Here is a 288,358-nt window from a genome sequence, read left to right as displayed (position 1 = left end):
AAGTAAGTAGTACTGAGCACCTGAATGCTGGTTCGCACTCTCCTTGACAGTCACTAGGGCAACAGTGCTGCTTCGAGAAGGCTGACGGGTCACAGCACTGATGGGGGGATAGCTCGGTCTGCCTACGATGTTTCCACTCCTGTGGTGGTTTCTTGCTAGACGGATTTTTCACCGTCCACACAGCCGTGTAGGTCACCAATTCCAGGTTCCTGCGTATCTGTCGTGGTGGATCCTGGGGTCCGTCGCGAGGCTCCTGTCCGTGTGGGTTAAGGTGGGGCCCCCTTGGGAGCCATGCGGAGCTTTGCGGCATCTCTTCAGGGATGGTGTACCAGGGCTTGCGAAGGGCGGTCTAGAATAGAGCCTAGAGCAAGGGACAGTGACAGGAGGCGTATGTGACAGCAAAGGAGCTCTGAACTCCTAACTACTCTGAGATCAAAACATTCTGAAAATGCCACGGGCAGCAGGAGCTGTTGTTACCTTGTGATTGCTTGCTACCTGACCGGCAGCCCTAGGTCGGGTGGGGCTCAGGGACAGGGCTGGCCTTGGATGTCGGCGGGCCCTGGGGGAGCATCCTCACCATGCTTCTCAGACTGAGAGGCGGGCCTGCAGAGAAAACGGGGCTGATGGAAGCCACCACTGCTGCAACCCAGAGGAGAAGTCACTGGGCCACCAGTCCCGATGCCCGTGAATGTCAGCACATATCAGGGAACCAAGGAGACGTCCGCATGGTAACGTTTTCACCAGGGAACTAGGTGTCGCAGCAGCTGTCCTCAGGCGGGGGCTGCCGACGTGTGATGGATGGCGTGGCTGGGTGTCCGGGACCATGAAGAGCCAAGCCTGGGACCAAGTCACAGAAGAACAGGCCTCATTTGGAAACACACACTGTTGTCGGCATGTTCTGACAGTGCCCGGCAGGCCACGCTACCCCTGTGCTGGCTGCAGGTTGACAGGGGAACAGTCGTATTCACCCCGGAGTGGAGTCTTTTGATTGGAATTGTGCCCCTGGGCTGCACACACCCAGGTGAGCCCAGCCAGCTGGTTGGTCCTCGACAGATGGTGAGTTAAACCCAGACCCATGGATGATACTGAGCTTTAACAAGGGAGGTGTGAGGCGAGATCCCAAAAGGTGGGTTTGCAGTCATCCCTGTACAAGAAAACTTTAAAAAAAAAAATTCTTATCATCAGTTGTTTGGTTCACGGAGAGATCTGTAACCTTTGGATTTATTTTCTGACGATTTTACGGGGAACATACAAGTGGCCAGGGTGGGGGGCAGTCTGTCCATTCGTGTCTGTTTTCCAGATGAAGTGATGTCTTCAGTCGGGCAGGACAGCCATCACGAGGCCATTCCAAGGGACAGGACTGATATGGAAAAATCGTCGTTCTCTGAACAGCACCGGCTCAGGTTACCTGTGCATCCTACAGTGGATGGTAAGACCAGGCAGAGCAGTTCCTCGCATGGTTGGTTTGGCTGAGAGAGCAGGAGGTCAGAGGAAACGTTGCCCCCGTGGGCCAGTGGCCTGACCCCCCCCCCAGTGGGAATAACAATAACGAATGCTGCATTCAGTGGGCTCACTGCTCGTTACACCTGTCCCACGAGTCACCATCCTAACACACTTGTGCAACAGGCCCAGTTCCCACTTTTCAGACTGAAATCACATCACCTGGATGGGGCAGATCAGACATTGGAAGCTGTGCTGCTTTGTCTTGAAAGGCTCTGACGGCGAGGGTAATGTTCCTCCTTCAAGGGGCTGTCGTTATGTCTAAAAGAGACATCACGTATGCAGTGTAGCTATATATCATCCCGGCCCTTAGGGCTCCCCAAAGGATCCACCGTTCGCATAAAACAGTCAACATCGTTCCAGCCGCACCTTCCGGGTTCCACCTCTGAGGATTGCTACAATCAGTGTCTAATTAGCCCCTCTTGTGCTAATTGGCAAGAATAATAGTTCTGGCTGCCCAGGGCCAGATGCAGGGATGTCCCCAGCCCTGTCTTGGATGAGAGGATCTGCCCCACTGGCCGCTGGAGGCAGTGGAACCGGCAGGTGCGACAGCTGATTTCGGTTAGTCATTTGTCATTTCCTGCTTCCTTCGGCTCCCATGGTGGCTCCAGGAGCCACGGGCAGGGGCCTTGCTGTCACTCTTGTCAACACGCACCAGATGTGGCTTTTCCATTGGCTGACTGTGTCCACTTTGAGCCCGGCCCCCAAAGCCTGCAGATGGCTGTTCTGGGGGGACTGTCGCAGTTCACACTACCCAGCGCTGTGCTGGGGGCTTGTGGGTTCTCACCCTTCCTTCCTGCTTGGAGGGCAGTCAGGCACACGTGTGTCTCATGTGATTCATGATGCACTCTTTACTGTCACTGGGAAGGCGGATGCTGGTTCCCAGGGCAGCGGTTCTGGAGGTGAAGGAATCGGAATCCGAGAAGGGCTGCCTAGGGCCATGGTCGTTAGGCTGCCCCGTTGGCTGAATGATTGTGCCTCAGTGAGCTTATGGCTGTGTAGCAAAGCACCCTAAACCCTAGTGACATTGCACAATGAATCGTTACTCCCTGTTCACGCTGTGCATGGATTGGGCCGCACCTTCCTGGTCTCCCGTGGGTCACTGTGTGGCTGCCTCCAGTGGGCAGGGTGGCCGGAGGTCAGGCTCAGCTGAGACACCAGCGCGGCGGTCCCGGAGCTGCCGTCCGAGAGGGGCAGAGCTGCCTGCCCCTCGTGCCAGCACCATTTCCGTGACATTCTCTTGGTTAAAGCAAGTCACAGGCCAGACCTGACCCAAGGTGACGGCACCTTGGCCCCACCATGGGAGGGTGGCCACGTTACAGTGCAAATGAGCATGGGAAAAACTGTCATGGCCACCTCTGAAACCACGCAAAGATCCACTTGGTGTGAAAGTTGCAACAACATCTGTGAGGCCGACACTAGCTTTTTCTATGCAGCGTGAGCTTCATCTGGTGGAAGATAGTGCAGTGTGAATATTTCACAGGGCAACCTGAAAGCATTCCTCCTAAGGTACTTATGTGGTCACTCGTTCACAGAGGCAGGGGCTTGGCTGGAAGTCACCTCCATGTGTGTCTGGAATCATTCATGAATTCAGGCCCACATTGTTTCATTCATGTATAGATCTGAACATGCATTTCTTTGCAAAGCCCTAGAGTAGCCACGCAGCCGGCAAACAGCAGGAAACCGCCAGTTTAATTAGATCATTTTCCTAAACATAATAGCTACCATGGACAGCTCTCTTTCTTCCTACCTGTGCTAATCCCATTGCACCTGACTTCTGCCCTATGACTTTTTTATTTAATTTGTTGGGGTTCCCCCCAACTCAGCTATGTATTATGTTTTTCTTTTAAGCAAGAGATCTTTGGTCCATTCCATATTAGCTTCTATTAAGAATTTGTAACTTATAGAATACAAAAAAAGAAAAAAGAAAATGTCTCATGGCACAATGGCATAGTCCACATGTAGACACCAGAGCTACACATCTTTTTATATTAATACTCAGAGCATTTGAAGAACAGGCACAGATATAGACATTAGGTAGGCTACTGGGATGGTTTTAGTAGCCCTCACGATGCTGGGGTTTTGCTAGTGGCAGGCATGAATTTGAGCACCATGTCCCCATGATTTGTTCATTAATGCAGAAAATAGTCCTTGTGTTTTTTTGTTTCTTGGTTTTTTTGTTTGTTTGTTTGGGTTATTTTTTTTTTTTTTTACCATAGGTGAGGCCTTTTCTAACAAGTGAGGGATATGGTAGTAAAGAATGAAAACATAATTCTTGTCCACATGTGACTTAAATTCTAGTCATAGGGACACAGAAGGCAAAACTATGTGTGGTCTGTCAAGTAGTAATAAACAATATGAAAAATAAAATAAGCAGGTGAAGGAGAACTAGCCAAAGAGACTGGAAAGAGGGGGCTGGACCGTGAGGGACAGGAGACTCAGGATGGAACGGTGTTCCCTCGGGTGGGAAGTCTCTCAAGAAGGAGGGACAACTGTTTCCAAGGCTGCTGATGGGCCGGGCAGCTGGGCACTGAGGACGGGACATTGGGCTTGATGATGTGGAAGTAGACCAGTGACCCCAACAGGAGCTATCTCCTGGAGGGTACAGAGGAAAGCCAAATTCGTTTGAGTTCAAGAGAGAATGGGAGGCGAGGGAGGAGAGGCAGAGGACCCAGGAAGCTCTTCTGTGGGTGTTTTGCCGAAAGGAGTGCTGAGGAAGGGGGGGAAGAGGCGGGCCATGGGAGAGAATCTGATGTGATAGGAAGAAGTCATGGTTGGAAGTGATCTGGTCCATCAGGAAACTGATGATGGGGAAGGGAGCAGACAAGTCTGGAGGGATGCCCTTTAGTGGTTGAGAAGGGTGGATTGGTCTAGGACAGATTTAGACATTCGTGTCACTAAATTTTTAGCGTGCGCGCGCGCACACACACACACACACACACACACACACACACACACACACATAAAGTCTACCGGAAAGTTTTGTCCATTTTTGGAATAAAACAAAATACAAATTTTTCTTACCATCAATAAACTTTATTAAATAATATAATTGCCATTATTTTAATGATTTCTTGCCAGAATGAGGGCAATTTGTATATCCCATTTTCAAAAAATGTTTTATATTTTGATGAGAAAAATTAAACCAGTGCTTGTTCGATATCTTCTTCATTTTTGAATTTTTTGCCCTTCAAAAAATTTTGTAAGGACAAAAACAAGTGATAGTCAGTATTATTCCTTCACCAAAAACTTTCAATAAACTTCTACATGCTTCTGTAGCATTTCTTCCTTGTTGAAATTTGTAAAAATTACAGTGGCGTAAATGAACTTTATCAGTAGCCATGGGTACACTATTGCTTCACACATAAGACTAAGGTGAATCAACTTTGTTTTAGTTAATTTGCTACGTCAGTATGTATACATTAAGTGATAAAAATAGAGAGGCACACATGCGCCAAATAAACATGTGCTTACGTGTTGAAACTTGTTGTGATAGAAACAGACAGAACTTTCCGGTAGACCTTAGGTATATGCATGTATTTTTGTGTTTATTTATATACTACTCTAATAGCATTGAAAATACATAGAGAACTTTAACCAAATCTTTGGAGAAAAGAAAAGTCTATATATAAAAGGCCTGGTATTTTCTTTCCAGACCCCGAGGTAGTCTCACACACGGTGACTCTGAAGGGTATACACCTCCACTTGGGCTTCTTTCTTACCATTAGAGAGTGTCACGCTGTGACGCTGACTCATCAGTCAATCAGCAGTTGGAAGGAGAGTGCTTGGTTCTTTTAGATTTGAGAATCTGAGTATTCCCTCCTCTTGTTTTCTGTCTAGAGAAGTATTTTGACCTTAGCAACCCCTTAGGAAGAGCAATGACTAAATGTGACAGTTGAGATGACTTAGTTAAAAGATCTAATTCATAGGAAATGTCACTACAGGTTACTTTTGTCACAGGTTATGTCATAAAATGCAAATAATGCCCAGAGAGAACAACAACCACATTTTTACTTTTATTTGTTGACATGGGGTTGCCTTTGAAGTGTAGGTCATTGCCATGGCTTTCTTGAATCTACAGCTGAAGGACAAAGTGTACATCTCATCATAGGTGTGCAACTAAAACCATGCACCTCTTGATAGGAAGGGTGAGAAGTGGTTTCTACCCCCCCCCCATAGTTTCTGTGGAAAAAAAAAAAGAAATGCATTGGCCAGCTAATGGGCCAACTACACAGGTGCCCCCAAGTTGCAGCAATTGAAGAGTATAAATGGCACTAGAGCTTTTCCTGGAAGGCATTGTCCTCTGGAAAATATTTTTTTGCTACTTGTGAGGCTGGAATTACTGGCACGAGAACACTGTCCTGCATGTGGCTAATATGTGGTGATTAAACAATGGCATCCTGTAGGTCTTTAGGGTGGTCCAGAGAGTCCTTCCCACAGCCCTGCTGTAAGTCCCGTTGTGCATGGATACCTTCAGGTCTGTCAGAACCACTCCCCTGTCCAGTCATCTCATTCACAGGGTGTAGATCTCTTTCTTAAAGAGACCAGAAGCCCCTCCTAGATCAGCCTCTCCATCGCCATTGGTGGCCTCAGGCTCCACAGCTCCACACAGGAGCCCTCCTTCTCCCGACGGCTTGGGAAGTAGGTTCCCTGGGTGGCCCTTTTGTGGGAAGCAGCAACAGAAAGAGCAACTACCAGGAGGAGGACCAACAACAAGGCCACCGTCACCGAGCCAATGGCCATGAAAATGTCCATGGTCAAGCCGTCTGCCACCTGCAAATATGGAAAGAATGGTGATTATTCAACAGGGCCAAGGGGCAGGTCTGGGGCAAAGGGGTTGCCCTGGGGTGAATGCAAGGGAAGCAGGTGCCACCCAATCTGGTACAAAGGCCAGGGTAGTAAAGGAAGTTCAATTTGCTTCTTCCCAGATCTCATGAACATGAAGAAAGACTTAGCACTTAAGGTCTAGTGTCAGAAAGTGCAGCACGGCCTGGCCAGGTAGCTCAGTTGGTTATAGATACACCAAGGTTACAAGTCTCATTCCCGGAATCAACCAATGAATGCATGAAGTGTCCTAAGTGACCACCTGAATCGGGGCATCATTGACTGGGACCGTACCTTAAGAAGAGAAGCTGTTTGGTGTCGGAAGACTATGCATTCTGTTTGGGAAAAGCTAGTTTGGGGGCCTGAAAAGCATTCAGGCCTGTAGAAATAATTCCTCTCCCCTCTCCACTTTCATATTACTATAAAAAAAATTCTGCATCATCGCCACTTTTTATCCCCCACTTACCAGAACTTTAGGAGTAAAGCATATAGAACTTCAGAAAACTTAGTACTTTTTGAGGGGAAAAAAAAACAAAACAAAACAGCTAATTTCAACTGGAGAGCCAGTTCTCTGGCCATAGTCTGTGGCTGCCATTCTGTGAGTAATTACATCTTTTATTTGGAAGGAGAACTGTGGGTTGGGAAATGTTGAGAGAGCCATCGACTTGGCCTTGAAAGGTCAAAGGTCTGGACAGATGGAACCCGACCAGCAAAGCCCTTGGTGCTATCTGGGGGCCTTTTAAGAATGTACTCTCATTACTAATTGTTGACTTAATCATCTGCCCAGTGAACTGTCGTCTTGAGAGTCAACGGCTGCTCTCTGGATGAGTGTTTTGGGAGTGTCCACCCCCCACGCAGAGAAGAAGGAAGCTACTCGGTGTGCCTCTTGCTTTCTGAACTTTTCTGGACTCTTCTCATGCGGCCTGAGAATGATTAGGCTGGGGAACCTACAGCCACCCTGACCCTCTCATCTGCTGCTTTGAATCGAAATAGGGGGAAGGAACTGGGAGAGTGATTCTGAGACAACCTCCCCGCCCCAGATCCACAATTCTGGCAGAACCAGAGAGCCTGTGTGCTTTACATCCCTTTGTGAGCTGTGATGAACCAAGATTCTTATGTGTAGAGGCTCCATGGTTCTCAGAAGTGTGGTCAGGATGAAAGAGCAAATTCAAGACCCGAGATGCGGCCCTTCTCTGCCTCCCCTGGCCAAAGCGAGGTGGTGGTCATGATTATAAGAATTAGTGATTAATGAAGAAATAAAAGATATGTTTTTTCAGAAGCCGACTATAGTATTTATCTTCCATCAGTATATATCTAAAGCAAAATGAGGGCATCGTTTTAACTTTTCTCCCAGAATTTTTTTAAAAAATACAGTGAGAACTTTTCTGTGTTTAAGGCCAAGGACAGCAGTCCGGCGACTTCATCTTGGTGCAGGCAGTCTTCGATGTGCTGGATTGCAGGAACCTCAACCCAGACCCAAGTCCACGAACTGTCTTCTTTGTGAACAGACATTTCCATAGAAGTACTGGACACGTGCTGGAACTCGGTTTTTAAAATTCCTATGTGGCAGCAGCCCATGTTCAATCAGAAAGACACTGTCCACTGTGCAGGTTTTGGGCAGCAGCGTTGGGTCTTGGACATAAGAGAGTCTAAGGCATAGTGATTGACTTTGAGAAAGTAACTCCTTTCTGGCAGTGCCTGGGGGTTGGGGTGGCTACGTGAACAACCACAGCTCCATGGAAAGGTGCTATGTCAGAGGTGCGGATGGAGGGGAGGAAGGATAGAGGGAGGTGAGCTTCGTGACATACCTTAATTTTCTCCAAGGGAGTTACTGGGAGAATGAGGTCAGGAGAGGTGTTTAAGGCAGAAGGAGACGCTGTGATTGGGGGAAAGGAGGAGAAGGAGAGACCTGTCTCTGTTGCTGGGACGTTGCCTCCTGCCTGAGGACTTTTATGGGGGGAGGGGTCCATGCTTAGGGCTGCAAATGCAGCAGTAGAATGGGAAATAGCAGCTCCCTTGTCAGGGGAGCATGTCCTCAACCCTGGGAAGGGACTCACCGGATGCTGTTTCAGGAAGCTGGGCCCCCTTCCTCCCTGAAGGGGACCAGCACTGCAGGGTCTCTCCTAGTCCATGGAACCTAAACCCCTTGTCCAAATCACATCAGCTCAGTATTTTCAGCTCTCTGTTTATGTGCCAAGCACTTTCTGCTACCCAGGACACAAGAGGATGTGAATTTCTCTGTGCTCCATCTCTGCCCTAGTCGATAGATTTTAGAATGTGATGGCTAAATAGCCCAGCTGGTTTTAAACATCATTTTGAAAGCGGGAGAATTTCAGACTGGTGCAGCCATTGTGGAAAACAGTATGGAGATTCCTCAAAAAACTAAAAATCGAACTGCCTTTTGACCCAGCTATACCACTGTTAGGAATATACCCCAAGAACACCACAGAACAGCTCCAAAAGGAGAAATGCACCCCCATATTTGTGGCAGCATTGTTCACAATAGCGAAGACCTGGAAACAGCCCAAGTGTCTGTCAGAGGACGAGTGGATAAAAAAGCTTTGGTACATATATACTATGGAATACTACTCAGCCATAAGAAATGATGACATTGGATCATTTACAATAACATGGATGGACCTTGATAACATTATATGGAGTGAAATAAGTAAATCAGAAAAAAAACTAAGAACTATATGAATCCATACATAGATGGGACATAAAAATGAGACTCAGAGACATGAACAAGAATGTGATGGCAACAGGGGTGGGGGGGTGGGGGGAGGGAGGATGGGGCAAGGAAGGAGAGAGGGGTTGGGGGAGGGGAAGGGCACAAAGAAAACCAGATAGAAGGTGACAGAAGACAATTTGGCTTTGGGGGAGGGGTATACAGCGCAATCAAATGTCAAAATAATCTGGAAATGTTTTCTTTCAACATATGTACCCTGATTTATCAATGTCACTGCATTAAATTTAATAAATTAAAAAAAAAGAAAGCGGGAGAATTTCAGGGAACGTGTTAAAAGGGCAAGGGGGGGGGTGGGACAAGATGGCGCTGGAGTAGGCGGACGTACCAACATCTACTGCCCAGAACCAAAGTGGATTACAAACTAATTTTATGAACTATCATCTGGAAAAACCAACTTTGGACTAAACTAAGAGGACTCTTCAACCAAGGAACGCTGAAGAAGCCACACTGAGACTGGTAGGAAAAGCGGAAACGGGGAAATGCAGAGAGGGCTGCCCAGCTCCCTGGAGTGAACGGCAGCAGGGAGAGACTCGCGTGGTGGAAAGTGAGTTTAGCAGAGGGGGAAGGGTCCTGAGCCCCAGGAACAAAGCCCCAGCCTGCAGCCCCAGAGCCCAGAAGAGGCATAAGGACAGTATTTAGCTGGAAACAAGTCGGGATACAGTTTTTGAGAAAGAGTCTGATTTCTCAGACCCAGGATCCTTCTTAAAGGGACCGCGCAGAACATCTCTCTCATAACCACCCACCCGGGGCTCCTGGGGACGGGGGGGGGGGGTGGAGAGGAGAGGACCAGAGTAACAAGAAGAGAGTGTAATCTAGGAGGCACAGGGAGAAGCATTTTGGGAGATAGCCACCCTAACCCCTGGGACGAGTCACTCCCTAAAGCTGAAGTGAATATTTCCCCCGGAAACAGCAATACCAGCAAAGGGAAGCAGGAGAGAAGCCAAATACGCTCCTCCGTGGCATTCAGAGCAGAGTCGCATAGAAGGAGGGAGCTTATGGGTCTACAGTAGTGAGTCTTAGGGTCCGAGCTGCAACACCCCCACCCACACAGCTGAGGGCGCGCCAGAGGGTGGGCGGCAGTGGGAGACAAAGCACAGTTCTGCTGGCAGGGGCGGAAGCCAGCTGGCCACCACTCGGCTCAGGTGTGAGCTCAATCTTGCCCGGCTGCGGAGAAGGGGCGTGCAAAAGCGGTCAAGCTCAGCTGCCGGCAGCCTGTAATCCAGCCTGCGGGGGGGGGGGGGGGGGGGGGCGGAAAAGGGCGGGAACTCCGGAAAGGGTGGAGACCAACCCCTGAGCAAGGGCAGAGGAGCACAGCCTTGCCCCACCCATGCAACCCAGGCTTGCAGTCTGACTTGGTAGCCGGCTCCTCCCACGGGGGTGGAGCCAAAAGCCCAGAAGAGGCGGAGTTCTACTACTGAGCTGAGCTTGGAAATGCAGTCCTGCCCGGCGGTAGAGCCAAGGTCAGCAACTGTTCCTTGAGTGGGCTCCTCTTAAAGGGCAGGGCGAAAGCCCGGAAACAGGCGGAGACCCGCAGCTGAGCAAAGGTGCTCGCCAGTGCCCTCGGGACCGAGCATAACGTCACAACGGGGGCGGGGCAAAGGCCAAGGCCACCAATGCTTGTGCACCCGAGCACGTGATCACAGCCACTCCCGTGAAGAGAAAATGCAGAGGCAGAGAAATACAACACAAATAAACCAAGAGAAATCCCCAGAAAAGGACCTAAGTGAATCAGATATAACCAAATTACCAGATGCAGAGTTTAAAATAATGATTGTTAGGATGCTCAAAGATATCAGAACAACCATAGATGGCCATTATGAAAACCTAAATAAAGAGATAACAAATATAAAAAAGGACATTGAAATAATAAAAAAGAGTCAGAAATGACAAATACAATATCTGAAATAAAGAATACAATGGAAGGAATTAAAAGCAGGATGGATGAAGCAGAGAATCAAATCAGTGAGTTAGAGGACACAATAAATAAAGGCATGGAAGCAGAGCAGAAAAAAGAAAAGAGACTCAAAAAGTCTGAGGAAACTCTAAGAGAGCTCTGTGACAACATGAAGAGAAATAACATCCGCATCATAGGGGTTCCTGAAGAAGAAGAGAAAGAACAAGGGATAGAGACTTTGTTCAAACATATTATAGCGGAAAACTTCCCCCAATTAAGGCAGGAAAACATTACACATGTTCAGGAAGCACAGAGAACTCCATTAAGGAGAAACCCAAAGAAACCAACACCAAGACACATCATAATTAAAATACCAAAGCTAAATGATAAAGAGAAAATATTAAAAGCTGCAAGAGAAAAAAAGACTATCACCTACAAAGGAGCCCCCATAAGGATGACTTCTGACTTCTCAACAGAAACACTGGAGGCCAGAAGGGAATGGCAAGAAATATTCAAAGTAATGCAGAACAAGAACCTACAACCAAGACTACTTTATCCAGCAAGGCTATCATGTAAAATTGAAGGAGAAATAAAAAGCTTTACAGACAAAAAAAAAAAAAACTCAAGGAATTCACTGCAACCAAACCAAGGCTGCAAGAAATGCTAAGGGACCTGTTGTAAACAGATCAAAGGAAAAAAAGAATATAGCAAAAGAGGAATACAGTTTCAAAGAAAAAAAATCGCAATAAACAATTACATATCAGTAATAACCTTAAATGTTAATGGATTAAATGATCCGATCAAGAGACATAGGGTAGCTGCATGGATAAGAAAACAGGACCCATACATATGCTGTCTACAAGAGACACACCTTAAATCAAAAGATGCACACAGACTGAAGATAAAAGGATGAAAAAAATATTTCACGCAAATGGAAATGAAAAAAAAGCTGGGGTAGCAATACTTATGTCAGACAAAATGGACTTTAAAACCAAGACCATAGTTAGAGATAAAGAAGGTCACTACATAATGATAAAGGGAGAAATCCAAAAGGAAGATATAACCATTATAATTATCTACGCACCTAATATAGGAGCACCTAAATATATAAAGCAGACTTTGATGGACTCAAAGGGCGAGATCAACAGCAATACTATAATAGTAGGGGATTTCAATACCCCATTAACATCATTAGATAGATCCTCAAGAAAGAAAATCAACAAAGAAACAGCAGACTTAAAGGACATATTAGATCAACTCGATTTAATAGATATCTTCAGAACCTTTCACCCTAAAACAGCAGAATATACATTCTTTTCAAGCGTTCATGGTACGTTCTCTAGAATAGACCACATGTTAGGGCACAAAAGCGGTCTCAACAAATTTAAGAAGATTGAAATCATATCGAGCACTTTCTCTGATCACAATGGCATTAAACTAGAAATCAACCACAATAGAAAAATTGAAAAACATTCAAACACTTGGAAACTAAATAGCACGTTATTAAATAATGAATGAGTTAACATTGAGATCAAAGAAGAAATTAAAAAATTCCTAGAAACAAACGATAATGAGCATACATCAACTCAAAATTTATGGGACACAGCAAAAGCAGTCCTGAGAGGGAAGTTTATAGCATTACAGGCATACCTCAAGAAGCTAGAAAAAGCCTGACCAGGCGGTGGCGCAGTGGATAGAGAGTCGGACTGGGATGCAGAAGTACCCAGGTTTGAGACCCCAGAGGTCGCGCGCGGGCTCATCTGGCTTGAGCAAAGAGCTCGCCAGCTTGGACCCAAGGTCGCTGGCTCCAGTGGGGGGTTGCTCGGTCTGCTGAAGGCCCGTGGTCAAGGCGCGTGTGAGAGAGCAATCAATGAACAACTAAGAGGTCGCAAGGCGCAACGAGAAACTGATGATTGATGCTTCTCATCTCTCTCTGTTCCTGTCTGTCTGTCCCTGTCTATCTCTGCCTCTAAAAAAAAAAAAAAAAAAAAGAAAACCTTTAAAAAAAAAAAAAAAAGAAGCTAGAAAAAGCTCAAATAAACAACTTAACCCTGCATCTAAAAGAACTAGAAAAAGAACAGCAAGTAAAGCCCAGAGCTAGTAGAAGGAAGGAAATAATAAAGATCAGAGCAGAAATAAATGACACAGAGGCTAAAGAAACAATACGGAGGATCAATGAAACTAGGAGCTGGTTCTTTGAAAAGGTAAACAAGATCGATGAACCTTTAACAAGACTCACCAAGAAAAAAAGAGAGAGGACTCAAATAAATAAAATTAGAAATGAGAGAGGAGAAATAACAACTGACACAACAGAAATACAAAATATTGTAAGAAAATACTATGAAGAACTGTATGCCAAAAAACTAGACAACCTAGATGAAATGGACAAATTCCTTGAATCATATAATCTTCCAAAAATCAATCTGGAAGAATCAGAAAACCTAAACAGACCAATTACAACAAATGAGATTGAAACAGCTATCAAAAAACTCCCAAAAAAGAAAAGTCCTGGGCCTGATGGCTTCACAAGTGAATTCTACCAAATATTCAAAGAAGAACTAACTCCTATCCTTCTCAAGATATCTCAAAAAATTCAAGAGGAAGGAAGACGTCCAAACTCCTTTTATGAGGCGAGCATAATTCTGATTCCAAAACCAGGCAATGACAACACAAAAAAAGAAAATTATAGGCCAATATCCCTGATAAACTTAGATGCAAAAATCCTAAACAAAATATTAGCAAACCGGATCCAGCAATATATGAAAAAAATCATACACCATGATCAAGTGGGATTTATTCTTGGGAGGCAAGGCTGGTACAATATTCGCAAATCAATCAATGTGATTCATCACATAAACAAAAGAAAGGAGAAAAACCACATGATAATTTCAATAGATGCAGAAAAAGCGTTTGATAAAGTTCAGCACCCATTCATGATCAAAACTCTCAGCAAAGTGAGAATATAGGGAACATACCTCAACATGATAAAGGCCATCTATGACAAACCCATAGCCAACATCATACTCAATGGGCAAAAATTAAAAGCAATCCCCTTAAGATCAGGAACAAGGCAGGGGTGCCCCCTTTCACCACTCTTATTCAACATAGTTCTGGAAGTCCTCGCCACAGCAATCAGACAAGAAAAAGAAATAAAAGGCATCCAAATTGGAAAAGAAGTAAAACTATCATTATTTGCAGATGATATGATATTGTATATAGAAAACCCTAAAGTCTCAGTCAAAAATCTACTAGACCTGATAAATGAATTTGGCAAGCTGGCAGGATATAAAATCAATACTCAGAAATCAGAGGCATTTTTATACACTAATAATGAACTGTCAGAAAGAGAAATCAGGGAATCAATCCCCTTTACCATTGCAACCAAAAAAATAAAGTACCTAGGAATAAATCTAACCAAGGAGATTAAAGACTTGTACTCGGAAAATTATAAAACATTGATAAAAGAAATCAGGGAAGATACGAATAAGTGGAAGCATATACCGTGCTCATGGTTAGGAAGAATAAACATCATTAAAATGTCTATATTACCCAAAGCAATTTATAAATTCAATGCAATACCGATTAAAATACTGATGACTTACTTCAAAGATATAGAACACATATTCCAAAAATTTATATGGAACCAAAAGAGAACACGAAGAGCCTCAGCAATCTTGAAAAGGAAGAATAAAGCGGGAGGTATCACACTTCCAGATATCAAGTTATAAGGCCATTGTACTCCAAACAGCATGGTACTGGCATAAGAACAGGCACATAGATCAATGGAACAGAACAGAGAACTCAGAAATAAACACACAGTTCTATGGACAACTGATATTTGACAAAGGAGGTAAAGACAGCCTCTTCAACAAATGGTGTTGGGAAAATTGGACAGCTACCTGCAAAAAAAATGAAACTAGACCACCAACTTACACCACTGACAAAAATAAACTCAAAATGGATAAAAGACTTGAATGTAAGCCGTGAAACCATAAGCATCTTAGAAGAAAACATAGGCAGTAAGCTCTCTGACATCTCTTGCAGCAATATATTTGCTAATTTGTTTCCACAGGCAAGTGAAATAAAAGACAGGATCAACAAATGGGACTTTATCAAACTAAAAGCTTCTGCATAGCTAAAGACAATAAGAACAGAATAAAAAGACAAACTACACAATGGGAGAATATATTTGACATTGCATCTGATAAGGGGTTAATAACCAAAATTTATAAAGAACTTGTAAAACTTAATACCAGGAAGACAAACAATTCAATCCAAAAATGGGTAAAAGAAATGAATAGACACTTCTCCAAAGAGGACACACAGATGGCCAATAGGCATATGAAAAAATGTTCAACATCACTAATGATTAGAGAAATGCAAATTAAAACCACAATGAGATATCACCTCACACCAGTCAGAATGGCGCTCATCAATAAAACAACACAGAATAAGTGCTGGCGAGGATGTGGAGAAAAGGGAACCCTCCTGCACTGCTGGTGGGAATGCAGACTGGTGCAGCCATTGTGGAAAACAGTATGGAGATTCCTCAAGAAATTAAAAATTGAACTTCCTTTTGACCCAGCTATACCACTGATAGGAATATACCCCAAGAACACCATAGCACTGTTTGAAAAGAAGAAATGCACCCCCATGTTTATGGCAGCATTGTTCACAATAGCAAAGATCTGGATACAGCCCAAGTGTCCATCAGAGGACAAGTGGATTAAAAAGCTTTGGTATATATATATATATATATATATATATATATATATATATATACACACACACACACACACACACACACACACACACACACACACATACACACACACACACACACACTATGGAATACTACTCAGCCATAAGAAATGATGACATAGGATCTTTTACAGCAACATGGATGGGCCTTGATAACATTATACTGAGCGAAAGAAGTAAATCAGAAAAAACTAAGAACTATATGATTCCATACATAGGTGGGACATAAAGATGAGACTCAGAAACATGGACAACAGTGTTGGGGGTACAGGGTGGGGGGAGGAGAGGGAGGGGGTTGGGGGAGGGGAGGGGCACAAAGAGCATGGCTTTTCAGCATTTGCCATATTCCCCCTTTAATCTATAGACAGCAAATATTTACTTATGGTGTTTCCACTATAAAGACTGCTGTCTTAGGGACAAATGCTGATGAACTATTTCAGCAGTTCCTCCTTCTTCAAAGACTTATATGTCAACATAGAGCTCCATGTTTCATAGGACATACTCAAGCTCACTCTATGCTCCCTGGAGCTTTAACACAAGGGAATGCCCTTTTTTTGGGGGGGTGTATTTTTTCTTTTGTTTATTTATTTTTTGTATTTTTCTGAGGATGGAAATGGGGAGGTAGTCAGACAGACTCCCGCATGCGCCTGACCGGGATCCACCTGGCATGCCTACCAGGGGGGAATGCTCTGCCCATCTGGGGTGCTGCTCTGTTACAACCAGAGCCATTCTAGCGACTGGGGCGGAGGCCATGGGGCCATCCTTAGTGCCCGGGGTGGCTTTGCTCCGGTAGAGCCTTGGCTGCGGGATGGGAAGTGAGAGACGGAGAGGAGGGAGAGGGGGAGGGGTGGAGAAGTAGATGGGCGCTTCTCCTGTGTGCTCTGGCCAGGAATCGAACCAAGGAATCATGCACGCCAGGCCAATGACTCCTACGGGTCTACCATATCATGCTTTTTACTTAAAAAATTTTTTTTTACATTTCTTTTGAAGGCTGATGAACAGGAGACACCAAATCTTTTTTGCCTGCAAACTACTACCTTCTTTATTAGATCCAGCTAATAACACTATTTTGTCTTATTCCAAATAGCTCCAGATATATGGAAAAGATTTATATAGGCGGATGGGGATCCTCAAACCCCTCAGCGAGATCTTCTGAGCATGGCTTTTAAGATACCTAGAGGCAGAAAAAGCCCAATAGAGCTCAGGGGAACTACCAGCTTTTAGGATACACCCTTAAAGGCTCCAACGCTCCAAAGGGGTCTCATAGGATGCCATCTGGGTCCTGCTTCAATAGTGGAAAGGAAGGTCATTGAGCTAAAGCCAGCCAAGCTTACATGCCTCTGCTGTGAGGAAACAGGGACACTGGAAGGTAGGCTTCCCCCTCGCTCCTCTAAGAGAGGGTTCAGTCTCTTCCAGCCCTGCTCCAGCCACCCATGACCTAATCTTGCCCATAAAGCTGGGTTTGCCACTGAAGGCTGAAGGGGCCCAGGGCCTTTGGCCCCATCTATGACACTGTGGACGAGCCTAGGGTATTTCTTCCAAGAAGCAGGTAAACTGATCTCATTGGCACAAGGGCCACTTAACTATGTCTTGCCTGAATAGTCAGGTTTTTTATTCTTCCCTCAAAGATCTCTGTTGTGGGTGTTGATAGTCCTATTTCTGCTGCTTTGCTTAATATATAGTGTTTCCTTTCTCCCTCCTACCTCAATGTCCCACTCATATTTCAGGCTGAGACCTACTCCTAATTTAGAGCTCTCTTTCCCCCTTTTGCCAACTTGTATTATGAATTTACTTTTGCCACCCAGCTTAGTGTATTCCAAAGTTCTCTTTACCATGCCACAGTCGCAGAGCTCCAGGGAAAAGCAACGTGGTCTCAACTCTCCAGGCAGAGGAGAACAGAAGCTCCATATCCACGCATGCTGCAAATGGCTTTTTCTAGTCTACCTGAATCATTACCAGCTAGAAGCAGCGGTCACTGGGACTTGGACATGAGCTGCAAAGTATAGAGTGGTGACAACAATTCCAGTGCCATGTGGACTTTTCCTGTGTGGACTTTTCCTGGACTCCTGCTCCCTGTGACAGCTCCTAACAGACTGAACTGTGGTTGGTTGCATTTTTCAGGGATTTGGCATGGTGATGGGGCCAACTTGGACTTGGTGAACATGTTAAGGACACTACTCTTTTATGGATTCTTGCTGTATTGGTCAAGAGTTTGCTTAAAGGCTTTTAATCACTGTAAAAAAAATAGAAGACTGGATAAAGAAGATGGGGCACATATACACCATGGTATACTATTCACCTAGAAGAAACGATGACATCGGATCACTTACAGCAGAATGGTGGAACCTTGATAACATTATGCGGAGTGAAATAAGCGAATCAGAAAAAACAAGAACTGCAGGAATCCATACATTGGTGGGACATAAAAGCGAGACTAAGAGACATGGACAGGACTGTGATGGTTACAGGGGGTGGGGGGAGGGAAGAGGGGAGAGGGGGAAGGGGAGGGGGAGGGGTACAAAGAAAACTGGATAGAGGGTGACGGAGGACGATCTCTCTTTGGGTGATGGGTATGCAACAGAACTAAATGACTAGATAATCTGGAAATGTTTTCTTTGAATATATGTACCCTGATTTATTGATGTCACCCCATTAAAATAAAAAGTTATTTATAAAAAAAAAAAAGGGCAGGGGACTTTTGAGATGAAATGATAGTAAAGTCACATGACTACTAACAACAAAAAGCAACTGATTGTATCCTGGATTGGAAAAAAAAAATTATTAAGGACATTATATAAGTATAAGTATAGAAGTTAAGGAGATGATACATTTCTTGATACTATTGTCATGGTTTCTGAAGGAAGTCCTTTTTTTAGGAGATACTTGCTGAAATACTTAGTGGCAAAGTGTCTTCATGTCAGCAGCCTACTTTCTAAAGATACAGCAGAAATGTATATATAGAGAGCGGTGAGCAAGTTAGCAAAATGTTAAAAAAGCGTTGGTGAGGCTGGGAGGAAGGGTGGACATGTGTTCATTGGAATATTTTTTGAATTTTTTAGGCTCCAATCCCCCCCAAAAAAGTTGAACCAGTACCATAATATTTTTTTAAATGAGGGTTATTATGAAATCTGTGTATCTTGTTTCTTCCCCTGTCTCTTCCTTGGCTATTCCACACCCTGCTGAGGAGTCCTCTTCCTCTGCACCGTCCTAACTCACTGAGTCTCCGTTCCCAGGATGGTCCCGTCGCCCCTGCTGGTCGCTAAGGGAGTCATGGAACCCTATCCTATGTTAGTTTTCTCACACACTTGACCCTGCCCCTGCCCGACAGTGCCTGGCTCAGCGCCAGGCACATGGTGGGCGTCCATGGATGTTCTCATGACCCCCTGGCATCAGCATTCTGGACCTAGAAACCACGCCTTGGCTCTCTGTGCAGTCGGATGACTTCCTGCTTTCCAGCTCCCTTCAGTTGGTCAGACCTGTTACTAATTTATTCCCGCATTACGCCGTGAAAGCGCGCCGGACCCCTGACATCCTTGTGGCTTATCACATAGCCCTTTGGCAAGTGCACCCCAGTCTGGCCCGTTGTATTTATCGCCCCCAAATCAAAACCACTTGCCAAAGTAATGAAGGCCCATCGGTTTGTGTTGATTTAATCCATGTCAGAGGAGCTTTAGAAGCATAGGAGGATAATTTGACCAGCAAAAGGAAAGCCATAAAAATGATCAAAACAGCCAACAGATACGCTGAGAACACCAAGCTCATTTCACTGAGGATTTATGGCCAACTTATCAGAAAGTTATTTGGTCCAAGTCTACACATTCAAATGAGTCCCACAGTAATTCAGCAGAGATCCCAGCCTCCGAAACAAACAGCCTCCTATAATGAGATACCCCCGTCACCCCTAACTTACAGCATATGTAGTTTAATTTTCAACAGTTGTGAGGCTGCCGTGAGCCCAGCCCCGGAATAACCCGTTCCACTTATCCCTCAGACCTGCATTAAATTACCCAAGCACGAGGGGCCCACAGCACCGTCCCTTCTGACATCAGTGCCTAAGTGTTTATTCATCAAATAGAGCTTAAACGTCTGACATTCCCCCAGATGGCAGCCATGCCAACTCCCGCTGCGTTCCAGCGGAAGCCAATGCCAGATCACCGGGCGCTGTCACAAGCCGTCAGCTGTGCCCCAGCCCGACTCTGGAGGTGGTGTTTTATTGAACAGACCCAAATTGGCTTCCCTACGTGTAAGTGATAAAGCATGGCGTCCAGCCACCATGTAAAATCTATTACTTTAACTTTGACAGCTTGTCATTGCAGTCCTTGTTTCTAGAATCTATGGTGCCATGGACTCTATTCTTATTTTCAAAAGCAAACAGAGAGGTAAAGCCATTTCCACAAGCATTTTATTGACGAATTGTCTCCACCATGCACCTACTCTTAAATAATCTCAGAGGGAGCTGTTTCTTATTGTCACTGTTGGCCAATGTCAAATTATTGACTTCCAACTTCAACGTTGGGGAATACAAAAGACACATGATGTGTCTTAGTGGGACTTAGTGGAACTGTGTCACAGCACAGTCTTCTCTCTAAATAGTTTGAGACTTGGTCTAAGAGAAGGGTTCTGCAGTGCTGAGATGGCTCATATCCTAAGTGAGCCCTTGCTCGAGTCTGCAAGCCAGTGGCAACTCAAACCACCAAAGAGCTTACAGCCACAACAGACACCTTCACATGATTGAAAGTTGATTCCACCAGTGTTTCCTTTAGAGCGGAAAGTTTCTTCAGGAAGTTTGGCTTTCAGATTTCGTACACCATTTGGTAAAAGTCTACATGTTTTAAAGATGGTAGGATTACCCCAAAACCGTATGGTTGACTTGGCTCACAGTCCACCTGAATGACCAAAACACATAGCTAGGGAAAACAGCTACATTTACACACATATTGAGAAATGTGGACTGCTCCTTCTTGGAAGGACAAAAATAAAGTCTAACAGCCTTTCCCTCTTAGTTCAAAAAATATCTGCTGAACGAGCATAGCACTGTCTAGGTATAAATTTAGCTCAGGTTTTAAAAAACAATATAGCAGAGATGGTTGCTTTATCCTTTTGTATCTCTGAGTCTATATACACGTGGTGATTATCATACTCAAAATGTCTGTGTTGTCTTTGGAGATAGTAATTTAGGAGACACTTACCTGAGAAGGGTTGGGACTTAGAGATGCTGAGAGCACTTCCTCTTCCTGATTAGAGGCTCAAAGGATAGGTCCCACTTTAATAAAAGCAGAGTCCCTGTTTCCTACTCAATTCAGGGACGGTATAAGAAGAAATGAGATAATCAAGCTATAGTGTTGAGTTATATATTTTAGTTCTATAATTTGCTATCAACATTCTCAAAATGTCAGCTTTTTCCTGAGTAATCTTTGTGGATGACTGCATTTCCCCTTATTCTGTGTTATAGGGACATTTGGGTTACAGTTGACCCTTCAAGAACATGGGGGCTGAGGGGGGGCAGCCCACAGGCAGTTGAAAATCTGCATATAACTTTGGACTTCCCTCCAAATTTAACTACTAGTAACCTACTGTTGACCTTACTGATGACATAAACAGTTGATGAACACATATCTTGTATGTTATGTGTGTTATATACTGTATTGTTATAATAAAGTAAGCTGGAGAAAAGGTTATTAAGAAAATCATGAGAAAAAGAAAACATCCGTACAGTATTTATTGGAGAAAAAAAAAGAAATCCTTGTATAAGTGGACCCATGCCGTTCAAACCTGTGTTGTTCAGGGTCAACTGCATTTACATTTTCCCCCCTGGATTTTGAGATAATTGCTAAAAGAACATTCCCCTTACTGACTTAAATTATCTGAGACATAGGGAAATTTTGTGTTCCAAACTCCTTAAGAGACTTGGAACCAAGAATTTAAGCTGTAAACCAAACCTCGCCAATTGTGTGGCTCAGTACAACTTCTTTTTCCCACACCCCCAAATAACACTCTTCCCCACCGCCATCACCTTTAGAAAATATTCCCCGTGGGTCTATAACTTTTCTGTTCCATCACCATTTAGACTGCTTGTCCTTGGGGACAGGACTGTGTTAAGAACCTCAGAAAGAAAACCGTAGTTTGTCGTTCTCCTTGAAACTTGAAACACCCCCCCCCCCGTTCTGTTTACAGGGATGGATGCCAATTCCCCAGACGTGCCGAGTGCCCCGGTATCTCTTCAGGACCAGCCTGTCTGCCGGCACAGCACAGAACACACACACACAGCCCCGGCGCTCTGGGCATGAAGAGGAGATGCGTTCGCATTCTGCAGAAGGCACGGGTGTAAAACGAAGTCAGCTGCTGGGAGTGAACCCAGCCAGGAGCAGTGACAACGCAGAACAGAGACCAGAGGCACCACACCACTGTGCTCGGTCCAAGCATGCCTCTGTGGGGGCTTTGCCCATGGAGAAGTCACCTCTGCTTGAGGAGGCATTATCATCCCTAACTGGTTCTGAGAAAGGGTCCTCCATGCAGGGACTTCCTGGTCCTCTTTTAATAAAAGTGATTGCTACTCTTTTTTTTTTTTTTTTTTTAACACATTTTCTTGTCTCAGGGACTTCTAATAAATACATCATTTCTGCTAAAAAAAAAAAAAAATGGCAACGAGGGCATTGATTACACATGTGTTCTCCCGAGGCAGTGAGTCTTTGCCGACTAGTTTGCTCCTGTGATGACATTGCCTGTAATGATACGTTGGGACCAAGAGGGGGTGCGGAGGGAATGGGAAAGGGAATTAAAATCTGGGGACGTGAGGTGTTGCTAGTGTTTTACCTGCAGTCTTGTGCTCATCTCCGCAACCATCCCACGATGGCCAGACGGCCCTTATTTCAAAGACTATTTCAGCATGTTATCTGTGTCAGGAGTCTGTTTCTTGTTTTTGTGTTGTTGGTTTGAGATCCCACATGTGCATGAAATCAGACCATATCTGCCTTTCTGTCTGACTCATTTCACCTAACATAAGACACCAGGTCCACCCATATGGTCGCAAATGGCAAGAATTCATCCTTTGCTATTGCCGAGTCGTAGTTCACTATGTATATCGACCGTGTCTTTAGAGGACAGGAAAGGCGCTTTGAACCCCAACAGTGGCTGTGTTTTCATCTGTTTTATGCATTAAGGTTCCAAATAAAATTTCCTTGGAGAAGGAAAAAACAATAACAACAACAAAAAAAATGATTTAAGCAATCGATCCAAGGTCACACAGCCGGTGAGCAGCGGACCGGGTGTCCACACTGTGAGAGCCTGTTCTGTTCTGCCCAGACGCATCCTCGGTGGGGTGCTCTATCGACGCGACCCCAGGCCGACCCTCCATTTCAGCCGCGTTACCGTTCTTTGACACATTCACACGCTGAGGGGCGAGTAATAATGTTTATCTTCTATTTCACAGCTTCCTATGGATGGTTATTCTGGAACATGCTTTTCCTGTTTATCAATGTATTATTATTATTATTATTATTATTATTATTATTATTATTTTGGACTTTGCATGTAAGAATGAGCTTCAGTGAAGAAGGCCGATGGGGCAGGTGTGTGTGTGGGGGGAGCGGGGGTTAGGATTCAGTTTTCAAGCTCCAGGAAGGAGCCCGGCACACAGTAGGTGTCTTGGAGGTAAGCTGTCTTTGTAAACAGCGCCTGCCTAGAACCCTGGAGGATTCAGCAGGACAACAAAAGCTGGAGACACATCCTTCACAACTTTCACCCCACAGTTGTAAGTAACACCCCAGCATGTCTATCAAGGAATAAAGCAATTAAATGTAGCACCTCTCACCGGGGAGAGGGGGCTCAAATGAGACAGCCATGAGCCCCCACTCCAGTTTCCTTTGTTTTAACACTTCGTTATCAGGCCATCGCGGTTATTAAGAAGTCGCGATTTCTGAGCTTCAGTTATCAGGAAACGAAGTATCCAGTCAACCACAGCACCCTGTTCAGGTGCAGCGCTGAAATCACAGTCCCGGTACTGCTTCCAACTGTAAATATGAACAGCAAAGCCGAGAGAGAGCTCCTCGTTGGCTGCAGGCTTCCTGAGCTCAGCATATATTCCTGGCATTATTTGCTGAGATGCAGATAATTGTACTTCTCATTAACAATTTTTCACTTTTTTTTTAACTCAGTCAGTAGTTTCTTGAATTGATGCCTAAATGAGGGTCAGTGAACATCAGCGCAATTGGACCTTGATGGGAAGATTGAAATGCGTGCGCGCAATTAACGCACATCCACGTCCAAGGAGCGAATCCTCTTGCGATGCATCCTCTACCTGTTCCCAGGATGCACTGGTTCCTCGGCGTCTGACAGAACGAAGGTGCCTATAATGTGTTTAGGATACTGGGGAACCTTTAGGGGCAAACTAAGGAGGACTTTCACATTTCATCCTCTGCCCAAGGATTTAAGGTTCCAAACTTGAGGAATGGTGTTCATCCATCTTCCGCGACACTAAATTTCAAAACCATTATATAGACACTTCTGTTTTCTTGTAGATGTAAAAAAAAAAAAAAAAAAAAAAAGACCTCAGGCCTCAACATTATTTATGTGAAAACATGCACACATATTTCACTAGGTATAAAGTATATCTGTATTATTTATGGTGCTGGGATTCAATAAATGCCCATGGAGGATGGTGACACAGTGGCCTCTAAAATGCACCTGAGCTGCCTCATAGCAATGGCACCTTGTACCCATAAAATGTCTGATGCAAAGAGGTTATCCTACACAACCGCAGAGGAAATGAAGACAGTGTGCCACGTGTATAAAATGTTATAAAGTCTAACTACTTTTCATGGGGGGGGGGGTGGTCCTTGGGTTACCACAGCGTTCCGTTCCTATGACAGTGACGTTACCCAAATTTCGGTGTAAGTCGAATCGCCCTGGAGTCTAAGTCACTTACCTATCCGAACACAGTTGTAAAATCATCACCTGGAACATAAAAATGCAACTAAACCACAGGAAAAGGACATAAATATACTGTACTGTACACTGTACCGCATATTCTTCTGCCACACACAACCAAACTAGTTCGCCCATGCAATCCGTAAGTACGAGGCTAAACGGCATAAGTTGAAACACATCTCAATTTTTTTAAGATTCTCATGGGAATGAGCGTCATAAACTTGAAACGTCCTATGTCGAACAGTTGTAACCCAAGGACCCCTGTACTCCTAACTTGTGTAGCAAAAATTCGAGTTGGCACATTCTCAGCCAAGGCCTCCTAAGACTCGCGGAGTTCTGTGCTTATCTTTTTTTTTTTAATAATTTTATTTTTTTAATGGGGCGACATCAATAAATCAGGATACATATATTCAAAGATAACATGTCCGGGTTATCTTGTCATTCACTTATGTTGCATACCCATCACCCAAAGTCAGATTGTCCTCTGTCACCTTCTATCTAGTTTTCTTTGTGCCCCTCCCCCTCCCCCTCTCCCTCTCTCTCTCCACCCTCCCCCTGTAACCACCACATTCTTATCAATGTCTCTTAGTCTCACTTTTATGTCCCACCCACGTATGGAATAATGCAGTTCCTGTTTTTTTCTGATTTACTAATTTTACTTCATATAATGTTATCAAGATCCCACCATTTTGCTGTAAATGATCTGATGTCATCATTTCTTATGGCTAATTAGTATTCCATAGTGTATATGTGCCACATCTTCTTTATTCAGTCATCTATTGACGGGCTTTTTGGTTGTTTCCATGTCCTGGCCACTGTGAACAATGCTGCAATAAACATGGGGCTGCATGTATCTTTACGTATCAATGTTTCTGAGTTTTTGGGGTATATACCCAGTAGAGGGATTGCTGGGTCATAAGGTAGTTCTATTTTCAGTTTTTTGAGGAACCACCATACTTTCTTCCATAATGGTTGTATTACTTTACATTCCCACCAACAGTGTATGAGGGTTCCTTTTTCTGTGCTTATCTTAATGTGTGCTTTCAAAAGCCATACTTTTCTGTGACTGCAATGCTGGCTGAAACAGAAAATGCCATCTTTCCCACTCTGTCAGCCTCTGTGTTCAGGACAGAGCATAGGTGCTCAGAATGCTTTGAACTGAGCTGGTAAACGAGACGGCGTTGTGAGACGGACTCCTCCATGGAAAGAGGAGCGGCCCCCAGTAGATATCCAGGAATGAGTAATCCAGGGAACGAATTCCTAAAGGAGGGTTGAACCAAGGATGCTGTCCTGGTTGTACCCGCGGTAGCCAGTAGTGTTGTGTGAGCTAACACACAGGACACTGCCTACTCCCCTCCCAGGGTTCCCATGTAGTCACAACCTACAGGAAAGAGCTTAGAGGCATGAGCCCAATTCATAGAAGTATGGAATGACTCTTCCTTCTCTGGCTGGATTTTAACAGAAACTTGGGAAATTTAATTCATCATCTAGATATCCCTTAATGTACCCAATTGTACATCTCATTATCTCCCCACATTCTCTGCCTGTCCCAGTTGGGACTATTCTTTCTATGTCTTCCAAGTGTCCCCTAACCCCACAATCACATCCTTGATTGTGAAGTTTTCTCTCTCTTGACTGCCTCCCCCGTCTTCTGTCTTCCAAATAATCTTTCTCCTATTCCCTGGCCTCATTGAATTCCCTTATCTGCTACGAAAATGTCCCTTCTTGTCATAGTTTGGCGTGACCAAAGTTCTGTGAAATCATACCGTGCTTTTTAAGTCAATGCCATAAAAGGGGGATTGTTTGCAGTATGTCTTGTAGTTTATTTATTTATTTTTCTCTGGAGCTAGATTGTCGTTTTCTTGAAGTGATGACAGTAAGGATCCTATGCTGTATTTCACAGATGCCCTGCCTCCTTGCTCTCTGCCTGTGTCCAGCCCATTGGTGGACAGAATGGCTGCTTTGGGAAGCTGTTCTCACTCCCTTAGCTGCTGGCTTTCTACATTCTTGTGGGATTTAATGAAAAACAACAACAACAGAGTGTGGATCTCCTGCTGAGAGGCCCAGAGTGTCAGCTCATCCCCTGGGTGCAGTCATTGCAGATGAAGGTGGCTCCGAGCAGAGCAGATTGGCCGCGAGGCGGTGGGAGTGGACAGCCGGAACCCTTTGGGCTTTGCTGAACTAGGGAAGGGGAAAACTTCTGGGAAATTCTTGGGAGGCTTTTCTGACAGCTAGGTTTGTGAAAAATGGTAAGCTTCGGTCTTATTCATGGTGCTCAAGGGGCACATATAGAAATTCCCATCGTGTCCCTCAGGCCCTGCGGCAGCCGTCGGGTCTTCCGACTGCGAACTCTCCTTGCCTTTTCCTGGATTCTCCACCCTTTCTGGCCACATCTGTTCTTCCTCGGCGGATTTCCCTTCTCGCTTCAACAATCTGTCTGACGTTGATCATCTTTTGGGACCACGCCATAAATTTTCTTCCCTCTTTCATACCGCTAAGCCTCGTTCAGTGATCCCTAAGGAGCCTGCGTCTCTATCTGCTGTGTTCCTTCCTTGGACTCCCACAAAGATCGGGATGAAGTTACAGAAAAGAAGGACAAGTCACCCAGCAAAGCCGAAGTCAGTGATATGCATCACAGGGCATTCAGAGCGGGGCCCTCCTGAGCGCTCTGCGCAGTATAGGCTGCTGGGCTTGGGGCTTAATTTCTCCAGCAACAAACAATAGGATTAACACTTTAGTAATGGGCAAACAAACCAAACAAAATCAGGTCAGGGAGGAAAATGCACTTTTTCTTTTTTTGAGAACACTCCTGGTCGCGGTTATTTTTGTTTGTTTGTTTGTTTGTTTGTTTTTTGTATTTTTCCAAAGTTAGAAGCTGGGAGACAGTCAGAGACACTCCTGCATGCACCCAACTGGAATCCACCCAGCATGCCCACCAGGGGGTTGATGCTCTGCCCATCTGGGCCATTGCTCCTTTGCAACCGGAGCCATTCTAGCACTTGAGGTGGAGGCCGTGCAGCCATCCTCAACACCCGGGCCAACTTTGCTCCAATGGAGCCTTGGCTGTGGGAGGGAGAGAGAGAAATAGAGAGAAAGGACAAGGAGAAGTGTGGAGAAGCTTCTCCTGTGTGCCCTGGTCAGGAATTGAAATCAGGCCTCCCACATGCTAGGTTGATGTTCTACTGCTGAGCCAACCAGCCAGGGCCTCCTGTTGGTTCTTGAAGACCTGGATGGAATGTCTTCCCTGCGAAACTTTGGCTGCCCTCCTCACCCCTGGAAATGACGTCATTCCCTCCTCTATGCAACATCACAGAGCGTTCATTCAGCCACTCACTCATTCCTGCAGTGAGTCCTGAGGCATCCACGCAGCTACAGAGTTAAACAGAACCGCTGCAGGGGCTCACAGAATGGAGCGGTAGGCAGGTTTATAAAGGCTTTTGCAGGATGGCTCATGGCTCGTGGGTATGAGGCGTGTACACCCCAGGGCCTGAAGGCTCATCCTGCAACTTCTGAACCAATAACCTTGGACAAGATACTTAAGCCCTCTCTGACCTTGTACTGCTATCCGTAAAGTGGGACAATGACATGGGTGCCCTGACCTTAGCATAGTGGCGCCTGGCTCAGAGTAAGCACTCTACATATATCCTCCATTTATTGCTATTGTTAAATGTTAGGATAGAGGCGTGTTTTGGGATGCCCTGGGACAGGAAGCTGCCTCGCGCTGATTGGGTAAGGGAGGAGACAAGGAAGGCCTCCCTGGCCTTCAATGTCGCAAAGAAGAACGAAGGAAGGAGTTAAGGCTCAAAAAAGAATGAGCCACATATCCTTTCAAATGGACTTTCCCCAGGCTGCAGCAGAGGTCAGCTCTCACTGGCTTCGGAGGGGAAGGACGGAAAGGGCATGGACTCGAACAATCCAACCACACCTCTCTCTGCAGAGAAGTCACAGCCCCATCACCAAGAGGGCGGGAGCCCTGTCCATTCTGATATAATGTCACACATCTTTTTAAATTCTCTGTATCACATGTTCTCACTCAACTAAAAAATGCCAATGTAATGTCTAAACCTAGCCTATAATTCTGCTGGTTATGAGTAATAAAGGCGATGACCTTGAAATATTTTAGAAGTACAAAGTGCACATTGGTTGTGTTCAGTCAGCTAATCATAGATGTTTTAGGCATGGCCAGGTCCATACACTTATCAATCAGGAACAAATTTGTGTGTGTGTGTGTGTGTGTGTGTGTGTGTGTGTGTGACAGAAACAGAGAGACAGAGCGAGGGACAGATAGGGACAGATAGATAGGAAGGGAGAGAGATGAAAAGCATCAAATTTTTTGTTGCATCACCTTAGTTCATTGATTGCTTTCTCATATGTGCCTTGACTGGGGAACTCCAGCAGAGCGAGTGACCCCTTACTCAAGCCAGTGACCTTAGGCCCAAGCCAGCAACCTTGGGCTTCAAGCCAGTGACCCTGAGCTCAGGCTGGTGATCTCAGTTTAGAACCTGGGTCCTTTGCATCCCAGGCCAATGCTCTATTCACTGCACCACCACCTGGTCAGGCAGGGACAAATATTTTTTTAAAATATTCATGGCATATGGTGACTTAAGAGTCTATTTAAATCTTTCCTGGGTTGGGAGTTTACTTTGGTACAAATTAATGTGTTACATTACAGACATTGCTTTTCTCCTTATGCCAACTTGAAATCTTTGTTCTGTAAATTCTGCCCTTTTGTCTTATTTCTGCTCTCTGGATACAATATAGAACAAGTCAACTTCTCATAACTATTCAAACACATGAAGGCTGTTTCATGCTTCACTTGAATCTTTGCTTTCTGGAGAAAACGTCCCCTTCACCTTACACTGGTTCAAAAATGCCCTTCGGGGACTTAGGGATTAGAACAGGAAAGAGCACTGTTTTTGTTTTTTCTTTTCTTTCCTCTCCCACTGGATTCAACAGACACCATACTGACTGATTAAAACTTAGCAGAGGAATGAGCAATTTTCTGTCTTACAGAAACAGAGACAAGACTCAGGGTCCCTCACAGCAGCTCGGGAATAACGTGGAAATTCTGGAGAGGAGGGAGCCCCTGAGGAAGAGCTTCACATTCTGCAAATAATTTCTTCTCTGGTTTCTGACAGAGCCCCAAGCTGTGCCCACGTGGAGCTGACTGCAGGCAGCCCAGCTACAGATGAAAGAACTAAGCAGAGATGTCAATGCTGGACCATTCTGGCAGAAACTGTCAGAGCTGGGAGTGTGATTTAGCTAATTAGCTTTCTGCTACTACAAAATAATCAATGCTTTTTTTTCTGTAGGAATAGAAAAGAATCCCTAATCTCTACCACACATAATTTACAATGCCAAGGACACAATCAAAAATTACTAGCAAAAAAAAAAAAAAAAGAAAGAAAAAGAAAAGAGAAAAATGAGACCCATTAAAAGGAAAATCTAATCATTAGGGACAAACCAGAATTCTAACCCAGGTGTTAGATTTCTCAGACGAGGACTTCAAACCAGCGATTATGACTATGCTTATATAACTTAAAATTAAAAAATAAAAACACAGACTGACAAGAGTCATTACATATCTGACATTGTTACACCACTAGGAATAAATTCTTATTTGTATTATCAAATATCTGACAATTCCTCATTTGGTAACAAGTATGTCACCCTGCTTAGTTGTGTCTCTTGAACTTCAGATGAACATTCAGACTAATTAGTAACTTCATGAGGATATCCCACTGGACCTTCCACTGATTTATTTATTTAATCAACCAGCATTTTTAAATAATATTTACCAAAGTTAACTGTCCACCCCCTCAGACCTATACTTCTCCTGAACAAACACGAGGTGGTGTTGCTTGCGCCCAGCCTTGTTCGTCCGTCCCCTTCTCCGTGCATGTTGACTCCATCAGACAGCTCAGGACGTTCTTTCCTTCTGTCTCCATCACTACTGCAGGCTCCTAGAATGTCATTCTAGGTCCAGCCTTGCCTTTCTTTCAATCAATTCTCTACGCGAAGCCCAAGTGATCTTTCCAAAGTGCATGTGTGGGCATGTCACTTTTCTGTCTGAACTCCTTCTAAGACTCCCTGTTGCTCTTTAGATGAAAAGCCCAGGTCTCTGACTTGGCTCACGAGACGCACTCAGGTTTGATTCCCACAGTCTTGTCTTACCGGGTTCTGCCCCCTCCCCCTCATGTTCCAGCCACACTGTCCACCCCTGCATCTCCTCCTGCCTGGAGCACTCTCCCTGCTCCATTTCCTGCCATAGCTGATGCTTGTTTGCCTCTGAGTCTCAGCCTGGACTTTGGGATTTTCTTTGACCTTCTACATCTTCTTTTAAGATGGGGCAGATACCCCTCCTCTGAGCTCTATAACAACTGGTGCTTATGCATCCTACCATGGACACAAGAATGGTCCTCCACTTACCTGCATCCTCCACCAGACTTTCAGCTTGGCAGTAAGCTTTGTGTCTAATTCACAGTTGAATGCCCAGTACCTAGTAAGGGGCACGGCACATAGTAGGGACGCACAAAGCATTTGCTGACTAAATAGGTAAAGTACAACAGTGAAATAGTCCATATATAATTTTGATCGTAGAAAAATGTACATTTTTCTTCACTAGTTTGCTGTTTAAATCACTAAACTCAAATTTTATGTAGCACCATTTCCAGAAAAAACTCCATTTTAATTTTGCAAAATTAGAAACAAATAACTTTTATTTAAAACCCAGAAATGGCTAAAAGATCTTTAAACACAATTTTGTGAATAATCGGGAAGGTGAGAAACCCTGGTTCCCCTTCTGTTGACAGAATCGAGTGTTTAAAACCGGTTGTCACAGCACAGCCCTGGCCCAAGCCGGTTCTCCATCATGTTAGCTGAAGTTAAGGGTCTCTTTCTGCTGCCAGAACATGAATTTCTCTGGCCTTCCCCATTCCTCTGCCTTCCTGTTGTACGAAAACCACTTTCCATGCACACACACAAAGGAGGAGGAAACATGGCCAAAGCCATGGACGCGGTCCTGTTTAGTTCAAATGCTCAATCTTAAAAATGCACAGAAGGAAGTTTTTTGCATTCACCTAAATGCAGGTGATGTTTCAGAAGCTTGATCTGGAGGTGTCTATGTGGATTTCTATCATTTATGTGCGATGGCTCCTCCTTCGAGCCAGGCTGAACCCTGGCTGGCTAGCTTGGGCAGGGATGGTATAAACCAAGAGTCAGAACACTTAGGCATATAATCACTTCCAGAATGCCAACTGCAATGGGATGATTGCCAGAACAGGAAAGTACCTCGACCTCGACCTTGATGGTCACAGGTGTTTCCTTGCAGTGACCCCTCTGGGGAGGGACCACAGTTCTGGAAGATGAGCCCTGGGGCTTCTGTGTTCGTTGCTGTGATGTGTGCGCATGTGCATGTGCATGTGCGCGTGAGAGAGAGAGAGGGCCTGTGAGCCTGGCTCTGGACGTCTTACCATGCAAGACACGGCCGGGGCAAATGAAGATGGTTAGCAGAGGATGAGAGGGCAAGAAACAGAAACAAAGGTTTTATTTTCCTGCACAAAGGTGCAAAACCCACAGTCACCCATGGCACAGTCAAAAATACAGAAGGAGGAAAACAAAAAGGGCAGCACTTCTGCCTTTAACTTGGAGATCTCACAAGACACTCAGAACACAGAGACTCATGGAGAAGGACAGAGATGGCAGGGGCAGTCGAGTCACACAGAGGAAGTGATGGTGAGGGGCCCCTCGCTGTATCTGGAGGTGGAGAGACCCCATTTGGGATGGGCTGGAAGTGAACAATTTACAGACGTGTCCAAAAGGGCACAAACGTGAAACCCCTGCCTGTGGGCTTTGGCTAGAATCCAGTTTGCTCGCGCTTCAAATATTTGGGAGTGCAAATATAGATGGGGAGGCTTCCCCCTCATCTCTTGCCACAAGATCTGACTTTGGAACAGATCACCTGAGATAGCGGATGGCCCATGCTAACTGGCCATGAGGGCCGTGGGTGATGTAAAGGGAAGAGTCCAAAATCAGTCTCCCCCAGTTTGGCGGGACCGCATTGCTCTACAGGAGCTGAACTCGCTGCCTAGATGCTATTACGACCAACCAGTTTGAACATGTTTCCTTTGCTTTGACAGTTGGCTCTGTCATCCTTTAGTTTTCAGTGGTATCTTTAGGTATGACTTGGTCATCTTCACAGAAAAAACAACAACCAACTTTCTTGAAAACAATTAGGGTGAAAGGAGTGTTGGCTGTATTACCCAAGGAAGAAATCGCCCTCGCCTTGTCAAACCAGGGCAGCTCCTGAAGGCATAGACACATTTGTAAAATGGTAACCTGGTAGGCTGTTCTCATTGGTGTTGCTTTCTAAACTAACTTACAGGAGCAAATTGTTTTCCCTCTCAGTGGACGCATATAATGTCCCCTCTGGAAGGGTATGCATCCATGCAAAGATATTTAGTATAAATGGTACCATGCCAATGGAAGTAATAGAAATATTAGCAAATAAACTTATTTATCTAATGACTATTTCATGTACTCTCCTAAAGCTAAGCAAGAATATATATATTTATTTTGTATATTTCATTAACTTACTTTGTGGAGCTGCCATTTCAGGTTACTTTTTATTAAAAAATCATAATTTTAAACATATTTTGGGTATAATAAGTACTCTGCTTTTCTTCCCAGAAAGATAGTTAAAGAGGATAAATTTACTTGAAAATTTTAGAAAAATATGCCTCTGAGACATGCCTATGTTATTATATCCATTTTCTGGTGGTTGTATACACAGTAGTACTTATTTTGTATTAAGTATGCATTGAAAGAAATTCAAAATAGTCCATTTGATAGAAATGTCAATAAGCTTATCAATTAAGAAGCAATTGACATAAGTTATTATATTTGTATAGAAAGTATTCCAGGAAAAAGCAATGAAGAAATGATTTATCTGTCATTTTATGGGAAGAAGAAAGGTTTTATGAAATCATAAATTATGCCTGATGAGGCATGATTTGAGTAATAATACCTATTATATCATAAAATTTTCTCTCTGCAATTTTAGGGACTTCATGTAATTCCCTGCATTCTCTCTCCCTCCCCCTCTCCATATATATATCAGTATATATCTGGTACCACTTAATTTGAAAAGCTTTGTATAAAAATGTAGATGACTATAAGAAGTTTAATCATTCATTTAATTTTTATTTATTTATTCATTTTAGAGAGGAGGGGGGAGATAGATAGAGAGAGAGAGAGATTGAGAGAGAGAGAGAGAGAGAGAGAGAGAGAAGGGGGAGGAGCAGGAAGCATCAACTCCCATATGTGCCTTGACCAGGCAAGCCCAGGGTTTTGAACCGGCAACCTCAGTGTTTCTAGGTTGACGCTTTATCCACTGCGCCACCACAGGTCAGGCTTAATCATTCATTTAAAAAATTGTCTACATGGGCTTAAGAAAACATGGATGAATTAGGATTAGGGTGAATGAGGGCAATTTACATTTTTAAAAACACACAAAAGTGTAGTGGGGGATAGAATGGTTTCTTAATACAGAGGGCATTCAAATATGGATGCGTTTAGAATGATTATCTCTACTAAATACAGTCAGTAATGAGATGTCACTGGTTATTGTAAAGAAAATGATATATTGAAAGCTGTACTCTGCCAATAGTTGATATACTCGTGATATGCTTGTCGTGTGCTTAAAATAGCCCTAGAATTTATTTCAGTTTTTAAGATTTTTCTTTCTTCTGTTTTTTTGCTTTGTTTTGGTTTCTTTAGAGATCCGAAGTGAGTCAAGGCTTGAAATTCGTGTCTTTGAAGTCTGATCCTGTTCACATGGGCATTAATCACCTCCCTGGCCTCCCCACTCAACCACCGGCTCATGGTTTATGCGCAGAAGGAGGTAAGAAAGAAGCTGGAAGAGATTCTGCCACAGTAAGAGAGAGACATAGAAGGAGAGGCCGCTTACGTCCACCTCACAGCGGTCGCCGGCGAAGGCCAGGTCGCAGAGACACCGGAACCTGCCGGGCAAGTCCTGGCACTCGCCCCCGTGGAAGCACGGATTGGAGGCACACTCATCGATGTCGTCTTCACACCTAGAAAATGAACGCAGACAGCAGAAACCCAGGGTCCCTGTTGATTAAATTGACTATGAAATAAGGATAGAAAAAAATGGGTCTCATCTACTTAGAATAGTACTGTCATTTCCCGATCGCTGTATAATTTATGTATATGAATAATGAGGGAGATGTTTCTCCAAATTCCTTCAACGCATTTTGAGTTTAATAGCAACTGTTGTACACACGTACACACACACATTCATTAGAGATGAAACTGAGCCATGAAAAAAACAATTTCTCCTCCCACGGTATTAGTTTCTTTGCCACCTAATGGAAGGTCAGTTTATTGGGGCACCCCAAAGAGCCATAAGAGTGAGGCTGAGTTTTCCAGCCGGGCATCTAGACAGCAGACCTACCCTCAAACTGTCAGGATTCTATGCAATGTGCCCCAAGGCTAAGGGGAAAAAGCTTATTGAAAACAGAAAAAAAAATGTTGGGTTGGTGAGCTTGAATTCTTTTCCTTTGCACTCCTGTATTTTATCAAAAAGCAAAAGTAGATCATTAGAAGATTTCACTCATTCTAGGGCTATTTTAAGTTCAACCAATCTGGGATTCGTAGTTAAGTGTAATGTGTGAATGTTCGGATGGAAGAACTTTCAAAAGCCAAATATTCCAAAGCAAGTGATACCAGTTCTAAGGTCATTGGAAGTGTTCTTTCAGTGTTGACGCTTGGTGTAAATCATGTCTAATTCTCCATCTCCAAAATGTAAACCTTGCATGCACTGCATGGGCCATTGACAGGAAAGGAGCCAGGCTCAAACTGCAAGGGATGTGGTGGCTGGCAGGGCCGGGCCAAGATAAAAAGAAAAAAAAAGAGGCTTCTTCCCAGAAAAAAAACAGCTTCTTATCCCACTGGATGCCAAAGCATCGCTGAGACATGTCCTTATCCTTTCTTGGCTTAAGCGTCTGGGCTGGAAGGAAGGTCTTCTGATTAGGTCTGAGCAAAACTGGACAAAGGGGAAGGAGCCCGCTAAGTGCTCTGTGTCCTGGGGGTCCAGGGTGTTCACACTGTCCATCATTTCCAACCTGCCAGGTGCCCCTAGGAAGATTCAGGTTGAACCAGACAGAAAAGGAGGCAATTTGTCAGGGGAGAGCTTTGCAATGTTTCTGGGTGCTATGGGAGTCACACGCCCTGGGCCCTGGGAGACTGCCCAGAGTTACCCCGCTCCCTAGCGAGTACTTCTGCCAAGTGCAGAAAGCAAGGACTAGACTAGTATCGAGTGTTCAGGGGTACAATGCAAGTGTATCCTCGATTTTCTGCTGCTTTGTAAAAACGGAGAAAGAGCTGCATCGTCATGATGACAGGAGATGCCTCCACTAATAATATCACAAAGGAATTACTTTATCAAAATTGCTAGCCAGCATCTGAAACTCTGAAAGATTGAATGGTGTTTCCGTACCAACAGGTACACTAATTTTTCCCTCTTTGAAGTGTACATTTCTTCACCTTAGTCAGATGCACAAACCAAGAACAATTTACTTGTTCCTGCATGTGTGTCTGTATAAGGCGCACACATACACACACACACACACACACGCAGACACACAAAGTAAATATCTGTGGCTAATAATAAAAAGGAAAAAAAGTTGGGACATAAAATACTGTTTTCAGTCTGCAGCTGGGGATTTGGGGATCTGTGGATGCAGAGGGTCAACTGCACTCATAGCCTACTGTGGACTGGGACACTTACCAATAACAAACAGAGGACTAGCACATAGTTCATATGTTATGTCCTGCATTCTTACAATAAAGTAAGCTGGAGAAACGAAAACGTTATTAAGAAAATCATGAGGAAGAGAAACTACGTTGACTATACTATAAAGAAATCTGCATATAAGGGGACTGCACAGTTCAAACCTGTGTTGTTCTTGGATCAAACGTATATACTTTTAGGGTTCCAGGTTATTCTATGAGGCAACCTTTTAGGTATATTTAATTTTACTTGCACAGTAACCACAACTAGCATGGCGTGTTCGAGTTAGTGGGAACCGGGAATCCAGAAGGACAAACAAAAAAGAAAAATAGCACATTTTCCATTTTCCAAAAGTATGCTTCCCTGTGTGAAGTCTCAGCTAATCACGTGTTCTTTGCCTTTGACCTACACTGTCATTTTTCTTCTTTTTCTAATGGTTTGGCTCTAGCTGGACCTGTTTCAGCCAAGCTTTTTCTCTGGGAACTGAGATTAACAAGTTAAGAGGAGACATAGGGTCTGGATGGCCGCGCCCTCCCGCCCAGCACCCTCCTCGAGGCCAGGCTGGCACTCACCGTTCCCCGGTGAAACCCGGCCAGCACGCACATGTGGCTTCGCCCCCTGACTCCATGCAGCTGCCCCCGTTGTAGCAAGTGCGATTTGTTTTCTCGTTCCCGCAGACTGTCGAGGGTAATCTGGTGTGCCTGCAGAGATAAAAGTCTACAGCCACAGCTGTTCATCTTGTATGTTTCATTCAAAAACACTTTTTTGGGGGGTGGAGGGGTTTATATATGTAGCCCGTGCCAAAGTCATTAAGTTCTCAGGCCAGCTGAGCTGCAAATGCTTAATTGTGCTGTGTGGTCTGGGAAGCATTTTCTCCATGGAGCTCTGGAGGGCGCGGCCACAAGCCAGGGGCACGCCTTCCACGTCGGCAGTTTCCTTTGGTGACATCAGACTTGTGCCATGGGTGGCAGCTAAGAGCTAGACAGGCTGCTGCTTTGCTGATATGTCAACCCAGGCCGTAGGAAAAGGGCATCCTTACAAAGGCCAGGGGAGGCAGGCCCGCTCTCTGGTGCTGAGCGGCCGTGTGATTTCTGCTGGTTTTTCAGGACCGGACTCTAGTGGCCTGGCCGGCACCTGCTGCTCCCTCTCTAGTCATTCATAGCTTAGCTGAACGGAAGCCAAATGCTGTCCAGCAGGTTTGTGAATAGCACTCAGGGATAACAACATGCCAATTCAGAGCGAGGGGGCTCTTTTGTGTAACAAAGATGGATGTAGGGATGAACCCTTACATAAGGCAGAACAAAAGGTCAGAAGCTAAGCAGAACTTGATCACAAGACAACATCCAGGGGTATGAAGGGGACTGATTAAAAAGGTTTTGGGGTGGGTGCCGAGGGCATCTGATGCATAAATAATATTCAGGAAATACCAGATGAATTGAATCTTCTTTTGTGGGTACAGCAGCTAATATGGAGAGACTTAGACGGTGATAAGTGTGTCTCTTCCCATAAGAGCTAATCAATTCCCCTTTAAAATGGAAATATCATGAGCACTTTTCAAAAGAGCCAAAAATGTCAACCAGCTTTGAAAGAGGTCAATTAGCAATGCAAATAGGGAGCTCTGTATACATCTGACATTTAACAGACAATTTCTGAATCTCATTAGAAGGTACTTTTGAGAACTTTAATCTTTGAGAACTTGACTTTGATGAATTAGGCGGAAAAAAAAATACTAAAGAACTAGTGACTGGGGCGTATATGTTTATTTTACTTATCCAAAGTCACCCTGGCCATACTATTAATTTTGATCCTGAATGTCTCTGGCTTTTAAATAGTCAGTCTCCCAGGTGGCAAGTGAGTGGGTGAACTCATGAGAAATGACATCTTCCTGGAACGTCAACACATAGCCCCTAACATGGCACCTTCCCTCCACCGGCGGAACACAACAATAAGCCTTATGGAAATAATACATCTTCTCATGGCCACGGCTACTTGGTACATCAGCCAGGAGATTCATCAAAGCAAGGTACCCCCTCTGAATGACTGTAATGTGTGCAAGCTGCCAACCACCCCAGGTGTGCCAATTGAAGTCTGCGAATGTCTTCCTTGTTAATAACCATGCTCTCTCCTCCCCATAAGGACTCAGTTGTTTAGTGAATCTTGAAGCTGTATGAGTTATAAAAGCAATAACAAACTCTGCTTGAGTGGAAATATTGAAGTATTGAAGTAGTGTGACTTAGCAAGAACATGTTCATTTTCATTTCTGTTTATGTAACTTGAAACGGAGGCGCTTGCTGCATTTGTAGTGTAAGGAGAAAAGTGCTGCTTTTGTGGTTTTAGAAAAAAAATTGTGGAATACTTTGAAATGGGCAGTAACATATTATGTATTTATGATAGAAATATTTAAAAGATATGTAGTAGATATGCAATTTTAAACATATACATATATACAATTAGATTGTCCTTTGACTTTTATTTTTAAGATTTTATTTATTTTAGAGAGGAGAGAGAGAGAAGGGCGGAGGAGCAGGAAGCATCAACTCCCATATGAACCTTGACCAGGCAAGCCCAGGGTTTCAAAAAGGCAACCTCAGTGTTCCAGGTCAGTTAGTTGACTGGTTTTTATATCTTAATGTTTCCCTAATTAAATTAATGAGTTGGATACAGTTATCACACATGTTCATTTATATTTATCTGCGAATTATGGTTCCATCTTTTTGAAACTGTAGTCTCCTTTTGATGAGTTTACAAGATCTACCTGCCCAAAATAACCAAAGACACTGTTTGAAAAGTAGGACTCATGCTTCTTGCACCAGTGCTAAATCTCAGCTTGTGCATGTATCCTAAATGTGTTTGTTTCCTGAGACCCCCTAAGTCTGTCAGACTCTAGGACTTGAGGTCGTGAGAAATAGTCTAACAAAGAGGACTGAGAAAACACACTGCCCAGAGTAAGATCCAAACACTATCACTTCCTTACAGAACATCCCTGCAGGTGCGATCCTGTCTGTCCACATGCAGACTGTGGGGGAAATGACCCATGGTAGTCCTGTTCAGCACAGCCTATGAAACATGCGTACTGGGGAGGACACTCTCCAACTTAACAAGGCAAATGCAGAGCAGGGCTCCAAAGACTGAGCTTTGTACAAACTCCATGCTCACCTGCAAAATTTTCCTGTGACATTTCTAGGACAGAGGCAAGAGTAGCCATCCATGTCACTGATGCAGGTGGCCCCATTGGTACACTGGTGATGCTGGCAATGGTCTATGCCCACTTCACAGTTCACACCTGTGTATCCTGGCTCACACCTGCAGAGATAGGCTGCAACCCCGTCGGAGCAGTTGCCATGGATACAGGGGCCTGAAAAGCATTCATTGATGTTGCGTTCACAGTGTGTCCCTGACCATCCTAAGGCACAGGAACAGTGGTATGAGTTATAGATGTCTTCGCAGCTTCCTCCATGCTGACAAGGGTTGGAGTGGCAGGCGTTGAACTTCAGACAGCCGGTCACCACTGAATTGGGTGAGATTTTTAGAAACTGCTCTTCCTGAGGCTTAGCCAGAAAGCCTTCACTGTTTTCAAAGTAAGAGAGATAAATGCCACTGATTTCCATTGTGCTGAGACACCCCCGCAGGCCTGGCAGGTTGTCAACTGCTCGGCCACCCACGGAAATGTCCGTGTTCTCCTTCAGAAAGTTGAGGCTTCCAGCAGACACTGCACTGGTCACAAAAGGTGCTGGATTGTCTACTTCCATTTGCCACCCAGACACCTGGGCCAGTGGGTCTGTCATGGCAAGGGTCACGTGATGCCACCCGCCGTCATCCACAGCCTTGGCACTTGTCAGACTCAGCACGTGGAAAGTGTTGCCACTTTGCAACTGAAAGAATAATCTGGAATCTCGAATGCCAACATGAAGGAATGCAGGCTCCTTCTCTGCATACAAGATGGTGGCGTTGGCATCCTGTGTTCTGAAACCAAACGTGAGGTTGGTGAGGTCTCTGCTCATGTTCCCTCTGTTCCGGAATAGTATTGCACCGCTTTGCCCGGTGAAAACCGCATCTGCGACACCTAGAGAGAGGAGGCAGGGCCAATCAGCAGCTTAATCAAATCTCTAATGTTTGCCTAACTCCCTTTATGAATATCACTGATCTTCCTGACATTTCCATCATATCTTGATTGTCTGATATGTGCCGGGCCCTGTGCTAGGCGCCTTTATATTATTTCTGATACAGAATTCTTGAATACAGGCTTATTATGAATCACCATCCCTATGTTATAGGATAAATTGAGACCTTCAGAAGCTCAGTAACTGTTTCATGGCTGTGCAGCTAATAAATTATCAAGCCACAATGGCAAACCCGGATGGTCTGGTATCAAATCCCAAAGCAGATGTTTCTTCTCCGTTGAAATCCAAGTACATCTCCGTATTTATTTTTACATTTGCTCCCCCAAGTAAAGCCTTGATTATTCATGTTATACATAACAAAGTCTAGTACAAAGAAAGCCTACATCTGGCTATGGTGACACAGTAAGTTAACCGTGGAGTCTGGTTTGTGATGAAGATGATGAGTGAGCAGTTAAAAGTCAGTTCCAAGTGACCTACCTGGCAAACTCCAAGAATGTGCCTACATCGTAGTTTCATGGGACAAACATTACCTGCGTACCTAGTGCCTTTGGTTTTCCACATGTACGGTCGTATAATCATCACACATACACGCACACTTCATCTACACATAAAGCAGATATTTCACCCTTATTTTGCAAAGGAAGCTTCAAATTGTGGAGACTGTGTGAGTTTCCCAAGGCCTCAGTGAAGAAATAGTGTGGTAACCAGCATCTTTGCTCTGTCTTCTCAGCAACAAGAAAAGCAAAGCCAAATATGACCTGGTGAATTCTTTCTTCAGAAATTAGCTTGAAGTGATCAAGGACCCAGGTTTGGTATTACTATGACCAAAAAAACCCCAGAAACCCATAAGGTTCGCCTGGCCTATGAAATCACTCCTACTAGGTTTATGATTCTACTCATAGTGGGGAAAACAGCCCCCCCCCCACCAGTTTCTTCCATAAGCTGCTTTTGTTGCCTGCATTCTATTTCTGCACTGACTCGTGGAACAACAGAAACACCCAACTTAATTGGATGAATGATAAGATTGAACTTCACCTACATTCAAATCCTTGAGGCACCAACTGGCACTGGGCTCCATCGGGGCAGGGGTCGTGTTCACACCACTGGACTTGCTCACAGGCCTTCCCCACGGTGTTTGCAGGGCAGGAGCACGAGAAGTCATCCCACAGGGTATAGCAGATGCCTCCATTGTGACAGGGGTTGGACTGAGCAGAAAAGAAACCAACAGCATCAAATGCACTGACAGTAAACAAGGAAAGGTTGAGGGAGAGCCCTGTGTCTGTTTGTTCTAGATGCTAATTTCCTACGAATTTGCATTTTACACTTTTTCTATCTACAGGTTAAAATGAAACTGCGACCATTGCCAACTTTTTTTTTTTTTTCAGAGAAAAAGAGAGAGAGAGAAAACATAGAACTGGATAGGTAGATACAGAATGAGAGAAAAAAATGTTTAAAATTGATCTCCAACAACTTGAGAATTATAAAAGGTTTAATAGCTTTCTCTGTAATTTATAAATCATTTTCATTGGCACTCATTATAATTTGAGGTAGAGATCGTTACTCCTGTCTTCATCAATGAGGAACCTAAGAAGCTATCAAGAAGCCAAGTGGGGAAGCTTGGTCCCTGGATCCTTCGGGGCTCAGGACGGCTGCTCTGCCTCCAAATCAGGGACATACTACTATTATTATTCTCACAGGTTTCTCACACGATTGCCAATGAGAGTTTTTAAAAGGAATTTCTGATGGCTCAGACTGTATTTATCCGAGATCCACTATTAATGTGATTTAGGTTAGTCACATAACCTTTTATAAACTTCAGTGTCCTTATCTGTGAATAACGTAAATGAGGATAATAATGCCTGCTCTGCACAGTAGTCTTTCAACAGAATTAAATGGACAGATCCATGTAAAATAATGCCTGGCATTTTGCACATGTTCCTATGGGAATATGTTGCAATGACTCATTTTTGTATATAGTTAAAAGCAAGCTCAGTCCATGACTATGGTCCGAGCTCAATAAATGTTCACCAGATATAAATGTGTTTGCTTCTTTTCTGTTGGAAGCTTATGCAGAGATGACAAATTCACATAGTTAAGTAGCTTTTAGAAGAGCATATAAAATATAGAGAGTGAGAGATGGGCTCTGAGAAATTCTATTTGAGAGAATTTCAAATCCAATTCTCCCAGAAGGAAGTTACCTCTCAAGTTTTTTTTAACTTGTTGATGTAATAGAAGTTCAAGACATGGGTAGTTGAGCACTTAAGATAAACTCAACTGCTTCTTCCCAAAAGAGTGAATTCAGTTAAAACTGAGATACCATTAAGAATTTGGGAAATAAAATACAATTATTCTTAGGTAACTTGGTTGTTGCGGGGATAGGGTCAGTAGTCAGTATGTAGATGGTTGATTAAATAGACCATAATGCCTGGAAGGTCAAGGTTATGGCTTCATATAAATCCTGCATTCTGGCTGGGAAAATATTGATGATACTAGTCTATGCTGGGGGATCAGAAACATCATTTTCAAAGACAAAGAAGGGTTATGATGTTTCCTATTTAATAAAATAAAGCTTCAGCATACAACATGGACACCATTGGTATGCAGAATCGTACCTTGCACATGTTGTCTCCAGGGCAACCTTGGATAACATTGACAAGAGTTGGATTGTGGGGTGCATTGTTTGTTGAATTTGGGAAGAATTCCAGATTTTGGTTGTCTAATCTTAGGTCTTGGATACAGCCTTTGAAGAACCCACCATAAACGTCTGTCTCCTGTCTGTCAGGCAGGCCACCAATGTAGATGACATCTCCTCTTTGGATTTTCCACGTAGGAGCAGAAATAAATCCTAGGTTTCGTGAAGATTGATGCAGTTCAATTCTATTTGTCTTGATTTTCAGAGCTATTAAGTGGACCTTCCCGTTGCTAAGAATGAGGTTTACTCCCACTTTAGAGGACCCTAGGCTTTGCATCGCTAGCCTGCCGTGGTCTAGCCACACACAGATGTATTGATGAGTGCTGTTCCCCAGAGCTATCACCAAGCCTGATGGTCGGTGTGTCCTCACAAACATTGAGAGGGTGATGTTCTCGCCATAACTCCTATCAAGATTAAAAGCAGCATATCCAGTGGAGTCCTCTTGGCCAAATCTGCCTGCTACAAACTCTTCAATGTCAAAATAGAAGAGGAGAAACAAAGAAAAAAAATTGTAAGAATCACAAGTAAGAAGAGGAAGAAGATGAAATACATACACATATACAAACATATATTTTTAAAAGTTCAGGAAGTCGTCTTCAATAGCATTACAGTGTGGCCTGATTTTCTGTCCCTTTGAGTCTACATTATTCTGAAAAGATCTACATTTTGGTTTATAGAATATAGTTGTGACCTGCTAATCAGAAAAGAGAAAGCAGATAACTGTAGAAACCACTTCATCGCTACCGTAAAAAGGTGAGACTTAAAGCTGGAATGTCGGATTCTACTTTATTCAAACTCAGTGGAAGAAAGTGGGGGCGGAGGGCGAGAGCTTGTCCTTCAAAATCTGCAAGCAGAGTATTCAGGTAGTCACCATTTTTGCTATTGGAGGACATGCTCAACCAAACGTCATTAAACCTAATTATCCCTATAAAGGACAGAAGTCCAGAATTCAGTGAGCAAATCCTCTTTTAGGGTAATACACCTAATTAGAATGAGGGAAAGCAGTTAGACAAAGGAAGAAGAGTCATCCTTCTGTGGTCCTGCTTGGGAGAAGAACAAGCGTGGGGGGCAGAGAAATGGCAAAGCTGGGTACTGCAGTCACCAGTGTTTCCTGTGGTCAGAGAAGTTTATAATGCACTGACTGACATGGCAATATTGTCAATGTTGTGTCACCACAAGAAAACTCTTGAAAGTGAGAAAAAGTGAACCCTGACTTTCAAGAGCATTGATGATAGAGTAATAACAAAAGCTTCTGTTCTTACAGGTTTATATTCCAGACTAGACTGACCAGACACAGGTCAAGATGCAAACTCTCTGTGAGCTGGTGATAGGTCCATTGGAATAGAATAAGTCAAGCAGAGAAACAGAACAGGGAGAACAGGGGATAGGCATGGAGTTGTCGTCATAAATGAAGTAGCCAGGGAAGAACTCTTCAAGAAGGTAATATTTGAAAAAAACCCAAAGAAAGAGATAGTATTGCAGAGATTAAAAAAAGAAACAATGGTAGCTCAGAGCAGTGGGGATGATGAAGATACCAAGAAGTGCTCAAATTTTGGAAATATTTTGAAGATGGGACCAGTAGAATTTCCTGGGGGCAAGTTTATCTGCAAGATTTTTGGCCCAAGCAACAAGAAGCATGGAGTTTCTCATCATAGAGATGGGGACAGATAAAGGAGAAATGGCTTTTGGGGGAAAGCAAGAGTCTATATTAAATTTGAGATACCATATGAGATATCCAGTTGGAAATGTGTAACCAAAAAAAAAAAACCTCTATGGTATTTTTTGATATAGTACTGAAATCATAACACTGGGTGAGATCCCCAAGGAGTGACCATATAGAGAGAAAAGAAGAGGTTCAGGGACAGAGCTCTTAAGCACTTGACATTTGGAAGTAAAGAAGAGAATTAGAAAGGAGCCAGTGTCATAGAAGGACCAAGGGAGAGCAAGGTCCCATAAACCTAGTGAGTGAAGAGTTTTCAGGAAGAAGACGTGGTCTATCTACTCTGTTCACCGTTGCTGGGAAGTCAAGTAAGATGAGGACTGAAGATGGACCATTGAATTTTGCAATCTAGAAATTACTAACAAACTTGACAAGGGTATTCTCTTAAAGATAACACTGTCTTCAAGTTTTTTTTTTTTTGTTTTTTTTTTTGTTTTGTTTTGTTTTTCTGAAGCTGGAAATGGGGAGAGACAGTCAGACAGACTCCTGCATGCGCCCGACCGGGATCCACCCGGCACGCCCACCAGGGGCGACGCTCTGCCCACCAGGGGGCGATGCTCTGCCCTTTCGGGGCATCGCTCTGCAGTGACCAGAGCCACTCTAGCGCCTGGGGCAGAGGCCAAGGAGCCATCCCCAGCGCCCGGGCCATCCTTGCTCCAATGGAGCCTTGGCTGCGGGAGGGGAAGAGAGAGACAGAGAGGAAGGAGGGGGTGGGGGTGGAGAAGCAAATGGGCACTTCTCCTATGTGCCCTGGCCGGGAATCGAACCCGGGTCCCCCGCACACCAGGCCGACGCTCTACCGCTGAGCCAACCGGCCAGGGCTGTCTTCAAGTTTTTACATCCCAATCCTAACCCAGAAAAAGAGCTTATGTTACCATGTTGAAAAGTCGTCATGGTTTAGTTGGCATTTGGGTGAATGGAAGACATAATTCAGCTGCACTTTAGTAAAACCCACTCAGGCAGCTCTCTGTGTTTGAAGACCTTCTGCACAAAAGGCTACATTTTCAGAGCTCTGACTTGCTTTTGCTCAGGAGCACTGTGTGTTGAATGTGCATCATGATTCTCATGTGTGTTGTTGATAAGTCACAAATAGGGGTGACAATATAATTAAAAGTGCCTTTGACAAGTTTAAATGGTCTGTGGATGACACCAGGATGAACTAGATGAAGAGGAAATAACAGCCGCTTCGGTCCTAATGGGCCTCATTGTTGAGGATGGAGGGAAGCAGGGCACTGAGGCACCAGGAGCGAGAACAACTCAGATTGTGTGGCTGCAGAAACGTCGACACAACACAAGCTGAGAAATAAAGGAACACCCCATAGGAGGAGGGAAGTCTGAGCCCCATGTCAGGCACTCAGCATCATCAAGCACCTCTAAGAACCAGATAAGCAAATTTCTTCCAAAACAAACAGCTGATGAAGTGTCTGAAAACAACGTCATCAGGAAAATGTTAGAAGAAGCTGGGTATGCTGAGAGGGGCAGAAGGGATGGCTTGGATTGGACAAGATACACTTCTTCAAATATTTGAATGTTCTCAAAAGAAGAGACCTAATGTCTTCAAGAGTTACAATGCTGCCAATCAATGAAGGCTATCAGTAGTCATATTTTAGGTCAATATGAGGGAACAGCATTGAGGGAATTTCTGGGAAGATGGAGTGTGAGTTCTCCATTCCTGATGGTGTGTGAGCAGGGGTTTGGGCCACTGCACTCAGTAGGAGCAATAGTATAAAAATATTCAGTTGTGGAGTGAAGCCCCTCCCCTACCTAAGAGACTGTCATTTTCAGAGGTTAAGATTCTCAAAGTTTAGATGGGTGACTGAAGAGAACAGTGATGTAAATTGACTCTACTGGTCAATGATTCTTCAGAAGAAAGAGGTCAGTGACAAAATTCTTGTGGGCATGATCCAAAAAGCTCCATATTATTATACACAACCAGCACAAGGTATGCTGAGGCAACCTTACAGACAGTTCTGGGGACGAAGCTTTGAGAAACACCTTCCAGAACTCCTGTTGTGGAGATACTTGATTATATTAAAATTAATGTGAAAAATTGAGCAAGTCCCCATGCCTTTCATGTGTGGTCAGCCCTCTCTGTTCTCTGTCAGTCTGCTTGTGGCTTGCAGTGTGTATCACGGCTGGGAAACACTGAGCCAAGATCATGAATTGGGGGAAGCTTGCCTTTATACTTTCTGGTACATCTCCTCCCTGTTGAAGAGCATGGACAAAGACAGACAGATGCAAGTTTCTCATTAGGGCTCATAAGTATCTTTTTATAATGGGAATGAACTCCCAGCGAACATTCCTCACATATAAGAACAAACAGAGAATATTTTTCTTCATGACTGAGAGAATAGGAAAAAATATAATTTTCCTTCAACTTAAACTAAGAATTTTCAGAAGGAGATGATTTTACAGAACTCTTTTCCTATGAAGATATCTTTTTGAAGCTAAGGATTTTCACGTGGGTTAAACAGTGTCTAGCAGTGAGGAGTAAAGAAATAAGGAAGAACTGGGGGTAGGTAACCAATTCAGGGACTTGGCTTAAAAACTTCACGAATTTTCAAGTTCGAAGAAATAAACTAAAGAAAACCAGAAACCCAGTGGAGCGGCATCTCTCGAATCTAATTACCAGGACAGTTAGCATCCCCACGGTCAGTATTAACCTCATGGGTCACTGCCTTTGGAAGCCAGTCAAAATGAGTCAACATCTGTTTGTTATTTTAAATATGTAGTAAAAGTATTGCCTTGGGTCAATTACATTTTTCTTCAGAAAGTGAACATTGCCTCGGCATCATTTCCCCTTTTCCCCTTTAAAAAGAAATCACCAAACAACTTGCCATCCTGTGTAAAATATTACACAGGGGTAGTAGATGCCATACCTCATTGTCACCCAGGTCCCTGATTTGTAATGAATATTGTGGTCAACGTGGAGACCTGTGAATAGTTTTCAATAATTCTTAGCCATTTGTACATGGAATCAGCCATCGTTCTGACTGGTTTTAATTTTACTTCAGCTAAAGCAGAGAAGACTCTTTGCCAGATGTTGCCCCACTTTGGGTAACTCTAAAATCTTGGGGTAAATTATAGCGGGACCTCAAAGCAATCTGCTGCAATTACCTCTCATACATTTTCAATGCATGGTGATGATGATGATGATTATGATGATGATGATAATAATAATAATAATAATATAAGGAACAGGTACGGATTGATCACAATCAACAGCAATCTTTGAGACGATGTTGGAAAGTAAGGATTTCGAAAGACGTTTCAAGCTGTGCAACTAGGTAGAGAAATTAGATCAGTTTGTTTATGGCATCTACCAAATTTCAACTTTGTTACTTGCATGTTTTCTTTTTTCAAGACACCTACCAAGAATACCTGTAATGAAACCGTGGAAAATATACCTTAGAATATATCCAGTGGTTTTTAAGTGCTACACTTAAGCATGATTTTGGAGCAAGGAAGAATTACAGACAAAGAAATGGAAGGCAGTAAATATTTAGTAGGAAATTACTGTGCCCGAGACATGGTTCTGGTAGTTGGCATTGACTATTTCTTAATAACAGAAAAGATGATTTCTCTTTCAGAGAAGATTTCCAGTAAATTTCTGAGGCTCACACTTGGTCAAATTGTCATTGCATTTTGTAAACACCGAGATGAAAACCCATGGGGACTGGACTTAATCCACTTCTTTTTTATTCCTCTGTATGAGTCAAACCCAGGGGCCCTACGAATCCACTCGAAATTAATTAATGCACACCACCAGCCTCTTCTCTTGTCCCACCAGTAGGCGACCAGCTGCAGAAGTCATTATGTTGCCTATATGGGCAAAGCAGGCTGGCCATGTTTGTCACCGCCCCACTGGGGGGCACAGCGGCCCTGGCCGCCCAGCCTCTGCTCACCTGTCAGGCAGTTCTGGCCTCTGTAGGGTCTGGGGCAGTCACACCGGTAGCTGAGCCCCAGGTTAAGGCAGCGTCCCCTGTTTGCACAGGGCTGGCTTCCACACCAGTCTTTCCTCACACAGCCTGCCCTGACGTTGGCAGACGAACCAGGTGATCTGTGCTCCAGGGTAACAAGAGTCGAGTCGATGTGAATGTCTTGGAGACAGCCTGCAAAGGGAGGCGTGGAGGGCAGGTTGTAGACGTCGGGAGGGGCAACACCGTCGCTGGTCCTGCCCTCGGGTAGACCACCCAGAAAGGAGTTGTGTACAGCACACATGGATTGATGCCTTTCCAGTGGGGACGGGGCTGCTGCGTGGCACGTTCCCGTACAAGAGCTGTCCAGGAGAGTGAGGGTCACCATCTCTGTGAACCTTGCCTCCACCGAATGCCACTCTCCGTCGCTGGTGTCACAGGGAACAGACAAGAGCACCTTGGACTTGTCATTGGCTTGGACTGTTAAATGCACGTAGCCACCAAGCAGCTCCAGCATCATAAACATGTCCCTGTGACCTCGGAAGAGGAGAAGTGCCACCATCTGAACAGTCTGAAAGCTGAGGGCTAGGCGACAGACAGAGCCCCTGGCTGTTCTCGAGCCACCTGTGACCTGCAGGAAACCATCGCCTTGAAAAGAAAGCGTGGTGACAGCCTCGCACCGTGACCCAGCGTAGCCTGCTGGGCAGAGGCAGTGGAATCCATGCTGGCTGTTCCGGACGTGGAGGATGCACTGTCCGTCATTGAGACACTGGTGATGGGGGCAGCCAGGGAGGACGTCAGAACAGTTGCTTCCTCCATAGAATGTTCCAGAATCATTAACCAATGGGCAATGGCAAGTGTAATTCCCTAGCAGGTTCTCACAAATGCCGCCATTCTGGCAAGGGCTTGAAGAACACTCGTCGATGGCTTCCTCACAGTGGACTCCTGCGGACAACACAGAATTGGTTAATAGCACACACGTGGAGATCGGAAATAGACAGTTCCCATCATTTTCATGTATTGTATAATCTTGGGGGTGAATAACAGGACAACTGACAACCTGGGTTTGAATAGTATAATTGAACAACCAGGGTTTGAAAGGCAATGGTCTACTTATATGTGAATATTTTTCCATAAACATATCAGAAAAATTTTTGGAGATTCACAACAATTTGAAAAATTGCCCCCAGAGAACCTCTTCAGACTGGGCTGGTCTGGGAAGGCTTGATGGAAGGATAAAGGATTTAATATATATTTTCATGTATGGATCCGATTGACAAAGAGCTATGTAGACATAACAAAAACCGAATAAACAAAAATTCGTGGAAAAGCACCAGGCGTTTAGAGATGACAGTGACTTTGGAGGTCTGGTTGGCATGGAGGATTTAAATAAAGTCAGAAGGGCTCCAAGGAGCCAGATTGGGTAAGGTCTGAGAATTCACACTTTATATCGTTTTATTTCATTTTTACTTATCTTTTTGTTTGTTTTCTGAAGGCAGTGGAGAAAAATGGGTGACTGTTGGATGGGAGACCAACAGGCTTTTCGTAAAGGTCAATTTCGCTGGGACACACAAGAGAGAAGCAAGAGAAAACCAGAAACTGGAAGATTGGCTACACAGGTATTATAGTTGTCCACCCGGAGATAGTTAGGATCTAGCATAGACCGTTCGTGTCCTTCCAATTACTATACCCTTGTATGTATTCTCGGTCAGCATACAGGTGCAAATGGTCATACTTTCTTTACTGTAGTTTACCTTGTAATTTCTCGTGTACACATTAGATATTTCACAAGTACCTACTGATAACTTGATTATGTATTTCTTTTCAGTGTAAACAGAGAAGCTAGTTTTAAATTTTACCATCATACAAAAATCAAAACAAAACAAAAAAACAACCCCAAAACACAAAAGAAGAGAGAAAGCTTGTATTCAAGTGAATAATCTAAAGAAAATAAGCAACTTGAGACAGCAAAAGTAGAATGGTCAACAGTAATTCATGCTTTTCCTGGGGTTAAAATCAGTTCTGTTGACACTTTCAATGTAAAATAAGGTCACGCATATTTATCTGATGAGCCCAAAAGCCTGAAAATGTGGAGATTGAAACTTCTTTCATTGGCTGTTTTGACCGGTTTGGCAGAAACAAGACCTGCTGTCAGGGGAGAAGGGATTAGGCCATGTTTATGAGATTACCCGTGTCATTCAGCCTTTTTAATTGGGCTTTTTAGTTGACAATGAACGGGATATTTGTGTCCAAATTTTTATAGTAGGACTTGGATTACTCAAAGTTTACTGTTATTCTGTTCCTGTGAAGTCAGTTTAATTGACTTACAAACTGTCACTTCATTTTATTTTTATAAAATTCTTTCAGTTTAGTGTCTGATTCCATGGAGAGATTTCTCAAGTAATCTTGATAGGGAAAATTTCTAGTATCTGGTATACCCGTATTTTCATCAGAATAAATTACAGTAATAAATAAAAATACATTGACTTTATGTTTAATATAAATATCATAGCCATTTAAATGACTTTTGCTATAATTCTCACTTTCTTTTTAAAGTTCTAGTTAATAAACTATCTGATAGAAAAGTATTTTTACAAACACATATACAGATAAGTAAGTTTTATCTTTCTCTGGTTTGATCAACTTAGGTGTTTTCTTTATTTTTGGTAAATAGATATCCAAGAAAAAGTTATATATAAAGACCAAGGATTTAATGCATATATGTTTTACTCATTGCTTGAGCAACTTTCTCTTACTCAAACATTTTAATTTGCATTTGGTTGTAATACCTATTATAGCATTAATGTTAGTTGCTAAATAAACATCTTAAAAATTCAAACAATGCTACCAATGAGCTTATATGAGTAATAGAAAAGAAGGAGTTACCTATGAGCATTGCCATTAAAATGAGAAAGCCATGTATCCTGGCTCCAAGCATTTTTCTTTAAAAAAACAACAACAACAAACAAAAAAGAGGAGATCTCTATCCAAACACCTAGTCGACTGACTGTGAGTTTCTGGTGATTCTGCACCATCTTCCAAAGTGTGGGGTTGGGTTTCAGTTCATGTCTTCCTCCTGGATGGAGCATGAGAACTTTGTTTTGACTTACTTCTTCCACAAGCTGGATCAGTGGGGCTTAGTGTAAGACCCATCTGTGCTGCTTACCAACAGACTTCCATTCTTAGATCTTCTCCCTACGTAACACACAGTGCCCCCCCCCCTCTTTTAAAGTCACATCAGTGAATGTTACTGTATCCGCCAAACACACACACTATTATCATGAAAGAATGAGTTTGGAGAAAACCCATATACCTATTGGCATTTTTTGGTAACTGCCATTGTTGAAAATAAGAGCTTGGTTCTATTTTTCTTTGCGACAATGGAAATGCTGTTTTTTGTTTGTTTTTAATTTTGTTTGTTTGTTTTGCTTTGTGAATAAGTAGTTAAGGAATACTGGTAACTTCAAATCTATTGCAAGTCCATGCAGGGAATGGAAAGGGAAATTAAGAATGTCACAGCAACTTTCCTTAGACTTGACTGAGACCATAGCAAGAGTAATTTGTGTGTGGTCCCACCAGAGTTCAGTTCTACCCTCTATGAGAGAATGACTAAACACTGTTAGTCTTAAATGTGACGGTATTTGATTTTATACATCAGGATCATTTGACCAGGCGAGGTGTTCAGGACACACGCAGAGCAGTGGGAGCCTGCTGTTGTTTTTGATCCTTACTTAGCTATGAGACATGGGCAGATAGGTAATTCCTTTAAGGTGAAGATACTTTCTCTATAAAGTGGGCAGGATAATGTCCACTAAACAGTTACTTCTGTGTGAATAAGATAGATGACTATAATTTCTCAGAGCATTATCGTCATTCAAAATAGTTTCAACAATTTGTATGTGCGTGTGCATGTATGTGTATGTGTATGTGTGTGGAATGAATGAGTGAACTTGGGTATACATTACTTGGACACAAATATAGAAGACTCACTTGCCAAATAGGTAGGCAGTGTAAACGTGGAAAAGGCCATTTCTCATTTTCCCAGTGGTCACTGTGAGCTATCTCAACTATCCAAACATAGTCAAAGAAAGATTCTAAAAGTTTCTAAAGGTATTCTAAAAATTTCCATGTTTAAAAAGAAAGATTTCCAAGTGAAGTAGCTCCTTCCTCAGGTTCTAGTTCATCATTTATTATTCTTTCATTCACCATTAAACTTGATGGTCGAGGAACCCAACGTGCAGTGGAACAGAACTTGCAAAGGGAAAGGGCATGGAGGAGGTACCGTGTGAATTTTTGGCAGTGAGGAATGATAGCTGCGTCCTGGACAGTAACGTGAGTGGACAGAGCTCACACTGACTGAGCCCCATGTCTGTGTCAGGCTCTGTGTCCAGGACTTCCTTCATCAGTGTGGCCTTTTGCTCATTTTAATAAATAATAAAGCTACCTTCACTCAACAGGTGGTGAAACTGAGCCACGCTGTGATAGGTGTCCCAGTCTGCCTAACACGTGAGTTTTTTTTTTCTTTTTTCCTATGACATAACGCCTCCAAGAAAAATAATATAATGAGCTGGCATAAAATAATAGAGACATATATGGCAGTTTAGAATTATATATAGTTCAATATTGAACATTGAATTATGTATAGTTCATTGAATTATATATATATATAATATTCAATATTGAACGATATATATGGCAGTTTAGAAATATTGAAAATAAGGGCAAATTACATTTACATTGAGACCTCCTTGCAAAAACACACAGTCAATATTAATAACAAAACTCATCAATGAAATACAAAATTGAATGTAATTGAATGTAACACTGGAAGCCTAAAAATGCATTTCTTCCAGAAATACAAAAAATAAAAATAAAAGTGTACTATATTTCTGAAATACTTCCACACAAATTATTGAAAACAATTATTTCTACAAGAATTATAAATATGTGTTATATGAGAAGTTCTTTCTTGTGGGCCACTCCCAATCCTAATGGTGTTGCTGCTGGTGATTTAGTCTTTGTGTCTGAAGACGGTGTATGGGCACAGCATACAGCAGGGGCTTGTTTCCTTAGTATTCATTCCTCTGTCCTAGTTTATTACTGCACAATTTTAAAGTTATAATGCAAGAGACATGTACGCACAAGTTATAGATCTCACATTAGTTCAGAACCATACGGTTGTTCAGATAAAAAATTTGGAGCCCGGGCCCTGGCCGGTTGGCTCAGCGGTAGAGCGTCGGCCTAGCGTGCGGAGGACCCGGGTTTGATTCCCGGCCAGGGCACACAGGAGAAGCGCCCATTTGCTTCTCCACCCCTCCGCCGCGCTTTCCTCTCTGTCTCTCTCTTCCCCTCCTGCAGCCAAGGCTCCATTGGAGCAAAGATGGCCCGGGCAGTGGGGATGGCTCTGTGGCCTCTGCCTCAGGCGCTAGAGTGGCTCTGGTCGCAACATGGCAACGCCCAGGATGGGCAGAGCATCGCCCCCTGGTGGGCGTGCTGGGTGGATCCCGGTCGGGCGCATGCGGGAGTCTGTCTGACTGTCTCTCCCTGTTTCCAGCTTCAGAAAAATGAAAAAAAAAAAAAAAAAAAAAAATTTGGAGCCCGGAGGAAGATTTGATTCAGTCTATTGTGTGGAAAGTATTCTGGGATCTTCAAACAGGAAAGGCAAAAAACTGCAAAAAAAAAAAAAAAAAAAGAAAGAAAAAGAAAGCTTTGCATTTCAGTTCCTAAGTTTTCACTTGAGTTTTGCACTTCAAAAGTTGTGGATGGAGGTAAGTGGTCTTTAGTTGTTTTGCGAACTAACAAGAAGGAAATACAGTGTTGTGTAAGCTCACTCTCGTTTTTTTTTTTTACTTTGAGAAGGAATTTCTGGTAAACTCGACCCAGTTCAAACAGAACTGTCCTAATTGGCTTTGATCAGTAAATCATCAGAAATGACTCTGCTCTTTTCTGTTTTTCTTTTTTTCCCTCTTTCTGTCAAAAGTGAATGATTGAAAGTGGGTTTAGGGTGAATTACGAAAATCTGCATGGCATTGGGTTGGACATGTTTCTGTTTCGTGTAATGTTTGCTTTCTGTGCTGTGGTGAGAATTAGCGTTGCGTTTGTTAGGAGTGCTGACGGTCATTTCTCACCCATTAATTAATATTTCTATTCTGCACAGCCACAAAAATAATGTGAAAGGAAATGACTGACTTGGTAAGACGTGACATTCAAGGCTCTACAATCTGGCTTTTATTTACCCCTTAATCCCCACCCCCTAAGAATAGCTTTCCGCTGTCCATGACATAAATGATCAGTATAAACATTTTAATAGAGTAAGAACGAAGGCCCCATTCAAAGCTCTCTCCTTCTCTCCACTTATTCAAAACCCCAGCTTTTTTGAGGGTTCAGCTCAGTGCGTGCTTACCCCTGTGGAACTCCTTGCTGATCACTGTCACTCACGCGCTGTCCACGAACATCATCAGCATCGACTGAAATCATGGGCCAATTATGAGGGGAACATGTTCTGAGAAATGCGTCGCTAGGCGATTCTGTCATTGTGAGAACGTCACAGCGTGCACTTACACAAACCCAGATGTTCTAGCATGTCGCACAGCTAGGCTAACTTGGTCTACTCCTGGGCTACAAACCTGTACAGCACGTGAATATACTGAGTAGTGTCAACAGTTGTAACACAACGGTGTTTGTGTGTTTGAGCGTATCTAAGCACAGAAAAGGTGCAGTAAAAAGATGGTAGGAAGATAAAAGATGGCATGCCTGTGTAGGGTGCTGACCAAAAAGGGAGGTCAGTGACCATGCAGGACTGGAGGTTGCTCTGGGTGGGTGATGAGTGAGTAGGGAGTGAATGTGAAGGTCTAGGACAGGGGTCCCCAAACTTTTTACACAGGGGGGCCAGTTCACTGTCCCTCAGACCGTTGGTGGGCCGGACTATAAAAAAAAATTATGAACAAATCCCTATGCACACTGCACATATCTTATTTTAAAGTAAAAAAACAAACAAAACGGGAACAAATACAACATTTAAAATAAAGAACAAGTAAATTTAAATCAACAAACTGACCAGTATTTCAATGGGAACTATGCTCCTCTCACTGACCACCAATGAAAGAGGTGCCCCTTCTGGAAGTGCGGTGGGGGCCGGATAAATGGCCTCAGGGGGCCGCATGTGGCCCGCGGGCCGTAGTTTGGGGACCCCTGGTCTAGGACATGACCGAGCATGACGGTAGACTTTATAAATCTTGTACATCAGCTTCACCACAACACACACTGCGTTTCACTACAACACTTCAACAGCGGTGATGTCACTAGGTGACAGGACATTTTTAGCTCCATTATCTAATGGGACCACAGCTGTCTACGTAGCTTGTTATTGACTGAAACACCACTAGTCAGCACGTGACTGTACCTCTAACTGTATTATAAGATTTATACACATGAATGCCTCTCTCTGTCTTTTCTTTCTAGTATTCTTATTAGACAACACAGTACTGTATACTGGAAACTCTACAACAGTACGTCTAATGTGTATATATATTTGATGAAGTGTATACAACACTGTTATAGCTTCCAAAATTAAAAGAAACATACATTCATTCTTTTCTGCATGGTAGAAGAGCTTAGTGCATTGGAAAACAGCTCTAGTGTTTATGCAAGGGTCCTAGAACTGATATCCATACATGTCTAAAGTATTCATGAATGAACATTATAGGTCTATCAATCTCTTGAAACCATATGAAATATTTTGTAATTTTTTTGATTTTTTTTCTGGGAGAGAATTTATAGTAGTGACTCTTTAATAGTAGGGGTATATGTTTAAAAATGCATATTACTAAGATGCATCTCTAGACTATCTGATCCTGTTAACCAGGGTTGAAACCAGATGTTGGCATTTTTACAAGCATCTCAGGTAATTTTGATAATGGTGGGCCTCAGAATGGTCTAAAATTTCAACAAGTTTTCAAAGATGTTTTATCTGAAGTTCATGAAAGTCTGAAAGGAGGAAACCTCTTTTATAGATACAGATTTTATCTACCCATTTAAATGTATCAATTGAGGGACCCAAGTTTTGTGTTCACATTTTAAATGATCCCTAAACAATGATAATAGTTTTCAGAACAAACAAGTAAGTTAATCAAGGCTTCTTGTTAGAAGTCTGAAACTATTTCACCAAAACATTTCCTTAAAATTACTGTTTGGCCAGAAACAAACAAACAAAAATATAATAAAATAAAATAAAATTACTGTTTGGCCAGAACTCGAAGTCTGTAACATACAATGGATCATACCACGTGCTGCTGATTAACCAATTAAATTTCATTATGTTCTTTCTAAAATAAACACAACACACTAAATATGCAACAAGAAATTTCCTTCCATGTTTTGTCTTTGTTCAAATAATTTTTTCCACTGCATTCTTAGTACATTCTCAAGACTTCTTAAATTTTTTGGTGTATTGGAGTTTCTGTATAAACATAGACTGACTTAGCTTCTTCACTGACAGTTTTTCATCTCTCAGTGACTACTAGCCCTGTTAACAGATAAAGACAGGGAAGGAGTTGTCAGGAAGGTCACGTGTTCCAGCAATGGCTCCCATTAGGTGTGTGCGACTGCAGGGGTCATGTTACCTTGGTAGCAGATCATTCTGAGCTTCAGATGCTGCTCCTCTTTTGTGTCTTTAAAGCTATCTCTTTGCTCTCTCAATTTTTTGTCAGCTTCGGTGTTCCCTCCGGTATTTCCCTATGGACTTGGCTCCCTCTGGGCTGTGGACTATACTTCAGAAACTTAATAGTATCTCCCTTAAATGTAAAGGCAAGCAATATTCACACTGGTGCCTCCCCGGGCTCAGTTCTCCGGGTCCCAGCTGGGAGGAAGTGGGTGAATTGACCCTCTTTCTCTTGTCTTTGGACTACCATCGGTTTCACTCGGGGTAATTTCTCAGCACCAATGAAAGAAGAAAAAATTCACACACTGTGAATGTGAGTGTGTGTGTGTGTGTGTGTGTGTGTGCGCGTGCGCGCGCGCATAGGGCTCAAGGGTCAGTGCCAGCAGAGAGACAGTGTTGAGCAGACAGGGAAGGAAGGAGGGTGGGCACAGAGAAATCTGGGAATTGTTTAGGGATAAAAAAAGGGGGGTTTCAGAATCACAACCTCATGTTTTTATACAATATTTCTCTCATGCTCCAACTTGAGGCTTTACTTCTCTGTTAATTTGTATTATTCTTTAGTGAATAAGATGTGATCTGAGCTATCTGCCAAAGGCGAGCATGTAAGGTGGGAATATTGCTGGCTTATGAATAATTTGTTTCTTGGCTGTACTGACAATTTCATTTTCAGACTACACCAGATTCATTAGACAGTTTCTACTGACGCAGTAGGAATAGTCGTTTTCTTGACTTTTTCTGCTTGCGTGTGTCCTGGAGACATCGGTTCACCGTTCTGTTCAAATTCTAGCTTCATGAGGCAACTCTAACTTCAGGCGTATTGACTGAACCTCTGAGGTCCAGCCTCCCTTCTCTCTACAAGGTGGAGAATAATAACAACGCCTCAGGGTTGATATGGAAAGTAAATGGTGAAAACAAGGCTCCCGATTGGCCAGTCAGGGTTATTTATTTGTCTAGTTGCCTTAGGAACTAGCTGAGGCACAAAACATGGAGATATGACTTGTAAATGCCCATCTCACTTGAGAACAACCGAATATGTGTGCTCCTCAGGCATAAAGCAGGATTCTGTGACTGGTTTAGACTCTCTCCTGAATAAAAATGTTACCAGTGCATCTGGAGAACAAAGAGACGGGACCACTTGTCCTGTCACTGGCCAGAAATAGTGTCCCTCTATAGAAAGTGACTTTAATAAAACAGAAATCAAGGAAGAGTCCTTGAACGGGAATAGAAAAATGCAAATTAAACACTGAGGTTATTAAAAAAGTTTTAATAAAATTATAACCTATATGAATTATAAATATAATTATGACATATAATGATATAAGTATATGATTATAACTTGTTTTATTACTAGTACAAAATAAGAACTTTTATAAATATCTATAATGCATAAGTTTTAGATATATACTGCTCACAAAAATTAAGGGATATTTCAAAATGAATATGAAGCAATAAAAAAAAGAAGCATCTGACTTTGTTTTTTATTAAACAAGAACATCAGAAAAGCAAATGACAAGTCAAAGGAGGTTATCTGGTTATGCAAATGAGATGCAAAACCAACTTCTATTTCATTGGTGAAAATGCACTATACAAAAGGCTGAAAGTACTGTAGTATCTGCACATTCCCTGATCCTCTAATTTTTGTGAGCAGTTCTATCAATACCACCCAAAATTTTATAAGTTTTATGGGAAGTTTCAAAAAGGATGTCTAAAAACACTTTCTTCATAGTAAGATTTTGAAATTGGTCTTGAGGCCATTATATTGTAGTTTGGAAAGGAAAATATTTCAACAGAAGCTCCCTTTATGACTGTCTATTTACCAATCTTTATTCTGTGTTCTCAAAGTTGATTGAAATGTGTTTTGTAGAGTTAAGCAGTTTGGAAATAATGAAGGAAAAGAACAGACCAACGTGACTTAATTCTTCTTGCAAATGGAAGTGGAGTGTATAAAGTTCTATGGTTGAAATAGCATGTCCTAACCCAAACATCTTAAGTGCCATTGGGTGAAACGTGATCTGGAGTCACATTTTGCACTACTTGTGTAACATTGTTTTGATAAGTGTTTAGTTAACTTTAAATCCTTACACATTTTCAAGTAAAATAATAGTATTCCTTTCCCCCACCCCCATTGCCTTCACCTCTTACTAATGATTTTCTATCCTTTGAAAAAATGGCTACTCATAAAGCAATGGGTTGTGCAGAGGAAGGTACCTGATGTATTCATCTAGATTTCAAAAGGAAAACTGTAAACAACCCAAGCTTTCACTGTGAATATTGGCTTCTGAACAACTATGGCTGTCACTTCGCTCATGGTGGTGTTGCCAGATGTTCTTTACTCCTGAATTCTCTACTCAGCCTATCAGAGAGGTTGGGATCCTGAAGCTATCAGTCTGGCAGCAGCAAACTTAATGTTAAGAAATAATAATTGATGTTTGTTCCCATGATGACTACCAGAAAGGAAGATGAAACATTGAACAGGGATGCTAATTTTGTCTTGTGTTCATTTCTAATTCCCTTCTGCACACACTTAACCAATTTTAATCTATTTTCTGACCTGTGTTTTTAACTCTATGGGGCAAAGATTTGCTTAATTTGATATACAGCCCTAACTGCATTTCTGTTGTAATAGGAATACTCAATTTAATTATCTAGTATATGATTGGATGCTACGAAACAGTATGCATAGTATACACCCATGCATATGTCCTCCAGAGCATGGACCTACTTTTTCTGGGTGTTATTTCATCAGGCGTCAAGTTCAAAGGCTACCTGCGTTTGTAACTCGACTCCCTCCTTGGCTGTCATGTTGGCAGCTCCAGAAAATGAAATTCCCAATCTATAGTTACAGGTTCTCATTTCCAATAGGACTCAATTTCCCTCGGAGGGAAACTTCTCTGCTCCACTGATGATCTGTCCAATTTCTATCCAGTTACACATCTTATATTTGATTCGTAGTAATTTTTTTTAGTTGCATTTTAAGAAAAGCTCCCTGTAGTCATATTGGTTCATTTAAATGAGGCTTCAGAGCTCCGTTGTTTCATGTCCCACATTTTATAAAGCAGCACAATTCACCTCACTTCCCTGTCCCTTTCTAGTTCTCTGGTCCTGTCTTGGTGTTCAACGATATAGCTAGCAGAGTTTGGAAAATGAAAACCCAGTCACAATACCAGGAGAAATACTTATTACACCTGCCTAAGAGATGCTAACATTGCAAATATCAGTGTGAAATGTATTTGTTTCCATTTAGACTATTTTCCAAAAAATATTACATATACCCTTTCTGATCTAGCCATCTGCCAAGTTGGCATTATTTTTACAATGTGCTTACTATGCAAGTATTTCTCTATATTTTCTAGATGATCTGTTCCTTTACTGCTCAGAGTGGGTTTAAGTAGAAAGGGTGGAAGGAAGGAAATGATGGAAGGAAATTATTTGAGCTGTCTTCATTGTAATGGGCCTTGTCTAGCCCATGCCCTTTGCCAGCTGTCTAGAGTTACAGTCCTGCTCGCCTGTAGAGAGTTCCTGCTGCGTTCCAGCTGTGAGGGGTCACGGTCCTGTTCACCTGTGGGCTTCTCATCCCACTCTGCAGTCTCGTAGGTCTTAGCTAGAGCAAGGTATTGGAAAATATTTTCCTTACTTGCAAATGGAAAAATTATGTAGATATAACAGAGAAATATAAAAATAAAAATGTACTTAATATTACATTTTATATTAATTTATATATGTGTGTATGTGTGTGTGTGTATGTGTTTTCATTTTTGGTTTTTTTTTTCTTTGCTTTGTCATTGGAGTAAAAAGTTAGAACTGCAATTGTAGGGTAAGAGTAGAGGGCCCTTGGGTGTTAGCCACACCATCCTGGTGCCTCCCCCTGCGTGTGATGAGGAGCTATAAGTAGCCTTGAGTCCCGTCTCCCTGGGATTTGGGTACCACAGGATGCTGTGTCCTCTCCCAGCCTTGTCCTCTGGCTTCATCCCTATTTTCTCATGTCTTCTTAATACATTCCTCACAATAGAACATGCCTTTGCCCTGGGATGCTCAGGTCTCACCTGCAAACTCTATAAGCAGATCCCCCATGGCACGCAGACCTGGGACCCTCTCAGATACTGAGTTTATCTAAGACTTGAACTTGACTTGTGACTATGGTATATATTCTTGTGGGAGGGTCTACCGCTTCCTTTCTGACATTTTTCTTGATTCCTGTTTGTGCCATCTATAATCTGACTCACCAACACCTCTTAGAAAGCCTTCCTTCTGTGTGGCCACACACTTCTGGGAACTGACTGGGTTCAACTGCAAATACCAGAATAAGGCTGCTTGGCTGTGCAAACCCCAAGAGTGGAATTTGTTCTGAAGTTTCAGGATGCAGCTATCGGAAGCCAAGATGCCTGCTGGTCTGTGGAGTTATCGATGATGCTCAACTTGCTTGTTAACAGGAAACAACATGGCAACTACAAACATTTGTTTCCATTTGAACTTCTTCTGATGTCATCATCTTCCATTACTGTGACAACTTCACCACAGAATCTTAGTTTGCTATTTTTTTATACTCTTCCAAATGATACCATTAAACAACTCTTCTGCAGGGATCTGAAGAAACCACCAGAAATTTATGGGACTCTGTCCAGCTGTAGACCCCTTGCCCTTCCATCAAAGTGGGGTGGAATTAGCCAGTGGGATCAATAGTTATTACAGGAGGTGGACAGGCCAACAAGGCAAATGATTCTGTTAGGTTGCTTTCCTGAGGATACCACACTAAAAACAAATTTGTTTTCACTCCAACAGCCTCTTAAGGGAATTTGAGAATGTGAGCAGTTTGACGTATCGCACTTTGGAGAGTGATCGAGATGCTTCTAATGTGCTGTAAAAGGAATTGTGTTTCTGGTCTCAGGGTGGATTCTCTTGCTTGTTCTAATTGCAATTGGCATGTAATGCCTTGTGCTGTCTACTCAGAACTGCTTCTGCCCTCAACAGTTGCCTGGGGGAATAGTTCCTGAGGAAAGTATTTCACCAATTCCTAGGAATTAAAGGGAAAAAAGCATATATTTTTTTGCTCCAAAATATATAAATTTGCAGTGCATAAGTGACTGTGTTTAGATAGCCTTATTCTTAAGTCCTATCACGGCATATTCTTAGAGGCCTCGGGCTAGTTTTAACAGGAACTGTTTTTATGGTAAAAGACATTTGATCATGGAGAATGAAAAAGAGACTCTCTTGGGTTGTTTTTAAGATGATGAGAAGAAAAAGGGAAGGGGTGAAATATTTTAATTAGCCCATTTTCTTCCTTTTCCCCAGCTTTATTGAGATATAAGTGCCCTAACCTCTGTAAGTTTAAGGTGTACAATGAGATGGTGTGATGCACATATATATTGTAAAATGATAATGAAAGGAGGTGAGTTGACACACCCATCACCTCGCATACTTACCTTTGTGTGTGGGAGAACTTCCAAGATCTACTCTCTTAGCAACTGTCAATCATACGAGACAGCATTGTTAACAATGGTCACCATGCTGTGCATCAGATCCCAAGAACTTAGTCATCTTTTCACTTATTTATTTATTTATTTATTTATTTATTGGTATTTTTCTGAAGTTGGATCCGGGGAGGCAGTCAGACAGACTCCCGCATGCGCCCGACCAGGATCCACCCAGCATGCCCACCAGGGGGCGATGCTCTGCCCATCTGGGGCGTTGCTCTGCCACAATCAGAGCCATTCTAGCACCTGAGGCAGAGGCCACAGAGCCATCCTCAGCGCCCAGGCAAACTTTACTCCAATGGAGCTTTGGCTGTGGGAGGGGAAGAGAGAGACAGAGAGGAAGGAGAAAGGGAGGGGTGGAGAAGCAGATGGGCGCTTCTCCTGTGTGCCATCTTATAACAGAAAGTTTGGAGCCTTTAACCACCTTACCTTCACTCAACTCAGAAGTATTAAAGGCTGCCTAGAATTTTATAATCATAAAAATAATACTACTAGTAAAAAAGAGTATACTTATAATTGCATAAAATATTGTTATAAATATTAATAGAATATATAAATATCAATATCAATACATTGGTCCATTGTATGAATATTAATGCTATATATAGAATATATTATAGTATCACATATTCTAATATATAATTATCACTCTTATAAATAACCTGTCAAACTTGAAGAGTTGGGGTAATGTGAGGAAAGAAGAGAAACCTGAAAATTTTCTTCCTCCTTCACAATTTCATGACCTACAGCACAGACATATACTTTCATGATAGATTACCAAAGGAAATAATGAAGAGCGGTCTCAAGAAATGCCTCACTCAATCTATTTCCGTTAAAAAGAAAACACATCGCTTTGGGAAAAACAATCCTTGGTGATGTTTTTTTCTTTTTAATTTAAATTACAATTTGGGGACTCAGCAACACAATTTTAACAGAAGATGAAGTACAGCTGTACAACTAACTCGACTCATTCACAACAGCCCTGTGTCTCAGGAGCCAGAAGTGGCAATATGGAAAAGAGACACATAGACACATGCACACACTCACAGGGTCTGCTACAGTAGCATTTCAGCGGAGAACCTTTTTGGAAACAAGTTATCCGAATTAATGAGCTTAACCGAGGCACTACCTAAATCAGATCCTTGCTGCCCTAGAAAATCCTCAGACGAGAAAATCCTTCAAAGGATTTTCCCTCTGAGGTACAGGGCAAGTTCCGTTTTATTAAAAGTCTCTCCAGCTTTAATGAAGGAGATTAGTTTTACTTCGACTTTTTTTTTCCTACGCAAGGATCTTTCCGAGGGAGGCAGAATCATTGACAGAGACAGAGCCAGTGGGACATGTGTCTCCCTAGTGCAGTGACTTCTGTCACAGGCACTGATGGACCAGACAGAGCAAATGAGCAGACACACGCACATGTGGGTCATTCCTATCCTGACCATTGCGAAGCGCTAAACAATTACCTAAGTGAGCAATGCCTTGGGGAATAATTTCAATGCAACAGTGGAATGTATTTCAGTTCTTATATGCCTGTTTTATTGTCCATGTTGAGGACTTCTCGGGAAGCTGTCAAGGCCCGTGGGACTCATGAATGTTCATTAGCTTCAAGCAAATATAGGAAACTCGTTGGAGAGGAAGCTTCCACCTCAAGACAATGTGCTCTAACCTTAGAACGCAGGCAAAGGTCATAAACGGAAACGCCTGCCAACACCAGGTGACCACCTGAAGTGTCCCAGCGTTTCCTGTTCCAGCCCATTCAAATCCTTGAGTGAGTCTAGAACAGGCATGCAGAGGCCTGTGCCAAAAAAATGGCAGACACAGGATGCCAGTCTAGGAGATATTTCAGGGCAGTTGCCTATTTCCTACTCCTGCTGGTAGAACTTCGGTTCAACTCCTGTAGAAGGGTGGGTTTGGAGCAGGCCTGCCTGCTGAGAGGTCGGTGAGGATTTAAAGAACAATGAAACACTCCCTGAAGACAAGTTCCTTGCACGTGCACTTTTATTGTCTTTCTTCCTCCTGGAATGTATGGGACACCAAGGCAGAGATCAGTGTCTGTCTGGTGTTTTCCGGGCATGTGGCCTTGCCGAGCGCACTGTCTGCTCCTCATCAGCTGCTGTGGGGAGTATGGTCAGGATTGCGTGTTCCTATACACTTAGGTGCAAACACACATGATTTCTTTTCAATGCCAGTATTGGTCTTGGCATCTTTTCTCTTTTGCAGCTTATATCTGATGGATGGTATTGAAAAAATCAGGTGCACCTTATACTTGACACAAGCTCCGCTTTATCCACATACAGGGGGTCCTTTGGGAAATGCCTGGTCATCTTAGCATGCTTACTACAGAGTCTGCTCTTTTAGACTGATGTGTCTAAATAGCAATAAAAGAAGTGAGATGTTTTCGTGCAATTCATTCATTCAGCAGTCAGTAATCGCACACTTCCTGGGTTATCAAATCTGCCTCAGGCCCTGTGCAAGGGACCAGAAAGGAAACTGTGAGCCCATAGTCCCTGCCCTCACTAGGGATCCTGATCATGGAAGATACTTCTATTGGGCCTTCTCTGCATCCGGAACCCTTATAAGCATTTCACATATATTATTTCACGTATTCCTTCCAACCACTGTGCACATTGGGTTCCTATCATTATCCATATCTTGTAAATAAGGAAATAGAGGGACATAGAATAACATGCCTTCACACCAAGGATGTCTAACCCCACAGCGCACACTTCCAAGCACTGCCACAGATTCAGTTCACGTAGTGTGCAAAGGGAGTGCCCAGCGCATCCGGGAGTGTGGACGTGGAAGCTACACACTGAGTCCGGCCTTTCATGGCCCAAAGAGGAGAGGCCGTTTGGAAAGCACCAAGGCCATCTGCAGGGAGCACTCCTCCCTGCCGCCTATGAATTCCTTGGCACCCTCACATTACAGAGTGCGGGATGTTGAGAGTTCAGCTATCTCCCTGGTTGGTATGTAGTCTCTCTGTGGCCAATCAATGTGTAAATTTCTGGAATTTTTCATGTGAGTGGCTGTGGGAAGCTTTTATCGTTTAAGACAAGAACAGTGCTCATTATTACTGCTGTGATGAGTTACGCCGTTACCACCTGACAGATGGAGGCTGAGTGCCCCACCTCTGTCCTTAATCATTTTCTATCAGTGCTCGGTGTGACTAAATCAATTGTATACATTATGGCAGCAGAATTTATTACAGAGGACAAATATATATATAATTGCTTGTGGGGATGCACTTTTAGTTATAAATACACAAATTAAGTTGATGTATGATTCTCTATGGACAAAACAAACCTTTGTATGATATCCTTGGAAGGCCCTATGGAAGACAATTCCTTATTCTGTGCAACTGAACATAGAATGCTCTGTTTCCCTATTTTCTCAACATGTTTGTCATGATCTAAATCTGCCAATGCAATATGGAATAAACAAGTATTATGCATACACTCTGAGTGACTCAAGTATAGTTGTGATCCCCAGTTTCTCTGTTATAATATATTCCTTACACTCCATGAAAAACTCTCCTCATTTCTCCAGAGTGCATTGCCTGAATAGGCAACAATATAAAAAGGGGGGAAACTGGAATGAGGGACCCATTTACAAGAAGTCAACTGAAGGTCCCCATGAGGTGTTGCTTAAATGAAGAGCTGATACTAATTAATGGTCTTTCAGGATCTAAGAGGAATAATTCAAATGGGAATGGTTGTCTGATGACACATTGGGGTCATGAAAGGAAACATATCTTCCACTAGAAACAGGGAGGAACCAAGGAATTTCTTGCCTTTTCTTACTGCTCTTAGAGGCATGATTTGTATCCTAGAAATCCTCAGCAACAGGACATTTCCGCGAGGAGAGATGCACCGGCACACCTCCTGCCGGCTCCTGGGCCGCGCGGGTCCTGCTGGGCTGCTTTGTGTAACCTGACGTGGGGATGTGTTCAGACAGGACGGATCAAAGCGCCCGTGAGCCCACTATGAAAATTCAAAGGCAGGAAAGGCTTCAGATGATCTGGAAAGTGTCTTGGTGTAAAGCTTCCCGGTGTTTTAATTTCTCATAGCGTTTTACCTTTGGGGGTTTTGCAGAATTGAACTTTGGTTGAAGTTAAGTGCTCAGCTGGGTGCTGGCTTCTATCAGTTTTTTTTTTTCCTCTAATGAATGCATGATCAGAAATTGGATTATCTTACTTGGGTTTTCTTACCTATTTGTCTAAGCCGCTCAAATCTTTTCCCTGGAACAAATTCGCTGAGCCTCTTCCTGCTTCTTGGGAGTGGGGGGTGGGGGGAGCAGGGATGCCCTTAACCACTAGATAAATCCAGCTACTTAAGTGAAAGACCACAGCTGGATGGCTGCTCCAAGCAATATTATGAAAGAGGGTTAAGACAAGAAATATAGAACCTTATTAAAATTTCAAGGGCGATGGAGACAGGCAAGATATAATGAATGGTATTGGAGTTTGTCCAGGTCAGTGGTGTTAAAACTCACTCAAGGAAACAGATAAATCCGAGGCCCTGGCCTTTGTTTAACCTCCCAACCAAAAAATGATTCTTCTTTGCCAAAACTTTTGATGCTATTCTAGAATATCTGTTTAATAGGTGACTAAGAAGGAATGCTTCCTTCAGCTTAATCATCTTGGGCTCCACAGAACCCAGGTGGTAAGTAGAAAACTAGACAATTTTTTATCTTTATTTGCCTTTTTTTAAATGTATTAAATCATTGGAGCAAATTGTATATTAAAACACTTACATCACAAAATGAGATATTCACTTATGGAAGAATATCCCTCATGACAAAAAAGTGATAGATAATGAAATCTTAATTCTATTTGGGGTGCATAGTTACAGAAAAGTTTGATCATCATCATCTAAGTAACATCTTTATGTTAGAATAAAATCATGTTAGATTGAATAAGAAGAGACGTCAAATTTCACTATTGGACAAAATTCACCCATCAATCTTCTGTCTTATGAAACTTATTCTAAGCTTCCATCCCAGATTTAATTGATAGTATTCTTAACTTCTAATAAAATATTCTATAAATATGGAAAACAAAACCCCCATCACACTTGCCTTTTAATGTACATACTAATTGAATATAAAAAAACATTTTTAAGGATCTTCTAAACATCATCTTCACTGTTAATAAGAAAATAGAATTTCATTAAACGCATTTGTAACTGCATGGCTGCTACCACAAGGATGTTAATCTTCAGTTGGTTTTTATATATTAATATATTCTTAAAATTGAAAAGAATCAAAGATGCTCAATCAGGATACCACTCAATTCAGGATCTCATCTCTCCCGTCCACGAACCACGTAGAACCTTGCCTCTTCACGAGGATGATTGCTTTATTTGCAGATAATTTAATTATTTGGAAGTCACTCCATTTATTAAACTGAATGTTGTTTTTGTTACTATCTACACTGATTCTGATTGCCTTCTTCAAAAGAAAATAGCATATGTTTAATCACTGTCTTGACCTGGGTACTTGGTACATGAGTGTGTTCTCTTTATCACACACTTACTGGGCTATAAATATTTGGCATGTGTACTTTCCTACTTGTATGTTATACTTCAATAAAATGTTTACAAGGAAAAAAAGGGGGAAGAGGGATCACCAAATCGGCATCACTATGGTTTTTCAATGGAAGGTAAACTACCACTTCAAGAAGGATGCTTTTAAAGAAAACCCACTGAAGAAGACAATGAACATGTACCTTTAGTGGTATAGGGCTTGCGGCTCTTAGCAGGTGTTTCCCTCAGACTTCCCTGATGGGGTCAGACACCATGAGAGGAGTCAGAAACAAGCCTGAATTGTACACAGCTGCATCTCAGTGGCATCAAAAGTGACTCTTTTGTCAGGAAGAGTTGCAGAGAGTTTTGGATTGGAAAATCCTTCCCAGGAAATTCTAGTGAATTTTTAAAGAAGATTATAATTGCGAAAGAGAGGGAGAAATGAGGAAGAAGAAGGAAGTTGAGAATACATTGGGCTGATCTAGATGGATAAAACAGCTCTTAACTACCTGGAAAAAAATTCAAATAATAAACATATCTTGATCGAAACTGTATCACATTTAAATAAAAATTGTCTTTTTTGTGGAGAACTCTTCATTTTCTTTGGCTGGATTTTAAAAATCTCCAACAATTGGCTAGCACCTCCATCATTGAGGTATACCTGGGAAGCTTTGAAATTTCACATGTGCCAAATAAAGCCTATATAGGCCCAGCCTCATTTTATTTTATTATTTTTTTCTTTTAATTCACACACTGTGGGAAATAAACACCAGGGAAGTGAAAATGAAAAAAAAAACAAAACAACAACAACCAAAAAACATTGTCACATGTCAACAAAACCTTGTAGCTCTCCCTTCAGAAGCAAACTTAGCAAGGGCAGCACTCCTAAAACACCCCACTGGTAAACTTATATTTGTCTCCAACCAATGAAATATAAATACTCACTTGACTCAAAGACAATGCCAGAGGGTATCCAGGCAGAGGCTGGATGGACAACCTTGCCTTATGCTGCGAAGTGCTTTATTGCGCCAATGTCTATATCCAATTCTCAATAATAACTCCTATAGATTTGGAAAAATCCCATCAAAAAAGAAATCATGAAATCATTTTTTTTAAAAAGTTCCTAGAAATGTATCTGTCCTTATTGTTGTTTTGTGGTGGGCAGTTTTGTTTTCATTTCTTTGTTGGCTTTAGTTTGGTTTTGAATTTTGGGACGCATGGAAGTAGAAAATAAAGATTTTTCTTTGAGATGTGTTTTGTTTGAAAATCATTTTAGTTATCTAAATGGAAAAGTTAAGGGAAGTTCACAAGATAAAAAATGTTGATGTCATAAACATCTATATACATTTAAAGTCGAGAGAGGACGTGATATTTCCCAGACAGTCCATGGACGTCGGAAAGAGAAGATGTCCAAGGACTCAGTCTAGCATTTAGAGATGAAGAAATAGAGAAAAAGAGTTTTTATATGTGTATTAAATATCTGCTCAAGTTACTTCGGATCTAGACTCTCAAACTCGAAATTGTAATTAAGGGAGAAAAAAATGCATCTGTAAGAACAATGAGCCTAAAACATAAAGTCAGCAAACGAACAAATTCTATGGAAAACATCTCTTGAGTAGGAGCTATTGACTGTCTCATATGCCTTCAGCAATCTTTGACACTATGCCTCCTGTTTGGCCCGACATGGTTATATTAGTTGGATGTAGGTGTGAAGTGACAGGGTTTAATTTTTCAGGATAAAGGAACCCTTCATTTTTAGCAACACTGTATGTGCAGGAGATGAACCTGAGAATGGGAACCCTGTGCGCAGTCAAGTTGCCAGGTGGCTCCCATCGGGGTGTGTGTTGTGAAGAGCCCACGATTTCTGCCTGAGGTTTGCAGACAGGGCTTCACAGGCTCCCTGCTGCCCTCCTCAGTCTTCCGTGCAGAGAACAGATGGGAAAAACAGCATAAAGTCCAGCCCCAGGGGCCACAGCGAGCCTTCCAGAGCCCCACAAGGGTGCAGCTTTTCAGCTGGCATATGAATGCTCAGTTAGAGAATACTCAGATGGAAAGCTGGACTTGGCTTACCAGGTAGTTGAGAAAGTTGTTAAAGGTATTATCACGACCATATTGTGATAAACAGAAACAAACCGTGAGCGTGAAAAACATTAGCCAGTAGTTTCCAATGTAGTTGTGTGGTTGAAACAGGACGCTTTAAGGGTAAGCACACAGGTCATGAGATCCTTTCTTAAGTTTTAGAAGAAACATGTTTGCTTGTGTTAAAAAAAGAAAAAGAAAATAAAAGTTAACTTATCAAGTTGTTTGTATTCTTATAACGTCCACTGAGTTCTCTCTGGCATGAACAGCACTCTTTGCTAATGGCACTCTGGCAGAAGCTCCTCTTTGCTAATAGTTCTGACTGTACCTTCATGGCTTCCCTGTGGCAGATATATTATCTTATTTTTATGCATCTTTTTCCTCATGCTCTTTTGGTTTTTTGGGGAATAGAACATGTATTTTCATCTTTCTATTGCAAGTACTGAGCCCAGTGCCCCGCACTGGACAGCTACGACATCATAGTAAGAAGCAGCCAACATTCCTTCCAGCAGCGGTCAAGGATGGTCGTACAAAACACAGATAACTGACTGATTTTGGAATGAACTGAACAGTGTTATTCAGCGCCAAACTTTCTCCAATTACAGATTTTTTTTTGAAGCTTCCCATTATAGTTATAAAATATGTGGATTGCAGTCAATTGTACAGACCTTGATATCAAGTGTTTAAATACCATTCTTCCGTAGCATGGCAACAACGAGTACAAGATTGTTGTAACAGTACATGAGGATAATTTGCCAAAAAATTTTTAAATGATTTTGGGGCATTAGATAATAGTAATTAATCATTATTATTGCTCTACATACGTGAGTTTCCAGATGTCAATTATAATAATTACAATACCTAAATGAATCTTCTGATTTTTCTCAATTATCTCATGACATGAGACTTTTGGTTTCTGAATATAATATCCAAAATGTTCAGGATACAGTTTAAAATCACCTGTCATACCAAGAACCAGTAAAATCACATCTTGAATGAGAAAAGATGAACTGATGTCATCACTGGGTTGAATCAGATGTTGGCATTATCTAATGAGAATTTTAAAGTAACCAGCATAAAAGTAATTTAACAAGCAATTACAAATTCTTTTGACATGAAAGAAAACATAGAAAATATCCACAAAAGAATAAATGTTACAAAAAAATGTCATACAAGTGAAAAATATATCAGGAGACATAATTACCTGGAAGGGCTCAATTGTAGAGAGAAGAGGAAAGAGAATAGAATCAGTGAATTTAAGGACAGATCAATGGAATGTATCCAATTGAATCAACAGAGAGAAAACAGACTGAGAAAAAAAATGCACACAGCCTCAGGACCTTGTGGCAGGGTAACCTGAGTCCCAGAAGGAGAAAGAGAAGGCAGGGCTGAGAAAGTATTAAAGAAAAATTGGATGAAGACTTTCCAAATTTAGCAAGAGTCATTAATCCACAGATTTTAAAAGCTGAATAAAGCCCAAAAAGGAAAAATAAAAACACAACAACAAAAAACAAATAAATTGACCTCGAGACACATCATAAATAAACTTCTGAAAACTAACAACTAAGTTGAAGGCATTACCTGTATGGAAACACTAATACAGTGACAACAGATTCTCATTTAAAACTGTGGGGTGCAGAAGGCAATGAGGTTGAACTTTTCAGATGCTGAAAGCAAAAAACTATCATAAGTTTTATATTCAGCAAAGCCATCCTTTAGGAAGAATGGGTAATAAATACTTTCTCAGAAAAAGAACCATGCTGACACCCTGACTTTTAACTTCCAAAACTATAGGAAATAAATTTCTTTTGTTTATAAAAAAAAAAGAAAGAGGCCCTGGCCGGTTGGCTCAGCAGTAGAGCGTCGGCCTGGCGTGCAGGGGACCCGGGTTCGATTCCTGGCCAGGGCACATAGGAGAAGCGCCCATTTGCTTCTCCACCCCCCCACCCCGCCTTCCTCTCTGTCTCTCTCTTCCCCTCCCGCAGCCAAGGCTCCATTGGAGCAAAGATGGCCCGGGCGCTGGGGATGGCTCCTTGGCCTCTGCCCCAGGCGCTAGAGTGGCTCTGGTCGCGGCAGAGCGACGCTCCGGAGGGGCAGAGCATCGCCCCCTGGTGGGCAGAGCATCGCCCCTGGTGGGCGTGCCGGGTGGATCCCGGTGGGGCGCATGCGGGAGTCTGTCTGACTGTCTCTCCCGTTTCCAGCTTCAGAAAAATACAAAAATAAAAATAAAAAATAAAAAAAAGAAAGAAACTAGAAAAAAAACAAAAGCAAAACACACCCAAACCAAACGAAAAGGGTGTAGTAATGAATAAGAATTAATAGAATGGAAAATGGAAAATGATAGAAAAATCAATAAAATTAAAGGCTGGTTAATCAATGTAATTGATAAACCTGTGAAATAACATGTCAAAAAATAAAAAGAGAGAAGATACAAATAATCAAAATCAGGAATGAAACAGAAGAGACTGCTATGAATCCTGTAGGTGTCAAAGGGATAATAAAACAATGCTATGAGTAACATTATGCTAATAAATTTGACAGAAAAATAAACAAGAATATAGAAGGTGTGATCAACACATTTCCTCAATAAGAATTTCATTGATGTAATAGGATTCTACCCAACAACAAGCAAATACACAATTTTAAGGAAAAAAATGGACCAGTCCCTTGAAATACAGGAACTACCAAAACTCACTCAGGGAGAAAAAGGTAATCTGAATAGTTCTATAGCCATTACTAAAATTTCATTTGTTATTTAAAATATCCAGAAAATGAAATCTCTAAGTCCAGTTGATTTCACTAAAAAAATTCTTCCCAAATTAAAGAAGAATTAACACTAATTGCATATAACCTCTGAATTAAATGTTGTTTCTATTGTCAGATGGCATAATTGTAGAAAATCCTATGGAATTGATAATAAGGAAACTCCTACATCTAATAGATGAGTTCGACAAGGTCTCGGGATACAGCATCAATGCATGAAATCAACCACATGTCTATATACTAACAGCAAATATGTAGAAACTGAAATTAAAAATAAAATACTATTTACAGTCACTCCAAAGTAAATGAAATGTTTGGGTATAAACTTAACAAAATATGCCCAGGGTCTGTATGCTGAAAATTACTCAACAGTAAAAACAAAATGATAATAATAATAATAATAATAATAATTAGAAAATGGACAAAAGACATGGAAAGATATTTGCTGAAGAGGACATATAGATGAAAATTAAGCACGTGGTAAAAAATGTGCAACATCATTAGTCACTAGGGAAACACATTAAAACCACAGTGAAATAGCATTATCTATCAGAATGACTAAAATGAGAAATAGCTACAACGTAAAATACTGGTGATAATGCACAAAAAATTGGATCACTCACATATTGCTAGTGGGAATGTTTTCCAGCCACTCTGTTAAACAATTTGGCAGTTTCTTAGAAAAATAAACATATAACTACCATATGATCCTATTTCACTCCTTGGCATTCATCCCAGAGGAATGAATTCTTATAGTCACACAAAAGCCTATACAGAAATGTTTATAGCAGCTTTATTCATAATACTGCCAACTATCCAGATGCTTTTCAATGGGTGAATGGTTTAAACAACCTGTGATATGTACATACCATGGAATACTACTTCGCAATAGAAAGAAACAAGGTATTTATTTATATACACAACCTGAGGAATCTCCAAGAAATCATGTTGAGTAGAAAAAGAAAACCTATCCCCAAATTGTATGTGGTATATGATTCTACTTATATAACATCCTTTAATTGACAATTACAGAAAAGGAGAACAGATTAGCACTTGCTAGAGATTAGGGAACTGTTCCACAAGGAGAATGTATCATGGTTGATATCCTGGTAAGATAAATTCATCAAGATGTTACCATTGGAGAAACTAGGTAAGTTCACATGGGCCTCCCTTTTTATCTCTTATAATTGCTTGTGAATCTAATATTATCTTTTTTTAAGTTTAATTTTAGAAAGAAAAGAAAAACATATTCAGACATAAAATATGTTTATTTATATATGTGCCACACTAGGTAGGAGAATAAACTTGGAGAACCTAGCTCTGTAGCCCCAATCTGCCAACTCTAGCTATCATGACAAGTTGAGCAGCTGTTCAGGAAACACATTTGTTTTTCTCTTTACTTTAAATAAAAACAATTTAGATTTGTGTTGGCTGCCATTAAATGTGGTCATATGACTAATTTTGGCCAATGGAATTGCAGTAGAAGAGACAGTCACCACTCTCAGGGTGTGACCCATAAAAACTTAGACACCTTGCTTGGTTATCTTTCCTCTGCAGAGGCTTGCTGCAGAAGAACACGGGGTATGTGGAAGCCACATTGTGGAGATTAAAAAACAAAAACAGAAACAAATAAACTAACAAAAAAAGACCAGTGAGTATGTTACCCTGAATCACCGTTTTTGAGGACAGCTGATCATGATAACTTAATTTTGGAATTCATGTGAATGGAAAAAAAATAATAAACTGTTTCACTATGCTGCAAAGCTTTGGGGCATCTAGGACTTCTTAACTCAGAGTATTATTCTTGTCAGCCCTTTAGAAATTAAATCCAGCACACTTTTCTGGAATATTCCACGATTCCTCTTGTTAGGCTCTGCAGATTCATTAGTCAACCATACTTTTTTATCCAATGAGGCAATAATAGCAATGGCTTCCAACTTTGATAGACTCTCCTCTTTATGACCCTAAACCTGATATTAAAAAATAATTTATAACCCTCCTACCCTGTTCCAAGAAGGATTTAAAGTAGCTGAAAAAAACAAAATGCATACACCAAGATCAAATAATTTAGAAAGAAATTAAAAAGAGACAACTATAAGAAACAGGAAACTTAAATAATCCCGGAGGTGAGGTCAATGCATAAATATGTCCCAGAAAAAGCTCCATGCTCGTAGAATCCAAGCTCACCTATAAGATTTCTAGCAGCCTACAAGATCGGGAAATGCATTGTATTCCAAGATTTATTTCATGCTTTTTATCATTTATCAAGATTTATTTGCATGCATTTTATTAAGGGGGGAAAAAACTGCATGCAAGCTAGAAGTTGTTTAGGGAAAATATTACTTATCCTGATGCTGACACCAAAGAGAACTTTCTCCTCCATGCGACACAGAGGAACACTGAATAAGGAAATAACATCTCCTAACAGCAACCTTACAACAAACACTGCTGTGAATCAAAGACCATTAAACTTCAAACTGAAATATTTTTTTAAAAAGGCATACTTAAGTGTAAGTAGACTTCCTTTTTTTCTTATTTCTCATATACTTTCCCTCAGAAATCTCCAGTAATGACTGAAATATTTTCATCAGGTATTAATCCAGGGGTCCCCAAACTTTTTACACAGGGGACCAGTTCACTGTCCCTCAGACTGTTGGAGGGCCAGACTATAAAAAAAACTATGAACAAATCCCTATGCACACTGCACATATCTTATTTTAAACTTTTATTTTTTCAGAGACAGAGAGAGAGTCAGAGAGAGGGATAGACAGGGACAGACAGACAGGAACGGAGAGATGAGAAGCATCAATCATTAGTTTTTTCGTTGCGCATTGCGACACCTTAGTTGTTCATTGATTGTTTTCTCATATGTGCCTTGACCACAGGCCTTCAGCAGACCAAGTAACCCCTTGCTTGAGCCAGCGACCTTGGGTCCAAGCTGGTGAGCTTTTGCTCAAACCAGATGAGCCTGCGCTCAAGCTGGCGACCTCGGGGTCTCAAACTTGGGTCCTCGGCATCCCAGTTTGATGCTCTATCCTCTGCGCCACCGCCTAGTCAGGCTGCACATATCTTATTTTAAAGTAAAAAAACAAACAAAACAGGAACAAATACAATATTTAAAATAAAGAACAAGTAAATTTAAATCAACAAACTGACCAGTATTTCAATGGGAACTATGCTCCTCTCACTGACCACCAATGAAAGAGGTGCCCCTTCCAGAAGTGCAGTGGGGGCCAGATAAATGGCCTCAGGGGGCCACATGTGATCCGTGGGTCATTTTCTGGGGACCCCTGTATCAATCTATTGAGAACAAAATAATGTAGAAACCTGGATTGTAATTCGGATCTCCCTGGCATTTTGGTGTCTGTAGGGAAATTGCTACGTGTGACCAAACGTGGGGATTATCTCCAAACTTCGGAGAGGTTTCAGGACAAGGAAGCAAACACAGACACAGCTGCTCATTGGAAAACCTCCCTGCCCATCTCCTCTGGGTTTTCAAGTGAGAATGCTCCAGAACAATAGAGAGTCCTCTAAATTAAATCGATGGTGTAGCTTCAGCTCTCGGAATGTTGAGGAAGATCGCATGCAACTAGATCATTTTTCTCAGTGTAAACAAAAATAACTACAACCATTTATTTTAAAAGCACATTTGAATAATAAAATTGAATATCACTATGAAATTTAGGCATATAAAAACTCCTACATTTTCTGTGTTTAAGGTAAAGAATTGGAGTTAAGCTCTCATTCCCAGTACAATGTATAAAAATGTTTTCTCTTTCCTACACCCCTTCTAGAGTTTTCCTTGTGATTTTAGGAATTCTGATGTGTGAAACACTGTTCATTTCATGCCCACAAGGGGGACCCTTTTCACCACAGCAACAGAGTTGATACAGGACAGTGTGTGCTGCTAACACACCATGTGACAAAGGCATGGTATTCCATGATCAGTGTGGGAGTCCTGTCCCCTCTGCTGGGCCTCACCTGTGAATCCTGGGCGACAGATGCACACATAGCCGGGAACTCCGGGGTAGCTGAGTGAGACAGGCAGTTGGGCCAGGCGTCCGTGGTGTGGCTCTGAGGACAGCTGCACACACTGCCCCCCGGACTGGCAAGGGTCGCTCACGCACTCGTCGATGTCAGTCTCGCACTGGGCACCCGTGTATCCTTGAGGGATAAAAGTTAAGTGGCTGTTGGGTCAAAGCTCCTCAAGCCTAGAGCAGATGCCTGAGTGGAGGCTGACTGACCACTGTGCTGGCACCAACCAACAAGACCACACGTGCCCTCCGAGGACCGTGGTCAGAGGAGACGTCCATGGGAACAGACAGGGAGAGCCATGGAATCGTTTGTATAATATAGACCAATATTCTCATAAAGATTTGATGACTAGGACTTGAAGTAAATGGAACTTCAGGACAACCTGGGCTTAACTAAACATTTTAACCAAAGCCTCCAAATCCTTAAATATATCAGTGGTTTGAATTTTCAGCCAGAAAAATGTAAAATATTTTTCAAGAAAATAGCTGAAAAGTCTGTAGTGTCCACATGCCCGACCCTAAATTCTTCCCTTAAAACTCTAAGTTCAGGTAACAAATGACATCCGAACACTCAGGGAGACAGAATAAACAATTACCTATGCTTGAATAGATGTAGCTGGGTCATTAGGGAAAAGAAGAGACATAAAGCATGAATGATTTCCAACTTTGTAAAAGTAAACGTTAAACGTAAAAGAAAGTACCTATCAGAACTAATATTTTGTTGGTTTCACATATACATGTGCACCTGGAAAAATATATATAATATAGATGTAAAATATATAATTTATATATTATACAATTTATATATTTACATACAATATATAACATATATTATACTACATACAGAGTGGAGCAAAAGTAAGTTTACAGTTGCGAGTATGCAAAACACAATTTATACTTGTATTATTTATTATTTTCCATATCAATAACTGTAAACCTACTTTTTTCCCCACCTGTGTGGGTGTGTATATAATTTTTTTTTTTACTTTAAAATCATTCACTGGCTTCCTTTTCCACACAGAATAAAATTCAAAAGCGTGAACCTTGCCCTGGCCTGTTGGCTCAGTGATAGAGCGTTGGCCTGGAGTGCAGGAGTCCCTGGTTCGATTCCCGGCCAGGGCACACAGGAGAAGCGCCCATCTGCTTCTCCACCCCTCCCCCTCTCCTTCTTCTCTGTCTCTCTCTTCCCCTCCCGCAGCCGAGGCTCCATTGGAGCAAAGTTGGCCCAGGCGCTGAGGATGGCTCTATGGCCTCTGCCTCAGGTGCTAGAATGGCTCTGGTTGCAACAGAGCAACGCCCCAGATGGGCAGAGCATCGTCCCCTGGTGGGCATGCCGGGTGGATCTCGGTCAGGGGCATGCGGGAGTCTGTCTGACTGCCTCCCCGTTTCCAACTTCAGAAAAATACAAAAAAAAAGTGTGAACCTGAAAGGCCCCTTTTGATCTGGGCCCGTTCTCACCTCTGCATTCCTGTCCTAGAAGGCCTTCTAGTCCAGGGCCTTGATAACATTGTTCCCTCTCCCAGAAAACTCCCCTCTGAGACTGTGATTGGCTGCTCTTAGCTTTCAGACTCCATCTTCCATTCTTCTCTCAGAATGACTTTCCCTCATGGACAGCTCTGAATGAGACCCTCTTGTATACCCTCCTGTCCCCCAATTCCTGTCTTTCATTGTTTATAGGAGTGTTTACTGTGTGTTTACTTCTTTTTCCTATTTTTCAGAAGTTAGAAGTGGGGAAGCAGTCAGACAGATTCCCCTGTGCACCCGACCAGGATCCACCGGGCATGCCCACCAGGGGGTGATGATCTGCCCATCTGGGTCATTGCTCTGTTGTGGCTGGAGCCATTCTAGCACCTGAGGTGGAGGCCATGGAGTCGTCCTCAGTACCCAGGCCAACTTTGCTCCAATGGAGCCTTGGCTGCGGGAGGGGAAGAGAGAGACAGAGAGGAAGGAGAGGGGGAGGGGTGGAGAAGCAGATGAGTGCTTCTGCTGTGTGCCCTGACCAGGAGTTGAACCTGGGACTTCCACTTGCCAGGCTGATGCTCTACCACTGAGCCAACCGGCCAGGGCTGTGTGTTTACTTTTATGTGTAGTTGCCTCTCTCGATAGACTAGGAGCTTTACAAGGCGGGAGCATCGCTTCTCTATTCATCACTCCAGTTCTGAGCAAAGGTGACATAGACGACCTTCCATTAATAACTGAATGTGATTCAAGTTGTCTTAACCAACAACTTAGGTTATGATCTTAGTTTAACAAATACACTAGAGAACTGACTATGAATAAGCAGAGAATGAGAATTTGATATGACCGCTCATTTTGTCATTTTAATAAAAACCTGAATGGGGTCATATGTCAAATTATAAATGCAACATAAATTCTGTTGCTCACCGGTAGAATACACTGGTGATGTGGGGTCTCTCTCAACTGTCTGAAGAAGAAACTTACAGTTGATAAAGGACACTAAAAGCACATGGGAGATCAAGATCCCACAATTTGTTGTGGTGACCAAGAACCCTCAGGCTCTTCAACTTGAATGTCTACTTTTTAAATACTTTTATTTCATATTTAAAGATAATCAGATAGTCACCAAATAATGAGTTTAACAAGCTTTCATAAACTGGTGTTTGTTGCACAATGGTGGACTTGAAGAAAGATTCAGCTAGTTTCAATTTTCTTCTCATTCTGTGTCTCAAGACTCCCACATGGGCCAGGTTAAGAAGTCACTTAGAACCTTCATAAATCCTTTTTTTGCTTCATGGTCATGCATTATCTTATTCATACTGTGAGCATTGGGAAGTTCTGATTTATTGTCTTGCCAGACCTGTCTCCACCATGGGGACCCTGTGGGGATTTTGCTTGCACTTCCCTTTAACCATGTATATAAATAGACCCCTTCAGCCAAGGCTATAGTCAATCGTTTTAACAAGTTTTCCTATAAAACTCTGTACAGAGAAACAATATGATACTGAATCAAATCCCCAAGGTTATTATGTTTCTTTCTTTCTTTTCTTTTCTTTTCTTTTCTTTCTTTCTTTCTTTCTTTCTTTCTTTCTTTCTTTCTTTCTTTCTTTCTTTCTTTCTTTCTTTTTTTTTTTTTTTAACAAATCCAGTCTTTTCTGGGGAACAGGAAAACTTTTTAAGATCAGCCACTTAAGATGGCTGACACTTCTCGTAATTAATTAATTTGGAAGTGAGGACCCTACGCAATTATCACAATGGATTCTTTTCGTTGAGTTCTGTGGCAGTGGTCACATGGTCCAATGGTATGCTCTCCTTGTCTTAGCTGTGGAGTAGCTTTGTAGGATTAAATCTTCTCTTTATTAAATAACAGTGAGAAGAGGGTACAAAGGCATTCTGAATTTACTCTGTAGGCAAAATCACCATCCATCCAGTGACCCAAGAAAGATGGTCCAAAGCAGACCTGTCCAAAATCTGTGCCTCTTTCTTAATCCCCACTGTGTGTCAATGTTTTAAGTGACCCTGGTGGCTACCCTCTCTTGACCTCATATCCTCTCTTAACCACTGTTGTCTTCTGAACGGGCTTCTCTCTTGTTTAACCGAGTGCAGGACTCTTTCTCTCAACTCCTGCCTCTCGGCTTATTTCTCTCGATCACCTTCCACTCAAGTGCCAGAAAGCAGGCCAGATGATGTCACCTCCCTGTCCCCTGGCTGGCAGGTTGAGAAGCAGCACTGTGATCTGGCTTCATCTTATCTGCTGCCCAGCCCATTACTCCCCTACCAGCCCTGCGCAGTGCAGAATCTTTGAGCGATTACTCAACGTCGCACAACTGGACGTGCCCTTTGCCCTGTGTGACTGCCATCCCTTCTTCCTCCTTCTTTTCCTTCCTCTTGTCTTTCCTGGAATAAGTAATGGGTTGCCATGTGCTAGCACTGGGTCTAGAGAGGTCGACCTCCTAAAGCTGGCATCAGTGCAACATTTATTAAGTGTTTTCTGTAGTCTAGGCTAAGCTGGCAGCTTCATAGCAATTACTGAATTTGTCTCCAAAATAACTTTATGAGGCAGATATTATAATCATCATCATCTGTACTTTATAGATGAGGAAACTGAGGCTCAGGGCAGTGAAGTCACTTATCCACAGTAACACGGCCTCTGAGTACATTTCTGGAAGAGGCTTAGTGATTTTTCAGGTTTTCTAAAATGCCACCTCCTCAGTCAAGCCTTTGCTGTACTTCTGCCCTGTTGCCTGTTACAGAATTTTATTATAGCTTTTGTTGCATCCAAAAGTGTACCATGCACATTCTTTTTCACACTGTCCTCCCGCTAGAATTTTAGCTCCTTGGAAGAAGGGACCTTGTCTTTATGACTCTCAGATCCTTGATATAGATCTTTAGCACTGGAATCCATGTGGCTTGAGTGATTAAATCTGTGAATGGGGGGAGCACATACTGGTTTTTATGTTTGTAAGCGGGTCTTCTTAACTCCCTGACCCTACTATAAACCTTCTAGGGAACAAAAACCATCTCTCATATATAATTCTCATATCGAGGTGGAGAACTTCATATATAGTAAGTTCTTTTTTATAAATTATAGTTGCCTTTTTTTGAGGACCTGAGAGGTGCCAGGTTTCATTTTTATAATTTCACTCTTCACAACAGTCATGCCATAAGTAGGTTTCTTTTTAACCCTTTGTTTGCAGATAAGAGACTCAAGAATGAAGAGGTAACTTTAGAGAGTGTTCTATCCAGTGTTCATTGAATGTTGAGTGTCTGTTGATGATAAGAATGTGGAACAACACAGCTGGGAAATTTTTTGGAACTTTAGTCAAGCCAAAGGCTAACAAATATGCCCTATCCATTATCTGACATACACCAATTTCTTTTTTTTTTTTTTTTTTTTTGCGTTTTTCTGAAGCTGGAAACAGGGAGAGACAGTCAGACAGACTCCCGCATGCGCCCGACCGGGATCTACCCGGCACACCCACCATGGGGCGACGCTCTGCCCACCAGGGGGCGATGCTCTGCCCATCCTGGGCGTCGCCATGTTGCGACCAGAGCCACTCTAGCGCCTGAGGCAGAGGCCACAGAGCCATCCCCAGCGCCCGGGCCATCTTTGCTCCAATGGAGCCTTGGCTGCAGGAGGGGAAGAGAGAGACAGAGAGGAAGGCGCGGCAGAGGGGTGGAGAAGCAAATGGGCGCTTCTCCTGTGTGCCCTGGCCGGGAATCAAACCCGGGTCCTCCACACGCTAGGCCGACGCTCTACTGCTGAGCCAACCGGCCAGGGCTGACATACACCAATTTCTGAGCCACAGAAGAAACTTCTGTTATACTTTCATGTTTGCTTGCTTGTTTGTTTGTTGTTTTACCCTCAAAATATATTAAACCAATGTGTGTTAAATATCCCTTAGGCAAAGAGATGTCTTTTAATGAAAAGCCACACCTGATTGGATTGACCCCAATCTTGATGTTTTCTCTCTAACCACAAGAGTATCCTTTCCTTAGATATAAAATGAATGGGGAGAGGAGCTAGCTGATCAGTAAGCTTATAGACACTAGATTGTAAATAATCATAAGTTTATATCATTTTTTTCCAGTGGACCAAAAAGGAAGAGTGTTGAAATGCTCATTTATTTCTATCAATGCAATCCTATTGAGAATTAGGTTAAAAGTAGGTCAAGCAGGTTGTTTGCCAGAATTAACATCAGTATTTATAGGTGGCCTGATGATTCAAGTGTCACAGAGAGTTTTCTACTGATTGTGGTATCATCTCTACACGTTGAGTCTAGTTATCTTTTATGTGTAGTTTTTAATTATAGCTTATGTATGTTTAACTTGTATTTATGTTTACATTATAAGTGATTGGGAGAATACTCCAATTCTGGAATACTATTCTACACCCTCTATGGGGACCATCCTAATCATATTGACTAACTCCTTGAACTATAATCCAAGATCCTAAAATTTTAATATTGTCTTCTGGATTTTAATATATTGTAGGTGTCAGAGAAAACATCCTGTAGGAAAAGGAAGCATCTTCTAGTGAATTTTTTTCCTTATGAATGGCTGAAATTGAACCCTCTGCTGATTTTTCCCCCCTTCTCTGTTTCTTCTAGAAGGTTCTAAGGCTTGGGTGGCATGGTAGCCTACTTTAAACAATGCACAATGTAGCAGCAAGTATGTGTGACTACTGAAGAGTACAATTCAATTAGATAATGATAACTACTAGAGTTGGTTATAAACCTTTACTAGTAAGAAATTTTACTTTTATTTGTTATAAGCAATTTGTTTCTAATCTAAACAACAACAAAAACAAAATGATGGGAGATATTGTGTCTCTTACCAGGCCAGCAGTGACAGGTATAATTGTCAGCACTGTCCTCACACGTAGCATTATTGAGACAGGGTTCTGACCAGCATAGAGGCATCAAGGTCTCACAGTGAGTTCCCGTGAAGCCACTACCCGTGCAGGTACAGCTATATCTGGAGAATGAAATGAAATTGTCACATCAGCACTCAGTCATATTGAGTGAGTCAAATATCTTTATTCTGTCTCCTTACTGGCCCATTGACCTGAGACCTATAGCCTGTTTTTGTTATTTAACTCAAAGACCCTGGGGAGTCATCTCTATTGGCCTGAAAGCATGATGTGTTTTCACATTAATATCTCCTGATCTTTTCAACTATAGCTTTCACGTTTTCCTGCAAAACTTATTTGGAAATTATGATTACTCCCTTCAGTTTCCTCATCCATAAATTTCAGATAATAGTTCCTCTGTCATAAGGTTGTGATAATTAAATGTGCATATGAAGAATAGACACAAGCAAGCATGAGAAATACTGAATAAATTACTACTACGAAATACTAAATAAAGTTGTAAATATCTGTGAAGTCAGTAGAGAATGACTTATAGCATCATGTCACTCTTTTATATAGAGGGCCTATTAATAAGGTCCTTTACAAAAAAATGAAACAATAAATTATGAAAAAAGCAGAAAGAGCCTTCATTATATGAGTTGGTGACTCATGTTCTCTCATTTTTAGATTACAAAAATATTTTAGTTCTGCTATTTGTAATCATTCATTAATTGAGTAGGATTATCTGTCAGATCCATAGACAAATCCCATGGGGAAAGTTAGTGACTTTATCAAGAGGTGGTTTTTGAGACAGGGTCACCTCAAAGGTTGAATATTGTGAAAACAAGGGCTATTACTTGGTTTAGATAAAAAGATAGGACACTCATGAACTTATAAAGACTTAGACTCACCATGGCTGTGTGTATGTTTATCACCAGACACAGGTATTAAGATTTTAGTAAGGACACTAAAATATTAGCACACATAATCAGTGACCATAATTTACATACATATAGCTTGTTAGAAATCCTCTATGCACTCTTCCATTTATTTAATTTAAGAAAGCTTACTAGAATTCTACTCTCTGAGAGCCCTGTGCTCAAGCAGGCACCGGCAGTGGACCTCGATTCATGGAATTCAAGACGCCATTTGCAGAGACCATTGATCTGCAAGAACCTCCTTTTGATGTATGGTTATGACTTTCCCCTGTACCTCAAAGCCAATATTATAGGTCATTTTCTGTTGTGGTGTTGGGAAAATGAAGTCATTTTGTATTTATTGACCTTATGACTGTCTTCTCAAAGTCTAGGTAGTAACAGAGGTCAGGATAAAATAGAAGAGTTATTCACGGCACATTCAGGTGCAGAGATGAAGGTGGCAAGGGTTCGGCCTCCTTCTCTTGGCATTTTGTGCAGTTCCTGCCCTGGTGCTTCCTGCAGACTGTACAGCATCGCCAGAGAGCCTCCACCCCCTCTGGAGCTTGTGTGCAAATTTTCAGGCTCTGCTTGACATGTTGACCAGTTACCTGCCTCCAGGAAAGTAGGTTTTGCCACTGGAGAAGGATTTGGGTATAACAGACAGTCAGAGGCAAGACTGGAATGTGATCAAAAGTTATGCTGTAACAGCATACAAAAGAAGTGGACCTCGTTACTCTACTTCAAATCATTGTTTTTACTTTAATATATTTGCAGCGCACGTGCCTTTCATTGCTTTTCTTTTGAGTCTGGGTTCACTTTGAATTTCATAGATTTGGGATAATCATGCTCTTATTTATGAAATAAAGGGAAGTTGGATACCAGGGTTCATTTTGCAAAGAATTAACTGTGGGCACTTGTGCGAGGCCCTTTACTTCTTGGAACTTTAGATTAGTTCTCATAACGTGGGAATGGTAGTGGCCATCTTGCCTTCCACGGAGATGTTGAAGGATATAGCAAGACCTCGAGATGTGGTAATGCTGTTAAAAATGGTTATGCATTTGATAGTTCAATCCTTGTGGTTGTATTAGAGAGATTATTTAAAAATATTTTCCATGAACTCAACTATTATTACTCAAATTTATTACATGCATCATATTAAGGTATAATTTATTGGTTTCCGTGTGCTTGTTTCCACTGAGAGCCAATAATAGAATCCACTTTGGAGCAGAATCCCATGACAACTTCTCCCCATCCTGCTGCCTCAGAAGGAGTCACCCAATTCCCCAAACGTCTGAAAATTCAAGATCTAATTCATTGTTTATGTGAAATTCCTAAAGGATTTGTTCTTCATCACTTGACTTCTATGCTTGTTAGTACATAAATACGACCAGGAATTCACATGCCGAATAACCTCCGGCTTTGTCTTCACACCTTCCCTGTCTACAGCAGGTTTATTTCATGGGGTTAAAAAGCTGGCATTTTCTTGTAATATTAGCAGTTCCAAACTATTACAAGAGTGATTTGGTAAATCCTCACTCTTGAGACAGATGACCAACAAAGGATGCACTTGTTAATAAAACCTGAGTGTTACAACTTTTCATCAGAGTAGAAAACTGCTGGGGACTGAAAGCCAACAGGGTTTTTGCAGTTTAGTTTTTTGGGGGACAGAGGTGTGGGGAACTGGCCGTAAGCTGACAGTCTGCCAAACTCCCCACCTCACATGTTCTGTGAAGTTGCTAAAGGCTGTTAAGCTTTGGTGCTGGATTGTTTATACTCATCCTACCCCCCATGTCCCCCAGAAAGACTGGAGGCAAGTTTCTTTTATCCTTTGTTTTGTGAAGTTAAGATGTTATGTATGGTAGGGGTTTTCTGCACTTTGTAGAATTCTTGGGTTGCCTTGGAAATGAGATCAGAGATCTCTGATTTGCTAATGGCCTCCCTTTGCCCTATAAATAAAGCAAGAAGCAGGTGTGGAACATGCTCTGTTCTTGCCATCAGCATTGCAGAGGCCTCCCAAGCCCGTCCTTTTATTCTTTTTTTATTTATTTATTTATTTATTTATTTTTTTACAGAGAGAGGGATAGATAGGGACAGACAGACAGGAATGGAGAGAGATGAGAAGCATCAATCATCAGTTTTTTGTTGCGACACCTTAGTTGTTCATTGATTGCTTTCTCATATGTGCCTTGACTGTGGGCCTTCAGCAGACTGAGTAACCCCTTGATTAAGCCAGCGATCTTGAGTCCAAGCAGGTGAGCTTTGCTCAAACCAGATGAGCCCGCGTTCAAGCTGGCGACCTTGGAGTCTTGAACCTGGGTCCTCCACATCCCAGTCCGACGCTCTATCCACTGCGCCACCACCTAGTCAGGCCCATCCTTTTATTCTTTAAGCATATTCTCTTTATTCCATACTGTTCCCACTCAGGACCTGGAATTACTAGCCACACTGGTTTGTGGCAGAAAACAATCTAAAAACATTTAAGTTAAGAATGTGAGAGCTCCAAATAGTTCCTGGCCAGCGAGTTCCAAGCCAGTCACTGAAACATGGGCGCCAAGGTACCTGTTGCCTCCGTCCACACACAATCCTCCGTGCTGACACGGCTCGCTGGCACACTCATCAATGTTGAGTTCACAGCGATCACCTAGGAATCCAGGGACACAGTCACAGAAATAAGCCCCCAGGGCATCCTGACAAGTGGCACCATTCAGGCAGGGCTGGGATCTACATTCATCAACTTCCCATTCACAGTTGACACCTTTTTAAAAAAGCAGAAAAAGAGGAAAGTTTTAGCAAAGGGTTAATATTTTAGCTCTTTGGCGATGGTTCATTTACCAAAGCTCTATTAAATATGATGTTCACCAAAATAACTCCTCTTTCATCGTAATTGTTATTAAATTTTTGGCATGCTTGTGGAGGTGCCACAAAGCAGAACAACTGTGACAAAGAACTACCGCATGTGGCAGCTTGCGGCTGTTCAGTCTGTGCCAACAAGTCATTTTTAGAACAAGTCATTGTTAGCTGCGCATTTTTTGGAAGTCTAAAAGGGATGGGCCAACGTTTTTAGATTGTTTTTAAACATTTACTTTGGTTAGGCATCAATAGAGCAGTGGGTAAAAGCTCAGACTCCAAACCAAACCGCCAGGGTTGGGATCTCCACACAGCCATTTGATACTATGTAACTTTGGGCAGGTTCCTCAGTTAACCTTGGCTTATCTCAATGTTCTTACCCCACAAACAGAACTGATAGGAACTGACAGTGTAATAATCTCATAGGATTGTTATCTTAAATGCACTGCGTTCTAAAGTGTTTATAACAGTATCTGATCCATACTGTGTTGGCCAGAGAACAAAAGCAATGCCTGTTCTTCCCACAAACATTTATTATCCAAATATGACCCACAGTCCTTTTCCTTAAGGGTTCTGTTTGCAGAGACTTTTTTAAGTTTAAGTTTTCTTAACTAGACAATCCATTTGTGATTTAAACTTAAATGTAGTTAGTGGTACTACCAGAAGCTCAAATTTGTGCTACATTTTATTTTTATTTATTTATTTATTTTTTTATTTTTTCTGAAGCTGGAAACAGGGAGAGACAGTCAGATAGACTCCCGCATGCGCCCGACCGGGATCCACCCGGCACGCCCACCAGGGGCGATGCTCTGCCCACCAGGGGGCGATGCTCTGCCCATCCTGGGCGTCGCCATGTTGCGACCAGAGCCACTCCAGCGCCTGGGGCAGAGGCCACAGAGCCATCCCCAGCGCCCGGGCCATCTTTGCTCCAATGGAGCCTTGGCTGCGGGAGGGGAAGAGAGAGACAGAGAGGGAAAGCGCGGCGGAGGGGTGGAGAAGCAAATGGGCGCTTCTCCTGTGTGCCCTGGCCGGGAATCAAACCCGGGTCCTCCGCACGCTAGGCCGACGCTCTACCGCTGAGCCAACCGGCCAGGGCTCAAATTTGTGCTACATTTTAAAAATCCATATTTATACTCCATAAAAATAGTTGATGAAAATTATTTACTAAGAAAAATATGTTTAAGATTTATGAAGGTAGTCACACGGAGATAACACACTACCCCAATGAATCTGTCAAAATAACATCTGATACAGGATAATCAAGTTTGTACACAGGTTTTGAAAAAAGCAAAAGAGAGACTAAATGTACCCATCCCTATTTCTGGGCCTACAACCCAGAATAATAAATTATATATTAAAATAAGAATGAGGGACTTTCAGATAGCTCAAAAGTTGTTAGTGGTTTGATTTTGCACCCCCACCCACCCCCGCCTCAGCACTGATAGAAAATACAGCAGAATTTTCTTAAGCTGCCCTTGCTGACCAGGACAAGATTCTACAAATACCTAAGTCAAAAAGGGATGCCAGCACATTAATAGGATAGTTTAGGAGAAGAAAAAGAACTGAAAGGTTAATTTTCTATCAGTAGGAATGGAAAGCGTGGGACAGCCCTTATTCTGGGTGGTGAGCACCTGGCTGGTGGAGGCCCGGCTATTTCTTACTCTGTCTGTGGAAGAGATGGTTCACAAGCTGCTGCATTTGGCTTCAGTGTGGTCAGGACCCGGGGCTCTGGACTGGACAGGGGACGCCCTGCCTCTCGTCCTACTTCTCTATGAAATGGCTTTGCAGCATTGTTTTAATGTCTTTATTTCTGCCATGTAAAATAACACAATAAGAGAGAGATACCTCTTTCACTTTTCCAAGCATGTTTGAAAAATAAAAGATTTAAAATATTTTAAATAAAATTATTTTTAAACATATATAGCAACTTAAACTATGTGTTAGGACTTAATAATTGTGAGCTATAAAACTGCCACCCTCTCCCACCCAAATGACACTAGTTAACCATGACTTTAAGAAACATGAACTAGGCTTAAACATGAACGGTCAGTCAATGTGGATTCCCACAGGGCTCTCTGGGAGGATTCCCATAGTGCTCTCTGTGTGATTTCCCATAGTGCTCTCTGACAGGATTCCCATAGTGCTCTCTGGGTGATTTCCCATAGTGCTCTCTGACAGGATTCCCATAGTGCTCTCTGGGTGATTTCCCATAGTGCTCTCTGACAGGATTCCCATAGTGCTCTCTGGGTGATTTCCCATAGTGCTCTGTGAGTGGAGGGCAACTGGCACATATTAAACATCTGCCATATGCAGGGGCAGGGCAAGGTGATTTTGTGTGCATTTCTTTTTTATTTCACCTTGGTGTACCGTATTTCCCCATGTATAAGACACTTTCAAAAAATTTGGGGTCTAAAAACTGGGTGCGTCTTATACAGTGGTTGTAGATTTTTTAATTTGCATTTACCACTTTTTTACAGTTTTTTGCTCATTGTTGAAGACTGAGTTGTCATTAAACACAGATGAAGACAAGCTAACGGTGGGAGTTTTGACAGTGACGAGAAGTTGTATGAATTTTATGATGAATAAAACTTGAGTTCAATAACTTTATGTAATACATTTTTTTTTCAAATTTTGGACCCCCAAATTAAGATGTGTCTTATACATGAAAGCATCTTATACATCTGGTTCTTTTCTCAATCTACTTTCCCAAGGTGCCTGGCTGGTGTTAGGTTATGTCCTTTGGGGTTCTAGTCTTCTATATTTGCTGGGAAGTTTTAACACAGAACCAAAATGGTTTAAAATTTAATACTTTTTAAAATTTTATTTCTTCATTTAAATAAAATTTGTATATTCCTCTGGTGTATGCTAAGATGACTTCCTACTGCTTAAGAAAGACCTGATAACCCATTACCTAAGTCCTGAAGCTCCACCTACATGTTGCAGTTCAGCTACTTTGGCTTTAAAGTGACCCATGTGCGTAGTGTCAGAATGAGTTTCAAACGCTGAGATACGATTTCAGTGCAAACAACTATTTACTTTGGGGGGGGATTTATTTGTATTGTGCTTAATATTAACAACGTCATTCTTATGGGAGCCTATCACTGCTACTGATACAGACAGAGGTGATTTGGTCTCTGTGTGCCTGACGCCCAAGTCGCTGGATGAAATGTAGTAAGTACAGTCATCCACCCAAAATATTTTTGTATTTCCAGCTGATTGGCTCCACCAATAAAACGCCTTGTGTAACTAACTATGATTTTCATTTTTCAGTTGGACATTTACTGCCCTGTGCTTACAGACATTAATTATATACAATTAATCGACCTTCAAAAAAACCAAAAAAACAAAACAAAAAAACCCCAGAACTGTGTGGTCCTTTCTGTCTGGAAACATCAGCTTATGACAAGTGTTACTGAGCATGGATGGCACCATGTCCCTATAACTTCATGTAGTGACCTAAACTGAGTGTGGTCCCAGTGAGCAGCGCTTCTGTGGCTGATTCACTAAGAAATAGAAACTTCCTAATTGTCAAGTTCTTTCTCAGAATTCATCCAGGACTAATGCAGCAGGGTGAATTATATAAAGCTTAATGCAGAGCAACCCATCTCAGTCTCCGAGGTGCTGTGTTTGAAATGCACACTGCTTTTATTTTCTGTGGTCAAGAGGTTAAACAAGAAGTGCCTTATTTCTTAATAAAAGCATGATTTATCTCGCCATACTCTCTCAGCCTTGGATGCATCCATCTGATGCTCACACTTCAGCACAAGAACCCCGCCACCATGTCCCCAACCCATGGACACAAGCCTCCCCATAAGTCTGCGATGTCAGGTTGTGGGCATCAGAAGGCGCACGGAGGACATCTGCCTTGCGGAGTAAACCTCATCAACGTCTGTGACCTGGCTAGCTTGGTCTCCCAAGCCCCACTAATTCCAGAACAAATCTAAGTTCTAAATAAGGTAGGGCTCCATTTCACACAACAGAAACAGGTCACTAACCTCAAAGCTCCATGAGATTTTAGTAGTTTAGAAAGCTTTTTATCAATAATTCCTTGTCTAGACCATTTCCCTAAGCAACTAGATGGGACATGCAACATCATATTAAAGAAAGGGAAAGCGAATCATACTTACCAGAGTAATCCCGGGGACAAAGGCAAGTGTATCTTCCGATCCCATTGACGCACATGGCCCCATTCCTGCAGGGATCTGAGACACACTCATCCACTTCCACTTCGCAGTGCGTGCCCTGGTATCCTGGGACGCAGAAGCAGGAGTAGCCATCAATGTTATCCTGGCACACGGCCCCATGGTGACAGGGGCTGGAAGCACACTCATCACGATCCAGCTCACAGAAGGTTCCGGCATAGCCCGCAGGGCAGATGCACACAGGCTGGACAGGGTCTTCGAGACAAAGGCCCCCGTGTTGGCAGGAGCCCACGCCGCAGGCACTGAGGGTCGTCTCACAGGTTGTTCCTTGGTACCCAGGAGGGCACTGGCACAGAAAACCCCGTTCTCCCGGCGTCTTCACACAGGTGGCGCTTCCTTGACAGGGTTTGGAGGAGCAAGGATCCGTCACGTTGCCACAGTCTTTGTCCCAATCCATGCCTGTGTCTGAACAACGGCAGTTCTCTTCTGCGAAATCACGGCAGGTAGAATTGTTGTGGCAGGATTTTGCGAGGCAGTGGGTGTCGTTTTTGTTGCAAAAGGAATCTACGAAAAATAAAAAATATATATCGATGAAGCTTACAAATAAATGGTGGAAGGCAAGGTTAAAGAAATTCCAGTTTAGTCTGACCAGGCAGTGGCGCAGTGGATAGAGTGTCGGACTGGGATACCAAGGACCCAGGTTCGAGACCCTGAGGTTGCCAGCTTGAGTGAGGGCTCATCTGGTTTGAGCAAAAAGCTCACCAGCTTGGACCCAAGGTCTCTGGCTTGAGCAAGGGGTTACTCGGCCTGCTGAAGGCCCACAGTCAAGCAATCAATGATCAATTAAGGTGTCGCAATGCGCAATGAAAAACTAATGATTGATGCTTCTCATCTCTCTGTCCCTGTCTATCCCTCTCTCTGACTCTCTTTCTGTATCTGAAAAAAAAAAAAAGAAAGAAAGAAAGAAAGAAAGAAAGAAAAGAACTTCCAGCTTCTCCTGCCATCTCAGACAAACTCACTTAAGGAGCCCATAGTTGCCTGCATTCTAATGATGACTTTTGTCATCAATAATGATTTTTATACATATCTCTTCCTATGGAGATTTCTGGCAGCCGACAGTTTTCCTGCAGTGCCTGCCCATAGGAAGTGCACATGTGCTTAGACATTACCAGGAGGGCTGATCCGAAAGCGAACCTCTTCTGTTTCCTATGGGACATCTCAGCTAATCGTCCTTGACTGTAGATTGTTTTCAGATGCTGGGTTTCTTATTGCATCTTACCATATGATTGGCCTCTCAGTGTTCATGTCTTAGCTCCATTGTCACTTCCTGAAAAAACTCCTTTTCTAAATTAGTTTTATTTTCTATGATAAATATAGCATATATTATGATATATATATATGCACATACACACACACACACACACACACACACATATATACAAACACATGCTGATGTGAAGTAGAGTTGATATTTTTGGACTAATTTGTATTGTCTACCAAATTGTTTCCTTGCAGTAAAGTATGCCATCTACTGGATAGTATAAGAAGTTCTAGAATAGTGGGTTTCACAGCCTGCCTGCTTGCCTCCCTCCCTCCTTCCTTCCCTCCCTCCCTCCCTCCCTCCCTCCCTCCCTCCCTCCCTCCCTCCCTTCCTTCCTCCCAGTACAGCAGAGCTCCCTCAAGCAAATTCCATGAGTAACCCCAATATACGAAACTGGAGTGTGGACCAGCTCAAGTTGAGGAAGGGACGGAGTCCTGGCAGCCCTGTCACTGCCTCCTGCCCTTTCCGAAGACATCCACAGCTAGGCATGGAGAAGAGCAATTCAGAAATCTCTGTTTAAGAGAAAATAAAATATTTTATATACTTCCTGTAAGTGATTTCTCTTTTGTTTGCCATTTGGGTATTGCCAATGCTAAAAATATATGTGTAATATTTAATATAAACATGGATAAAATATATACATCTATATTTGCTGAGAAGTAAAAAACTATTTGACCATGTTTAAAGAAGGAGGGGGCCCAAATACTAAATGCCTTTATCTTGTAGGTGTATGTGTGTGTATGTTTTCTAATAATTTGATTTACTTGACAAAGAGCAGTATCAGGAATTTAGCTCAGTTATAAGGGGGAGTATATTTACTCAGAGCAAAGAAAAACTGCAGTGTGACCTCAGGGAGAAGCACGTTAGTGTCCCAGAGACAGTTATCAAGAACATTTCTTCCTTGGTCTTTGGTGGTTTTTAGTCACGGACCTATGAGACAGGCAGGTAATTCTTTGATTTAAAAATCATCCATCATGAATCTGAAAATGTTGTCAAGTGTTCCTCTCTTACCAGTATTTTGGGCAACTCTGTATCAGCCAACCAGAAGTTTACCGGAAAGAGAAGGTAGGGAAGTGGTGAGGAGTAAAGGCCCTGAGAAAAAGCACACCCATCCCCTGCCTGGCTCTGCCGTTTGCCTCAGTTTCCCCAGCTGCAAAGAAGGAGAGAACAGTGGAGCCTCCTCCTTAGGGTTTCTGTGAGGATTCAGTCCCTAGACTTAAATGCTGCACAAACCATGGTTAAGTGCAGAATAAATGTTCGTTTTTCCTGTTATAAGATGCTGAGGGACAGCTTTATGTGCCTAATAGAGAAATTTTAAGGGATTAGTACAAAATATAGCAATCACAATAACAAGCGTACAGTTCACTCACACATTTTCACTGCAGGAAATTTCATTTTAGGAAACAAAATGCAAACCTAGGTTTACTCTTAAGAAGCGATTCTATCAATAGACTAATTCAGCATGCCAAAGGCATTTCTCCCTCCCCCCGCCCCAGAAAGTACCCAGACTTGCTCAGGATCAAACAAAGATAAACGTAGATTCGACTTAGAAAGTCTCTATTCTCGAGGGTTTGTTCTTCACAAGAAAATCTCTTATATCTCACGATACGGTTTGAGTTCCAATGAAACTTTTGGCTCAGAGACATAGGAAGGAAGAGTTGGGACAAGAGGACTGAATCCAGCTGCCCCAGAAAGAGATACTCTTCATTCCAGATGTACTGTCCTCAATTCCATTCAGACATGGATATGGGTAAGGTTGGCTGGCCCCTCGACACGTCGGTGAACCACCCAACAATCTCAATCATAGTTTGGAGTTCAAACAGCAACTATCAATATTTGGGACCTGCCTGGTCTCAAACCAGATCCATGATGAGCCGCTTTTAGGATGAAATAAAAGCTATAAATGATGCTACTGGAGATAAGAGTAAAATTTTCCAGATGGAAACATTTCCGTGGGTAAGAGATGAGAGGCTTGTTGCTTGCCCCTTCGCCTGGCTCTCTGCAGAGAATGAAATCTAATTCCAGGGCTGGGACTGGCGTGGGGAGGAGGGATGTGGGCAGGATGGGGTCATCGTTATGCAGGATGTGGCCCCACACGGTTTGCACGTGGTAGGCAGTCAATAGAGATGTCCTGAATAATGAATGAGTGAGCAGGGAGACCTGAGATCTCATTTAAGCCTTGCTGTGAAGTTCTCACTTTCCGCCTCTTTTGATAAAATCAAGCAAATCGGAGCAAATCGGCGGGTAAAGGACTGACTTTGATGGGACCCATGTGGAGCTGTTAAGGTAAGAATTACGTGAGCTCCGGGGGCTCTGAGAACTTGGGTGCAACTGAGTACTCACCCTCTGACTACACATGGTTGTTTTTCTAGATGTGTGGTTTTCAGGGCTCAATTGAGGTCAATTTAGTGAAATGGCCAGAGAGTGATTTTATGGAAAGATGTTTAAATGTGAGCTCTGCTATTTGCAGTCTCTGAGATTTTTTTTAGAAAAAATTAGTGTCTTCATTTCTAAAAGGAGAGGGAGGACATGCCGCCATATGCATTTAGAACTGAAGACTATGGACTTTGGGGCTTGAGTTCAAACGTATTCCTAAGTATTTTATTCTTTTTTTTGAAGCAATGGTGAGTGGGCTTGTTTTCTTAGTTTCCCCCTTCTGATAGCTCATTATCAGTGTAGGAAAAAGGCAACTGATTTCTGGATATTTATTTTGTATTCTGCTACTTTATTGAACTCATGGATCAACTCTAGTCATTCCTGCTCCATGTCGGGTGAATGGCCTCACTGAAAAGCTGTTCCATAAACCAGATGTGAAATCCCCAGTATAGGAGCGGCATTTCACGAGGTGATTTTATACACAATTTCCTGACATCAACAGCATTGTAGATGACCTACTCCACTAGCTGTTTCTTCTCTTCTCAGAACCCTCCCATGAGAATAAATATCTCTGGGACCGGACCCCAGAGAAGACACCCTGCCCTTTCTTTCTCATTCTTTGGAACGTGACTAAGTCATACAAATGGAGAAGGTTGTTTCTGTTACATTTTGACCATTGACAATTTTAATGAGGATCTAATTATGTTCCTTTGACACTAAAGTCACTGAAAGCTAACCAGGCCTGGATCTCTGACCTTATTATAGTCCATGTATACCTTAATGATGACAGGCTTGTACATGACCCCTTTTACTTATGGAATAGACCTACATGTGACCAGCTCCTTTGCCTTTAGCAAATTGAAAGCTAAAGATATTTGTAAATGAAAAGAAAAATGAAAGTGTCTTACCCACTCCATAAAGCCACCATTTTTTTAAGTGATCAGGGATCAACAAATATAATTTCATTTAAAAAATTTATTCATTTTAGAGAGGGAGGGGAGAGAGAGAGAGAGAGAAAGAAGTGGAGGAGGAGCAGGAAGCATCAACTCCCATACGTGCTTGACCAGGCAAGCCCACGGTTTCAGACCTGTGACCTCAGTGTTCCAGGTGGACACTTTATCCACTGTACCACCGCAAGTTGGAATCAATGGATATAATTTCAACCAGTGTGTACTTTATACCTACAGCTCCTCTCAGTTTTGGCTAAGCTGCATTTCAAGTGCTCAAAAGTCCCATGTGACTTGTGGCTACTCCATTGCATTGTGCAGGTTGTGACAGTTCTCTCTCTCTCATACGAAAAACTAAGGCCTAGAAAATTAATGTGTGGCTATCACTATGAGTAAGATGTTTGTCCTCCAAGATCTAAATTACCTTCTTTTATGACACGAGCATGGGAGTTGCTATGAATAAGTTGCATTTTGAAGTACTTTTCCCACAATGCGTTCATTAGGATGTCTATCCAAATCGTGCGTGTCCTTAGAAGCCAAGTGTGAGGCGGACCTTTCCCATCTCTCTGCAGTCTAGTGGATCCGGCTGGAGCAGCCCCAGAACTCACCACTGCAAAGGCACAGCTTCATGCTTGTCTGTTACTTCCTAAATTTTTCTTTGTTTCACCTAGGGGACACTTGTCCTAGCAATTAACAAATGAGCTTTTTAAAGTTCAGGCATTACGATATATGATCCTTCAGGGTATCTGTATAAACAGTCAGTGGATTCAGTTCTAGTCATATGTTGAATACTGTCCCCTGAATGTCGCGGTACATACACGCTAATTCGTGGGTCTAGCCCCAAGGAGATGTGTTTTGCTCACTTCCAGCTCAGTACACTTGAACAGAGAGAGAATGGTTGGCTTCTGCCAGCTCACTCCAAGTCCCGGACCAGATCTGGGGAGCACCCAGGTTACTGTGGTTACTGGATAATTTGGATGCTGTCGTGAATATATTTCATTTTCTCTTTATTCTGCTAACAGCCGGATGGCAGCGAGTGCAGGGAGCACAATGCCACCGTGCCTTTGGTCTTGGTGGGATTTTGGAGAGCTGCTGAGTGGCCATGGCTTCCAGCCCAGTGTGCCCTGGCACACGGCATTCTGAGCAGGACCTTGGTTGACGCAGACATGCTTCGGTTCATCTGCACAGCCCCACGACACCCATGGAGGGAGGCTCTGGGTCGTCCAGGGACCCATCTAGTCAACCCTCCCCCTAAAGGGGAGGCAAGTATATGTGCAACAAACTCTGAAGCTGGTGACTGGGCAGTCACACCATAGCATGGTTGAAAAATCGGAGGCAGATGTGCAGTTTGCAAACATCCTTCTGAGACTGAGAGAGACCATTTTATAATTGGGCTTGGCAGCTTAACCAGATAAGGATAGTTCTATTGTAGAAAGTGTATGAGCATGAACTTGATCGGAAGGCATAGCCTTCATGTGCCCATAATCAGCTATTTTAGGAAGGAGTGGCCATGCCTTTGCACTTAAAATATACTTTTTTTTTTTTGGAGGGGAGGGATAGTGGGAAAAGGAGAATGAAATTAAGCAAATTGTTAATTTCAAAGCAATAAATTTAATGAGTACATTCATATTTTGTTTTATAACACAAAGTGATTTTACTTGATATGATAATTTAGTTTTTCAAAATAAATCTCATATATTATTTATCACTGCCTATGCCTCCAGTATCCAGCATCGAGCAGGTAATCAATAATTCATCACTAAACTGAGCCAACTGCACTGAATTCCTATCTTCCTAAACTCAATTGATTATGTGACTACACTTAAGGTTTCCATATTTTTCTTTTCTCTTGAAAAATCGTATCCAGCCTAGTACTGTTTATTCCTGTGTCAGTCACCCACCGGTCATACCTTTGTATTGACCTTCCACTTATTCAGGGGATCCTGAATGACACTTCACTTTCTTCTATGTCGTTTTTGACTATACTAATACTTAATAAATTCAGAACGATTTCAATAAACTTCCTTGTATCATACCTAAGTCGAACGGGAACCATGCCTAACCTGAAGAACGGCAAAGGACAAGGATTCAGGGGGCCAGGTTCAGAGCAGAAAGATCACTCGCCCTCAGGCATAACAACAGGGTGCGGGGGTCTCATGAGAACAACTTTGGGGTACCTGTGAGAGGGTTAGTAGTTCTGATCATGAGGAGTATGTACATTGAGGGTGATACAATGCAAGCAATCGTTTTAATTAAGACTATTTTGATTTCCTGCTGCAGAAACCAAGTGGGGATGCTAGCAATTCTTTTCTGAAGTAGAGCAGACTAACATTCTATCAGCGAAAACCAGGTCCCCATAGGACAAGAGAATGTTTAATCTTTACAAAATAAAAGCAGGATTTTAAAGGCTTCCCTCAGATAAGCCAATGACTCTCTGTCCTCTAAGAGGATGCTAATCCTGTGGTCTAACAGGGGTTAAGAGACCTCTGAAGAATCTATTTACCTCAGGTCTATTTCTAAAGCCCCCTATCATGTTGTTATAGAAACCACTCGCCTCTGAAAATCTCCCATCATGGCTATTGCTATAGTAACCACCAAAAGACAAGAAGCTAGTTTTTCATCCATTTGCCTTTGTCTGCCCACCCCTCCCCACTGACTATCCCCAGGATATTTTTGCTTCTAAACACTTTTATGTTGCTGGAAACAAAGGGGGGGGGGGTAAATAAATTTAGTGAGGAAGAAAGGGAGAAAGAAAGAGAGAGAGAAAGAGGACACTACTAGCAATAAAAGGGTCCAAGGTATTTCATTTATACTTTACAGAAAAAAATTATAATTAGACAACCAGATCAGTTTTTCTATTGGTGACCAAATACCTTTATTTTCATCTGTTTAGGATAAAATAAAAAAGGAATGATAAAAATTAGATGTAAAACACTGCTGTTCCTCAAGCTTTTTAAGGCCACCATTGAACATCTCAGAGAATTTCCTGATAGAATATACACCTTTGCCTCTCGTTGGCTCTCCCAGTTTAAAGGAAATTAAGTAAATACCCTAATTTTCTTGTAAGATGTTATTAGGTTCCAAGATGGTATCATGCTTTAAAAGTCATGTTTTGCTGAATTCAATTTCTCTTTCTTTCCCCCACAAGCATATAATCAATTTTAAAATTCTATTATAATATTAAGTTTTGGCACTGTTTTGTGAAAAGTAGTCTATATAGATGAAGCCAAATGGATTATTCCTGCACTTTCTTGCTTTAGACTTCATCTCATAGTGAATTGCCTGGTCTGTTCATAAGTAACAAATTCGTTTGTTGGGTTTTATGGTGTTTAAGAACTTTGAAATTGTCTGGAATCAGAGCTTTTTGAAACAAACAAAATTCCTGTGCAGAGATGACCACACTATGATTATGGCGATGATGTTTCAAACCTCTGTCACCCCTGTGAAGGTCTCAGAAATACCTTTTAGATCAAAACCTGAAGCATTGATGTGTTGGGAAGAAAAAGACTGTTGCCCAATCTTTTGGGTAATATTCAAGTGCATGACGGCAGGATACACATACACTACTATTAACCTCAGTTCACCTCTACGACTGTCCTGCTAGAATGTCTAGTGCACAGGAACAATGGTTATCATTTTATAAATATATTTTATTTGAAAAGAAATAATTTAGAGCACTCAGTAGCATATTGGCCATTTTTAGGATACCAGAATATACCCAGAACAAACTTAAAAATGCATCTAATTAATCACTCAGAGAAGAGCAAGGTGCTTTGTACAAATTGAACAACTCCACTCACTGCACCTGAGGTCCGTATTTAATTAAATACATTATTTAGAAAAGCCAAAGTAAATATATGGGTGAGGGGGTAAAAAAGCAAATAATATGGAAGTTGATTCAAATGCTTTTTTGCTTCAGCTAGTTGTTTTGCGGTATTTATATTCATGAAATGTAATTCCACTCTTAGAGAGTTTATAAGAATGAAAAAATTAAATGTTGATAATGATACTTTTCTCCATGTGTGTGGGTTTTCGTAACTCTAGGTCCTTTTGCTTCCTGTGTGTTTATTTCAGCTTTTGCAGGCATAACATTGGAGCTGAGACGGAAACGCTCTGAAACTGTCTTTGGCTGAACTGTGTTCACATCGTTTTTATCATTAACTCCATACTTTTCCTAAGTAGTTATGGTAGAGTAACCAACAGTGTATATGTGTCAAATAGTGCATAACTCCCACACAGGAAATGGGCTCATTTCACTTTGTGTGGGCTCAAATACTACGCTGGCTATATTGGAATGAGTCATTGTGCACCAAATGCTTTTCTCTGAACCAACTTTAAAGATTATAGTCGCTGTGATCGTAAACGGAGCATCTATCTTTCTAATCTAGCCTTGAATCTCCTTCTTCTTACCCTTGAACACATCATTAAACCAATTTGCTTTTTTCCTTATTAAGCTCTGACAGACTGTCTAAGAATTTTAAGGGACAGTTGCCCTTTTGCCAATGTCCTCTTCTTCTCTAGATAGGGTGGCTGGCATAGGACTTGCCCTCCTGGTGTGAACAGCTTAAAAACACTGAGAAATGCATGAGATAACTATTTTCAGGCATTGAACACAGTGTAGAGGTGGGGTTTGTGTTATAAATGAAATAAAACACCTATGATCTCCCTGGCTGTATGCTGGGAATGACGTTAATATAGAGAGAGGAGCTTGATCAGAGATGCAACGACGCTCTGAGTCTCAGGTTGCAGATGTAATTGTCATTTGCATGTCAGAGCATCCAAGAACAAAGGGAAACTCAGATAATGGGCCCCAAAACTCCATGCTTCATCATGGGTTTGGGGGAGGCTTACCAAAGATCAGCTGCTAAAAGACTGAGATAAATTAAAATAGTGAAACTTAGACAGTTGGGGTTAGAGGCTTTACTGAACATCTCAGCATTGAGAAACCAGAAAGGCCTTGCTTTAGAACTGAGGACCACAGCACTCAAGGAGAAAGATGCTATGAGTTACAAACCAAAATAGAATCACTCAGAGAATAAAACCAAGATTTATAGAGAAAAGAACTTTTTAACTACCTGCTGGAACAAGTTCCAAATCTCCCTTTAGCTTGCTCCAAATTATCAGTATCTTCCCAGAAGGAACTTGTATACACATTTGGGTCCCCACCTTTTGTGGCGTCTGCCCAAGGGATTGGTCCCTGGACCACCTGGTTCTGATAGATTTGTGAGTCTCAGGCTGGGGCAAACAATGAAGCATTTTTTATGAATATAGGAGCCCCCTCTCACTTTCTGCAGATATAGACACAGATCAGATTACAAAGGAAGAGAATAAGAGATAATGAAAGGAATGAAGGAATAACAACCAAAAGACAGTTAACAAAATGGTAACAGTCAGTCCATACCTATAAATAATAACATTAAATATAAATGGACTAAATTCTCTAATCAAAAGGCAATGAGTTGCTGAATGGATTTTTAAAAAACCAAGACCCAACTATATGCTGTCTACAAAAGACTCATTTTAAATGACACACAGAGACAGACAGAGGTGGAAGAAGAGATCTCATTTCAAATGGAAGCCAAAAGCAAGCACAGTAGCTATACTGACAGCAATCAAAATAGACTTTAAGCCAAAGACTGTAACAAGGGACAAAGAAAGTCATTTTATTAACGATAAAAGTGGTAATTCATCATGAGGATATAACATTTGTAAGTATTTATGTATCCCACACAGAAGCACCTAAAATTATAAAGCAAATAACAGAAATAAAAGGTGAAATATATCACAATAAATAATAGTAGAGGACTTGAATACCCTATACCCTCACAGTTTTATGACCATCTTGCATTTCAGTAGTCTTCACCCCCAACCTATGTCAGCTACCCACGCTCAAGACCACAACTTGTCATCACCCCTCAATCCCACTACACTGAATTTTTTAAAAGTCTTCTGTGATCATCATTGACCTGCAACAAAATATGACTCAAAGACAGAAGAGGTGTAAATTTTATTAGAGGTGAAGGTATTGTGACAGAAGCATAGAGAAAACCTCTGATTTTAGCAATAATTATGTTGAAACACTATCAATGAAGAAAAGATAATCCAACCAAGCAGTGGAGTCCCATGTTCTCTGTTTAAAAACAATCATAGTATTATAGTGAACATCTGATGAATAAGTTTTTAAAGGACAAGTGCAATAATTATAAAATATTTTTCTTACTTGCTTACTAAGTATCTAAGTGTTTTGTATACTAAAAAGAGAAGGACTAACAGCTGCTTTATTAGCCTTGTCTCTAAAAACAGCGTTGCCTGACAATTCGAACTTTAGCCTTGCAGCAGAAACTGGGGAAGAGTTAGAAATTCATCCTGTCTCAGATGCTGGAGATAAATGAAAATTCTGCGCACCAAACTAAGTGTTTGTACTTCATTGTCATAGGAACTAATGAGCTGAGACTGGTCTGAAAAAGCAGGGCTGTCCACGTCGCACTGAGGAGATGCAACTAACCAGATACATGCATGTGGCTTGAAGCGACCTCAGGGCTGATGGCTTGCCTGAGCTGGAACTGTTTCTAATAACTTTGTTCCTTGTGATAGCAACCACACCCAGTGTGCAGAATGACAGGGCATCCCAAACTGCACCTAGCAAGCACAAGACCACTGTTCTGCTCTTGTATGTGCCACGATGCTTGTCTTTAACATATTTTCTTAAAGATAACCAAGTTGATGCCTCTTGAAGCCTGTGGTGAATCTCTTGGGTCTGATGGTCAATCTAAAGTGTTAATACCCCAGCAGAGTGGGTACATGGTTTTTATTTGATTCTCCCAATATTCCAATGCCTCTGGAAACCATCACCATTTCCACTTTGGAATTGAATATTTTGACTTGGAAGGCCATATCATCATAGCAGCCTGACAGCCAATATCTCAACCTAGACAAAGAGTCTGCCTCCTTAAAAATTAAACAAAATGAGACTTCAAATTTATTTTTTTCACTAGTAAAATAATTACAAAGTACTTATTTAAAGTCTGTCAATGAAATCATCCATGCAAAGTCAGAAAATACAAATTATTTGTGTGTAATGATAGGATCATGAGTAGGAGACCTTTAAAGAAACAGACCTATACTTCAGAGGTCACATGCTCATCTCCTTAAAAGTAAAGTGCAACGAATGCTGGGAATTTTAACAAGTATGCATTTAAATGATAAAGTTCTGTGCTATAAAATGCACTGTAACCTGGCGGCACCTTGCCTTTTGTGTCTTATTTCTTCTGCTGCCTGTCTCTGCTCAATGCACATCTCCACATCACATTTCTTCCTCACTTCCTGTCATCGAAGCATACTTTTAAGTTTCAAAGGGGATGAATCATTATTTAAAGAACTACTCTTGATTTACAACAAAAACATCACTGAAAAAACCCTGTGCACACATCTGTGTGTGTGTTAGTGTGTGTGCACGCATGCATTCGTGTTGCAATCGGGTATGTGTCTGTTCTGTTACTGAAAGTTTGAGTTGGGGGTTCTGTAAGTGCCTCCAGGGACCTCGTGATAGCATCCACTCTGTTTCCACCCACCCTGGATACGTGCTTAGTTGTAAATGGTACCTGTAACTAACCTTCAGAGAATATGACCCAGATCACAGGACACCATAGCTCATGCCAAGTGGCTTGTTCAACAGCAGCTGCTCCAAGCCTTGCCTCATTGATATTCAGATTCAACAGACACAAATCACAGGGCCCCTCTACCTGTCATCATTGTCAACATGTCCAGTGCTGAGGCTGCTGGGTTTCCTCTGATTATCTGCACGTCTGACAGATTATCTCAGGGACATTCCTCTTGTTTGTAAGGGGGGAACTTTGTGGCATGTAATATCTTCATTTGTAAAAAACGAAAGCATATACAATAGAGAAGAAGCCCATTTCTCTCTGGCAGAAGAGAGACTTCGAACCCTTATCTTTCAGGGAAAACTAAGACTATTCCATTGACTATGAGAGCAAACGTTGGAATAAAATACAATATATATTATAGTCAATTACTTTTAAGTATATCCATTATAAACTCTCAAGTTATTTTGTAACAGTGTAAACACAACAAAATCTCTTCTTTTCCCTGTGGACATTTCAATCTCCTGTGCACTGCTCAGAGGGTGTAAGACAGAGCATGTTCCACATCAAAATACCGACTGGGAATCACAGCATCAGAAAAGTGGTCACACTGACTGTTTCACACAGGACACTTGAGAGAGCCAGACTCTTCTGATTTCTTTTTAAGCATTTGACAGGATGTGCAACCTTATAAACTATTTGCAAGAAATACAAAAAAGTCAGGAAAAGTGCCCAAAGTTCGATCAATGGAAAAGGCTTACTTTTTATACAGAGCAGCAGTGAGGAAGTGAAGTAGAAAATGAGGAGGTAGTTCATTTTCGTAGGTGCCATGGTCTCAGTAGGGGACACGCTTCCACGTGTTGCTGGTGGTCTGGTCCCAGTCCTGCTCCTGACCCTCAGCTGACTCAGAAAGAAGCTGGATCCTCGGAGTCCCCAGGTGCCACCCCTGCCCCTTCCAGCTCCTTCACAGACAACACAGGGACTTCAGTTCAACAAGCTCTTGTGCTTCTCTGCATCCTCCTTGTGCCAGAGGATTGGGAGATTGTTCAAACCTGGTGCAGATTTTTGTCATGCCGGACTGAACTCCTTCTCCCTGAGGTCTTTCCCACCAGTTCACTGCCATTAACGATGCCTCTCCTAACACAGACTTTCATTTGGTTAGTGTCTTCAGTGAACTCCTAATGCTGGAATTAATTTCTGATCTCTGTCTTGGTGCGCAATTATTATGATCTGGCCACTATTAAAAGAACACCCTGTATGCCTATGTATTAATGTTCATCTTCAGAACACAACTCGCAGGCCGCTTACATTTTTCTATTCGTCAACCCTGCTCTCACAACTCAGCCAGACTTCTGTTGTTGATAAAAGTAGGCAAAAGGCAGTTCAATTTTTAATTTTTTGAGGAATCTTCATACTGTTTTCCACAGTGGATGAATCAGTCTGCATTCCCACCAGCAGTGCAGGAGGGTTCACTTTTCTCCACATCCTCGCCTACACTTAATCTGTGTTGTTTTGTTAATGAGTGCCATTCTGACTGGTGTGAGGTGATATCTCATTGTGGTTTTAATTTGCATTTCTCTAATGATTAGTGATGTTGAGCGTCTTTTCATATGTGTATTGGCCATCTGTATGTCCTCTTTGGAGAAGTGTCTATTCATTTCTTTTGCCCATTTTTTGATTGGATTGTTTATCTTCCTGGTGTTGAGTTTTACAAATTCTTTATAAATTTTAGTTATTAACCCCTTATCAGACGTATTGTCGAATATATTCTCCCATTGTGTAGTTTGTCTTTTTATTCTGTTCTTATTGTCTTTAGCTGTGCAAAAGCTTTTTAGTTTGCTATAGTCCCATTTGTTTATCCTTTTATTTCACTTGCCCGTAGAGATAAATCAGCAAATATATTGCTGCGAGAGATGTCTTGCTGCGAGAGATGTCAGAGAGCTTACTGCCTATGTTTTCTTCTAAGATGCTTATGGTTTCACAATTTACATTTAAGTCTTTTATCCATTTTGAGTTTATTTTTGTGAATGGTGTAAGTTGGTGGTCTAGTTTCATTTATTTGCAGGTAGCTCTCCAATTTTCCCAACACCATTTGTTGAAGAGGCTGTCTTTACTCCATTGTATTTCCTTACCTCCTTTGTCAAATATCAGTTGTCCATAGAACTATGGGTTTATTTCTGGGTTCTCTGTTCTGTTCCATTGATCTATATGCTTGTTCTTATGCCAGTACCAGGCTATTTTGAGTGCAATAGCCTTGTGGTATAACTTGATATCAGGAAGTGTGATACCTCCCACTTTATTTTTCCTTTTCAAGATTGCTGAGGCTATTTGTGTTCTTTTTTGGTTCCATATAAATTTTTGGAATATGTGTTCTATATCTTTGAAGTATGTCATTGGTATTTTAATTGGTATTGCATTAAATTAATAAATTGCTTTGGGTAATATAGACATTTTAATGATGTTTATTCTTCCTAACCATGCACATGGTATATGCTTCCACTTTTAGGAATATACCCCAAGAACACCATAGCACTCTTTCAAAAGGAGAAATGCACCACCATGTTTATGGCAGCATTGTTCACAATAACGATGTTCTGGAAACAGCCCAAGTGTCCGTCAGTGAATGAGTGGATTAAAAAGTTTTGGTTCTATACGTAGGTGGGACATAATAGTGAAACTAAGAGACATTGATAAGAGTGTGGTGGTTACGGGGGGGGGGGGAATGGGAGAGGGATAGGGGGTGGGGAGGGGCACAAAGAAAACAAGATAGAAGGTGACAGAGGACAATCTGACTTTGGGTGGTGGGTATGCAACATAATTGAATGACAAGATAACCTGGACTTGTTATCTTTGAATATATGTATCCTGATTTATTGATGTCACCCCATTAAAAAAATAAAATTATTAAAAAAAAAAAGTTTTGGTTCATATATACAATGAAATACTATGGGGCCATGAAAAAGAAGGAAATCTTACCTTTTGCGACAACATGGAGGGACCTGGAAACTATTATGTTGAGTGAAATAAGCCAGGCAGAGAAAGAAAAATATTATATGACCTCACTCATTTGAGGAATCCAAGGAACAATGTGAACTGAGGAACGGAATTGAGACAGAGGAGGGATCAAAGGCACCAGAGGAAAAGAGGACAGAGGGAAAGGGGATGATAGGATGGGATAAACCTGAAGGGAAGGGGGGAGGGTGCTATGAAGAGGGAGGAAAGGGAGATGTTGAGGGGAATACAGGGGGAGAGGGGATGCATTCGGGGCAACACTGGAATCTATGTAAACACAATAAATTAAAATCAATAAAAAATTAAAAAAAAAAACAGGCAGAGTTTTGGAGATTATTTAGGAGTAGTTTTCCTCCATGAGCCTAGAGCCCATTTATACCTTGATATTTATTTCCTCTGGGGTTTCTAAACTTTGTTTTTACCAATGTTTGATGCCAACATGTATATACTTATCATCCATGCTACAGTATTTTTCTTCAGCTTTGACTGCTCAAGCCCTTAAGATTGTTTAATCCTTAGACACTTCATGAAATGTCTATTAGTTAAAATGGGAACGCCTTATCCTCTGACTGCGGTTGACGCTAAGACAGGGTTTGTCCCCTGTTAGAATGGGCTGTTTGTTGCCCTTCACATGCAACTTATATGACAGGGTTTATGTAAAGTGTGATAGCTCTGTCAGATAGTCATATATTTTGAAATCTGTGTATTTCCTGCACACATATCTAAATGGGGAATAATAGTTTGAAAGTTAGCTTCATATTTTCTACTAATGTTACTCTCTCCTTTACTCCCAGAGGATTTTCCTTACCACTGTGGAGTTTATCCATTTAAAATTATTTCTTTCTTACAGTGTTTATAACAGTTATTACTTTAAAGATTTTCCCTCTTTCATGCCAATAATTTAATTTGGGCAATTTAACAATTAGAGCAAAAGAAAGTCAAGATTACAGAGGCATTTTTATCCTCTATTCTACTCTAATCCCTATAATTTATCAGCTGGTGAATTGAGACATACAACAATTACACCGTCTGCCCAGGGTCCTCTGGTGAGCTGGTGGCAGCATTAGGACCAGAGTCTCCCCTTTGATTTCTAGAACATTTATTCCTTCAATAAACCCCAAGGATCTCTTTATTCTCGCATATCCCTTCTTGCTTTGTGCAATAGTTCCACTCCAGGAAGTCTACATCCTGGACCAACCTAACCCCCCATTTTTCCTGAAATGGCCTTCAGGAAGATGAACAGGCAGTGCAGAGAGGGCTTCCAGGGCAGTGAAAGTACTCTACTGTTGGGGACCGAAACATAAACAGGGTATTTTGCAATTTGGATATATTTTGGGGACAGAGGTACTGGGCCCAACCCCCACCTCACCTGCCTAATTAACAAAGAGCTACACCTGATTCTCATTTGTCTCACCCATGTTTTCCAGAAGAGGCTGGAAGCTAGTTTCTTATTGGTGTAAAGTTAGATTTGAATGGTATGGTGGGGGTTGTCTTTGAGTTGTCTTGGAAACAATTGAATTGCTAATGGACCACGTTTTTTCCATGAATAAAGACAGATGCATCTTTGGGAGCAGCCACATTATGGCTCAGGAAGAGTAGAGATTGTTTGCCGTGGTGTCCTCCTGAACCCATCTGTATGTGTATATCTTTAAGTCTCTATCATTTATTCAATTTCATACCTTTTCCCATTCGAGACCCCGGTAATAGACTCGTTGCGGCTGGACCGCAACACTCTACGTGATATTATGATGACGGACATGTGTCATGTATATGTCCGTCCAAACGCATGAAATGGACAACACCAAGAGTGAGGCTTAATGTCATCTACGGACTCTGGATGATGATGATATGTCAATGGAGGTTTGTCCTTGGTGGAGGGGTGGAGGGAAGGGGTAAGGATGATCCTGGTGAGCGATGTTAATAATGGGGGTGCTATGCATGTGTAAAGACTCAACTCCAGTAGGCTTTTACCCATCACATTGATTTCCTTCTCTCTTTTGGTGTTTTTCTGTATTTAAAATTGTTGCCGCACAACTTGGAGTTGGTTACAATAATTACCATCTATCTAACACTTATCCCAACACTGTATGTCAGGTAGTATTATTCTATTTGACAGATCAGGAAACTGAGGCCTATGGTAGTTTAGTGATTAAAACAATTCAAAATCAGTTTTGTCTGACTTCAGAGCCTGGTGCTTCCTGTCGGTGATGCATTGTTTGGTATAACTTCTAATCACTTTGTTCACTTTACAACAGGTTGGCAGTGAGCCCTTTGTAGACAGGAACATTGGCAACACTTAGTGTGACTTTCACAGCCCCAAACACAAGTCTGGGAACTTAATCATTCTTCATTAAACACTTTAATCTGATGAGGGCATATTTTGTTGAAAATCCTGACATTTGGGAAAAGAGCCATTATATACACATTTATAATTAGAATGCGAAATTATCCTTCCGGGCTTCAAATGTGTGATTTTGATTGGTATAAATATGATAACCTTTTTGATGTTACCATATTTAAAAATGGAACGATTTATAAGAGTTTGTAATACTTACAATTACGACAGCGTTAATAGCTGAGTATACACTCTGTGCTTACAGAATTTTGAATTGAAGCAACCACTCAGGCTCTCTTCGATCATTTAAGGTGCAGGTTCATGGGAAGGTTGTTCCTCCGGAGTTCCCAAGTTTAAACTGCTTTTCGTTAACATGCACACTTCCCCAGAGTGTTCTGCAGACCAAACAAACTGATTTGATAAGATGCTGGCTGCTCTCCAGGGAGTTCCTGGAAGCAGTGGCATGTGATAAGGTCTGCTTACATTTGATGAATTCCTCCCCTGAAGAACATGTTTTCTCTGCCTTGCCTGTGGTTGCTACCACCAGGGAGCCACTCCACTGTCACCGTTGAATGCCAGCTGGGTCAGACCCTGTCAGTGCGAATGAAAGTCTTGTGATTAGTATTCTGTACCTTCTTACTAATGAACCTTCTAATCATGAAATCTGTCTGTACTGATAATCTTCTTCCAACTGCTAAGTGCCCTGGAAAGGTTAGACAAGTGGGAAATTGTACCATTGGGTACTTTTGTTTTTTTTCCCCTCTTGCAGCATGCCTTTCAAATTGAGTTTTGGACTTGCTGTTTATGGCTCTTAGGATTAGGAATAGGTGAACATTATGACAGTGACAACCTTGGTTGTAGGATTCCAACACGTGAACAGAAATTATAAAAAACATGTCTAATCATGAGGAGAAATATTTTTTGGAAGCATTGAAGCTTCTTGGAGAACATTTAGTCATTAGAAAAAAAATCTGTAACAGTGCTTGTACCAGACTTTGCTAGAAAAACCATTTAATTGGAAAAAGGATTTGCACTAGCAAGAATGTTAAGAGTCACTTTGAGGTGTCCAAAAAAGAGAATAAAAGAATATAATATGTTCATCTTATAAATCACTTGTTGTTAATTAAATTACAAGAATATTGTAGAATAAGCCTAGATTCCTGTTAGTGAAATTTCATTTATGTAAATAAATTCCTTGAATTCTGCTCAGCATCCTACATTAGTGTTTGAAAATATTCATCTTTGTTATTATTCCTAAAATACACTAATTAAAGGAGCTGTGGAAATCTTGATACACTGACAAATTGCACCCTCCAGTGGAAAAGAAATTGTTCATCCATAAAAATTTAGAGTCGTTTCTGCATTGCAGGTTTGCTATATTCAAATGTGTTTTTACTTAAAAAAATTAATGTAGTTATGTTTTATGACCCACATTAATGTGTGTCTATCACTATTCATTTTTTTCTGGGCCCCCAGGAAGTTGCTCGAAGTTTGAGTCTGTTATGTAAATATGACAATAAATGCTGGAAAAGTGAAAGCTTCAGAGCCCTAAAAATTATTTTTAAATTGAAAAATAAAATCGGACCACATGCACGTGCATATATTGAATATTTCCTAAAAGTATAACTTTGATTATGCATTTAACATAGAAACATTTTAGATAGATCATACCATATCATTAGACAAATGTTCGATTCTTCTTCAAAAAAAATGATTTACTTCCAGGTAAAAACTGCATTATTGTTAGCGAGATTATTATTTTTCAAAAGGAACAGGATGATTGCATTTGGAACTGAGACGCATAAAAGTTGACCCTAACAGGATATGAAAAGAAGTTGGTTTTGAACACAGATCAGCTACCATAATCTAAGCTCCATTCTTGGTTAGTTACCGCTTGTTTCGTCTTCTGTTTCTTATGAATCAGTGGCACATTATCAAAATCAGGTAAGGTACCACCTGAAACTTAATTTTCTTCTGGCTTTTCTCTCCTCTGCAACATGTCCTCGGAAATTCTCTTCTATTTCCCTAAATCTTCCCTAGCCTTCACCTTATGCACCTTACTCATGCCAGGAAAATGAAAGCCTCATAATCCACTTGTAACTTGGGATCAGCCGAGGCATTCAGCTGCCAGGTGTATCCTGTCCATCCTCCTCATCCCAATTCAATGTTTTGATATTTCGAGTTCCTGGTTTTATTTTTACTTCTTCCACATTCTTTATTTACGCCACTTAAAAAAAACAACTTAGATATTTCTACTTTACTTAGTTCTTCTTGCCCATATCTCTGTGTGACATTGTTTCTTAAATGATTTTTTATTAAGATTGTCATACAATAATCTGCCTGCGTTTACAGTGTATAATTTGATCAGTGGTGACAGGTGTATAAAAGGCTGAAACCACTACAATCAAAATAACAAAAGGTTTGATTTTCTTTTTTTAATCCCATTGTAGGACATCAATTTATCGATTTTAAGAGTCAGTTGAAATAAGCCATCAGGCCAGCAATAGCAGCACCGCCTGGGACTCTTAGAAATGCGGACTCTCAGGCACAGGCACCAGTTGTCCTCTTGGCTCTTCTCCCTGACCCATCAGCTTATGTTATACACATTATCTACATTTTCCATGTCTTCTGTGCACAGTAAGAGGTGAGAGAATCATTTTAGCAGCAGCCGCACTGGCCCTTGAACTCAGGAATTAAACGAGAAAACGCTGCAGCATGGGTTCCTCTGATGCAGGGTTTGGGGACCAGCTAGGTTGGGGCTGTGTGGCCCATCACAAACGCTGCCACACACGAGGGGCGTCTCTGCCCTTTGCTCCTCAACTCCCACCCGTCCTGCCCCCTACCCTTCCCCAGCAAGGCTCCCAGCACAGTTTTCACGGGTTCAATCACTGCAGGCTACCAAACCACGGCGAAAACCCAGAAGGTCACGAATCTGGGGTCATAGCTAGGTTGCCCTGGCGGGACAGGAGCCCGCAGGGAGCATGCGCATGCGCATGGCAGGGCGCGCTCGCATGCGCAATGGCCCGCTCAGGGCCGTGTGCTAGGCTCTGGCGCAGCTGGGCTGCAGCGTGCGCGGGTGACGTGTTCGCTGGGGCCGACGCGAAGGGAGGGGGGCTGAACCCGGAAGTGGGTTGGTGCTGGAGCGAGCGCGCCGGGAGCCAGCAGGGGAGCCCTGGGGGCCTGGTAATGGTTGCGCGGGTCTCTGCCCTCTGCCTAGGGACCCCGGGGTGGGGAGGGGCGCGGGCCAGCTGTCGGCAGGCGCGATCTCCGCCCGGTCTGGGCCTGCGAAGGCGCTGGGGCCGGCTGGCGTTCTCCCCCACCCCTGTGACCCCCACGCGTTCTGCTTGGGGGCCCTCCCGGGGTCGCCTCCACCGGGCGGCCAAGGGACACTCTCCATCCCGTCCCCACAGTGGCGAGCCCTGCGCGCCTCAGGAAAGCATGTTAACAGAGAGATGTGGGTGTCACGGCCGCCGAGGCCTTATTGTCGCCAGCCCCGAGCCCCTGCACAACGGCGCAGCCCTGGTCCACCTGCCCCCTCTGGGGTCGAGGGGCGTCCGTCCGGGTCCTCCCCGCCTTCCAGCGCGCGCATCTGGCCGGCCCCAGAGGTGCGCTGCGGCCCCGCGAAGAGCCTTTTGTCAGCTGTCTCCCCTAGCGCGGCCCTCCGCCCTGTCCGCCCCGCATCTCAGTCACCCCGGGTCAATATTTACTCGTGACCTAGGAAGGGTCGGTGCGCGGGTGGCATGCAGGGCTGGGCAGTGCCTGGCCGCGGAGTGTCTAACGGGCTTCTTGCTCTTTTGCAGACCATGCAACCCTCGGGAACGCCCCTCCAGAAGCTGGGCTCCAAGACAATCTAGTTTCTTCTCCTTTTCCTTCTTCTTTTTTTCCTCCTGGAGACATCCCTGAAGACACTTATGAAGTTTCTTGTTCTGAAATTGTTGCACTGCAATGAAGAAAAGGAGGAAGGTGACTTCCAGTCTTGACGAGAAGATCCGCTTGGGCTACCCTCAAGACTCTTCGGAAGGCCATGTCGCGGGGGTGGGGGCGTGTGACCAGCTGACCTACGCCCCCTGCCCCGAGAGGCCCCCTCCAGACCCACTGCGCTGTTACCGGGACCTCCCGGCGTCCCCGTCTCCAAATCCGGACCAGAGGAAGCTGTTGAGTTCCCTGCAATATAACAAGAACCTGCTCAAGTATTTAAACGACGACCGGCAGAAGCAGCCGTCTTTCTGCGACCTGCTCATCGTCGTGGAAGGGAAGGAATTCAGTGCACACAAAGTCGTGGTCGCGGTGGGCAGCAGCTACTTCCACGCGTGCCTGAGCAAAAACCCCAGCACGGATGTCGTCACCCTGGACCACGTCACCCACTCAGTCTTCCAGCATCTGCTCGAGTTCCTGTACACGTCGGAGTTTTTTGTGTACAAGTATGAGATCCCGCTAGTCCTAGAGGCCGCGAAGTTCCTGGACATCATCGATGCGGTGAAATTGCTCAACAACGAGAGCGCCGCCCCTTTCCAGGCTGAGCTGAGCGACAAGTCCTCCTCCGAAGGGGCTCTGGGCGAGCTCCCGGGAGGGCTGTCCGGTCACAATCACCAGTGCAAGTTCTGCAGCAGGCATTTCTGTTACAAAAAGTCTCTGGAGAATCACCTGGCCAAAACCCACAGATCCCTCTGGTTAGGGAAGAAACATGGGTTAAACATGCTGGACAGAAGCTTCTCCACCAGGAGGTCGGAGAGGAGCCGGAAGTGCCCAGGCCAGGGCGAGGATAGCAGCAGTGAGGAGGAGCCGGAAAGTGGCGGTGACGGGTCTGAGCCTTTGAATCCAGAACCTTTTTGTAAGGACAAGTCCGACCGGAACGACTCTGAGGACCCAGGAAGTGACTCTAACGCGGAGGAGGATGAGCTAGAGGAGGAGATGTCCGAGGAGGACTCTGATACGGAAGAGCACAGTGACAAGGAGCATCATGATGCCGAGGAGGAGCCTGAGGCCGGCGATGCTGTGGGAAGTATTCACGAGGGCTTGACGCCCGTGGTCATCCAGAACAGTAACAAAAAGATCCTGCAGTGTCCGAAATGCGAGAAAACCTTTGACCGAATAGGTGAGAAGAAAGGGCTTGTTTTCCATCTGTACTGTAATCACTTAACTTCTCAGAGATGTTTTAAAGGTGATAATTAAAAACGAAATTTGGAAAGTAGATTTTTAAAAAGACAGCTAGGGTGGGTATTTGATTTCCTTTCTAGGACATCCACACCCCACCAATGCTCTACTGCTGAGCCAACTGGCCAGGGCCAGTAATTGATTTTCAATATATGTTTCTTTTTTTTCTCCTCGTTAGTTTAAATTTGTTATGGCTCAGGAATTGAAATATTTGTCTTAGCCTTTATTTTGTTTTTCTCCTGTCCCTGACAGTAGGTGACAGATCATTGGATCATGTATTTGGTATGAGAAACTCCAAAGTTTTTGGTTATGATGAATACAGAGGTTTAATTTCCATGCTAATTAAATTTCATAGACAAGTGCTATTTTTGAGTCAGGAAATTGAATTAGACTATGTTATATTTAATTTAATAATTAGTATACCATTCCCCCTTGAACTTAGTAATATTTGAGTTAGAAATACAGCCCCTTTTCCAGTATCCAGTACTGTTTGGAATTGGGGTGTTTCAGATTTGACTAATACATAGTTGAGAATAAAATTAGAACGTGATTTAATTTTGTAGATAGAGCTGTTAGGAAGTGTCCTAATAAGTAGATTCTTTGGTTATTATAATAATGAGTAAGTCAATTCTTACCTTATTAGAAATGTGTATGTAGGAAATGTGGTCTGTCAGCTTAAGTTAAGAATAATGTCAGTGAATTTTTAAGTTCAAGAGATCTAATATTTGCTAGTAAGATACTTTTTGGCGGTCTCTTATATGAACTGTTCTAATGTAAACTTAAATGCAACAGTTGAGCTATTTCCATATAAATCAAAGTTATGAAATTGGAAATATATTCTACCACATAAAATGATAAAGGATCTGACCTAAGCCCTGGCCGGTTGGCTCAGTGGTAGAGCGTCGGCCTGGCGTGCAGAAGTCCCGGGTTCAATTCCCGGCCAGGGCACATAGGAGAAGCGCCCATCTGCTTTTCCATCCCTCCCCCTCTCCTTCCTCTCTCTCTCTTCCCCTCCCGCAGCGAGGCTCCATTGAAGCAAAGATGGCCGGGGCGCTGGGGATGGCTCCTTGGCCTCTGCCCCAGGCGCTAGAGTAGCTCTGGTCGCAACAGAGCGACGCCCCAGAGGGGCAGAGCATCGCCCCTGGTGGGCAGAGCGTCGCCCCTGGTGGGCGTGCCAGGTGGATCCCGGTCGGGCGCATGCGGGAGTCTGTCTGTCTCTCCCCGTTTCCAGCTTCAGAAAAATACAAAAAAAAAAAAAAAAAAGGATCTGACCTAGTAAAATTATTTATTCAGTTTAATCCCTGTGTGTCTTGCAGTGTTGAGTTACTTATGTAAGTGGTTTGGATGCAAATTGGTTTTATAAGACATTGGTAATTATTTCCTCTCAAAATATGCAACAGTATACTCTGACATACCAGTGGTGACCTCTTTTTGCTTTTCATTGTGCCTCTGAATATTTTTCACTCCAAATTAGAATAGCTTTGACAAACCCAATTTAATAATATATTACTATTTTTGCTATACGGCTCTATACAAACATGAATAACACAAATTTTCTTGAATAGCTCAGTCAATCGGAAGAGCATAGGAATACACAAGTAACCATGTTCATCTTGGCCCGGATAAATGCTCTTGTAGAGCTATAAACAAGTACTCTGCGGGGCATAAAGGAGTGAACATTTTTGGCTTGAGATAACCTGAGAATGTTTCATCTTTTCGATAGATTATGCTTCTGAGACTTTGTATTCTCAGCACGTGCTCCCTGTATTCTGTCTTAATTTGACCTATTTTGACTTGAGATGAATGAGAAGGGGGTCAGTTCACAAATGCATTGTAGACCCAGCACATAGACCTCAAACTGTGCTATTGAACACTAGGCAGGGAGATGCTTTGTGATAGGGGTTCTATGTCAAGTTCGACTGAGAAGGCCATCTGCTATAATTCACAATCTGCATTAACTCTGTCAATTTCTCGGTAAAGAAACCAGTTAATTTTGCTTAACCTGGCATTTCTTGAATTAATTTTATTATAAGACACTTTTGTGGTACTTCTTTTCATGTCCCAAGAAATGGGAGTTCTTTGTACGTAATCTGAGAAAGTCCTGTTCAAGAAGAAAGTCCTGATATACTAAGAGGGAGGCCATTTGCAGCTTTTTAAACCATGGGCAGCCCTGATAATTGTGGGAATAAATAGGTCACACTGTAGGCTTATTTCCAGCCTAGCTTTCCAAATGTATTTTACATTACCCCTTTTATGCTCTCCCGTTTTCCTTAGCCTCATTGGAGATGTGTACTTCTCCTCTGGTACTTAGAGAGAGATATTAGATCATAACGGTTTAAAAAGCACCAGCTGTGGGGACGTCCCACTGCCTGCATTTTTTGAATCCAGATCTCGGGCGGGTTACTTGGCCTGTCTGTATTTTGTTTCCTTTGAGTGGGCTGGGGTGATGCTATGACTACCTTCTACTGGGGTTTATTGTGGAGATTGGACAGGATAGTCCTTGTGAATCACTTAAAATGTATGAAATTTGGAAGGCGTTCAAGGAATGCTAACTGCTCTTATTATTCATTAATCTAGTGTAGTTGAGTCTGTGAAGTACCAACTAGTGTGAATGCACTTTGATATTTTCTAGACTATCCTGCCCCAACTGCCCCGCCATGCTAGTCACAACCTAAGGAGTTGACTCTAAACACTAATGACCTTTAGATTGTAGAATGCTAGTCTAAACTGTAATGTGGCTTAGCTTTTGTTTTATAAAACCTGCTTGTTATTTGTGATATCTGTGAAAAGTCATTCCAGGTTTTACCTTGGGATACGCAAGACCACTTGTTCTCCCCCCCCCCCCATAAAGTCTCAGATTAAATTTCATCCTTTGAACACAGCAGGGAGAGTGGTGACCCAAGTTTTTGAGGAAAGGTACACATTGAGCAGTTAGCTTAGAACAATAAGTCTGAGGTTTATCAAAGTTATAAATTTCGGTTAACTTTTTTCACGTGGGTGTGGGTCTGTACATTAAGTAGGCTATTAATCATGAGATTCTTTTTTTCACTGTCAAATTTCAATCACTCCAATAAATGTACTGAATTTAATTTCGATTTCTCTCTTTTTATAGGGAAATATGAGAGCCACACACGTGTTCACACAGGTGAGAAGCCCTTTGAGTGTGATATTTGTCACCAGCGCTATTCGACAAAGTCTAACCTAACTGTTCACAGAAAGAAGCACAGTAATGAAACAGAATTTCATAAGAAGGAGCACAAGTGCCCTTATTGTAATAAACTTCATGCAAGCAAGAAGACATTAGCCAAGCATGTTAAGAGGCAAGTATTATCTTGCTTCCTCAATACTCTTCATTGTACCTTCTAATTTAAATATATAGTAAGCTGAGAACATTGGTGGAGTGCTTGTCTCCAGTTCCTTCATTGCTTAACACTTTGCAGACTATAGATTTATGAAGGGCAGCGAATGTTAGTTTCTCCACATTTTTTTATTAATGCTGTGGAGTTGAGGATTTTTGATAATGAAACGAGTTCCTTAGTCTATACTACTGAAATTTAAGAAATAGCAGTTGGTTATCCTGCTTTCTGTCTTCAGTTTGGCAAGTATGTTTTTAAAAATAATATGGTTTTAGAACTCTAGGAAATTTATTCCTCATGCTCAGTTTTATTTTTAGTTGCTAAAATAAAAATTTGTGAGAGAAAGAATATTTAGTACTGTTTGCATATATAACTCTTAAGCAATTAAATTTACTGGACTAAAAAAAAAAATCGAGTGAATTACCTTGAAGATTATCTGTGAATAGCTAGATCACCGAATGTACTTAAAATATATCAAGACTTTTCTTTGAAAATTCTGCATACATTTAGGCATACACATTCATGTATTGAAATGCTATTGCTACATATATTCTTGAAGTATGCACGTGTATGTCTCTAAGAAAGGAATCTGTCTGGTTCTTGTAATCACTGTCCACAGATTATATAGACTGTTGACTTGACTAATATATTATTTTCCTAATCATTTTTTTATTTTTCTCTTCCAGATTTCATCCTGAAAATGCACAAGAATTTATTTCCATTAAGAAGACTAAGAGTGAAAGTTGGAAATGTGATGTAATAGCTTTTAATATGTAATAGAAAACCAAACTAAATGTAACGGTACCTTTTAGTAAAATCATTTGATGTTCAAGTAGTAGACACTTAGCTTAGCTCCCCTTTAGAGCTTCCTCTTATGCAATGATATCCTAACATTTTGATAAATTAAGGGTGGCGTGGGTTAGTTTTTAGATGATGGATCTGACAAACAGGCATCCTAGCTTTATTTTTAATTTAATCATCATGCCGTGTATTTAAAGCTGTGTATATAAACTGATGTTACTGTTGCACAAGAATATCTAACGTTAGAATTTCCCCAGCATTTCTGATTATCTGTCACTGCATAACAAACCACCTCATGACCTAATGCCCTTAAACAATCATTTTTATTGTATCTCACCATTTAGTGGGTCAGTCAGCTAACCTTGCAGCAGGGCTTTGCTGGGTGATTCTTCTGTTCCACATGGTTTCAGCTAAAGTCATTCATTTGTTTTCAGCTGATGGGTGGTCTGGTTTGGGGGCACTTCCAAAGTGGCTCGCTTGCATGGCTGGCAGCTTGGTGTTGGATGGCCACAAGGAACTCAGTGAGGACAGTTGGCTGGGGCCCTTGAGTCATCTCTGCTTTGGTCCCTTGATGGGGTTACTTGAGCTTTCTTCTGCAATGGCAGCCAGGACCCAAGAAGCCCGCTGAAAACAGTGGGGCTTTTTACGCCCCAGGACACCACTTTCAACGCACTCTTTTTTAACATGGGTTTATTCCTCATCACGAGCTTTGTCATGCAGTTTTAACTCAGGTTCCCTTACATTTTTGTGTGTCTGTTGTAGATTTGCAAGAAGTCGTTCACGCGAAGACCACACTTGGAGGAGCATATGATTCTGCATTCTCAGGACAAACCTTTCAAGTGTACCTATTGTGAAGAGCATTTCAAGTCACGGTTTGCACGCTTAAAGCATCAGGAAAAGTTTCATTTGGGTAAGCACATTGCTTTCTCTAGGAGCAGTCCCAGCGGTCAGTGACTGTCATGGCATGCTATGGGCCTGCTGCTGTGGGACTGCTTGGGAGAGGTGGTGTGAATCAGGAGGAACACTGCATGTGCTGCAGCTCCTGAGATAGGGAAATGCGTCCATTTGTTTATTGTTTCAGTGGCAGATGTGTCTGGATTCTAAACTGCATTTGCTCACCATTGATAGTTGGATAGAGTTGTCAGTGCTGGGGATATGGCACTTTTGTGTTGCGAAAAACTTATTTTCAGGGAGTGCAATAAACTTTGTCTGTTTGGAATTCAGTATCGTATTGGATGAATTCCCTCCCCTGGGCTTATGGCCATGGTGGAGACTTCCGGTTTTGGGGGTAGTGCCGTTAGGTACAGTTATAGCCATTAATCCGAATGATGGATTATTGTCAGGCCAAGTAGGGGTCTTCTCTCTGTCCTGTTCAGTGTTTCCATTGACCGCTTGGATAAAAGTAGTGCTTCATGTTTATGAAATTGGTCACTAATATAAAGCTGCCAGGGGTAATAAATGTAGCAGAAATTAAAATGTAAAGTGAAAACTTTGTGCTATACAAAGGGTTAAAAACAAATTCAGTTCAATTTAATTAAGGGTACAGAGAAAGTTGTTAGACATGGGAACGATCTGACATTTAGTCACTGGGGAAAGTGTAAAATGGTCCAGAATCCAGACTCTTACTTCACAGTAGCTTTGCATCTTTGGCCATCATTATTTATGGAAACACATGTACCAAACAGAGTACTGCTTTGTGTATTTCATACACAGAGATATCTTTTCGGTTTTCTTTGCATTCATCTCTAAGTTCCTCTCCCCTGAGTCACTGTACACCTTAGACAAGGGGTTCAGAATTTGCATTTCTAACCAGTTCCCAGGAAATGCTGATCCTGATGGTCCAGGTTCCACATCCCTGAGAATAACAGAGCCCTTAGCTTTGCAAAGTCAAATCTTCTAATTAGATCCTATCTAGAGAGTTGACATGAAATCTCCCTTAGTTTAAGTTCCCAGCTTAGCTTTATAAATAAAAAGTTTTGAGGTTTTCTGGAATGCAAAATTGGACATCCACTACAGGGAAAAGAAACCAAAATGTAGCTAGCCTGTTGTTTGAAGAGCCCTGGTAAGTACCTGGACATGATGGAGACCACTCCTTTGTGTTCCCCTGGCTGGAGCCTTCTGCACACACGGTTACCCCTTTGTGCATAGTTGTCCTGGTAGGTGTTTCTCTCTGCCTAACACACACTTCCCATAGCGTGCTCACCTGGGCACTGTCTTAGCCTCATCTCGTTATTTTCAGCTATGCAAAATGTTTGTTCTCCTTTCCCTAACTTCTTAGTGCCTTTTTTGGGGGCAAATGGGGGGAGCTGGGAGGAAGAGGAGGAGGCATATTTCATAGCTTTTAACTCAGTCCTAGAAGTTAGTGAAGAATCAATAAACACTTGCTGAATGAGTTAGTCAATGAATAAAAGACTCAGATCCCAACATGGTAAAGGCACTTGACGCAGTACACATGTTGGGGCCACCTCTCACTTCTGACGCGTCTATGTGGGAAGTTCCCCAGAACCACGTGGCCACTGAGCGGCACTGTTGTGCTTCTGAACTCCACATGTGTTCAAATGCCATTTCTTCCCATTGTGCTTTTATAATGAACTCTTTATTCTTTCATTAATTCATTTTATAGTTTATTTTTCCAAAGTCTAAGACATCTTTCAAATATATTGCTGCCTTGAACAGTACATTTCCAAAGCATGAACACTCTTAATTTTTCCAGTTTCTCATTACTTCCTCCTTCCAGAATTTTTTTTTTTAATACAGGGACAGAGATAGAGTCAGAGAGAGGGATAGATAGGGACAGACAGACAGGAATGGAGAGAGATGAGAATCATCAATCATCAGTATTTCGTTTTGACACCTTAGTTGTTCATTGATTGCTTTCTCATATATGCCTTGATTGCCTTCAGCAGACCGAGTAACCCCTTGCTTGAGCCAGCGACCTTGGGTCCAAGCTGGTGAGCTTTGCTCAATCCAGATGAGCCCACACTCAAGCTGGCGACCTTGGGGTCTCGAACCTGGGTCCTCGGGCATCCCAGTCCGACGCTCTATCCACTGCGCCACGGCCTGGTCAGGCCTCCTCCCAGAAATTTATAATCTAACGTTTTCTACTTTGTCCCAATCCGATTTCAAACGAGGAACTGGCCATTTCAATTTTTTATCTCATTAGTTTATTGGCATTTAGTATAGTGGGTGCCAGGCCCTGTACTCAGCTCTGGAAATAATAGAAGTGATTGTAAATCTGTCTTGTAGGAATAGAAGGGAAAAGGAAACTACTAATGAATGGTTGCATTGTGTTACTATGTATCCTCTAATCAAAGTGGGCGTGGTTGATAGTGCTGTGCAGGATAAAGCCCAGTGCAGCCTCTTCCTTTGTGGGGAGTCCCAGGCCTTATGTGCTGTGCTTCCCTGTGAGTCTCCTTTGTTCTTCACACAAAGCACCTCATTTCCGAAACCTCGGCACCAAAAGTGTGGGGCATTTTCCCCTCAACAATAAGCAAGTCTCTGCCACTGGCTGGGTGTCCTACAGTATGACTCAAGTCCAACACTCTGGCTGGAGACAGTTGAGTCCCACAGGTGCCAGGCTGAGTCCTGCATGGCTGCCCTCTGCCCCCCTTCAGATACTGTTCCCAAGTCGTAGACCCCCAGCGTACCCACAGCCTGCTGCCTCACGTGTCCCAGTCGGGTTTAACTTAGGGTCTACTCCTCCAACTTCAAGTGCACACTGTTTTTTCCTTTTTAGGTCCTTTTCCATGTGATATATGCGGTCGCCAGTTTAATGACACTGGGAATCTGAAACGCCATATAGAATGTACCCATGGTGGGAAGAGAAAATGGACTTGCTTTATCTGTGGAAAATCAGTGCGGGAGAGGTGAGGAGTTCTCCACATGCAGGAAAATCCTGGTACTGGGGTGCAGAAACCAGTAATAAATGTCATGTATAATGATCAGAGGAACACAGACACACCATGCTTGAGCCATGCTTTAAGTTGAAAATTAACCTGCTCTCACGGACCTCCTTGTGGTACTTCAGAACGCTGGGATGGACAGAAGTTTCTGTTTCTTCTAGGGAGAAATAGTCACATACACTGACTTAAGAATTAGAACTACTTGGGCTTCTCTGTGCAGTTGTACCTTCAAAATTCTGAAAGAAAAAAGTTTCCAACCTAGAATTCCGTTGTTAGTCAAAGTAACAATCAAGTTTGAGGATAGTAAAGCCTTTCTTCATGACGTCGGAAGACTAGCCTTATCCCTTTCTTTCTCTTGAAGCAACTAAGGCATGTGCTTCAGCAGAAGGAGGCACTAACCTGAAGACAGAGGCAGCCAGAAACAGGAATGCTAACATGGGAGCGAGGGAAAGTGGGTTCAGGGCCGGCAGGCTCCCAGCGCATCAGTTGCTCTGTGTGTAATGGGCCGTCGGTCCACACCACTTGTGACCCCTACGTGCTTAGCTTGTTACTGGGAGGGTCCCTGCTGGCGTGTTTCCTCTTAACTAGGGGACCGAAGGTCTGATCCAATATCTTCAAAAAAATTTTTTTTAACTGTGATAACATTTAGCACAACATCTGCCCTCTGATCAAATGTTTGCATGCACAAGACCATGTTGCTAACCATGAGGACAGTGTTGCACAGCAGATCTGTGGAACTTATCTGCTATAACTGAAACTTTGTGCCCACTGAGCAGTAATTGTCTGTTCCCCCTCCCTGCCCCAAATTCTTACCTGTCCTCTGCTGTTCTACAGCACTTGGTGCTAATGAGATTCATACCCTTAACTGAGCACATTCGTTTTATTTTCTAGACAATTTTTTTTAAACTATTTGTGAAAATTAGAGGTAGGTCATGATAAGCTCAGAAGCAAAATATTTAGATCAGCCCACTCACCTCAACCATACCTCTGGACCACTAGGGCCTGGTCCACTTAGCGTGTCAGGTGCTCAGATTGGTTTTTATGCATCATAAACTCTTCCTCTTAAAGGTCTTTCTGCAAAAGCAAACAACAAACCCACAACAACCCTTCCATGTTTTTACTTTTATTACTTAATAGGTAGGGGTCTAGGGATAGTTTTCAGGATGTTTTCCATAAAACTCGGGGTAACTGCAGACCCACCAGTGAAGTGGTGGTAGAAATGTGCCACCTGCTGTCACAGAGCCACCTTCACACTTCACCACGGATTGAAATACACCCAAGGGGCAGCGATAGTCAGAGGCCTGCGAGGGGCAGACACACAGCCTTGTCCTTTCTTTCCTGACAAATAAATGTCAACCCTTTACCTCAGTGGCAAGTCTCTGAATCTCAGAACTGCTGAACACACTGCTGATGGGTTGTGACCAGCGGGGTCACTCAGTAGCCATTCAGAGTCCGCAGGACCGGAGTACTTAGGGATAACGAGAATTGTGTTCTCTGATGTTTCCCTATTCAACGTGGCATCGCAAATCCCAAGTACCCACAGAGTTTTCTTTGCCTTAAAACACTCTGAACGAGTATCGAACACCTGTTTATAAGCATTAGCACTGGTAAACTGGATTCCCCATACATTTTTGAATGCTCTCAACCAAAATCACATTGGTGTTACCTAGTCCAGTGATAGCAATGGAATGTTTTCTGTTTGTACTTTCCCCAGACTTTGTTTAAGCTAGATAGTTGTTTGAGCAAACCAATGGCAAAGGAGGTCCAAGTTAAATTATTTCTTACTTTTTTTTTTTTAGACAAGACAGTAGAATTAACGTTTTATTTTGTTGGGTTTTTTCAGAGAGAGGAAGGGAAAGAGCAGGAGCGAGAGTGTGTGCCCTGACCGGGGATCGAACCAGCAACCATTGCATTCCAGGTCAATGCTCTAACCAACTGAGCTGTCCGGCCGGAGCTTCTTTATTTTTTAAGGGGAGAGACACAAACGTATTTGTGTGGGTGAGGCTATCCCTAGAAGAGTATCTGTTAACTTAAACACCCTCCTAATGAGCTTTTGGAAATCTGTGTCCAGTGCTCACATTGGCATTGAAAAGCTCTTTAGTTTAAATATATATGTATTTTAACACAGAACTACCCTGAAAGAACACTTGAGGATCCATAGTGGAGAAAAGCCTCACCTGTGCAGTATCTGTGGGCAGAGCTTCCGCCATGGGAGCTCATACAGGTAGGCCAGGCCATTTTCTTTATCCTAAATAAGTAAAGCTACGTCTTCATTTTCCTTTTATTTTCTTATCACTTATTTGTTGAACTAAACCATTTCTTAACACTTCTGACAAGAAAGTTGTGCAAAAATACTTGGTAGACTCCCCACCCTGCAACTTTTAACATTGTCTTCATTCTGTGGTATAAAATTGTATTAAATATTTCCTCATCACCAGATTTGCCAGATGCTTTACTGTCTGTCTACAATGTCATTTAAAGATCGATTTCATCATTTTTTTAATAAAAAATTTTTTATAACTCTGGTGTTTTAGACAGTGTATTTCTTCACTCTTGATTGTCAAAGAATAGTTTGGTGTGAATACATGGCAAAGTTGAAAGTTCCTGGATTCTCAGTTTTCAAAAGTCTTCATTAGTTGGAACTTAAATGATTATTTTTATAATAATCCCTGACCACATTTGCAGTTTCTGAAAAGTTGTGGGGCTTTTTCTGAATAAATAATAGGTGAATACGTACTGTGAGATATGTGTACAATTTTCCTTTTTATTAATGTTCTGAAGAATTTTAATCTTGAGGGTTTGCTATTTACCCTTTCATTTATTATTTACCTCTTTTTAAGTTTAAATGCAATGCTTCCCCTTTACACATAGTTCAGTCAGTTTGCTGGGTGTAGTTATAGCAGTGCCAGCATGTCGGGTAACTGGACTGAGAGAGTTCTTCATTTCCCTGGGACATGATATTCAAAACAATTCAAGTTAAATCAATTTAATATTCTAAATCTTTTACAATCAGTTCGTGGGTAACTATAAAACGAGCCTCATTTTGTTTAGTTGTATGTGAAGAAAAGTAATGAAATGGAATTGTCAGAAAATTGATTACTTACAAATTTACTTTGATTCTCAGCTGTTACTTTGTAAATGTGCTGCCAACTCTCCAGAAGGTTCCTCCGTAATTACTGGCCATGTTACTTGCCACCTTTGGTGTCTGTCCCTTGTGCACTTCCCCATTTGTCTGATTCTGATTCCTTCTGGATTCACTCCTGCTTTGCTCTTCCTGAGACTTCACCGGCCACATAGATACGACTCTAGAATTTGGTTGGTTTGGTGAAGTAGACCACCTAAAATGCAGGAAGGACTGTCACCCAGAAGTAGTGTGAGCCTGTGCTGAGGGGCAAGTGCTTTTTGAAAGAGGTAGTCGGGGCGGAAGCCGGGAGTCAGGTCATGAGAGTGGAAGGGTGCGGAGTAACAGAAACAGAGCCGCAGCAGATGGGGCTGCTGGGGTGACAGCCGGTTCTCACCGTGCGCGGACGGGAGCATGTTTTTCCTTCGGTTTCATTGTTTTCAGTGGCCTTCCGTTCTTCTTCCTTACAGACTTCACTTACGAGTGCACCACGATGATAAAAGATACGAGTGTGATGAGTGTGGGAAAACGTTTATTCGTCACGACCACCTTACAAAGCACAAAAAAATACATTCAGGTAGTATGTTTCCAGAATCCCTTTTTTAAAAAAACACCTGAAAAGGACATACTACATTGTGTTTATGCCAGCTGTAATTCTTATAATTTGGTATATGTTGGCCACTCCTTTGTAATACTGGTTCTAACTACCTTTTTAAAAAGAATCTAAGAGGGATATAATTTTATGATGTTTTTCTGCAGTGTAATTGTAATCATTTGGTTGCCTTTTATGATGATGGGTATTTTAAAATTGTTTTAATCAAATGCTCACAATTGCATTCTGCATATTATGCAGGTATACGCAAGGTATTGCTGTTGACAACTCCCTACACAGAGACTCCAGGATGACATTTGTCATTTTGACTAGAATTGAAAGAAGTTAGCAAAACTAAGATGGTTGAAGAGAAAGGATTGTAATTGGGTGTTAAAGTTTATGCCATAGTCAATTTTTGAAACCCTGTCTTTGGAAGAGTACCTTAATCCTGATCAATTTCAGATCTTCATACTATATTTGTAATTTTTATATTCTGGGGATATCTTTCATAATTCTCCTCTCAGATCCATGTTCAGGAAGTGCTAAAAGAGCCAATTCTGAGCAAGTAGAGCAGGTGATGATCAGTATTACTGTGAATATAGCTAAATATATACAGCAGATAGTCCTCAGATTCTGAAATGACCCGAGTGAGGCAGGTTGAGTTGCTATGACCATTTTTTAAGACTCTAAAACTTAAAAAAAAATTTTTTCTTATATTGATTTTTAGATAGAGGAAGGGGGAAGAAGAGAGAAACAACAATTTGTCAAGTTATTTGTATATTCCTTAGTTGGTTCTCGTATGTGCCCTGACTGGGGATCAAACCTGCAACCTTGGTGTATTTGGACAAAGTTCTAACCTGCTATTACCATTTTTAAGAGGTGTTAAAGATCTTACAACTTTCTCACTGGAATTGCACATTTTCCTCTTTAGGTGGAGAGTTCTGAAGTCCTAATTCTAGAGGCCACATGGTTTGATTGCATGCTGGTATTAATTGGAGAAAGTGATTTTTAAAGACCCCACCTTTGTAACTGAACATAAGAATAGAGTTGAGAAATTGGGCTTGTCTACAGTTTCCTTTTATATTTGAATTGTGGCTCATCGCAAACTTAAGAAATCCCCATACATGAGATGTCTTTTAAAATAAAGAACAAAGATCTGAAAATGTTCAGGTCCTTTTTGTAAAAAACAAGATGGCCTCATCTTCATACTGTGTATGTTCATTTAAGGTGTTTGATATCTAGACTTAATGTGTTTCCCCAAATCCTGAGTTTGGAAGTAATTTCATTTCTCTCACTGTGTTACGCAGAAAGGTAAGATTTGATTCTGTAGCAGAGGCTAGACGTGGGGCAGAGGTCACGTCCCTGAAGATAGAGATTCACTGGAGAAAGACACGAGTAAAAACTGAGGCAGATGGCACAGAATAAAGGGGCTTTACCTTCCTGGCGTATGTCTCCCATGTTATATCTTCCTGTGTGGTCATCTGATTCTGGGGGAAAACACTGAAATGCATATTTTGGGTCTTTAAGGTGAGAAGGCTCATCAGTGTGAAGAATGCGGGAAGTGCTTCGGTCGCAGGGACCACCTCACTGTGCATTACAAGAGTGTGCACCTGGGAGAGAAAGTGTGGCAGAAGTAAGTGGAACAGCTGAGTTTCTTACTGTTCCTTCCTCGGCTCAGTCCCGCTGGAGGGACGTTGTGGCGTGTTTCTAATTTATTTTGTTCAGTAGGGCGTAGTGGGTTAATCAGCTCTCCTCCCCACTCTGTAACTTCTCTGCGGACCCAAGGGAACTGAGCAAAAGCAACTCTTCATGCTTGTGCTCAGCATTCAGAGGCTAGGAAGCTGCAGACTCTGACCTTAATGCCTAATACAGAATCTTGGCATTCTTCAGGGAATTCATTGGTTGGATTGCTATGGCTCTTTGTATAAATGTATGTCTATTGTGTTATTTAATGAAATGGCGATTATTGGGAAATGCTGTAGTCAGAGTTTAAGTCTTTCTAATCACACTAAGCATTTAAAATGGTATTTTACTTGAAGTAGGGTATGCATTGTCCTGAACATCAACTTTGTAATACAATTTAGATATCCAAGTTTAACTGAGTTGTTGAGTGTAAACTGTTGAATGAACTGCTCTTGGACTAGGTCTTTGGAGCGAGTACTAAGTAACAGACGTGGTCCGAGGTGCCAGGAACTTGGTTTAACAGTGTGGAGCATTATACAGAACACACACAGTGTGCATAAATGGCGGGGACTGGGGCTGATCTGAAGACCGGGAGGCAGTGTGGATCTGTATTCACGCCTTACATTTCCATGTGCTGGTCTGGTGCTTCCTCATTGTATTCTGTGATCTCCTTGTGAGTCAGTGTGTTCACAGTAGTCATTTTATTCTTGTGCTCCTTAGATGCCAGCAGCACTGCTGAGAACCGGGACATAATATCCATGATGCCCTTAGGAAAGGGGATGAGAACTTCAGCGTGCTGCGTGAGGGGGCGGGAAGCAGGCCTGTAGACTCGCTGCTCTGGAGAGTCTAGAACTCTTCTGTCCGCAGCCTTTTGTGTAAACCCATAAAAATGACTCAGAACCTCAGGAGCTTTCGTCCATATCTCTTACAATAATAACAAATATAGTTTAAAGAAATTATGTAAGTCATTAGAAATTCTTGTATCAGCTTGAAAGCTCAAATTTTATTATTAACAAATATTGTCAGTTTTTTCCCTTAAAGTGACAGGCTCACTATGTTTAATTTTTGAGACTATTTCCGCTGAATACTCAAGTCTGTAACTGTAGTGTATCTTCTATTCTTTCTAGTAACATGGTGCATATCCCATGGAGAGAGTGGCCGCCATGGCACCTGGCTGTCTCGCGAGTGCTTTTCTCCGGGGCACTGTTGTGCTCTGATTGGGTTGTACTATATTACACTGCCAAACTCAACTCTTTTTATTTTCTTAGATATAAAGCAACCTTTCATCAGTGTGATGTTTGTAAGAAAATTTTTAAAGGCAAATCAAGTCTTGAAATGCATTTTCGGACGCATTCAGGTAAAACTTCATGGGTAGTTTGTGTGTGTTTTTGTGTAATTATTCAGGAGTAAAATATGGACATTTAAACTTTGTTCTTATTTAAATTGTTTTGTTTTTTTTCCTCAATAAGATTTTTACTCATTATATGAAAATTGATGCCACAAATTAGCACATTCCCATCTTCCACTCTATTCTATATGCTTCAGTACTTTGATATTACTTTGTGCAATTTGAAAAACTTTTTCATCTGGGATTTACTCAACTCTTAGCTCTCATTGTCCTCTTTTCTGCTTATTTATGGCGCTTCTATATCTATGTAACTCTCTAAAGACATTTATTTTCTTCTCTTTTGAAAGAGCAGTTCAGATATGACCTCACTGTTACTGCGGAGAGTGGTTTGTGTCAACTGCTCTCTGGAAATTGCCACGTTCTTAGTCTCGCTTTGCTTCCCTGCGGTGATGCTGCTGGAATTTGAGATACAGGCTGTGTCGAGTCCCTCCCTTTCTGCTTTTGGGAGTCCTTGTGTGACATGTCACCTGCATCAACAGCCTGTAATGCTTTGCTCCTTTCTTTTTGAGAAAGAAGCTCATTTGTGCATTGGTAGCTGCTTTGCTTTATATATAGTGGGAATTTGTCAAGCTGCTGTTCTGGAAGAGAAAAACAATTGCTTTCATAAATATCAGGACAGGAGATAACTGATTTGGGGCAATTTCAGCAGCCAAGAAGCACAGTAAAGACTTGAGTGCTCATACAGTGCTGCTGTTAAAAGCAAAGTCACACCTCCCTCCAAATGGGGAAGTCCTGCTTTGGGGTCGCACAGAGGCTGCAGAGAGAATGAGAGCCGGTCGTGATGGTAGTGCAGCCTCGGTGTGCCCAGCACTGCCCATGGGCTAGGCCCAGCATGGCATGGTTCCTGCCCCTTCTCACAGAGTCCACGCCCGGCTCTGGGAGGAGGTCATTGTCCCACATCACAGGGGAGGGAACGTGTGCAGTGCTTGCAGGTGGAGAGCCTGCCTAGAGTTTGGTTGGAAAGCGGTGTAGCCAGAATTCAGACTGAGATCTTGTAAGTGTTTGGACGCAGTCTCTGCGCCAGATTACTCTTATAACAGCATATTATTACAGACTGCCTTTAGTAAGTCCTTGTAAGCACTCACGTGGCCTTATTAGTAAGTCCTGTAAGAATTCATGTGGAAAGTTTGCCACTTTAAATCATGCTCTCACCAAGCGAGTACATCTTATACTTAATGTCGTTTTTGTCCACACAGGTGAAAAACCGTATAAATGTCAAATTTGCAATCAGTCTTTTAGAATTAAGAAAACCTTGACCAAACACCTGGTTATTCATTCTGACGCTCGGCCTTTCAACTGTCAGCACTGCAACGCGACATTCAAGAGGAAAGACAAGCTGAAATACCACACTGACCATGTGCACGGCATCAAGTCCCCCGACGACCCCCCGAGCACCTCCGAGGAGAAGCTTGTGGCCTTGCCAGTGGGCTACTCGTCGGACGACAAAATCTTTCCAGCGGAAACAAAGCAGTACATGGACCCGCCCAAAGTGTACCAGGCGGAAGCCAAGGCGATGTTGCAGAACGTGTCTGCCGAAGTGTGTGTCCCTGTCACGCTTGTTCCCGTTCAGATGCCCGACACCCAGAGTGACCTGGGCCGCCACCCCAACCCCCTCCCGCCGTCTTCACATGACATCTTGTCCCCACAGCCCCAGTCAGCTGATTACCCGAGAGCTACTGACCTGGCTTTTCTGGAAAAGTATACTCTGACCCCTCAGCCAGCCAATATAGTTCATCCAGTCCGACCTGAGCAAATGCTGGACCCCAGAGAACAGTCCTACCTGGGGACATTGCTGGGCCTCGATAGCACCACCGCTGTCCAAAATATTTCTAATAATGAGCACCATTCATGAGGAAGTCCAGACATTCCACGTGGTTCCATTGGCTATGTGCTGATGGTAGCCTAGAGATTATGGCTTTTCAGTTAGCTGGACTGCTATTTCTTCATTTTCTCTGGTGTCTCAAGCACTCAGAACCATCTCAAATCAAGAAGAACCTGTATCTCTTTACTGAACATATGAATATTTGGACATATTTTGAGGTACAATATTTGAAGTGAACATTTTTTGTGATTTTAAAAGATTACATAGTGCTCATTTTTAATGGTATCTCAAACTTTTCAAAATTACTAGCTGTTGACATTATGGATTTTAAATTTTTTTTCAACCATCAGTGGAAATTTTATTCTTTGGTCTCATTCCTCTTTCTTTCCCATCTTCCCAACCAGTTTAAGGACCATGTAGGCTTTCAGGAAGAATTTATGAAACTTTACTGATACTTGCAACTGTTCTTTATCCTAACATAAGATTTCATTATTATTTCCTCCCAATTTTTAAAAAGTGATGCTAGGAGTTTCAATTTATGAGAACGTCTTGGAGATTTCTGTGGTGTTTCTTTATCTGGCCATAATTTCCGGTTATAATCCTTTGGCCTTTTGACAAACTCAAAGCCAGAAAGCTAACTGATGTTAAGAGTAGCTTATTCAGCAAAACGTAGAATGGAAAAAGTCGTCCCAATTACAGTGTTGACCTGTGCTTCAGTTGTTATGAATAGACATGCAAATGTAGATCTAGGCATTCATTTATGCACTTGATAATGTGTTAAAGGCAAAATAGGACAATGTGGTTCAAGGTGAGTTCACCTTTGGCATTCTGCCATTTCCTTCACGTTCACAATATATCGCAGCTTCTCTCTTGGTCTAGCTAAGGGAGGGGACATGGTAGCTAATTCATGAAATTGCATTAACAGGTTCTTTCTGGCCTCCTTGCCCTTGGCTAACTGAAACTCAAGGAGACATGATGGAGATATTCCATCCTTGTTAAACAGGGTGCCAAACAAATGACATTTCTGTCTGAATGCAGTGCTGTTTAATTAAAGGGAGCCACTGTGTGTCTGCAGATTCCCATGTAATCGGATTTATGTTTGTTTTTCCCAGAAGCCTAAGGTCTAATTACCCTCGATGTCTGTTTTCCTATGAGACAGAAGTGGAGGATGGTGAAGGGAAAGGGCCGGGACAGCAAAACCTCACTGGAATGATTAATTGAGGAACAAGTTGGCTTAGTGCTAGGTGATTGCCGGTACCTTTAACGCTGTGCACTTTCCATCGCTTCAAGTCATTGGAACTTCAGCTAGGATGATGTTTCCTAGTCGAGCTGCTTGGAGGATTAGGTAGGCAGGGTTGATTTTTCTGAGCATGTCACTTGTATGTAAACTACTGGAGAAGAGCAATTTTAAGAGTTTTTTATTTCAGTTTTGTTTACACTTCTAATTGCTTTAAGCACTTTAGTGTAAACTGTAAAGTCTTACCCAGTGCTTGTGGGGGAAAGAAGGTCACAAAAAAAATAATGAAATTTTAAATGAATAAAATTTAACCAGTTAATGGAAGCACTTAAGACATGAAGGTACTTTGCAGGAATGCTCCCACACAAGTGGGAGGAGGAGGACTAGTGTGTGGAGAATTGAGGCACTTAACCTAAGGATCTCTTGTAAATACTAAACCAACCTGAGTCTTGCCTCGTTTATTAAAATGTTATAATTATTCTAATACCAGTAGATATGATCAATGGATTCATTCTTATTTTTGAAACATTCTTCTGTGTGGAAATGTTATATCTGGGGTACTTACATGATTGAACTTGATTGTATGAGGTACTGTTAGTCTGCTAGTCTTTCAAGGTGACTTTTAAAAATATATATCTTCTATGATTTTTATCATAAAGAATAAAACTTTTAACTAAAAACCTTACTATTACAAATAGAAGTTATATCTAACAGTGTACCCTGTTTCACATATAAGCCAACATAGAAGGTTTTGGACTTATCAAAAGGCAATGGGGATGTGAGAGAGAGAGAGAGAGAGAGTGATTGTGTGTGTGTGTGTGTGTGTGTGTGTGTGTGTATGGTGTATTATATGCTTGGCAGCGGAAAAAGAGGGTGTTGCATTTTCACACTGAAAAGAATACTTTGTTTTGGTTTTTTTCTGTATTTTTCTGAAGCTGGAAACGTGGAGAGACAGTCAGACAGACTCCCGCGTGCGCCCACCAGGGGCAACGCTCTGCCCACCAGGGGGCGATGCTCTGCCCCTCCGGGGCGTCGCTCTGCCGCGACCAGAGCTACTCTAGCGCCTGGGGCAGAGGCCAAGGAGCCATGCCCAGCGCCCGGACATCTTTGCTCCAATGGAGCCTCGGCTGCGGGAGGGGAAGAGAGAGACAGAGAGGAAGGAGGGGGTGGGAGTGGAGAAGCAAATGGGCGCTTCTCCTATGTGCCCTGGCTGGGAATTGAACCCGGGTCCCCCCGCACACCAGGCCGACGCTCTACTGCTGAGCCAACCGGCCAGGGCCAGAATACTTTGTTTTTTGAAGGTATTTACTTTAGGGTTGCTTTAAGGATAATCTGCTAATGCTTTAAATACATGATTCGATTATAGGCATTGGTTTATAGTAGACAGCTTTTTGGCAATGTATCTCTTCTACAAAGAGACATATAAATATATTTAGTTATTGTAGAGAACTTAAACTTGAATAGTGGTTTATAAAATGCTTTCACAGTGATCTTCATTAAAACTCCTGACCAGCTCTGAAATGGAGGGGTCATGCTGTGTTCCCATCTCAGAGAGAGGGAATCTGAGGTGAAGGCCTCAGTTAAGCCCTCGTCATTGGTAAGGGGCAGTTACTAGACTCTAGGGGGAGCCCTGGAGCATGAATGAGTACTCCCAGGTGCCAAGCACTGCATTTTGTCTTGTCATGTTAAACAGGCTGGGCAGAGAGAGTATAATTCTTATGAAGAAATGATCTCAGTTGATGAACAAACAAAAACCTGCTCCCTCTAATCTCCAAATTAGATGATAAGAAACTTAAAAATTGGGAAAACCTTTTGGATTCAGGCAAACTGAATGTAAGTTTTTAAAGTTGGCACAAAAAAATAAGAAATGAGGCCTGTTGTTTTCAGTTAAACTTTTGTAATATTTGGGAGTTTTGGGACAAATGTTCCATGAACTCTAAAATCCATTAGTTCTGTATTTGTACTTAAATTTTGAATCTTGCAACGAAGTTTAGCCTCATTCAGAATTTTTTATTTTATAAGCATAATTTATTTAAATTAATTTTTAGCTGATAGCAGTTAGCACTTAATATGTAAATTGAATAATTTATTAAGTATAGGAATTTGTTAACCTAATCGGTTTTTTACTTAAATGCACCAAAGATTTTAGTAGGTATTAAAATAGTTTAAAAGAATTTAAATTCCTTGTTGTTTGAATAAATATTTGTCCAAAGAAGCACAGTTGAAGTCCTAGGCTTACGGATTAAAAAAAAAAAATTGTTAGTTTGAATACTAAGATTAAATGTTTGTGTTTATATGTATAAAAATAAGGACAGAAAAAAATACTCTGGGAATACTCATACTGATGAATTATATGTAAGAATACGTGTTCAGTTTTCCTTAGTTTAATTAATTGAATGTTATCTTTTAAGTGGACACTATAAAATACAAAACAATAAGCTTATATTTTACACTACACTATTAAAATCATTTGCCTTAGAATTTTTTTTAAGACAAGTTGAAGTTATTTTTGTAAGAAACCCCACCTATTTTTTGCAGCCTAAAATACCATTTAAGGTTAGGCCTTGTTCTTCCTGTCGGCAAGATCTAACCAACTCAGAAGGAGGTGATCTGCATACTTTTAAGTAATTTAGTCATTTATTGCTAGGAAGAGTGGCAAAAATAAGGTTTTAAACTGGTGCTTTATTAAGTGACTTCCTTTAGAGCGATGGTAGGTCATGGACTAGGTACACTAATTAAATTTTCTGCTGACCTTTAAAAGTGTCAAAACATCTTAGTGGAGTGACTATAAACTGTTAGTGCTAATAAGTAATGAGATACCATGCATTGTTTTTAATTCTGCAGTTGAAAACAAATTAAAACCCCAGCTAAACCAGGATGTTCCTAAAGTCATGTTTTCTCCCTTCCCCCTTCGGCCGCATCCTTTGGGAATAGTTGGATTTGGAGCATTCGCTCCTGGACCGTGTCTATTCTGGGTTGGATGCTCGGTGCCTTGTCAGTGTGTTGCGGTTGCTTAGAGTTGATTCAGCTGGCTAGATCGTGCTGGGTCATAAGTGATTTTGGTTTTGTTGTTGCTGTGATAAGTCTTGTTTGTGTGGCCTGCTGGTCAGGCAATATGTATTTTTATTTTTTTAGGGTGCTTTATGTTTATGTAGGGAAATAGGCACTAAGTACTTGTGTGAATATTTGTTTTTTTGTTTTTAATGTCTATTTTGGCCATTATAGTCACTGTTAAGCCACTCCTGGGCCCGTCTCTAGATGCTTATTTGAGGAATCTGACAAATAAAATGAAATTGTGTGACTGTCTTTCTGTCTTCTCCTCCACCTGCTTTAAAAAAAAAAATCAGTTACCATAACCACACAGCTGTACCTTGAGTGGGTTTTGATTTCAGTTTGCCTAAAACTGAACAAGGGGTGGTCGTTTGAGAAGAGTTTCTCCTTAGGAGTAAGTAGCAGAATCCCAACCAGCATGCAGCTTCAGTTTATCAACTCAGGAAGTGTTAGGACTTTCAAAGCCCTGATTGGATTACTCAAAAGATTCAGTGCCAAATTTTCAATGATGAACAATGTATCTGAAACAAATAGCCTTCCTAAAACGTTAAATGGGGTGATGGTAAATGTTAATTGGTATTAGAGTGAATGATGGGTGTTATGAGAATAATTTTATGAACAGATTTTAGGAACCCCAGATGAATCTTCCTTAGACCCTCTCCTCTTTTGCACATTCCTCTTAGTAAAGTCTGGAGTGGTTTTTGGGGGGATCATCCTGTAATTGCCTCCAAAATTATTTTTACTTAAAAACCCTTTTATCTTGGAATATTAGCATGCTTTCTGCACTTTCTCTTTGGAAGTAGCATTAATAAGAAAAAAGTAATACTATTAGGTTGCGTGGCAGATGAGAGAAGGTTTCAGTCAAGAGACTCTGTCAACTTGCTGTGCATTCTTAAGCCTCTGACTATTGGAGAATCCCCGAAGACTGTAAACTTAGCCTCTGCAGCCATTATATAAACAGCAACTCAGAATTATATTCACAGAGTAGAGATTAGACAGATGGATGTAGCTCCCCCCCCAATTCTTAGGTAAAGAAGTATTTTCAGTGCTTGCATTATGACTATTGGAAATTCTGAAACATTTCTTGAATGACGAGCATGTACACTTCTCAAGGGTAGTTCGCCTCTTTGCTTGGTATCCTGCTTGCATTAAAGTTGGACATTGTACTGTGGTGTAATGACAATACTTTTACTCCCTTCAACAATCGGACTTATGCCTATAGATAAAACTGTAGTACAGTCGAGTGTGGCTGCCAAAAAGTGAGCCCAGAGTTGCTCTGTGTTGTATAGTAATGTTCTGATTAAGGGGATGTCTGATGTACATTAAAGTGACAATGTTCTGAACTTTGTTTTCAGTCTCAAATCCTAAGTTTTGTTTTTAATCATAAGGACATGGTTCAAAGCAGTTACAAAGAAAAATCTATCAAAATTTGTTATTTTGTCAATTGTATGTGACTTTATCTTGTGTTTTATAGATACTTTGGCTGTCTTGTGTTTCTTAAATACAAATGTCTTTATAGCAAAATCCTGTTCTCTGTGAAGACTAGGAAGTGTATTGTATATTGAACTAGTTCTTTGTGTTATTTTGATATTTAAAATAAATATAAAGTTCTTTGGTCCTCATAAAGCATATCTAGGTGTTATTGACACATTCTCACAGTATGGGGATGCAGTGATCTGCATGCCTTCTTGACAATTAAGTGCAAAGACCACTGGCAAATGGAAAATCAAGTATTCTGGGGCATGCTTATATAAATTTTATTTCTCATAAGCTAGATAGTATTTTGAAATATTTTGTATATTAAATGTATTAACCACTAAATGATTTAATGGTTTTGAAGTGGCTAATTAATATAAATTTAAATACTAATGGTGACAAGTAAATAAAATGAACCACACTGTGTTTAGCTGAAACAACTTAAGCTTAAGAGCGTTTATGTTTGCTCTGCTAATTTGACAAATAATCGTTCCAGTATGAAATAATAGAAATTGTTTTTGAAAGTTATAATTCATACTAACATCTTTGCTTTAGAATAAACTATGTGGTAGCATTCTCATTGTACATCAGTCTTAACAGATTTAAAAACCTCTATGACAATTTTGTTTAAATATGAAGAGAACAGGGTTCGACTTCAGGCTGTATCAGTCGTATCAGTGAACGTAATTTCCTGTCTCCCCTTCAACATGGTTTATCCACTCAGGGACATTTTCCCTACATCTTTTGTGCACCCTTACCAATATCCATACATATTTGTTAAGTTTCCTACTGTCTCTAGAGGTAGTGTGGTATAGGGGAAGAGCAAGATTCAAACCAAACTTCCTGTGGACATGTCCTGGCTTTGCCTCTTGCTGGCCCTATTGCTTGTCTCTACAATACAAGTGATGGACTCTATTCTCACAGGGTTGAGATACACAGGTCCAGGGCTTAAAACCATCCATGGCATATAGTGATATTGTTAGACACCTATAATTTAAAAAACACCCTGGCCTGTTGGCTCAGTGGTAGAGCGTTGGCCTGGCATGCGGAAGTCCCCGGTTTGATTCCCGGCCAGGGCACACAGGAGAAGCGCCCATCTGCTTCTCCACCCCTCACTCTCTCCTTCCTCTCTGTCTCTTCCACTCCCGCAGCTAGGGCTCCATTGGAGCAAAGTTGGCCCAGGCGCTGAGGATGGCTCTGTGGCCTCTGCCTCAGGCACTAGAATGGCTCTGGTTGCAACAGAGCTACGCCCCAGATGGGCAGAGAATCGCCCCCTGGTGGGTGTGCGCCGGGTGGATCCCAGTTGGGCGCATGCAGGAGTCTGTCTGACTGCCTCCCTGTTTCCAACTTCAGAAAAATACAAAAAAACAAAAACCAAAAAACAAAAAAACAACCAACAACAAGAAACCCAAGGCGTTACTTGTCCAGGGATTGCCTGTCACCACCATCAGTTGTGAATTCTTGAGAATCTTGGTGTAAAGCCAGTAGCCACAGCCACCATCACAGCTGCCTGGCCCGTGCAGGTTCGCATTAGATTTGGACAGACGGTAATGAAACAATGGAGCCACGAACTGGTGGGCCATTAGCTTTAATCCTAGCTTGCACCTGGCAGGCAAGAAATACACACAGTGGGAAAACACTTCCCTTTCCATTCAGGGCTCCCAAAACCACTGACTTATCTGAGTTACCTAGAATCAAAGGTTTCTAGCTCACCAGCCTTATTCACCTCTGTTCCCCATCTTCTTCTCTCTGCACAAACTGGCTTCTCCTTCAGCACTCTGCCATCTTGTCTGCTTCTCCTCTCCTCCACTTGGCGTTTCTCTGCTTTCCTACAGCATGGGCTCCTCCTAGAACGTAATCACTCTTCCTTTTAAAACCTTTTGGCACGGAAGCCCTCCCCCAACACATATTAATACAATCATGCCCATCCCAAACAAGAAGGGCAACTAATATTATCACCTGGGGCGACAGGTTTCTACTTGGGCGGTGCCATCTTTAACAAAGTGAGCATAATATATTTTATCTGCCCAACACTTGGGTTTCATCTCATTTTGCTCCTAGGATCCCTAGTTAAGAAGCAAGCAAACACAAAATGTAGCGTACAGAAAATGTATCATAGGATTGTACACTTGAAACTTGTATAATTTTATTAACCAATGTCAACCTAACAAATTTAATAAAAAAGAACCAGCATGCAAACTAACAGGCCCCCTGTATGGCCATTCACTGAAATAGGCAGGTTCACACAAACTACACATTCAATTGCTGTGATTTTCGCCCATTCGGCCCGAGAAACCACGAAAAGAAAGCTAATGACTGGAATTGTGTGCGGGATACATTGGAGGGGCAGATGGCTAAAGCTATTATTTTTAAAGGTCTCTGGCAACCCAAGGACGGCCACCTTTACCATGGAAATACAAACTCTTTACAAAAGCAAAAGGCGCAGTTCAATTCTAAGCCACTGTTTTCAGGGTGTCGCAAACCCCGCGCCTGGGTTTTCGGCCTCCTCGGCAGGGAGCCACAAGTGGCGGGGCAATCATTTAAATGAAGCTCTGCCGTCTCATTGGCCCGGCACTGCTGCTCACCGATTGGCCTTTGGGGAAGAAACCTCTGATCGCTGATTGGTTCGTTGAGGACATGGGCGGTTCCGCGCGTACCCATTGGTGGAGGAGGGAAGTTTAAACTGAGACTGAAGCCACACCTGTGTTGACCCAGGCGAGTTTGTTTGTGGGAGAGTTTGCTGGGACCGTTCCCTTTTTTCCCTGAGGTGCCGCTGACTGATAAAGAACAGGAGGTGCCTTCGCCGCGAAGCGACCGGCGGCTGTGGGTCTCGGGCTGCCATGGCGACGCAGCGAGGCTGCTGGGACGTGAGCTACCGGGAGCAGAGGCCGCGGGCCGGGCCCCCCGGTTCCCCGCCGGTGCTGACGCTCAGCCACTTCTGCGCCAAGCCGTTTCTGTGCTTCGGAGACGTGCGCCTGGGCGCCGCGCGCACGCTTCCGCTGGCCCTGCTCAACCCCAACGCCGAGCCCGCCGCCGTGACGGTGCCCCGCGGGTCCGCCGCCGGCTTCCGCGTCTCGCCGCGTGCCTTCGAGTTGCAGGTGGGTGTGCGGGGGCCGCGGGGCACCGTCCCCGCCGGCGGGCGGCGGGTGTGGTGCAGCCCCGGAGAGGGACTTAGGACGCGGGGGACCTTGGAGAATGCAGCCAGGTCCTGCCGCCCAAACTGGGGATGGTCGGGTCCCACCACTCCCGGAGAGGGCGGGGTGGTTACCACTCGCTAGTGCGCGTGCGCAGAGCATCCCTCGGCGCAAGCCTCCTAGCATACTAGTAAACAGAGAAGCGTTTGTCCTGGACTTCAGGATTCGGGATCCTGCATTTGTTAGGGAACAGACGGCGCTTTGAATACACACACTTGTATGTCTCTTTGCCTGCCTGCCTGCCTGTCTGTTTTTTTTAGTAATGTCCGGAAGAGCACCCTGGTTAGAGCATCTTTTGATTGTTTGCTTGCAGGCATATCTATATGCCTTTTTTTTTTGTCTGCGTGAGTGTCGGGGAAACCAGCCCCACCCAGAGTCGGGGTCGCTGCTAATGCTGGTGAAATGAGGAGCTTTGTGTGGGCGGAACGTCTGCCGGAAAGATGCCGCCGGAGCACGTGCGGCGCTGTATTCAGTATTGCTGCCCGAGTGTCGTGTTCAGGTGAACGCATCACATTTTATTGTTTCAGTGTTGTTTTCGAGAATTCCCGCGGTGGGTTTTCTGCATGACATTAGCCAAAGCAGTGTTTCCCATCTTTTGCCACCCAAACCAGAGAATGTCAGTTCTTCTCTCGACTGCTGGGGCTTTTTGCATTGGAAGAACCTGTGAAAGTGTGAAGGCAAAGCTGAAAGTCTCACTAGTGTGTCTGAATGCTTTGGTCATCTGCCTTGAGTGTGGACAGTGGTTCCGGAGACGGGACACCTGCCTCTCCTTTCTGTTTCTTTCTAGGGCAAGTTTGATGCTTTCCTACCTACATAATCATCCCTTTTTGTTATGTGAAACGAAAGGGTTATATTTTGTTGTTTGTTTGTTTGTTTTCAAATATACTGTTTTGTAGTAAGAGTTCACTGTTCTTATTTTTAAAAAACAGCTGTTTCTAATGTTTCATAGTTTCTGCTTTAAACCAAACTTGTCTCTCCCCCCCCCCCCCCCCATGGAAAACCAGACTCAGAGTTTGTTTTGTCCTGTCAGGGTTTTAGATGTCCAAGGCTGACCTCCAGAGCGAGACTGCCTGGGTTCTGGTTACCAACAGTTGCCTTAAGTACTTAAAGCAGAAAGGCTTAAAGTTTTCTGGCTTTTGGTTTCCTCATCTGTAAAATGTTAGGATCACAACACTGCTTTCTAGGCATGTGAGGATTACAGGTGTTCTAGAAGACACCTGAGACTGTGCATGGAACATAAGTGTGTAACAAATATCGGTAATCATGATGTGGTTACAGAAGTTTGTAGGGAAAGGTAATTTAGTTGATTCTTTCCATATTTGTGTGTGTGTGTGTGTGTGTGTGTGTGTAACAGAGACAGAGAGAGGGACAGATGGGAACAGACAGACAGGAAGGAAGAGAGATGAGAAGCATCAATTCTTCTTTGCGGCACCTTAGTTATTCATGGATTGCTTTCTCATATGTGCTTCAATGGGGAGGGGGCTTCAGCAGACCGAGTGTCCCCTTGGGTTCAAGCTTCAGAGCTGTGCTTAAACCAGATGAGCCTGCTCTCAAGCTGGCAACCTCAGGGTTTCGAACCTGGGTCCTCTGCGTCCCAGTCTGATGCTCTATCCACTGTGCCACTGCCTGGTCATGCTCCATATTTTTTTGATGAAAGCGTTCATAATGAAAATTATTCTATATTTGAATTAGAAGTACTATTCATATTCTAAAAAAGTAGAAATATGTGACTAAAATTTTTTAAAAACTACTGATAACTAAAAATGATTTGGAGACTGGTCTATTTTATTTACAATTAAGACTGTATTACAGTTTTATTTTGTGATGAACGTTGTTATTACCAGTAGCTTCCTTATAATAAAATGAGATTGGTTAGGAAAGTATATTTGACTGAAATGTTATGGTGTAGAGAGCTGGTGACTAGCAATTATTAATCTTACACTAGTCTAAGTTGTATATGATGTTTTGTTATTATGCATCCTCTACTGTTCTAATAATTTACAAATGTTCTTTTGATTATAGCCTAAGGAAAAAATTGTTATTTCTGTTACCTGGACACCAGTAAAAGAAGGCCGAGTAAGAGAGATTGTGACATTTCTTGTAAATGGCATTCTGAAACATGAAGTCATATTATTAGGGAATGCAGAAGAGCCCCAAAAGAAAAAGGTAATAAGTTTTAATCATTCTGTGATGTACTCTAAGAAAATAATAATATGGAAAAATTATTTTGGTAACGCTTTTGAAGCGAGTAGCATACATAAAATTTCTTAAAGACAATATGCAATAGTCATCAATTTGTATGTCTTGCTTATTTTTGCAGAATAGTCTTTGGGATACCATTAAAAAGAAGAAAGTTTCAAACTCTTCAAGTTGTAAGAAGAGGATTTCAAACGTTCAAAAGGTTAATAAAACGTTTAGCGTTCCCCAAAAAGGAGACAGAGTTAGGAGCCCACTACAAGCTTGTGAAAATTTGGGCAGGAATGAAAGCTGTTCCCCAACGGAGAACAATTCTTTAATTCCCAAAGAGAATAAAATGCCCATTTCACCAATTAGCCCCACCTCCAAAGAGTGCCTTGGGGAGACTTGCCTGCCACTTTGTGTGCCTCGGTCCACAACCTACACATCTCTTCATCCACCTGAACGTGGGGAACTGTGGAAATTAGAATGTTCCAGCATTTCCCAAGATTTTTATGAAGAAGTCATAACTGAAACTTCCTTTAACTCTGAAAATAGTGTTAATGGCCTAATTGAAGAGGATAGCAAACTTATTTTTACCCCAGACTGTTCTTCCACTTTGAACATTACACAGAGTCAAGGGAATTTTCTAAGTTCAGATTCCTTTGTAAAGAATACCCAGGCAGCTAATAATGAACTGGATTCATTGATGTGTGTTTCATCAGACACGTTTCTGACGGATAACTTAAGGCCTGTGCATTTGGAATCGCAAACTGTATGTGAAATTTATCAGACAATTTTAAGTCCAGATACTTTCATAAAAGATAATTATGGACTAAATCAGGAGCTAGAATCAAAGTTAATGAATCCAATTCTATCCCCAAGTCAATTTGTAAAAGATAATATGACACATATATCTATATCTCGACACACATGTAAATTATCACCATTATCACCTGAACATCGGGGTGCCAGCTCTCCCAAAGCTATTTTTGAAGAACCCAAAGCTTTGGAAATGAAACCAAATGGTTGCAGTTTTACAAAACAAAACCAGCCTAAATTTTTGGCAGTTCAGGATATTTCTGGTAACAGCCACAATACACTGCTTAAGAGACGCCCGATACTTTCCACTACTGTTACTAAACTGAAGCCCACCACCACCAGAGAGAACCAAACCGAGACCAGCAAACCAAAGGCAAGACGGCATCTCTGCAGTGTTGTAGGTAAAGGTGAAAAAGGAACAGATGACGCAGAAGAGAAAGATGCTCTTCATTCCTTTCTTCCAGTGATAGACACAGTAGAAAGTAAATCTAAGGGCTGCAAAAGAGTAGTAAGTCCTTCCTCAAACTCTTCCATGGCTCATAAAAGAAAGAGTGAGGGGCACAGGGAAGATGCAAACGTGATTGCAGTTACAGAACATTTCGAAGTACAGGAAATCAAAAGAATCCATTTCTCTCCTGCGGAGTTGAAAACAACTGCTAAAAAAACAAAAAAGGGAGTAAAGCCACCGGTCTCCAAAAACATGGGCAACAGAGAGAAACTCGACTTGAAGAAGAGAACTGGTGAGTTGTCTGAAAACTTCCATGAAGGGTACTTAGGGCCTATTTTCTGTTTCTTTTGGTTTCATAAATTTGCCCTTGACAAGCTTGAATTAATGTATATTCTTCAGTTGTCTGTCTGCTTAGTGGAGGATTGGTCCTGTATAGTATGGGGCTGAGTTCTGAAATCGTGATCTTGATCTTATTTGTTTTTATTGTTTTATTTGCTATGGTTTTTGATTTTTAAAAATGATTGCATTCAAGTGCTTATCTGGATTAGTGAGGTTTTGACACTCCCCAGCCCTGAGTTTTTTACTTGCATCACCTTAAACAAGCCCATATTGGAAGGCCCAGGTGCCTGGCCCCCTAATACCATCCCAGGGAATGCAGGAGAGGTCTTTGCATACCCTGTGCTCCGGGTGACACAGTCTGCCTCAGCTGTTACTTGAGAGTGAAGATGGGTCCTGGAGATGGGCATTGTTTTGGGGGAAACGTCACTCTTCCCTTTACTCACAGCCCGACCTCCACTGTCCACCTCAAAACCAGTCGAGACTAATCCCAGTGCACCCTTTCCACCCAGAATACCTTTGATGACAGTCATGGCCCAGGCCGAAAACATCCACACTAGTTATTTAACAGGTAACCTAAGAGTCCCAGGACTCCTAGGAAATATCACACACATCTGTGTTTATGTCTCCTTTCTCTTTGGACAGATCCCCCTTTGAACCATTTTCCGTATCTCCAGCTCCTTACACCTGCGTCCTCTGGATTCACCATCCTTCATTTGTGCATGCCTTTCCCAGACAGTCCTCACTTTACTTTGCAGGAACGTGCCTCCCCCTGGACCACTATACTGCTTTACCTGCACCGCTCTCGAGGGGTGTCTGTTTTCTCTCCTGTTTTTCCATCCTGCGGCTTCCGGGGAGGGTGGTGGACCACTCTCCTGTCTTCTTCCAGAACACTGAATTTCCTTCCTTAAAAACAAAGAAAAGAAAGCAAAGACCACCCAAACAATTGGACAGTCCTTTTTCATCCTTCACCCATATTCTCTTTGTTACAGTGAAACATGGCTCTCAAGGTTTCCCATCTGGCTCATGATAACGTCTCTAAACTCATACCGTCATTGTTCCTTCCGATTTAAAAACTTGGTAGAAGACCCTTCCCATATCCTGGCCTTTGTGTTCCAAGGTCTCATGTAAGTGTCCCCATCTCAGTCACCATCTCTCTGGTGACAGCATTGTCTCTGGAAACCCAGCTCCAACATGGTCCTGCCCTTATAACGCCTGGAATCCTTTAATCCACCGCTATGGCCACAGCCGGATGCCCAACATGTCCCTTCTCTAACTCGTTCAGCTCAGATTCCATAAGTCATGGTGACACTTACCTCACCTCTCTTACCTCATTGTGCTAGTCTAGAAAATTCCAGTTCCAGTCCAGCTGTGCCTACTTTATGCCTGAACCTTGCTGTTTGGTCTTGAACTTCATGACCTCTGACGTCAAGTAAATATTGACTCTTTTCAGCTCACCTCTGTTTTCCTGGTTTATTGACTTTATCACTTTGCCACAGACTCTCCACGTTCCCTTCTTTTCTTCCGAAACCTCCAGAGCCTCCCACTCCTCCTTTCTTATGAAGTCCTGTTGGTTGTCCTATTAAAATAACTCTTATTTGTCTCTATAGCTTCTGTTTTAAGGTAAGTTCTCGTCTTTGCTAATGTGGCCACTCTGATGGCTTCCTTTGGCTCTGCCTCTGGTCCTGATGCCTTTCATTCCTCTGTCCATTCTGTTCCCTAGAATATTCGGAGTGTGGGTTTTAGGGACCCACCCAGTCAGTGTCATGGCTGGTGCTTTGCATTTGCTAAGTGGACATGATTGTGGAGAACTCTAAAACGGTTCATTTGGGGAATTTATTTTATTTTTTAATGCTCTTATTCTGCTTTATAATTTATTTTAGATGCTTTAGCATACAAAACTCCTAATTCTAAAATAAACAAAAGGACAAAACGCATTGTTTCGGTGGCACAGACTAACCTGACCTTCATTAGACCATTAAAAACAGGTAAGTGTCATTAGCAGTCATGAAAAACTGGCATTAAATGAAGCAGTAATTGTATTGCAAATGGAAATGGGTTGAAAGTTTGGTTGAACAAAAGGCCTTGAAGAATTGTTCAAGTGTGTATTCAGATTGCAGTAGGGTGTGTTCTCAGATGCATGGACGGGCTCACTGTGACTTGAGGATTTCTAAGTGAGCAGGCGCTGCTGCCTTACTTAGCCTTCCTGTTCACTTGCCTTGCATTGCAGACGCTAAATGCTGCTCACTTTCCAGCGAGCCCTGGTAGAGGAAATGGAGTCAGTGCCCTAGGGGTGCCTTTGCTAGTCAGAATGGCCATTTGCTATATATTGTATAATAATAATGTGAAGGAAACTTTCTTATGTGATGACCTGATTGTGTCCTTAGACATTCCTAGACACCCAATGCCATTTGCTGCAAAAAACATGTTTTATGATGAACGCTGGAAGGAAAAGCAGCAACAGGGTTTCACTTGGTGGCTGAATTTCATACTAACTCCTGACGACTTCACTGTGAAAACGGATGTCTCTAAAGGTAAACGCCGCATTCGTGGGTAAACTGAATGATACCCTTGTTTGGACAGCGGGGGTTTAATGTGAATTTTTTCTTTTTAAATTGTACATATTTTGTTATGGCTCACTAATTTATTGACATAAATGCTAGGGATTGTGTCGGTGAGAATTTTTAGAGAATTCTGGACTGAACATACAGAACTTTGTTTTCTTCTTATTCTTACGCATCAGCCGATGTGGTTTCCAGGTGAATTATTTTAATGCCAATTCCACCGGAGTTACAGCGAAATGGGCTGCTGAGAAATCCTGTTCAGAGTTATCTACACATAAAGCTAATGTCCTGGAGGATGAATTAACAATCCTATGTGGCCTCCACATTTAGGCGTGTTTTCTTCACCTTTTTGTTTTCCTCTTCTATGAAGCATGGTAGTTTAGACCTTGGCAGGCATGCGCTTAGAGTCACGGGCACTCTGAAACCCGGCTGTTGGGGGGGGTGTTTTCAGCATCTCAGTGTACCATGGAGAGGAGATGACTCGTGCAGGACCAGATAGCAACTTGCTACCCTTCCGAGTGTGGAGAGTTTTTTTCCTGATAGACAGTGAAACTAGACTGTGCCGCTCTCTGTGGAAGTGCAGGGACCACTTCAGCTCGGGAGAAACACGTCCTTTGGGAGGCTATCACAGAGGCTGTCTCGGAGACCTCCGTGTGGCTGTGCTCAGGGCGCCTGCTCCACTCTGTTCATGGAGCAGGGACGGATAAGAATGCTTGAATTGGGTGGTTTTGGTGGAGGCTGTGTGAGGTGGCTGGACTCAGGGTCCCTTTCGCAGGGAGAACCACCAGGTTGCAGTGGTAGATGGGCCTAAGGCACTGCATGAACCAGTGAACAGGGACACCCTTATCTTGAGACAGATAAGAGAGCGGGCGTGGAAGGGGGGGGGTAGATTCTGTTCAGCCATCTTGAATTGCGTTTCTTGCCAGATTTAAGGATCTGTATAGATGTTTAGAGAGAGCCATTCTTTTTGTGTTTTGTTTTTACCCAGTGAACGCTGCTACTGTTCTTCTGGGAGTGGAGAGTCAGCATAAACCGAGTGTCCCCAGGGCTCCCACGAAAGACGAGGCGTCCCTCAGAGCTTACACAGCCCGCTGCAGGCTGAACCAACTGCGCCGTGCGGCCTGTCGCTTGTTCACTTCTGAAAAGATGGTGAAGGCTATCAAAAAGCTGGAGGTCGAAATCGAAGCCAGGCGCTTAATTGTTCGAAAAGACCGGCACCTCTGGAAAGACGTGGGTAAGAAGAGTATAGAAATCTTCAGATTAATTTTTTTTAAACGCAGAGATTTTGTATTTCTCAGATAAATATATCCATGATTTGGCTTTGCTGCTGCCAGTTTCTCACGAGTTTAAGCATCGCCACGTATGTTTGAGTGGAAGTGTAATTTAATTTATTTAAATGAACTTATTTATATAAGAGATCAGCCCCTCTCCACTCCGTGCCCCCCCATTTCCCTCCCTGAACTGTATTTGTTGTGGGCGGGCCTTCCTGACTTCTCCCGTGTTTCAGGAGAGCGGCAGAAGGTGCTGACCTGGCTGCTGTCGTACAACCCGCTGTGGCTGCGCATCGGTCTGGAGGTGAGGAGCCTTCAGCGCTTGAGAGAAGCCGCCTCCTTACAGTCTGTACTGGCAGTAGACTTTTTAATAAACACGTGGTTTCACTTACAAAGTCATCTCGTTAGCTTAATAGATCTTTCAGTTTAAAATTAAAGGTCTTTAGTTAGTAGACCACGCCGATATATAATATTGCCATTTAATTTTATAGTAACTTAGTTTCTTATATATATAATTGAGTACTAGATATAATAACTAGTATGCTCCGTTTTGACTGTTTACAAATGACAAAATTAGACCGTTTGAAATGCATTTTCTAATTTGAATGTTTATGAAACCCACTGAGGGTAGTGTTACTATTTCCGCCCACTAAGCAGGAGCTTAGCTGTAGTGTGACTATTTGAATGCCAGTTAAAAAAATATGCTTTTATTAAAAATATCCACTTTCTGGTACACTTTAATATTTTTAGGAAATATTGCAGGTTTTGGAATACAACAGTTTTTGGAACTGAAAGGAATCTTTATAATAATCTGGCTTTTATTCATCAGGAAACTGAGTCTGAGAAAGAACAAATGATAAGCACACTGATGTCACATGACTTGACAGTGTCCCTGCTAAGATTTTTAACTTTAATTGAATTTAAATTCAGTTCAGTTTCTTGTTTCTTCAGTGAAAGGTTAATGAGAAAATCATATACCAGCCGGCTGTACTTCACCTGTCACACCATTCTGGAACCTCAGCTACACAGAGTCCCTATCGGGGACTTAGCTTTCCGCGGTAGACGTGGAAAGCAGAGCTAGACAGACTCGCAGTGCCTTTTAACACAGTGCACAGGTGGAGAGCGTGCCACTTCACCCCTGTCCTGCCGGCCTACTCACGTAAGGCAGGGATGTGTTACCTCCCACAGGGACACACAGGCCTGGTGGTGGGCTGTGGAACCCTTGGCAGGAAGGGAAGGGGGGACGAGTAACTGAACCAAACGTCCTACCGTACCACCACCCCTTAGCACTGTTAGTGGGCGCGATCTTTGACGGTTTTAAGAAAGCTTCAAAGGCCAAAAAAAAGTAAGTCAGCAAATATTAATGCTTTTCTGTGTTTTCATCCCTACATTTTGTCCACATAAGCTTATAGACCATAATATGTTTTTGGCTTTTTTCTAATTGCTTTAAAAATCACACTAACAATAATGGTATGAAACTAATTGTACCTTTAAATCATTATAAACCGATTTATACTTCTCAAATTATTACCTTAGATGATTTAAAGATGGTTTTTAACTTGCCTGGTAGAAAATTTAGAATATTTAGGATTCTGTTTTATCTTCATGATGTTTAGTGTGACAGTTACAGTATAATTAAATTTGAATAAGATGCCTACATTTGAGAATTCTTTAAGGACAATATTAAAACACAAGTATTGCTTGTCAGGAGATGTTAAAGAATTTACCTTAGTCCTGAACTTCTTTTTCATTGTGACATTGTGTATCACACCCACTAAAAGTGCACAGAATATGCACGCACAGTTTGCAGATGTTATTGGCAGGTGTCTGGGTCCCTTCCCTGCTGTTTAGGAGGTAGGATGTTGCCGGCCCTTAGAGGAGCGCCATGTGCCTTCCCGTCATCTCCCTCTGCATCTCACAGACAACATAGCCCTGACATGAGCTTCAACTTCCTTCCAGACAGTTTACGGAGAGCTCATCACCTTGGAGGACAATAGCGATGTCACAGGGATGGCCGTGTTTATTCTGAACCGGTTACTCTGGAACCCTGACATCGCCGCCGAGTATAGGCACCCCTCTGTCCCTCACCTGTATAGAGATGGTGAGTAGTTCTACCACGCTCAGCCTCCCTCTGGAGTGTGCCAACGGCTTCTTCTCATTCTCCCTGTCTCCATGTGAATTTACCTGCTGGGGGGAACGCCAGTGTGAATAGAGTCCTCTTTCTACGGCCCTCCCTCCGACCACCACCACATTTTAAGGGAAAACTGTCACAGGTTGACTTGCTATACTTTTATTGCACTTTCTTTAAGGTCATGAAGAAGCTCTGTCCAAGTTTACATTGAAAAAGTTATTGCTGTTGGTCTGCTTCCTTGATTATGCCAAAGTCTCCAGACTCATTGATCACGATCCTTGTCTATTCTGTATAGACTCTGAATTCAAGGTATAGCTTTCACTTTGTGTCTGATGCTGTCTATCACACATGTAAAGCTTTTTCTTGCTTTTGTTATGTCTTTGCTCCTTAGAGAAAGTTGATTTCTCAAGGGACAGTGCTCTGGGGAGGAGGAGAAGGCTCACCCTGTGTGTCCAGCCCTCCCCTTGCAGGTGGACAGGGCCAGCACGACAACCTGTCCTTTGAGAATGAACAGACTGCACCTCTGAGGAATTGATCTGTGGGGAAATGTCTTTCCTGACTTAGTGTATTAGCAAACCAGTGCTAAGTTTTAGAGTATATTCTAAATTATGAGCAAACTTTTAAAGGGTTTACATGTACAGAATGATTTCAAGGATACTTTCTTTGTAAACAAAATCATACTATTGGCATGTAATACCTGTGACTGGTTTCTTGTAGACTAGTAAAGAAATCCTTCTGGCTTTCTCACGAGACTTTCTAAGTGGCGAAGGTGACCTTTCCCGCCACCTTAGCTTGTTGGGGTTACCCGTCACCCACGTCCAGACACCCCTGGATGAGTTTGATTTTGCTGTTACGAACCTGGCGGTGGACCTGCAGTGCGGGGTGCGCCTGGTGTAAGTATAAGACCTAGAATCGCTGTACTCGGAAATAGACTGGGACTGAAGTTTCCTGGAAGACTTCTTTTGTGTGTGTTTACACAGTCTTTCTTGCTTTTTCATATAATGGGATGAATCAGGGTTAAACAGCTGGAGTGTCTGTGATGTGTTTGGGAAGAGGGGTCACTTTGAGGCCCAGGTGCCTGTCCCCCACCCGCAGTGTTTCCCTGCCCGCGTGGGATGCAGCGCCCAGAGCAGGGAACTAACTATACTTTCAGACAGGGGAACATGCGTGTCTGCAGTGGTTCTGTGGGCACGGCAGCGCTGAAGGCCAGCGAGTGTATCAGCCTCATTCCCACACCGGGGACAGGAGAGGTGCAAACGACAGTAGCCTGCCCAAGCTTTACATAGCAGAACTGGGGTATGGCTCGTGGCGTCTGGGGTCCTATCACAGGGCGCTTCCTCGGGACCTGCCTGGCAGTCCCAGAGTGGGCTTGGGTATGTGCACAGTGGGCGTGCAGTTCCCACATGGGAATTGGAGGGGAAGCAGCTTCAGTGTGGGCCCCGTTGGCTCCAGGGTTTCTGGGTTGGAGGCACTCCTCTTATTTCTAGGAAACTTTCCTGTGTGTTATGTTTGACATTTGTGAGCAAGGGACCCCTAGATTTTTATGAATCTCCACTTTTTTAAAAACAATATGTACGTCACATGCTTCCTTCTATGGTGAATTTCTGTACATGTTCTTTTCTGATTATGTATTCTCACAACAAGGTAATAGTCTTTGAATTTTACTGTAACTTTCTCTTGAGCCATTTTTATATAGGTTACAGCATTTATTGAAAATGTGTCCCATATTATGCTTCTGTATGTTTTATATGATTATTTCACGAGTCCAGGTTGCCCCCTCTATTTTACGGCTTATAGGAATTCACTTTTTTAGGCTTCTCCCACTTTACATGAGGAGCAGTGACTGGTACTGTGTCCGCTGCCATTTTTCACAATGAAAGACTTTGTTGCAGGATTACTAAGGATGCTTATGCTCTGTGACTGGTCAGGACCCCTCCGTAGTGAAGCGACTCCATTGTACACAACAGACTTCTGTTCTCCTCAGTGCCCTGTGAAGCCCTGTTTTGCTTACGTGTGCTCTTGTGTGCAGTGTTGTTTCCTGTCACATTTGTCCACTCACCTCCGCCCTTGGCTTCATGGGGAAAGGCTGCTGGCTGACTGGGGGGCAATCGAGTTTTGGCAGAGTGCTTTAGAGTCTTTCTAACCAGAACTCTTTCAACTGGGGGAACTTATGTAGGCGATAACTATATTTCAGTGAAGTTTATTTTTTGTATGTTTCTAAATAACAATCTCATTGGAAAATTCCTGTACTGTGTATTAGGCGAACCATGGAACTTCTCACGCGGAACTGGGACCTCTCAAAGAAACTCAGAATCCCGGCGATAAGTCGTCTTCAGAAGATGCACAATGTCGACATTGTTCTCGAGGTCCTTAAGTCGAGAGGAGTTCCGTTAACTGATGAGCACGGTAAACAGTGAAACTTCTTCCCAACGGGAGTTCCTGTGCACTGACTCTGTACTAAGGGCTGTCTTGTCTTTTGCAGGAGGTGCCATCCTATCCAAGGACATCGTGGACAGGCATAGAGAGAAGACGCTCGCTCTGCTCTGGAAAATAGCGTTGGCCTTCCAGGTACAGCACGTTGATACACTCTGCGCTTTTTATGTCCATAATGACTGTGACTACTAAATGTTATTCTGTCTCAGGAACTGGGGTGCTCTTCACAGCACCCCCGCCCCTTTGGGGTGAGCGCTGTCCCTTCCTGCAGGTGAGACACTGGAGGGCAAGGTCACATCCCGGGCAGGAATGGGTTGAGGCTGGAACCGAGGCTGTGTGGTCTGAAATCCCTGAATTCAGCCATTGCCCCGTCCACCATTCCACGTCGGCGTGTTTGCCCTGAAAAAATAGAAGACTTGAACTTCTCCGGAATAAAAGTAATGTATCAAAAGTTGCATTATCCTTTGAAAGGACAAAGCTATTTCTCTGTGTTTCAGGTGGATATTGCTCTTGATTTAGATCAGTTAAAAGAAGAAATCAACTTTTTAAAATGCACGTGGAGGAAGAAGAAAGCGACATGCACGCCCCTGGGCCTGGCAGCCCCGCTCCGGAGGAAGGAGGAGGCCGGGCCACTTGGGTCCTGCGGGCGGCCCGATGGGAGCGTGCCACTGCTGCTGGAGTGGGCACGTGCCGTGTGCGCCTTCTACAGCCAGAGGGTCAGCTCCGTCCGTGGTCCGCCCTGGTCTTCGGACCAACCTGGTTCAAGTCCTGTGCACTTCCTGCACAAGTCCTAGATTTCTTAAGTAATTTAGTTTATATGGATTAAGCAGGCTTTTCCTCCAATGAGTGAAGGCATTGTCATATACCATGTCACCCATTGTATAAATCATGATTTTACGTATCACTAAGAAAAAATGCTTTAGTTGGGGGCATTAATAGGAGACCCTTGCATAGAATGGGCAGCAAAGGATCGCACCTCATATTAAAGGTGAATGCAAGTACACCTGCCACCAGGAAGAGGCAGCAGCGACCCTCCCCACTGGGCAGGGTGAGGAGAAGGCAAGGAATCTAAGCTGAGTTATCACTTGTCAGATTGATGTGGATTTCTCTCTGAAATTCACCTGTGGGTGTAAGTACAGGAAAATGAGCTGTCCCAGCCACATGGATATAGTACGTGGTATGACCAAATATGGAGACTATTATACCTTGAACAGTTGTTAGGAAAATTGTCAAATAAGTGCATGATCTCTGTTCTTATTAAGAACTAGAGACCATTGAAGGCTCTGGGAAGGAGTCCATCCCATAACCTGTCTCTGAATTTCTGGTGTTGCTGGCTGTCCTGGGCTTGTAGACATAGTATTCCAACCTCTGCCCTATCCTCTCAGGCATTTTCTGGGTGCCTGTCTCTGTGTCTCTCCTTTTTTTACAAATCTACCACTTGTATTCAGAATCCACCCTAGACATGATCCAACCCAGCTCAATAGTATAATCAAATTTTATTTTTAGAAGAGTTAATAATTTATAATTGAGAATTTGGGTATGATTGTTGTACTATACTAGGTGATAGTAGTAATTATGTGGTTTTCTTAGCTATTGGAACTATGGATGACAGAACCACAGTATCTGTGTTACATGCTGAGTGCTGTCATTTCCGTTTCTGGCCTATCTGTCCAGGTGGAGAACTTCACAGTGTCCTTCTCAGACGGCCGTGTGCTGTGCTACCTGATCCACCACTACCACCCCTGCTATATGCCCTTGGACGCCATCCGGCAGCGGACGACTCAGACCGTGGAGTGTGCACTGACGGGGTCAGTGATCTTAAACTCATCGTCAGAATCCGATGACAGCCGTCTGGATGTGTCTCTGAAAGCACCGGACCCTGGTCAGGCCCTCTTGCTTGGCTGACGCCTCAGAGTTTGCCTTTGCCACATCGGTTTTTGGCCAGCGCAATCTAACCTCTGTTCCTTTCTCAGTAGGAGGCCCCGCGGCCCCGCACACTGAGCTGCTGGAGAACGAGAGGCAGAACTTTCAGCTGGTGAGGTCTGCTGTGAGGGACCTTGGCGGGATTCCGGCCATGATCCATCACGGGGACATGTCGAACACGATTCCAGACGAGAAGGTACGGGAAGGAAGGGTGCCTGCCTTGGGGGCCGACAAGGAAACGTCCTGGAAGACGAGAGCTGAACGCCATATCCTGCTTGTCTTCTTCATCCTGCCATTTTCTCGCAGGTGGTTGTCACCTTCCTGTCGTTCCTCTGCGCGAGGCTCCTCCATCTCCGGAGAGAGACCCACGCTGCTCGACTCATACAGACGGCGTGGAGGCAGCACAGGCTGCGGGCAGAGCAGAGACGGCACCAGGTACCCCAACAGTCAGAACGCAACGCAGGCTTTTGCTCTTGAGGTGCCACTCGAGGTGTTCTCGATGCGGTTTTTACAGTTAACTGATGTTTGAAGTTACTGAGGAGATCGTGATAACCGTGTGTGCTTCAGTTTGGAGATGGCTGTTTCTGCCTAGTCCCTGCCGTTCCCTTCACCTGACTCACCTTCCCATGCTGTGTCGCCCTTCCACCGTGTCTGCTGTCAGGCACCTTGTCCACTGTGCAGATTGGGGGAAAATGAACCGGGATGCTCCTCCCTCCATTCTCCCGGGCTCCTACTCGCCTCCAGGGACCAGGAGTTCTCCATTCAGTGTCAGGCTGTGCTGTGGGGCCTCAGCCTCAGCCGGTGCTCCTGGCCTGGGCGTAGTGTCTGATCCTGCTCGTTCCGGCTGCCAGGAAACCACCTTTTCCCTCACTGTTCATTTTTTTTTTTTTTTTTTTTTTTTTGCATTTTTCTGAAGCTGGGAATGGGGAGAGACAGTCAGACAGACTCCCACATGCGCCCGACCGGGATCCACCCGGCACTGCTCTGCCCACCAGGGGGCGATGCTCTGCCCCTCTGGGGCGTCGCTCTGCCGCGACCAGAGCCACTCCAGCGCCTGGGGCAGAGGCCAAGGAGCCATCCCCAGCACCCGGGCCATCTTTGCTCCAGTGGAGCCTCGGCTGCGGGAGGGGAAGAGAAAGACAGAGAGGAAGGAGAGGGGGAGGGGTGGAGAAGCAGATGGGCGCTTCTCCTGTGTGCCCTGGCCGGGAATCGAACCCGGGACTTCCGCACACCAGGCCGACGCTCTACCACTGAGCCACTCACTGTTCATTATTGTCAAGTAGTGTCTTGGTTTCCCTCGTTTCATTGCTCAGAATGTTCAGGACCTAGGGATAGGCTTTGTGACCCCCGTAGTACTGAGGTTGTGTTACCATAAAACAGATATTTTCCTGAGTTTTGAAAAAATGTCATTTTTAACAATCTAAGAAATGGCCCCCTTGATCAAGTTGGAAAAACTATTTTCATCCTTTTTTTTAATCTCCCCAATCCTTCCACTAACAAAGCTATATTGGTTTGGAGAAACCAAACCAAATAAAATAAGTGTCCATGCTTAATAAATCTTATCAGATAACTCATGTACGTTCCACCCAATATTGCACTTCCATTTTGATCATCAGCACATTTATTATAAGTTCTCAGCATCCATGCAAAACAGCTACGCACTTGTTAATTAACAAAAGAAAAAGAATGTACTGGCTGAAGTAGCCTTTTCTCCACGTCAGTAAGAAATACATTAGTTATTCTTTCCCCTTATCACCTGATCTCCCTCCCCTGTAATCCCTGTTACCTTGGTTCTTGCAGAAAGTTTCTGCTTCTGATCAACAAAAGAGGAGGGAGAAGATTCAGGAGGTTTTGTCTCCCTAGGCAGCCTCTCCCTCTTCCTGTTAACATCAGTGTTTGTATCCTGAGCAGGATTTTTCCATGCGACACTGGTAGTCCGCAGTGGGTAGAATACTACACTTCTGGTGGGCCTAATTCCTCAGCTTAACTGTAGGATTGTCCAGGCTTTTCTCACGCCGTGGAGCGGTCCTCCATGTGATCCTCACCATGTCTTTGTATTTGCTTCAGTTCGTGAGTTACCTTTTTCCTTTGTCAGAGCAGCAGCTTGATCCCTTCTGTGGTTGACTGTGTAGATACCTACTGGTTATGGTTAAGTAATAATTAGACTCTATAACAAGTCTCTGTCCCACATGGCGATGTGAGGGGCTGTCAGACATGCAGTGTGCTGTCGCTTCCCCCAGAGGGAGTAAGTCATATCCTAGTTTCCAGTTCAGGGCAACTGATCCGCCCAGCCTTGGAGGGGGCAGCTAAGTGAGTAAGAGCATGAACTCTGAAGCCAGGCTACCTACTTCCCATTCCGGCCATCCTACCAGGGGACTGACCATCCGCTAGACTGCTCTGCCTTGGTTTCCTCATCGTCGGAGTAGTGCCTGTCCCTCTGTCCTTAGGGTTGTTATCGGACTAGATGACTCACTTGTGAGGTGTGTAGAATGGTGCCTGATGCCTGCTAAGTATTAATATGTATCATGGTTCATTGTTCATAAGGGACAAAGATGCGGGCACAGACTCCGGTGCCCGCAGGGCAGCTGGCACCTCTCTTGCCCTGCTGTGGGCTGTGGGAGGTCCCAATTCTCTGTCTCACACCAGATACTCTGTTCTCTCGCACCCATGGAGCTTACAGCCAATGTATTCTGTGTTAATGGGGTGATTTACTTCTCCCTTTTTGTGAGTTCCTTTGTTCAAATTGTAACAAAGCAATGTGACCTTACGCTATAGAGCATCTTGTTCATTTTAGGATCTGTCTTCCTTATTATTTTCTCCCCGTCTTCCAACATTTCCTAGGAGATTTGGTCCCGTCATGTAAATACATTTGCACATCCACCTATCAGTTGTTCCGTCCTGCCCAGACGTGCCCATTCTCCAACTGTGAGCATTTCCAGCAACAAGTCCCGGGCTTTTTTATTTCCAGGATCAATTTGCTTAATATTTAACAGCTGAATTCCTTAGAAATAATTTAGGGTCTCAAGTGACTATTTTATTTGATTTTTTGTTTCTAGGAGAGAGACAAAGCTGCAAGAATCATCCAGTCAGCTGTAATCAATTTCCTGAGGGAGCGAAGACGGGAAAAGGAGGCCCAGGCCGCGGTTCTCATTCAGAAGCAGTGGCGCCGCCTCCTACAACAGAAGAAGTTACTGATGGTCAAGAAGGAGAGGCTGGAGAAAGTTCAGAATAAGTCAGCACTGGTTATTCAGGTAGAGCGTCTTGGAATTTTTGAGTTGAAAAGATTTTAATGACGTTTTAAGGAAGAAAATGAAATATAATAAACTTTTAAATTATTGCAGTTTAGGCTCCTACATTTTATCTAGTACTTAAATTTAGCAGATACTTAGGGGGCATTTGACATCTTGTGTCCTGGAATGTGTCTTCAGTTTGACTCAAATCAACTCGTTTTTAAGCAAAGTGTTTAAAAGATTAATACATTCAAATGTGTGAAGTGTAGAAAGTCATGTCTCTTTTACTTTGTGTCTATTCTCACCTCTCGCAGAGACACTGGAGAAGGTATTCCACCAGAAAGCGCTTTCTGGAACTGCGGGCATGCACAGTGGTCCTGCAGGCCTGGATACGGATGAGGATTGCCGCCGCCACTTACCAGCGGTGTCGCCGGGCCGCAGTCACAATCCAGCGGTGCTGGCGAGCCCGTGCGGTGGGGCAGCGGGACCGGTGGAGCTATGAGAGGCTCAGGTCCACGTGCTGCCACATCCAGGCCAGGTTCCGGAGGTGGCAGCATTGCCAGCTGCAGCGACAGGTCCAAGCCACGCGGATACTGCAGAAGGCCTTCCGAAGCTGGCATTCCAGGAGACGTGCCGAGCGAGAGTGCTGTGCTGCCGCCATCCAGGCATGGTACCGGATGCACAGGCAGTTACGGCGGTACCGCCGCATCCGAGCTTGCGTAGTCATCGTCCAGGCTCGAGTCCGCGGTATGCTGGGTCGGAGGGCATACCGGAGGAAGCGGGAGGCCATCCTGACACTGCAGAGGCGCTGGCGGGCCCGGCTGCAGGGGGCGCGGGCACGCAGCCTCTACCTGCGGATGCGGGCTGCGGCCGTTTGCCTGCAGGCCGCCACCAGGGCCCTACGCACGCGCCGTCTGCGCAGTCGGCTCTGGGCCGCCCGTGTGTGCCAGTCGTGCTGGAGGATGAGACGGGACAGGCTGCGCTTTCTGAGTCTCAGGGGATTTGTCATCTGGGTGCAGGCACGCGTGAGAAGACACCAGCAATTGAAGAAGTACAAGAAGGTGAAGACAGCCACCCTGGTGATTCAGATTCATTTCCGCGCTTACCTGTGGGCCAAGGAAGTTCGAGCATCTTACCGAAAAACACGCCGTGCTGTGATTGTTCTGCAGTCTGCCTGCAGAGGCATGCAAGCCAGGAAGAGGTTTCATCATACCCTCACATCTGTCATAAAGATTCAGTCGTACTATCGAGCTTATATCTCCAGAAAACAATTTCTGAGCCTAAAGCACGCTGCCATCAGGTTGCAATCAATGGTCAGAATGAGGCAAATGCGGGAGCGGTATCTCCACGTGAGAGCGGCTGCACTCTTTGTCCAGAGGAGGCACCGGTCCCTCCAAGTGGCTGCAGCGACCAGAGCAGAGTACATGCAGGTGCGGGCATTCTGTGTCCAGCTGCAGGCCTGGGTGAGAGGCTACCTGGTCCGGAAGCAGGTGAGGCTGCAGAGAAGAGCTGCTGTCTCCCTGCAGTCTTATTTCAGAATGCGGAGGGCGCGGCAGGACTACCTGGGCCTGCGCCGGGCGGCCCTGGTCATTCAGAGCCACTACCGTGCACATAGAGCGTGGGCTGTGCAGAGGCAGGACTTGCAAGCCCAGAGAGCAGCCACTTGCTTACAGGCAGTGTACCGAGGTCACAGAGTGCGCCAGCGCCAAAGGCAGTGGTCCAGGGCTGCCCAGAGAATTCAGGCTGCCTTCCGGGGCTACCGCGAGAAGCGGAAACTTCAGTCTGTGCTTTGGGCCGTGGTCAGGATTCAGAGGTGGTTCAGGGCGTGCAGGACAGCTTGTGAACTTCGAGCCCAGTTCTTACGGACAAGGAGGGCTGCAGTTTCTCTGCAGGCCGCCTACCGGGGTTGGAGAGTTCGGGAGATGCTCAGAAGGGAGCATCAAGCGGCGACAAAGATTCAGGCTGCTTTCAGAACGGCCAAGGCCCAGAAGCAGTATCGATCGCTAAGGAGAGCAACCTTGCTCCTGCAGCAGCGTTGGAGGGCACGGGCCACAGGGAGGAAGCAGCGTGTGGAGTGCGCTGAGCTCCAGAGCGCAGTGCTGACGGTTCAGGCCGCATGGAAGGGGAGAACAGCCAGGAGGCGGATGCAGAAGCGCCACGAATGCGCCAGCATCATCCAGTCGTACTACAGAATGTACGCACAGCGCAAGAGGTGGAAAGCCGTGAGACAGGCTGTGCACCTGCTTCAGGTGCACTATCGGGCCTGCCGTCTGGGGAGGACACAGCAGCTCCTGTACTGGAAGACCCAGGCCGCTGCCGTAACGCTGCAGGCTGCCTACCGAGGGATGCGGGCACGGAGGAAACTGCAGGAGTGCCATAGGGCCGCCATCACCATCCAGTCCACATTCAGAGCCTACAGCGCCAGGAAGCGGAGCACAGCCCACCGAGCCTCAGCTGTCACCATTCAGAGATGGTACCGAAATGTCCAAATGGCAAACCATCAGCGCCAGGAATATTTGACGTTAAAGACAGCAGCGACCCAAATCCAAACTGTTTACAGGGGCCTTAGAATGAGAAGGCATGTGCAGCAGCTGCATGCGGCTGCCGCTCTTATTCAAGCCACGTTCAGAATGCACCAGTCCAAAGTGAGATACCACAAAGTGAGAGCAGCAGCTGTTGTCATTCAAGTACAATACAGGGCATACCATCGGGGGAAAGTGCAGCGTGCGCAGTACCTGGCAGTTCTGAAAGCTGTCAGCACCCTTCAGGCCGGTTTGCGAGGCGCGCGAGTTCGGCAGGTGCTCAGAGAGAGGCGGGCTGCAGCAACACGGATTCAGTCCTGCTACAGAAGGTACAGGGAGCAGGCCTATTTCGCTAAGTTAAAGAAGACGGCAGAAGCAGTCCAGCACAAGTTCCAGGCAGTAACAGCAAGGAATGTGCACGTTCAGAGGTACCAGAGGCTAAGGCGTGCTGCCATCCAGATCCAGGCCGTGTTTAGGGGCATGAGGGCGAGAAGACATGTGAAAACTATGCATGCAGCCGCCACCCTTATTCAGAGGAGGTTCCGAACTCGGCTGCTGCGGAGGAGATTTTTGGCTCTCAGGACAACTGCCGTTTGGGTTCAGAGAAGGTACCGTGCAAATGTTTGTGCCAAGCAGCACTTGGAATTTCTACCCTTACAGAAGACAGCCACTCAGATCCAGTCGTTCAGAAGTTGGTTGGTAAGGAAAAGGGTGCAGGAAATGCACACAGCTGCCACTGTCATCCAGGCCACTTTCCGGATGCACAGGGAGCAGGTGAGGTACCAGGCCTTAAAGCACACCGCGGTTCTCGTTCAGCAGCGATTCCGGGCACGCAGAGCTTCACAACTGCAGAGAGAGCAGCAGGGCCGGCAGGGGCACACGGCTGCGGCCATCCAGGCTGTGTACCAGGCAGGGAGAGCAAGGCGGCTTTCCCACGGGGAGCGCAGAGCCGCTGTCATGAAACAGAGCGCCCACAGGAGGCACATGCAGCAGGTGCTCCACCGAAGGGTCCAGCGGGCAGCAGAAGTGACACAGGGGAAATACAGCACAAGTGAAGGGCAGGCTCGGCAACACAGCGGACGGGTGGAGGTGGACTCTCAGGACAGTACCGCCACGGAGCGGAGCCAGCAGCACCGGGTTGCCATCATTGTCCAGAAGCACTTCAAAGCCGTCACTGCAAGGAGGCGCTACCTCCACCTGCGGGCCGCTGCAGGTTCCGTGCAGAGGAGGTACAGGGTGTTGGCTGTGGCACATGCCCACGCAGCCATGCGCCCACAGTCCCCCTGCAGAGGGGCGAGCGCATCGAGTGGGACCCAGCGCGGTCACCCGGCCACCATGCTGATCCAGGCCACGGACAGGATGTGCAGGACCAGGGCTGCTCTTCAAGCCGAGACAAGGGCAGCTGTTGTACAGAATTATGACAGGTCCTGTGTCAGAGCAACGGCGGGAAGGGGACAGGTCCTAGCCGTCCAGGAATCAGTACAGACTCTTGGAGCTGCTGGTAGAGGCGTGGCAGTTAGACCAGATTTGGGAAACGGGTGCGGGGGAGAGATGGTAGCCGTTTCCAACCGGCCTGCATCCTGTGGTGATGGACCTGGAACCCAGCACGCAGCTGCTTGGAGCCCAGTGGTCAGGTGCCCCCGGGGGTCCAAAGCTCCCCCAGTCACTGGTGCTCAGGCCGCGGAGTGTCACTCACAGAGTGTGGCTGTGGGCACAGTTCCAAAAGCTCCTCGGGAGGTGGCCACAGGGACACTGGAAACGCAGACATGCGCTGCCCTGCGAATTCAGACCTTCCTTCAGATGGCTGCATGTCGGAGAAGGTTCGGCCGGCAGAGGAGAGCCGCGGTCACACTGCAGGGGTTGTTCCAGGCTCAGTGGGCCAGGAGGCGGTTCTTGCTGCTGAGAGGGGTGGTGCTGGTGGTCCAGAGTCATCACTGCGCCCGTGTGTGGGCAAAACATCAGCGGCAGATGTACTTACAGACCAAGAGCAGTGTCATCATTATCCAAGCGAGAACGCGAGGATTTCTGCAGAAACGGAAGTTTCAGAGAATTAAAGACAGCATTGTAACAATTCAGGTATTTCAATACTTAAATATAAAGCCTGCCCTCTTTGACCCATATATGTTAATATGTTAGACTTTGTGAAATGAGCTTCAGCAGATCATAAAGAATAGTACTTCTAACTACTGACCATTTCATCAATCTCTTAAAATGAAGCATTTTTGAGAGGGAAAAAGGGGCACCAAGAAAAATTTAGCTAAGATAGCAAAGAACTGGGGTTTTTCTAGACAACTGATGCATTTCAGCAGGTCTAAACCTAGCATTCCCAGAAGGATATATGGTTTGATGGGTGGGAGTTCTCCATTGGGTGACATTATTTATAAGTGAAGGATGAAAGCTAAGGGACACTGATATTTGGCATAATATAGGCCCTATGGAATGACTTTATTCCTGTACTCACCTGCTGATCAGAGCTGCCCAGACCAGATGGACGCCTGTGTTTTTTTCTGAGTATTTAAACATTTATTTGCAGGGCACTTTTATCCCCTGGAGAGAGGCCCAGGAACTGCAGGAGGTTCCACTGCCCGTGTATGACCTATGCTGGTCCCAGGGTGGGCATGTCAGCATCTTGCTGGGCTGCTGCTAAGCTTAGAAATAATATTTTCATTCAGCAAATGCCAGGTGCCTGAAATGTGTCCAATACTGTTGTGGGCGATAGGGACAGACAGGAAGGTACACTTAGAGACTGTCCTCAGAGAACTTAAGCAAGGCAGAGTAATTATAATATAGAATGAGAAGGAACCTCAAGAAGGCAACCTGGGCCAGTCCTGTGGTCAGGGAAGGCTTCCCAGAGCAGGTGGCCTTTTATGCTGAGATCTTAAGAAGAAGGATGAACTGGAAATAGCCCAGTAAAATGTATTGAATATATTGAAGGGACATTCCAGTGGTAGCAGATGACATGGAATTTAAAACTAGAGAGAGAGCCTGTGTTGTGCAAAGAAAAAAAAAAGGAAACCAGGATGGTAGTAGAAGGTCTGAGATGGTAGATTCTTCCAATTTACAAAAAAATAAATGAATAAACGTCCCCCTTCCCTTTTTCCTATGGTTGTGTGTTGACTAGGCTGCATGGAGGCGATACAGAGCCAGGAAATACGCATGTGTGGTGAAGGCTGCCTGCAGGATTCAGGCCTGGTACAGGGGCCGGAGAGTGCAGAGGGACTACCTCGCCGTGCTCGCCTTGCGGCATGCTGTGCACATCATTCAGCGCTGTTTCTACTGCAGGCTGGAGAGAGCGCGGTAATGTGTCGTGGCTTGGGGGGGCGAGTGTCTTTATATAAAATAGCACTGCTCACTGCTTTTCCTCTTAAATATCTGCTAGGCTTAATTTATATGGTTTATTTTGTTTTCTCCATTAATGAAACATATATTTTGAAGATTCTTATTTTTTGAGACAGTCTTGATGATATAATTCAGTAGAATATACTTTCTTAAAATTGACCTATTCAGACTGATAGGAGTGAAGGTGAGGACTTAGGGGAAGAAATCCAGTAATGCTGGTTTCCTTTTTAGTGCATCAGTTCACTTTGTTTGCTAACTTAGCTACTGGCAAACTTTGTTTGCTTCATCATTTTTCTTTTTTCCCCCTACTCTGTCTTTAACAGTGAAGACCTTATTACCTACTAGTCTCAGTTCATTGTATTTCCCTACTCCTACTTTGTTTCTTTTAAATACATTTTCAGAAGCTCTCAGCAGATTATATTATTTTTTATTTCAGAGTATGAGAATTTTTCTGTAGTACACAGGGTCGATGAATGCCCCTATCAGTCAGTGCTGGTTTCAAAGTTCTTTTCAGGGGCGCACACCAGTGTTAGGACTGAGTAGTTCCTTGAACAAGTCCATGGTCAGATTCCAGGCTTATCATATAAACATATATTTGCTAATCCCAGATATTAAAGGACTGGGGTCTAATTCCCCTGTGCCAAAATGCTGAATTTTTCTCATTGGTACTCAGCCTTATTTTCTAAGAAATGTGGCAGTGTGACTTGAGTTCATCTTTCTGCCTTTTCTGTGTTCATTACCCGAAACAGATCAGCAAGCCTGTCCGCTCGCCACTTTATCTGTTACCCCTGTTTGATGCCTGACTTAACCTCTAGCCCTCACTTTTTAAGCTGTTCTCCAATTCTGCTTATATAATGTTTTTCTTTAGATATTTTGATGATGGCTGACTTTCCTTTTGAGTGTCTGTTTCTCATTTGTTTGATGCTACTGTAACCTCCCATATTATCTTGACGGAGTCCTGGCTGCCTAGATTCGCTGGCAGCATGCACTCAGATTCTGAGTTCCCATTATTCTGCCACCAACCCCCCCCTTTATGCTGGGCTTTGTCTGCTCTGTTACTTGTACTTTCTTTTGATTCTGTTCAGAATTCTTTGTCATTCTAGAACTTCATATTTCTTGCCTACTACAATACTGCCATTTGCAGAACTTCTTTTTCATGGTGTCAATGTGTGTGTGTGTGTGTGTGTGTGTGTGTTTAAAATGATGATTGTGGCCCTGGCCAGTTGGCTCAGTGTTAGAGTGTTGGCCCAGCATGTGGAAGTCCCGGGTTCAATTCCTGGCCAGGGCACACAGGAGAAGCGCCCATCTCCACCCTTCTCCACCCTTCCCCCTCTCCTTTCTCTCTCTCTCTTTCTTTCTATCCCACAGCCAAGGCTCCATTGGAGCAAATGTTGGCCCGGGTGCTGAGGACGGCTCCATGGCCTCTGCCACAGGTGCTAGAATGACTCCGGTTGCAACAGAGCAACGCCATAGATGGGCAGACCATCTCCCCTTAGTGGACATGCGGGGTGGATCCCGGTCGGGCACAGGCTAGAGTGTGTCTGACTGCCTCTCTGCTTCTAACTTTGGAAAAATACAAAAAAAAAAAAAAAAAAGATTGCTACAACTAAGAATAATTATACATTTTTATGCCTTTTATTTTCTTTATCCTCTAGTATGTATTTAAATGGGAGTCAATAAATACTTACCGAGTAAAGTAATTGGAAATTGCTTTCCAATAACTACTTTCAGGTTTTTGAAAGTGAGAGCATCAGCAGTTATCATTCAGAGAAGATGGAGAGCAACACTTTCTGAAAGGACAGCTCGTGAGCACTTCTTAACAATGAAAGTAGGTTTAGAAATAAACACGGCTTGTTTGCAAGAACTACATTAGGAAATAATACAAAAAGGAAAGCTTTAAGACCTAACTATGCATTATTTTAAACACATCATTGCCATCAGTTAAAACCTACATTTACTCACAAATATACTATTTGTATTTTTGTTTATATATGTATGTTATAAGATGTTTTCAAACTCAACTTTGAAGTGACTTTTAGAATAATTTATTTGGAGAAAGTGATCAGAGATGTAGCATATCTTGTGTAGTAAAAGTCATACAACACCATACTCTTGAAGTTACAACTGGTGATCTATTTAAAATATTTAGCATCAACTCTTTAGACTAGCTGACTACCTGTGTTGTTTTATTAAAGAAATCAAACTTGTAGGTAAACATCCTGCCCTAGGGGACACTGGTGTTGCCCTTCCAGTGAGAGCCAGGAGGGTGAGGGCACAAGCACCAGGTGTCCCTGGGCCCTGCCTGCCCTTCACGGGACTTCATTAGCTCTGGACCGGTATGGGTTGGGAAGTCATATACTGTCACCTTTTTCTATCTGAGAAATATGGCATTCTTAAGCTAAAAATGTAAAAATCACAATTTTGCCATTCTACTTTGCTTTGAGAAATGAAGACCTTCAGGTCACTGTGAGAGCTTCCACGAGAGCCCTGTGTGTGCCTTTGCTGGACTGTGCAGTAATCAGTACAGGCGGGCTCGTTTGAGTTAATGTCTCCGCCTCCAACAGTTCTGCCTGGAATACTGGAGCCTTTTTGAGTTTGATATTCATACACTTCTCTCGTAATAATTAGCACATTCAAAGCCTTACATAGCTGTTATTGAAAACTCTAGTTAAACTAAGTGCTATTATTCTTTAGTAAAGTGCACAAAAAGTAAGTTACTCTCTATACCAGCGGTTCTCAACCTTTGGGTCGCGACCCCGGCGGGGGTCGAATGACCAAAACACAGGGGTCGCCTAAAGCAATGAAAATACATAATGCATATCAGGTATTTACATTCCGAATCATAACTGTAGCAAAATTACAGTTATGAAGTAGCCACCAAAATTATTTTCCATTTGGGGTCACCGCAACATGAGGAACTGTATTGTGGGGTCACGGCATTAGAAAGGTTGAGAACCACTGCTCTATATACCCTGAATGATGGATTATACAACTGGAAATATTGTAAAAGATTGTAATCACTTTTGAGTTACAGTATAAGTAATTTTAATACTGAAATGTTAATTGACTTTGGGTAATGGGCACACAACACAATCAACAGTAAGTTAAAAGTTAATTGCTAATTTATATATTATAATTTGATATTGATGATACGCAGAAGTAAACATTAATCGCTTGCCTTCATAGTCAAATATTTGGTCGTTGATATTTTTTCTCCTTCAGATTTCAGAACAGAGCACTGGAGTCAGGCTCCTCCGCTTCACAGCCGCAGCACGAGGCCACCTGGCGGCTCTCAGGATTCAGAGAGCCTACAGACGCCACCTGGCCATGAGGGAGGCTCAGAAGCGTGTCCGTTCAGTCATCTGCATTCAGGTGGGCTTTTCCGTCTCAGTTCTTATCCGTTGTTGATATTTAATAAGTCACCTCCAAGTATGTCGTGCTCAGGCCCTGTGATGGTTAGCCTTTTCCGTCAAGCTGTTTGGAGGACTTGAGACTGAGGAGCAGGAGGCTGTTTTCTGACACAGGGACAGCCCTATGACTTGTTCTCTGAAGTAACCACTCGCTGCGCTCCCACCAGCGGTCTTAGGGTGCCTGCTGCTCTGCCTCCTTGCCCACAGGTGGCATTTGCAGATTTGCTGACCAATGGCAAAGTATCTCTCATTTGTGTTTTGGATTCAAATTCTTACCTGTATGTTGTGTGCTTTTTTAAAAAAGCACTTTTTGTCTAACTTTCTGTTGGGTACTCTTTTTAAAAGCTTTATCAGAATTCCTTATTCTGGATGTGAATCCTGTTTGTGTGTTACCCCATCCTTACACAGGATCTTGCGTGCAGAAACGTCTTGCAGGATGATGTGTGTGGCTGGGCCGCGCTCACAGAAACCGTGGGACGCCGGTCACGTGTCCAGGGCTAGAGCAAGGAGCACAGACACGGGCTGGGGGTGGTTTAGAGAGACTGGCCGGGGATGCGACGGCACTGGGAGGGCTGACCGGGGGTTTTCAGAGTTCTGCTAGAAATGAAATGTTCTGTTTATTTAGGTTTGCGTGTCTATGTATGCATGTATTTTCTTGACCTCCATGTGTTTTAAGCAGCGGTGGTTCCGGGCGAGGCTGCAGTCGAGGAGGTTCGAGCGGGTCTGTCTTCACATTGTGGACATCCAGCAGGAGGTCCAAGAGCGTGCGCGGCGGGCCCGGGCGGTGACAGTCCTGCAGCGGGCTGCGCAACGCGTCCTCCTGCGCAGGCGCCGTGAGAAGCTGATCCGCGGCATTGCCAAGTTCCAGGTAGCCGAGGGCCTTACTGTTCCGGCCCAGCAGTGTGTCTGCCGTTCATCTAGAATACCAAACGGTTTGAAAGTTAGAATTAAAAAGATCAGCCAATAGGATAAGTCTAAATACTAAGCTACTGCAGCTTCTTTTCAGATTCCTGGGAGGACGTTTATGTTTGAACATTGAAAAGTATATTTGCATTTTGAAAAGAGATGTCTTTTTCAGTGAATGAACTGCAGTTTATATACGGGAATATTAATGTATTTTTTTTTCTTCTGAAAAATTGATTTAGCTCTTTTCTAGAACCTGAAATGAGCTTTGAGTTGCAGAGTATCTGGTCACATCCTATAAATTTACTAGAAACACTGACTTAGTGGAGGGAAATAAGGGTAGAGTTGTATGTTAAGTTACAGAGGTCCGGGTTGCAGCCTTTAAATGACAGCGTTGTCTCCAAGGCGCTGTGGAGAGGCTACTGGTGGCGGAAGAAGCACGACAGCATGAAGATGAGAGCCATCCGCATGAGCCTGCAGGCCCTCAGCGGCGAGGCCCGGGAGCAGGACAAGCTCTGCAGGAGAACAGCGCTCGCTCTCCACCACCTGCTCACCTATAGGCACCTGTCCGCCATCCTTGAGGCCCTCAGGCACCTCGGTCAGTGCCTCCATGCCGACCGGGTCCCGCGGGACAGACAACGCAGTAGTGACGCAGCGTTGGTGATAGCCCTGTTTCCTTGCTGTGAATTTCCCTCCCTTCTTTTTTCCTTCCAGAGGCTGTTACTAGACTGTCTCCACTTTGCTGCGAGAACATGGCCCAGAGTGGAGCAATTTCGAAAATATTTGTGTTGATCCGAAGTTGTAACCGCAGTGTCCCCTGTATGGAAATCATCAGCTATGCTGTGCAAGTTTTGCTCAACGTTGCCAAGGTAGTTTTCCATTTTAAGAACGAAGGCCTTATTGGTCAGGCAATCTGGCTCAGCAAAGGAAGTGTCAGTTTGTTCATTGCTAGGACTTAGATCTGAAGTTCAAATTCATTTATGTACAAGAAGAGTCTTAGGGGGAAAGGATGCTCAACCTGTTAACGTGACTCTTTAAGAAACACTAATTTTTTATGGCTTTGTGTATTTAATCTTTATAATATTAATGACAGTTGTTACTAGCATTTATTCAATACTTACTTATTCATTGAGAACTACCCCTATGTATTTCATATTATTATTCCCATTTTAAAGAGAAGGGGTAATTTTTTACATAAGGTAAGTTCCTTACCTGAAGACTCAAGTGTGCTGAGCGGTCGAGCTGAACGTGGACCCAAATGTGTATGTATCCCAACTTTTAATCTCATTCTGTTCTCTGCAAGTATGAGAAAACCACGCCCGCAGTGTACGAGGTAGACAGCTGCGTGAGCACGCTGTTGGAGCTGCTGCAGACATACCGGGAAAAGCCCGGTGACAAAGTCGCCTACAAGAGCGGGAACATTTTCACCAGGACCTGCTGTCTGTTAGCTGTCCTGCTCAAGGCCACGAGCCGAACCTCTGTGAGTACCATGCAGTGGCGCTAGTTTTCACGTCCCTCCAGTTTCTGACCGAGAGTGGATTTGGAGGGCATGTTGGAGGGAGGCGGACGACTGAGGAAGAGGCAGGTACAGTTACGCAGTGGTTCAGGCAGAGCTTGTCCTTGACTGAGGGCTGTGTCACTTTGGGGACTTCGAAGAGGAAGTTCACAAGATTTGTTAACTGGATATTGGCTTTGATATTTGCCTTTTTACTCAGTATAGATTTTAGTGTACAATTTTTGAATTTTATAATTGTATTACAAATTAGCTTATGATAAAAACCAATCTAACTTCTGAACTTGGAGAGCCTGGATTTTGATTGTTAAAAGCGGGTAAGTTTGCTGCATAGTATTTATTTATTATGATTGATTTTGGTAGCCTAGAAGGAATTCAAAAATTACTTTTTATTACTTTTAAAAAATGTACATTTTCTTTTTTTAGGACGTTCGGAATAGGTCCAAAGTTGTCAACTGTATTTATAGTATCTACATGCTAACTGCTCGTAAACATAGAATAAATACTGAAAGGATACTTCATAACCAAAATGAGAATTCTTCTATAAGAATTCCCTTTATTCCAGAAACTCCTATAAGAACAAAAATGGTTTCACGGTAAGCAGAAATGCTTTCTGTAATTTTGTGTCACTGTTCACGTGTTCATTCAGCAAACGTTTAGTGAGTAACTACTGAGAACAATGTATTGTGTTTGACAGTGGGGACACAACATGTGGACCAAGGGGATGTGGTGAGTGTGCGCGAGACAATCTCAGTAAATAAGGACCAGCACTGTAGCTGCAGAAATCAGGTCTGAGGTTCTGGGCAGAGGAACAGTCTAGAGCAGGGGTCCCCAAACTTTTTATACAGGGGGCCAGTTCACTGTCCCTCAGACTGTTGGAGGGCTGTACTATAAAAAAAACTATGAACAAATCCCTATGCACACTGCACATATCTTATTTTAAAGTAAAAAAACAAAACGGGAACAAATACAATATTTAAAACAAAGAACAAGTAAATTTAAATCAACAAACTGACCAGTATTTCAATGAGAACTATGCTCCTCTCACTGACCACTAATGAAAGAGGTGCCCCTTCCAGAAGTGCAGCGGGGGCTGGATAAATGGCCTCAGGGGGCCGCATGTGGCCCGCAGGCCGTAGTTTGGGGACCCCTGGTCTAGAGACATGAATGAGGGAATCATTAGACTCAGGAGTCACTGGAGAACATTGAAGGCCTCGGAGGTGAGTGTGGTCGCCTTGGGTTAAGAGGATGCACAAAAAGGAAAGTCAAACACTCAACCTCAAGGTCACCCCAGTTACTCCAGGACTCAAATAGAGGGAAAGCCGGCCAGGAGCTGACAAGGACTTGCTGATCAGATAGGAGGACATTCCCAGGACGGGGGTGTCCAGCCAATGGTGTGGGATGCCGCTGAGAGGTTCAGTTGGATGGAGATGACTGGACCATTGGGTCGTTGGTGAGTGGTGACACATGCACGCGCGTGTGGACTGTAGGAAATGGAACCCAGCGTACAAAAAACTCATGAGTTAGTTTATCATGACACTAAAGAAGGTACGTTATTGGTTACCCTATGGTGGAGAACCAACTCGCAGTAGTTCCTATGGTACATAGGAAGAAGCGCGCATGCTCCATGCCTCCTCACCGGTCATAGCACTTAGCTTTGTTGTTGCCATGGTGAGCTGTGAGCAGTGTGAACTGCTTTAGGATGCTTATTTCACAGTTGGACAGAAATAGTCTTCTGGATTAAAATTTATTAATGGAGACCATTTCTACATAGGTTTCTTATTTAAACACTTGATAGATTTTTTAAATATTAATTACATTTTAAAAACATTTATTTATGAATGGATTTTTTTCTTTTTTTTTTAATATAGGCAGGATTTTTAGGTACAGTACTCGTTACCATAGGAGTGCAGTGCAGTTCAGATGAGTTTTGGCTGCTGTATGGAGTTGTGAACCCACCCCCACAGCGTTCCCTGTGCCCCGCCCCGTGCAGTCAGCCTTCCCCTTTAACAGCCACCGAAGATGTGGTTTCAGAACCTCTGGTTTTGCCTTTATTATGGTGTCACAGAAATGGAATCACACCGTGTGTCACCTTTGGGGCTAGCTTTTATTTCACTAATGCTTCTGAGGTTTGCCCAGGCTGCTTGTAGGACTTAAGACTTCCATTCTGTCTCACCTGTCTCTCCCCGACATGGACGGACCCCACTCGGTTTGACCACTCAACAGCTAATAGATGTTTGGGTTTTTAGCAGGCACATGTAAGGTGGGGATGCCTGTGGTGAGAGTTATGTGAGGGAGCTGCGTGGGCTCCCGGCTGCTGGACTCTGTCTCAGTGGGCGTGAGGTTACATGCACCGGTGCAGAAGCAGGCCAGGCAGGGTGAAGAGGGGACTTCCGAGGAGAAGAGAAGTAAAATTGTCCTCTCGGGCAGAGACAGGGCATGTCAGGTGCCCATTTGTGTTTGCAGGTATTGGCATAAAGTTGGTCAGCCTGGTTCTTGTGCTGTGTCCAGTGAGGTGGTGCCTTTTGCCCACGTGGATGTTGACATTACTGAGAACGGTGACGGGAGCTGAGAGAAGCAAGAAGCCTGCTTACAAAGACGAGGCCCCAGGCTGGGGTAGTGGCCAGAGGCTGTGGGGAGCCAAGTGGCCTAGGCTCAAAGCAGCCGCAGGATCCTTTGGGAAAGATGGAGTCAGTGACGTCTGGCAGTGTGGTCAGGAAGTGATGTGTTCAGGAGTAGCCATGGCAGAAAGGTGAGGGTAGCTCTTTTCAGAGAAGGACTTCATTAATTCAAAACCTTTATTCTTTTCACAGACTGAAACCAGATTGGGTTTTGAGAAGGGATAGCATGGAAGAAATCATAAACCCCCTGCAAGCTATTCAAATGGTGATGGACACACTTGGCATTCCTTATTAGTGAAAACAGTCTCAGTGTGTACAGTGAAAAGAAGTATTAAAGCTATCATGAACTTGTAAAGTGTTTTGGTTTTTTTCATAGAACTTCTAAAATCTGATTTTATATTAAATAAATATGTATACCAAATAAACTGTTTTTACATTTGTCACTCTTCTATTAATAGCTTTATGCACGTGAGAAACTAATGTTATAAAACAATTACAACACTGTTATTCATCTATTATCTTAAAATATTGTTAGTTTGAATATCATCTACTCCTAAAAGGAATAATTTATTAGCTTTGTCTTATAGATAAATTGAAGTGTTTTTCTAACACAAATGTTGGAAATTTAAGAACTGATTGGGGTTATCATGTGAGCTGGGAAGACTGGTATTGCTTATAATAGAAACCTGTTGTCTATTCACATACCACAGACCTGAAATGATCCTGTGTTGAGACAAACTTATTTCCTATAGCTTTGAGTCACTGTCATCAATACTTAAACTGATGTGATTCCAGGACCATGGCTATTTGAAACCTGATAGTGTCCTAAGAGTGTCTTAATGGAAGCCATAAAAATTTGTGACAGATAAAATCAGTGGTAGCCAGAAATGGAGAGACCTTGTAACCACTTAATTCACTAATTTTTTAGAGTAATGATTAAGCCTAATTAGCCTGAAGTTGCCTGGAATTTGGTTAGGGTAGATTTCAAAATCATATTGGTATATTAAACAGTATGTTGAAACGAACTGGATAAATTTTGATATTGCTTTTTTTCTTTTCCTTTCAATAGTGTCTTAGAAATTCTTGGTGATATTTTTAGACACTTTTGTGGACTGTGAAGTGCTTTGTTTTCCTCTTTCATCTTCCAGTTTTCATAGAGACGGTCTATTTACTTCCATTAAATTATGCTGCTGGGATGTAATGAACCTGTGTGAATTGTCACTGGTATTCATTTCCCCTAGAGTGCTTAAAACCAAATTTCCAGTAGATGTTATTCTGATCATAGTGCCATTTTAAATTTGGTTTTAAATGTATACATGAGTAGTATTGCAGAGCTATGATTTTTGCAAATAAAATCCATGCTTTCACATTCTTGGAAATTTTATCTACATGTCCTTCATGCAGCTTTTTTTTTTTTCCAAATTTTTATTGGATAATGCGTAATGTACATGGGACGTTGTATGGCTCTCACAGAATTACTTTTTTTTTTTTTGTATTTTTCTGAAGCTGGAAACGGGGAGAGACAGTCAGACTCCCGCATGCGCCCCACCGGGATCCACCCGGCACGCCCACCGGGGGCGATGCTCTGCCCACCAGGGGGCGATGCTCTGCCCCTCCGGGGCATCGCTCTGTTGCGACCAGAGCCACTCTAGCGCCTGGGGCAGAGGCCAAGGAGCCATCCCCAGCGCCCGGGCCATCTTTGCTCCAATGGAGCCTTGGCTGCGGGAGGGGAAGAGAGAGACAGAGAGGAAGGAGAGGGGGAGGGGTGGAGAAGCAAATAGGCGCTTCTCCTGTGTGCCCTGGCCGGGAATCGAACCCGGGACTTCTCCACGCCAGGCTGACGCTCTACCGCTGAGCCAACCAGCCAGGGCCCTCATGCAGCTTTTTTATTCACACCGTTATTTGGCTTCTTGAGAGGAAGAAATTCATATTGTGCATTCTGTATTTAAAACCTTTAAAAAAATTCCTACAAGTCAAAAAGACCAGCAGTTCAATAGAAATAAGCCCAGAACATGCAGAGAAGTGAAATTAAAATGGCTTTCAAGTCCATGCAAAAAGGACTTCACTCTCAAGAGAAATTTAAATTATATTGATATGTTTTTACTTGTCAAATTGCAAACAGGAAGTGTTTAATAAACACTGTTGGGACTGTGGGAAAACCTCTGGTCCTACTAGGAGAGTTAATCAGCACAACTATTAGAAAAATTTAGCAATATTTATTATAAATGCACATTCCACTTCTGGACATTTGCCCTAATTGCCACACATGCACAATAACACGTGCAGCTCTAGGTAGTGCAGACACTTTAGCAACTCTATTATCCAACAGTAATGAGTTGATTTAAATTTACATGCAATACAGGCCCTGGCCGGTTGGCTCAGCGGTAGAGCGTCGGCCTGGCGTGCAGGAGTCCCAGGTTCGATTCCTGGCCAGGGCACACAGGAGAAGCGCCCATCTGCTTCTCCACCCCTCCCCCTCTCCTTCCTCTCTGTCTCTCTCTTCCCCTCCCGCAGCCAAGGCTCCATTGGAGCAAAGATGGCCTGGGCACTGAGGATGGCTCTGTGGCCTCTGCCTCAGGTGCTAGGATGGCTCTGGATGCAACAGAGCGACGCCCCAGAGGGGCAGAGCATCGCCCGCTGGTGAGCATGCCGGGTGGATCCTGGTCGGGCGCATGCGGGAGTCTGTCTGACTGCCTCCCCGTTTCCAGCTTTGGGAAAAAAAAAAAAATTTACATGCATACAATAGCAGACTGCCCATTGGAAAACAAGAAAACCATTTCCATACCGCTAGACATCCTCGCCAATATGTACTGTTAATTAAAAAAGAGAGGAGGAGGTACAGATTTGCTTCACATGCTTGAGATCACTGGGAAAGTGCAAAAGGCAGGTCAGGCATTATTTGTCTTCTAGATGGGGAACTGGGTGGCCCAGGGATGTGGGTGACAGCGACTTCTCCCTTCATACCCTTTGAAGTTCGCTCCACATGAACACATTGATTTTTTTAAAACAAACATTTGAAAAATTATGTTGTTTACCTTTGTATCTTGCCTGAAATAAAAGGGTTTTTTTTCCTGACGTTTTTAAAATGAATACACTTTCTCATACTGTTAAATTTGTAGAGGTAATAGACTTTCTATATTGACTCAAATTGGCAAATGCTAACTTTTCAAATACAAGCCAGCATAGAGTTTAAGTGAAAGAGGGTTCCTTAGTGAAGCAGGGGGACAGAGAGAGCTACCCCCCAGGCAGAGCAGCCCCTCCCGAGTGGGCTTTACATCTTTCATTGAGGCTCATTTCATCCAGGGTTAGGGCACTCAGTAAGAGAGAGGGATACTCAGGGTTTTTCTGGGAAATGGGTGGAGACTTCTCGAAAGAACCCTGTCTGCTGTTTGGGCTTCCGCTTCCCATCACGCATGCGTGGGTGTATCGTTTAGGATGCTAATGTATTACAACAAGCACATCCTGAGGGTTGGGGTTACCCAAGGTGAGATGATTCTCTGTATTGGTTCCAGCTGGTGTTCTGCCGGCTCTTAAGCCAGAAGCCCATTGCAGGTTGGTCTACTATCTCCCTGATAGTCCTTTTGCCTGTATTGGTTACAGCTGTTAAACCACATATCTCACCTGTGGGGATGAGCAACAGTTTTCAAATAAAAAAAAATTTTCATTTAATGAAAATGAGCAGAGGTCACCTATCCCTAAACTGGAAGTCACCTGAAGGTCTGTGAACAGAAAAATGAATAGGTAAATGTGTGGTGTATTAACAGAATGAGATACTATACACAGAAGGAACTACTATCTACTACAACCCAAGATATGGATGAGTCTCACAAAATATTAAACAAAAGATGCCAGACAAAATAAAAAATACCATACAATTTACGTAGTATAAAAACCAGTGAAACTGATGTATGCTGTGAAAACAGAAGACAGGGTTTCGCAACGGGGGTGGGTATAGGCAGTGACTCGGAGGGGCTGTCCTGTTTCTTTCTTGTCCTGGGTGCTGGTTTCTCGAAGCACGCAGTGTGAGAGCTTTCCCTGTAACGTGGTGTGTTTTTCCAAGAGTTACAAAATTGAAATCGTTATAGCACTGTTTTGTGGTTTAAATTAAAACCCATGAGAATGCCTTAGATTCTCAAAGGCAGTAATGTTAATCTACTCTTTTTTTCATTGCTATATATACACATGATTAGGTGTCAAGTGGACACTCAACACATTGATAACACAGCTCCCTGCCACCTAATACACACACTCTAAGCATTAGAGAATATGATCAATAAAATGATTCTATCATGGCTTGAGATTAGTAAGGTCAGTTTCCCCTTTAAGCAGTCTGATCTGGAGAACACTATATTTTAACATCAGATGTCCATTATCACATGTTTCTAATTTCATCTGTCCATTTGATCAATGCCAGTAAGGAAATCAGTGGTGACCTTTACTCTGTGGACTTAGAATAGGGAATTGAGTTGAAAATTTACTCAGTTTTTTTATATGCAGCCTGAGTTAATTATTTATGCTTGTTGTTATTGTTGCTTTGAATGGTTATCACGTTCTTGTTGGATGCTGGTGTGAAGGGCATTGTCAATTAAGTAGTTGTGTTATTTTAGTATTATTCAAAAATATTTTAGCTTGTAACAAAAATATGAGGTTTGTTACAAAAAGGATGTAGACGGATGTTGTAAATAATTAACCTTTCCTTCATGAGAAGTATTGTGTACTTTAATGAGCAGTCCCCAGGGCTTTCAAATTGTTAAAAATCTTTGTCAAGCACACCACTGAAGATGAGATGGCAAGGCTTGGCTCTTTTTATCATGTTAATAACTTCAGGAGAACTCTATGCGGAAGGTAAAATTAATTTTTAATACTCTTTATTCTTTCAAAGTTACAAAAGGAAATTCTAACATTCATTTAACTTGAGCTCTTAATAGAGTCATTTCTCTGTGTCAGTTTTATAAAAAGCAAACTTCTTATAAATATAATTTGTTATCATATTTAGATAGATTCTGTTTCTTTGGAGAAAACTAATGAACTATCCTTATAGCAACATAACTTAGAAAAACGAAGCAAGACCTAAAACCGTTTGTATCTTGGTCTTGGGGGCCCAGGAAACCAAGCTCTAAATACTTTAAAAGAGTTTCAGTCCAACAGTACTGCCATTGAGAAGTACTATGTTAACCTTAATTCTTGTTTCCATTCCTAACACTGCAAAACTTAGACAAATTTAATTCTCTGTTTATCAAGTGAGAAAGCTTAATGTGGGAAATTTGAGAAAGAACTGCAAAGCATCAGAAAGACTTCCGGCTCTTGACCCTGATTTTTAATCTAATTTATTCGCTGGTTGAAGTTATTAAGTATTTATTAGTAGGAGGACCTTTTTATTTTATTTTATTTTATTTTTTCATTTTTCTGAAGCTGGAAACAGGGAGAGACAGTCAGACAGACTCCCGCATGTGCCCGACCGAGATCCACCCGGCATGCCCACCAGGGGGCGATGCTCTGCCCATCCTAGGCGTCGCCATGTTGCGACCAGAGCCACTCTAGCGCCTGAGGCAGAGGCCACAGAGCCATCCCCAGTGCCTGGGCCATCTTTGCTCCAATGGAGCCTTGGCTGCGGGAGGGGAAGAGAGAGACAGAGAGGAAAGTGCGGCGGAGGGGTGGAGAAGCAAATGGGTGCTTCTCCTGTGTGCCCTGGCTGGGAATCGAACCCGAGGACCTTTTTATTGATTTTGCAAACAAGAACACTTTTGATAGTGGAAGGGGCTCTTTTAATAATTGCTCAGGACAGTAGTGGTGAATGTGGACTGGTTAGGCAAACCATTAGGTATGGACGCTGTCATGATAAGAAATCTTTGTAAAGAGACTGCTTCATGTGAGATTAATGTACAAGGGAGGCTGGCAGTGCCCAGTTAACAGTGTTATTAGGCTGCAGGGACAAAAAACCAGGCAGGTCCTTAAACGTCAGCAAGACTGAGTATGCAAAGTAGGAAATCACAGCAACAAGACTTTTCCAAAATAAACACCTGAGAGAATTTGCTGAAATAAAATATCTTAACACATTATAATTGCCTTTTAACTGAATGGTTTACTACAAATTTTCTACCAATAAAAAAGGGAGGGGGTCTGCAATTAAAATTATGAAGGTGGCCCTGGCCGGTTGGCTCAGCGGTAGAGTGTCGGCCTGGCGTGCAGGGGACTCGGGTTCGATTCCTGGCCAGGGCACATAGGAGAAGCGTCCATTTGCTTCTCCACCCCCACCCCCTCCTTCCTCTCTGTCTCTCTCTTCCCCTCCCACAGCCAAGGCTCCATTGGAGCAAAGATGGCCCGGGCGCTGGGGATGGCTCCTTGGCCTCTGCCCCAGGCGCTAGAGTGGCTCTGGTCGCGGCAGAGCGATGCCCCGGAGGGGCAGAGCATGGCCCCTGGTGGGTGTGCCGGGTGGATCCCGGTCGGGCGCATGCGGGAGTCTGTCTGACTGTCTCTCCCCGTTTCCAGCTTCAGAAAAATACCAAAAAAAAAAAAAAAAAAATTTATGAAGGTGAAAGTTACACAGGACACATCGTATTTGATACCTGTAATTCTACAATAAGATAATATGTACACGAATATCTCCTTTGGTTTTGTTTTTCTGTCTAAATCAGGATGTAAAAGCCGGCTGCTGTAGTTGTCTACAACATATGCCATGAAGACATTGCAGTGTTCTGGCAAATGCTCTATTTATTATATTGTTATAATCATAACAAAAAAAATGTAAGCCGCTTGTAGACAGGGAGCACACGCTCATGTCCCTACCCCCCCCCCCCCCAAGTTGACGTAGCTTATGGAGAAACCCATCTGCTCTGCGACTCAGCCGTCCAACACGGTGGCCACAGCCACACAGGGCTATGGAAATATGGCCGTACACAGTTAGGAAGGAAAAACAAAGTCAAATATTTTTTAACATATTAGGGCAAATGAAACCTATTATTCAGAGTAACCTCCAATGGTTCCTTTATGCATGTGGCTTACTAGAAACTGTAACATCCCATTATAGCTTGCAGGGTGTTTCTCTTACTACAGGAAGCACTGTTTTATAATGTTAGCAAAAGCTTTCTTTTTTTTTTTTTTGCATTTTTCTGAAGCTAGAAACAGGGAGAGACAGTCAGACAGACTCCCGCATGCGCCCGACCGGGATCCACCCGGCACGCCCACCAGGGGGCGACGCTCTGCCCACCAGGGGGCGATGCTCTGCCCATCCTGGGCGTCGCCATGTTGCGACCCTCCTGGGTGTCGCCATGTTGCGACCAGAGCCACTCTAGCGCCTGGGACAGAGGCCACAGAGCCATCCCCAGCGCCCGGGCCATCTTTGCTCCAATGGAGCCTTGGCTGCGGGAGGGGAAGAGAGAGACAGAGAGGAAGGCGCGGCGGAGGGGTGGAGAAGCAAATGGGCGCTTCTCCTATGTGCCCTGGCCGGGAATCGAACCCGGGTCCTCCGCACGCTAGGCCGACGCTCTACCGCTGAGCCAACCGGCCAGGGCTAGCAAAAGCTTTCTTGAAGAAGCAGCCTGTCCAGTTTCCATCTGTCTGTCGTTACGTGTCGGAGTTGCTTGCCAGTGAATTCCTATTGAAAAGGTTTGTCACGAAAGTATGTAAAAACTTAGGTAATAAAAATAAGGACTAGCCAATGTCTCTGCAGACGCTTTACAATGACACGTCCTGTGACTTGGTGACCAACGTCATGGCTTTCCACAGCGTGTTTCAGCTTTCAGCTTGATTCTTTCCCCATCTCAGAGAGACGCTGTGGCCTTCCCCATGTGGAGAACGGGAGGATTGCCCTGTATTACTACACTTTTGAAAGTACTTACTTTCCAATGAGCATCAACCAGAAATTGTCGTTTTCCTGCTTGGCTGGGTACACGACGGACCAGGGGAAGCAGGAGGAGAGGACGACCTGCACGGCCGCCGGCTGGTCCCCAGAGCCCAGGTGCTTCAGTAAGTCTGTGCGCGTGCGCACTCCGGTCTCTGTCGCCCATGTCAACCTGTTCGTGAATACAAGGGGCCAATAAGATGCGCCAGGTGGTCAGTCCTTTCGGTGGACAACAACAACGACTGGCCCAGTGTCTTTTTTATTTTATTTTTTTTACAAAAAGATGGTGTATTCTGAAATTCTATCAATAACGTTTCTCATTACAACATTATTTTGTTTATTTGTTGTTCATCATTCCCTGGAAATTGCTGAAGTTGTCATTCATCACAGGGCAAGGAAAAGAGACGCAACGGAGTTACTTTCATGATGAGAACACTTGTGTAGATAACTGTGCAGAGGAAGCCAGACAAATGCCTGATGTCTGCAGCATTAGTTAAGGACCCATAAAGTAGGAATATGCTTTTTTTATTTATTGAGTGAGTGGTTTTAGAGAGAGGGAGGAATGGAAAGAGAGAACCATCAATTCGTTATTCCACTTATTTACACGTTCATTATTGGTTGAGTCTTATATGTGCCCTGACCTGGGATTGAACCCACAACCCCGGTGTATGGGGATAATGAGCTACCTGGCCAAGGCAGAATGTGCTTTCATTAATGATGCTAAAAAAATCATCAGACGTGGAGGACTTAGAATAACAGAAAGTAAATGCAAAAAATTGTTTTTATTTGTCATTAAGGATAGTGAAAAGCTCTGCATATATTTTCTAAAAGTAGACACAGTAGAGGTAGAAATGACTATAAGAACTGAAATTAGTGAACCCAAACAATGCCAAATTGGAACCGTGTTTAAATAAATCTGCTGCAAAACATGCAGGTCATTTCCAAAATTAAATAAAACCAAAAAAAAAATTAAAAAAAAAAACAAAAAAACCAAGGAACGGTCGAGTGAACGTTTTTTTCCCCTAAAATTCCAAGAATAATATTAAACTTTTGCCTTTCATTTTACAACTTCATAGAAGACAAGCTTCATGTCATCAAGTTAACCAAAGAAATGTTTTTTTCCCCGTAGAAAAATGTACTAGGCCTGACCTGATAAATGGTTATGTCGCTGATGTGAAAGTATTGTACACAATTCAAGAGAACATGCGTTACGGCTGTGCGTCAGGGTACAAAACCACTGCGGGGCAGGAAGAAGAGGTGGTCCAATGTCTCGCCGACGGATGGTCTTCTCAACCAGCCTGTAGGAAGGAACATGGTACGTGCCTAGCAATCCTTTCCCGGAACTGAAGGTAAGAACTTCTGCGGCTGTTACTTTCTTCTATAGATGGGCACTTTTGACATAATCATCATGTCTGCAAATGTAGGAGGTTATTATGTTGTTCTTCTCAAATGCCTGTTGTTTCCTTAATGACTCCCACCACACAGTTAATCAGGCTGGTTTTTTTTTTTGTTTTTGTTTTTGTATTTTTTCTGAAGCTGGAAACCGGGAGAGACAGTCAGACTCCCGCATGCGCCCGACCGGGATCCACCCGGCACGCCCACCAGAGGGCGATGCTCTGCCCCTCCGGGGCGTCGCTCTGTCGCGACCAGAGCCACTTCAGCGCCTGGGGCAGAGGCCAAGGAGCCATCCCCAGCGCCCGGGCCATCTCTGCTCCAATGGAGCCTCGCTTCGGGAGGGGAAGAGAGAGACAGAGAGGAAGGAGGGGGGGGGGGGGTGGAGAAGCAGATGGATGCTTCTCCTGTGTGCCCTGGCCGGGAATCGAGCCTGGGCCTTCCGCACGCCAGGCCGACCCTCTACCACTGAGCAAACCGGCCAGGGCCAATCAGGCTGTTTTCACTTTATACTATTACTAATTTGAAGTGAAATAAAAGGGGGAAAAAAAACCTTAGTAAACCTGTGTCTTGCAATGTACATACATTACTAATTCCTTTTCTAGAAAAGATGATGTACAGTATTTTTTATTGTAAACCAATAGTAGAGACACTTAAAATAATGCAATACTTTGAACATGCATGCTTTGTTAGTGTGTCGTCAGTTGTTTAAACCACACAGATCCGCAGGTGGCACATCCTCAACAACTGCTGCCGCACGTCTTCAGTTGGACTGTGGCCTTTGGTCACGTACACTAGACTCAAATTTTAAGAACAGGAGGCAGTTGAACGCAGGACACAAGGTGTGAGCAAACAAGGAAGAGAGAGCCTAAGCACACTTTGACTATTTTTTAAATTTTTTCCAACGGTGGATTCCGCCAGATTTAAGATTCAGTGAAAACTCATTTGGCAATTTCTGTTTTGCTTTTCTAACGTTTAGTGCTAAAGTTTGTAAGATATGTAACTGTGCTTCCTCTTAGAGACGTGCTTGGCTCCTGAGTTACATCATGGAAAGTATTCCACCACACAGAAAACATTCCGAGTGCGGGACACAGTGCGGTACGAATGTGACCCTGGCTACCACGCGGCTGGGGGAGGGACGACAGAGGAGGCCGAGTGTCGCACGTACGGGTGGTCCCTCTCGCCCAAATGTACCAGTAGGTGCTCCTTTGGAACCCAGTTACCTCCATTGAAGACGTCCTCTCAGACAGAAGGGCTTTAAGTTGCGATGGAAATTATGCTCAATTTTATCTGCCTCCCCTTTTTTGCTTTTAATTTTAATTACCTTAACAGTAGGCTTTGATCCTGGAAAGCTCTCTAATAGCAAAAAAGTTCCTTGTAGTTCAGATAATTAAGTTAAAGTAAGTAAGCCTAATGATATTTAATAAATATATCAATTGGCAAGCTTTTTTTATTCCCTTTTTTTTTATATAATAAAATCTGGCAAATTGACTAATTCCTCTTCTAGATATGGCATGTAAGGGATAGGTGTATTGTGTTTTACTGGGAAAAAATAACCGTCTTTGTATTTTATATATTTTTTTCATTTTTAGAATTAAAATGCTCTTCTTTAAGATCAACAGAAAATGGTTACTTTCATCCTGTCAAGCAAACCTATGAAGAAGGAGATGTCGTGCAATTTTTCTGCCATGAAAATTATTTTCTAAGTGGCTCTGACTTAATTCAGTGCTATAGCTTTGGCTGGTACCCAGACTCTCCTGAATGTGAAGGTAATTTTTTAAATTTCACACTTCTGAATAAAATAGCATGTCTCTCCCTCTCTCTCTCTTTTAATAAAATGCGTCTACTTTACTTTTTAAAGTTCTAATTATTTTTTTCAATTACAGTTTCTATTTAATATTATTGTGTATTGTTTTAAGTGTACAGCATAGTGGTGAGATGATCATATACTTTATGTGGTGCCTCCTGATATTTCCAGTGCCCACCTCACACCATAGAGTTAGTAGCCAAAATATCACCCCTCAGTCAGCTCTACTTCTACGGAAAGAAGTCTCTGATGGTATCTAATTTTTGTTCTGAGTGCTATTTTTAAAAAAATAAATATTGTCCGTTACATTGTTGCTGTTTTCAGCAAACTTTACTACAGTTAATCTAAGGAAATCTTACATTTTGTATTACATTGTAGAATGGATATGTCTCTTAAACTTATTTTTAAAATGAATTTTCAATCTCTTACTATAATGAAAACATTTTTTTCTTTTAAAATAAGAATTACTAGATCCAATTATCCCAAGCTGGCAGCTTTGCAAGGGAACTTTCTTATTTGGCCACATATTTCCTGATGTGAAAATAAAGTCTTCATAATCGTGGGGTAAAGAGCAGAAAAAGCAACGTAACATCAGAACATGAAGGTGAAAAAGAGGCCATGGGAGGAGCTTTCTAGCCTAAGATGTTACACTGTGGTTAGGGTTCTACCACTGATCTGTTCAAGCAGGTGGTATGACTCCCTTGTTAGGAGACATCAATTCAATAGCCGTTTCATCACACCTACAAAGTGAGGTGAAGGAGGCCCTAGTCGAACACGCAAAACAGATAGGAATAAAAAAAAACCCCAATGTGACTGAGTGTCTGAGACAGTTAGGTAGAAAGGATGCGACCAGACCTTACAGATGCTGACAGGTACGGTGACGGAGACCGCTCAGGGCAGAGACAGGCACTATGACAACTGGGTCAGAGAAGATAAACAGGAGTGGGAGGAATGGGAGGATTAGGAGGGGTGGGGAGACAGCCCGGGCTTGATAGCCTCCATTTCCTCTGTAATATAGAACACGGGGTCATGACTGACAGGCCGGCGGGAGACAGACAGAAAAGTCCAAGTCGGAAGAGAGTGGAGGAAGGTTTGAGACAGGTGCTAAAAGGCACCCAAACGGGGGTTGACCACGGCTTGGCAATGGGAGTCCCCAGAGCTGTTGTAATTCTTCCAATCCACCCAACAATAACATTCGTGCTTTTAAAGTGAATGCATTACAAAGTTCTCCAGGGTTGCTCAGCAGTCTGGTGCCATGGGAGAGAGGGAAATGGTGGGCAGGTTGTTGCGTGTTATTTAAAAAACAATGGGTGTCACACTCCTCATCAGATCAGTCAGCATGCGCGCACACTCATCACTGTCTCTAGTCACTAGTTGTTAGAGGTAGGGGGCAGTGTCCTAGGCTAGATAATGCTTCCCCACCCCACCTCTTCCTCCCAGCCCGGAAGAGCTCCTTCTGGGGTGCGGAGAAGCAGAAAAAGGTTTAGCTACAGAAGAGGAAGTTGGTGTGACAATGAAGGGAAAGGTTGGAGTGGCTGGAGGGAGGGCAGGAGCTGCAGATGCGGGCTTCTCCTAAAGCCACACAGCTCTGACACCCTGATGGAAGCCCTGGGACACTGAGTCTGGACATTTGGCTTCTGGATCTGCAAAAGAGCATATTTGTGTTCTTTTTAAGCCACTAAATTATGCCACAGAAGCCACAGGAAATTCACACAGCCAGTGTTTTAGAATAGTTAAGAATAGATTCTAATTCCATCAGAGGGACACAGGTTGAGGAATAGATCCTCCACTTACTAACACTCTGCTTACTTCACAAGTTTTAGTTGCACTATAATAGGGTAGGTGCAATTGTTCACACTTCATAAAGCTGTCTGGGGATGCGAGGTGGTCGTGAATGTAAAATGCTTGCTGTGTTAGGTTTCTATTGGTACCAAAGCACATCCTCATGACCTGAGCGGCTTGCACGTGCTTGAATTACTGCACGGTGTCTGTGGGTCAGGGTTCTGGGCAGAGCCTAACTGGCTCCTCTGCATCCACGTGTAACAAAGTGGCAGCTATGGTGTGGATGGTACTGTGGTCTCCCACGAGGCTTGGCTGGGGAACAGCGGGCTTCTCCACCCATGTGGCCTCTGGAGGCATTCAGGGTTTTGCCGGCTACTGAACTGAGAGCCTCAGCTTCCTCCCGGCTGCCCATGGACGGCTGCCTATTGCCTTCTAGAACCTCACAATGGGGCAGCTTGCTTGGAACAAAACAAGCAGGGAAACAGAGTCTCTCAGTAAGGAGCATCTAACGTTCTGTTGCAAATCAATGATCCATAAAACATACCCATCCATCCTGTTCTCTTTGCTGCAGCCTATTGTTTTGAAGCCAGTCTCACTTCCTGCTCATAGGGACGAGCAGGACACAAGAATCAAACAACAGAAGGTGGAGGTCAAAGGGGGTGACCCCAGAATCTGTCTCCCTACTTCTGGGGTTTGTGCCTACTAAATCTTAAGGATTTTTTTTGTAATTATATGACTAAATATGCTGATATTCTTCCCATAAGGAAGAAGAAATCGCTGTCCTCCACCACCTCTGCCTCTAAACTCCAAAATTCAAACCTACCAAACCACTTATCGCCACGGAGAAGCCGTTCGTGTAGAATGTGAACTGAATTTTGAGGTTCAAGGAGCAGAAGAAATACGTTGTGACAACGGGAAGTGGACCGACCCTCCGAAATGCATCGGTTAGCAGCCCCCCCCTTAAGTCCATCCCTCTGATGGAATCGGCATGTGTCGCTAAAATGGTCCTTTCTCTCGAAATTGTGCTTTTTCAGAAGAAAAGGAGAAGATTGCCTGTGGGGATCCACCCGTGGTTGAGAATGGGGCCGCACACCGGCACTCTGAGATTTCTTACAGTGGAGCCCGGGTGACATACACCTGTAAAAGCGGCTATCATCTGCGTGGACCAAAAGAAATAATTTGTAAACATGGAAAATGGACACTCCCCCCTGAGTGCATCGGTAGGTGTGCAACAACAGCGTTGATCGTGAAACCTGGTGTGTAAAATTTTTCAGCCTCTGTTTAAAATCCACATCTTTCCAACAAAAGAACATTGCTTAGAACGGAGAGAAACTGCCGTTTCTTGTACATATAGGGAGCCATCTGTAGTCCTGCCAGCAATGGGAGGAATTGGGAAACTTAACTGATTTTGAATTTATGGTAGGACTAGGCACGCTCACCTGACCTGTTTGACGCCAGGACACAAGTGACCATGGACTTCATTAGAGAAAACGAATAAGGGCATGTTGGGCTACTAAGTTAGGATAGAGCACTCTGATCCCGACTTTGGGTCAGTCCTGCTGATGTGACTTTCACCTCTAGCCCTCCACCCACCTGAGACGTGTCCCAGTTTTTCATTTCACCCAAGGGCACAAGCAGGCTCCATTCCCACACCTCGGTGCTCCCCTTTCTGACCTCCTTCTCACTCCTCAGCCAGGCCCTGGAGAACTCTGCACAAACGTGTGTACAGAGGTGATTCATGCGGAATAGAAAGCTATGAACGATCCTACAGAAATGAGCAGAGTGAGAGGGAGACTCTGAAGAGAGAGAAAGATGGAAGATTTCATCCCTGGGCAGACTGCAATCTGAGGCAAAGGGAAATGAGAAGGAAAAAAAAAAGATAGTGGATAATGACAAGGGGAAGGTGTAGACTTGACCATAATGATCAGGTTGAAAACTATTGCTTACATTTCTGTACCTTTTGAGAATATCTATATCACGATTCCTTCACAAGCAAGACAAGTAAAAAAATGGCTATCATCGAGCAAGGGCAAACCATTTGCTGTTTAATTTTGCTTAGTACATTTTAAAAATATCTGAGCTCAATAATAATATTTGAGCTTCTTCCTGGTGAAATTAGAAATCAGTTGTCTAAATGATATGGTATGAATATCAAGACCTGATGAGATGGGGAACTATATTATATTGCTCTGCTGTGATAAGTTCATATTACTTCTTTTTTTTTTTTTGTAATTTTTTTTTAAATAATTTTATTTTTAATGGGGTGACATCAATAAATCAGGATACATATATTCAAAGATAACAACTCCAGGTTATCTTGTCGTTCACTTATGTTGCATACCCATCACCCAAAGTCAGATTGTCCTCTGTCACCTTCTATCTAGTTTTCTTTGTGCCCCTCCCCCTCCCCCTTTCCCTCTCCCTCTCCCCCTTCCCCCGACCCCGTAACCACCACACTCTTATCAATGTCTCTTAGTTTCACTTTTATGTCCCACCTACATATGGAATAATACAGTTCCTGGTTTTTTCTGATTTACTTATTTCACTTCGTATAATGTTATCAAGATCCCACCATTTTGCTGTAAATGATCCAATGTCATCATTTCTTATGCTGAGTAGTATACCATAGTGTATATGTGCCACATCTTCTTTATCCAGTCATCTATTGACGGGCTTTTTGGTTGTTTCCATGTCCTGGCCACTGTGAACAATGCTGCAATGAACATGGGGCTGCATGTGTCTTTATGTATCAATGTTTCTGAGTTTTGGGGGTATATACCCAGTAGAGCAGGGGTCTCAAACTCAATTCTGCATGTGGGCCGCAGAGCAAGATCACAGCCGTTCGGCGGGCCGCACTAGGTCTACAAAAGGCAACTGTTACGCAACACTTTTCCACTGCAGTTGAAAACAAAAAAAAATCAGTACAACAAGCACAATCATACATGCAGTTTACTCAGAGTCTCAAAACAACCAGAAACTGTAGTTCGCATCACAACTGCTGTTAACTAAGCTAATATCTAGCTAGGATGCTAGAGAAATGAAAAATACAAGTAGGCCCCTAGGCTTACTTAATTTTATCCAAAATATTTTGAACTTCGTGGATTAGTCTGCAGGCTGCACAAAATTGTTCGGCGGGTCGCGAGTTTGAGACCCCTGCAGTAGAGGGATTGCTGGGTCATAAGGTAATTCCATTTTCAGTTTTGTGAGGAACCACCATATTTTCTTCCATAATGGTTGTACTACTTTACATTCCCACCAACAGTGTATGAGGGTTCCTTTTTCTCCACAGCCTCTCCAACATTTGTTATTACCTGTCTTGTTAATAATAGCTAATCTAACAGGTGTGAGGTGGTATCTCATTGCAGTTTTGATTTGCATTTCTCTAATAACTAATGAAGATGAGCATCTTTTCATATATCTGTTGGCCATTTGTATTTCTTCCTGGGAGAAGTGTCTGTTCATGTCCTCTTCCCATTTTTTTTATTGGATTGTTTGTTTGTTGTTGAGTTTTATGAGTTCTTTGTATATTTTGGATATTAGGCCCTTATCTGAGCTGCTGTTTGAAAATATCATTTCCCATTTGGTTGGCTGTCTGTTTATTTTGTTATCAGTTTCTCTTGCTGAGCAAAAACTTCTTAGTCTGATGTAGTCCCATTCATTAATTTTTGCCTTCACTTCTCTTGCCATTGGAGTCAAATTCATAAAATGCTCTTTAAAACCCAGGTCCATGAATTTAGTACCTATGTCTTCTTCTATGTACTTAATTGTTTCAGGTCTTATGTTTAGATCTTTGATCCATTTTGAGTTAATTTTAGTACAGGGGGACAGACTGTAGTCCAGGTTCATTCTTTTGCATGTGGCTTTCCAGTTTTCCCAGCACTATTTATTGAAGAGACTTTCTTATCTCTATTGTGCGTTCTTGGCCCCTTTATCAAAAATTATTTGACCATATATATGTGGTTTTATTTCTGGGTTTTCTATTCTGTTCCATTGGTCTGAGTGTCTATTTTTCTGCCAATACCATGCTGTTTTGATTGTCGTGGCCCTATAATATAGTTTGAAGTCAGGTATTATAATGCCCCCAGCTTCATTTTTTTTCTTTAGGATTGCTTTGGCTATTTGGGGTTTTTTATAGATCCATATAAATCTGATGATTTTTTGCTCCATTTCTTTAAAGAATGTCATTGGAATTTTGAGGGGAATTGCATGAAATTTGTATATTGCTTTGGGTAATATGGCCATCTTGATTATATTTATTCTTCCTAACCAAGAACAAGGTATATTCTTCCATCTCATTATATCTTTTTTGATTTCCCTTAACAATGGTTTATAGTTTTCATTATATAAGTCCTTTACATTCTTTGTTATGTTTATTCCTAAGTATTTTATTTTTTTGTTGCAATTGTGAAGGGGATTGTTCTTTTGAGTTCGTTCTCAATTGTTGCATTGTTGGCATATAGAAAGGCTATTGACTTCTGTATGTTAATTTTGTATCCTGCGACCTTACTGTATTGGCTTATTGTTTCTAATAGTCTTTTTGTGGATTCTTTGGGATTTTCGATGTTTAGGATCATATCATCTGCAAAAAGTGATACCTTTACTTCTTTTCCGATATGGATGCCTTTTATTTCTTTGTCTTGTCTGATTGCTGTGGCTAGAACCTCTAGTACCACATTAAATAAGAGTGGAGAGAGTGGACAACCCTGTCTTGTTCCTGATTTAAGGGGGAAAGCCTTCAGTTTAGTGCCATTTAATATGATGTTAGCTGATGGTTTATCATATATGGCCTTTATCATGTTCAGATATTTTCCTTCTATACCCATTTTGTTGAGAGTCTTAAACATAAAATTGTGTTGTATTTTATCGAAAGCCTTTTCTGTGTCTATTGATAAGATCATGTGGTTTTTGTTCTTTGTTTTGCTGATATGGTGTATTACGTTAACCATTTTACGTATGTTGAACCATCCTTGAGATTCTGGGATGAATCCTGCTTGATCATGATGTATTATCTTTTTAATATGTTGTTGTATTCGATTTGCTATTATTTTGTTTAGTATTTTAGCATCTGTATTCATTAGAGATATTGGTCTATAGTTTTCTTTTTTTGTGCAGTCCTTGCCTGGTTTTGATATGAGGGTTATGTTAGCCTCATAAAATGTGTTTGGAAGTATTGCTTCTTCTTCAATTTTTTGGAAGACTTTCAGTAGAATAGGAACCAAGTCTTCTTTGAATGTTTGATAAAATTAGCTGGTATAGCCATCAGGGCCTGGACTTTTATTTTTGGGGAGGATTTTAATGTTTTTTTCTATTTCTTCTCTACTAATAGACCTGTTTAGGCTTTCTGCTTCTTCTTGACTCAGTCTAGGAAGGTTGTATTGTTCTAGGAATTTATCCATTTCTTCTAGGTTGTTGAATTTAGTAGCATAAAGTTTTTCATAGTATTTTACAATAATTCTTTGTATATCTACGGTGTCCGTGGTGATTTCTCCTCTTTCATTTTGGATTTTGTTTATATGAGTTCTTTCTCTTTTTTCCTTGGTAAGTCTTGCCAAGGGTTTGTCAATTTTGTTGATCTTTTCAAAGAACCAGCTCCTTGTTCTATTAATTTTTTCTATAGTTTTTCTGTTCTCTATTTCTGTTCATTTATTTCTGCTCTGATTTTTATTATCTCCTTTCTTCGGCTGGTTTTGGGTTGTCTTTGTTCTTCTTTTTCTAGTTCCTTAAGGTGTGAAGTTAAGTGGTTCTCTTGGGCTCTCTCTTGTTTGTTCATATATGCCTGAAGTGATATGAACTTCCCTCTTATCACTGCTTTTGCTGCATCCCATAGATTCTGATATGTCGTATTGTCATTTTCATTAGTCTGTATATATCTTTTGATCTCTGCACTTATTTCTTCTATGACCCATTCATTTTTTAAAAGTATGTTGTTTAGTTTCCACATTTTTGTGGGATTTTTTTTCTCTTTTTTGCAGTTGAATTCTAGTTTCAAGGCTTTATGATCAGAAAATATGCTTGGGCCCTGGCCGGTTGGCTCAGCAGTAGAGCGTCGGCCTAGCGTGCAGAGGACCCGGGTTCGATTCCTGGCCAGAGTACACAGGAGAAGCACTCATTTGCTTCTACACCCCTCCGCCGCACCTTTCTCTCTGTCTCTCTCTTCCCCTCCCGCAGCCAAGGCTCCATTGGAGCAGAAATGGCCCGGGCGCTGGGGATGGCTCTGTGGCCTCTGCCTCAGGCGCTAGAGTGGCTCTGGTCGCAACATGGCGACGCCCAGGATGGGCAGAGCATCGCCCCCTGGTGGGCAGAGCGTCGCCCCATGGTGGGCGTGCCGGGTGGATCCCGGTCGGGCGCATGCGGGAGTCTGTCTGACTGTCTCTCCCTATTTCCAGCTTCAGAAAAATGCAAAAGAAAATGCAAAAAAAAATGCTTGGTACAACTTCGATTTTTCTGAATTTGCTGATGTTGTTTTTGTGGCCCAACATATGGTCAATTCTTGAGAATGATCCATGTACACTGGAGAAAATTGTATACTCAGTCATTTTGGGATGAAATGTCCTGTAGATGTCTATCATATCCAGGTGCTCTAGTGTTTTGTTTAAGGCCACTATATCTTTATTGATTCTTTGTTTGGATGACCGATCTAGAGCCGTCAGCGGTGTATTGAGGTCTCCAAGTATGATTGTATTTTTGTCAGTTTTTGTTTTAAGGTCAATAAGTAGCTGTCTTATATATTTTGGTGGTCCTTGGTTTGGTGCATATATATTAAGAATTGTTATGGCTTCTTGATTCAGTGTCCCCTTAGCCATTATGAAATGGCCATTTTTTTCTCTGAGCACTTTTGCTGTCTTGTAGTCAACATTATCAGATATGAGTATTGCTACGCCTGCTTTTTTTTTGGATGTTATTTGCTTGGAGTATTGTTTTCCAGCCTTTCACTTTGAATTTGTTTTTATCCTTGTTACTTAGATGAGTTTCTTGTAGGCAGCATATAGTTGGATTTTCTTTTTTAATCTATTCTGCTACTCTGTGCCTTTTTATTGGTGAGTTTAATCCGTTTACATTTAGTGTAATTATTGACACTTGTGAGTTCCCTATTGCCATTTTATATCTTGCTTTCTGTTAGTTTTGTGTCTTGTTTGATCCTTCTCTTTCGTTTTTCTATCTTTTGTTTTTATTTGGTTGTATTCCATACATCTTTCCTCTGTTACTATCTTTTTTATCTCATGTGCTTCTGTGGTGGTTTTTTCAATAGTGGTTACCTTTAAGTAATGAAAAGGGTTCCTACCCTGTTCATTATAGCGCACTATTTTGTGAGTACTTTTGCACTTCATCGTCCTTTGCTACTGTTAATCTCCATCCTCTCCCCCCCTTTCTTTTTGTTGTTGTCACAGTTTAAATTTGGTTTTATTGTGTTCTTCTTGGAGCTTTTACTTGTGGCTTTGTTTTTTTTTTGTTCTTTGTATCTGATTGGAGAACCCCTTTTAGTAATTCCTGGAGTGGGTTTTTTTTTTTTTTTTTTTTTTTTTTTTTTTTTTTTTTTACAGAGGCAGAGATAGACAGGGACAGACAGACAGGAACAGAGAGAGATGAGAAGCATCAATCATCAGTTTCTCGTTGCGTGTTGCGACTTCTTAGTTGTTCATTGATTGCTTTCTCATATGTGCCTTGACCGTGGGCCTTCAGCAGACCGAGTAACCCCTTGCTGGAGCCAGCGACCTTGGGTCCAAGCTGGTGAGCTTTTTTTTTGCTCAAGCCAGATGAGCCCACGCTCAAGCTGGCGACCTCGGGGTCTCGAACCTGGGTCCTTCCGCATCCCAGTCTGACGCTCTATCCACTGCGCCACCACCTGGTCAGGCGGGGGGGGGGGGTTTGATGATAAATTCCCTCATCTTTTCTGTATCTGCGAATATTTTTATTTCTCATTCATATTTAAAGGATAGCTTTGATAGGTATAGTATTCGTGGCTGAAAGTTCCTGTCTTTCAGGACTTTAAATATTGGAGTCCACTCTCTTCTAGCTTGTAGAGTTTCTGCTGAGAAATCTGATGATAATCTAATGGGCCTTCCTTTATATGTTGTATTCTTCTTTTCCCTGGCTGCCTTGAGAACTTTTTCTTTGCCGTTGGTTTGTGCTAATTTCATTATGATATGCCTTGGAGTAGGTTTTTTGAGGTTAAGAAAACTCGGAGTTCTGTTTGCTTCTTGAATTTGAGGCTTTAGTTCTTTCCACAGGCTTGGGAAGTTCTCATCTATTATTTGTTTGAGTATGTTCTCCATTCCATTTTCCCTCTCTTCTCCCTCTGATATACCTATTAATCTTATGTTATTCTTTTTGATGGAGTCAGATAATTCTTGTAGGGCTATCTCATTTTTTTTTAATTTTTGAGTCTCTTTCTTCTTCTCTCTGTTGTGCCTCAAGTTGCTTGTCTTCTATTTCACTAATCCCCTCTTCTATCTGGTCTGTTCTATTAGCTAAGCTTGTTACCTTGTTTTTCAGCTCGTGAATTGAGTTTTTCATCTCTGTTTGATTTGTTTTTATAGTTTCAATTTCCTTGGAAATATATTCTTTGTGTTTGTTGAGTTGTTTTCTGAGCTCCCTAAATTGCCTTTCTGTGTTTTCTTGTATATCTCGGAGGATTTTTAGGATTTCTATCTTAAATTCTCTGTCATTTAGCTCCAAGGTTTCCAATATATTAAATTTTTTCTCCATAGATTTTTCCTCATCTAGCTGTGTTACCTCTCTTTCTTTTGTATCCATGATATTCGATTTTCTCTTCCTTAATGGCATCTGAGGGTGGTTTTATTGATAGTATTAATGAGATTTAATAAAGAATAAAAAGTTAAAAAAATAAAAAAATAAAAAAGAGTTGTTGTTTTTTTAAAAAATTAATAATGAAATAAAGAAAAATAAAATTAAAATTAAAAAAGGAAATTATCCCCCCCTTTTTTTTCCTCTCCTCTCCTCTCCCCTCTTTCTTGAGAAAATCTTGTGGTGAACTGTGAATTATATTGTACTAAATAGAACAAACAATGCCTGTAATGGAGGGCCTGAATTAGGGAGAAGTAATAAAGGGGCAAAAAAAGAAAAAAGAAAAAAGAAAAAAAATGGCGTATGGACCCACAAAAAGCAAATAAGAAAAAAAAATTGGGTCAAGAATAAAATGATTTGCTTTTAGGTGTTGGTTGACTAAGAGTTATGATGAGAGGGATCAGAGGGAAACAGGAAAATGGGGGGACAAATTAAAAAATTACTATTGTATTTAGTGGAACAAGAACTAGATAAAATGGAGAGCCAGGGATGGGAGCACTGCTAGTGTGTTAAAAAGGTGAAGTAAAAACCCCCCAAAATGCCACAAACATAAGTTTGCGTCCCAGATAAGATATTGTTCGTTATTGAGGTTTGAATGAGAGGAGATGTAAAGGAGAAAGGAAGAAACTAATATAGAGGGAGAAGAGAAAGAGAGAGAGAGAGAAAAAAGAGGGAACCACTACAAGAAGAAAAAAGAAAGAAGAGGAGAGGGAGAGAGAGTTAAGGGTTTTGGAGTGCAACCCTCATAGAGAGAAAGGAAGAGGAAAGAAAAGAAAATGGGAGATGTAACACTTATGGGTAGTGTAGTTCAAGGAGAGGAAAGAGTAAGACCAGCAGGGAGTTAAATGACAAAATTGGAGGAGGAATAAAAAATATCAAGAATGAAGATAAGAGAAACAAACGAACAAATATAATAAAATGGGATAGGCTATAAAGTCTGCGTATTATTCTTGATTTTGAGAAGTTATCTTCTTGCTTTTTCTTTTCTCTCCCTCTTCCTGGTCGGTGACTCTGTACCTCGGGTTCTGCCCCTTTGGCACACTCAGGTAGAGGTTTGCAGTTGATAAGTCTCTATGGCGATGTCGTGTATTGTGCTTCAGTCTCGTTGGCATTCGAGGCTCATTAGCATTTATAGGCTCCACCAGTGAGAGAGTACGTGTTCCTGTAGCCTTTCTCCTAGTCTTTCCTTCCTCAATTAGTAGCCTGATAATCCAGCTATGGGGTTGCTGCTGCCTCTGCCTGGATAGTAAGAGGCTCAAAGAGCTGGCAACTCCCCACTCTATTCCCACTCAGCACAGGGCTCTGGGTAAGGCTCAGTCAGTCAGAGCTGCTAGCATAATCAGGCGGGGCTTCCGCCCACTCAAAGACCTCTGGCTCTGCCATTCTGTGGGATAACACGGACGCGCACTGCTGAGGCACTCGGAGGAATCTCTCGCTCACTATCTGCACGCGCAGACCAGGATATCAGGCCGGCCGCCTCACCTTCTGAGTGAAACCCCTACCTGCATGGAAAAGTTCCGGCATTGGAATTGGCTCTTGCTCTGTCCCCGTGCGTGGCTTTCCCAGGGCGCTGGGGTGGCCTGGAGAATCCGCTTTCAGCCCACACAGAGGCCTCTGACTCTGCCCCTCTGTAGGGTAATGGGGGCGCCCACTCCCGAGGTGCTGGGAGGAATCTCTCTCACTCTCCGTGCGTGCCGACCAGGATATCAGGCCAGTCGCCTCACCCTCTGAGTGAAACCCCTCCCGCATGGAAAAGTTCCAGTGTTGGAATTAGTTCTCGTTCCCTCTCCGTGCGTGGCTTTCCCAGGGCGCTGGGGCGGCCCTGAGATTCCGCTTTCGGCCAACACAGAGGCCTCTGACTCTGCCTCTCTGTGGGGTAACATGGGCACACACTCTCGGGGCTTTGGAAGGAATCTCTCGCCCACTATCTGCGCGCGCCGACCAGGAGATCGGGAAAATGGCTGCCCCGCTTGTCTTTCTTTGTCTGGGTTTGGCGCGAGTGTTAGCTTGTATTGCCCAGGTTGCCACAGGAACAGTTTTTCCTCAGCTTGGATCTCTGTGCCACAGCCTGGTTCGGCCGTTTGTGCCGCGGCCTGGATCTATTCACCCCCTTTGCCCGCCTCAGTTTCTATATTCTCAGTTCCCAGTGAAAGCCCCCCTGTTTAGGTTAGTGAGGAAGGTGGAGCATTTCTTACTCCCTATTTCCTTCGGGGTTTGATTATATATTTAGCCAATTTTTCACTCGACCATACCTTCGGGTGTATTGCGAAACATCTGGAGCCTCCAAGGATATGTTTTTCTGATTTGGTTGAAGATCTTGTTGAGTTTTGGGGGAGATTTATTGGTATCGCTTCCTTTCGTGCCATTACTCTGACGTCATCTCCATATTACTTCTAAAATAACTTTTTCTCTTAGAAAACGATGAGACGTGTAAGCCTCCCCCTGACATCGTGAACGGGGCTGTTGTCAGTGGGTTATCGGCCAGCTACACAGTGGGATCCTCGGTGGAATACAGATGCAACGAATATTATTTATTGAAGGGGGCACAAAGGTCTCACTGTGAACGTGGACAGTGGTCACCCCCACCTGTTTGCTTAGGTAAGATAGAAAATACACATAAAATATATATAAAATATTTTCAAGAGAGGAAGACAGGAAGGGAGAGAGATGATAAATGTCTAGTCATAGTTGCTTCCCTTTAGTTGTTAATTGATTGCTTCTCATATCTGCCTTGACCCAGGGGGCTCAGGCCAAGCCAGTGACCTCTTGTTCAAGCCAGAGACCTTGGGCTGTGCTGAATTTTTTTAAAAAGCTTTCTCCCTGGTTTTATTGATACAGTTGACATATAACATTGCGTAAGATGAAGGTGTACAATGGGGTGATTTGATGTTCTTATGTAGTATTGTGAAATGATCACAACAGTTAGGTTATTTAACATAGCCTTTACCTCACCTAATTACCATTTTTTGTTGTTATTTTTCATGAGGGCATTTAATATCTTCTCCTTGGTAACTTGTCAGCATATAAACCAATATTGTTAACTAGATATAAAGAACATACCACTTTTTTACTTGTCAGATAAGTAAAAAATTTAATAGAGGACTTTGTCTTGCAGAGCCATGCACAGTTAATGGGGCCGACATGCACAGAAACAACATTGAGATGAAATGGAAGTATGAAGGAAAGGTCTTGCACGGAGACTTAATAGATTTTGTATGTAAACAGGGATTTGATCTATCTCCATTGACCCCGCAGTCTGAATTATCTGTGCAGTGCAACAGAGGGCAAGTGAAGTATCCTGTATGCATGAGAAAAGGTAAAATATTAGTGTTTTCTGACAATTTCTCAGGTGATCTCTGTTGCCACTGGGGTTCCAAGTATGAGACCCAAGGCAATGCACCACCACCCTCTTCTAATCTATATAATAAGAAAGGGTCTGATCAATTTCCCATCAACACATACCCTTACATAGGATGCCTATGCCAACATGACCTAATGTCTATAAATCAGTTCTATAGAGGGAGGAATCCAGAAGTTTGATAAATACCACAAGACTATGAGAGGATTGACCACCCTCATTAGAGCAATCAACTGCTGTATAAAATATTGCTTTCCTTAGGGTGTGTTGGGGAGTGTTCTCTCAGGAAAGGGCTTGATATAGGGTGACAGATTTTGCATATTCCTTGGACTTAACCCTATGACTTTTAAGAAGAAAAAGAAAAGGAAGAGAATAAAGCAAGTGTGGCCTCAAGAGGAATCTCACACACTTTGATTCTCAAGTAGGTAGAAAGGGAAAAATAATATCAGGATTGTTAATACTTGGCTAATTTCACACATGTATTTAATAACTTAATAGGGTATTCTAACTGCGATAGCAAATTTTATTGTATGAAGCTATTGTAGAAATGTTCTCGATATTTAACAATTATTTGAATGCTGTCTTGTAAACACTTTCCCATGAACTATTTCATTGTATTTTTGTAGCAAAGATGAGAGCACTGGGTCCTGATTATAGCCACTTATTGTATACATTTTTGCAGAATCTAAAGGAATGTGTTCATCTCCTCCACTTATTAAAAATGGAGTTGTTATTAGTTCAGCAGTCGGCCCTTATGAAAACGGTTCTTCCGTAGAATACAGGTGTTTTGAATACTATTTCCTACAAGGATCTAGAGAGACCTACTGTTTAGACGGAGTGTGGACCGCACCACCATCATGTTTAGGTATGTGCTGTGGTATTTGTCTCTGTTTAATAAAATAAAACCACATATTTTCACATTTTGTTCCTTTTGAGTTGTTACAACAGTACTATGATTCTTAATGTGCTACATCTGTGTTATTTTGTTAGCGAGCCTATTTAATCACTGGTTTCTCTTCTTTCTTCAGCAATATTCAGCCCATTTGTGAATGGGCTGAATTTTTAAAACCTGTGATACCTGTCTGTTGAGTCAGGGGCACTGACCTCTCTTACCTTAAATTGGCAAATAAAAAATGACAACAGCCACCACAACAATATTTGTGTGGTGTGAATGAATCAAAATTATACCTTTTTTTTTTGTCAGATTGGCAAAAAATATATTTTTGGGTGCACCGCAGAATGTTAGTGATTAGCTTCTTTGCACCTTGAAATGAAAAAGGTTGAAAATTGCTGCCCTTGATCCTAAATAATTACAGCCCACTTCACTCTAACAAATAGTTGTTAAGTACACACCACCTGTCAGGTACTGGTTTGATAGGGGGTGCTATCACAGTGCACAAGGGTAAATATGTTAGTAATTTTCACTCAGTGGAATTGGTACCATCATAGAAAACATGAGTTACAGGTATGGCCACCTCAGTCTCGAAAGATGAAGCATGCTAAGCTCTTATTCGCTGGACATCATCCTGGAGGAAGCTATATCTAGCAAGGACCATAGAGAAAAATGGCAGGATGTTTGCTGTGAGCTTTGAACATGTGTTCTGAGTTGAATATGAGCTCTAACTACCTTGCCCCTTCACTTTCTGGAAATGTGAAGGTCGTCGTGAGTAGGCAACACAATGCTTCCTTGTCTTACCACAATGTACCAAGATCACTTTTTACCCCCTTTTTCTTTTTCAGAGCCCTGCACAATATCTTCAGTTGAAATGGAAAAGAATAATTTACTCCTGAAATGGAATTTTGATAATAGACCATATATTTTCCATGGCGAGTATGTGACGTTTCTTTGTAGACGAGATACTTACACGGCTGGGTTATCTGTTACTGGATCTGAACTCCGAGTGCCATGTGACAGAGGGCAGTTAACATATCCAAGATGTATCCAGAGAGAAAGGTAACAAGAGGCTTGTCCCTACTCCTATTTTTTGTTTTGTTAATATTATTAGTCAAGAGGTTCAGCATGTTGTAAGTTTCAGAAACACTAGGTTCTACAACATTTACACTTTATGGTCATTATAAAGAAAAAGAGTAATTTTCTTTCTTTTTTAAAAAGAACTAAGCAAGCTAATAGAAGTATTCATTAATTCAACAGATTTCTGAGTTGTATGAACTCAAAGTATTGTGTGCTATGTGATACACATGACACTTAGGCAATTTGGTAAATCAATCAGTATGTGCAATATAAAAATGTGGCAAAATTAACCTATGTGTTCTGAGATAGAAAATCCCATTTTCTCTACCTTCTCAGCCTAGGTTCATGGATAATTAATAAAGATTGGAAAGACAGTTGCACAAATCTTTCTACTGATTAAAGAGCATGTCAATAATGATTAAAATTATGGTATTTATTATCAGGAACAGATTTCTATGTAAAAATTTGGAATCATTTACCTAAGTGTTTCCTCATATGACAGTTTTAAAAATACTTTTTATACTTCTTGGTAAATAGAAAATACCCTGTTTTTTTTTAAATACATTAAAATAATAGAATAAAATGATGAGTGTAAAACTTTTCTTAATTTTTCACTATGATAAAAATCAGAACAGAAAAATGTTATATGCTATTTAAATGCATTAGTGGACCTTGGATTTCTAATTCCTGAGAGAAAAAAAAAGTAAATAACTTAGAAAAATGGGGGTGGGGAGGAATGGTGTTAATGTAGTAAATGACATTGAGTTTATAAAAAGGAATTGTTGGCATAATTTTTCAAGTGTGGTTTTATGCTTTAGAAGTGCCCAGTCAAAACAATGACTAATATCAAAGACAAAGGGCTAAGACTGTAATAAATATTTAACCAGAAATGATGCTTATTTCAAAAATGTTTCTCTCCTGATTTCTCTCTCTCTTCAAGGATGCTGTCTTATCAAGACCCTTAAGGGCATAAGTGGCAGAAAGAAGTATCATATTTCAACACATCATGAAATCATTTGAGAAACCTAATTTCTAAAAGAAAACTGTTGGATTAGACATCTCTAAGTTTTCATTTGCCTGGAGATTTGCATCTAAATCATTGATGATGAAATTTTCTTATTCTGTAAATAAAAACCAGCACAGGTTCTTTTATTTCTCATTCAGATGATTGGACACACAGCCTCATCTTGACTGCGTGTCTTCCATCTCTTATAGTATTGATCTATGCATCCAAACATTTCTGTCTTCTACTGTGCATTTACTTCCATGACTTTTAATTTAATCTTTAAGCCAATATTAAAAACAAACACACCAACAATAGGCATGGGTATCGCATGATTAGACACGTGGTTATCTGCATGTCTATTTATTTATTGGCAAAGAGTCTGAGCCCAGGGATGGAGAACAATTATTGTCTTGGTACAAGCGTAAGCGATGATAGGGTTTGTTTTTACCATCATTGAGAGGAGATTAAATTGAAAATTGAGACTACCACATTTTAAAAAGATTTTTCTTTGAAATAAAGTAGAAAATAGGAGGAAATGTCGGAAGATATTATAAGCTTTGAGGCAATTAGAGTGACAGGGAAAGCTGGCTGCACATTTGGGGTGACAATGCTTCTTCACAGACATCGGGGCAACTCCATTTCCCCTTCGGCACACAGGGCTAGAAATGAGTGCACTGACGTCAGTGCGCTGTGTCCGGATTTACACGTAAATTCAATGACATCCCCTGCCTTTGCATAATAGGTGTTGTGTTTCCCTTTTAATTGTATGTTATTTTCATTCATGTCTTCCTCAGATATTAAACATGGTTCTGAAAGTCGAAAAATAAAAACAATGAACAATCTTTCATTTTTATGGACAGCTTTCACCTAATGAATAGGTAGGGTAACATTAGATGATGAAACCATCTAAATAGCTAATACATGTCAGCGGGGGCCAAGTATCGCTCTTAGGACTTTTCCATGACACCTGGCAGCCCGTCATCAGACAGTCACTCCTAGTCACACAGGGAGAAACCCAGAAAAAGGGAAGTTCCGTTACCCCTCCTCAGAGCAGAGCAGGTGGGGATGGAGAACGTGGAGCCTAGCAGCCTGTCCCCAGGGTCCTGGCTCTTTACCTGGGGGATGCACAGACCCACACCGGTGCCTGCAGGTCAGGGGGCACCGTGTGAACCTGCTCCCCTGGGGCCGTGGTTTCCATTCAGCCCTTTCCCATTCCACTGGCAGTGACTGTGAATCCTCCAAACTGATTCCCATTCTGCTAGTTCCAATCCATAGTTATAGTTTTCTCTAGTGCCCACAGAAAGTGGAAAGAGGACAATAGAAAACCACAAACTTCCTAAGAAACAATCTTCTATTAAAATACAACCATATATACAGATATACATAAATGTATCTCTATATCCATCCATCCATTCATCCATCCATCCATCCATCCATTATCTATCTATCTATCTATCTATCTATCTATCTATCTATCTATCTATCTATCATCTATCATCATCATCATCATCATCTATCTATGTATCTATGTATCTATCTGTCATCTATCTACCTACCTATCTAATCTTTTTCATACTCTATGGTACAGACAGATAGCACAGATGCATGGATATACACATAGAGTGGTTTTGAACCGCAGCTTGAGTAAGAACAAATTTCTCTATCTATCCCACTGTGCCCCCATCTGTAAAATTAGTAAAAGTGTTACCTTTCTCAAACTTTTTATTTTGCAACATAAGGGAGTCTCCAGTTTATTGCTACTACAATCTGACGGTGAGCAACATTTTATATATTATAATATTCTTCAAGACCTTCTCTGATTTCTATAGGCAAGCTCTATTGCACTGTAGAAATTATACATGATAAACTTTTAATTCTGTTTCTTTAGTTATGTTTATGGGGTGACAGTGGTTAATAACATTGTTTTCAAGTGTACATTTCTATAATATGATACATTATCTGTATATAGCATTGTGTGCTCACTACTCAAAGATAACTCTCTGTCACCATATATATATTTGGTCCCCTTAACCCCTTAGTACTTCCTCGCCCTCTTCCCTCTGGAAAACATTATACTGTTGTCTGTGTCTGAGTTTTTGATTGTTTGTTTTTCTTGTTTGTTTATTTGTTGCTTTCAATTTTATATCATATGAGTGAAATCATATGGTTCATGTCTTTTTCTGACCTAATTCATTCAACATGACATTCCCAAGGTCCATCCATATTGTTGCCAATGTCAGTATTTCATCTTATAGCTGAGTAGTATTCCATTGTATATATGTCCTACATGTTTATACAATCATTTATCAAATTTTGAAGATATCATGGACCGCCTCTATTTCTACTCTTGACCCATGTATTTTGCATTCTAGTTCAGCCCTCACTGATATTGATAAAGCCTTAGAAGTAGCTCAAAATTATGTCCTAACATGTTGTATTGACTCTAACATTATGAAACTTCATAAAATAATACACATGACTCCTGAAATCCAAAAGTTTTCAAAAGTTCCTCAGCATGTTCAGATGCTGTCAATATCCAAAACTATATGCTATCTGAGCTCTACACACCTCTCAAAACACACTTCTAAGACTTTCTTTCTTAACTTTACTATTTCAAGTAAAAATTTAACTGGCTGCATTAATATACTCTATGTCTAGGTATATATTACACATTGTTAGATGTTGCCTTTAAGGATCTTATCCAATCAATGCTCTCTGCTTCTTTTAAAGCAAAGTCTCAAAATAAAGTCTGACCTCTCCCAGAACTGATTTCATGTCTTTGGATAGTAATAATTGCTTCCTGTTATTAGTATCTGGAAAAGGTGAGGCTTGTTCCATAAAACATGTCTTAGATTTGTCCATCTATTTGGTCATTCACACTTGAAATTAGGAATTTATTTTTGAATTCTGGTACTTTTTTTCCCTAAAAATCTAATTTGGAGTTCTTTCCAGACTCTTCTGACTTGCGTGTAGTAATTTTGCTCTCTGTTCCTGCCACTGCCAGGGTATGGAGCCCAGCTTTGCTATAATCTCCTACAGAAGGTCACATAAGTAGGAGAGAATAGTTAAGGTTTGGTCCACAGTGTAGTCAATTTAATGCATCAGAATCAGTGTATCTGACTGTTCCTCTTTGAAAAAAACTTTGTCATTGTTAACACAAGGATTTTTCAAGCTTATAGCTTTGTGCAATTTTGAATGTCAGGCATTCAGCAAGATAGCTGTTGTGAACACACTTCTAGAACTTGACTCCATGAGTACTGGACTAGTATCGAGCACAAAAACAGTGCTCTCGTTTTCTCAGGATCCCAAAGAATATTCAGAATTTACCTTCACATCTCGGTGGCATTGACCACTCTCCTTGACGACATGTTATATATTTAGTTCCTCGAAGTTCATAGTAGCCCTGGCATTGGTACTCAACCCGTGATGAAGAAGGATACACTGCCAATGGGATGGAAATGATGTCCCCATTGCTAATATCAGGAGGAGGCCCACAGTTTTCTGCTGGGTCTGAAAAATAACATTTTAAATGTGAGGATAAATTGGTGGTTTACCTGGAAGTGATCTAAATAAAGCTTTATATTTTGCATTTTAAAGCTTGTGTGTAAAAAATTGCCCTAGATAATGCACACTCCAATAGGGATTACATAGATAAAGATTTTGCAATTCTTGAAGAAGGAAATATAGGAATAAAAACACTTACTAAAGCAGGTTGGCAAGTTGTACCAGCCGTCCTCACCACACACCATGGATCCCGACGGCTTTCCGTCTCTGTTTTCGAACCCATCCAGGCATTGATAGTCCAACGTGTCATTGAGTTTAAACGGTTTTCCAGTGATGATGGCTCTGGCATTCTCAAATAATGGCATACCACAATGTTCTAAAGCAAAATAAAGTTGGCCATTGTGTTTCTAATGCTACATCATGTATAATCCAACTCAGAAAATATCATTTCGGCTGTAATAACCTGTACTGTAAGTGTGTACAGGTAAGTTTAGCATCACTTGAAAATGCTCTGATATTCTTTTTGTGCTGGAGTAGCTTACCTTAAAAAATAGATTTCCACATACATCATTTTTCTTATCATTCACAGACTCTACATATATATTAGAGACATTTTGTCAGACCTATTTTTAACTATGAGTATGCCACTGGCTGTTACTAAATTATATTATTGTGATTATATGACATTTTAAATTTTAAAAAATTATTAATTTAAAAGGTTATGTGTATATTTACATTCCAGACATAATAGTACTAAGTGTATGTGTGTAAGAGAAAGTTTTTATCATTGTCCATTATTTATATAAAGTACCGTGTTTTCCATTATGATTTCTATAATAGAAAATTTATCAAAATTGAGTATGAAAGTGAATTACAGAATACAGCTTTTTTACTAAAGAGAGCCCTTGACAAGCATAAGAATGCAACATAGTATTTGAATATGTGTGAGTTGATATCTTACAGGCTGGATATCTCACTAGGTGACACTGAGATCAGCAACTTTGTAATTGTGTCTGGTACTTTTTAAGTTATGAAAATGTTTTTGAGATTTATCTAAGTTGTACTATGTATTAAGAGTTTTATGCTATGGCTAAAAACAACTGGATTGGTGGATTTTTTTATATGAATGTACACATCAATAACTATTGAAATTAAAGTACCAAATTGGTCCCCAAAATCTGAAGGAAACAGAAAATCCTTCCCAGTCATATGGGATCTGCAATGCGGAAAGACTCTCTGTCCTTCCTCATGATCTTCACGTTGACATGGGAAGCTCTGCCTGTTAGTTGTGACTGTGGGCTCCAGGGCCCACTGGTGAACATCACATTTGACAGCCCTCCTGACTTCAGCCCTCAGCTCACCCACCTCCCGGGACCCCTCAACCCTTCCCCTCACTGTGCCCCAATGTAACAAGGCCCCCAGAGCTGGACCTGCTCAGGAGTACCAAATTATCAGGTCCTGATGCTCCTGATGTCATCCATCTCAGAGTGAAGGACCTGTTTGCCTCCCTGCACAGGGAACATGAAGACTATGAGGAAGGGATCAGGCTCAAGGGGTTGGTGAGTTTAAAACACGAGAGAAGGGAAGGAACTAAGTTCTAGTTGAGAGATCAATCCGCATTGCCAGTACGCTCCTGAGGTTCCCTAAGGAGTCTGTCGGCGATGGGATTGTTTTTGCTCCAAAGGCAAGTTAAATTGAAAGAGATAGATTGATGCCCTTCTCCATTACCATCTACTCTAAATATACAAAGATCTAATTCAACATGGTATGTTAAATGGTGCTACAAATATTTATGTATCTTTTTACTTCTCAAAGTGTGTGATTTACTTTTAAATACAGTGATCACCTCTGAAAGGGGAAATGGTTGACGGAGAATGGAGAATAGTATGTTATTTGCTAATGCAAAGAGGTGGAGCTGACCATCCACTCTGCATTTCATGGATATCTGGGTATTCATCATCCATCTTCTCTTTCTTACTGAGTAACCAAATCTCGTTTCTAACCTCCAATTAGTTGTCTATGGGAAAGGATATGTTGCCCAACGTTCCTTGAAGCTTGTTGTGGCTGTTTGACTGAAATCTGATCAACATTGTACAAGCAGAAGTTCTGACTGAGAGCAACACTAACACTCCCCTGAAGGTCAGCTGGAAGGTCCCATCCCCGACCCACTGGTGTCTTTAGCCTCCTTCTTGCTGCCTGGAAACAGAGTTAAAATTAAGTGTCCAGCTGCCGGTTTGTAACCATGGAATCAAGGACCCCCTATGGCTGAGGAGAAATATGGACCCAGGTAACTTATTTCTTAGACTTCTCACCTGAGGAGTTTTATTTTTGAAAATAAACCCTTGTATATGAAATCCCAGTAATTTTAATCTTTCTATAAAATCCCAGTGATTTAATCTATGGGAATTCGGTGTATTTATTTTTAAGTATATTTTAAATTCTTCATGAACACATTGAGCTCAATTTTAATGTAAATGCTAATGTTACTTTACTATCTGTTTTATTTAACATTATATAGTGACATTCATAATTTACAGTTCTACTCTCATTTAATTCAACACAGTAACACAATCTACTTATCAAACATTTAAAACAATTCAGACACATTTAGCAGGGAAGACTAAATATGTCTGTTGTAAGACATAGGAGACTTGGTATATTCGGCTTGAGAGTTGATACATGAAACTTTCATAGCAATGAGTCTGGGTCTCAGAAAATCACACACGGATGGGCTCTCAGAGCTGTTTACTTACTGATGCATCTGGGAGGAGGGTCCCAGCCGTTCTCCGTACACATCACTGCGCTCTGCTGATTGACAAGGCTGTAGCCAGGATCGCAGTCAACCTCTATAGACTGACCCTCTATATAGCTTTCTTCCTTATGTGGAAAATGTTTATGTTCCAAATGACTGAGAGCACATTTTTCTAAGAATTATAAAATGGAAATTAAAAAAAGCACATAAAGTTGGTCAAAATAATAATGGAAAGTTATCTTTACAATATTTAAAGTAAAATGTATAAGCATTAAAAAAACACATAGTTTAAGAAAAACTAAAGCTAGTATGAAATATTATTTTAAAAAGAAAAGATCAATATTCAATATTTTACCTTTTGTTTTTATAATTAAAATATGCATAAATGATATAGGCCTTTTTTTACATCTTTTTAAATAAATGGAATTATGTAGTTGTAATTTTAATGCATTTTATGTGAAGTGTAATAATACTAATTATATGGCTATTAAACTTTATTTTTCAATTACAGTATTCATTAAATATTATATGGTATTAGTTTCAGGTCTGCAGCATTGTGGTTAGACAATCAGTGTAACTATTCCTGTAAAGTCTGTTTCTATCTCTCATATTTTTAATGAACTTCTCCTAAAAGAAAATACCTGTATTGGTCTTTCGGCTCAAAGAACTCATCCTCCACCTTACTCTTGTCATATAGTTCTTATTGTCCTTGTGTCTTTTATTCTCTCCACTCCTTTATGCACAAGGTTAGAGGTTGACTTACTGTGGCATGGTATTTCTGGCGACCACCCTCCTGTTGTGCAAGTGATGTAATACCATTGTTTTTGTGTAGGAGTTGCATAACCGTCATCACAAGAGTAGTAAAACCACTGTCCCAAAGATACTGGAAAGTATGATCTGTATGAATCTTCACTATACAGAACTCCATGTTTTATTTCTGGAAGGTCACAGGGCTGAACTAGCAATAAAACAAACAAAAATGCAGTATGATTAGTGTTTTATCACAATAAAATCAAACGAGTGATAAATTGTTTCATTGGTGAATTATATTTTCTTATTAACCTAATTATACTCATTCCATTAGCGTATCTAGGACAAGAAAAGTTATAAAATTCAGATGATATAAATAACACCTGTTTTCTGATCCCAATATATACATATATCAAATCCTTATGTTGAACATCTGAATTTTTTTGAACATCTGAATTTAATATGATGATATCCATCAGTTTTATCAAAATAAATAAATATTGCCTGACCTGTGGTGGCGCAGTGGATAAAGCGTCGACCTGGAAATGCTGAGGTCGCCGGTTCGAAACCCTGGGCTTGCCTGGTCAAGGCACTTATGGGAGTTGATGCTTCCAGCTCCTCCCCCCCTTCTCTCTCTCTCTCTCTCTCTTTGTCTGTCTTTCCCTCTCCTCTCTAAAAATGAATGAATAAAAATAAAAATAAAACTTTAAAAAAAAAAGGAAAAAAAAATACTAATTTTCCTTGTTGTTGTTATACTCTTGGGGTCTGTTTCAGGGTGATTACAGCTTCTTCTTTATTTGTATCATGCTTTCAAAATTCATTTTGATTTTCCCTTTAATTAACACTGAGAGCATTGACCTAATTTCTGTATGATTGCACTTTTCAGTCAAAGAATATCCAGTTTAAGTGTGGACCACCTTCACAATGAACTGTAATATAAAGAAAATGAATATGATTGTAGAGACAGAAAACACTTGAAAAGGGTCAAAGAAGCATCCCCAGAATTATAATACCCTGTTGAACTGAGTGCCATTTGGTGACGTGTGATGATTTTTAGAAAATCAACAATGTCTTCAACACACCTCCCTCATACAAGGGAGCCCAATTCCTCCTTTTGAGTGAGTGCTACACTTAGGGACCCTCTCCTAGAGAGTATGGATGGCTGAGGTGACAGTGTGTGACCAGGTCGTGAATGGTATGGAGGTGTCCTTCTTGTCTCTCTGATCACTAACTCTGGGGGACAGGAAGCTGCCATTCATGCAACCTATGGAAAATCCAGGTGGTTGGGCACTGAGGCTCCTGGCAAAAGCCATGGAGAACGTCCTCTTGGAAACATCCTCCACCCAACCCATCCCAGCCCTCTGTTAACACCATCTCAAACAGCATCTTACTTGCAGCCACAGAGTGAGACTCAACACCGGGCAGCTGAGCCACTCCCAAATCCCTGAGCCCTGGAAACTCTGAGATAATAGAGGGTTATTGCTTAAAACGAGGGTATTTGAGGGAAACCTTTACACAGAAATAAATAACTAATATATGAGGTGCTAGATAATATAGTTTTATGCAATGTTTAGTTCAAGTATTAGAATTATATTAGAGAAATGAATTCCTCTGCTTTACATTCACAGTAAGGCAAAAATTTGAACTTCATGGGTTCCCTTTTTTATGTTTAAGAGAAGTAATTTCATAATTAGGAAGCAGGTCAAGATATGAACGGAACTTACGGCTGCATCTTGGAGGGGGCTCCCAGCCTTTGTCAGTGCATTTTGCCTTAATCCCTCGGGTTGAGGGATGAAAGCCATTCTTACAGTGGTATGTGATTACTTCTTCAAGTTTGTATACGGCCCTATCAGGAGTGTAGCCCCCGTTTTCAAACCTTGGAGGATCACATGTTATTTCTGAAAAGGAAAAGAACATGTAAATAATGCAGAAATCACTGCCCATGAAAATAGTCAGGCACATGAGAATAAAACAAATTGTCCTTTTTTGTCCTTACCATAGAGAAAAATGGCATTAAAATGAGCACAGCCCTGGGCCCTTCCCCACACCAAGTCACTTCCTCCTCTCATCCTCTCACCTGAGGAATCACTGCCTGTGTGCTCTGCAGTGCTTTCTCCGTAGCCATCGCGCCCGTCATGACATCCGTGTGTGGTATGAAGTCCTAACCTGTCACTTCAACTATGCTTTCCTCCTTCCTTAAGTGCCTTGGCTTCTGAAGTTGTGATAGGGACTGTTCACACATATTCTGAGTCTCTTCCTCCCAGCACTTGGTGGGAGGGTGCCTCCAGACCTGTGAAGGTTTGTCCAGGACCCTTTTCAGATGTCAAAGGATGCTCAAGTCCTTCATGTGAGTGAACTGGGGACCAGGGTGCTTCCAGTTGGGACAGTTAGGAAGCCCCGTTCTGTTGTGATTGTTGTTACTAAAGGACATTGCCCAGATTAAATAGTGTACACACCCCAGCGTGTCACAGATTATGAAATGAATAATAGAAAGTGATGTCAGTACATTCTTCTCATACCTGGTATTTCATGAGGCACCGTAGGTTCACTAGACGTTTAATTTATGATAACTCAAACATGTGAGGGCTGGAGTATAAAGTAAAATGATGCCAAAAATCATGGGAAATAATTTGTAAATTGAATAATAGAAGTGATCTTTAAAATATTTAAATTTTCAACATTTATCATGATCTCAGAAAACAAATGAAAATGTATTATGATTACACTGGAAATTAAGAATAGATTTTATTTTTGTTAAAAAAGATATGTCAGTTCCATAAAGCTACTTCTGTTAAAATATTAAATTGATAGTGATGTGAATGATCTTTAATAGTTTTTCAAAGTTATAATTAAAATATAGTAAGCTAACCATATTTAAAATATATGACATAAAGAAGCTTGACATAAAAACAACTGTAAAATCATTGTAATATGTTAATTTATGAAAATATCTATTGCTTTTTGAATTTTCTTATATCAGAAATAAGAATCCCTCAGACAGTTTTGGGGTTATAATCTAGTATTTCTGTGACATACTTCTAGTCAAGATCATGAGCCTGTTCACATTATTCCCTACCATTGAGGAATGGCTGTCACACTGTGGAACTCAGGAGACAGAAAACTCTTAATTTCCCTTGAAGTGATTATGTGATAAATATTCCATAAAGGTATTTTTTATTGTATCCTCACACCACAGAATGTTTCAGCCAGTCAATTTATTTAAACATTAAAGAGAAATAAAAAGGACAAAGCCATATTTCAGAAGGAAGCTAAATATTCAAGTCAATTTCACCTTACCTTGTCCGTGAGCCCAAGAAATGTGCAAGGTAAGAGTGACAGTGGCGAGCAACAGCATGTTAGGCATCTCCAATGGTATAGCGACACAGATATTCCAACAGTGCTATTCGGTGTTTTACATCTGTGTCATGAGCAGATGTCAAGTGTGGCTCTAAATTTAAGTGCTCCACCCAGAATCTAGTTTATTGAAATCACTTAGTGGATATCCAGTTAGAGAGTTTTGCCATAAATGACAAAACTGAATTCCTATGAGTGATTTCACAACTATTTCTTGAACCGAATCCCTGATATGTGTTTGTACTATTTCTTTCGAGACAGTATTTACTGGTACTCAAGCGATTTAAATTTTATAATAAACACTTCTGGAGAATGGGTGAGGTCCTTTCTCAACCAAGAAATTTCTGGGAGTAACTCTGAGGTCATGTCACTGCAACTTTCTCTTGTCCTATACTTGACCTCAACCAACACAGTCTTTAGGGATTGATGGACACTAACCAGTGCATTTGACTCTGTTCTACCATCTGTACTTTCTTGTCTTTAAGAATGCACTGACATTTTTTTAACTTACATAGACCACACAACAGAGTACAAGTATTTCAAAATATTTTTGACCATTAAAATATTCTTTAACTAATGGGCATTAAGACACCTTTTAATTTAGGGTACAACATATTCAGAGGCATACAAACTTTCCCAATTTGTAGTAGGGACATAAATTAAGTGTCCTCACCGGTTCTTTCACTGACCTATTAATTCCATTTATTTTACTTTTCTTCATATATACCCAATTAAATCATCTGTTAAGATGTGGTTATTAAATATAAGAGGATTGCTTCTAAGCTCAAGTTAATACTTAATATGGAAAAATTACTGGTAGGAAAGAGTAAAACCAATTACCAATATCATAGAGTCAAAGTGTTGAGTTTTAAATATGTATTCACTTCTTTATTTGCTATAACGACAATACTTTTCACTAGAGTCAGGTATAGAATTTAGACCTCCCATCTAGCAAAATAGCTGGTATCAGATGAAACCTCTAAGAAATAACTATTATAAACTCAATACAATTATGAGAATGAACTGATTGAGTGAGTGGATGCAAGTGGAAATTAGTGTCCCACTTTCAAGAGAAGGGAATAAAAATATATGAGATCCATAATTTCCCCCTTTCTGAGCTTAGACACGTCTCATGTCCACATGGTGCCCGAATAGTAGAGCTTGGGCAGAAAGCCCTGAGCATTTTGAGATCTGAGTTTGGGGCTGCTGGAGCATTTGCCATGTGGTAAGGAAAAGAAGTCCCTGGGAAAACTCCCAATAATCCTTCCCCTTACACCATTTACTAAATCTACATGGGCACGCATGGCATGAAAGTCTAAGCAGCTTTGTTGAATGAAATTGCTCTAAGGCGGAACCATTCAGATCATGGCCAGTGCGGATGATAGGACTTTGGAGTTCAAGGACAGCCTAGCTCATTAAATTTGTCACATGTTACTTGAATCCAGATAGATCTGTCTCAGGAGTATATATTATGACCCAGAAGTTGAGTCCAGTTTATATAGTTGATTTAAGTCAACAATTAAATAAACCAATCTTTAAAAACCACCACCACCACCACCAACAACAACAAAAACAACAACTTAAAACCAAGACTTCACAGGGTAATAGTGTTCCACAGAACTTAATTTCTGTTTTTTATTATTATGAGATGGTCAGCCACCCAGCATTGGTAAGAGAAGACAGAGCACGGGTTAAGGGAGGGAAAACCCCCCCAAAATTTATAATATTCTCAAGTCCTGGAGACAGAGAAGGTAGGGATGAGAAGAAGGGTTAGGCCATGAGTTTTATTAGGACTTTCTGAGGAGAGCAAGGCAGGCAGAGAGAACAGATTTGGATTGGCTAGTTTGGATAATGCTGGCTTGCTTGCTTTGGGCTACAGGGTAATCTCTAGGTCCTGGCATTTGGTCCTGGGATAATTAAGTTACAGAACTATTGCCTCCTGGGCTGTTGTATCCAGACAGAAGAGGTATGACTCTGGATTGGTTAGTTTTCATATCAAAGAAAGTGGCTGGTCCACCCCTCCTATGTGTAGTCATAAGTGTAAGTAAAACACTGTCCTCTGGAATCCTGTATTATTTTTTATTTTATATGTATAAAAGAGATAACTATGGCAAATCTATGTAGTATTGCTGTTGTAGCTATTGTACCTCTGTACCTTTAGGGGTTCCATTTTGACTAAGTAGATGTGCCAGCCTCTGGATCATCACTAGATAATCATTTTGCCTGCTCGTGGAAACTAAACATAGGTAAAATTAGGAAACATTAATCAGGAACACCTCTCCTTACCCCAGCCAGAAAGATTTTGTAAAATATTGAACCATCAGAAAATACAAAATAGTTATAGTAGAACTTCCTACTGAATGAAAAATTAAAAAATATATGACATTCAGAGACAACAATTAGAATCTATAATCTCTACAATGCATTCCTGCTGATGTTCAGTGGAAAATGAGACATGACTAGACATGAAAAGAAGCAGAAAATATGAACTACGTTCAGAAAACAGCTATCAAAACTATAAACCTAAACAATATGCTCAAAAATAAGAAAAATGTAATTTTAAAATGACTATGAGATATAAGTTAAAGGGTCTACAGAAAAAATTATATATAATTGGCAAAGAGTTGTTGAATTTAAGAATAGAGGTATATATTTTGAAGAAAGATCAAATGTGAATGATACATATAGATTTCTATCCTTAAAATCATTAAAATACAACATAGAGTTTAAAAAAAACATGTAAGAAAAACTATACAGAAAAAATTTTAAGAGAAATATATGATGTCATGGTTCTTACACTTTACGAGAAGTGACAGAAAAAAATATATCTGTTGGTCTGTGATTGGCTAACTACCGGTATGTATATTATAGAACATAGATAATCTACTAAAAATGGATAAATAATAACCAACAAATAATATTCAATGAAGTGCTTAAAGCATAAGACTAAGGTCAAACAATGCAAGGAAGGAGTCTAAAGAACACTAACAAATTAGAAGCAATTGGCAAATGGCATAAACAAATTCATCAAGATGTTAAATTAAAATTAACAAGGCCAATGAAAAAGAAGGTAGAACAGAATTGGGTAAAAGTGTTTCCAGAGAGAGTAATTTAACTCTAAAGCACTGACACGTTGAAAGCAAAGTGTTGAAAATGTAAACTGTCTGAACTAATCATGTCAGAGGTGAATGCTTAGGGTAAGACCAGAGACAATGAAAATCAAAAGAGAATACCAGAGTGTAATGAAAAGTGTTTCATAAAAATACAACAAGCTCAGTGATATCAAATTCAACAAGGGAACAGGAAAGAGGCAGGGAAATTGTAAGTAAGGAGAAAATATACTTTTATAACTTAGAAAAACTTTAAGAATTCCAGAAAAAATAGCTACTTGAACTAATACACAAAAACAAAAATATTTTCTTTATGTCAGAAACTAACATTGGAAAGTGCAATTTTAAAAAGAATCCTATCCTTTATAAACATTAACAAAAATCTTAAAGTATTCAGGAGTAAATTTGACAAAATAGTGTTAAGACAGTTACACAGAAAATTGCAAAACAGTACTGAGGAAAATTTAAAGACAAATACATTAAAAAGTCCATATTTGTGGATTGGAAGACTCACTATCATGAAGAGCTCCACTCTTCCTAATTAATTTATGCTTAGAATTCAGAAAAAGTCAAATGTCCTCATTTAACCAAAATAAATCACTAACAGCATAATTCAAAAATTCATCTTGAAAAAACAACACACTGGAAGAATTTTAATCCGCAATATCTAGAATGACAATAAATACTCTCTGTTTATCTCCGAGTGGAAGTGTCATAATGAGAAACACCTGGGCTGTGGGAGGAAGGGAGTCCAGAGATACAGACCACAGAGGTCACTCTCTTCTTGCGTAAGAATGACCAGTGCAGGAAAGAGAGTTTTCCCAGAAAATGGTGAGATAACAGTTGGGAGTTGGTTGAGTAAACAACATGAAACCTTGACCCGTGTCAAGGGTTCAGCCTTGGCTAGGGCTTGGCGGCAGGCCAAAAGCAGTTTCTCAAAGACAATGAAAGGGCTTTCCTCAAGGTCAGCGTGTGATTCACCGACAGGGGCCTGTGGCAGAATCCAGACTGTGCCCTTAGGTCCCCCTGTCACTCCAGCACTCTAGGATCTCCTTGGCCCAGGGCCTGAGAGGCAGTCCCGTGCATAGCGGCCTGGACCTGGGATCCAGCCCCCTCCCATTCTGCGCCTCAGTCACACTAGCACCTTTGGTAACCACTGATAAACGGGCTAAATCTCACCCTCAATAGGGACGAATCTGCCCCCAAAGCTTCAAGAGGCACAGTGGGAGTCCCACATTTTTGTTGCTTTGTTGTGGAGAACTTTGTTGTGTGTCTCAGCTTAAAAGACATACTGCCACGTGCCCCGAACCATCGGTCCCTAGCGATGAGGTAGCTAGCCCCTGGATATTTGCTGGGTTTTTCCCCACCATCTGACATGTGAATGTCTTCCAGTAAGTCTAGACTCGTTGCTCTTTCTTGCTCCCTGGGCTCAACGGGCGTAATGTCACCATGGGATGGGCCAGTGTGATTTCTGGTGGAGGGGAGAGGTGGCCGAGGTCCCTGCAGATGAAGTGATGACACGGGGCTGCAGAGCAGACGACCCCAGAGAGAGGACAGTGTGGTAGCCCTGACCACCTTGTCACCCAGAGGAAAGTGCTGTGGCTGGTCTTTCCCAACAAGGAGGGAGACAGTGAGTAGCCTTTGTCCCCTCAGGAGCTGCCTACCGCGTGTTCTCAGATGTCACAGGAGGTGGGCCAGTTTTCTCAGGCAGTGAAACATCTCTGGGGGAACAGAACGACGGTGGCCCTGTCTAGATAAACTGACGGTGCTCCCTGGTTTCTCAATCCCAGACGTGGGTTCTGCAAAAGCCAAATAGGGCAGTGGTTGGGGCTGTGGCAGAAATCCTCACTCCACACCTGTTACATCCTGGAATCCCCCCTCTGGGAAGAGAGCTTTGCTTTGCTTTATTCCTAGGGGAGGAGGGTCTGCAGGCTTTTGGTGCCGTCCCCACCCCCACAGCCCACGTGGTGCTGGTCAGGGAACCAATGCGCCGGTTCTTCCCATGCTCAGAAATGTGCCCAGTGTGCCTGGGAAAAGCCATGTACTATTTCTGCTGAAGGATGCAATTGTCCACTTGTGCAAAAGCAAAGGCAGAGGAAGCCTCAGCAGCATCGTGTCAGTGACTCTGAAGTTCACAGACTCAGGCGTGTCCCCTATAAGGTGACTCTGAGTTTCCACAAATCCCTTTCTTCTTTACTTGGCAGGAAAATACTCAGAGTTTGCCTGCTAATGCTGTTTCCATGGAAACCTGGTAAATGGGTCATGTCATGTGTGCCAGAAGACACACAGGCTCTGGTTGACAATACTCTGGGGACAGTGGGTCAGGCAGATCTTTGAGGTGTTGAGTGTTGTGATTTGTCAGATCCTGGAGGTAGATCTGCTCAAGGGCACATAGACAGGTTGTAGAAGATCATGCATTTAATCTTTTGGGGGTATATTTAGCAATAGCTAAATATAGAGGAACAAAATGAAGTAATCACTTCTTACATTTTATTGCTAACACAAGTATGACCCCGCTTGGTTTTTATGTATTTGACAAGTGATTTTATTTTCAATTTTCTCTAAAGGAAAATCTCAAAATGCTTCAGCACTTAGGGGGAAGGCATGGAGAAAGTTCAGAGAGCGGTGAGCAGAGCGAGCTCCACCCTGACGTAACTAAGTTCCGGCCTGGACGGTTCAGTAACAGGACACAGAGCATTTTGCTTTGCCACACTTTAATGAGATGCTGCTAACAAGTGATTCGTTGGTCTCTCACATTCTCATGACATCTTCCACATAATAGTTCACACAAATTCTGTTTATGAATAAACATGAGTTAAACTGTACTTGAAAAATGAAATTGTGAGAATGGGATTAATGATAAAAGAGATCTAAATGAATATGCATATTCTAACTTTAACACTGCGATATAACTACTATCTTCTTACACAAGTAGGGTACGTCACTTTCCCTTCCAGACAGCTAACTCGCATTACAGTTCGTGGTGACTCTGGACGGTAGCCATATACACACGTAAACTCAATTTCATCTTCCGTTTTGGAATAAATTTTTTTTATCATATTTCCATCTTAATGCAATATTATGTTTTCTCATCATTTCTTCTGATATTATACATGCATCTGTAGGTAAAAAAATAAACATAAGATGTTAAGTAATATACAAATATTTTTCTCAGAATTTTAGACTTTTGTGGAAAATTCTCTACACTGATGCATGAATTTATTCTCAAAACCTTTCACACCAACTCATTGAGAACCCATTCTGTAGATGTAAAACATTTTAAATGATTTCTGAGGTAAAAATGAGGTACTATGTCTAAAGTATAATAATTAAATGTAAAAGTTCATATTGTCAATAATATGAAGACCATAAGTGAAAAAATATTTTATTGCTGGTCTTGCTTAAGAATTTTTCAAACTACAATTCTTTACATATTTATATTTGATAGTCAAGAATTCAGTAGAATTGTTTTTTAATTCATCAAATGTTTATTGCAAATAGCAAAGTAGACTCATTATACTGATTTTCTCAGAATCCATGAGAATATTGAAGGACTTACCTAAGCATTTTGGGGGTTCTGACCACTTTCCATCACGATATGTTATTTTCCTACTTCCCTGAAGATCATAGTAGGCCTGGCATTGATACTCAACTGATGACCCTGGGGCATAGGCCATTGATGGGAACGTGGTAATGTCTCCATTGTCAATAGGTGGAGGGGGTCCACATTTTTTATCAGAATCTACGAATATTTTTTGATTTATTAAGAGACAAACTATCATACAGAAGACATAACACTGTACAAATCCAGCATAATCCATAATATGAAGACCCATGTTAGTCTGAAGACTGGAAGGACCCTTTGGAGAATTCTTTTTTTTTTTTTTTAATAAATTTTTATTAATGTTAATGGGATGACATTAATAATTCAGGGTACATATATTCAAAGAAAACATGTCTAGGTTATCTTGTCATTAAATTATGTTGCATACCCCTTGCCCAGAGTCAGATTGTCCTCTGTCACCCTCTATCTAGTTTTCTCTGTGCCCCTCCCCCTCCCCCTAAATCTCTCCCTCCCTCCCTCCTGCGTCCTCCTTCCCCCCACCCCTGGTAACCACCACAATCTTGTCCATGTCTCTTAGTCTCATTTTTATGTTCCACCAATGTATGGAATCATGTAGTTCTTGTTTTTTTCTGATTTACTTATTTCACTCCGTATAATGTTATCAAGATCCCACCATTTTTCTATAAATGATCTAATGTCATCATTTCTTATGGCTGAGTAGTATTCCATAGTGTATATGTGCCACATCTTCTTTATCCAATCTTCTATTGAAGGGCTTTTTGGTTGTTTCCATGTCTTGGCCACTGTGAACAGTGCTGCTATGAACATGGGGCTACATGTGTCTTTACGTATCAATGATTCTGAGGTTTTGGGGTATATACCCAGTAGAGGGATTGCTGGGTCATAAGGTAGTTCTATTTGCAGTTTTTTGAGGAACCACCATACTTTCCTCCATAGTGGTTGTACTACTTTACATTCCCACCAACAGTGTATGAGGGTTCCTTTTTCTCCACAGCCTCTCCAACATTTGTTATTACCCGTCTTGTTGATAATAGCTAATCTAACAGGGGTGAGGTGGTATCTCATTGTAGTTTTGATTTGCATTTCTCTAATAACTAATGAAGCTGAGCATCTTTTCATATATCTGTTGGCCATTTGTATTTCTTTCTGGGAGAAGTGTCTGTTCATGTCCTCTTCCCATTTTTTTATTGGATTGTTTGTTTGTTTGTTGTTGAGTTTTATGAGTTCTTTGTAAATTTTGGATATTAGGCCCTTATCTGAGCTGTCGTTTGAAAATATCAGTTCCCATTTAGTTGGCTGTCTGTTTATTTTGATATCAGTTTCTCTTGCTGGGCAAAAAGTTTTAATTCTGATGTAGTCCCATTCATTTATCTTTGCCTTCACTTCTCTTGCCATTGGAGTCAAGTTCATAAAATGTTCTTTAAAACCCAGATCCATGAGTTTAGTACCTATGTCTTCTTCTATGTACTTTATTGTTTCAGATCTTATATTTAGGTCTTTGATCCATTTTGAATTAATTTTAGTACACGGGGACAGGCTGTAGTCGAGTTTCATTCTTTTACATGTGGCTTTCCAGTTTTCCCAACACCATTTGTTGAAGAAGCTTTCTTTTCTCCATTTTGTGTTGTTGGCCCCTTTATCAAAGATTATTTGACCATATATATGTGGTTTTATTTCTGGGCTTTCTATTCTGTTCCATTGGTCTGAGTGTTTATTTTTCTGCCAATACCATGCAGTTTTGATTATTGTGGCCCTATAATATAGTTTAAAGTCAGGTATTGTAATGCCCTCAGCTTCATTCTTTTTCCTTAGGATTGCTTTGGCTATTCAAGGTTTTTTATAGTTCCATATAAATCTGATGATTTTTTGTTCCATTTCTTTAAAAAATGTCATAGGAATTTTGATGGGAATTGCATTAAATTTATATATTACTTTGGGTAATATGGCCATTTTAATTATATTTATTCTTCCTATCCAAGAACAAGGAATATTTTTCCATCTCATTGTGTCTTTTTCTATTTCTCTTAGCAATGCCTTGTAGTTTTCTTTATATAGGTCCTTTACATTCTTTGTTATGTTTATTCCTAGGTATTTTATTTTTTTTGTTGCAATCGTGAAGGGGATTATTTTTTTGAGTTCGTTTTCTAATATTTCATTGTTGGCATATAGAAAGGCTATGGACTTCTGTATGTTAATTTTGTATCCTGCGATCTTACTGTATTGGTTTATTGTTTCTAGTAATCTTTTTGTGGAGTCCTTTGGGTTTTCGATGTATAGGATCATATCATCAGCAAAAAGTGATACCTTTACTTCTTCTTTTCCGATATGAATGCCTTTTATTTCTTTGTCTTGTCTGATTGCTCTGGCCAGAACTACTAGCACCACGTTAAATAAGAGTGGAGAGAGTGGACACCCCTGTCGTGTTCCTGATTTAAGGTGGAAAGTCCTCAGTTTTACGCCATTTAATATGATGTTGGCTGATGGTTTATCATATATGGCCTTTATTATGTTGAGATATTTTCCCTCTATACCCATTTTGTTGAGAGTCTTAAACATAAAATTGTGTTGTATTTTATCAAAAGCCTTTTCTGCATCTATTGATAAGATCATGTGGTTTTTGTTCTTTGTTTTGTTGATATGGTGTATTACGTTAACTGTTTTACGTATGTTGAACCATCCTTGAGATTCTGGGATGAATCCCACTTGATCATGATGTATTATTTTTTTAATATGTTGTTGTATTCGATTTGCTAATATTTTGTTTAGTATTTTAGCATCTGTATTCATTAGAGATATTGGTCTGTAGTTTTCTTTTTTTGTGCCATCCTTGCCAGGTTTTGGTATGAGGGTTATGTTGGCCTCATAAAATGTGTTTGGAAGTATTGCTTCTTCTTCAATTTTTTGGAAGACTTTGAGTAGAATAGGAACCAAGTCTTCTTTGAATGTTTGATAGAATTCACTAGTATAACCGTCTGGGCCTGGACTTTTATTTTTGGGGAGGTTTTTAATAGTTTTTTCTATTTCCTCCCTGCTGATTGGTCTGTTTAGGCTTTCTGCTTCTTCATGACTCAGTGTAGGAAGGTTTTATTGTTCTAGGAATTTATCCATTTCTTCTAGATTGTTGTATTTGGTGGCATATAGTTTTTCATAGTATTCTACAATAATTCTTTGTATATCTATGATGTCTGTGGTGATCTCTCCTCTTTCATTTTGGATTTTATTTGAGTCCTGTGTCTTTTTTCCTTGGTGAGTCTTGCCAAGGGTTAGTCAATTTTGTTGATCTTTTCAAAGAACCAGCTCCTTGTTTTATTGATTTTTTCTATAGTTTTTCTGTTCTCTATTTCGTTTATTTCTGCTCTGATTTTTATTATCTCCTTTCTTCAGGGTTTTGGGTTGTCTTTGTTCTTCTTTTTCTAGTTCCTTAAGGTGTGAAGTTAAGTGGTTTACTTCGGCTCTCTCTTGTTTGTTCATATAGGCCTGAAGTGATATGAACTTTCCTCTTATTACTGCTTTTGCTGCATCCCAGAGATTCTGATATGTCGTATTTTCATTTTCATTTGTCTGTATATATCTTTTGATCTCTGCGCTTATTTCTTCTTTGACCCATTCATTTTTTAGAAGTATGTTGTTTAGTTTCCACAATTTTGTGGGGTTTTCCCCCTTTTTTTTACAGTTGAATTCTAGTTTCAAGGCTTTATGATCAGAGAATATGCTTGGCACAATTTCCATTTTTTTAAATTTGCTGATATTGTCTTTGTGGCCCAACATATGGTCAATTCTTGAGAATGTTCCATGTACACTAGAGAAAAATGTATACTCTGTCGCTTTGGGATGAAGCGTCCTGTAGATGTCTATCATATCCAGTTGTTCTAGTATTTCATTTAAGGCCACTATATCTTTATTGATTCTCTGTTTGGATGACCGATCTAGAGCCGTCAGCGGTGTATTGAGGTCTTCAAGTATGATTGTATTTTTGTCAGTTTTTGTTTTAAGGTCAATAAGTAGCTGTCTTATATATTTTGGTGCTCCTTGGTTTGGTGCATATATATTAAGGATTGTTATGTCTTCTTGATTCAGTGTCCCCTTAATCATTATGAAATGACCATTTTTGTCTCTGAGTACTTTTTCTGTCTTGTAGTCAGCATTATTAGATATGAGTATTGCTACATCTGCTTTTTTTTGGGTGTTGTTTGCTTGGAGTATTGTTTTCCAGCCTTTCACTTTGAATTTGTTTTTATCCTTGTTGCTTAGATGAGTTTCTTGTAGGCAGCATATAGTTGGATTTTCTTTTTTAATCCATTCTGCTACTCTGTGTCTTTTTATTGGTAAGTTTAATCCATTTACATTTAGTGTAATTATTGACACTTGTGGGTTCCCTATTGCCATTTTATAAATTGCTTTCTGTTAGTTTTGTATCTTGTTTGATTCTTCTCTTTTGTTTTTCTATCGTTTGTTTTTGTTTGTTTGTATTCCATACTTCTTTCCTCTGTTGCTACCTTTTTTAAGTCAAGTGTTTTTGTGGTGGTTTTTTCAAGGGTGGTTACCATTAAGTAATGAAAAGGGTACCTACCATATTCATTGTAGTACCCTTTCTTGTGAGTATTTCTGCGCTTCATCGTCCTTTGCTACTGTTAATCTTCATCCTTTCTCCCCTTTTTTTTTCTTTTGTTGTCACAGTTTAAGTTTGGTTTTATTGTTTTCTTGGTGGAGCTGTTACTTGTGGTTATGTTTTCTTTTGTTCTTTGAATCTGGTTGGAAAACCCCCTTTAGTATTTCCTGGAGTGGGGGCTTTCTGATGATAAATTCTCTCATCTTTTCTGTATTTGTGAATATTTTTATATCTCCTTTGTACTTGAAGGATAGCTTTGATGGGTATAGTATTCTTGGCTGAAAGTTCCTCTCTTTCAGGGCTTTAAATATTGGGGTCCACTCTCTTCTAGCTTGTAGAGTTTCTGCTGAGAAATCTGATGATAATCTAATAGGCCTTCCTTTATATGTTGTATTCTTCTTTTCCCTGGCTGCCTTGAGAATTTTTTCTTTGTCATTTGTTTGTGTCATCTTCATTATGATGTGCCTTGGAGTGGGTTTGTTGGGGTTAAGAAAACTTGGAGTTCTGTTTGCTTCTTGAACTTGAGGCTTTAGTTCTTTCCACAGGCTTGGGAAGTTCTCATCTATTATTTGTTTGAGTATATTCTCCATTCCATTTTCTTTCTCTTCTCCCTCTGATATACCTATTATTCTTATGTTATTCTTTCTGATGGAGTCAGACAATTCCTGTAGGGCTTTCTCGTTTTTTATTATTTTTGAGTCTCTTTCTTCTTCTCTCTGTTGTGCCTCAAGTTGCTTGTCTTCTATTTCACTGATCCTGTCTTCTATCTGGGCTGTTCTATTAGCTAAGCTTGTTACCTCGTTTTTCAGCTCTTGAATTGAGTTTTTCATTTCTGTTTGATTTGTTTTTATAGTTTCAATTTCCTTGGTAATATATTCTTTGTGTTTATTGAGTTGTTTTCTGATTTCCCTAAATTGCCTTTCTGTGTTTTCTTGTATATCTCTGAGTATTTTTAAGATTTCTATTTTAAATTCTCTGTCATTTGGCTCCAAGGCTTCCAAAATGTTAAATCTTTTCTCCATAGATTTTTTCACATCTATTTGTGTTACCTCTCTGTCTTTTGTATCCATAATGTTCGATTTCCTTTTTCTTATTGGCATCTGAAGGTGGTCTTGATGATAGTGTTAATTAGAATTAATAAAAAAGAAAAAGGAAAAAAAAAAAGAAAAAAAGAAAACACTCCACAAAAAAAAAGTAATAATTTATTATTTCCCCCTTTTTTCTCTCTTCTCTTCCCCTCCTCTCACCTCCTTAGGGAAATATCGTGATGACCTGTGAATTATATTATGCTAAATGGAACAAAAACTGCCTATAATGGAGGGCCTGATTTGGGGTGAAGAGTTCAAGGGGCAAAAAAGGGAGTAGGGACCTACTAAATACAAAAAAAAAAAAAAAAAAAGGGGGGAGAAAATCTTAGACAAGCATAAAATGATTTGCTTGTAAGTGATGGTCGACTAAGAGATATAATGAGAGGGATGAGAGGGAAACAGAAAAAAGGAGAGAAAAAACAATAATTAAAGAAGAAAAAAATAAAAATAATAAGTAAAAATCTGTTGTATTAAGTGGAGCGAAGACTAAATACAATGGAGACTTTGGGTTGGGAGGAATGCTAGTGAGTTAAAAAGCAATGTAAAAAGTGCCCAAAATGCCACAAAAACAAACAAATAAAGGAAAACCAAGAACAAAAGCAGAAGAAGAAAAAAAAAGAACAACAACAACAAAAAAACCCCCACAAAAACTTGAGTCCCAAATTAAATAATTTGTTCATGATTGAGGCTTAAATGGGAGGAAAAGTAAAAGGAGAAAAGAAGAAATGAATAGAAAAGAAAAAATAAGAGTAAGAGAGAAATGAAGGAAGAAAAAAAGGAAAGGAAAAAAAAACAAAAGGGGAGAGAGTGAGAGTTAAGGGTTTTGGAGTGTAACCCTAAAGGAGAATTAGGATGAAGAAAAGAAATAAAATGTAACACTCATGGGTAGTGTAGTTCAAGAAAAGGGTAGCATAAGATGGGCAGAGAGTAAAAGGACCGAGGTGGAAGAAATAGAAATAATAATAAAGGCAATAAGATAGAAGAAAGAAACAACAACAACAAAGAATTAGTGGAACAAGTTATAAAGTCTGTGGATTTTTCTTGATTTTGAGAGGTTAACTTCTTCCTTTTTTCTTTTCTCTCCCTCTTCCTGGTCGGTGACTCTGTACCCCAGGTTCTGCCCCTGTGTCACTCTTAGGTAGGAATTTGCAGTTGATGGTATTCTATGGCAATGTCATATAATTGGCTTTAGTCTCGCTGGTAGTCAAGGCTTGTTGGTGTTTGCAGAGTCCAACAATGAGAGAGTTTGCTTTCCTGGAGTCTCTTTCCTAGTCTCCCCTTCCTGAATTAGCAGCCTGGTGATCCAGCTATGAGGCTGCCACTGCTTCTGTCTGGGGAGTAAGAGGCTCAAAGAGCTGGGAAATCCCCACTCTATCCTCACTCAGCGCAAGGCTCTGGCAGTCAGAGCCTCCAGCGTAATCAGGTGGGGCTGGGAGTCAATTGTTGTCAAGGTGACTGTTCAGCGCCTATCATTCAGTTGGACCACTCAACCCAGGCTTTCCACACTTGGTAGCCTGTTTTGGCTGGGAAGAAGAAGCACTAGTCGCTGTTTGCTTTATGGATCTTAATATCTGCCAAGTCCCTCTTGTTAGGTATATCCCTGAATATGGAGGCTCTGTCAATCAGAAGTTGCCCCCGCCCATTTAGCGAAAGGCACTGAAAAATATCATGCCTCTTGTCTTGGATCGCTGAACTGGGAGAGATCTTATCAATTAGAGTCCCGTGGGTGCGCAGATTTCGTGGGTTAAGCTAATTTCAGTGATTGGATCTGCAGCTGTGCTCCAGAAAGTATTTCAGGCTGCCTGCCGCGCCCCTCACCCCAGCGCTTGATTGTTAGCTTGAATGGCTGGGTGAGGTTCCCCACCCATGGAGAGAATCTCCTGACTAGGAAAGACAGCCTTGGCGCCCCTCCCGGACTGCGGCTCGGGGGAGCGCGCGTGGTTTCTCAGCACGCCAGTGGATGGGGACCGCGGCACAGGGCGCGTGCATGGTTTCTCCGCACGCCAGTGGCCGGGGACCGCGGCACGGGGCGTGCGCGCGGTTTCTTAGGGTATGCTGGGGCGGCCGCCAGTGCCCAGGCTGCCGTCCCCGAGTGTGGGCGGGCAGCTGCACGTGTGGGTTGACTCACCACAGGTGTACTCCCTCCTCGGCAACAGTCTTTTTGCTTTCAGTGTGTGTGTGGAACTCCGGAATGCTCCGAGGATAAATTTTTCTGTTTCTAGTTGATAAATTTATTGAGATTTTGGGGAGATCTGTTGGACGCGCTGCTCACGGCGCCATTTCCGTGACATCACTCTCAAATTCTCTCCTATAGTGTGATTTTCTCCAGTTTTAGTGATGAATAAAGAAATTTGATAACTAGCCTCAAGAACACGATTATTAGTTGAAGTATGAGCAGTAAATAGAGACGTTAATGTTGTTCTTTTTTCAAAATTTTTCTTTAAAGTTTTAAAGTAACTCAAATCTGAATTAATATGAGCACTATGTTTCACCTTCAAATGCACCTCAAGACGACCTCGTTTCATTGATTTGTTGGTCAAGCATTGCTGGCATAAAAGACAAAAGGGAATCCATTCATCGTGATCAGCGGGTATGAACCCAAATTTTAAATATTCCTCCGAATATTGACGAGTTTTTTTCTTGCTTGCACCACTCATTTTACTATGGGCTATAAGAAATAAAAATAAGATCAATTAAAAACTAATATTAAAATATGTGTTAAAATATATTCAATGTGACATAGAGTAAACATATACTAAAAATTCATATTTATTTAAATGTATATAACACATTTACTACACTACCACCGCAAATCAAAAGGTATCTATATTTTTTCCACTTGACAAAATTTTCTGGAAAGTTATGCTTCTAAAATTAAAATTGTCGTGCATGCACTATTATAGCCCCAATAATATTTATAAAGTATTATTGCTTTCTAGCCCCGATGCAAGAAGTACTTAATAAAGAGTTTAATATTGATAAAAATAAAATCAAATACTTACCAATTATATCTATACAATATATATATGTATATTTATTAAATCAACGAGCTTTTACAACAGTTTTGACTGACACTTTTTTCAAATTAACACCAACTGAATGATGTGAAACACTACAGAAGTTGCGCCAATTAGGTGAGAATAACTGCATTGTTTAGCAAGTTTTTAAAACGTCCGGGGTTCCCCGCGGCAGACGGCATGCTCTGCGGTGAACCCAGGACAAAGTTTACTTGATGACACCAATCACCCAGTTGATATTTTGGTCTGTCAAACGAAATTATACTTAATAATTATTTACTGCAATTATTTAAGAATTGCATTTTTTGTTAAATTTGGCACCGATATCTAGCATTGTATTTAAATGGCCCGGGGGGAAAGAGTTAAAGTCGTGTCGAGTCCATTTTCAAATTGTCCCCCTTAACTATCGAATTGCCCCCCTGTGGGGCGTGGGCTCCACGTTGGGAAACACCGCTCTAGCCCGATGCTGTGTGATTTCTCCAGGTAACCCACCCCCTACATCCCATTCGCTGAATACGCAGACTGAGTCACCACAGTGATGACGGGGTATGTACTCACTGAGACACTGTGGTGTTGGGGACCATCCTTCCTCCGTACAAGTTATTCGAGTCCAGAGTGACTGTGAGGGAGACACGAAGCTGTAATCACAGGAATAGTAGAAATATTTTCCCAGCACAACTGGGAAGCTTTGTTTATATTTGTTTTCCTCATATATGTTTCCATGTTTTATTTCTAGAAAACCACAAGTTCTTCCTGAAGAAACAAAAAGATAGTATCTCACATGTATGAATAATTCTTTTTTGTTGGAAGAATCCCAGGGATGAATTTATTATTCTGGTTACCTTTCTCCACAGGTATTAGAAATTGGGGAATTGGGGTAATCTGTAATTAAGAGATCAAGGGATTGGGGGAGCTCAGGATGCGTAAGGTTTTAGTTCTTTAGAAGGATTTCCAAGATTAAAATCCCACGGGAAAATGTGAATGCTGAGGGAGAGAAAGAAAGTGGTTGAAGCCAGGACACCTCCCCAATCTGAGACACTCGCTGTGGGACGGTCGGGCTGCCTCTAGCTCTCCATTCATGTCTTGTGCCGCTGCGTCCTGTGTCGCCTGAACATGGACCCTCAGAAATATTGGCCCAGCAACAAGTTGCCTGGCACATGTGTGTGAACAGATATGTGTATGTCAATTCCTCTCGCTGGGACATTTTCAATGAAGCAGTAAAGAGACCTTCATAAAGTGAAAAAGGTCAGCAACCCCAGTATAAACCAAGAAAGAATTACTAAATTCTGTCTTTTTGCTGTGAAACCCAGAAAATGAGATTAAATATACTTTATTATATTTTCCCTTTCATTTAATTTAAGAAAATCTTCCCATAAAGTTATTCTCTATTGTGATGTCACAACACAAATATTCTTACTTGTTGATTCATTTAAAAAAATAGACACGTGATACTAGATACGACATGATGTTACAGTTCAGAGGCGAGCTGAGTGTTCAGCTTGGTCTTCAACTTACCTTGTCCATGAGCCCAGAACACACACAAGGTGAGAATGACAGTGGTCAGTAACAGCATGTTGGTGTCCCCTGAGTTATATTAACTCAGGTGTTCCAGAGGTGCTGTTTGAGGCTTCAAGGCAGCTTCAGGAGGAGGTATCCAGTGTGACTCTGACTATAAGTGCACTATCAGGAAGCTCGTTTATTCAGGTCACTCAGTAAATATCAAAGTTCAGAGAGTTTTGCAGTAACTTACATGAATGATTTCCCATATCTTGACCTCATTCCTGATATGTGAAAGGCAGAAACCACGTGCCAAACTGAAAACACAAGGCTAGTGTTTTTCAAAAGAAACATTTATTTTAAAAGCACCTGAGTGCAAGCAGACTGAGACCAGCAAAGGGTGTCAGCCCGAACTGCAGGAAGTGGGTATCTGATACAGGGGTTGCTGCAGGCATTTGCTGACATGGGGTTGTCTGCACCTGGACACACGCAGATTAGCATATCTTGCATTGTTGCCTTTGGTCACAGAATGCCTCCCTTTCACAACCCTCTGGTCTCTTTCAATGGCATTGTCCCAAGGACATTTCTCAGAAACTGCCCAGAGTGGAGGGAGTTGCTTAAGGAGAGGCGGAGGTTGGGAGAGGGAGATGCTTAATGAAGAAGTTGCCCTACTGGGAAGTTGGGTGAGGGGAATTTGGATTTTAAAGGGGCTCTGGATTTAAAGGAGCCCTTAACCCAAATCTAGCTATATGTATTTCTGCAACTTTCCGAATGCACAGCAATAGACTGGCACCAAAAGTCATGTTAAATACTAATTTAAAAATTAAACATGTCTTTGACAGTGAGTGAGGTTTTTTCTGAACCGAGGTTTGTACAGGAATAACTCTGAGTCCAGCTCACTGTAATTTTCTTGTCCTTTATTTTCCCTCAGTCAACACAGTCCTTAGGAGTCTATGTACATCAAGCAGTGTGTCAGGACCCTGCTCCACCCTCTGGACTTCTCTGCCTGTAGGTAAGTACAGACTTCTTTAACAAATGCGCAAAATGTCACACCCCAACAGAACAAGTGTCTCAGCACACTCTGAAGTGTTCTGAGGCACCTCTTTCCTGAGGGTAGAGGATAGATATTCCGAGGCGAACAGTGGAGAACACGGGAACTGGAAAGTCTAACCTGAATCAAGAGGTCATCTGGCTGATATCTTCTGCTCAGATACATACTGGAGACTGGTGATCAGACAGGGTTTCTGTTTGTTGGGGACTCTAACCTGTTTTCATATGCCTCTGGAATGAGTTCCAAGAAAATGAAAATTAAGTTCCTGTATTTACTTAGCCTCTGATCAATTGTTCCATGAGCAGATAATTTAAGATTTACAAGCATAAAACAAGTGATTACTCTTGTCTAATGGAAGAGCAATGCTTTGACTCTGTAAACCATTCAATATGGTAGCTGGACAGGGAATGAAAACATCCAGCTTCCATCCAGGGATTCACCCTCTGACTCCAGGAAGAGAGAACAGTCGTGGATTAGCTTCACTTACTATTTTAACATCTAATTTTTTTGTGATATTACTTCCTGCAATAAATTCTAAGCTCACAAGCTTTGTTTAAACATCGGATTCAATGTGTACAAAGGCAGTTATTGGCATGACTGCTTATTGATTGGCTGTGGGAAACAGGCTGTAAACTGGCAAGGTCATTATAGCCTAAGGCTTAGTTTAAGACTAAGCCTTTCCCACTCTTTTAATACTAATACTAAGATTTCTTAACATTAAGATCTGTTAATTCCAAGATCTTTTCAACACTAAGCTTTTCCCCACACCCTTGACTGTTGCATGATGTGGGGTGTGTGGGGTGGTGCACTCTTATGAGGAATCCAATTTATGCCTCAGATGAGTGGCTTTGTATCAGAGATTTCCCTATTTGTTTATTGGCTTAAAGGCTTTAATTGTCTATGCTATATAATAAAGCAAGGACTGGGGGCTCTCTCTCTGATCTTGCCATCAGCATTGCAGGGGCCTCCCAATCTCATCCTCTTTCCTTGGTGTGTCTATTTTCTTAATTCCGCACCGTTCTCCCCAGGACCCAGAATTACTAGCTGCCCTGGTTTGCAGCAATTGGCAAGGAGTTTGACCCCAGGAATGCTGAATAATTATTTTCTTGGTACAAATGGAAAGGATTATAAAGTTTGTTTTACCATGATTCAGAAGAGGTTTAGTTGAAAACTGAGACTACCACACTTTAAAAAAAATTTTTTTTCTTTGAAAGAAAGTAGAAAAGAGGAGGAAACGTCAGAAGTTTTTATAAGCTTTGAGGCAATAAGAGTGACAGGGGGAAGCTGGCTACACATTTGGGGTGATAATACTTCTTCATTCACATCTGGGCAAGTCCACTTTTCCTTCCCCACACAGAGCCTGAAACGAGTGCACTGACGTCACTACGCTGTGTCCCGATTTACACTCAAATTCAAAGACATCCCCTGCTTTCACATAGTAGATGTTATCATTCTCCCCTTTTAACTGTATGTTATTTTTATTCATGTCTTCCTTAGATATTACACATGGTTCTGAAAGTAGAAAATAAAATAAAAACAATAAACAATCTTTCTTTTTTATGGGCAGCTTTGATGTAATGAATAGGTTAGGGCAGTTGTTCTCAAATTTTTGAAGTTGGGGTGCATTTAAAATCCTACAAATAATTATAGTCACACTATATACAAATTTCTGAGAAGTAGGTTATAATAATTAAGTCAAATATTAAAGAAAAAATATAAAGTTCAAACATGCTTTTACAGTAATTAAATGAAATAAATACAACAAAATTAAATTTATTCTGACATTAAAAAACATTTTTTGTTACATTTTTTGAGTTATGCTTTTTAGAATTTGTAAAAAAAGAGGGGTTAAAAAATAAAATGTCAAAAAAGTTATCTTTTTATAAATATAGATACATTCTCTGTAAGAATTAGGAAATTCGGCAGGTCTCGGCATGAATATGTTAAGTTTTTTCATTCTTGTGTTTATGAGAAACATGAGCCTGATGTGTCCTAGAGATTTCTTCAATGTTTGGGCTTATCTTTGAAAGGCAAACTCTCATTTCCTTGTCAATATGTTGAAGAATTTTTTTCTTCTTATTCTTAATTGTGTTTAGTGAAGAAAACCCCCACCATACATATCATCTTAACTTTATACCAAACAATGGATAGAAGAAACTTGCCTCCAGTCTTTCTGGGGAACATGGGGGGTAGTGTAAACAATCCAGTACCACAGCTTAACAGCCTTTTGCAACCTAATCAGGTAAGTGAGGTGGGGGGTTGGGCAGACTGTCAGTTTACAGCCAATTCCCCACATCTCTGTCCCCCAAAAATCTAAACTCCAAATATCCTGTTGGTTTTTTGGTCCCCAACAGTCACATATTTCTCTGGAATACCATAGGGTGCACCAGGAAATCTTCTAAGGTGCATCAGTGTGCCCTGGTGCACACTTTGAGAACCACTGGATTACGGTAACATTAGATGGTGAAACCATCTAAATAGCTAGTACATGTCATCAGGGGCCAAATATTGCTCTCAGGACTCTTCCATGACACCTGGCAGCCCGTCATCAGACAGTTATTCCTAGTCACACAGGAGGAAACCCAGGAAAAGGGAAGTTCCGTTACCCCTCCTCAGAGTGGAGCAGGCGGGGATGGAGAATGTGAAGCCTAGCAGTCTGACCCCAGGGTCCTGGCTCTTTACCTGGGGGATGCACAGACCCACACCGGTGCCTGCAGGTCAGAGGGCACCATGTGAACCTGCTCTCCTGGGGCCGTGGTTTCCATTCAGCCCTTTCCCATTCCACTGGCAGTGACTGTGAATCCTCCAAACTGATTCCCATTCTGCTAGTTCCAATCCATGGTTATAGTTTTCTCTAATGCCCACAGAAAGTGGAAAGAGGACAATAGAAAACCACAAACTTCCTAAGAAACAATCTTCTATTAAAATACAACCTTGTATACAGATATACATAAACGTATTTCTATATCCATCCATCCATCCATCCATCCATCCATCCTATGTATCTATCTATGTATCTATACATATCAATCTATGTATCTATCTATCTATCTATCTATCAATCAATCATCTATCTATTTAATCTTTTTCATACTCTATGGTACAGACAGGCAACATAGATGTGTGGATACACACATAAAGTGGTTTTGAATCCCAACTTGCTAGGAACAAATTTCTCTATTCCACAATCTCACTGTGCCCCTATCTATCAAAATAGTGCAAGTGTTACCTCCCTCAGGCTTTTTTTTTTTTTAGACATTAGTGATTCTTAAGTATATTGCTATTAGAATCTGACGGTAAGCAACATTTTACATTTTATAATATTGTTTAAGATCTTTTCTGATTTCAACAGGGAAACTCTATTACAGTGTAGAAAATTGTGCATGATAAAGTTTTTAATTTTGTTTTTTTAATTAAATTTATGGGATGACATTGGTTAATTATATGGTTTTCAAATGTACATTTCTATGATACATCATCTGTGTATGTGCCCACTACCCAAAGACAAACCTTTTCTCACCATGTATTTGACCACCTTTTCCCTTATTACTCCCTCTGAGAAACGCTATACTGTTATCTGTCTCTATGAGATTTTGATTTTTATTCCTGTTTGTTTGTTTGTTGCTTTCAATTTTATATCATATGAGTGAAATCATAAGGTTCCTGTCTTTTATTATCTGACATAATTTACTCAACATGACATTCTCAAGGTCCATACATATTGTTGCCAATGTCAGTATTTCATCTTATAGCTGAGTAGTATTCCATTGTACATATGTCCTACATGTTTATGCAACTATCTGTCAAATTTTGAAGATATCATAGACCAACTCTATCTCTTGACCCACAAGTATTTTTCATTCTAGTTCAGCCCTCACTGACATTGAGAAGGCCTTAGAAGTAGTTCAAAATTATGTCCTAAAATGTTGTATTATCTCTAACCTGATGAAACTTCATGAAATAATACACGACTCCTGAAATCCAAAAAGTTTTCAAAAGTTCCTCAGCATGTTCAGATGTTGTTTATATCCAAAACTATATGCTATCTGAGCTCTACACACCTCTCAAAACACACTTCTAAGAATTTCTTTCTTAACTTTATTATTTCAAGCAAAAATTTACCTGGCTGCATTAATATACTCTATGTCTAGGAATATATTAAACGTTGTTTGATGTTGCCTAAGGATCTTATCCAGTCAATGCTCTCTGCTTCTTTTAAAGCAAAGTCTCAAAATAAAGTCTGACCTCTGTCCCAAAATTGATTTTATGTCCTCTGATAGTAACAATTGCTTCCTGTTATTTGTGTTTGGAAAAGGTGAAGCTTGTTCCATAAAACATGTCTTAGATTTGTCCATTTACTTGGTCACTCACACATGAAATTAGGAATTTATTTTTGAATTTCAATACATTTTCCCCAATATAACATCTAATTTGGAGCTCTTTCAGACTCTTCTGACCTGGGTGTAGCAATTTTGTTCTCGTTCCTTCCACTTCCAGGGCATGGAGCCCAGCTTTTGCTATAATCTCCTACAGAAGGTCACATAAGTAAGAGAGAATGGTTAAAGTTTGGTCCACAATGTAGTCAATTTAATGCATCAGAATCAGCGTATCTGACTGTTCCTCTTTGAAAAAAACTTTGTCATTGTAAACAGGGATTTTCCAAGTTTATAGCTTTATGCAATATTTGAATGTCAAACATTCAGCAAGATAGCTGTTGTGAACACACTTCTAGAACTTGACTCCATGAGTACTGGACTAGTATCGAGCACACAAACATTGCTCTTGTTTTCTCAGAATCCCTAAGAATATTCAGAACTTACCTACACATTTTGGTGGCTCTGACCACTCTCCATGACTACATGTTACATATTTGGTTCCTCGAAGTTCATAGTAGGCCTGGCATTTGTACTCAACCTGTGACGAAGGAAGATATGCTTCTAATGTTAAAGAAGTGATATTCCCATTGTTAATATCAGGAGGAGGCCTACACTTCTCTGTAGACTCTGAAAATATAGCATTTTAAATGATGAGAAAAATCAGTAGTTTAATTGGAAATGATCAAATGCAGCTTTATATTTTGCATTTTAAAGCTTGTGTGTTAAAAATGCCTTAGACAATGCACACTCAGACAAGGACTGCATAGATAGAGACTTTTCAATTTATTTATTAGTATTATTTTTTTTATTAGCGAGAGAGAGAGAGAGAGAGAGAGAGAGAGAGAGAAAGAGAGAGATGAGAAGCCTCAACTGATAGTTGTGGCACCTTAGTTATTCATTGATTGCTTTCTCATATGTGCCTTGACCAGGCGGCTCCAGCAGAGTGAGTGACCCTTTGCTCAAGCTTGTGACCTTGGGCTTCAAGCCAGTGACCATGAGGTCATGTCTATAATCCCATGCTCAAACCAGCAACCCTGCACTCAAGCTAACGACCTTGGTGTTTCAAACCTGGGTCTTCAGCATCCCAAGCCAATGCTCTATCTACTGTGCCACTGCCTGGTCAGGCATAACTTTTCAATTCTTGGAAAAGCAAATACTGAAATAAAAATACTTACTAAAGCAGGTTGGCAAGTGGGACCAGCCGTCTTCACGACACACCATGGAGCCCTAGGGCTTTCCGTCTCTGTTTTAGAACCCATCCAGGCATTGATAGTCCAGTGTATCATTGGGTCTAAAGGGTTTTCCAGTGATGATGGAAATACTGGCATAACACAAAGTTCTAAAGCAAAATAAAGTTGGCCCTTGTGTTTCTAATGCTACATCACATATAATTCAATTCAGAAAATATCATTTCAGCAGTAATAACCTGTACTATAAGTGTGTGCATGTAAGTTCAGTCACTTGAAAATGCTCTGATATTTTTTTGTGCTGTAGTAGCTTACAAATAAAAAATAAGATTTTCATACACATCTATTTTCCTATCATTCAAAGCCTCTAGATATATATTAGGAACATTTTGTCAGATCTATTTTTAACTATGAGTATGTCACTGGCTGTTACTAAATTATACTATTATAATGATATAATGTTATTTTTTAAAGAATTGTGGATATAGAGGTAATATATGTATTTATATACCAGACATAATAAAACTAAGTGTATGTGTATAAGAGGAAGATTGTTGTCAATGGCTATATGATCCATGTATTTATATAAAGTATCATTTGTTTCATAATGATTTCTTGTTTTCCTTTTTTTTTTCAGTGAGAGGGAGGGGGGCAGAGAGACAGACTCCTGCATATGCCCCAACCAGGATCCACCTGGCAAGACCACTAGGGGTTGATGCTCTGCCCATCTGGGGACAGTGCTCAGCAACCAAGCCATTTTTTAGCACATAAGGCAGAGGCCATGGACCCATCTTCAGTGCTTGAGGCCAACTTGCTTGAACCAATTGAGTCATGGCTCTGTGAGGGGGACAGAGAGAGAGAGAGAGAGAGAGAGAGACAAGGGGCGAGTGGTGGAGAAGCAGATGATTGCTTCTCCTGTGTACCCTAACTGGGAATCAAACCCCAGATATCCATAAACAAGGCTGATGCTCTACCATTGAGCCAACCAGCCAGGGCCATTATGGTTTCCACAATAGGAAATTTATCAATATTGACTATAAAAATAAATTGCAAAGAGTACTGCTTTTTTTCACTAAAGGGAGCCTATGACAAACGTAGGAATGCAACACAGTATTTGAGTAATGTGTGAATTGATATCTTACAGGTTAAATATCTCACTAGGTGACATTGAGATAATGAACTTTGTAATTGTGTCTGGTATTTTTTACATAAGGTCATATCTTTCAGATTTTTCTAAGTTGTACTATGTATTAAGAGTTATTTGCATTTTATACTATGGCTAAAACAACTGGACTGGCTCCTTGCTATCAGTGGAATTTCGGATATGAATGTACACATGAATAACTATTAAAATGAAAGTACCAAATTAGTCTTAAAAATCTAAATGAGACAGGAGATCCTTCCCAGTGGTATTGGATCTGGCATGTGGGAAGACTCCCTGTCCTTCCTCGGGGTATTCATGTTGATACAGAAAGCTCTGGACGTTAGTTGTGACTGTGGGCTCCAGGGACCAACTGGTGAACATCATGTATGTCAGCCCTCCTGACTTCAGCCCTCAGCTCACCAACCTCTGCAGATCCCTCAACCCTTCCCCTCACTGTGCCCCAAAGTGACAAGGCTCCCAGAGCTGGACCTGTTCAGGAGTATCAAATAATCAGTTCCTGATGCTCCTGGTGTCATCAAACCAGGAGGACCTGTTTGTCTCACTGCACAGGAAACATGAAGACTATTAGGAAGGGATCAGGCGCAAGGGGTTGATGAGTTTAAGATACGAGGGAAGAAAGAGGAACAAAGTTTTTGTTGACAACTCATTTCATGTTTCCAATAAGTCCATGAGTCTCCCTACAGAGTCAGTCCATGGAGTAATTGCTTTGACACAATGGGACATTGGATTGAAAGAGATGGAATTATCATCTATTCTCAAAACACAGAAATCTTAACCAGCTAGGGGTATGAAATGTTACAAATATTTGTGTATCTTCTTATTTCTCAAAGTGTGTGATTTTTTTTTTAAATACAATGATTACCTCGTAAAGGTAGAAATGGTTGACAGAGAATGGATGGTAACATACTATTTACTAATGCAAACAGGTTGAGCTGTCCATCCACTTTGAGTTTAATGAGTATCTGCATATTCCTTATCCACATTCTTTTTCTTGCTTAGTAACTGGATCTTGTGTCTAACCTATGAATAGTTGTCTATAGAAAAGAATATATTGCTCAGCATTTCTTGAAGCTTGTTTGCGGTTGAGATCTGATCAATGTTGTAGAAGCAGAAGTTTTGACTGAGAGGAACACTAACACTCCCCTGAAGGTCAGCTTAAAGGTCCCATTCCCGCCCCACTGGTGTCCTTACCCTCCTTCTTGCTGCCTAGAAACAGAGTTAAAATTAAGAAACCAGCTTTTCGTTCATAACCATGGAATAAAAAACTACTTACGACTCAGAAAACACTCAAGAGATGGAATCAGGTGAAAATCTCTCTTAGACATCTCACCTCAGGAGTTTGATTTTTGGGGAACTAAACCCTTACATATTAAAACCCAGTGATTTTAATCTTTCTAAAAAATACATTCCACAGATACTTATTGAAACACCACCCATACCTTCTATCATTGACTGTTAGCTTAAAACTTAAAGCAAAATAAAGCAAAACTATGTTAATAAAAATAATAGTTAAGACATTTTCTCTTTTTAATAAGAGTAAAATAATGGAGGACTGATCACAATTTAACATGAATTTGATATGGAGACAACCTTCATCATTTTTTTCTTTGGCTAGTTTTCAAAGTATGTATAGAAATTGGAAAAAATGAAAACAAGTGAAATGGATATTTCAAATATCCACCTCACTTAAAGTGAATAAAAAGTATGGCTGCATGGCCATGAGGTAGTAAGAAAAACTGAGCAACTGTTCTTAGAACATTCTCTTAACCATCGGGGTAGCGGGACAGGGACAGCTTTCAATGCAGCTGAATCCAGTTCTATCTAGAATCATTTCTAATCTCTACTAACTAGATGCTTGTGTAGGCTTTCCAAAGGAAATGAGTATTCAGAAGAGGACTTACCTTAAAGTATCAAACATAAAAATTACACAGCTGAAATTATCCCAAAATTTTGTACTAAGAATCCATATTTTTACTGATAAAACACAACTCGAATGTCAAGAAACAAACACTGTGACATAAAAGTTTGACCATCTAAACACAGGGACAGCATGCTAAGGTCTCAGCTAACAATAACAGAGTTTACATTAGAATACACTAAATTTCCCTTGCCAGTTTGTAAGTTGCAGAATGTTTTATGGTGGAAAAACCTTAAACTGAAGGATGAATGAATATCTAGCTTACTTATACTTTATTTTGAAAGGCAAAAAATTACACATCCTTTCTCAAGCACTTTTTATTGATTGTTCCAAGTGGATCTGCAAGATAAAGAATTCATTTAAAGTAAACTTTTGTACAACAGCCTTTGACACAATAAACATGAGCATCACGAACGACTTACTAATGCACTTGGGCTGAGCTGACCATCCACTTCGCTGACACGTAATAGAGCCTGACATCTGACCATCTTCTGTGACGTAACCTTGTTTGCACCTGTATTGTGTTTCTTTATGTAAGGGATATATATCTTCCGATTCAGCAAGAAATCCATTCTCTATTCTTACATCTGATTTTAAACATGTTTCTGAAAGGAAGAGCATATAAGGAAAAGATATGCAGATGGTCAATAACATTTTCATAATGACCTAAGCAATATGACAACAAAGAAAATAAGGCATCATTTGTAAAGAAAGACTGAAAAATAATCCCCATCATCTAAGGGCTTGTGTCAGAGTAAATAAGCTGTGAGTTTCCAAAGATATTAAATCAAGATATTAAAAGAAAAATTTTTGACACAATGCAGAACTTAAACTAATCAGAACACTTTGTAAGGAATTATAAGGAATCTGTTATTCTAATGGATCTGAAACTCCTCAGCCTACCAGAATTTAGCCAGATATAGGTCCTTTTCTAAGTCTTGTTTCAAATAGTTCAGATGTATGAGCCTATGTTCTCACTATGGGCAAAACAAAGCTAACTATGCCGGGGACAAATCTGCTAACCAGCTTGAACTGGTGGTCACTTCACAAGGTGTACTCTGATCACAACAGCCAGCCTTAAACCTTAAACACATTCAATTCTCATTTTTCAATTACACCCTGTTAACACTGAGAAAGGAAACACAAATTTGACAAAATAAAAATATAAGCAGCAATCAAATAAAAAGCACACACTAGAGAAAGTGAACAGCATTAAAAGGAGGTTAAACAAAGAAATTTAATAAATTTGGAATTCAAAGCAAGAACTATTAAATGGTTCTGGCCATAGACAATGTGGAAAATGAGCCAAATATATGAAAAGAACCTTTGTGAGGCATATGGACACAGCCAGTGCCTAACTATAAGTCCTGAGAGAGCGCTAAATGATGTGAGCTCTATTCTCAAAGAGGCTTTAATGGGGTGGGGGAGGGAGGACGATTTTCCAGATTATAACACGGAAGAAGATACCAAACCAAAATATGTCTGTCATACTGAAAAACAAACAAAAATCAGTGTTCTCAAAGAGGTTTACATCACTAAAATTTGAATCTAGAAGACCAGAGGGGAAAAAACTACAAATGTTAGAGCTCTCAAAATCTGCATAGCAATCCCATGATTCTTTGGTGGAATACATCACACAATAATGTGGAGAAAACTCATGAAAATGGGCAGAGAATAAGTAGCAGGGAAAGAACTTCCAGGAAACAATAAAGTCAAAGATTTGCAACACACACAACAGTGGACAACATCCATAGTTGATCAGTCAAATTGGAAAGAAGTTTTTAAAGATGAATCATTTAGTAGGGAGACCAGACGATGCCTTATTCTTCCATATTCTGCATAAACTGGTCCTAATGTAAAGGTTCCCCAAACAGACCAGTTAGTTTAAAAACAAGCCTTGAGTGGGCAAGTTGTCCATAACAACCTTAGCCTTCTCAAACTAAATATAAAACCTGTAAGACTCATGGTCTCCAACTCGAATCCCCTGAGAAGTGCACTTTCAGGGAAGAGTAAGTTAAGGAACTGAAACTGTTGCCCTCAACCTCTTCACTGCATCCAATTGTGGATCATTTTGCTCCAGTGGTGTGTGAAATGGCTCTGCTAGATTGCCGAGCTCCCGCAGAGATGTTCTCATCCAGGGTGATTATCACAATCAATCTTCTTTGTGGAGAAGACAACAGAAACTCCTAATCTGCCCTTTGCTCATGACACTCAATTAGTACAGGTTTCTTCAGTGTGGTCTTCTGTGTTTTTCTTTTTAAATTATTATTTTATTCATATCTTACATTAGCTTTATCTATTTTGCTATGGATACATCAAACAACTGGTGTTTCCACTCATATACACTTGAAGAAAATAATACCAAATAGGTCCATTGGAAAAACAAGAAGGTGATGTAAATATTTTGCCACAGTTATGATAGTTGAGTCTTATAAAAATCACAGCCTGGATCTCAGACCATGTTCTTACCAACACGGAAGCATTCGGGTGGAGGCTCCCAGCCGTTCTCCATACAGGTCATTGTGCTCTGCTGATTGAGAAGACTGTAACCAGGATGGCAGTCAACCTTTAGAGACTCACCCTGAAAATAATTTCTCTCACCACATGGAGAATGTCCATTTTTCAAGTAATTGAAAACACATTTTCCTAAGAATTATTAAATGATAAGGAAACAAACAAACAAACATAAGTTCAGTCAAAATAATAAAAAAATGACCTTTACAATATTTAAGTTAGAATGCATAGTATCCAAAATAAAGCACAGCTTAAGGAAAACTAATGTTGCCAGCAAATGATTTTTAAAAAGTAAAATCAAATATAAGTGTTATTTAGCTGTCATTTTCATAATCAAAACATGTATAAGAAAATACCAATATAAGTTTTTATGCACATAGAATTCATCATTTGACCTTATTTTGTCGCACAGACTTAACTATACCTGCGTTTTTCTCTCTCTCCTCTGAAATATCTCTATCTACACAAGGATGCAGAGGTTGACTTACTGCGGAATGGTACTTCTGGCGACCATCCTTTTGGTATGCATCTAAGAACACCCCAGTAATCTTGTGAGTCAGTCACATAGTTCCTATGACAGGTATAGTAATACCATTGTCCTGCCATTACCGGAAAATATGGTCTGTATCTATCTGCTGTATATAGCTCTCCGTGTTCTATTTCTGGAAAGTCACAGGGCTTAACTAGCAATAAAAACAAATAAACAAGAAAAAAAGTAGTATAAATAACGTTTTACCTTAATATTAATCAAATAAGCAATAAATTATTTCATTGGTAAGTTATATTCCTTTGCTAACATAATTACATGGATTACATTAGTGTTTGTAGGACAAGAAAAGTTATCAACTTCAGATGTCAATAAGACTTGTTTTGTGATCATTTTGCAATAGATAAAAAATAGCAAATTATTATGTTGTATACCTGAAAGTAATATAATGCTATCTGTCAAGTTTAGCAAAATAAATAAGCAATATTTTTGCTTGTAATTAATATGCACATTGAAGTCTGTTTTATGGTGATAATAGCATCCTCTTTACGGGAGTCATATTTTCAAAATTTATATTAGACTTATGCCTAGAATTAACATTGAGACCATTGACCTATTATTTGTATCATTTCACTTTTCAAGCAAAGAATATCCACTTAAGCATAGGCCACCTCACAATGAACTGATATATAAAGGAAAAGAATATGATTGTAGAGACAGAAAACACTTGAAAAGGGTCAAAGAAACATTCCCAGAAAGAAAATGCTCTGTTGAACTGAGTGGCATTTGGTGACATATGATGGTTTTAGAAAATCATCAATGTCTCCAGCACTACCCCCTCATACAAGGGAGACCAACCGTCCTCGTTGAGTGAGTGGTAGACTTAGAGACGCTCTCCTAAAGAGTACAGGCAGACGGCCAAGGTGAGAGTGTGTGTCCAGATCAGGAATGGAATAGAGGCATCCTCCTTGTCTCTCAGATCACTAGCAATAAAAACAAATAAACAAGAAAAAAAGTAGTATAAATAACGTTTTATTTATACTACTTTTATAAATAAAATAACTGTCCCCAGGGTTCTGGGGACAGTTAGCTGCCATTCAAGCGATGTGTGGAGACCCCTGGGTGGTTGGGCACTGAGGCTCCTGGGAAAAGCCATGGAGAAAGTCCTCTTAGAAACATCCTCCAGCCCATCCCTGCCCCCTGTGACCACAGCCTGGGCCCACATCCCCAGTGCAGACCCACAGGGGGACTCAGCAGCTGAACCACTCCCTCATCCCTGAGCCCTGAAAACTCTGAGACAATAGAGGGTTGCTGCTTAAGTCACTAGGTTTGGGGGGAAATATTTACACTGTAATAAAAAACCCCGAATATACTGGATGTGAAATGGTGGTATTATTATCCAAGGTTTTCATTTGCACATTAAAATTTTATTAGTGAGAGACATATATATTCATACACACATTTAACATTGACTAGCAAAAAGTTAAAAGCATTTCATGAGCAAAAGTTGGTTTTTATCTTAGTTAGCACTGGCTTCTTTGGAAAGTAGAGAAATCCTCAAAATCCTCTACTCTACATTTAGAGTAAGGCAAAGATTTGGACTTCTAGGTCTCTGTTTTTTTTTTTTTGCATTCAAGAGAAGTAATTTCATCATTAGGAGGCAGGCCCTGATATGAAGGCAACTTACAGCTGCATCTTGGAGGGGGCTCCCAGCCTATCTCAGTGCAGTTTGCTGTATTCCCTCGGGTTGAGGGATAGAAGCCATTCTTACAGTGGTATGTGATCACTTGTCCAAGTCTGTATTTGGCTACATCAGGAGTGTAGCCCCCGTTTGCAAATCTTGGAGGATCACATGTTACTTCTGAAGAGGAAAAGGACATGTAAATAATGCAAAAATCACTGCCCATGAAAATAGTCAGGTATGTTGGGGACCAAAAAGCCAACAGGGTTTTTGCAGTTTTGATTTTTGGGGGACAGAGGTGTCCCAAAACTGGCTGTAAGCTGACAGTTTACCCACTCCACCCCACCTCACTTGCCTGATTAGGTTGCCAAAGGCTGTTAAACTATGGTGCTGGATTGTTTACACTACCCCTCATGTTCCCTGGAAAGACTGGAGGCAAGTTTCTTCTATTTTTTGTTTTTTGTGAAGGTAAGATATTATGTACGGTGGGTGTTTTTTGCACTTGGCAAAATTCTTATGTTGCCTTAGAAATAGGATCAGAGATCTCACTGATTTGCTAATGGCCTCACTTTGCCCTATAAATAAGCAAGAAATGGGCATGGAGTGCTCTCTCTTCTTGCCAGCAGCAGTAGCAGAGCCCTCCCAAACCCCATCCTTTATTTCTGTAAGCCTATTTTCTTAATTTCATGCTGTTCCCACTCAGGACCTGGATTAGTTGCTGTGCTGGTTTGCAGCACAGGTACATGAGAATAAAGCAATTGTCCTTTTTTATTTTTACCATAGAGCAAAATAGCATTAAAATGAGCACAGATACAAATGGCCAACAGATATATGAAAAGATGCTCAGCTTCATTAGTTATTAGAGAAATGCAAATCAAAACTACAATGAGATACCACCTCACTCCTGTTAGATTAGCTATTATCAACAAGACGGGTAATAGCAAATGTTGGAGAGGCTGTGGAGAAAAAGGAACCCTCATTCACTGTTGGTGGGACTGTAAAGTAGTACAACCAATATGGAGGAAAGTATGGTGGTTCCTCAAAAAACTGCAAACAGAACTACCTTATGACCCAGCAATCCCTCTACTGGGTATATACCCCAAAACCTCAGAAACATTGATACGTGAAGACACATGTAGCCCCATGTTCATTGCAGCACTGTTCACAGTGGCCAAGACATGGAAACAACCAAAAAGCCCTTCAATAGAAGACTGGATAAAGAAGATGTGGCACATATACACTATGGAATACTACTCAGCCATAAGAAATGATGACATCAGATCATTTACAGCAAAATGGTGGGATCTTGATAACATTATAAGGAGTGAAATAAGCAAATCAGAAAAAAACAAGAACTACATGATTCCATACATTGGTGGAACATAAAAATGAGACTAAGAGACATGGACAAGAGTGTGGTGGTTACCAAGGGTGGGGGGGGGGAGGGAGGACATGGGAGGGAGGGAGGGAGAGAGTTAGGGGGAGGGGGAGGGGCACAGAGAACTAGATAGAGGGTGACGGAGGACAATCTGACTTTGGGCGAGGGGTTTGCAACATAATTTGATGACAAAATAACCTAGACATGTTTTCTTTGAATATATGTACCCTGATTTATTAATGTCATCCCATTACCATTAATAAAAATTTATTAAAAAAAAAAAAAATGAGCACAGCCCCAGGTCCTTCCCCACACCAGTCACTTCCTTCTGTCATTGGGCATCTGAGGAATTGGTGGCCCTGCCCTCTGTAGTCTCTTCTGCGTAGTCATCACACCTGTCACGACATCCTGTGTGTGGTATGAAGTCCTAACCTGTCACTTCAGCTGTGCTTTCCTCCTCCGTCAACTGCCTTGGCTTGTGAAGTTGTGATAAGGACTGTTCACACATATTCTGAGTCTCTTCCTCCCAGCATTTGGTGGGAGGGTCCCTCCAGACCCGTGAAGGTTTGTCCAGGACCCTTTTCAGATGTCAAAGGATGCTCAAGTCCTTCATGTGAGTGAACTGGGGACCAGGGTGCTTCCAATTGGGACAGTTAGGAAGCCTCGTTCTGTTCTGATTGTTGTTACTAAAGGATATTGCCCAAATTAAATAGTGTACACACCCCAGCAAGTTAAGAATTATGAAATGGATAATGGAAAGTGATGTACATTCTCCTCACACGTGGTATTTCATGAGGCACTGCAGGTTCACTGGACTTTAATTTATGATAACTCAAACATGTCAGGACTAGGCCTGACCCGTAGTGGCACAGAGGATACAGCATCGAGCTAGAACATTGAGGTCACCTGTTTGAAACCCTGGGCACATATGTGAGTTCATGCTTCCTGTTCTCCCCCCCTTCTATCTCTCTCTCTCTCTCTCTCTTTTCCTCTCTAAAATGAATAAATAAAATCTTTAAAAATGTGAGGACTAGATTATAAAATAAAATGACAGTAAAAATCTTGAGAAAGAATTTGTAAATTTAATAATAACAGTACATTTTTAAATGTTTCAATTTCCAAAATTTGTCCATTGTATCAGAAAAAAATCATATTGTGAATACACTAGAAATTAAGAATATATTCTATTTTTCTGTTAAAAAAGTATATCTGTTCCCTATAACTAATTTTGTTAAAATATTAAATTGATAATAAAGTTAATGACTTTTATAGCTTTTTAAAGTTATCATTAAAATATGTTTAGGTAAACATATTTAACATGTGTAATCTGATAAGATTTGCCATAGAATCTCTAAAACCACAGTCATAAATAAGATTATGAAAGTATCCGTTACTCTCCAAGTTTTACTATATTAGAAATAAGAATCCCCAGACATTTTGAGATTATAATAATCTAGCATTTCTTTGACATATGTCTAGCGAATATTTCATGAGCCTATTCACATGACTATTATTGTGGAGTGGCTGTCACTCTGTAACACTCAGATGACAGACGACAATCTTTATTTTTTTTTGAAGTAAATATGTGATAATTATTCCATGCACATGTTCTTTATTGTTACCTTACAATACAAAATGATTTTACCTATCAAAAAATAATGAAGAGCGAGAGAAAGAGAGAGAGAGAGAGGGAACAGATTAGCCCTCTTTGGTGGCTCAGTGGATAGATAGAGCATCGGCCCTGAATTTGGATGTCCAGTTTTGATTCCTGGTCAGGTCACAGAGGAGAAGTGACCATCTGCTTCTCCATGCCTCCCTTTCTTCCTTCTCCCCTTCTCCCTGTCCTGCAGCCAGTGGCTCAATTGGTTTACGTGTGGCCCTGGTACAGATGTTAGCTTGGTTGGTCTCAGAGTGTCAGCCTTGGGTGCTAAAAATAGCTTGGCACTCAAGCATTGGCCCCAGGTGGGATTGCCTGTTTGTGGCACAGGCAAGAGGATTTTGTTTACTATCTCGGCTCCTCTCACCTAAATAATAAAAAATGTCATATGTAAGAAGAAAGCTAAATATTCAAGTCAGGGCATTTACCTTGTCATTGAGCCCAGGAAGCACAGAAGGTGTGAAGGATGGTGACTAGCAGCAGCCTGTTGGTGACCCCCATAGTATGCTAACATGTGTTCCAGCGGCGCTGTTTGAGGTTTCATGTTGCCTCCAGGAGCAGGTATCAAGTGTGACTCTGAACCGAAGTGCCCCACCAGGAAGCTCGTTTATTCAGGTCACTCAGTAAATATTAAAGTTCAAGAGCTTGTGAAAAGCCCTCAGTTCCCAGGAATGATCAACTAGTCATGTGATTGCCAAACAAACATTATAAGACCTTGAACAACTAATAAAAAAAAAAGGTAAGCCCTGGCCGGTTGGCTCAGTGGTAGAGCGTCGACCTGGCGTGCAAGGGGTCCCGGGTTCGATTCCCGACCAGGGCACACAGGAGAAGTGCCCATCTGCTTCTCCACCCCTCCCCCTCTCCTTCCTCTCTGTCTCTCTCTTCTCCTCCCGCAGCGAGGCTCCATTGGAGCAAAGATGGCCCAGGCGCTGGGGATGGCTCCTTGGCCTCTGTCCCAGGCGCTAGAGTGGCTCTGGTCGCCACAGAGCGATGCCCCGGAGGGGCAGAGCATCGCCCCCTGGTGGGCAGAGCGTTGCCCCCTGGTGGGCGTGCTGGGTGGATCCCGGTCGGGAGCATGCGGGAGTCTGTCTGACTGTCTCTCCCCGTTTCCAGCTTTGGAAAAATACAAAAAAAAAAAAAAGGTAAGTGAGTGAATAAGCAACTAACTGTATAAAATGAGATGCTCAGAGCATGAGACTAAAGTAAAACAATGCAGAGGCCTTTAAGAACACTAATAGATGTGGCAAATGAGAAGCAATTGCAAGGGGCATAAATAAATCCTTCAACGTTAATTATTGATTTAAATTAAAATGAAAAGCCAAAATAAAAAAGGAGAGGAGGTAGAATTAAATATAAAAGGTAAACCCAAATATAAGCTGTGTTCAAACAGAGTAATCCAAATATAAAAACACAACATGTAAAAGCAAAACATTGAAAAATATAGATATTGCAAAAACTAAACGTGTGAAAGGTTAGTGGGTATGGTCATATGAGATACAATAAAATTCCAAACAGAATTACAGACTATAATGAAGAGTGTTTCATAATGATAAAATATCCATCTAGGTGATTTCAAATTCACTAAGGCAGGGGGAGGGGGAAGGCATGAATCATTCAAAAGAAGAGGAAAATTGGGACTTTTACTTTGGAAATCCATTAAGGATTAAACATAAAATAGTTACTAGTTCTAAAGTGCTAAATCATTTACTTTATATCAGAAAAGAAAAGCATTGCAAAGTGAAATTTTATAAAGAATACAATCATTTATTAACACTAGAAATACAAAATATTAAGGAATACCTTTGACAAAACATTGGTAAGATTGCTCCTCAAAAAATTTTGAGAAAAAATTTAAAGGCAAATAAATAAAAAAGTCCATGATGTTTGTGAATTGCAAGACTCACTATCATGAAGAGGTCCACTCTCCCCAATAATTTATGGTATGAATTTGATAAAGTCAAATGTCCTCATTTAACCAAAATAAATCACTGACAGCATAATTCAAAAATTCATCTTGAAAAAGAACACACTGGAAGAATTTTAATCCTCAATATCTAGATTGACAATAAATATTCTCTGTTTATCTCTGAGTGGAAGTGTCATAATGAGAAACACCTTGGCCCTGGGAGGAAGGGAGTCCAGAGATACCCACCTGCACAGATCACTGGCTTCTTGCTTAAGTGTAAGCAGTGCTGGAAAGAGAGTTTTCCCAGAAAATGGTGAGATAACAGTTGGGTGTTGGTTCAGTAAACAACTTGAAACCTTGACCCATATCAAGGGTTTGGCCTTGGCTAGGGCCTGGCGGCAGGCCAAAAGCAGTTTCTCAAAGACAATGAAAGGGCTTTCCTCAAGGTCAGCGTGTGACTCACCGACAGGGGCCCGTGGCAGGATCCAGACTGTGTGCTTAAGTCCCTCTGTCATGCCAGCACCCTCGGATCCGCTGGGTACCAGACTGAGTGGAAGGGCCCCGTGCATGTCTGCCTTGACCTGGGACCAGCTCTCTCCCCTTCTGCGCCTCAGTCACACCAGCACCTTTGCAGACCACTGATAAATGGGCTAAGTTGCACCTCTAATGGGGACGAAGCTGCCCCCAAAGCTTCAAGAGGCACAATGGGTGCCATATAATTTTGTTGCTGTTGTTGTGGAGAACTTTGTTGTGTGTCTCAGTTTAAAAGATTTATCGCAGGTGCCCCACACCTTGGGTCCCTGGCGATGACCCTAAGGTAGAAGGCCCCTGGACATTTGCTGGGGTGTCCTTACCATCTTGACATGCGAATGTCTTACCAGTAAGTCTAGACTCGTTGCTCTTTCTTGCTCCCTGGGCTCAACGGACATAATGTCACCATGGGATGGGCCAGTGTGGTTTCTGGTGGAGGGGAGAGGTGGCTGAGGTCCCTGCAGATGAAGTGATGACACGGGGCTGCAGAGGAGACGACCCCAGAGAGAGGACAGTGCGGGAGTCCTGACCATCTTGTCACCCAGAGGAAAGTGCTGCGGCTGGTCTTTCCCAACAAGGAGGGAGACAGCAGCCTTTGTCCCCTCAGGAGCTGCCTACCACGTGTTCTCAGATGTTACATTAGGTAGACCAGTTTTCTCAGGCAGAGAAACAACTCTGGGGGAACAGGACGACGGTGGCCCCGTCAGCATAAGCTGACAGTGCTCTTCTTTTCCTCTCCCAGACGTGGCTTCTTCACAAGCCAGTTAGGCGAGTGGTCGGGGCTGTGGCAGAAATCCTCACCTCCGCACCTGTCATATCCTGGAATCCCCCCTCAGGAAAGAGAGCTTTGCTTCGCTTTATTCCTGTGGGAGCCGGCTCTGCAGGCTTTCGGCGCCGTCCCCACCCCACAGCCCACGTGGGGCTGATCAGGGAACCAATGCGCGGGTTCTTCCTTTGCTCAGAAATGTGCCCAGCAAGTCTGGGAAAAGCCTTGTAATAATCCTGCTGAGCGATGCACTGTTCACTTGATTAAGAACTTTTAAAACTTTATTTCTTCCCTATTATTATTTGGTAGTCAATAATTCACTAGAATTGCATTTTAATTCATAAAATATTTATTGCAGATAGCAAAATATGGTCATTACACTGATTTTCTCAGAATCAGTGAGAATATTAAAGGACTTACCTAAGTATTTGGGGGGTTGTGAGCACTTTCCATCACAACATGTTACTTTCCTACTTCCCTGAAGGTCATAGTAAGCCTGGCATTGATACTCAACTGATGACCCTGGGGCATAGGCCATTAATGGGAACATGGTAATGTATTCATTCTCAATAGCTGGAGGGGTCCACATTTTCCTCTAAACTCTAAAGAGAAATATTATTTGATTTAAAGAGAGACCAATATTAAAACACAGTTTTTAATAAAGCTAATACAATTATAGCACTATAGTCCATGATTTCAGATGACAGTATGATTCACTGGAGTCATTTTTTATCACTTAAACTGAAAAAAAAAAAATGAAGCCCTTTTGAATGGTCGTGCCTTGTTGTTGGGAGGGCAGACTGGAGCAGCCGCTGTAGAATATGGTGTGGTGGTTACTTTAAAAACATGGAGCTGCCTTATGACCCAGAGATTTCACTTCTGCGTATGTATTCCAAGAAAACCAGAACACCAATTTGAAAGCATTTATTCACCCCACTTTGCACTGTAGTGTATTTACAATAGCTGACATTTGGAAATAGCCCAAGTGCTCCTCTACAGACAAGTGGATAAAAAAGTGATGGTATGTATATGAAACGGAGTACTAGTTGGCCATAAAAAAGAAAATAAATCTTACCACTTGTGACAACATGTATGGACCTAGAGGGTACAGGCTAGAAAAACAAGTCAGTCAGAGAAATACAAATAGCATATGATATTAGTTCTATGGGGAATCTCCAGAGCAAAATAAATGAACAAATAAAAGAGCCAGAATCATTGATAGAGAGAAGACTGTTGGTTGCGTTGGTGGTAGAGTGGTTAGCATAGCTGCCTTCTAGAGAACACTGCAAGCTGTCAGAGGGACAGGGGGTTGGGAGCTGTAGGTCAAAGGTGCAGGGATTGGGAATACAGATTGGTAGTTAGCAAACAGTGATGGGGATGTAAAGTACAGTATAAGAAATCTAGTCAATAATACTATAATAACTACAGCTGATGCCAGGTAGGAATTAGAAACATCAGGGTGACACTTTATAAAATACATGCTTGTCTAACCACCCTGCTTTACAACAGAAACCAATAAAAAAATAATAATGAACAAAAATGGTGACTGGAACAATTAAATTAAAAGAATTTTAAAGTCATGGTAAATGTTAACAAATATGTCTGCCTTGCAGCATTGCAGTAGTTAGAAAATGGTGTAGTTAATGACTGTATACGGGACAGGTGCATAGCTAAGATAAAAGAAATTTCTTGTTCTTATGTGCAACATACTGCAGTGTCTACTGGATCTTTTGCCATTTTTTATTGGTTTTTGTTTTTATTTACAAAAGAATATAACTTGTCAAATAAAATCAAAGAATTACAATTTGGTGTATTGTGAAATGTATTTTCTAAGTTTCTTTCATGGACAAGATAAGGTAGGAACGTTTCTGCTTGTTCTTATGCCATGAGTAACTAAAAGACTGGAGTGCATTGTAAACGAACATAAGAAACTGTAAGAGTTGCAGAGATAACAATCTGGTTCAGGACTCACTGCAGTGAGTGTAGGTTTCAGTCTTCTCTTCTGTGTCTCCTGGAGTGTGTCCTGATGAAGAAGGAGACCTAGAAATGGTGTCAAGTTAGCGGGGAAAAAAAAATTCTAACAAGAATCTACTCTGTTTAGCCAAAGGTCCAGAAAAGGAGCAGCATTTAAAAACAAAAAACAAACAAAAAAACAATTCTGTGCCATACTCCTCTTAATCAATAAAGAAATGCTTCAGAATAATCCTAAGGCCAACCCCCTACCCACATTGATCAACAAGGGCCAGTTAGGGTCTTAGATGTCCTCTGACAAGCAAATAAGACAAGTCAGACAAGTTACCTTTTTCATATCCTGTGCTCTCAGTAGGCCCCGTGGAAAGCCTAGACTTACCCTTTGCACAGGTATTGATGTTATTCCGATATACGTAAGATTTGATGAAAGTCAGAGTATTAGCCTAGGCCCGTTGTCTTAGGGGTAGAGCATCAGCTGATGTGTGGATGTTTTGGGTTCAATTCCCAGTCAAGGCACAGAGGAGAAACCCCAATCTGCTTATCCACCCTACCTCCTCTTTCTTTTCACTCTGTCTCTCTCTCTCTTCTCCCCTCCTACAGCCATTACTCAATTGGAACGAGTTGGCCCCAGATGCTGAGGATGGCTCCTTGTCCTCTACCTCAGATGCTAAAAAAAAAGTCTTGGTTTGCAATGGAGCAAGGGTCTCAGATGGGCAGAGCATCGCACCCTGGTGGGCTTGCTGGGTGGACATTGGCTGGGGCACATGTAGGAGTCTGTGTCCCCTCCTCTCAATAAAAAAAAAGAAGGCAGAGTCTTAGATCATAACACCCAAAATGTGAATAATACAACTGAAGATCACTCAGAAAAGTCTCAAAGGATCAACGACAATCGAGAGAAGACAATACTGGATGACACACAGTGTAAATTTATGGGTCATGGCTTTAATTTTTGTGTTTTTTTTAAAGATTTTATTCATTTATTTTAGAGAGGAAAGAGAGAGAGAGAAGGGAGAAGCAGGAAGCATCAACTCCCATATGTGCCTTGACCAGGCAAGGCCAAGGTATTGAACCAGCAACCTCAGAGTTCCAGGTCGATGATTTATCCACTGCGCTATCACAGGTCAGGCTGGGCCATGGTTTTCTAACACTCTGAAAACCAGCGTAACAGAATTAAAAGGAATACTCATTGGATGGGCTCAATGATAGATTTCAGACGACAGAAGCATAAATCCTTAAGCCTTAAGAGAGAATCATATAAGTTACTCACTTTGAAAATGGACCACAACAAAAAGTAAACAGAGCTTCGGGAAGCAGTGAGAAGATGGCAAAATTTGGAGGCCCAGAAAGAGAAAAGAAAGGGCTGACAACTAAAAACCACATTCCAGAAATAGTGGGTGAAAAATTCTAATACAGCATGAGGCTTCAATTGACACATAATAAATATGAGTGAACTTCAAACAGGAGAAAACCAGAGACATTTTTCCAGGATCCATCATCCCCTAACTGCTGAAAACATACAAAAAGAAAAAAATCTCAAAAACAGGTAGGTAGTAATTATGTAATACTCATATGGACAAAAGGATTCAAATGTCAGTGGGACCTGTACCCTAATAAATACCATGAAAAAATAAAACATAAAGAAACCTTATAAGTATCATAAGGAAGTGTATGGTTTAATATCCTAAAATTGAAGGAATAAGTATAGAATTACATAAATATTACCTAGTGGGGGGGCAGATCTATAATGGATTATATTATAATTATTAAATATCCAAGATAGTCAAATATTTCTTAATTAAAAATGAAACTTTGACAATATAACTTCAATCTGAAATATGTCTAATATTCATCAATTGGGTCTAATATTCATCAACTCATTAATATTTTCACAAAATGGTTACCTGGGAACTATTACAATGAATTAGACATTCCTATAATATTTTCATTATTGGAAAAAAAATGTCAATGGGGGTCACATCTGTGATGAGGGAATTAGAAATAGAAACAAAATTTGACAAGTTCAGGAAAAAACGAACTGTCAACGCCAAATTCCACCCTGTTCTACCGTCCATTAGGATTAAAATGTGAAATAAAGATATTCTCACTGTAAGGAAAATGAAGAGAATTTTCTCCAGCAGACCTATCCTTAATGAAGTGCTAAAGCAATCTTCAAATAGAAAGGAAAGATAGCAGATGTGTGGAGATGTTAGGAAGAAAGAAAAGCCAATGGGATTGATAGAAATAGTGGTAAATACAATAGGACCACTTTTTTCCAATGAGCGTGTTAAATTATGGTGGATGTTTGTGCAAAAACGTATCATTTGATATAGTGCTTGTTATATGTTGAGGAAACACCTCAGACTTTCATGTTTATAAATGGTGTACCTAATTGGAAGTAAGGTTTACACCTTTCACTTGAAGTGGTCACAGCTCAATTTTAGTCAGAAGTGGTAGACTGTCTATAAGTATATTTTAATATCTCAAGCAAGCACTAATAAAACTATACAAAGAGATACACTGAAAAACAATATGGATATATAAAAACAAAGTTCTTTTTAAATGTTCAATAAAAGAAAAAATGAAAAGGATTCACAGGGAAGCAAGAAATAAAGGCAAGCGGGAATGAGAAACAGAGGAAGGACACACAACAAATAAAACGGCTCTCTGAGCCTGTAATATATCAATGATGACTTTAAATGTAAACGGCTGGACTACACCAGCTAAAAATCTGAAAATGCATGGTGGACACATACACAGAGCCCAGCTCTATGCTGCCTGCAGGAAACTCACTTCAAACCTGAAAGCATCGGATGACTCCAAGGAAAAGATTTAAAATATCCACTGAAATGTTGAAACGAAAGGTTCTTAGGATAAGTAACTTTCAGCCAAACTTACTTTCTCTAAAACAAAGAGACTTTCAGCAGAATATACTTTTTTATAAAAGACTCCCTACCCCTGGACTTGAGGCTGGCTTCCCAGGATGTAGCCTTGGGGAGAGTTCCACAAGCTTGCAGATGTTCCCAGAATGTAAGAGAGCTTGTTTCACTGCTTTGTTTTACTGCAATGCTTCCCCATCTCCCCATTCCCCAGTCAGTCAGTAATTTGGTCTTTAAAATCTGACATCAAACTGTGTTTGAGGCCACAAAATTTGAACAACTTAGGTCTCTTTTGGTCCCTGGATTTAAAATAACGTCTCTTTAATTTGGCTACTTAACTGTGTGGCAAAACGTCTGTTTCTCAATGTTCCGATACAACATCCAACAGGCCTAAGTTAATTTGGAAAAACTAGAACTGGTTAATATACCTTCTTTATTGGCTCCTTTCATTCATGAACCCTAAATGCTGCAGTGTCTCATGACAGGGTTCTCAGATGTTTTTAAAATGTATCTTCACATTAATGTCCCGGATGAACTCAGCTGGTGACGTGTGTTGTCAAATACAATCTGCATGCTGAAGAAGCCCAGATTTTATCCCATCCTCTGATCACGCCCCAGCTGCCTAGTCTCCAAGCAGAATGCCACAGGGCTGTCAAATGTACCTAAGGTGTTTTGAATGCATCTATTCCTTAGGAAACACTCAGTGGCTTACTGCTTAGGATAGATTTTTCCATGGTTCCAACTCCTCTTCTAATGTCCGTAAATCTTCCATAAAACAAATGTGGCCATATTACTTTTTCAGTCCATAAGAAGAATTGAACTTTAAGCACCATAATTTCATTTCCATTAAAAAATTTCAATCCAGCCTGACCAGGAGATGGTGCAGCAGATAGAGTGTCGACCTGAGATGCTGAGGACCCAGGTTCAAAATCCTGAGGTCGCCACCTTGAGCACAGGCTCATCTGGCTTTAGTGCCGGGTCACCAGCTTGAGTGTGGGATCATAGACACAACTCCACGGTTTCTGGCTTGGGCTCAGGTCACTGACTTGAAGCCTAAGGTTGTTAGCTTGAGCCCAGGATACTGGCTTGAACAAAGGGTCATTGGTTCGCCTGCAGCCTCCTCTTATCCCTCGGTCAAGGCACATATGAGAAAGCAATCAATGAACAACTAAGGAGCTGCAACAAAGAATTAATGCTTCTCATCTCTCTCCCATCCTGTCTGTCTGGCCCTGCCTGGCCCTCTCTTCCCCCCACCCCCCCCCCAAAAAAGAAACAAAGACAAAAAACAAATTTTACTCCATAGGAACTACTTCATTATGTGTTTATGTCAACATATTTTGTCCCTAATGTATTCTGTAAAATTGGGGCAGTGGGGGTGGGGGAGAATAAGATACTTTACCTTTGAACTCAGGTGGTTTTGACCAGTTCCCATTAAAACATGTCACTTCTGCTTCCCCATATCGGTCTAAAGATTTGGTGCATTCATAATATACTGTCTCACCAGACACACACCCAGGCTTCTTATTTCGTATAATGGCATTTTCCACTGTGGGGGACTCCCACAGGACACATCTGAATAAAAACAAAATAGAATTTATCTCTAATGTAACAATTGTTTAGAACTCAAATCAATCAATGAGATTCCAATGGACTTCTAGAATTTAAAATCAATCATTAATCTGTCATGAAGACTGAAATATTTTATAAATTTACATGTAAGGTAGAAAAAAAGAAGTTAAAGCAATTATTTTTGTAAGAGCTAAGCCTCTATACATTAAATTTCTTTCTTTTTTTTAAGATTAATAGAAAATTTTAGACTTATGAAAATGATAGTTATTCTGCACATTTCCATTTGAGATCAGAAAAATAAATCTTATAAATTATATAAATTCACCTGACTGGGTCGTGGTGCAGTGGATAGAGCTTCAGACCTGGATGTACAGGACCCAGGTTCAAAACCCTAAAGTCGCTGGCTTAAAAGTAGACTCACCAGGTTGACTTTAGGCTCAGCGGCTTCACTGTGGAATCATAGACATGACCCCATGGTTGCTGGCTTGAAGCCCAAGGTCTATTGCTTGACAAAGGGGTGACTGGATTGGCTTAAGCCCGGCTTGCCTACCAACCCCCGTCTATGTACATATGAGACAGCAATGAATGAACAACGAAAGTGACGCAACTAAGAGTTGATGCTTCTCATCTCTCTCCTCCCTGCTCCGTCCCTTCCTTTCTCTCTCTCTAAAAAGAATATAACACAATAAATAAAATTTTATCAACATACCTCTGCAAGTTAGTGTTCCTATCCATCTGCTGTTTATACACTAGACATAATTAGACCCGTCCATCTAGTAATACTGTGGACATGTGCAAGTTACTTGCTCCCCTGAAGCATACGATTTCTTCTTCGCTTGTTGGAGCACGGCATTATCAAAGCTTGGTGGCTCTGAACAAAACACTTCTGAAAGGACATAAAAAACATATCCTTATTTTGTAAATCTATACAATTAATTGTACTCTAGAACGATAGCTGTATACCAAACAAGTGCATATGGTGAAATATTTTTCTAAAAACTTGAAAATATATGAGCAGTCTTGAGTTGATTGCATTGAATGATTCTACAGTTATCCAAAGCACAACATGGGAATGATGATTACTGAAAGCCCATCGACACCAGGATAAGAGTAATGCTTGAGACATACTTCTTACATTCTTTTTTGTCCATGCAGACACCCTACATGATTTCCCTGTTTCTGCTTATTGCCTCGTTAAAATCTTTTTTTCATAATGACTTCAGATATCATAGAAAATTATACATCTATAAGGAGATCACTGATAAGCTAACAGGGAACTGAAGAATGAAGAGACTGATGAGCAGGGATCACCTACAAAACAAGAAGAGCACGTGGAACATGAACATATTTTACATGAAAATGAAAAAATTGGGCTCCTGTTGTCAAACATGGCATATTTCTAGGGCTTTTAATTCCCAGCCGGAATCCAGGATTTTCCTGATATATCTTGTTATATTCTAGAATTGCTGCATTTTTATATTTGTATCATCAATGCTCTGACTTAAAGATATTGAAGAGCCTTAGGATATAATTAAAGACACTATACTTATGCATTCTGGTGGATGGGACCATTTCCTCCTAAACATTTTACAGATGCAGGTCCATGAATCCCATATCCCCCAGCACATCTGTACATGACTTCTGTTCCATGTGGATGACTCTTAGGACCCTTAGGTACTTGACCATTGTCTATTGAAGGTGGTGGTGAATCACAAAGAAGTCCTAAAAAAGAATGAAAGAAGGACTGCATATTTCACTAACTCTGAAATTTATTTCATGTACTGGTGGTCCTATCTGGTACTTTCATTTGAAACAAAATGATCATACAACCACTAACCTCACATCACAGAGAGCTGCCCAATGCTTTCTAAAACCACCATTGTCCTGTTTGTCCTGCTGTGAACATGAGCAAGAACACGAAACAAAAGACATTAACATATTTTAGAATGGCTCCCAATGCCTCTCTAAATAATCGTAAGTATTAAAAGAAAACTACACATTGAGAATTAGTCATCTAAGTACGTGTCATAAATGGTAAGAGATCAGAAGGGACACTGTAGGAAGAACATAACGTTTTTAAAAACCCTGGTGGCAAAGCCTTCACTACAACCTATATGAAGACATATGAATAGGTGTACTGATATGAATAGTTAGGTTTAATTTCACTACATGTCCAGTTTTAGTAGAAATTAAAAAGAGTCAAAAGTAAAATGAAAGCCCTGGCCGGTTGGCTCAGCGGTAGAGCGTCGGCCTAGCGTGCGGAGGACCCGGGTTCGATTCCCGGCCAGGGCACATAGGAGAAGCGCCCATTTGCTTCTCCACCCCTCCGCCGCGCTTTCCTCTCTGTCTCTCTCTTCCCCTCCCGCAGCCAAGGCTCCATTGGAGCAAAGATGGCCCGGGCGCTGGGCATGGCTCTGTGGCCTCTGCCTCAGGCGCTAGAGTGGCTCTGGTCGCAATATGGCGACGCCCAGGATGGGCAGAGCATCGCCCCCTGGGGGGCAGAGCACCGTCCCTGGTGGGCGTGCCGGGTGGATCCCGGTCGGGCGCATGCAGGAGTCTGTCCGACTGTCTCTCCCTGTTTCCAGCTTCAGAAAAATGAAAAAAAAAAAAAAAAAAAAAAAAGTAAAATGAATTACACAATGAGTCAATGGAATTATCAAAAAGAATACTGATTTGATTGTGCCAAGATGGTTGGGTAAAATATGTTAACATATAAATGATATATAAATATATAAATGGTTTTCAATATTGATAAATTCAAATAAGAATGTCCCGTGACTTGGACGCCTATTTTAATGTACTGTATTGAAAACAGAATTGTATTTTGAGTGCTGTGCTTACCTACACACTGAGGAGGAGAACTCCACTCCCTTAGGCGACATGTGTTTCCATCGGCTTCAGATAGCCTGAAACTATCTTCACAAATATAATTTAATTTGGTGCCATGTGCATATAGCTGGGATTCAAAATGTTTCTTCTGAAGATCTAGATGAGTTAACCGTCCCAACCTCGATATGAATGGCTGAGAACATGCAGTTTTTTCTATACGAAGAATAGAGGTCAAGCAGTCAAGCACAAAGATAACATTTAAATTGAAAAAAAAAAAACACATCACTGTTTGGAATCTTAAAATAAGGACAGTATGAACAAATTAAATTACTGAATCACTAAAAAAATATTTGAAACTTGCAAAAATAATTATCTCCATAAAATCGATGTTACACTCCTCTTGTTCCCTTGGCTCCTCCATTCTCTTCATCTTGAGGATGCATACAATACGCATAAATAGAAATTGCATCTGGTATTTGCACAGTGAGCCAAAGTGTCTGTCTGTGTTCATTTCAGGACAGAAGTGAGATAATGCTGGTTGATTTCTGAGCCTGGATTGTAATTTACTGTTTCAGCTGATGCGGAGAGGATATGGAGAAAGGGCTTCTTCTGGGTCCATTACACAAGCAGTTTTCAACCTTTTTCATCTTATGGAGCACACAATCTAATTACTCAAATTCTGTGGCACATTGAAATATATATTTTCTACTGATCAAACATAAAAATTAGTATAATTGTGACTCATTTACACCAAATGGCTGTTGTTGTGTTGGCTGTTGTCATTTTTTTTTTTTTAATATTTAACAATCTAAGGGAAAAGAGGTCAGTTCTCTGCCTAAATGGTCAAGGATACATGCTTTTAAAATTCTTGTGGCATGCCAGTTGAAAATCATTGAAAATTGTTGCTTTACACAAAGCACAGCGGAGTTTCACCCTCATTTGAAAGACAGTTGTAATGTTAATAATGTACTACTGACCAACACAGCCTAGTATCAACTGTCATATTCTGTGTGGCACACTATGTCTTCTGCTCCCTGAACTAGAGCATTTTCTTGACAGAGAATAGATATTCTTTCTCCTTCCAGGTAATTCAGTGTGGTTGCCATATTTTGAGATTTGGGAATCTGAGGTGGAGGTGGACACTTTAGTACTTCTGAAAATATAGTAATTAGATATATTGATGAAAAACAATCAGTAAAATATATAAAAAGGATAATTCAGTAAGTGAAAATGTATCAGAAAAGAACAAATTTTAACGTTGTAATCTATGTTTAAATATGCTATCCTTTTCATCTTGTTTATCATTTTAATATATCAAGTTGGGTTTATAGTTTCAATACCTTCTTTTTTTAAACACTTTATGTACTTATATTTATTTATTTTATTTATTTATTTATTTTAGTGAATAGAGACAGAGAGAGAGAGATAGAGAGAGAGACAGAAGGGGGGAGGTGCAAGAATAATCAACTCCCATATATGCCTTGACCAGGCAAGCCTGAAGTTTTGAACCAGTGAACTCAGCAAAGCAGGTCAATGCTGGTTCCACTGCACCACCATAAGTCCAGTATTTCAATACATTCTTTTTAGATTCTTTCTTTTATTCTGCCTATGATCCATCTTGAATAATTTATTAAATTTTTTTTTTTTTTTTGTATTTCTCTGAAGTTGGAAATGGGGAGGCAGTCAGACAGACTCCTGCATGTGCCCGACCGGGATCCACCTGGCACGCCCACCGGGGGCGATGCTCTGCCTATCTGGGGCGTTGCTCTGTTGCAACTAGAGCCATTCTAGTGCCTGAGGCTGAGGCCACAGAGCCATCCTCAGTGCCCAGGCCAACTTTGCTTTAATGGAGTCTTGGCTGCGGGAGGGGAAGAGAGAGACAGAGAGGAAGGATAGGGGTAAGGGTGGAGAAGCAGAAGAGCGTTTCAACTGTGTGCCCTGGCCAGGAATCAAACCCGGGACTCCTGAACGCCAGGCCGACGCTCTACCACTGAGCCAACCGGCCAGGGCCAAATCTTGGATAATTTATGTAAAAGTAATTTTCATGATTTCTAACAATTGGAATGTCTTAGCTGAATTATTCACTAAAAACCGACATCAAATACTGTTATCAGAATATATTATTTTAACAAGTATCCATGACTAAATATATTAAGAGTCAATTAAAACCCTCACAAGATGTTGAACCAGTAAAAGCTGGAAAGCCATAGAAAAATTACATTTATTTAATGATAGATTAATTTGACATGGACTCCTGGCTGAGATGTGAATTAGATATAATGACAGATAATTTATGTGCTTTAGAATGTTCAAACCGCCCTGCAGGTACTGTTTCCCAGGTGCCTGAACTGAGAAAAGACAATATAGGAAGGTAAAATACCCTATCACCTATTAAAGAAATTGAATTAATCATCAAGAAAATCTTAAAAGAACAAAGCAAAACAAAAACACTGCTATATATCTGTTGACTTCCCAGGTGAATTATAGCAATTTTATTTAAAGGAAATAATAACATAATAATATTATGTGCAATGATATTACACAGGCTTTTTAGACAACAGAGGAGCAATGGACACTTCTTAAATGGTTTTATGAGGTCACCATACATGTGATAACAACTGGCAGAGATATTACCGTAAAACCTACCTGTAATTTAATATCCTCCATGAAATAGATGTAAAAATTCTGGAAACTGCATCAGCAAATTAAGTACACAAAAGTTAAGAAAGACTAACATATCAACACTAACTTGATTTAACACTGGGAGTGAGAGATTTATATATGCATTTCACTGTATTAGGAGAATTAAGAAAGTCATATTGTCATAGCAATAAATGTGTTAAAAGCATTAAAAACAACAGCCTGAATAGGCAGTACTGCAGTGCATAGATCACTGGCCTGAGATGCTGAGGACCAAGGTCAAACACCAAGATCGCTGGTTTGAGGGTGGTCACACCAGGTTGAGTGTGGGGTCGCTGGCTTGAGCCCAAAGATTAAGGACTTGAAGCCCAAGGTCACTGGCTCAAAGTACAAAGTCACTGGGTTGAGCAAGGGGTCACTGGCTTTGCTAGAGTCCCAGACAGGTATGAGAAAGCAATCAATGAACAATTAAGCTGTCACAACTATGAGATGATGCTTCTCAACTCTCTCCCTTCCTGTCTGTCTTTCCTTGTCTGTGTTTCTCACACTCTCAAGCAAATAACTAAGTAAATAAATAATAAAAAGCATTTAAAAACATTCAACAGTTGATGATAAAATTCTTTACTCAGGTAACGGGCAGTGGAAGAAAATACACTTATACTAATAAAGGGCATCTACTAAAATTGTAAACTAACACTGTAATTGTGGTAAGAAATTGAATACAGCCTCCTAGTGGCCAAATATAGGATAAAGATATTTTTGTTCTCACCACCTTTGAACAGTGTATTGAAGGTTTGAGCAAGTGCATTAAAACAGACAAATAAAATATGAAAATAAAACGGGACTAGCATAAAAATAATAGGGATGCTGCACTTGATCAACAGAAGAATACCTACAGTAAATAATGTAAGCATGTAATTTCAAAGCATAAAATCAATATCTAAAATGCCAGTGCATTTCTTTATACTTAGAGAAAAAAATCATTGGAAAAATATAATTATGAAAATTTGCATTTGTAATATCAAAAATATAAAACATGAGTACCTTTTTAAAAACTCCTAAATATTATATACTTTTAAATTGCTGGGAAAATAGAAGGCAAATTAAATATTGTATAATTGAGGAGATATATCAAGTTTATGGCTAAGCATTTGATATGGTTAAGATTTCAATTCTCCCTAATGTATCTTTCATTGTACAAACCATCCTTTCTTTTTCACAAGTGGATATCTTATAAAAATTCATAAACTTCTCTTGAAATTTCTGTTAATGATAAGACCAGAAAAATTATAAAACAATCTTGAATAGGAATAAAATATTTGGTGATAATATATCCAACTTCAAGACTTAATGTAAAGCTAAAGTTTGTTCTATAGCTGAAATAACTCATAATACAATTAATATTTAGAAAGAGTGTTTTGGTTGTTTTCTAAATTACCTCCCAGCTGAAAATTATTTGTAATAATAAAGAGTATTAAAATATTTATTAAGACACAAAGAGACTCCTTTTACATGGTAGGTGGAAGAGGAATACATTTTGAAAATGTTCTAAACAAGAGCTTACCTGCTCAGGTTACCTCGGGATCCCACCTTCCATTCATGCAGATGGAACGTTTCTGTTCTGACTTGCCTCTACAGGAGTAGTTTATCTTCACGTTGTGGTCATAGTCAGATCTATGTGGCAGGTTAATCTCTTGTGTAGTTGCTCGTGATAATTTACACCTCTTAAGCGAATTTGCTGCTATAAAATGAAAATATTCCATATTAAACACTAATTATGAAATTCCAAACAACTAATACAAAAAGTAGCTCTAGAGTTCTGACCATAATGCAATTATAATAGAATTTAGGTCTATAAATTCTACCAATAACATTATTACCATAAATGTTGCAAGAGTTGGGCTATTATGTACAAAAATAGTTCTATGACCAGTATTGGAATATCAAGGAAAGTAAACAATCCAAAGAAATATTGCACTTTGGAAATTGCAAGAATATAGAGGTTCACATTTTGATTTCTCTGCATAGTGAAGAGTCATCACATGGCTAAATTTGGTCTCATTTGAAATCTGTGCTAATGTCCACATCCATTTTTTCTTGAGTTCAAACACTCTATATTATTTTTAATTCTCAATTTTGAAATGTTAAAAGAAAAAAAATATTATCTGTGGAAATAGTACATGTGAAATTCATTTAATTATATTTTTTAATGAAGTTAATATAAAATAACAAGAAGGATTGATCAAAGGAATAGTGTAAAGAATGTGATTAGTTAAGCATATCTTTTGCATGATTTCCAAAAACCAGAACATAAAATTAGGTGCTCAAGTCATAACCCATTTTGTATATACACTCTCAGAATCTTTGGAAAGCTATTTTATACCACAGATCATCCTATAATATAAATATTATGCTGCTATAACACATTATAAGTTACATGTAGATGATAAAAGTTTTTTATATAGCTACACATTTCAGAAACTTAATGAAGATGTCAATTGTATTTGAATATTATAACATATCAGTGTAGGTCTTAGGTAGTATCTGTTCACAATTTGTTAATGATAAGCATCGAGTGAGGATAAACAGAACAAAAAAAAGGTCAAGTGAATGGCCAAGGAAAAGTAATCTTTTTATAATGCCACCTTGAAAAAAAAAAAAAAGGGAACTGATTTGAAACACTAGAGACTTGAGAATTAGTCCGATTTTTTAGGACTGTTCCAGAGTGCTGAGGGAGACAAAATGAAGAGTCTTCTTGAAGGGACAGTGACTGAGGGAGGTTCTGTAGTAAAGAAGGTGTGGCAGCTGTTGTCCTATGGCCCCTATGATGATGGGTTTCTGGAAGACTTTCTTTGTTCATTAGGAAGAAATAAACATCTTGAGAAGAGTAAAAAGTTAGACTATAAGGAGGAACAAAATAAATATTGTAGGACAAATTTTAAATCTTATATCTGTAAGTAAAATTTAACTTTGTATTTGTAAAGATAAACAATATTTATATCAGAGGCAGATTCAAAAATGCTATTGCTAGTTTTTATTTTTCCTCAGTAGACACTATTGAGCCATAAACAAGTGTTTGGATTCATTGTAACTTATGATCTGACATGTTCAAGAATATCACTAAATTTCAAAAATATGGTTGCAAGTTTTACAATAAAATGTTAAATTTTATTAAAGGTCAGTTGTATTCTCACCAATGCACTAAGATAGTTCAGTCCACCTTCCTTTAATACATGTAATTGATCTGTGGCCAATCACTGTAATTCTTCTGTGCAATTGAACTCTACTGACTCTCTGTAATGAAAGGGTGGGTCATGAATATTGCATAGCCCGGATCAATTTCAGGTATATCACCACAGGTACTGCTCTTCTCTGTGAAAATTTAACAAATATTTATTAATCCTTAAAATTAATTTATTTGTTTATCTGAATATAAACACAAAGTGTTAAGTCAAGATGTTTATATTTTATATACATTACTAATACACCTGGGCAAGGCTGTCCATTCTCCATCAACACAATGAATTTTCCTAGACCCCTTCACGAGAAACCTCGGGTTGCAAGCATACTCCACAACTTCACCATGTTCGTATCCTTCTTTAGGTGTATCGATGGCATTCCCGTTGGGGAGCTGAGGTTGTGGACCACACGGTTTTACTGCAGCTGTAGAAGAAATATTATATAAGTAGTGGTTAACTTGTCTATTTTGCAACTGAATATCCAGTGAAGTGATGTTTTTCTTCTATTTATTGTTTATTATCTAATTTCTTATAGTGTTCTTTGGCAAACAAAAAAGAATGGTGTTTACACCAGATTCATGTCTCCCAGTTCTGTTACTTTGACCAAACTAGCATATTGGAAGTATATTTAAGCCCAGGAAACATGTGCAATAGTACAGATAGCCTAAAACTATATGCAAATTCATTAACAATTATGATTGTATAACTTGCAACAGTATTCATATTTCATGGAAACATATCATCAAAATTTTTTAAAAATACCATCATTGGAGGCAAAGATTTGATCAAAAAATTGTAACTGTAAGTTATACTTGTGACCAAAGTGATTCTAAGATGCTTGAATATTGTTTAGACACAGTCAGTGAAACATGAGGTAAGGTCCACGCTAATAGAAATGTCCTATGTTAATGGAGGAATAGTACAAAAAATATGAATAAAAATGCATGTTTTTTATTTGATTCCTCCATTCATTAATTAATATGTATAATCAACAAATGGAATTTAAAAATTGGAATCATAGCAAAAAAATTGATACTGTCTAAAAGTTAAATATAAACACATAATCATGAAAGTAGACATTGCTTCACCATTTAAAAAAGAAAGGTCACTAGGCCCCTGGCCGGTTGGCTCAGTGGTAGAGCGTCGGCCTGGTGTGCAGAAGTCCCAGGTTCGATTCCTGGACAGGGCACACAGGAGAAGCGCCCATCTGCTTCTCCACCCTTTCCCCTCTCCTTCCTCTCTGTCTCTCTCTTCCCCTCCCGCAGCCAAGGCTCCACTGGAGCAAAGATGGCCCGGGCGCTGGGGATGGCTCCTCAGCCTCTGCCCTAGGCGCTAGGGTGGCTCTGTTCACAACAGAGCGATGCCCCGGAGGGGCAGAGCATCACCCCCGGTGGGCAGAGCATTGCCCCCTGGTGGGTGTGCTGGGTGGATCCTGGTTGGGCGCATGCGGGAGTCTGTCTGACTGTCTCTCCCCGTTTCCGGCTTCAGAAAAATACAGAAAAAAAAAAGAAAAAAAAAGTAAGATCACTAAAAAAACTCAATAAATTTGCTTTTGTTTTTGTTTTCCTGTTGAGGTCTGCAGCTTACTTGAGAAGGTCACACTAGAAGGAGAAGCATTGGGATTCTTCTTCTAAAATTCTATTCTGATGTTCGAGATAGTGATTCTTTCATTAGTGTGTATCTTTCTTTACATATTTTGTGCTCATTTGTTATCAAAGAGGCCTTCCAGGACCCATGAAACAGACTCAGATTTCAGCTAATCCGAGTGCAATTTTCTGCTGTGTGGTGGAGGAAAGTTATTGGAAAAGAATACTAAGCTGACATTTATGTAGTCGATACTTGAGCGAATTGCACCATGCTGTTACCCAGGTCGTAAGTTATTACAAAGATTTTGACAGAAAGGCATATTGGTTACATTGGCTTCTACTGCTGCCCCTTTTCTCATATTCCTGACTTTACATTCTTTATCAATGAAGACCCATCTCAGTTGTAAAACTTCTGACTTCATACACCTTAGGTCTGCTCTAATCCCAGAAAAGAAATTTATGACCTTTTTAAAATTCTCCCCTTTTACTTGGAATAATCTTTTCAGAAGTAGGTTTCCTCACTAGAATTAAACATTCAACCCTGTAGTTTACAATCCAATCGTGATCGTCCACGGGCCATTCAACCTTCGTGTGCGTAAGTCAGAAGTTGAGATGTTCCTCTCAAAGTGCTTTTCCAACTGCTCAAACCACCTTATAAATACGTTTCTCCATTTACCTCCTTACCTGTGACAACAGCTTAAATTAAACATGTGAGTCCCTTGATTTACGACACCGTCTGATACCCAACATTCAGTAATGCCTCTGTATTCTGACATCAAACTCTACCCCAAATCTGTCTTCTGCCCTGCATGTCCTCAGCTATCCCTCTGCCCCAACCCTGATCCAAAATTCTCCCACATCTGAAGAAGAACCCCTGATAGATCCCCTATATTATTATTTTCTTTTTCAAAGCGTGGCTGGACTGTTTTCTTAGTTGGAATACTCTGCGTAACCCAGATGCCCACAGACTGAAGTCCTGTTTCTCACCCTGGAAAACAGGCAGCTGACTGGCAAACATCAAGGAGACTCATGGAACAGTCCGTGGAACTAATCAAGATCTAAAAATGAAGATTTCCTCTTAGGATCTGTAGACATTAACATTCAAGTTGAGGTACAAAAACAAAATAAAACAAAACCCGGAAGCAAAATAGCTGAGAAAATTGCATAAAAATATACTTTCAGCAATGAGTGCCTGGTGTTACATGATACAGAAGCTGTGTTTGGAATAACAAAAACAATTATGCTTTATTCAATAATCTGTGATGTATATGGACAGTAGGCTACACTAGTGTGCTGGGTTAAATCGATTATGACTTTGGACTTCAAAACATCTTCTTCTCCCAATTTACATTAAGTTATTAAAAAAAGACACCTTGGCCCTGGCCGGTTGGCTCAGCAGTAGAGCGTCGGCCTGGCGTGCGGGGGACCCAGGTTCGATTCCCGGCCAGGGCACATAGGAGAGGCGTCCATTTGCTTCTCCAACCCCCTCTCCTTCCCCTCTGTCTCTCTCTTCCCCTCCCGCAGCCAAGGCTCCATTGGAGCAAAGATGGCCCAGGTGCCGGGGATGGCTCCTTGGCCTCTGCCCCAGGCGCTAGAGTGGCTCTGGTTGCGGCAGAGCGACGCCCCAGAGGGGCAGAGTATCGCCCCCTAGTGGGTAGAGCGTCGCCCCTGGTGGGCGTGCCGGGTGGATCCCGGTCGGGCGCATGTGGGAGTCTGACTGTCTCTTCCCGTTTCCAGCTTCAGGAAAAAAAAAAAAAAAGAAGACACCTTGCCTTACCAGGCAGTGGGGCAATGGATACAGAGTTCGACGTGAAGGACCCAGATTTGATACCCTGAGGTTGCCAGTTTGAGTGAGGGCTCATCCAGGTAGAGTGTGGGATCCTGCTGGCTTGAGCGTGGGATCATAGATATAACCTGATGATTGCTGGCTTGAAACCAAGGTCGCTGGATTGAGCAGGGGTCACTAGCTCTGTTGTAGTCTCCCTCCACCCCTGCAAAGGCACATATAAGAATGCAATCAATGAACATCTAAGAAGATTATAAGGAGACTGAGGATGTGCAATGAAGACTTGATGCTTCTTATTTCTCTCCCTTTCTGTCTGTTTATCCTTATCTATCCCTCTCTCTGTCTCTGTCCCAAAATAAGTAAATTAATTAATTAATTAATTAATTAAAGGAACACCTCTGCTTTAATCAGTGATTATTAAAAAATAATTCCATCTAATCCAAACATGCAACAAAGGAAACATGTGAAACACATTTTTTTGGTTTTGATAATCTTGAAAAGCAGTACTTACCATGACAGGTGGGTGCACCAGACCAACCATTGTCACCACACTCTATGACACCTGTAGTGTGTCCGGCTTCATTTTTATATTCGTCCTGGCACTGAAATTCCAACCTGTCATTGACCTTATACCACATGCCGCCAGCTTTGGCCCTGGCATTCTCAAACACAGGCATACCACAAGATTCTAATGCAAAATAGAATTGAAGATTTCATTTCTAATATGCTGTTAACAAACAATCTAATTAAGTCAGCCCCAAACCAAGGGGAAAAGAACAGGAGCTTTATCACTTAGAATATGTTAATACATTATGTATCATACAAAAATAATCTAAGAATACCAGGGATAAATCATTGTCCTAAATTAAATTCTCACAGTGATAAAAAAGATTTCTACACAGTTTTGCTATCACTTATATTATCTGAATAACTTATTTTAAGAACATTATCTCAATTCAGTTTCACTTAGACATTTATTCTATGTTAGCAATAAAATAGGCCATAATAGATATAACATACTGGGTTTTTTTAAATATACAGAATAGCATTTTGTTAATGCAGGTGCTAAACTTAGTAGCTGTTGTAACATATATTCTCAAACAAAGTGAAATGGTTTCATAATAAGATTAATTTTCGACACTGAGAATAAATGTATAAACATTCTATGAAATTGTACTTTAGAACTTACTAACTTTAATGCTCACATGCTGATATAGCAATTTCAAGTATTTACTTAATAACTGTATATTATTACTTTATATTTATCAAGATTGAATGTAGAGACAGGAATACATTTGTAATTAGTATAAAAAAAGTGTAATGTTAAAAATAGTCTCAATCTTCTCTAACATTATACTGGAGTGATATTATTTAAAGTTTAAATAATTTACCTCAAATTTTAAAATGTATTATGTAGTAAGCTAGCTTAAAACTTAAAAAATGAAAAGCAAAACTATAATAATAAAAGTAATAGTAGAGACATTTTCTTGTCCCTAATAAGAGTAATATTGTTATAATTGCTAATAAGAGTAATGGGTGATTGATCATAATTTAAAATAAAATAAGTTTGATTTGAAGGCAACCTTCATCATTTTTTTTTTATTTTGGCTAGTTCTCATAGCACGTATAGAAATGAAAAAAAAAAAATGATTGAATGGACAGTTCAAATATCCATTCTTTTTAAAGAGAATGAAAAATATGGTTGCATGGCTGTGAGGTAATAAGATAAACTGAGCAATTATTCTTAAAAAATTCTCTTAAACATCGAGGTAGCAGGACAGAGACATATTTCAATGCAGCCAATCCCATTCTATCTAGAGCCTTTCTTAGTCTCCACTAACTAGATGTTTGTAGGTTTTGAAAGAGGATTCACCCTATAGTAGCAACCATATGAATTATACAGATGAAATTATTTCAAAATGATCTACGATGAACCCATATTTTCACTTAAAAACATAAAACATTTATATTTAGGAACAAACACTCTGACATAAAACTCTGATAACCCAAACACAGGAACAGCACGCCAAGGTCTCAGCTAACAATAAATGACTTGACACCAGAGGGCAAAGTTTCCCCAACCTGGATGTCCTATGGGTGGAACTTGAACTGAAAAGTGAACTCATATTTACCTTACTTGTAATTATTTTAAAAAGGCAAAAAAATTACCTATATGTTTTTTCTTAGACATTTTTAATCTTTCCAGGTAGAATCTCCTCAGCTTTTGCCAACACAGGAAAAGAAATTCAGTTAGAATAAACTTTTGTGCAACTGCCTTTGACACAATGAACACAAGCATCACGAATGACTTACTAATGCACTTGGGCTGAGCTGACCATCCACCTCGCTGACACGTAATAGAGCCTGACATCTGACCATCTTCTGTGACGTAACCTTGTTTGCACCTGTATTGTGTTTCTTTACATAAGGGATATATACCTTCCGATTCAGCAAGAAATCCATTCTCTATTCTTACCTTAGATTTTAAAGATGTTTCTGAAAGGAAGAGCATAAAAGGAAAAGATAAGGCGATGGTCAATAACATTTTCATAAGGACCTAAGCAATATGACAATAGAAAAAATAAGGCATCATTTTTAAAGGAAAACTGAAAAATAATCTCCATCATCAAAGGGCTGTGTCAGAGTAAATAAGCTGTGAGTTTCCAAAGATATTAAAAGAAAATTTTTAGACACTATGCAAAATTTAAAATACTCAGAATGCTTTGTAAGGAATTATTAGGAATCTGTTATTCTAATGGATCTAAAACTCCTCAGCCTACCAGAGTTTCACCAGAAATGTGTTCTTTCCTAAGTCTTGTTTTGAGGTCACAGCATGTGTTCTCACCATGGGCAAAACTAAGCTAACTATGTTAGGGGAGGGATGTGCTAACCAGCTTGAACTGGTGATCACTTCACAAGGTGTACTCAGATCACAACAGCAAGCCATAAACCTTAAACACATTCAATTCCTGGCCCTGGCCGGTTGGCTCAGTGGTAGAGAGTTGGCCTGGCATGCAGGAGTCCGGGTTCGATTCCCGGCCAGGGCACACAGGAGAAGCGCCCATCTGCTTCTCCATCCCTCCCCCTCTCCTTCCTCTCTGTCTCTCTCTTCCCCTCCCACAGCCAAGGCTCCACTGGAGCAAAGTTTACCCCGGTGCTGAGGATGGCTCTGTGGCCTCTGCCTCAGGTGCTAGAATGGCTCTGATTGCAGCAAAGCAACGCCCCAAGATGGGCAGAGCATCGCCCCCAGGTGGGCATGCCAGGTGGATCCCGGTCGGGTGCATGCGGGAGTCTGTCTGACTGCCTCCCCATTTCCAGCTTCAGAAAAATACAAAAAAAATACAAAAACAAAAATACATTTAATTCCCATTTTTCAATTACAGCCTGTTAACACTGAAAAAGAAAAAACAAATTTGACAAAATAAAAATATAAGCAGCAATCAAATACAAAACAAACACTAGAGAATGTGAAAAGCATTAAAAGGAGGTTAAGCAAAGAAATTTAATAAATTAGTGAATTCAAAGCAACAACAATAATAAAATAGTTCTGGCCATAGACAATGAGGAAAATGAGCCAAATATATGAAAAGAACCTTTGTGAGGCATATGGACATAGCCAGTGCCTAACTACAAGTCCTGAGAGAGCATTAAATGATGTGAGTTCTATTCTCAAAGTGGCTTTATTGGGGTGGGGGAGGGAGGACGATTTTCCAGATTATTAAACAGGAAGAAGAAACCAAACCAAAATATGTCTGTCATACTGAAAAACAAACAAAAATCAGTGTTCTCAAAGAGGTTGACATCACTAAAATTTGAAACTAGATGACCAGAGTGAAGAAAACTATAAATGCAAGAGCTCTCAAAATCTGCATAGCAATCCCATGATTCTTTGGTTGAATACACCACACAATGGTGTGGGGCAAAACCCATGAGAATGGGCAGAGAATAACTAGCAGAGAAAGAACTACTAGGAAACAAAAAAGTCAAAGATTTGCAACACACACAACAATGAACAACATCCATAGTTGATCAGTCAAATTGGAAAGAAGTCTATAAAATGAATCATTTAGTAGGGAGACCAGAAGACGTCTTATTCATCCATATTCCAAATAAACTGGTCCTAATGTTAAAGCTCCTCAGACAGTTCAGTTAGTTTAAAAAGAAGCCTTGAGTGGGTAAGTTTACCATATCAACCTTAGCCTTCCCAAATAAAATATAAAACCAGTAAGACTCAAGGTCTCCAACTCGAATCCCCTGAGAAGTGCACTTTCAAATGGAGTAAGTAATGGAGCTGAAACTATTGCCCTCAGCATCTTCAGTGCATCCAATTGTGGATCATTTTGCTCCAGTGGTGTGTGAAATGGCTCTGCTAGATTCCCAGGCTCCTGCAGAGATGTTCTCATCCAGGGTGACTGTCACAATCAATCTTCTTTGTGGAGAAGACAACAGAAACTCCTAATCTGCCCTTTGCTCATGACACTCAATTAGTACAGGTTTCTTCAGTGTGGTCTTCTGTGTTTTTCTTTTTAAATTATTATTTTATTCGTATCTTATCTATTTTGCTATGGACACATCAAACAACTGGTGTTTCCACTCAAACACACTTGAAGAAAATAATACCAAATAGTTCCAATTGCAAAACAAGAAGGTGATATAAATATTTTGCCATAGTTATGATAGGTGAGTCTTAAAAAAATCACAGCCTGGATCTCAGACCATGTTCTTACCGACACGGAAGCATTCGGGAGGAGGCTCCCAGCCATTCTCCGTACAGGTCATTGTGTTCTGATGATTGGGAAGACTGTAGCCAGGATGGCAGTCAACCTTTATAGACTCACCCTGCAAATAACTTCTCTCACCACGTGGAGAATGTCCATTTTGCAAGTAATTGAAAACAGTTTCCTTAGAATTATTAAATGATAATGAAAAAAACAAACATGAGTTCAGTCAAAATAATAAAATAAAAATGACCTTTAAAATATTTAAATTAGAATGCATAGTATCCAAAAGTAAAAGCACAGCTTAAGGAAAACTAAAGTAGCCAGCAAATGTTTTTAGAAAAGAAAAACTAAAATTAAGTGTTACTTGTCAGTTTTATAATCAAAACATGTATACGAAACAACTAATATGTTTTTTGCCCATAGAACTCATCCTTTGACCTTATCTTGTCTCACAGACTTAACTATACCCGCGTTTTTCTCTCTCTCCTCTGAAATATCTCTATCTACACTAGGATACAGAGGCTGATTTACTGCGGCATGGTACTTCCTGCGACCATCCTTTTGGAGTGCATGTAAGAACACCCCAGTAATCTTGTGAGTTAGTCACATAATTCTTACGACAGGAATAGTAATACCGTTTTCCTGACATTACCGGAAAATATGGTCTGTATCTATCTGCCTGATATAGCTCTCAGTGTTCTATTTCTGGAAAACCACAGGGCTTAACTAGCTATAAATACAAACAAAAAAGAAAAAAAAGTGTACTAAATAATGTTTTACCTTAATATTAATCCAATGAGCAATAAATTGTTTCATTAGTGAGTTATATTCTCTTGCTAACATAATTACACTCATGACATTAGTGTTTCTAGGACAAGAAAAGTTATGAAGTTCAGATGTCACTAAGATTTGTTTTGTGATCATTTTGCAATATAAAAAAACCCCAAATCATTATGTTGTATACCTGAAATTAATACAATGCTAGTTGTCAAGTTTAGCTAAATAAGTAAGTAATCTTTTTGCTTGTAATTAATATGCACATTGAGGTCTGTTTTATGGTGATAATAGCATCCTCTTTACGGGAGTCATATTTTCAAAATTTGTATTAGACTTATGCCTAGAATGAACATTGAGGCCATTGACCTATTATTTGTATCGTTTCACTTTTCAAGCAAGGAATATTCACTTAATTATGGGCCACCTTACAATAAACTTATATAAAGAAAAAGAATGTGATTGTAGAGACAGAAAACACTCGAAAAGGGTAAAAAAAACAACCCCAGAAAAGAAATGCTCTGTTGAACTGAGTGGCATTTGGCGACATGTGATGATTTTAGAAAATCAGCAATGTCTCCAGAACCTCCCTCTCATATAAGGGAGCCCAACTTCCCCCGTTGAGTGAGTGCTGGACTTACGGACCCTCTCCTAAAGAGTACAGGCAGACGGCTGAAGTGACAGTATGTAATCAGGTCGTGAGTTTAATGGAGGCGTCCTCCTTGTCTCTCAGGTCACTGATTTTGGGGACAGTTAACTGCCATTCAAGCAACATATGGAGACCCCCAGGTGGTTGGGCACTGAGGCTTCTGGGAAAAGCCATGGAGACAGTCCTCTCAGAAACATTCTCCAGCTCATCCCCGCCCTCCGTGACTGCAGCCTGGGCCCACATCCCCAGTGCAGACCCACAAGGGGACTCGGCACCGTGCAGCTGAACCACTCCCTCATCCCTGAGCCCTGGAAACTCTGAGACAATAGAGGGTTGCTGCTTTAGTCACTGGGTTTGCAGGAACATTTTTTCACTGCAATAAAGAAATGAATATACTAGATATGAAATGGTTGTATTATTATCCAAATTTTTTATTTGCACATTAGAATTTTATTAATGAGAGACATATATATTCATACACACATTTAACATTGACTAGCAAAATTTAAAAGCTTTTCATGAGCAAAACTTGGTTTTGATCTTAATTAGCATTGGCTACTTTGGAGAGTAAAGAAAGCCTCCAAATCCTCTGCTCTACATTCTAAGTAAGGCAAAGATTTGGACTTCTTAAGTCCCCATTTTTTTATGTATATGAGAAATAATTTCATAATTAGGAGCTAGGTTCTGAAATGAATGGAATTTACAGCTGCATCTTGGAGGGGGCTCCCAGTCTATCTCGTGCATTTTGCTGTATTCCCTCAGGTTAAGGGATGAAAGCTGTTGTACAGTGGTATGTGATCACATGTCCAAGTCTGTTTTTAGCTACATCAGAAATTTAGTCCCCGTTGCAAACCTTGGAGTATCACATGTTACTTCTGAAAAGGAAATGGATGTGTTAATAATGCAGAAGTCATTTACCAGGAAAATAATCAATTATATGAGGATAAAGCAACTGTTCTTTTTCGTCCTTACCATAGAACAAAATGGCATTACAATGAGCACAGTCCCAAGCCCGTCCCCACACCAGTCACTTCCTTCTGTCATTGCACACCCGAGGAATCGGTGCCCCTGTGCTCTGCAGTGCTTTCTCCGTAGTCATCCCGCCTGTCACAAATCCCGAGTATGGTATAAAACCTAACCTGTCACTTCAACTATGCTTTCCTCCTCCGTCAACTGCATCGGCTTGTGAAGTTGTGATAAGGACTGTTCACACATATTCTGAGTCTCTTCCTCCCAGCACTTGGTGGGAGGGTCCCTCCAGACCAGTGAAGGTTTGTCCAGGACCCTTTTCAGATGTCAAAGGATGCTCAAGTCCTTCATGTGAGTGAACTGGGGACCAGGGTGCTTCCAATTGGGACATTTAGGAAGCCCTGTTCTGTTGTGATTGTGGTTACTTAAGGATATTGCTCAAATTAAATAGTGTACACACCACAGCATCATAGATTATGAAATGGATAATGGAAAGTGATGTACATTCTCCTCATACCTGGAATTTCATAAGACACCGTAGATTCACTAGACATTAATTTATGATAACTCAAACATGTGAGGACTAGGCCTGACCTGTAGTGGCATGGAGGATAAAGTGTCAACCTGTAACACTGAGGACACCGGTTTGAAACCCTGGGCTTGCCTGGTCAAGGCACATATGGGAGTCGATGCTTCCTGCACTCCTCCCCTTCTCTCTCTCTCTCTCCTTTTTCTCTGTAAAATGAAAAAATAAAATCTTTTATAAAATGTGAGGACTAGATTATAAAATAATATGACACCAAAAATCATGAAAAAGAATTTGTAAATTTAATAATAGCAGTACATTTTAAAATGTTTCAATTTCCACGTGACCAGGCAGTGGTGCAATGAATAGAGCGTCGGACTGGGATGCAGAGGACCCAGCTTGAGCGCAGGTAACCAAGGTCGCTGGCTCAAGTAATGGGTTACTTGGTCTGCTGTAGCTCGACAGTCAAGACACATATGAGAAAGTAATCAATGAACAACTAAGGTGTCGCAACGTAAAACTGATGATTGATGCTTCTCATCTCTCTTTGTTCCTGGCTGTCTATCCCTGTCTATCCCTCTCTCTGACTCTCTCTCTCTCCATAAAAGAAAAATTAAAAAATAAAAAATAAAAAATAAAAAATAAAATGTTTCAATTTTGAAAATGTGTTCATGTTATCAAAAAAAATATATATATGGACTACACTAGAAATTAAAAATATATTCTATTTTTCTGTTAAAAAGGTATGTCTGTTTCCTATAGGTAATTTTGTTAAAATATTAAATTGACAGTAAAGTTAATGACCTTTAATAGCTTTTTAAAGTTATCATTAAAATAAGTTTAGTAAACATATTTAATATGTGTGACCTGATAAGATTTGACATAGAATCTCTAAAACCGCAGTCATGAGTAAGATAATGAAAATACCCATCACTTTACAAGTTTTCCTATATGAGAAATAAGAATTCCCAGACATTTTGAGATTATAATAATCTAGCATTTTTGTGACATAGTTCTAGCCAAGATTTCATGATCCTGTTCAAAAGACTCCCTATCACTGTGGAGTGCCTGTCACTCTTTGACACTCAGATGACAGAAAATAATTTATTTTAATTTTTTATGAGGTAAATATGTAGGAATAATAACATGCATATGTTCTTTATTGTTAACTTACAACACAAAATGATTTTACCTGTCAATTCATTATAAAAATAAAGACCAGGAAAAGAGAGAGAGAGAGAGAGAGAGAGAGAGAGAGAGAGAGAGAGAGAAGAGACAGGCCCTGGCTGCTGGCTCAGTGGATAGAACATCAGTCTTGCATTTGGATGTCCAGTTTTGATTCCTGGTCAGGGCACAGAGGAGAAGTGACCACCTGCTTCTCCACACCTGCCTTTCTTCTTTCTTTATTTCTTCCTGTCATGTAGCCAGAGACTTGATTGGCTTAAGTGTGGCCTCTGGCACAGAAGTTAGCTTGGTTGTCTCAGAGTGTCAGCCTCAGGTGCTAACAATAGTTTGGTACTCAAGCATTGGCCCCAGGCGGGGTTGCCGGGTAGGGGACCACGCAGGAGTCTGCCTCACTATCACTGCTCCTCTCACCTAAATAATAATTTAAAAAAAGTCAAATTCATACGTAAGAAAAAAGCTAAATATTCAAGCCAGGTTACTTTACCATGTCGTGACCCCAGAAAGCACAGAAGGTGTGAAGGATGGTGACTAGCGGCAGCCTGTGGGTGACCCCCACAGTATGCTAATGCATGTGTTCCAGCGGTGCTGTTTGAGGTTTCCAGTTGTCTTCAGGAGCAGGTATCAAGTGTGACTCTGATCAAAGTGCCCCACCAGGAAGCTCATTTATTCAGGTCACTCAGTAAATATCAAAGTTCAAGAGCTTGTGAATAGCCCTCAGTTCCCAGGAATGATCAACAAGTCGTGTGATTGCCAAATGGACATTATAAGCCCTAGAAAGACTACTAAAAAAAAAACACAACTAGATAATTGAGTAAATAAGCAACTAACTGTATAAAATGAGATGCTCAAGGCATGAGCCTAAAGTAAAACAGTGCAGAGGCCTTTAAAAACACTAATAGATGTGACAAATGAGAAGCAATGGGCAAGGGGCATAAAGAAATCATTCAACGTTAACACTGAGGAACAAAATTTTTGTTGCATCCACAAAAACATTTGTTCTTACCTAATTCGAGTGTGCTGATCTCAAATCTGACATTAGTTTTCTCTGTAAGCTACAATTATTTTGCAATTCAAGATTTTAGGTTTTCATCTTATTGTAAAATTTTCAACATTTAGTTTAACATAATGAAGTAGAGAGAAGCCAGGGGATGATGTCAGAGTAATGGCGGGGTAGGAAGCGATACCAATAAATCTCACCCAAAACTCAACAAGATCTTCAACCAGAAACAGAAAAACCTATCCTTGGAGCCTTCAGATGTTTCGCAATACACCCGAAGGTATGGTCGAGTGAAAAATTGGCAAAATATATAACCAAACCCCGAGGGAAATAGGGAGTAAGAAATGCTCTGCCTTCCTCATTAACCTAAACAGGGTGGCTTTCACTGGGAACTGAGAATATAGAAACTGAGGCGGGCAAAGGGGGTGAATAGATCCAGGCCGTGGCAGAAACGGCCGAACCAGGCTGTGGCACGGAGATCCAAGCCAAGGAAAAACTGTTCCTGTGGCAACCCGGGCAATACAAGCTAACACTCGCGCCAAACCCAGACAAAGAAAGACAAGTGGGGCAGCCATTTTCCCCCGATCCCCCAGTCGGCGCGTGCAGATAGTGGGCGAGAGAATCCTTTCAAGCCTTGGGAGTGGGCGCCCGTGTTGTCCCACAGAGAGCCAAAAGCAGAATCTCCAGACCACCCCAGCACCCTGGGAAAGCCGCGCATGGGGAGAGAGTGAGAGCCAATTCCAACGCTGAAACTTTTCTGTGTGGGTGGGGATTTCACTCAGAGTGTGAGACTTCCGGCCTGATATCTTGGTCTGCACGTGCGGATAGTGAGCGAGAGTTTCCTCCAAGCGCTCCGGGAGTGGGCGCCTGCCCGTGTTACCAGACAGAGTGGCAGAGCCAGAGGTCTTTGAGTGGGCGGAAGCCCTGCCTGATTATGCTAGCAGCTCTGACTGACTGAGCCTTACCCAGAGCCCTGTGCTGAGTGGAAATAGAGTGGGGAGTAGCCAGCTCTTTGAGCCTCTTACTATCCAGGCAGAGGCAGTAGCAACCCCATAGCTGGATTATCAGGCTACTAATTGAGGAAGGAAAGACTAGGAGAGAGGCTCCAGGAATATGGACTTTCTCACTGGTGGAGCCTATAAATGCTAATGAGCCTCGACTGCCAACGAGACTGAAGCACAATACATGACATCGCCATAGAGATTTATCAACTGCAAACCTCTACCTGAGCATGCCAAAGTGGCAGAACCTGGGGTACAGAGTCACTGACCAGGAAGAGGGAGAGAAAAGAAAAAGCAAGAAGATAACCTCTCAAAATCAAGAATAATCGCAGACTTTATAACCTATCCCATTTTATTATATTTGTTCGTTTGTTTCTCTTATCTTCATTCTTGATATTTTTTTTCCCTACTCCAGTTTGGTCAATTAACTCTCTGCCAGTCTTACTCTCTCCTCTCCTTGAATTACACTACTCATAAGTGTTACATCTCCCATTATTTTTTCTTTCCTCTTCCTTTCTCTCTATGAGGGTTGCACTCCAAAACTCTTAACTCTCTCTCTCTTCTTTTTCTTTTTTCTTCTTTTATTGGTTCCCTCTTTTTCTCTCTCTCTCTCTTTCTTTTCTCCCTCTATATTAGTTTCTTCCTTTCTCCTTTATGTCTCCTCTCATTCAAACCTCAATAATGAACAAATTATCTTATCTGAGACTCAAACATATGTTTGTGGCATTTTGGGGTTTTTTTACTTCACCTTTTTAAATCACTAGCAGTGCTCCCATCCCTGGCTCTCCATTTTATCTAGTTCTTGTTCCACTAAATAAAATAGTAATTTTTTAATTTGTACCCCCATATTCCTGTTTCCCTCTTATTCCTCTCATAATAACTCTTAGTCAACCAATACCTAAAAGCAAATCATTTTATTCTTGACCCAAATTTTTTCCTTATTTGCTTTTTGTGGGTCCATACCACCTTCTTTTTTCTTTTTTTTTTGTGCCCCTTTATTACTTTTCCTCAATTCAGGCCCTCCATTAGAGGCATTGTTTGTTCTATTTAATACAATATAATCCATAGTTCACCACAAGATTTTCTTAAGAAAGAGGGGAGAGGAGAGGAGAGGGAAAAAGGAGGGGGGGAATAATTTCCTTTTTTTAAATTTTTATTTTAATTTATTTTTCTTTATTTCATTATTAATTTTTTAAAAAAAACAATTCTTTTCGATTTTTTATTTTTTTAACTTTTTATTCTTTATTAAATCTCATTAATACTATCAACAAAACCACCCTCAGATGCCATTAGGAAAGAGAAGATTGAATATCATGGATACAAAAGAAAGAGAGGTAACACAGCTAGATGAGGAAAAATCTATAAAGAAAAAATTTAATATATTGGAAACCTTGGAGCTAAATGACAGAGAATTCAAAATAGAAATCCTAAAAATCCTCCGAGATATACAAGAAAATACAAAAAGGCAATTTAGGGAGCTCAGAAAACAACTCAATGAACACAAAGAATATATTTCCAAGAAAATTGAAACTATAAAAACAAATCAAACAGCGATGAAAAACTCAATTCACGAGCTGAAAAACGAGGTAACAAGCTTAGCTAATAGAACAGGCCAGATAGAAGAGAGGACTAGTGAAATAGAAGACAAGCAACTTGAGGCACAACAGAGAGAAGAAGAAAGAGACTCAAAAATTAAAAAAAAATGAGATAACCCTACAGGAATTATCTGACTCCATCAAAAAGAATAACATAAGAATAATAGGTATATCAGAGGGAGAAGAGAGAGAAAATGGAATGGAGAACATACTCAAACAAATAATAGATGAGAACTTCCCAAGCCTGTGGAAAGAACTAAAGCCTCAAATTCAAGAAGCAAACAGAACTCCGAGTTTTCTTAACCCCAACAAACCTACTCCAAGGCACATCATAATGAAATTGGCACAAACCAACAGCAAAGAAAAAATTCTCAAGGCAGCCAGGGAAAAGAAGAATACAACATATAAAGGAAGGCCTATTAGATTATCATCAGATTTCTCAGCAGAAACTCTACAAACTAGAAGAGAGTGGACCCCAATATTTAAAGTCCTGAAAGAGAGGAACTTTCAGCCATGAATACTATACCCATCAAAGCTATCCTTCAAATATGAAGGAGAAATAAAAACATTCACAGATACAGAAAAGATGAGGGAATTTATCATCAAAAACCCCCCACTCCAGGAATTACTAAAGGGGGTTCTCCAATCAGATACAAAGAACAAAAAAAAAACAAAGCCACAAGTAAAAGCTCCAAGAAGAACACAATAAAACCAAATTTAAACTGTGACAACAACAAAAAGAAAGGGGGGGAGAAGATGGAAATTAACAGTAGCAAAGGAAGATGGAGTGCAAAAGTACTCACAAAATAGTGTGCTACAATGAACAAGGTAGGAACCCTTTTCATTACTTAAAGGTAACCACCATTGAAAAAACCACCACAGAAGCACATGAGATAAAAAAGATAGCACCAGAGGAAAGATGTATGGAATACAACCAAATAAAAACAAAAGATAGAAAAATGAAAGAGAAGGATCAAACAAGACACAAAACTAACAGAAAGCAATATATAAAATGGTAATAGGGAACCCACAAGTGTCAATAATTACACTAAATGTAAACAAATTAAACTCACCAATAAAAAGGCACAGAGTAGCAGAATGGATTAAAAAAGAAAATCCAACTGTATGCTGCCTACAGGAAACTCATCTAAGTAACAAGGATAAAAACAAATTCAAAGTGAAAGGCTGGAAAACAATACTCCAAGCAAATAACATCCAAAAAAAAAGCAGGCGTAGCAATACTCATATCTGATAATGCTGACTACAAGCCAGCAAAAGTACTCAGAGACAAAAATGGCCATTTCATAATGGCTAAGGGGACACTGAATCAAAAAGACATGACAATTCTTAATATATATGCACCAAACCAAGGAGCACCAAAATATATAAGACAGCTACTTATTGACCTTAAAACAAAAACTGACAAAAACACAATCATACTTGGAGACCTCAATACACCGCTGATGGCTCTAGATCAGTCATCCAAACAGAGAATCAACAAAAATATAGTGGCCTTAAACAAAACACTAGAGCACCTGGATATGATAGACATCTACAGAACATTTCATCCCAAAGTGACTGAGTATACTTTTTTCTCCAGTGTACATGGATCATTCTCAAGAATTGACCATATGTTGGACCACAAAAACGACATCAGCAAATTCAGAAAAATCGAAATTGTACCTAGCCTATTTTCTGATCATAAAGCCTTGAAACTAGAATTCAACTGCAAAAAAGAGGAAAAAAATCCCACAAAAATGTGGAAACTAAACAACATACTTTTAAAAAATGAATGGGTCAAAGAAGAAATAAGTGCAGAGATCAAAAGATATATACTGACTATGAAAATGACAATACGACATATCAGAATCTATGGGATGCAGCAAAAGCAGTGATAAGAGGAAAGTTCATATCACTTCAGGTATATATGAACAAACAAGAGAGAGCCCAAGAGAACCACTTAACTTCACACCTTAAGGAACTAGAAAAAGAAGAACAAAGACAACCCAAAACCAGCCGAAGAAAGGAGATAATAAAAATCAGAGCAGAAATAAATGAAATAGAGAACAGAAAAACTATAGAAAAAATTAATAGAACAAGGAGCTGGTTCTTTGAAAAGATCAACAAAATTGACAAACCCTTGGCAAGAATTACCAAGGAAAAAAGAGAAAGAACTCATATAAACAAAATCCAAAATGAAGAGGAGAAATCACCACGGACACCATAGATATACAAAGAATTATTGTAGGATACTATAAAAAACTTTATGCCACTAAATTCAACAACCTAGAAGAGGTGGATAAATTCCTAGAAAAATACAACCTTCCTAGACTGAGTCAAGAAGAAGCAGAAAGCCTAAAAGGACCTATTAGTAGAGAAGAAATAGAAAAAACCATTAAAAACCACCCCCAAAATAAAAGTCCGGGCCCTGACGGCTATACCAGCGAATTTTATCAAACATTCAAAGAAGACTTGGTTCCTATTCTACTGAAAGTCTTCCAAAAAATTGAAGAAGAAGCAATACTTCCAAACACATTTTATGAGGCCAAATAACCCTCATACCAAAACCAGGCAAGGATGGCACAAAAAAAGAAAACTACAGACCAATATCTCTAATGAATACAGATGCTAAAATACTAAACAAAATACTAGCAAATCGAATACAACAACATATTAAAAAAATAATACATCATAATCAAGTGGGGTTCATCCGAGAATCTCAAGGATGGTTCAACATACGTAAAATGGTTAACGTAATACACCATATCAACAAAACAAAGAACAAAAACCACAGGATCTTATCAATAGACTCAGAAAAGTCTTTCGATAAAATATAACACAATTTTATGTTTAAGACTCTCAACAAAATGGGTATAGAAGCAAATATCTCAACATGATAAAGGCCATATATGATAAACCATCAGCTAACATCATATTAAATGGCACTAAACTGAAGGCTTTCCCCCTTAAATCAGGAACAAGACAGGGCTGTCCACTCTCTCCACTCTTATTTAATGTGGTACTAGAGGTTCTAGCCAGAGCAATCAGACAAGACAAAGAAATAAAAGGCATCCATATCGAAAAAGAAGAAGTAAAGGTATCACTTTTTGCAGATGATATGATCCTATACATTGAAAACCCCAAAAAATCCACAAAAAGACTACTAGAAACAATAAACCAATACAGTATGGTCGCAGGATACAAAATTAACATACAGAAGTCAATAGCCTTTCTGTATGCCAACAATGAAACAATCGAGAACATACTCAAAAGAATAATCCCCTTCACGATTGCAACAACAACAAAAAAATACTTAGGAATAAACATAACAAAGAATGTAAAGTACTTATATAATGAAAACTATAAACCATTATTAAGGGAAATCGAAAAAGATACAATGAGATGGAAGAATATACCTTGTTCTTGGTTAGGAAGAATAAATATTATCAAGATGACCATATTACCCAAAGCAATATACAAATTTCATGCAATTCCCATCAAAATTCCAATGACATTTTTTAAAGAAATGGAGCAAAAATTATCAGATTTATATGGAACTAGAAAAAACCCTGAATAGCCAAAGCAATCCTAAAAGAATGAAGCTGGGGGCATTACAATACCTGACTTCAAACTCTATTATAGGGCCACGACAATCAAAACAGCATGGTATTGGCAGAAAAATAGACACTCAGACCAATGGAACAGAATAGAATGTCCAGAAATAAAACCACATACATTATATATAGTCAAATAATTTTTGATAAAGGGGCCAACAACACACATTGGAGAAAAGAAAGCCTCTTCAATAAATGGTGCTGGGAAAACTGGAAAGCCACATGCAAAAGAATAAAAATGGACTACAATCTGTCCCCCTGTACTAAAATTAACTCAAAATAGATCAAAGATCTAAACATAAGACCTGAAACAATTAAGTACATAGAAGAAGACATAGATACTCAACTCATGGACCTGGGTTTTAAAGAGCATTTAATGAATTTGACTCCAATGGCAAGAGAAGTGAAGGGAAAAATTAATGAATGGGACTACATCAGACTAAGAAGTTTTTGCTCAGCAAGAGAAACTGATAACAAAATAAACAGAAAGCCAACTAAATGGGAAATGATATTTTTAAACAACAGCTCAGATAAGGGCCTAATATCCAAAATATACAAAGAACTCATAAAACTCAACAACAAACAAACAAACAATCCAATAAAAAAATGGGAAGAGGACATGAACAGACACTTCTCCCTGGAAGAAATACAAATGGGCAACAGATATATGAAAAGATGCTCATCTTCGTTAGTTATTAGAGAAATGCAAATCAAAACTGCAATGAGATACCACCTTACACCTGTTAGATTAGCTATTATTAACAAGACAGGTAATAGCAAATGTTGGAGAGGCTGTGGAGAAAAAGGAACCCTCATCCACTGTTGGTGGGAATGTAAAGTAGTACAACCATTATGAAAGAAAGTATGGTGGTTCCTCAAAAAACTGAAAATAGAACTACCATATGACCCAGCAATCCCTCTACTGAGTATATACCCCAAAACTCAGAAACATTGATACATAAAGACACATGCAGCCCCATGTTCATTGCAGCATTGTTCACAGTGGCCAGGACATGGAAACTACGAAAAAGCCCGTCAGTAGATGACTGGATAGAGAAGATGTGGCACATATACACTATGGAATACTACTCAGCCATAAGAAATGATAACATCGGATCATTTACAGCAAAATGGTGGGATCTTTATAACATTATACAAAGTGAAATAAGTAAATCAGAAAAAAACAGGAACTGCATTATTCCATACGTAGGTGGGACATAAAAGTGAAACTAAGAGACATTGATAAGAGTGTGGTGGTTACTGGGGGAGGGGGAGGGGCACAAAGAAAACTAGATAGAAGGTGACAGAGGACAATCTGACTTTGGGTGATGGGTATGCAACATAAGTGAATGACAAGATAACCTGGACTTGTTATCTTTGAATATATGTATCCTGATTTATTGATGTCTCCCCATGAAAAAAATAAAATTATTTAGAAATTAAAAAAAATGAAGTAGAATATCTTTTTCGGCATCATTTTTGTGAAAATATAGTTATTTATATAATGCAGTAAATACACTGATACAGTAAATGATATGATTGCTTCAGAACTTGTCTACGATATCTAAATAGAACATATTAAACAGTTATTGTAATCATAAAATTTGAGCAAAACTTATTTAAATTCTATTCAGGCAAAAATTTGCACTTGTAGCTCTAGTTTTTGTGTACTTGTTGAGGACAATCTTATTTGGTGCTCCAACAGTAGTGCGCTCATCACTAACAGCTCCAAGATTTTCAGGAAACTTAATAAAGTGACTGTTCACAAAGTGAATCTGAACACTCACGTTACATCCAATATCGCCGAAAGCGAACAGCATCCTTTAAACCAGAAGTTCATAGTTTTCTGCTTTTTTTGTTGCCAAGGAAGTTCTTTGTAATTGCCACAAAAGACTGCCATGCTGCTTTCTCCTCCTTATTCATCTTGCTGGCAAATTCTTCGTCACGTATGAGTGTTCAAATTTGAGGTCCATCAAATATACCTGCTTTAATCTTCTTAAAAGACAAGGCAGAAAAAACTAAAATAATATGTTGAAAGCATTCATTTTCTCTATTCAAAGCCTGAACAAACTGCTTCATTAAGCCAAGTTTGACGTGAAGAGGGGAAATTTGATCCTGTCTCAATGAACTACAGGTTCATTCACAATATTTTGCATCCTTACTTCCAAAGCTTCATGTTTCAGCCACTCCTTCTGTGTCCAGTGTTTCTCCCTAGCTTGGCTGTCCCACAAACTCAGAAAGCAAGGATACTTTGTGAAACCTCTCTGTTGTCCTAGCAGGAAATTTACCATTTTAAGATCCACACAAATGATCCAGTTATGCTCCTCATACTTCAGTAAGTCGAGAACAATTTTTATGTCATTATAACCTTCTCGTAGATGAATTGAATAACCAATTTGAACCACTGCATAAACATTACCATTGTGTAGGAGAACACATTTCAGACCCCGTTTAGAGCTGTCAAGAAATAGCCACCATTCTATTGCACTGTAAGTAGTAACACCTAGCTGGCTGAGAAGACTACTGATATCATGACAGTAAACAATTTGTTTTTCTTTGGAAAAAAAGTCCACAAAAAATTTGTTCACGCTTCCTGAAACGGGATACTTTAGCTGACCGGTGAAGTACATTCTTTCCTTGAATCCTGGAGGCTAATAACTCAGCTGCTTTTTTTGATAGACCCAAATCTCTTACTAAGTTATTCAATTCAGGTTGGCTAAATTGCTTAGGGGTTAATGACTGCTTGGCATCAGAAGAAGACCCTTCAGATTCTACAACCATTCCCTCATGCTTCTTATCAAAATACACTTGATCACCATGTTCACTTTCTTCATCCTTAGAAGAAATAAAACCATTGAAAACTGGAACCGGGAATGTCTCAGAGTGTGGGATAGGTAGTATTGCTGAAGGAATATTAGGATATGCGACCATACGCCATTTTTTTTCTTGCCGATATCCTTTGTATGGATCAGACAGAAATAACAGTCACTGCTGTGGTCCTTAGGTTCATGCCAAACCATAGGTATACCAAAAGGCATTTCTTTGCATTTTCCTTTTGTCCAGTCACAAAGCATTTTCTCACAATTATGACACGCAATATGAGGAGCCCAATTCTTGTCTTGATCGCCAAGGGAAACTTGAAAATAGGCAATATATGCACGTGTCACAAATGATGAAATATTGTGCCTTTGTTATTTAAGTGTGTAAGAGCCACATATATAACAGAAGGTGTCAGGAGTATACTTACATTTAAGTCTAATTGAAAAAGCCATGATTCAACCTTACAATAAAATAAGAGGGTGTTTTATCAGATAATAATTTTTTACATTTAAAAACAACTACAACTATGTAAAAGTGATGTTTGTAAAACATTAATTGCCTTGTGTTCAATCCAAGAGTCGTTGCCCTTTAACTCCAATTTAAAACCAATGCATACCATTAACTGTAACAAAAAGAAATTTAAATGGCATAAAAACTATAGCATACATTTAAAAACAGATTTCAGATTTTGAATCAGCGATGCCAATATATACTTTTCTTTTATTTTATTTATGATTTTAATTTATGTTTACATAGATTCAAGTGTTTCACGGAATATATCTCCCTCCACCCACTTATTCCCCTTGCCTCCCCTCATGTTCCCCCCATGCCTTCCCCCCTTCCCTCCAGGATTTGCTGTCCTCCCAATATATTATATATAGAAAAAATTATAAAACCTCATGCAACAGAGAAGAAAAAAAATGTTCTCCAGTGTAATTATTGATTTAAATTAAAATGAACAGCCAATACAAAAGAGAAGAGGAAGTAAAATTGAATAAAAAGGAAACCCAAATTTAAACTGTGTTCAAATAGAGTAATCCAAATATAAAAACACAACATATAGAAAGTAAATCATTGAAAAATATAAAAATTATACAAACTAAAAGTGTGAAAGGTTAGTGGGTATGGTCATAACAGATACAATGAAATTCCAAACAGAATTACAGTCTATAAGGAACAGTGTTTCATAATGATAAAATATTCCATGTGGTGATTTCAAATTTACTAAGGCAAGGGAAGAAAGGCATGAATCATGAAAGAGAAGAGGAAAATAGAGACTTGTCCTTTAGAAAACCATTAAGGTTGCACATAAAACAGCTACTAGATCTAAAGTGCAAAAACATTTTCTTTATATCAGAAAAGAATTGCAAAATGAAATTTTAAACAGAAAAAGATAATTTATGAACATTTAAAAAACAAAATATTAAGGAATACCTTTGACAAAACATTGGTAAGAGTGCTACTCAAAAATGTTGAGAAAAAATTTAAAGGCAAATAAATAAAAAAGTCCATGATGTTTGTGGATTGGAATACTCACTATCATGATGAGGTCCTCTCTCCCAATCAATCTAATATAAATTTAATAAAGTCAAATATCCTCATTGAACAAAAATAAATCACTGACAAAATGATTCACAAATCCATCATGAAAAAACAACACACTGGAAGAATTTTAATTCTCAATATCTAGATTGACAGTAAATACTCTGTGTTTATCACTGAGTGGAAGTGTCATAATGAGAAACACTTGGGCCATGGGAGGAAGGGAGTCCAGAGATACCCGACCACAGAGATCACTTGCTTCTTGCTTAAGAGTAAGCAATGCGGGAAAGACAGTTTTCCCCGAAATGGTGAGATAACAGTTGGGAGTTGGTTCAGTAAACAACATGAAACCTTGACCCATGTCAAGGGTTCAGCCTTGGCTAGGGCCTGGCGGCTGACCCAAAGCAGTTTCTGTAAGACAATGAAAGGGTCTTTTTCAAGGTTAGCCTGTGACTCTACCGTGGCAGGATCCAGACTGTGTGCTTAAGACCCCTGTCACTCCAGCACCCTCGGGTCCGCTGGGTCCAGGGCCCGAGTGGAAAAGTCCATGTTGGCGGCCTGGACCTAGGACCCAGCTGCCTTCCCTTCTGTGCCTCAGTCACAACAGCACCTTTGGGAACCACTGATAAATGGACCAAGTCGCACCTCCAATGGGGACGAATCTGCCCCCAAAGCTTCAAGAGGCACAGTGGGAATCACACATTTTTGTTGCTGTTGTGGAGGACTTTGTTGTGTGTCTCAGCTTAAAAGACAATGCATGTGCCTCACACCTTTGGTCCCTGGCGATGTCCCTGAGGTAGAAGGCCCCTGGATATATGCTGGGTTTTCCCCTACCATCTGACATACGAATGTCTTACCAGTAAGTCTAGACTTGTTGCTCTTTCTTGCTCCCTGGGCTCAGTGGGCATAATGTCACCATGGGATGGGCCAGTGTATTTCTGGGTGGCCGAGGTCCATCAGATGAAGTGATGACACGGGGCTGCAGAGGAGACGTCCCCAGAGATAAGACAGTGCAGGAGTCCTGACCACCTTGTCACCCAGAGGAAATTGCTGTGGCTGGTCTTTCCCAACAAGGAGGGAGACAGCAGCCTTTGTCCCCTCAGGAGCAGCCTACCGCGTGTTCTCAGATGTCACAGGAGGTGGGCCAGTTTTCTCAGGCAGCAAAACATCACTGGGGGAACAGGCACGACAGTGGCCCCGTCTGGATAAGCTGACTGTACTCCTTGGTTTCTCTCCCAGATGTGTGTTCTTCACAAGCCTAATAGGCAAGTTGTTGGGGCTGTGGCAGGAATCTTCACCTCCACATCTGTCATATCCTGGAGTCCCCCTCATGGAAGAGAGATTTACTTTGGTTTATTCCTGGAGAGGCGGGTCTTTGGGCTTTTGGTGCTGTCCCCACCCCCACAGCCTGAGTGGGGCTGGTCAGGGAACCAATGCGCCCATTCTTCCCATTGCTCAGAAATGTACCCAGCAGGTCTGGGAAAAGCCATGTAATAATCCTGCTGAAGGATGCAACTGTCCACTCATGCAAAAGCAAAGACAAGCAAAGACAGAGGAAGTTTCAACAGCATTGTGTCAGTGACTCTGAAGTTCACAGAACCAGGGGTGTTCCCTACAAGGTCACTCTGAGTTTCCACAAATCTGTTTCTTCTTTACTTGGTAGGACAATACCCAGAGTTTGCCTGCTAATGCTATTTCCTTGGGAACCTGGTAAATGGGTCATGTTATCAGTGTGGGAAGACACACAGGCTATGGTTGACAATACTCTGGGGACAGTAGGGATTGCCAGAGCTTTGGGATGTTGAGTGTTGCGATTTGTCAGATCCTGGAGATAGATCTGTCCAGGGGCTACATGGACATTTTGTAGAAGATCATGCATTTTATCATTTTGGGAGTATGTTTAGCTCTTGATAGAGAAATAAAATGAATTAATAACC

At 41.3% G+C, this 288,358-nt stretch overlaps 6 protein-coding genes across 9 annotated transcripts; 3 read left to right on the top strand and 3 right to left on the bottom strand.

Annotated features, from left to right (window-relative positions):
- Positions 1-5,563: 5,563 nt before the first annotated feature.
- On the bottom strand, positions 5,564-104,854 carry CRB1 (crumbs cell polarity complex component 1). Of its 2 annotated transcripts, XM_066238532.1 has the most exons (12): positions 104,663-104,854; positions 91,642-92,220; positions 87,227-87,422; positions 83,736-83,875; positions 77,388-77,570; positions 48,904-49,860; positions 43,199-43,746; positions 41,626-41,791; positions 39,622-40,528; positions 37,038-37,166; positions 34,621-34,747; positions 5,564-6,273 (listed from the first exon to the last, which is right to left on the bottom strand). In XM_066238532.1, the coding sequence occupies exons 1-12, from the start codon at positions 104,730-104,732 to the stop codon at positions 6,058-6,060; spliced, it is 4,218 nt and encodes a 1,405-aa protein (XP_066094629.1). In that variant the 5' UTR covers positions 104,733-104,854; the 3' UTR covers positions 5,564-6,057. The 2 variants fall into 2 exon arrangements, with proteins under 2 accessions (XP_066094629.1, XP_066094619.1); XM_066238522.1 differs by lacking the exon at positions 5,564-6,273 and having other exon boundaries at positions 33,934-34,747.
- Positions 104,855-112,319: 7,465 nt separating this feature from the next.
- ZBTB41 (zinc finger and BTB domain containing 41) lies at positions 112,320-135,627 on the top strand. Of its 2 annotated transcripts, XM_066238499.1 has the most exons (11): positions 112,320-112,431; positions 113,049-114,343; positions 117,515-117,722; positions 118,445-118,514; positions 119,322-119,469; positions 122,296-122,425; positions 124,590-124,685; positions 126,053-126,159; positions 127,702-127,807; positions 129,126-129,214; positions 130,462-135,627. In XM_066238499.1, the coding sequence occupies exons 2-11, from the start codon at positions 113,194-113,196 to the stop codon at positions 131,115-131,117; spliced, it is 2,760 nt and encodes a 919-aa protein (XP_066094596.1). In that variant the 5' UTR covers positions 112,320-112,431; positions 113,049-113,193; the 3' UTR covers positions 131,118-135,627. The 2 variants fall into 2 exon arrangements, with proteins under 2 accessions (XP_066094596.1, XP_066094606.1); XM_066238509.1 differs by lacking the exon at positions 124,590-124,685.
- A 3,944-nt stretch (positions 135,628-139,571) lies between these two features.
- ASPM (assembly factor for spindle microtubules) lies at positions 139,572-172,991 on the top strand. 2 transcript variants are annotated; one of them, XM_066238486.1, is made up of 27 exons: positions 139,572-139,949; positions 142,068-142,211; positions 142,366-143,782; positions 145,710-145,814; positions 146,214-146,360; positions 147,379-147,624; positions 147,898-147,965; positions 149,621-149,762; positions 149,971-150,101; positions 150,510-150,685; positions 152,053-152,198; positions 152,275-152,360; positions 152,723-152,941; positions 153,900-154,107; positions 154,202-154,344; positions 154,455-154,583; positions 157,205-157,399; positions 157,693-161,976; positions 163,022-163,197; positions 164,971-165,067; positions 166,462-166,611; positions 167,329-167,517; positions 167,958-168,150; positions 168,267-168,421; positions 168,856-169,032; positions 169,492-169,661; positions 171,879-172,991. In XM_066238486.1, exons 1-27 carry the CDS (start codon positions 139,692-139,694, stop codon positions 171,979-171,981), a joined length of 9,654 nt encoding a protein of 3,217 aa, XP_066094583.1. In that variant the 5' UTR covers positions 139,572-139,691; the 3' UTR covers positions 171,982-172,991. The 2 variants fall into 2 exon arrangements, with proteins under 2 accessions (XP_066094583.1, XP_066094573.1); XM_066238476.1 differs by having other exon boundaries at positions 154,199-154,344.
- A 3,319-nt stretch (positions 172,992-176,310) lies between these two features.
- On the top strand, positions 176,311-199,794 carry F13B (coagulation factor XIII B chain). The gene is made up of 12 exons (XM_066238446.1): positions 176,311-176,531; positions 179,451-179,651; positions 180,656-180,841; positions 181,938-182,114; positions 182,511-182,687; positions 185,272-185,451; positions 185,542-185,727; positions 195,728-195,910; positions 196,428-196,628; positions 197,353-197,535; positions 198,411-198,624; positions 199,583-199,794. Exons 1-12 carry the CDS (start codon positions 176,468-176,470, stop codon positions 199,605-199,607), a joined length of 1,977 nt encoding a protein of 658 aa, XP_066094543.1. The 5' UTR covers positions 176,311-176,467; the 3' UTR covers positions 199,608-199,794.
- A 176-nt stretch (positions 199,795-199,970) lies between these two features.
- Positions 199,971-210,132, bottom strand: LOC136310206 (complement factor H-related protein 3-like). Its single transcript, XM_066238460.1, has 7 exons — positions 209,952-210,132; positions 208,379-208,552; positions 206,668-206,862; positions 205,906-206,076; positions 203,352-203,528; positions 202,976-203,158; positions 199,971-200,457 (listed from the first exon to the last, which is right to left on the bottom strand). Exons 1-7 carry the CDS (start codon positions 210,016-210,018, stop codon positions 200,264-200,266), a joined length of 1,161 nt encoding a protein of 386 aa, XP_066094557.1. The 5' UTR covers positions 210,019-210,132; the 3' UTR covers positions 199,971-200,263.
- A 5,609-nt stretch (positions 210,133-215,741) lies between these two features.
- On the bottom strand, positions 215,742-271,398 carry LOC136319483 (complement factor H-like). The gene is given in 15 exon segments (XM_066252731.1): positions 215,742-216,171; positions 216,173-216,237; positions 216,678-216,860; positions 253,779-253,928; positions 253,931-253,951; positions 254,658-254,834; positions 255,495-255,521; positions 255,524-255,670; positions 256,790-256,990; positions 262,709-262,789; positions 262,898-263,080; positions 266,540-266,716; positions 268,342-268,524; positions 270,756-270,930; positions 271,267-271,398. Coding segments are annotated over 15 exon segments (2,040 nt in total). The 3' UTR covers positions 215,742-216,033.
- Positions 271,399-288,358: the final 16,960 nt, after the last annotated feature.

This window comes from Saccopteryx bilineata, chromosome 1 (genome assembly GCF_036850765.1).
Source record: "Saccopteryx bilineata isolate mSacBil1 chromosome 1, mSacBil1_pri_phased_curated, whole genome shotgun sequence".
Taxonomy (NCBI): domain Eukaryota; kingdom Metazoa; phylum Chordata; class Mammalia; order Chiroptera; family Emballonuridae; genus Saccopteryx; species Saccopteryx bilineata.
The sequence above is the reverse complement of the archived record's forward strand: the minus strand, read 5'-3'. Positions and strand labels throughout refer to the sequence as shown.

What these genes read in the sequence shown, in the direction of transcription:
- ASPM (XM_066238476.1), top strand. Translation starts at nt 139,692, where the DNA reads ATGGCGACGCAGCGAGGCTGCTGGGACGTGAGCTACCGGGAGCAGAGG. An exon ending in CGACTTGAAGAAGAGAACTG is followed by an intron (nt 143,783 to 145,709) that starts GTGAGTTGTCTG and finishes AATTTATTTTAG; the next exon opens with ATGCTTTAGCATACAAAACT. An exon ending in GCACCTCTGGAAAGACGTGG is followed by an intron (nt 147,625 to 147,897) that starts GTAAGAAGAGTA and finishes CCCGTGTTTCAG; the next exon opens with GAGAGCGGCAGAAGGTGCTG.
- ZBTB41 (XM_066238499.1), top strand. Translation starts at nt 113,194, where the DNA reads ATGAAGAAAAGGAGGAAGGTGACTTCCAGTCTTGACGAGAAGATCCGC. An exon ending in TTAGCCAAGCATGTTAAGAG is followed by an intron (nt 117,723 to 118,444) that starts GCAAGTATTATC and finishes TTTCTCTTCCAG; the next exon opens with ATTTCATCCTGAAAATGCAC. An exon ending in CGCCATGGGAGCTCATACAG is followed by an intron (nt 124,686 to 126,052) that starts GTAGGCCAGGCC and finishes TCTTCCTTACAG; the next exon opens with ACTTCACTTACGAGTGCACC.
- F13B (XM_066238446.1), top strand. Translation starts at nt 176,468, where the DNA reads ATGAGATGGCAAGGCTTGGCTCTTTTTATCATGTTAATAACTTCAGGA. An exon ending in AGCCTGTAGGAAGGAACATG is followed by an intron (nt 180,842 to 181,937) that starts GTACGTGCCTAG and finishes GCTTCCTCTTAG; the next exon opens with AGACGTGCTTGGCTCCTGAG. An exon ending in CGACCCTCCGAAATGCATCG is followed by an intron (nt 185,452 to 185,541) that starts GTTAGCAGCCCC and finishes GTGCTTTTTCAG; the next exon opens with AAGAAAAGGAGAAGATTGCC.
- CRB1 (XM_066238532.1), bottom strand. Translation starts at nt 104,732, where the DNA reads ATGGCACCTACGAAAATGAACTACCTCCTCATTTTCTACTTCACTTCC. An exon ending in TTGTCCCCGGGATTACTCTG is followed by an intron (nt 87,423 to 91,641) that starts GTAAGTATGATT and finishes TTTTTTAAAAAG; the next exon opens with GTGTCAACTGTGAATGGGAA. An exon ending in GTCACAGGAAAATTTTGCAG is followed by an intron (nt 37,167 to 39,621) that starts GTGAGCATGGAG and finishes TTATCTCTGCAG; the next exon opens with GCACACCAGATTACCCTCGA.
- LOC136310206 (XM_066238460.1), bottom strand. Translation starts at nt 210,018, where the DNA reads ATGCCTAACATGCTGTTGCTCGCCACTGTCACTCTTACCTTGCACATT. An exon ending in GCCCCCTCCAAGATGCAGCC is followed by an intron (nt 206,863 to 208,378) that starts GTAAGTTCCGTT and finishes TTTTATTGCTAG; the next exon opens with TTCAGCCCTGTGACCTTCCA. An exon ending in AATGCCACCGAGATGTGAAG is followed by an intron (nt 200,458 to 202,975) that starts GTAAATTCTGAA and finishes TTCGACTTTCAG; the next exon opens with AACCATGTTTAATATCTGAG.